This window comes from Talpa occidentalis, unplaced genomic scaffold (genome assembly GCF_014898055.3).
Source record: "Talpa occidentalis isolate TD23 unplaced genomic scaffold, MPIMG_talOcc4v2.1 talOcc4.14, whole genome shotgun sequence".
In the NCBI taxonomy this organism is placed as follows: Eukaryota; Metazoa; Chordata; class Mammalia; order Eulipotyphla; family Talpidae; genus Talpa; species Talpa occidentalis.
Window position 1 is genome coordinate 45,440,075 of NW_023601433.1, and position 256,050 is coordinate 45,696,124.

The window sequence follows — 256,050 nt, forward strand, 5'->3', positions numbered from 1 at the left end:
ACTTGCAGTCTGAGCCAAAGATACACAAACCCACCACAGCATTTACCACATTATGAGGTGTTGAATAAAGATTGTAAAAATCTAAATCCCAGCCTTTTTTATTTTTAAAGTAAATGTCAGGTAGAAACACCTTGCCTTATTTATGGCAAGGTTTTTACCTTCTAGAGCATTGTATTCATCAGTGCAGCAGTCTATTAAAAAAGAGATTTCTTTCTAAAAGTCGTTAATGTGGTAACGGTTCTTTACCACCAAAATCCCATATTCAGGGGTTCCATCACTTCGCCTGAACGTGAACATTGGAATGAGTGTTGATCACCTTCTTTAACCGGGTGTCCCAAAATTTCTTCACTAAATTTTGCACCTGGCAAGATTTCACAATGTTTTAAAGTGCTAAAAACACATCAAAATTTCAGCATCATTAATTTCGACTCAAAAGGGGGCTCGGGTGAACGCTGCCCTAACCCTTTTGGCTTTTAACCATTCCAGGCTTTTTTTAAATAGACGCCGTGTTGGGGGGGGCTGGAAAGAGCATCCTGGGAAGCTGACGGAGTCTGATTTCTGGATTCAGTCCCAGGGCTGGGTGATCTCGGACAAGTTACTTCTCTCCATTTCCGTTTTGTCTCGTGCAAAACGAGGCTCTCCAGGACCGACCACCTCGCCCAGAGCGCGCCTAGAGCACACCCGGCCGGTCCCCAACAAACAGCAGCCATATTAAAACACCCCAGCTCCGCGCGGATCTGGCGGGCGGCGCTCGCTCTCCCGAGCAGGTGTAGGCACCGTCCGGGCCCCCCCCCCTCCCGCGGCCGCCGAGCGGCCCCGCCCCGCCCCCGCTCGCCGGCCGGGCCCCGGCGTCCCCTCGCCGGCCGAGGCAGGAGGCGGCCGCGCGCCAGCCGCCCGGCGTCCGGGGTCCTCCCTGGGCGGAGCCGGCCGGCAGCGGGGGTGGAGGGCGCGGGGGCCCCGGCTCCGAGGCCCAGCCCCGCCCCGAGCAGGCGCGCGGAGGCGGCCCCGCCGCCGCCCTTGCCCGAGCGCGTGTGCGCGCCCCCCGCCCCTCGGCCCTCCCCTCGGCCCTCCCCCCGCCCCCTCCGCCCTTGCGCGCCGCCCGCCAGGGTCGTCGCGGGGCCGTGGCGTACGTGCCGAGCGCGCAGAGCGAGTGGCGCCCGCACGCCCTACGCTCCTCCACAGGCCGGGCCCGGCCGCCCTGGACGCTGAGGCGGCGGCGGCCGAGACGGCGGGGCTCGTCGGCCGCGGCCCTGCGCCCGAGCGGAGGTCGCCGGCGGCCGCGCGGGCCGCTCTCCCTCAGCCCGCGGCGGCGATGAGGCGCTGAGGCGGCCGCCGGCGCGAGCGGCCGGACGCGGAGGACGAGGAAGCGGCCGGGCCGAGGGCGCCGGCCTCCCGGAGGCGAGGGGCGACGTGTGCATGGCGCAGTGACGGCCCCTGCAGCTCCGCCCGCTTCCCGGCCCCGGGCGAGGCCGACAGGCCGCCTCAGCTGCTCGGCCGCTCCGCCGCCGCCGCCATGGCCAATGACAGCGGCGGGCCCGGCGGGCCGAGCCCGAGCGAGCGAGACCGGCAGTACTGCGAGCTGTGCGGGAAGATGGAGAACCTGCTGCGCTGCAGCCGCTGCCGCAGCTCCTTCTACTGCAGCAAGGAGCACCAGCGCCAGGACTGGAAGAAGCACAAGCTCGTGTGCCAGGGCGGCGAGGGCGCCCCCGGCCAGGGAGTAGTAGGCCAGCACCCGCCCTCGGGCCCCGCGCCGCCGGCCGCCGCGCCGCCGCCCAGGGGTGGCGGGGCCCGGGAAGCCAGGAAGGCACCGCCGCGCCGGGACGGTGCTGCCGCCGAGGCCGCGGGCCCGCGGGCCGTCGGAGACGCGAGCAAGGCCAAGCCCAAGCCTAAGACCAAGCCCGAGGTCGCGTCCCCGCCGAGCTCGGCTCCCGGCGCTCCGGGGCTGGGGGCGGCGGCCGAGACGGAGCCGGCGAAGGAGGAGCCGCTGGCCCGCCCGTCGCTGTACCAGGAAAAGGCCAACCTGTACCCTCCGAGCAACACGCCGGGCGAGGGGCTGAGCCACGGCGGCGGTCTGCGGCCCAATGGGCAGACGAAGCCGCTGCCCGCGCTGAAGCTGGCGCTGGAGTACATCGTGCCCTGCATGAACAAGCACGGCATCTGCGTGGTGGACGACTTCCTGGGCAAGGAGACCGGCCAGCAGATCGGCGACGAGGTGCGCGCCCTGCACGACACCGGCAAGTTCACCGACGGGCAGCTGGTCAGCCAGAAGAGCGACTCGTCCAAGGACATCCGAGGCGATAAGATCACCTGGATCGAGGGCAAGGAGCCCGGCTGTGAAACCATTGGGCTGCTCATGAGCAGCATGGACGACCTGATCCGCCACTGTAACGGGAAGCTGGGCAACTACAGAATCAATGGCCGGACGAAAGTAAGTGTGCGCTCAGTGAGGGTTTGCGCTGGACATCCCTTTCTGGGCGGGCAGCTCCCCCTTGCCGCGACGGCAGCCGCTTGGGTAGCACCCCGTGAAGGAGTTGGTGGGTGTTGATCTACTTAGCCCGGTTCTCTGAGCCCACTGTTTTCCATCTACTGCTCCTCTACCAGCTTGTCCGATCTGCTTGGTTTTTCAGGCTCTGCTGAAACTTTCCCCTTAACTCGGCTGTTTTCTCTCTCCCATGGCATCTATTAGCCAATTTGAACCACATTGGAATGGTAGCCGCTCCCGTGGGGTATGTTAGGGTACTATCCAAGAGCAAGTGCCAGTTCTGCCTCTGCCTTGTGTTTGCACACTGGGAAATTCTCTGTGGTGTCTGAGCCAGTCACCAGATCCTAACTTACACAGTCCACTGTTGTGTTTAGTTAAGAATGTGCCCGTCTTAACAAAAAAAAAGGGGGGGGGGTAAATTTAAAATGAGCATTTAGTCAAAACACTCCTTACATTCACGAAGCGCTGGGCTGCTCCCCTCCCCCTCCCCTTTTACTGCTCTCGCCCTCTCCCAGGCCCTTCTGTTTGGAAACCCACTCCCAAATGAGGAAAGAAGTATTTCCGTTTTCAAACCTTTCAGTGTAGGTAGGTTACATTTTTAGCATAGGTTTCCTTTATTTGCTTTGTTAATATAATCCCTCAGTTGAAAAAGAACCGGTTTGTAGCTTCCTGGAAAAAAAAAAAAAAGGCAAGGAATTGAAGCAGAAGGGAAGACTCATTCTGATGTCTCAATTTGGTGAAATCTCTTTGTTTTCTCTTTACTGCTGTAGTTTTTCTCCAGCAGATTCTTCCGTTCTACCTAGTCTAATCCCTAGGCCCTCCTCAGTACAGTAAACAGTACTCTTTTCTCCTTAATACGCTCTTGTAGTTCTTTTTCATTTTACTTCCCAGATCTTAATCTTTTCTTTGTATCCAGCTCCACCCCAAGACACCCTTTTCCTCCCTCTTCCACCATCAGTGTGCCTGATTTTGTGGATTTTGAGGGATTTTCTTAGGAGATGATCACATGTGCGTGTTCGTACACACACTGACTCTTCCCAGTATTTCTTTCATGTGTATCAGATCATTTATGTTAACAGTCATTACATGTGACTCTCAGACTGTCTGAATTTTGGGGGGTGAAATGCAATAAAGTCTGATTTACCCAGTTACCATTTCAGAGTTGGATGAAGGCACATGTCCTCATATTATATAGTCTCAAAAATGTGAATGGCTGCTTAATATTAAGCTGGAAGCAAAAGGACCCTGATTAAACCTCAACCTTGATCTTTAAAGAGATTTTCATTTTATGTATTTTTAAAACCTTTGTCATGGATCAAATCTGAAATAAAGTCTTGTGCCCTGCAGCAGGAAAGGAACGAGCTGAGTGGCTATTTCTCTAGCACTGTGAAAACTCAGTAAAGTCTATAGTTTGGGCATAAACTTAAGTCATGAAGAGGATAATGTCCTAAATCTTCCTTCATCTGCTTTCCTTAGTTAATTTAACTTCCCAAGTTGTAAGTCATCCTGTCTCTGATCTGCCTGTCTTCACTTGTTCTTCTCAGGGAAGGAAGAGCAGTCAGCCTATTTTTTTTTTTAGAGCAGTTGCTTCTTATGAAGAGGCTGTTGGAAAATAGCCATCTCCTTGTTCAGGTGTCAGTGGCTGAAGGGAACAGTAGTGGAGATTTTACATCACTGAACTACACTTATCATGTGATAAGGGACTAGCTGAAGCAAGGATGTATTTTAAACTTTTCAGATTTGATCTTAAGTTTGTTATTTTTAGGGAAATAATTTCAGGATCTATGAATGATCTTAGGGAATCCTTTTCATTGTACGTATTGACTCATAGAGTTACTGGTAATTGTATTTGATCATGTAATTTCAATCAAACAAGCTGGCTTTGGGGCCTCCCTGGTGGTGCAAGGGATTAAGTCTCATCACTATCAAGCCATCCCCAGCCATTGCAGCCAGCGAGCTAATCCACTTGGCTCAGCAGACCTCTCCTGTCTTGCCCCCTGCTCCCCTCAGCAGTATTTCAGTAGATCTGCCTGTTCTGCACCCTACTCTGTCCCTGGTGAATCCTCTCACCATCACCCCCACCTCTGGCCTACACCCCAGTTCTTCTATGCATAAAGAAATGAAAATAAATCTTTAAAAATAATAATAATAATCAAAAAGTTAACCAAAAAAAAAAAAAAAAGAAAAAGCTGGCTTTGGGGGACTGGGAAAGCAGTCAAATTACCAGCCACCACATTTTCAGCAACCACAGTGTGCTAGACACTAGATTAGGCTCCGTACTGATACCATCATAATAATCTTAAGCCTGTGAGGTAGGTGGTTTGCCTAATTTACATCTCAGGTTTGAGGATGCCCGCAGCTCAGAGTTGGCCAGGACCTAGTGATAACCAAGCTAGGATTCAAATTTAGGTCATCCAGATACCAATCCCCATGCTTTTTCTTATGCATTGGATATAGGTAAGATACTAGCTGAGGAGCTGTAGATTACTTAGTACACTACTGGAACTAAAATTTGATTTACATGTTTTGTTGGTAATGAGGAATAGGATTAGCCTTAATGTAATTGCACTTTATGGTTGGGCTATATTGCTAGTGAGTATTCAATGTTTATTTCAGATAGTGACGGAAAAGCCACTTTACTCATCCACCTGAATCATGCTCATTTCAGTATAACTCTTGAGAGTCTAGTACCCATATTCTGTCTGTCTGGAGAATTCTGTTGAAGTGAGCATGATTTGTGATTGCAGAGAAGTTTCTTCAGTTAAGAGTTTTATTATCCTTTGCAACATTAAAGTGATTTGCAAAGTTGTGTGCCTCCAATTGTAACATAGAAACCATAGAAAGGGGAGGTTCCAGAGCCTCCAGGGTGGCTCAGGGGTTAAACTCTCCCTGCTGTCAAGCTATAGCCTAGCACTGCAGCATGAATTCCATCCCTGACTCACATGGTATGGCAGATCTTTCCTGTCGCCTGCTCCTCCCCTCAGCAGTGTATTTAGGTAGATCTGCCAGTTCTGCTCTCCGCTCTGTCTCTGGTGAATCCTCTCATCCCCCTCCACTCCCCGCACCTCTGGCCTATACCCCAGTTCTTGTGTGCATAGATAAATAAAAAATAAATCTTTTTAAAAAAGGTGGTGGTGGGGGGGGAGGTTCCAGGTTCCTTGTCACAACCACCTAAGAAAAGGTGATGCTGAGCAACAAGGGGAAGCTTAAAATGGACTTGGGAGAGAAGGCTGGAGGGAAGAACAACAGGAGGTGAAGACCTGGAGGAGGCACGTGGAACAGAGAGAAATGTGAAGAAAGCAGCCACACTTGCCTCTGGGCCTGCGACTATCACCAAAAACCTGGGAACATGGAAAGAGACACTTAGAAGAGGCATGGGTCAGAGACCTGTGGGGAAGCTGACAATGGCACCCTCATCTTGACTTGTATTTTGATTTTGCTCTTTTTCTTCCAGATTTGCCTGGTCCCTTCTTCCCTGTTACAGTGGTTCCCACCAGAAGGTGCCTTAGACTTGTGGCAAGCTTTCCTGCCTCGGTGGCCCTGTTTTAACTGTATTCTTTTCTCTTCTCTCTGTTGTACACTAATTCTGTTCAAGTTCCTTTCTGTTGAAGGTCTATTACACTAAGAGTATATGTATTTTTTTATGTGGCAGGTGGCAGAACCCACTTAGAACATGCAGTTTTGGGGATCCTGCAGTGCTCTTCAGTCTGCCCACCAACAAAATGTGTAGTGTTTTTCTCACTTAGGTTTTCATAGCACCTCTGTAAAATAGGTAGATCATTGATGTATTATTTCTGTTTATTGTTTAGAGAAGTGAGGCTCAAGAAAGTTAGTTTACCTATTGGTAATCATGCAGCAGAGCAAGACTTAAATTCACATTTTCTGACTGAAAATATGATGTTCTGTTTCATTTGTTTTATCTATTTTGTATGGTCTTTGTGTGTGTCAGTGCTTTATAATCAGATATTGTATAATTGTGGCTTATTCAGCGTAGGCTTTGATTTCCCACAAGTTTCTACTTCAGACTTGCTTATCTGGCCACTGTTGGTCCATCAACTTTAAAAGAGGAACTACAAAGGAAGGATGAACTAATGCAGGAGAAAAAACAGGAACATGATTGTATCCATTGAGCTCCAGTTTCCACTTTCTCTGGTCCTTTTTGGGGGATTCCCCTTGCACCCCTTTGCCCTTTGGTCCATTATTCTTTCTCACACCCTTTTTCCATCAAAAAATTTGCAGTAATGACCAGTAGGAAGAAATGGTGATCTCCTGATTTGTGAAGAGTCGTGTGTGGACTAAGAAATCATAGGTGCCTTTACTTGGAGGTAGAGAACGATGAGGAATGCAGAGGAATAGGATCTTGGGAAAATATTGAACTATTCAGGTGGAATTTTTAGCCACTGTGAAGGAAAAAATTTACCTACTTAAAGAAAAATACTATGGCATGAGAGCCATGTCTTCAGAATTCAATCCGAAACTTACTCTGTTCAGTTAAAATGTACATAAAGAATAGGAGTAATAATTTTAGGTTTAGACCAATAAGCAGCAGATTATATTCCTAAGATTTTTCACTACTACTGTACTACTACACAGTCAGCTCTGGCTGATGATGACTTTTAGAGGATATAGCATGGGAAAAATCCTGTTGCTTTATGATCACTACAACAGAGATGCGGTGACAGTCCTCTTAGATGTTACAAACAAAACTCAGTCTACTTCAGCCACTTTTCTCTATACTCTTGGCATCTAGGATGTACAATTGAAGTAGCTTGTTTTATATTTTATTTATTTTTTTTAAAGATTTATTTGTCTATACAAGCACTGGGTATAGTCAGAAACGCGGGAGGGTGAGAGAATTCTCCAGAGCGGGGAACAGAACAGGCAGAGGAACGAAATACACTGCTGAGGGGAGCAGCAGGCATGGCAGGAGAGGTCTGTGTGCCATGTGGGACCCTCACCGGCAGCCGGGGATCAAACTGGCACTGCAGAGGCTGCGGGCAGCTTCGCAGCCCAGCGCTCAACCGCTGCGCCACCAGGGGAGGCTCTGGTTTTATGTTTTAATAGTTATACCAAGATCAGTTATTCTCTGTGTAGAAAAGCTGAAAACATTACAACTGCAGTTATATAACAGATTTGCATAGTGCTTTACAATTTAAAAGATGTGGACTGAAAGTCATCTTAATAAGTTGCGACTGAATCAGGTTCAACTTCATAGGAAAACATTGCGTTTGGTGAATTAATGTATGTATAAGTTAAGTCCTTTAATTCTGAAAGAGTTTTATTTTAAATTAAAAGTTTTGTGGCTTTTTTTCTGTTTTATAATCCTTCACTTATTTACTACCTATAATAAAGCCACAAAAATACCCTGTAAAGCCTTAGTCACATGAAGGAGAGGACATCTAAATGTAGAAGTGTAATGAATTTTGTGCTGCTGTTTGATCTAGGTTGGAACCTGGCTCTGCCCTGTTTCTGTGACCTTGAGCCAGTTCCTTAATCGCTATGAATCTCAATTACCACATTAGTAAAATGGTATTAAATGATATTTGTCTTTCTTGCCTCTCAGGCTTGCAGTGAGGAGTACATGTAATTCATGCATGTGAAAGCACTTTTTAAATTATAAAGCAGCAGGCAAAACTTGTTAACTATTACTCTTCTCATTTTTGGAAAATTCTTTTGATTCTGTCTGAAACCTTCTTCAAGAGTTCTGTGTGTCCATGTCTTTCCCCCTCTTATAAACTGGACAGAAATGGACTGGAATGAGCACTAATTTTTGCCTCTTTCCCCCCATTCCCTGAAATTTTTTTATGCCAAGGAAGTAAGTACCAGTTAGGTTAAGTAATTTGTTCAAGGACATAGAGCTAGCTGATTAGTGACAAAACTCACTGACATTTGATTTGGTTCATTCTTTTACCTGCAAGTTCATGCTGCATCTCATGTAAAAAATACATTTTTCTATCTAACTAATTTTGGTATATTCTATACCGTTTTTGAGGATAAGCTTCACTACAAAAGACTTTTTTTTCCTCTCCCTTTTACTCCTATTATTTATACATTGGCTTATCTGGCATTCTAGTTTAAGTTTTCTTCCTTTAGATGCTTTCTGTAGATATTCTATAAATATTTTTCTTCACACTTCAAAGCCATTTTCCCTGAAGCAGGCCTGCCTTCTAGTTTCTTTAATAGAAGCTGTTTTTCCATTTAGTGTATCTGACATACATATTCATCCTCTCTTTTCTTTATCCTTTTTCCCCCCATCCCATTTTAAGAAAGACTTAAAATCTTTCTTCATCTTCTCCCATGCTTTCTGAAGCTTTTGTGCCTGTCTTTAGATTATCATCTTAGTTGTTGTTTAATTTTCAGTCTCCCTTTCATTTGAACACATTCCTGAACAGTTTTCGTGATGCATTTTACTACTGTGCTTGCATTTTGCCTTCTTTGCCACTTTGCCCTTGTTTCTGTACTTGAAACATTGTGAATACGGGATCACATTCAGATAATTTATTGAGCCCTATTCATAGCTTGTTTTTGACTCTCACCCCAGATAAAACCTTTCTGTAAACAAAGCAGAAGAAACAAACTGATAGATGGTTAACCAAAGTCTTTCCTTATAACAGTTTCACACTGAATTTCCTGGTCCAAACTCTGAAGTGTTGGTGCTGCCGCCTTTGGGATGTTTTGTACTTGATTATCACATTTTTCTAGAACCAAATTGTAATTTTATTTCTGAAGATTGGATAATATGTTCATTGAGGTCATAAAATCTCCATGAGTTTGAAATTCTCCTTTTCCTTAGTCACTGCCCCAGATCAAACAAACAAAATACATGTACTCGTATGTACTCATGTAGTGGGGTGAATGAAGGAGCATGATAGGATGTGTAATCAGTGAAGTAATAGGGAGGAAATGAAATCATTTCACGTAGGGTTTTGTCTTAAAAGCCATGAGAAGTACTCTGGGTTTTATCCTGAGATATGAGAAACCATTGGAGAGTTTGATTTAGAAGATGTCTGGGTGCAGTGTAGGGCAAGACTGGAAGCAGGAATACCGATTTGGAAATTTTTGCATCAGTCTAGGCACTAGGTGATAAGTGGCTTAACCTAGATAAGTAACTGCAGTTGTGGTGGGAGTGAGCTGGAGTTTGGATTGTTTTAATTGTATAGTGGGTGATATTTGCTAAAGGATTACATGTGAGGTATGAGAGAAAATGAGGAGTTAAGATTGACCCCAAGGTTTTTGGCTTGAGCAAGAAATAATGATGATTTTATCTTGCCCTAACACTTCTGCTTTTCTTCTCTTGCCCCACTTTTTCAGTTTCCATTTTTAATAGATCATTGGTACTTAGTTTGCCACCATAAAGCCACAGGAATAAAGTTCTACACTCAACTTATCCACATTCCTTCAAATTGGCTGTGCTTTCTGCTATTGCTATTGATCTTTCAGCTCATCCTTTTTTCATCAAAGGCTTTATGGCTTTTAACAGTATACTCTCATCAGCTCTACCACTGGAACTGCCTACAGAAATTACTGCAGGAAATGTTGCAGCACTTCTGGTGCTATCAAAAAGTATGTGTCTGCTTTCTTGCATGAATGACTTGCTTAAGATGGCTTATAGATACAAATCCCTGTAGAAAGAAGTACACAGGAAAACACTGGGGAAAATGGAATAATTCAACGTGAGAGACAAGCATAAATTAGAGCAGGGTCAAAGTCAGGAGTCAAACTTGAAAAATATTGTTGAAAATAAAAATAAAAAGTTAAGAGGCAAAATGATCTTAAAATATCAAAAATAGTTCCATTAACATATGGATACAAATACCTATATGATAACTTCCTAAGGTAGTGAGTAAGGAAGGGAAGTTAATGCTAGCTCTTAGGAGCCACGTTTGATAGTCTGGAAAATATCAGAGAAATAGGTACTTTCATCCTGTTTTATGGAGCCTGATACTAGAATTAAAGTACCAGCTATTAAATGGGAAATGGTAAGTTAGAGTATAATATCCACACATTTAAGGATGGGAAGCTTTGCGTTTGACTCCAGGGTTATCGTGTATGACATGATTTTAAAAACTAAAACCTGAAAGACCATATATGAGCTCTGCAATCCAGGAACCTATAATCTCAGTTCAAACAACTTCCATTTAAGACTGATTTTTGTGTAATAAAACCTAGATAGGAAATATCAAATCTAGCTAGTTTATTCAAAAGGTCTAATCAAGAGTTTGGAGTATTAAAAGATTGATGGTACAGCTGAATTTTTACTCCCCCCTCATCTAAAATGATAGCTAGGATTTTGCTTCTCTAAAATGATAGCTAGGATTTTGTTTCATCATATAATCATGCTGTTTTATCTCTAGGTATTTTTTACCTTCTGTTATGCCTTCACTAACTTTTGTTAATTAGAACTACTGCTCTGATACAGATGTCTTGCAAATTACTTTTTGATTAGCCATTTTTTTTTTTTCTCCTTAGACTAGGTCTTCTTGCTGCTTCAGTAGCAGCATTTTGATCACTAGTTTACTAGCCTGGTCTGAACCTTTCAGTTATTTTTCCTCATTATGTTTTTTAGAGTTTTCCTTCTCGTCTCAACTTCTAACTACAGTGTTTTCCTGAATCTTAGTTCTTAGCTTATCTATTGCCCTGTAATAGTAGATAAAAACCTATCGAAGCCCATCTTCACCTCTGTCCTAGAGGATTACAAAAGCCTAATTTCTTGGCTTTTCTCTTTCCAGTCCATTTTTCTCTATTGCCCCTGGTATTATTTTCCAAAACACAGATCATGTCATTTTCCTGCTTGAAAATATTTGGTTTCTCCCAAAGTCTTGTTATGTTACATACAGACATGTTTAAAAGAACCTCACATTTCTCATCATGTATTTTCTACTCCAGCCATAAAACCTACTCGCCGACTCCCTGATGCTGTATTCATTTTCTATCTCTGTGCATTTCCCTGGGTCTTTCCATATGGAAAAGTGGTAGGGAAGTTTCTCTGACTTATTTCTTGCCCCATTGCCTCTAAGCAGAATTATAATTCTGTCTCCTCTATTGCCATGGCACTTCTTATCACTGACAGAACATGCCCCACATGGGTGGGTTTCCTTTTCCAATTATGAACTACTTGGAGATAGGACCCTTCTTTTTCATGTTAGGAGTTAATAAATCTATCTCATGCAGAAAGGTTTGTTGGAGGATAGATGCTCACTCAGCTTCTTCAGTGCGCACTCAGTAAATGTATTTGGATTTCCACTTCACCACTCTAAATGAAATTTTTATCACTATCGACTTGGATTGTTAGAAGTACCACCTTTTCTAAGTACCACCTATACACTGAAATGGAGCATACCTGGGGGAAACAGGGTCTCCCAGTGGTGAGTCCTTGCCTGTGGGCTTAAGAACACAAGACCACCCCAAAAGCAGACACACACACACACATATACACGCACACGGGGAGAAATAAGAACTTGATTTATTTACACAGGGAGTGAGAAAAGAGAGCTGAGAGAGGAAGTGAATTTACAGGCTGGCCAGTTGCTCTCTATCCTACCTAGGTATTGTCCACTGAGCAAAGACCTAGGTCCAGTCCAGACTTGCATGTCTCAAGCTGGAGACTTCTCCATAGGCACCCCTCCCCACAGTGGTTTAATTGCCAAAACCTCAGTTTTCCCCCTTTTTCCATCAGCCCCTGCTCGGGGGATAGAGCCTGGAGAGCTGCACTTCCTATCATAAAGGTGACATCACATTCCACCATTATGAGTGCCATCCACTGGCTCAGAAATTGTTCTTCACTCTTCCTCTTACATAAATCTACCAACAAGATATATCTATCCTCAAGATATACAAAAAGGGTCCAATTTGATTCCTATGCATTTAATGTTCACCAACTGCTTCGGCCCATACCATCTGTCCACTTTACTTGCTATTCCTTTTTGAAATATAACCTCTATTTCAGCCAGACCATTTCTCCTTATTGCTCCCATGTTCACTCTTTCCAACACAACTGTGAATCCTTTGACTGGTTTACAATTCCCATGTTCCTTCCCCACAATTCATGTCTTATACATCCTTTAGGATCTAGCTTGAGCCCCATTCTCTAAACTGCCATTGATCTCTCTTTTCTCAAAAATTTACATACGGAGCCTATCTGGTGGCCTAGGGTTTAAGTCTCAGTGCTACCACTGCCATGGCCCTCCTGCCACAAAGCAGCCTGGGTTCTGTCCCCAGCCAGAGAGCTAATCTCCCATTTTGCCTGCTGCTCCCCTCAGCAGTGTATTTCAGTGGATCTTCCTGTTCTGCTCCCCACTCTTTCTCTAGTGAATCCTCTCACCCACTGTACTTCTGGCCCAGTTCTTCTATGCAAACATAAATAAAATTTTAAAAAATCTTACAATAAAGGAGTAATTCTTTTTTTAAAAAAATATATACCTTTTTTTTTTTTTCCCCTGAAGTGGAATTGTTTTATACTGTTTTGTCATCTTGTTTCTATTACTTATTATTCATATATTAAGATTTTGTAAATTTCTTTCAACTGACTTTTGGTCCTGTTTGACCACACCTTTGCTTCTGATCTTTTCCTCCAATTTCTAAAACTACAGCAAGACCTTTTGAAAGTCCATGAGGGTTTTCATCCTTGGGGATGCTTACTATGCTGTTTTCCTTTTTCAATCTGGAAAATAGAGACTATTTCTAGTCCCTATTTAACAGATAAAAATAACCCATTCCAACATGGTCTAAACTATTTTTAACTCCAAGCACTGGGAGAAAGGTCTTCTTTGAAGGTGAAATGAAGTTTTATACCATTTCCTAGACCCAAAGTCAGTTGATCTGATTATCGATTGTTTTAGAACCCTGAATATCCATGAATCTCAAGGGGGGAAGGCCTGTACCTTAGTTCCCTCACCCCACTAATGGCATGAGACTCCCTGAAGAACAAGTGCCACTTTAAAAGAAAGCGACATTGGGCCTCCACAGTGCCGGTTCGATCCCCGGCTGCTCCCCAGCCACCGGAGGAGGGTCCCAAGACCTCTCCTGCCGTCCACTGCTCCCCTCAGCAGTGTGCTTCCGTCCTTCTGCCTGCTCTGCTCCCCGCTCTGGCTCTGGTGAATCCTCTCACCCTCCGTCCTTCTGCCTGCTCTGCTCCCCGCTCTGGCTCTGGTGAATCCTCTCACCCTCCCGCGCTTCTGACTGTACCCAGTGCTTGTATGTATGTATGAATCAATCACTCAATCAATCAATAAATCTTTCAAAAAAAATAAAAGAAAGCAACATAATAGAAATTATGCTGAAAATGACCTATATGACTTAGAAGAGAGAATCATGTGGCTAGCAAGCTGACACATAGCTCAGCATTGATGCAAAATGACTGATGTGCGAAATAAAATTTTCAGAAGCAGAAAGTTTAAGCTTCTAAAGTTATCATTGTTTTAATTTGACTTTTTGAATGATATGTGTTCAGAATTTCAAATAAAACAATTGTTTAAATTTTATATTTAGCAAAGGAGGGCATAGGTTAAACAAGATGAAAAGTAGTTCTTTTATGTCAGAAAGCCTTTCACTTTTACCACATCCCTATATTCAAGCATTTAATCTACTTGGGGGAAAGAGTTGATATACTGTTATAAATGGGCACTGTTAGTACACCTGATAGAAATCTGACATTGTAAAAATCATTTGAATTTGGTCTTTAAGTTAATTCAAGCATTCTTATGTTTAGAAAGAATATCTCTGCCCAGTTTTTTTAATTTTGAAATTTAAAATGTGTTTTCATGCTCTGACTACACAGCTTTTTAGTTGATAAGGAAAAATAGCACCCCTCCCCCCCAATAGCTTACAAGATCTTTTTCAAGGTAATTATTTAAGTTAATGGTTCATAACATTGTTTCATGGTTATGGAATCAGTAGAAGCCATGTACCATCTTGTTCTAAAATTGAACGTATACACACACACACACACACACACACACAGGTGTTTGCTTATACTAAAGCCCGTCCACAGAACGTACATTAAGAACAGTTACAGGAAGAGTTCTAAAGAACAAAACAAAATAAAAACACTTTTAAGCTACCCAGTTATGACAGTGAGCATTCTATGTTTATTCAGTTGCTATTCTTGCCCCATATCTATATAACTCTGCTTTGCACTCCCCCACCCCCCCAGGATCGTAGTCAACTTAAGTTATAGAGACAAAGATAAAGTGCTATACATTTTGACTTAAAACTAGTGGTATGTATGTACAGACTTCTGAAAATGTTGCCTTCTACAATCTGGCCACAACACAGTCAACCAAGATGGTACCTGTGACCTTAAGGGGAATGTTTTCCTGGAGACAATACATCTTCAAGCGCATCTGCTAGGTTAATCCTTGGTTTAGAATTCTAGATGTTCAACTTGAATGTAAAAGACTGAAGACCTTTCACTAGTAGTTAACACTAGACTGTGATTCTTTTCAATAAGTTTAATCTGAATTTTAAAAAATTATAAAAACCTTATCATGCACCCACAGCTGCACAGGGAGAGATGGGAGGGAGTGCCCTTGCTAACAAAAATGAAACTAGAATTCAAGTAGTTGGTTTTGTTTATGTTAAAAATAGTTCCTATAATTGTTAGGTCTGAAGCATCTCATAATAATTTTGGTAGAAACTATCTTTAAATATGTAAGAACAATTTGTTTTTTATGTCTTGTTTTCAGGAACTGTCCTGTGAAGATGCATAATTATGGTGGGGTTTTTGTTTAATGAATATTTCCTCTAAAGATTTTTGCAGGCATTTTTTATCTCAGAATTGTCTATGGAGGGGCCTCCCTGATGATACAGGGGTTGGGGACACAGCACTGTTAGGCTGTCACCAGCCACTGCAGCACAAGTTCAATCCCTGGCCAGGGAGCTACCAATTGGCGCAGCAGACCTCTCCTGTCTCACCCGCTGCTCCCCTCAGCAGTGTATTTCAGTGGATCTGCCTGTTCTGCTCCTCACTCTGTCTCTGGTGAATCCTCTCACCCCCGCACCTCTGGCCTACACCCCAGCTCTTGTATGCATAAATAAATAAATCTTTAAAAAATATATAAGTAAATCTTAAAAAAAACCAATGTCTGTGGAAAGGTAGAACAGTAGGCAGAGAAGATTATTTTGAAAGAAGTCAGGAATGGGAATAGGACCTGCTAGAACTATTTGGATTCTTAGCTCTAAACAGTACACTCAGCACTTCTTCCAGTCTCTTCATGTATGAAGAGAGAATAATACTGACCTCATTAACAGAACAAATGTTGGATAATTGTAAGAAGCTCGTAAGGTGATTGTATATTTAGCTCTTAGCTGTGCTTTTCAAGTTATTTGAACTAGACATTAGCTGCCCTTCACTCTGAAACTTTATTATTTTACTCTCATCATATTGATTAACATTGCAAGTCAAACACTCATTTTTAAATTTAGAATTCTTGACTTTCATTCAATGGGATATCAGAAACTTATTTTTAATTAAGACTAATCTATTGTTGCGTAGATATTTTGACAGACGGCCTTAGCACTAATAAAAGAAACTGATGAGGTGAGTTGATGAGGACATCGTGAATTGAATTTCAGAGAGTTTTGTTACATCGTGAGTAATAAAATAACTCAGACTGAGGGATACCATGATCAAAGGATCTTTTCTGTCTGTCCTCTCCCCCTTATTAGAATGAAGTCAAATGGCAACAGGTATGTCATTTGTAATCATTAATTATTTGTGTTACATTAAAAAAAATTGAAACCCTTATTTTAATTTTAAAAGCTAATTGTGCACACAAATAAGCTAGTGCCTACAAAATGATTGGCTCATACCACAAACGAGCTTATCCTTATTTTATAGTTCTTATTGATGTAAACACAGATAACATTGCTTTGTAATTTGTTACTATTAATATTTCTTTTATTTACCATATATTCTATAATATGAGGCTTTAAAACAAAATCCTGACATAATTATTCCTTCCCTAAAATACTAAGGTGTATTTGGGACTTAGCTATTTTTTAGTTATGCTTTATGACTTTGTTACCCTTTAGTATTTTCACAGAATTATTTTGGTGTCTGTGTGCTGAATTTGACTAGTATAATAATTGTACCATAGTGAAAAATGCATTTGAAGAAGCTTATATTGCCCTTGATTTTAGAAAATATTTGTTGGTTCCACACTTTTTAGCAGTTGAAACATGAGATAATTAAGAAGTGAACTACTCATGCATTATAGGAAGTAGCTTTTTTATGTTGACATTGGATAAAATTATTTTAGTCATTCACAAAGAAAATAAAGCATATTTAAATGTAAGAAATTGGGGGCCTCCCTGGTGGTGCAAGACACAACCTATGAAGCAATTTGCAGCCACTGCAATACGAGTTCAATTCCCGGCCAGGGAGCAACCCACATGGCACAGCAGACCTCTCCTGACTCGCCCACTGCTCCCCTCAGCAGTGTGTTTCAGTCATTCTGCCTGTTTTGTTCCCCACTCTGTCTCTGGTGAATCCTCTCACCATCCACACCTCTGGCCTGTGCCCCAGTTCTTGTATGTATAAATAAATAAATCTTTAAAAAAATAAATATAAGGAATTGGGAAACTGAAATTAAACCTGACCATATCTATTATTTCTTATAGAAATTTATGCTGTCTAGATATTATTGGAGAGTAATATTTGGTAATTTTAGCACTTGCTATCTTTGTAGTTTGGTAATTGCATCTGTATCTTTAACTGCATCTATATCTTTTACATTTTGAAAAGAAGTTGCTGCTTTGCGACTTTGTGTCTTCTGATTATGAAAATAACATAATGTTTTAAAAATACATTTAAAAAACTAGCGGAATAGAAAGAAGCTGTAGTATAATATATTTACAATATATTTATATTGTAAACAGAAATTTCATGCTTCTTTCTTCGTAATTGTTAGGACAGGTAGACAAAAGCAATAAGGGTTTAGACTCGAACACTATTAACCATGACCTGACATTTTTTGAACATTCCTCAACAAAATAGTTTAAAGCACATACTTTGCAAGCATACTTGGGACAGTCACCATGATAGATCCATGCTAAGTCATAAAACAAGTCTTAGTAAACTTGAAAAGAATTAAAATCATTTAGAGTATGCTCTCAGATCACAGTGAAATTAAATTAGAAGAAGTAATTGATAGATGGAAATCTTACAAATCCCATATATTTCAAAATTAAAGAACACATTCCTGAATAACCTATGACTTAAAGAAGTATAGACATATAATTTGGTAGTGGATAGGATTAAAAATCCAGAAATTAACCCACATTCAAAATATTAGTTGGTTTTGTTTGTTTTAAAAAAATGGTAAGGTAATTCAAAGCAGGGATAGTTTTTTGTTTAGTAAGTGGTATTGGAAATGCATGGATATCTGTATGAAAAAATAAACCCAACACTTACCTGAGTTCATACAAAAAATTAATTCAGAATGGATCATTGATAAAAATGTAGCAAGGAAAGCCATATAACTTTTAAAAAAACATAAAAGAAAATCTCCATGACTGAGATAGTCAAAGATTTTTTTAAAGATTTATGTTTTTTATTTATGCATACAGTAACTGGGGTGAAGGCCAGAGGTATGGGGGCGTGAGAGGATTCACCAGAGACAGAGTGGGGAGCAGAACAGCATATCTACTGAAATACACCGCTGAGGAGAGCAGGTGCTGGACAGGAGAGGTCTGCTACACCATGTGGGTTAGCTCCCTGGCTGGGGATCGAACTCATGCCACAGTGGCAGGCAATAGCTTGATAGTGCTGAGACTTTACCTGTGCGCCATCAGGAAGGTCCATTCAAAGATTTTTTTTAAGACAACAAAAAGATGAACCACAAATGAAAAAGCTGACAAATTAGACTATCAACAAAAAAGCTTTTTGCTTATTGAAAGATACCATTAAAAAAAGACATCCTTTTGGGAAAAAATATTTACAAAACATAGATCTAACAAAAGAGTTGTATCTGGAAAATAAAAAGAATTCTTAAAACTCAATAATGAGAGAAAAAAAAACAACAGAAAAGTAGGCACAAGACTTGAACATAGTTCACCAAAGAACATATATGAATGGCCAAGCACATGAGAAGAGTCAGCATCATTGACTGTAGGTAAATTAAAATGAAAAGCACAACAATATGATATATACACTTAAATGGCTAAAATTTAAGATATTGACAATACCAAATTTTGGCAAGATATGGAGCAGCTGGAATCTTCATACATTGATGTATACATTCATTATTTGTGGGGATGCAGAATGGTTCTCCCATTTTGAAGAAAACCTGGTTGACCATTTCTTATCATAATGACCCAGCAGTTCCATTCCTAAATATCTACCAAGAGAATAAAAACATGTCCATAAAAAGATTTGAGATTTATTCCTAATTACCACCAAAAATAGGGAACAACTTAAGTATCCATAATCTGTTGACTAGATAAACAAAATGTGGTGAGTGTTATATGAATTAATGAAATTAACTACTCTTTTATGTAACATCGTCAGTGAATCTCAGCAACATGCTAAGTGAAAGATTGTGCCAATCTAGTTAAAAATTATTTAACTAGTTCTTGTGGTAGAAGTTTAGGTTATTTCTAGTTTACTGTTACGACAAATAATTCTGCATTAGATACTCTTGAAGATTTACCTTTACATTTTTGTGCTTTTACAAGAAAATGTAGAAGTTGTATTGCCAACATTTAGTGGTTATTTATTGTGTTCCAAGCCTTATTTCTACCCAGATTTATCTACTTTATAGAGCTACAGAAGTGTAGGTACTGTCATTTTGCTCATTTCACAATTGGGGGAACTGAGGCATGGCGAGATTAAAAAACTTCTTTCTAATGACACAACCAGGAAGTTGCAAAGACAAAGGGCAGAACAAGATAGTCTGATTACAAAGCTTTGACTTCCTTGCTAAGAAAGACATGTGAAGTATGTTTCTATTTGTGCATGTTTTTTGTTTTTTTTTTTTTTTTTATAGAGGCATGCTTTATTTATTTGTTTGCTGGTTTGTTTGTTTGTTTTGTTTATACAAGCACTGGGTACAGTCAGAAGTGCGGGAGGGCGAGAGAATTCACCAGAGCCAGAGCGGGGAGCAGAGCAGGCAGAAGGACCCAAGTACACTGCTGAGGGGAGCAGCGGGCGGCAGGAGAGGTCTGCGCGCCATGTGGGACCCTCCTCTGGTGGCCGGGGAGCAGCCGGGGATCGAACCGGCGCCGCAGAGGCCGCGCGCAGCTTCGCAACCCAGCGCTCAACCGCTGCGCCACCGGGGAGGCCCTATTTGTGCATGTTTTAAGGGATGTTGTGTCTCTTTCCAGGTCTCCTACTTGATCTTGTTCTACATTACAGAAATTTCTTCATTTTAAAAAGTTTGGGGAGGGCCTCCCGGGTGGCGCAGCAGTTAAGCACTGGGTTGCGAAGCTGCCCGTAGCCTCCGCAGCACCGGTTCGATCCCTGGCTGCCGGGTGAGGGTCCCACATGACGCACAGACCTCTCCTGCCGTCCGCTGCTCCCCTCAGCAGTGTACTTCAGTTTGCCTGCTCTGCTCCCCGCTCTGGCTCTGGTGAATTCTCTCACCCTCCTGCACTTCTGACTGTACCCAGTGCTTGTATAAATAAATAAATAAATCTTTGAAAAAAAAAAAAAAAAAGTTTGGGGATAAGCCAAGTATTTATCAAACAAGTCTTTCTTTTTCCTTACTAAAATAATTTCAAAAATGCACCCTTGGAATGTTTTTTAATTTCAACACGGACAAACTCTTGCTCAGAAAAAATACCAGCCATTCACTTAAAGGAACATTCTTTTGATATATAGTATATAATTTTGTTTTATTATTTTTTTTAATCAGCATGTCCAGCCAAGCAAGCCTTTGGTTTTATAACAAGAACAAAAATTTCTTAAGATAATCGTGAAGGTGAAGTAACCAGCAAAAGCTCACAGAGCAATTTATTTTTATTTATTTTTCCACACCATCATTCCTTATGTGCCCTTATCCCTTGCCCTCCCCCTTCCTTCTTAACCTCAGAGCCCTCATGGTGTTTATTGATGGCCACTGGTTTTTGAAAGTGCTTTATGTTATGATATTGTCTGGCATGTAAATGCCCAGTGTTTGTTTTTATTGTTCTGACTTACTGTACTACACATAATTCTCTCAAACTCCCTTCATTTTGTTGATATGGCTACATTTCATCCCTTCTTATGGCCATGTAATACTCCATGGTATGGATATACCACATCTTTTTGATCCAAGTATCTGTCAGTGGACATTTAGGTGGCTTTCATACCCTAGCTATTATAAATATTGTTGCTGGAAATACTGTGGAACATATGCAAATAGGGATAATTCCCTTGGTGTAGGACTTTGGGAAAATTAGAGATAACATGAAGTGCCCAGTATTGGGTCTGACACTAGTTGCTAAGTCAGTGGGATCTGCTGTTCCTTCTGTCTTTTCTAGCTTGTGTCTTCTACTTGCTCTCATCCTGTTCTGTCTCTTCGGGTACCATAACTGAACTGTTGATTCATAATTTTATTTCTCTAGTTGGATTTCCTTTTCATACTCTTAATGTGTATTTTCTGAATAACTTACTGGTATTTTAGAGTTTACATTTCTGGCATGAAACTAATCCTCTGTCACCTTCCCTCTGAAGTTTGCTCTCTATTACGTGTTCCACTTTTTAAAATTTGTGTTTTCTATATCCTCCCAGTCATGATATCTTAGCCTTGAGTTGATTCATGTTCTTGTTTCAGTCTGTCTCTGGTTCCTCTCTCACTACGAAGTTCTCTTCTTACCTACACAGAGGTCTAAACACCCATCTTTGACTTTCAGGTCTAACTACTGAAGTTTAGATCCTTGTTATCCTTGTTGTTATGTTTCTTCTCAGTAGCTATGGATGTCATCTTGCCTCCATATTCCTCGACCTTTGTAATCTATTTTTTATATTCATTTTTCTCTTATCAAATTAACCTTCCTAAAGTAGGGGGTCAGTAGATTTTTCTTAAAGGGCTAAATGAATAGTAAATAGTTTTTAGACCATACATCCAACTTTTGTTACAACCACTTAAGTCTGCTGTTTTAACTGGAAAGCAGCCATAAACAATTTGTAAATATGTGAGTGTGGCTATACTCCAGTAAATTTAATTTACAAAAGTAGGTGGTGGGCCACCTGTGGCCCACAGGTTGTAATTTGCTGACTCTTGTCCTAAATGACAGCTGAGATTGTTATCAGTGCTTGCTTAGATGACTTAAGGCATTTTATAGCTTGAAAAATCTACCCTGAATTCCTTAGCATAGCATTTGAGATCTTTTATGCGACTTCAATTTAGCTTTCTATTTCCTTCTCATCTGGCATTCTTTATTTCAGTAAATGGAACTACTTTTTGTTCTAGGATGTGCCACATTGTTACTAGGGTATTTTATGGTTCTTTTGTTAGTTCAAGTCTTCAAGTAAGTACTCTGTGTTTTTAACTTTCCTTCCTCCTGCCCTCCTTTCCGTTGTTCCATATTACAACTCCATATAATACTTTTTCAAGTAATCCTTTTTTAAAAATATCAACTGCAAGGTAGGATAATTTTCCTAGTCTTAGCTAAAATATTTTGGTTTAAGTGTCTTGTTTCTCATCATTTGGTGAAGAAAAAAAAGGTTACAAAGGTTTCAGAAATAATGACTCATAGCAGTTGCTATGAATGCTAGTTCTTAACTCATTTGTAGAGACTATAGATGTTTGTGTTTGTGATACAGTGCTGTACGGAAGTTCTTTGGGAAGGCCTCTTTTTATTTTTAAAAATGTTTATTGAGATAATGTTAATATACGACTCTATGTTTCACAGTGATAGATTCACAACTCTGCAAATACCATACCACACTTAGCACCAAAACACCAAAAATCTTCCATCATAGTCTGTTGAGGCCTGCGCGTTTCCCACCTTTCTCGTAGCCGGTTCTGCTCTGAGATTTTCAAGGGTTTGTTTTTATCTTTTCCTTTGCTTTGGTTTTTTTTTTTTAATATTCCACGTATGAGTCATGTAATTCAGTATTCGTCTTTCTCTGACTTATTTTTGCTTAACACAGTCCCTTCTAGCTCTATTCGTGTTGTTGCAAATGACAGGATTTATTTTATTTTTTTAATAGCTAGGTGGCATTCCATTATGTGTATATGCCACATCTTAATCCATTCATCTGTCTCCATCACTTAGCTATTAGGCAGTTTCCATAGCTCGGCTGTTGTACATAGGGGTGCATATATATCTGGGAAGGCTGCTTTAGGTCTGATGGGATTGCTTCTTCAGAACTTGCTTTGCCTCTGTATTGTAGTGGTCTATTTTACCTCTCTATTAGCATTTCCGTTTTCTCTGTTTGACCCCTGTTGTATATTTTCCTTAGGACTTAGGACTTTCTATGTCAACTTTTTGAGCCTGTGAAAATCTTACTAGCAACCTTCTAATTCTTTAAGTTAAATATTTTTTTATTACATTTTTTAAAATCTGTGCTGGAGGCTTAAAAGCAAAACACAGTCATAGCCTTAACAGTCTTCATAGTTGAATGCATGGCTCCATGGACTTTTCACTAAAGGACCAGATAGTAAAGGCTTTGTGGGCTATATGCGCTTAGTTGCAGCTATTCAGCTCTCCCATTGTAATTTGAAAAGAATCATCAACATAAATGATTGAATTCAGCTGTGTTCCAGTGAAATACTATTTTAAAAAATGATAGTAGTCCAGATTTGACTGTATTTTGCCAATAACTGGCCTAGTGGCATTATGCCAATTTGGAGCCACCTGTGTATCTTCCTTGATTGTGTCAATTTTACTCAGTTATCACATGGTAAAGATTAAGTAGTTTAATTGGTAACTGTAAACATTCTTTTAATAATTTTAGTGACTACCCATGGAATAATACAATGCAAAATTGAAATGAGGCTTGCAAGAAATGAAACTTGTGTGTAGTGAGCTTTTTATTTTCTAAATTTTTTTTAAAGATTTTTTTTATTTATGCGTGTATGAGCTGGGGTATAGACCAGAGGTTGCGGGGTGGCGGGGGGCCGGTGAGAGGACTCACCAGAGACAGAGTGGGGAGCAGAACAGGTAGATCTACTGAAATACACTGCTGAGGGGAGCAGCAGGCAGCCCAGGAGAGGTCTGCTGCACCATGTGGCTTAGCTCCCTGGCCAAAGTTCAGACTCCTGCTGCAGTGGCTGCCCATAGCTTCGAAGTGCTGACATTTATCCCTTTGTGCTACCAGGGAGGCCTTATAGTGAGCTTTTTAAAAGATTTGTATCTCAGGCCTCTCCTGGTGGCGCAACAGCTGAGTGCTGGCCTGCGAAGCTGCCTGCAGCCTCTACAGCGCCAGTTCAATCCCTGGCCACCACTGGTGAGGGTCCCACATGGCACGACAGACCTCTCCTGCTGCACCCGCTGCTCCCCTCAGCAGTGTATTTCATTGGTCTGCCTGCTCTGTTCCCCGCTCTGGCTCTGGTGAATTCTCTCACCCTCCCATGCTTCTGACTACCTAGTGCTTGTATAAATAAATAAATAAATCTTTAAATAAATAAATTATTTAAAAAAAAGATTTTTATCTCCAAAGTTTTCTGCCATTTGTTTGAAGAGCACTGCTAGGCATTGGGAACTATTGAAGGATTTAGATGACAGCAGTGACATCAGAATTAATTTTTAAAAGCTAACTTGGGTGGAGCATAGAAAATGTATGCTTTAATGGTTTAGAGCAGGACAGGGGCCCTCAGGTAGAGAGACAAGTTAGGATGCTGTTATAAGAAGCAAAGTAAAAGATAAGGGTCTCTTTAAGATACATAGTAGCAATTTAAGTACAACTTTAAGACAGTAGCAATTAACAATGGAGATGAAGAAGTCCAAACAGATTTGAGACAAGGCAAAGATATTTGATTTCTTTGAATGTATAAGGCAAAAAAACCACAAAAAAGTATAAGTCAGGGGTGCATGTTTCTAAGTTTTTCCAGGAAAATTGGTTGACCAAGGATGCCATTTTGATAAAGAAAAAATATATGAGGAAGGGCAACTTAAAAGCTAGGAAAATAAGTTGCTTTGGAATTATTGAGTTTAATATGCCTTTGTACATTGTACAGATTTTTATATTTTATAAACATGAAACTAGGTCTGAAACTACAGAGGACTATAGTGATCAGCTATAGATAGTAGCATTGAATGTATCTTCCTAAGGGAAGAGTATTGTATAGCAAGAGAATTGGCTAGTTACAGAAGCCTTGGGAGAAACAAAAGTGTGGGTTGGGGGAGACAGTGAGGGAGAGAAATAATGTTGGAAGAAAATGAACTGATGAACTGACTTTGGCATTTTAGAAACCAAGAACAGCAGTACAAATGATCAGTAGTATCAAACACTGCAGAGAAGCTTAATTAGGATTAGAACTGAAAAACATTTACTGTTTTTATTTTAAAAAATGGGAGGAAGGTATTATATGGGGATTTTACATAGTGTAATATCTTTAGAATTGGGAGAGCAAAAGTCTAAAAGCAGTGAGTTGAGTGAATGGTGAGACGATGTAGGCAAGGACTATAGACCCACACCTCTCAAACTTTAAGGGTGTCTGTGAGTCACTTGGAGATTTTGTTAGCGATTCTGAATCATTGGGTCTGAAGTTGATTCTGTGATTCTTCATTTCCAGCAGTCTCCCAGGCAATGGGGATGCTGCTATTCTGAGGATTACCTAAACCCACAGTTCTCATATTGGGCACACCAGGACACTGTAGCAAACTCGCAAGGGTGCTGTGGTATCCCAGCAACATCTCTGAAATACCACATTAGACCAGTATATTCCTTTTGGTGACTTCAGACCTTTGTGAAACTGGGTTTTCAGTGCTTTTTCTGATAAAGTACCACCTAAAAATCCATGTGGAGGAAGAAATAAGGCTGTCATGTCCAATCTGATTCCAAGATTTGAAAAGTTATTCAGTGTTCAACAGGTGCTGAATTGTTGAGTGGTTTGACCTGTACTACTTAATAAAGGGGAGTTTTAGATCATTTCTTTTGGCCCAGAAATGCCATTAAAAAATTGCTTGACACTAAGGACTCTCTCTGAACCAAGAAAGTGTGGGAGCCATTAACATGCTTTCATTTTCTTAATAGGAACTGAAAAGGTTGAATGTTACCTAAAAAATAAAAGGAGAGTTTATTTTAAAATAGAAAAGACAGTTGTGTTATATGCTGGGGGAACAAACAGCTGAAAGACAAGTGAGGTTGACGATAGAGTATAGGAGGATTCGGTGTAGATACAGAGTAAAAAGCCTCTGAAGAGGTGAGACAAGATGAAATCTACGCTTTGCTTCTCTAGTGTTACCCCAAACCAGCAGCATTAGTATTTGGAATTTGTTGGAAGAAGTGCAGAAACTCATAGCCTACTCCAGATTTTGTGAATCAATACGAGTTTTTAATAAGATCCCCAGGTGATTTGTAAGCATGTTAAAAATTTCAGAAGCAGTATAAGAAGCAGAGTTAACCTACATAGAAGAAAGAATGCCTCTTTTATTTATTCCATCACTGTATTGTGTATATGATACAGACTAGCCATCTGACTGAGGGAAATTAAGTGATAGGGCTCATAGGTTGAGAGATTTAGAAATCTAAGAGCAAGAAGCTGAAGTTTACCTGATTACCCATAACTACCTCAGTTAAATAGGAACCATTTCCATCCAGTGAATTAAGTTGGGACTGAAATAGTGACTAAGAGAGGAAGGTGATAGAGGTTTGGAATAGCTATTTTGAAGAATGCAAACAAATTTGACCAGGGATGTAGAAATTGCTGAGCATTCTCAAATATCCAGTTAAGTTGATGACCACTTTTAGTGATGTCAGTCTGCGTGGTTGTAGATTTTCCCGCAAGTGCCAAGTAGCTCTGGCCTTGGAGTTATTAAGGTTAGTTTAGTCTAAATTTGTTAGTTTGCAGAGTGAAGTTAGGGGAAAAAATATGAGGACTAGCAAAAAATTTATCCTGACTATTGAAAGAAATGAAAGAGAATAAAATATAGTTAAAGAAAAGAAATACAACTTCATACCCTGAAGTTGGAGTTCTGTCCTTCTTATCCACCAGGAAGAGAAAAATTCTGTCCTGTCAGGCTGTAAGTAATTTCACAAGCCTTAGGGATTGGTTGGCTAACACCACCCTGAAGGTTCATTCTAGGAGGTCTCCCAAGATTCTGGTATTAGAAACTACATAGAACACACTCAGTGAGGAATTGATCTCCAATAAGGGGAGTTTTAGAAGGGGGAGGATGAGATAGACAGGATAAGATGAAATTTGGAAATGTTAAATTTGAGGTTGAATAGGGCACTATAGGTAGAGACAGCCAGGCCACTGGAAATATAGACATGGAACTCGAGAGGTCATGAAAATGGATTTGGGAGCCAGTGATAGAATAGCTTCTACTAATTGCTCACTCAGTGCTAGGCAGAACATTGAATAGTTTATGTGCTTTATCACATGTACCTTTCATCAATTCTTTGAGGCAAGTATGAATCCACATGACAGTTGGCCATGGTCCAAATTGCCCATGGTCACATAACTAGTAAGTGGTAGGACCAGGATTAGAAATCAGCACATGCGTGTGTGTTCTCTCTCTCTCTCTCTCTCTCTCTCTCTCTCTCTCTCTCTCTCTCTCTCTCTCTCTCTCTCTCTCTCCCCCCCTCTCCCCCTCCCCCCTCCCTCCCTCTCTCCCCCCTGCCTCCCCCTCCCTTCCTCCCCCCCCCCCCCCCCGTTGATACCCTCTATAACTAAGCTCTCTTGCTTGGTCACCGCTTTGGAGAGGTGATAGGTACCCAGGTGTGTTAAATCTTAGGTACAAATAGCAAAAACAGACTGTCTTGTTTAACTCATATTTCTGTGAGATAGATAGTGGTAGTCCTTATTTTTCAAATGAGGAAAAAGTTCTAAAGGTTGGCATTTCTCCATTGGTCACAGCTAACAATAACCTCATCTGTGCATCAGGCAGTGTTTTAAGCACTCTGTTAATCTTTTTTTTTTTTTTTTTTTTTTAGCACAAGCCTGTTCGTTATTTTTACTTGATAGTTTTACCCCATAAAACTAGCAAAAGTATAAGAAGATATGTATAAGAATGTATATAACAGCACAGTTTGTAACAGTCAGAAAATAGAAATGTTTCGATATTTACCTAGAGAAAAATGGATACCTTGTGATATATTTATGTAGTGGAATGCCAGAGAGCAATGAGAATAATAAAAAGACAACATACAATGACAATGTAACAACACAACAATATGGGTGATTCTCATAAAAAAAGATATTGAATAAAAATGCCACATACAATTTTGAAATTTTAAACATATGGAAAGTTGCAGAGAAGGCCATAATAAATACCTTTGTATCAGCACTGAAAATTTCAAAGAACAGGGGTACAGGCCAGAGGTGCAGAGGGTGAGAGGATTCACAGAGACGAGTACTCTATTAATCTTGCTAGTGGTATACTGTTACTATTTCTCCTTTACAAACGAGAAGTCAGGCACAGAAAAGTTAAATATTGATAACTTACCCAGAGTGACCCAGCTAGTAAGGGGCAGAGTTGGGATTCTAGTTCAGACAGTCTAATCTCTATATATTCTTCCAGAGTCTATTGTTCTTAATCTCTTTGTTCTTCCTTTATTTTGTGCAGCCTTTTGGGAAGGTAAAAATCATTCTGCAAACTGGAAAGCACCACATAAGATGTAGTGCTATTTTTTTTTTTAATTGAACTTGGGCCCTGTACTCCAGAGATTAGAGTTGATTAGGAATGTGTCTTCTCTAGGCTAAACTACTCACTTCCTGCCACTGTTCCGTACTGGACTTTGTCCTCACCATTTTGACCATTTTACTTTTTACTTACTCTGCTTTGTCAGTATCCTTCCTCTGATGTATCCCCAGAAATGATTACAGGCTTCAGGTAGGACCTGACGTGTATAGAATCTAGTAGAGCTCTTTTAATATAGCTTAATGTTGCAGTAACCTTTTTGGCAACACAGTGGCTTGTTTAAGTTTATGCTCAACCAGAATTCCTACATCTCACTTTTTCCTTTAAAATATCAATTCTGCCAAACTCTTATTCCCATTTTACAGTTTACTCTGTAAAATAACTACTGCCTGCCTCCCAGGGATTGTGAGGATTAAATGAAAGAGTGAAAGTAAAATGTTTAGCACTGTGATTTGGCAGAGAGTGATACCTTGATAAATGGTGGTGGTTGTTTATTACTGTTGTATGGTATAGTTGGTTTTTGTCATTTCAAAAGTAGGCTTTACTTTTAGTCATAGTAGAATTCATTGTGTTGATTTCAGTTTACATTACATTGAATCTTATTTGGGATATTGTCTTACCTACCCTACATTTGTATAAACTGTACATTTTCCTGTTATGTATATTTAACTAAACTTTTGCCATTCAGAAAAGTTGTATCAGTATATTACTTTGTTGCTGTAGGTTCCTTTATTTCTGTTTCTATTGATAAGAATGTAGACTAGCTAGAAACTAAAGGCAGTATAGGATTTCCTTCTAGACTGTCTTAACAGGATTCATAGAGAAGCAGACTCTTAATTTGTCCAGCTCACATTTAACCATCTTTATCAACTATTATATAATCACTCTGAAGAACATTTTAGTAACAAAAAAAAATTAAAACCTTATAATTTCACTTCTAGGAACTTAATTGTAGGAAGATATAAAAAATGTTTCTAAAGCTAGAGTTCCAAAACTCTAGTACGTACACTGTACCTTATTGGCAATAAGGTTTTTTTAATAAATTGTCAGGGAACAACCTAATCGCCCCTTTAAAAAAAAAAAGATTTATTTGTTTATACAAGAACTGGGCTGTAGGCCAGAGGCGCGGGAGGGTGAGAGGATTCACCAGAGACAGAGTGAGGACCAGAACAGACAGACAAACTGAAATACACTGCTGAGGGGAGCAGCAGGCGAGAAAGGAGAGGTCTGCTGCGCCTTGTGGGTATCTCTCCAGCCAGCCGGGAATGAAACGGTGCTTCAGAGGCTGTGGACAGCTTCATAGCACTGAGCTCAACCTGCTGCACCACTGGGGAGGCCACTAAATGCCCTTTTAAGTCCTGTTTTATAACACATGTTTATAATTAGTAAAAAAATTAAAAATTAGTCAAAAATCATCTATATTAAGTCACCTTTTGACCAATTATTTAACCATTTTGCCTATGATCATAATAAAGCAACAAAATGGTTGATAGAGTTCTTATTCTAAATAAGTTTATTCAGTATGTATCTGTCCTTTTTCTCTTCTTTTCTCCTTGCTCTCTCTATCTTGGCAATCTCTGACAGCCACATGGCTTCAGCTATTCCATGTGAAGATGGCTTCTAAGTCTACATCTGCCATGACCTATTTTTGGAGCTCCAGTTTTGTATTTCCAACTGCCACTTGAACATCTCCACCAGGATGGCCTACCAGCATGGCAACCTCAGTATGTCCAAAAATCAAACATCTCTCCAAACCAAGTTTCCTTATTTTCACTAATGGTCTGTTAACCTCAGCCAGCCACACAGACCCTCCTAAACTGTCTTTGATTCAACCTCATCCCTTGCTCTGTGAAAGCACTTGCCAGGTCCTTTCACTTCTCATGTTCATGACCCCTCCCCATTCTACTTTGCCCCTGCTGTCTTTTCCCACACCCTTCCCGAAACTCCTCCTTTGTATCAGACTGTCATTTCTTTTCATTGTCCTGTCGTTTCACTTGTGTTCTGACTGGTCTTCTCAATATTTTTTTTTTCCTGCCCCCTTTTCCTAATCTGTCTGTCATTCTACTTGTCATATTTCTGATGTACAGTTCTGATCGTTTCTCCCTACCCAAAAATGATGGCTTCTTTCTACCTGTGGAATGTAGTCTTCCTCCTTAAGAAGGCTGCAGGTTTGTCCACAGTCCAGTCCCTCCTTTCAATTTGTAAGTTATGTGTAAATTTGAAGTTCTTCCCTCTTCCTAAGAATTCTGTGCTGTAGTAAATGTGAATATTCTTTGTCACCAAGTATGTTCTGTATTTTCTTGAGTGTTAAACCTCCCTTATATGATTTACTGTTTGAAGTGCTCTCTTGCCAACTTACTATTTCTTTAATACTTAGCTCAGATACTAGTTCTTCCATGGTCCATCATAACACTCTCCAAACTCTTTCTACTTGAAATTAGTTAAGGTTTTGTCTATTACAGTCATGTGCTGCATCTACATATACAGTGGGGGTTCCCGTAATTTGCCATGAAATAGATTAGAAAATTCTACCTCCCAAAACATGAAGTCTAAGTTTATTTATGGTGAGATATGTTATTTATAACACTAAAGTTTAGCAAATAAGTCAAGAGATTTAAATTTTTTAATGCAGAGATTGCCCTTCCCCATTTAATTTGCTAATGAATTCAATGAACAAAATTCAAATTTTTTTTTAAAGATTTATTTATTTTTATACAAGAACCGGGGTACAGGCCAGAGGCACGGGAGGGTGAGAGGATTCACCAGAGACAGAGCAGGGAGCAGAACAGGCAGACTGACGAAATACACTGCTGAGGGGAGCAGCGGGCGAGACAGGAGAGGTCTGCCATGCCATATGGGACCCTCACCAGCTGGCTGGATCGAACCAATCGAACCGGCGCTGCAGAGGCTGTGGACAGCTTCACAGCACGGTGCTCAACCGCCTGCGCCACCAGGGGAGGCCCAAAATTCAAAAATTTTAATAAAGTTTTTAATTATCTCTTTTAGGAAATGAGATTTACCTAAAATAAGCAGGTATCTTTGATATCTGCAGTTTGAAAATTAGCTTATTCTAGTAGTAAACACAAATCTCTCTTTATTCTATTGATGACCTGTTGTTGCCTGTATTTGAGAATGGGAAAAAACCTCATGCATCTTAGCATGGAAGGACTGCCCAAGATACATGAGTATATGTCAGTCTAGCAGGTAGAGGAGTCACTGGGAGCCTGTGTTATCAGTTTCATCTGGTTTTTCTTTCCAGACCTCCTCAGTTCATAACTCATTGCTACCACTTAGAGTCTCTTGGCTTTTGGCAAGTTTTTATTCTCATTGTAGTTTAGTTTTCTAATATCGAAAATGAAGAGATTAATAGTTCTTACTCATGATTTTGTTGTGAAGACCAACTGAGATATCTGTGCTAAGATAACTCCTTAGCACAGGTTAGCTGTCAAAATCTACAAAGGGCATATCTGTGTTATGTACCCTAGGGCAATGTATTTTTAAGAGGATAAATTTTCAAATAGTAAAGCATTTTCCCCTAATTCAGGGTAAAAACAGTATTTTAATAGACCATACAATTTTAGTTCTTTTAGCTTTAAAAAGACTTCAAGAGGAGGAAAAGTTTCCTAGTTCAACTTCATATTGAATACAAGCCTTCCAGTGCCAGAAATAATTGTTTTCAAAGGAACCTCTTTCTTCTTTTTATCCCCATGAGTAAAAAAGCAAATTTATGGTGTTTCAGTCTTAAGAACATTCTCCATCATGTGTATTTTCATATTAAAAAGGAAAAAAGTAGTATTTAACTTTTTGCTTATATTTAGGCTTTTCCCAGTGGGAAATTGAAATATTTAAAGTTGGTGTCTCTCAGAAATTGCAGATTAGGAACATTTCTCAGAATTATAAGTAGACAATTTCATTGTTTCTTTTCCAGGCAAGTGTCAAGATTCTTCTGCTGTCCTTCACACCAAACCTTATAGGAGTATACAATCATGTCTAGTCCTGCTCCTCCTTAGGAAGAACCAAAAGACAATAAGGGAGCGTCACTTCAGTCCCTAACAAATCTCTCAAGATACTTTCATTTTTCTTAATAGATTTTAATGTATTTCCTTATCCTTAGTACAAGTACCTTTAATGTTAATCCCTTGGAATTATTCTATCCTTTGTAAGTGTAGCTTATAAACAGCAAAAATTTATTCCTCATAGTTTCGGAGACCCAGATCAAGGTAATCATGCTGATTATCTTCCAGCGGAGACCACTTCCTGGTTCATAACTGGCAGCTTCTTGCTTTGCCCTCACCTGATAGAAGGGGCAGAATCTCTCAAAGCCTCTTTTATAAGACATTAATCCTATACATGAGAGATCTACGCTTATAACCTAAGCACCTACCAAAGGCACCACCTTCTAACACCTCATTTTTGAGGGTAAGGATTTCAACATATAAATTTAGGGGAGATGCACACATTCAAACCATAGCAGCCTACTTTATCTTATAATAATCTTTCATATAAGTCCTAGAAGAAGGAAGCTGCCTTCTTAAAAGCTTCCATGGTAGCCATTCTGCTAACGCCCACAGTGGCTCACCTTTGCTTGCCTTTCATGTCCTACTTCACTTCCTCTGCTTAATTTTCAAAATTTCATCCTATTTCTACCCAATTAACTTCACCTATTTAAGAAGGTAAGTAATAGCAGAGCATTATAAAAGTACTCCCCTGTCACTTAATGTTTCCTATGTTTGTTATGCTCATTTTGTTTGCCTTGGCCTTCTTCATCTTCCTAAACCACAGATAAAGTTAGCTCTCCTGTGTAGCTATGTAGCTGACACCTTCCCTATTATTTAATCTCACAGGAATAGTTCTTTTTTCCAGAACTCTTTCTGTTGCTCTTTTCTCTGTCCAGTTTATCATTTGTGTACGCCAGGTGGTTGTTGTGGGTTTTTTTCTTTCCAATTATGTCCTTTCAGACAAATATCATATTGACCCTTTTTGTAGTGTGATATGATGGTAGGTAGTCCATGAACATTTTAAAATATTATTAATGACTTCTTGACTAATAAGATATTCAAGAGGGTAAAGTCAGGTATAGAATGAAATATTAATTGTTTCACCAAGAGATTAAGAGAAAATAAATTGAATTTACTAAAAGTATTGTGAATAGAGTATTTCAAAGTATTCTGCATATTTAAAGCAAAACAAGAACAGCAATATCAGAATCTTTTTATACACACATATATATTATGAAAAAATTACTAATTAACTAGAGTGTGAATATTATTTCAAAACTGCAAAAGCTATTATATTTAAGAAACTTTAAATTTTGCTAATACAAAACCGTAGTTAATGATAACTATTAAAATACAAATACTGTTTTAAAACATAGTAACTGCCAGATTTCATGAGACTTAAACAAATACCTTTTTATATTTTCTAAAATCCAAATGGGGAGGAGTCTCAGTGCAGCATGAATCAGTAAATGCAGTTTCACTCTTTTCATTATTAGGCCACACAGTTGTATGAATGAAACTATGACCCTTCCAAATCTTTACAAGTTTCCTTTAAAAATTTTTCTTACCCTAGAACTCTAGCAGTTTGGATCTTTCAGGGCTCAGATTTTCCATGACAATCTGTTTTTTTCTAGGTAGGCTTTTAGACCCTTCTTCCCCCGAAGTCTCTAGTTTAAGGGACAGAGGAGCATGTCTGTGTTCTGCGACTCTTCCTGCCAGAGCTATATTGCCTTGCTTCCTCTCACATATGTAATATAGCCACCAGCTTTTAGCTGTAATTAATGAGCTTTCTTGTTTTCTGGATTACATTGAAGTGTTTTATTTTATCCTTCTCATAATAATAGTGACATACTGCTGTCTTTTCTGGAGCTCATATTGACAAGTTGAATTGACACATGAAATGCAGGCCCTATTTAGTGCTCACCCAACTCTGCTTTCTTCCTTTCTCTTAATTTTGCTGTATCCTGTCACCAGAGCAGAGCTAATGCCAGATAAGGCTAAAGTGGTAAGGCCATCTCAAATAATACCTTTATTTTTTATTTTTTTTATATATTTCTTATATCATTTTTCATTTTTACACAATGTATGCATTTTCATCTTGGTTATAGTCCCCATACAATTGTGTCCTCCTTATTTTGACCCCAATCCTTCCTCTCCTCCCCCCCCCCCACAGTGTGTCTCTGGTTTATAGTTGCTTGTTGATTTTGATTTTTTCTTTATTACAGTTATTCTTTTACCTGGTCCCTTATTTAGGTTTTCTAAACTCTTGCTATGAGTGAGACCATCCGGTATTTTTCTTTTTCTTTCTGGCTTCTTTCGCTGAGCATGATCCCTTCCAGCTCTATCCATGTTGCTGCAAATTGCATGAGTTTATCTTTTTAGATTGCTGAGTAATACTCCATGGTGTATATGTACCACAGCTTCTTGATCCAGTCATCTATTTGTGGGCATTTGGGTTGTTTCCATAGCTTAGCTATTGTAAACAGTGCTGCTATAAACATAGGGGTGCAGGTGCCCTTTGGAATGAATGTTTCTGTGTCCTTTGGGTAAATACCTAGGAGTGGAATTGCTGGATCATATGGAAACTCTATATTTAGTAGGTTGAGGAATCTCCATACAGCTTTCTATGGTGGTTGGACCAGTTTGCACTCCCACCAGCAGTGCAGGAGAGTTCTTTTTTCTCCACAACCTCGCCAACATTTGTTGTTGCTAGTTTTTTTACTATGTGCCATTCTCACTGGTGTAAGATGGTATCTCATTGTAGTTTTGATCTGCATTTCCCTGATTACAAATGAAGTTGTACATTTTTTCGTATGCCTATTGGCCATTTGCATTTCCTCTTTGGAGAAATTTCTTTTTAGTTCTTCTGCCCATTTTTTGACTGGATTATTTTCTTTGTTATTGTTGAGTCTCATCAGCTCTTTGTAGATTTTTGTAATCAGTCCTTTATCATTAGTGTTGTGTGCAAAAATTTTCTCCCAGTCGGTGGGTTTTCTCTTTGTTTTGGTTATTGTCTCTTTTGCTGTGCAGAAGCTCTTTAATTTGTTGTAGTCCCAGCTGTTTATCTTTGCCTTCACTATCACTGCTTTGGGTGATGTGTCTGTAAAGATGTCTTTGATGTGCATGTCATGTAGTGTTTCGCCTATATTTTCTTCTATGTATTTTATGGTTTCAGGTCTTATGTCTAGTTCTTTAGCCCATTTTGAGTTGGTTTTTGTGTATGGTGTGAGGCAGTAGTCAAGTTTCATTCTTGTGCATGTAGCGACCCAGTTTTCCTAGCACCATTTGTTGAACAAACTTTCTTTGCTCCAATGCATATTCTTTGCTCCTTTGTCAAAGATTAGTTGACTGTAAATCTGTGGGTTTATTTCTGGGTTTTCTATCACATAATACCTTTAGATGGTGACAACTGAACCATAATAGGGATTGTAAATTTTAAATAGCACAGTTGTTTATAGCTACTCTTTCTTTCGTATCTTTTATTTTTTCATAAAACCTTACTTTGAATCCCAATAAAGAGATAAATGTTGAATTATTTTAATTACTTTGAGTTCAAATAAAGAAAAGCAATAAAAGTTGCCCACTTCTGAAGGTTGAAGCAAAACCTGCTAGTTTTTTTAAAAGATTTGCTTATTTATTTATTTATTTATTTATTTATTTATTTATGCATACATACATACATACAAGCACTGGGTACAGTCAGAAGTGCGGGAGGGTGAGAAGATTCACCAGAGCAAGAGCAGGGAACAGAACAGGCAGACTGATGAAATACACTGCTGAGGGGAGCAGCAGATGTGGCAGGAGAGGTCTGTCTTGCCATGTGGGACCCTTGCCTGGTGGCCGGGAATCGAACCGGCGCTGTAGAGGTTGCCGGCGCTGTAGAGGTTGCGGGCAGCTTCGCAGCCCAGTGCTCAACCGCTGCGCCACCAGGGGAGGCCCACAAAAACTGCTAGTTTGACCTGTTTTCTTTTTACTACATCCCCCTCCAGTTGCCACTCCCAGGTAGCCCCATGTATCTCTAGGGCTCTATAAAGAGAGCAGTTTAAAAATGACTAAGACTGACGGACTCCATATGGGGGCATAGTCCTGGTGTCTCCAATTTCATTCTATTCTGGGATGTTTGGTTTATCATGACCATGGCTAAGAAATTCCTTCCCTACCTATCCTTCACTTAATATTTCCATTTTAGTAAATAGTTAACTCCATTTATTCCAGAACATAAACTGAAAACCTCAGTCACTTTTTGCTCTCCAGTTCCAATCCATTAGCACGTTATGTTGGTTTTTTTTGCCTTTGAAATGCATCCCACTTTGCTACACCAGTCACCTTGTCTTTATTTTTTTCCTGGAAACTGCAGTAGCTACTGAGTCTTGTCTCCCTCCTCAAATAGTACAATCGTGGTTAATTACATGGATTCTGAAAACGGATGGCCTTCATTCAGTTAAAAAAGTTAAATGAAGATGAGGATGATGATAATCAATACGACTTACGTCATATAGTGTGTCAGATGAATTACAATGCGTAAATTACTTAATGCTGGCATAGATCAAAACATATTAGGTAATGGGTGATATTTTTTCCATTAGATTCCTTTCACTTTTAAAACAATGTCAAAAATCCTTACCTGGCTTGCTGGAACCCAGGTACCAGGTCCTTTCTCAGATCATTATTTGCCCTTGCGCTTTCTGTTGCAGCTGGTCTGCTGCTGTTCTCTGCCCTGTCCAGTCATTTCTGCCTTTGCACTTGCAAGATAAGCTCACCCTGCAGATACAGCAGGTCCTTGAATAATAGTCCTTTCTTTCAATGTCTTTCATTTTAACATTAGTGACAAAAAAAGCAGTCCTAGCCAACCAAAGTTGAAAGAAACATTATACATTATTCAAGGACCTGCTTTCCTTATAGTTGGTTTGCTTAATGTCAGTTTCCAAGAACCTACTGAAGATGTTAAGTGAGGACTCATAGTTCGCTACTCCCTTCATTTAAGTCTCTGCTCAAAGCTCAGCTCCTCAGAGAGTTTTCCCTGGCCACTGTTCTAGAGTATCATTCTTTCAGTTTGTGTGATTCTTTTTTCAGCTTAATTTTGTTTAATGTTTTATGACAAGATAACATCACTACCTAACATTACATTATATATCAAACTAACTATACAGTATGTAGTTAACCCATTAGGTTCATAGTAAATGAAAGCAAGAGACTTTCATTCCGCCATTTCAGTCACAGGACTTTGCAGATGCATAGTAGGTGCTCAAGAGTAGGTTGCCACAAGAGTAGATGGGAGGGACAAGATTTTCCCCTTTTTTCTTTGCACAGAGATGCTGAGATTACCAGGTAGTTGGAGAGACCTAGAACTATCTTTTTTAAGATGAAAACACTCTGGGAAGAGTTGGGCTTGGTTAGGTTTTTTCTTCATTCTTTTCTGTGGATAAGATTGTATCATATAATTCGTAATTGTCTCAATCACAAATGGATTAATTGAACTTTTTAAATGGTGTCTTATAGTGCTGTTCAAGGTCTGCTACATAAGCCTTTGCTTAGTACTAAAAATAAGAAAATTGTTTGGGTTTATCTTTTATTGACCATTATTAAGCCCATACCATTCTCCTTGTTATTTCCAACCTCAAGTCCCAGCAGGAGGCATTTATCTTTCTAGAATCAAGAAAAGAAGAGATATGTAATATTGTCCAAAAATTCTTCTGATAAAGAGTAAACACTGATAAAGATCGGTGTCTACAAAAAAGTGATCTCCCCTTCCCCCCAGCATTCAGATGTAAAATGCTTCCTAGTTTCTTAGAAATGGAACACTATTTATTCACAAATCTGTTGTACATGCATTTAAAAATTAACTTTTGCCATTGGCCTTAAATGATGAGGTAACTTAATTATGGTTTGATAACTTTATACTAATTCATTAAACTTAATATTGACCCATTGGCTTTTTAATACATGAGGAAATTGGAGAAATAAAGAATTTCAAGAATAACTGATAGCCTTGAGCATTTTTGTTTTTTATAATCACCCTTAGTAATTTCAGTTGCTTATTACTTAACTACATTCCTAGAGCATGTAAGTTATTTGGTGTTTTTTATTTTGTTCTTCCACCTTTGTGTTAACATCCTTCAGTCTTCTGAACTATATCTTATAATTTGAATGAAAACATTACTTTCTAATTTGAACAGGTGTTAGTGTACATACTAAATTGTCATTTCAGCCTTTTTTAAATCACTGACATTAAATGAGTTAATGTTTAGAGTTGACCTTCTAAATTTTGCCTGCCCAAATTGGTTTCCTTTCAGAGACAGTATCAGATGATATGTTTGTCAGACAAGTAATACAGGTGTTCTGGAGTGAGCTCAGGGAGGATAGAAATCTCCATGGTGCGGGACCAAAACACTTGATAAGATGATCATTATGATTAAAGATCCTGAAAGTGGGTATTGCAATCATTCTGGCCTTTGGGGTTTTGGTCAGGGACTAGTGGCTCTGGCAGTCAGGCCATCATTGCAGTGTTGCTTTCTGGTCCTTCAGTGTTGGCTCTTTTCATCACTGTGAAGCCGACCTTATCAGACCGTGAATAGTTTACCAGCCTACTACCCGTGTATTCTTTATAAGCATCAACATAGAAAGTCTCTCTTTTTATCCACAAAATATGACCTTTATTAGGGAGAAGAATTTAGGAGTAATTCATAGTAACCAAGTATCAAAGATCTTTTTATATGCTGTTTTCCCTTTTTATTCATATATGAACTTTTAAAATTATTGTTATTATTACAGGCCATGGTTGCTTGTTATCCAGGCAATGGAACAGGTTATGTACGTCATGTTGATAATCCAAATGGAGACGGAAGATGTGTGACATGTATATATTATCTTAATAAAGACTGGGATGCAAAGGTAAGCAACTTAATTGAGCATTTATTTTTTTTCTCACAGGCTGGTTTTTTTTCCCCCACAAGTATTAAGATTGATGCTCCTCACAGTGAAATTGTTTTTAGCACACAGAACAGTTAAAAAATTCTCTCCTAGATTTGTTTCATTCTCAGGTATTAGGAGCAGATTTTTGTAAAATGAAACAGGTATTATTAAATCCCAAAAAGCAGATTTCCTTCTTCATATATTGAAGCTTCACCCCAAATTTAACTTTTACAAAAATACCTTACTCAGCTATTTTCCTTTAAATATTTTTTTATAAAGACTTCTGAAAATGATTGTTTTATAATGACTTAGGTGAGATTCTGTATTAAGTAATTATTAGGGATTACTTACTACTTTCCTTTTACTCTTTACATTGTTGTAAAGATGTTATATGTCATTGGGTTGTTGAATATTGGAAACAGGATTCCTTCTTATCCTGATTGTGGAAAAACTAGAAGTTTGTCAATATTAACAAAGCCTTAAAGTCAACCAGAATGTGTACTGCTTTTAATCTCTCTTGTTTTAAATATATTTCATCTTAAAACTTCTCTGAGTTTCACTCAGTTTAAATGATTTAAACTTTAGAGGTATGTTATGTGTTACTGCATTGGGTGTTACATAATTTTGGTTGATATCTTTTTTTAAAGCTTTTAAAATTTACTGTCATTGGAGCAAAATACTCAAATACAAAAGTGAACACAGTGTATAGCTTAGTGGACTTTTAATTAAATAACCTTTGAAATACCTCCCATTTCCCCATAACATACACACAAATGGACAACCACCATGTCCTAAGTGTACAAACAACCTTGTCCTGTCCAGAAAAAGCATATCCTAAGGTTTAGGAGCTGTTTTCAGTGCTCCAGTAATCTTTCTATACCATACTAATAATTTAAAGAGTTTTCACAGGGAAGTTTTACTGCCACTAGATTTTGAGGCAGTATGTCAACAAGTATGGTTTTCCCCTTATGGTTTTCAGAGTCTGAAATAGAGAATTAAATTTGGTAATTCACCTTGAGCCCAAGGCACATAAAAGATTGTTATCTGGTTAAAACTTAAAATTTTATTTATTTTTTTAGATTTTGTGATTGTCTAGAAAGCTAGAAACACATTTGATCAATCCTGACTTCTATATTTCATTAGAATCTAGGCTACTCTCTTTAATTTAATAAGAGCCAGGGGCCTTAATACACAGGGTTTAAATTAATACGTAAACTGGAAGAAAGTCCTTAGTATTTCTATATGTAGAACTGAAAACTTCCATTGCAACATTGTACTGAATATATGCAGTATGCCAAACAATGTTCTCAATGCTGGCTATGGTGCAAAAATAGCATAGCTCTCATAGAGCTTACCATCTGATCAAGGATACAGATTGGTAGACTGATAATTACAATTGGTTATGCAAAATGCAGAACAGAGTGTTCTGGGACCATGTAGAAGGACCATCTAACACAGAGGTCAGGGTTTCCCACAGGAAGATTGAAACCTATCTTTAAACATTTTCTACAGATCGCCTTGTGATCTTCCCAGTTACTCTGGCCAAAGGGAAGGGGGCTGGGGAAGGAAAAAGAAGACATGTTTAGTCACAATCTAGAGGTTCTTTAATGTTTACATATGTGTCTTGGGCTTCACTCTGAACAACCCTGGAGGAGAAGGTAGGCAAGGGTCCCAAGTAACTTGAACTTAACCTGCATTGGATATACCTGGTAAACAACTTCTGTAACTGTAGAATTATAGGAATAGGTTCAATCTCTGTGCTGTCTTAATCAGGTGTTAAAGTTCCTTTCATTTTAAGAGTTTACATGCTTAGGGGTTTAGTTTATTCAAGGGTAAAGAGCTACTCAGTTTGGTCGGGTTTGCCTCACTTTAATTCCCCTTAGATTATAAATACCATGAAGACGAGATCTGTACTCAGGGACCGTCACAGGACTCAGGACAATAGACAGTCAGTGTTGGAATGAATAGGTGAGTTTTATCGCAAATACAGGAGGACATATATTTGGGTTAATAGTAATCCTTTATGAATAGAATCCATTTTACAAGCAGGTAGTTATCACTGTATCAGGTCCAGTCTGGAAAGAAAGAACTAAAGGTTCTAATAATGACTGTGATTATAATATAAAAGTGATAAATGATGTCACTTTCTATTGATACATTAAGTTCTCTAAATAAGAGATATTACATTTGTGACATTCCTATTATCTATTGAACATCAAAGTATGACACTATTTGACATACTTAACCATTTGTCGTAATTTAGTCAAATGATTTGAAATGGCTACATTTGATGACTAGGTTATGCAGATCATTAGTATCCATAAATAAGCGATGTTTACTAGTTTTTAAAACTTTCAAGCATCATTTTAAGATGAATTCAGATCATACGTATGTCTCATTAAGTATTTAAGAATCCCTAAACCAAGAAATGAATTCTTTTTTATATTAACAGGTATGCTTAGAATCTCAGCTTGCCTTCATACTTTTTGATTCAGATGTATTTGTGAATAGTTCAACTAAGAATTTTAAGTCATTGAAATGTCCTTTCCCTCCTCCCCTCCCCCAAGTTTAATTTTGTAGCTTTCTCAGTTACCCGTGCTCACATATTTGGCTCTTTTCTAGGTAAGTGGAGGTATACTGCGAATTTTTCCAGAAGGCAAGGCCCAGTTTGCTGACATTGAACCCAAATTTGATAGACTGCTGTTTTTCTGGTCTGACCGTCGCAACCCTCATGAAGTACAACCAGCATATGCTACAAGGTATTATTCCTTTTTTTTTTTTAAAGATTTATTTATTTATGCATACAAGAACTGGGGTACAGGCCAGAGGTGTAGTGGGGTGAGCGAATTCACCAGAGACAGAGTGGGGAACAGAACAGGCAGATTGACCGAAGCACACTGCTGAGGGGAGTAGCGGGGCAAGTCAGGAGAGATCTGCTGTGCCATGTGGGTTGCTCTTGGGTTGGCTGGGAATCGAACTCATGCTGCAGTGGCTGTGGTTAGCTTCATAGGTTGCATCTTAACCCCTGCGCCACCAGGAATGCCCAAGGTATTATCCCTGTTAAGAAAAAATTGGTATATAGTAGGGTGTTCGGGGGATACATAGGCTGAACATCATAGTTTTTTAATAATACCTTCCTGTTTTTCAGGTACCTTTATTATAATGCTTCAGTCCTAACTATTTTGAGTAACTTTATGAGCTTTATTTGCAGTTAGCACTAAATGTTGTGACTTCTTTTTCACAGCCACTCCTTGTTGGGATGAAATATCAAAGCACAGGCCCTCTCATCTTTCCAGCCCCTCCTTCTTGTTTTATGTTTCTCTTTATTATCCATTCTCATTTTGTGAGGGATGGAAAGATTAGATAGAAAATGAAAAGCACAACTTTTTAAGAGATGGTGAGGGGGAAAAAGAGAGGAATGATGTAGAAAAATAGAGTAGCAAAATATGAAGTAGAAAACAAAAATGAAGCAATCAGTATAAGAGAAAAAATGAACAAAGGAAAGAAAAGTAGAGAAGATTGTCTTTTATGGGATTTAATGTTATAAAAATAACCTGTTGGCTTTAATATCAAGCATCTGCTAGGCTTATTATACTCTTTTTCTGTAAGTTTCAGTATTCTAAGCCTATCATATTTAAATGTAAACTTTAAATTTTTTTCTTTTTACCATTACATAATTGACATATTAAGACTATATGGAAGATGTTATAAACATTGCTATAAAGGTAAATATTTGTAGAAAAACTATTATTTAGATACCAGTTTTTCATGATAGAAAGGACTTTGAACTTTAGTGAACCACTGGCGTCAGCTGTGTCGACCTGGTGAGACCGGCACACCTGTCAGTGACTCCTCGCCACCCGACCCCCATGAGAGTTGGGGTAATAGATGTGTCAGAGGTGGGCTCAAATTCTAAAGACTTTGTTGTCATCTCTCCCTCTTTTCTTGCTTCTCCCTGAGCCTTGTTGCCTTCATCCTTAATCCCATAGTGAGTACAAGCCAAGCAGTTTGTGGCTAGAGATCATGAGAAGCCAAGATTGGAAACCAGGGAGGACCCACCTCCTGAGACCCTGACTCCTTCAACACCCCGCTCTTGGCGTTGCCGCTAAGCGCTTTAGGACCTTTTCTGGCCTAGAAATGACTTCATAGGCCTTCCTTTATGTGGAATCTTGAGTATGGTTTAGTTGTGCCCTTTTTCACAGAAGTGGCAACACATTTTTAAGAATAAGTGCCAAATGATTATGGAAGAAAAGTGCTGTAGGAATTTGAGGGGAGAAAGTGGTATGAGATTAGAATATCAGAGTAAGATGTCACAGTAAAGAGAGGTGCTCAGCTGGGCCTAACGTGACAAGAAGCAAGGAGTACAGAGTGTTAGTAAAGCCCTGGGAGTGAAGAGCAAGGTTGTTTAAATTACTACAGAGATTAATGTGAGAAGAATTCCTGAAAGATCAGTGGGAGGTAAGCTAGGAAAAATAAAAAGACATACGGTAGCTTCCAGTTGTTTTCTGATAAAGATTTATGGCTATAGAGAAAGGTTGATCGAGATATTAGAACTTTGATTCCTGAGTATCTAAAATGTTGGGGCATGGGCAAAAGAGATGGGAAATTATATATCCCTAGTATCTATCTATATATAGATATAGATATAAAATATCTATGTATTTCCCATATGTGGGAAAAATAGAGGAGCTTATGTAGTAAGAAAGGCACTGGAGCTCTGGAGAGCCAGGCCTGGAAGTCAGGAGGCTTGACTATGACTCAGCATTTTCTCTTACCACTGAATGATAAAGGACCTCAGTTTCTCAACTGTTCAAACTCCCAGACTCTTTTTTTTTTTTTTTAAGATTTATTTATTTATACGTGGAGAACTAGGGTACAGGCAAGAGGTGCAGTGCTGGAGCGGATAGTGAGAGGATTCACCAGAGACAGAGTGGGGAGCAGAACAGGCAGATCTACTGAAATACCCTGCTGAGGGGAGCAGTGGGCAAGACAAGAGAGGTCTGCTGTGCCATATGTGGGTTAACTCCCTGGCCGAGGATCCAATTCAGGCTGTCATTTGAACTCAGACTGTTGCAGTGAGCCTTTCCGGTGACAGCGCTGAGACTTAACCCCTAGGCCACCAGGAAGGCCCTAACTCCCAGACTCTTGATTCTCCTCTGCATTTGACTCTTTACTTTAAAATGTTACATGGTTTAATTCTGTCACATTTGCCAACTCTTCACTTGGTCAAAGTTGTCTCCCTACCCTCACCCTATGAATACCAGACAGAATATGAACAATGTTTTAACTAATAACTATGTTCTGGATTTGATCATTTGTAGCATACTTCCATTTCCTGTAGTATGTATACATTTCCTCCATTATTGATACCAAAAGATGTGGCTATGGGCTTTGTGGTATCTAATAAACCAGATTCCTCATTTATTTGTGGATGAAATATTCCAAGTAATGAAATTTTCAGGGTAACAAAGTTCAGCTAAACTTTAAATGTTGAAACATAGTATGATTATTTTGATAAAATCCTTTCAAAAAATCTTAGCATAATTTGATGACTCCAGGTTATAAAATTATAAACATCTGTCAATACTCTTTGCAATAATATAGTGAGGTCCTCAGAAGCTATTCAGCTATTAACCCTCCCTTTCACTAAAGGATCCCTGTCTTTGAGTCCTTTTCTGTTTCTCTTTTCTTCTTTTATGCTATTGACAGTGTGCTTTTATTTGTAATAGCCATTCTTTTGCCTTCTTGTTGCTGTTTCTGATCTGCTGTGGGCTTACAAATAATGAAGTAGGTTAAGTAGGTACTAAGAAAATCATAAAAATGCATCAACTTTGACACATCAGTTTTAGCCACTCCTGATTCTCTGCTGTACTCTTAATCATGAGGTTACTAGATGAGTGGATTGTCAACTGCGCTCATTTGTCCTTTAATAGCATTCCAATTTTGGCATTACAAATTTTAATAGACCGTTGCAACAGCATACCACTTTTTTCCCCTAATGTGATCATTCTTACCCTATTATAATTTTCTTTTAGGTACGCAATAACTGTTTGGTATTTTGATGCAGATGAGAGAGCACGAGCTAAAGTAAAATATCTAACAGGTAAACATTATTTGGGGCCAGGGTATACTGGAAGGAAAACACCCCTCAGTCAGGTGGTGCTTTCACTGAGCGCAGACACAGCCTTTATTCACACCATGAAGACTTGCTCCTGTTTTTGTCCAACTCCTAATTCCCTTATTTGAAAGAACTTTTCAAAAGAAATCTTTGTTATTTTTAACAAATGAAATTGTTCAAAGTTTAGGAAAGTTTGAAGCAAAGAAGTCAGAAAATTATTTAAATATAAGCAGTTTTTCTGTGATTATCCTTTTTGATCACAGGCTGCCACATTCTTGCTAATTACCACGTGACTTCCTGTCCTTCTTCCCTTAGAAGGAAGTTAACATCTTTTCCTTTCTAAATACAGATGCTCTAAGTGTACTCCAGGTCTTCCATGTTGAGTGTGGACATAAAGAAAACTAATAAAAAGGAGATGAATTGAATTCAGTAAATCTGATGGGCATGTAGAGTTTCTGTCAGTGGTGTCCATCACTGGCCAACACCCTTATACTAAATCTGAAGGTCTTGCAGTGTGCCAGTTCCTGCCCCACTTATGAATTGTCTCCTGACACAATGGGTCTTGTTTTTCCCTTGAATGGACCACTTAGCCTGTCTTTTATTTTATCCTACTGTGTATCTCCAAAAGTCTGTTCAGTGTTTGATGATTTATTAACTAGCTTTATTTTCATGAGCCATTGACCATCTCACATCAAGCTTTTATAAAACTATAAAAACTGAATGTTCAAGCCTTTTCTATGTATTTTTAAAGTATTCTTTGTGGCAGAAGCCCAATGGTGTGCTTTCAGTGATACCGAACTCTGCTACTTTATAGCAATCCATATTGCTTTTAAAACAAAAAGAAAAAAATCTCTGTGTAAAGAGGATGGGTTTTCCCTTGAAGGTTTACTAGTTCAGAGTAACACATTCTTTATGATGTAATGCTGAGGGTAGGTTAAAATGCAAGAGTGATAGTTTTCAGTGATATATGTTTGCAAAGTTGAAATATGGTGCCTAATGTTAGGATCAGGTGGGAAGTAGTAATAGAAGCTCTGGCACTTAATGGTCTTTGTTTTATTTTGTTTTTTTACCTTGCAGGTGAAAAAGGTGTGAGGGTTGAACTCAATAAACCTTCTGATACAATCAGTAAAGACATCTTGTAGAGCCTTTGATCCAGCAATACCCCACTTCACCTACAATAATTGTTGACGCTATTTGTTTAACTTGTGAATACGAATAAACGAGATAAAGACAAAATAGACAACCAGTTGGCATTTTAATAAGGAAGCAGAAACAACTTTTGTGTTGCATCAAACAGAAGATTTTGACTGTGTCGCTTTGTACTGCATGATTGACTCCAAACCTGTGATTGCTTATGGGAAGAATATAAGCTATCAACTGAAAATGTTATCTATGTCTAGACATGAATAAGCGCTCTAGGTAGAATTTTTTCATTCTTATATTTTGCCAGATCTGTCATCTAGCTGACTTCATTTCATCTCTCCCTTTTTTATATAGTCAAGTTTGAATTTGAAATAATTTTTGTATGATCAGGTACAATTTATCAAAACTGAATTGAGAAAAAAATTACAGTATTATTTCCCAAAATAGCATCAATCTATTTTTGTAAATCTCTTTGAACTATTAAATTTTGCCCTAAAAGACATCTTACAATGATTGTTGCCAGTGACTGATAATGATTAATTTTCTTTTTACTTCAGATAAGAATAGGAGCACTTTAATTACCAGCTGAAAAGTCAGATTGTTTTGTATTCCTGTTTCACACTAATTTGAAATCTTAAAGATTGCTGCTGTTGTTTTTTTGACATTGTTAATAATGGAACATAACAGTAAAATCATCACTACTTACTACCAATAACTTTTTGCTCATGTTTTATAAGGAAAAAAATACATACTAAGAAGGTTTATCTTTTAAGTTAAATTTAAAAAAAAAAGTGACTGGCACTAAATGAACTTGAGGTTATCCTCAACATCAAGTTTCCAAGAAAAGGGCTTTCTTATACTTTTCAGGTGTGTACTATAGATGTAGGAGATAATATTTTCTTCCTAAGTCTTTTTCCTTTGCTTCCCTTCAAGTTGATTGTACTGCTAATTCTAACTTATGTTTCCTACCTACTCCTGTGACCCATCTGACCTGCAGATCACAACCTTGTATCTGTGGGACCTCATCAGGGGGAGACTGAACTGTATTTTGACACACTGTTACAGTGACTCCTCAGACCACTGTTGAAGCGTTCATTTCCCAAATGTGATGCTGACCTCTTATCAGTGCTGGAAGATGTATGTTTATCTTTAAAAAAAAAAAAAAAAGGCAAAAAATCAGACACTATTTTTATGTTTTATGGGTTTTCCTTTTTTACTTTTCAGAAAAAGAATATTAGGAAATCACACAAGACCTCCCAGATCTCTGTTATTTAATGTATTGATTGGGGTGGATATCTTAGACTTTAGTTTCTTCCCTGAAGACCCTACCCAAACAGTGGTATCAATATTTTGCATGAATTATGGGTGTAAGACCTTGCTCACTTTGGTTTTCTCTCTCTGTCCTTGGTCATCTTTGCCAAAATAATGTGAGTGTACAGAAATATTTCTGTATATTTCAACTTAAGACCGTTTTAGCATCTGTATAGTTTGTATTCAATTAGAGACCTTTTCTATGGAAAGCTCAGTAATTTTTATTAAAAGATTGCTATTGTTCATGTAAAACATGAAAAAAAATTGTTTAGTGAAACTGACAGTTTGGATTTAGGGTGGGATTAAATATTCAGTATTGTGATCTCACTTAGGAAAACTTGCAGGAGCAAATTATAGTTTATTGTTGTTTTTCCGTGCTCTTATTCAGTTTTGTTCCACTTCCTCTCCTTGTTCCCGATAATACAATGTAACATCTCTACAGTAAGTGCCTCTGCCAGCCCAACCTGGAGTGCAAGTTCTTTGCCATCTGGTCTGCAGTGTAGGGTACTCCAGTGGGCCACAACTCAAAAAAGCACTATATCATTTTTAAGACTAGCAGAAATTGTTATGTTAATGGGAGGTTGAATTGTCAAAGTGGACAGCAACAGCCTTTTAATCTGGGAGCCCCTCTGGCATTCAAATATGTATTCTGCTGTTGTGCAAAATATCAGATTCTACTATCTGTGGGTTGTACTTGCCAGACAGGTCTTAAATTTTGTATTTGGGGGAAAGTTTTTAAAATTTCTTGGAGATCATTGTGAAAGAATCAAAAAGTCAGCATAGTCATTTCTTTAATGACCTTTTAAAATCTGTTCATTTCGTGTTAGTGGGACCGTTAACACGTCACCAAGCTGGACTCTATTTAAAACAAAACTTAAAACTCTGTGGCCTACGTGTGTATAAACCTGGTTCAAGTCAAGTTTCATAATGCTGTTTTTTGATCAATGCATTAACCAGCTGTAAAACACAGATCTTTATCAACAGCAGGCAAAGAATTTCAGGATTCTAATACAGACTGTAAAGTCATGTGACTTGAAAAGCAGTGTTCCGTTATGAAAGAGCTCTCAAGTTGCTTGTAAAGCTAATCTAATTAAAAAGTTGTATAAATGTTTTTGAAAAAATGATGGTTATTATTTCCAGCTGTCTTTTTTCTGGTTTTTGTTTGTAACCCTTGTATCATACACTGACTTTCCTAGTGGGCCTTCCATCAGATATTGTGCTTTTCTGTCACACATCTCTGGCTTCGTCCAGAACATTTGATATTCCTTTATAAACAATAACAGTCAACATAGGAGCTCATCAATTTTAGAAACATCCTGGGGTAATTGGACTGTCTGTGGATCCATGAGCCCTGTGTTTGGATTCTTGCCTTTGTAAGAGGATTTTTTTTAAATTAACATTCATAGAGTGTGGCTGCTGCAAAAAGGATTGGGCACGAGGCTATCTCTAATTGTCACAAGTGTCCTATTGTGTGTATACAATAAAGTTTCATTTGTGTGGTTGTTGATTAAAATATAAGAGCTCATAATGTGAGATCAATATCAAAACACATGTTCATTTATCTTATTTTTAAAAAGTCTTTGTGTGGTGTTTCTCTTATTGTCCAGCATTTATGGCACTTGGAGAGTTACACTAAAATATAATTGGGTGGGCTAAAGGAGAGGCTGAGAGCAAACAAGTTAGAGATGAAGATTAATTAAATTAGTATGTAATAAAGCCCAATAGATGGTGACAAACAAGAGTGACAAATCTGTTTAGTTCTGAACTTAGCCACTTAATTTTTTGACCTTCGAAGCATTTTTCATCTGAAAATAAGCACAATAGCTCCAAACTTAAAGAGCATTGTATGAGACCTAAATGAAATATTGATTGCTTTCATGTTGTGCATGGTCCAACAGTGAGAGCTGTATTTAGGGTATGGACTGCAATGATATATATTAAATCACATATTTAATAATATAAATACACACTGGGTGTTTTTATTTTTTCAATTAGTTTATAAAGTCTCAGAAATAAATATCCAGCCTCCATTTCTTCTTTTTAAATATTTACTTATGCATACAAGAGCTGGGGTGCAGGCCAGCGATGCAGGCGTGAGAGGATTCACCAGAGACAGAGTGGGGAGCAGAATAGGCAGATCTATTGAAATACACTGCTGGGGGGAGCAGCAGGCGGGACAGGAGAGGTCTGTTGCGCCATGTGGGTCACCTCCCTGGCCAGGGATCCAACTCCTGCTGCAGTGGCTGCAGGTAGTTTAATATTGTCCAGCCTCCATTTCTAAAAGGATAGATTTTTAGACATTTACGATCAGGAGTACATTCCCTAGATTCTGCTTTTGAATATAGTGCATACTCTTAATGATCGCCAGCAAGTAAATCTCACCTGAAATATGATGAAATTCAAAGGTATAATTTAGACCATGATATGTGTGAAGGGCATGCCAAAAAAATTTCGTAAATTAAAAAGCAAAGATAAGGCATTCACAAAATAGGGAGAGCCTAAAAAACTACAGGCAGGGCCTCCCTGCTGACGCAAGGCTCTGCAGCATGAGTTCCATCCCCGGCTGTCCAGGTTGGTGACCCGCATGGCACAGCAGACCTCTCCTGTCTGGCCTGCTGCTCCCCTCTGCAGTGTATTTCAGTCAATCTGCCTGTTCTGTTCCCTGCTCTGTCTCTGGTGAATCCTCTCACCACCACCCCGCAACACACACACCTGTGGCCTGTATCCCAGTTCTTGTATGCATAAATAAATCTTTAAAAAGCTACAGGCAGTGCTAAAAGCTTATCGAAAGGATGATTTTTGAACTCTGAACAAGATATCAATGATTATTGGATAAGGAATTACTGGATTCTAATTGGAAATAGAACTATTCTCCAATTTTTTTCTTTTCGGAACTTAAAAAAGCAAAGCAGGGCCTCCCCGGTGGTGCAGCGGTTGAGCGCTGGGTTGCGAAGCTGCCCGCGGCCTCTGTGGCGCCAGTTCGATCCCCGGCTGCTCCCCGGCCTCCAGGGGAGGGTCCCACATGGCGCACAGACCTCTCCTGCCGCCCGCTGCTCCCCTCAGCAGTGTACTTCGGTCCTTCTGCCTGCTCTGCTCCCCGCTCTGGCTCTGGTGAATTCTCCCACCCTCCTGCGCTTCTGACTGTACCCAGTGCTTGTATAAACAGAAACAAACAAACAAACAAATAAATAAATAAATAAAACATGCCTCTATTAAAAAAAAAAAAGCAAAGCAAACTTTATCTCCATTTACAATTTAAACAGTCTCAGAAAAAGGACTTGTTCACAGTTAAGTAGCTAGTTAGTAGAGAGCCAGGACTTGAACACAGGCTTTCTGTTCCAGAGCTATACATGCAGCTGAGTCAACTTGTTCTATAAGGGTTGTTAAGGAAAACAGTAGCCTTTCTTGGTCTTCCTCTGAGAACAAATTTTGATTGGTTTAAGTGATTGATTCTTTGGGTGTTTGCCTGATTCTTTTAATAACATAATTACATTGCCACACAGTGACTTTCAGTGTTAGTTTTGTACTAACTTCCTCACATGGAAGAACATAGGTCTTTCCAGCCCTCTTCTTATACCCTTCCCTTACAGAGCTCTGCATCCATGCAGCTCAGGTTGTCTCTGGCACAGCTGTTTGTGCTATTCAAAGCTGAGACAGAGAAAACCATGGTGACTTTTCTCCCCGTTTACTTTTTCCCTTATGTCTTTATTTTTTCTTTTTCCTTGTGGCATCCAGCCTGCAGCAATCTGGAGTGGTTGTCCTTTCTGCCTGGCACATAGCTGTCTTTCTTAGATCTTTCTCCATCGTTCTGGAGAGCCCCTCTACCACTCTGTGTTGGATCTCCTGCTTCCTGGATCCCCTGTCTTCCTCTTTCTGGACTTATTTCCTTATTCTGGTGGAGATGTCCTCTAATAGCTCCTGTGAAAAAATATATGAATGGTGTATTTCATGAGCTCAGAGGCTTGGTTTTACTCTCAAACTTCATCAGTAACTTGTCTGAGTTTAGAATTCTAGTGTGGGGATCATTTCCTTGGAATTTTGAAGGCATTACCTCACTGGTTCTAGGTTGCAGTGAGGAAGTTGAGAAATCTGAAATCATTCTTATTCCCATATCATTTCATGTAATCTTTTTCTCTGTGGATTTATGTGTTTTTGAGCCCATGCTGACTCTGAGCCAGTTTGCTGGGCATACAAGCTATAAATGCATGCCCTATTTTGGAGAACATTTTCTTAAGTTATTACATTCATTATTCCCCCCCGCCCCCCAGTTCTTCTCTGTTCTTTGTGGAACTCCTGGCATTCTGACCCTGCATCTCATGTTTTGAACTTGTCACTCTCTTCTAGTTACTAAGTGTCTTTGTCTTTCAACTTACTTCGGGGACATCTATTTTCCAGTTCTTTCATCAAGGGTTTCATGAAAGTCTGCTATCTAATCTTCTCAAGAGCTCTTTTGTTCTCTAAATTATAAAAATAGCCTGTTCTGTGTAGTGGATACAGCATTTAACTTTTGTAAAAACGTCTTTTCCTGTTAGAAGTCTTCCTCACATATCTTCCTTGCAATGCTGTGTGTTAATATTTAAGGGGAGGCACTTGGGCCTCTGATTTTCAAAAAAAGATTGACAGCTAAATCTGAATATGTCTTCCCAAGGAAAATATTTCTTTCCAAGAAATACTCAGCTAAATATGAGTTTCTTTTATAATCATCTCAATACCACACAGACAAGAAGAATAAAGTCACCTGTCACCCATACCTGCAGTATAACAGAAACAGAGTAAAGGTCAACTTACATGAAAGGAAGGAAATAAGCATTTGAAACTGGAGCAGCATCAGAACTCACATGGAAGCAGACTTGGGTGGAAACTCAAAAGGCAAAGGATCAAGAGCAATGAGGGCCTACTGGTGGCAGTACATAGGGCCGTGCCACAAGTCATGGAAATTCTGATAAATTTGACACCAGGACATCAGTTTGAAAGTTCATGGGATTGAAAGTACCGTTTCTGGGAGAGGGAGAGATGTCTCCTGATGCCTTGCTGGTAACGTGAAAGAAGGAAGCACGTGTTCTTCAGAAAGAAAAAAAAATACAGATCAGAAGATCCTCCAACCACACCCACCTCACAAAAAATGCTCTTTTTAAGAAATACTGCCTTTTGCTGCATCAACAGAGCACTCTCAAATCAGAAACCCAGCAAGCCCCACACACACTTTAACCTTCCTATGCAGAGCAACTTTTTGCAAGTCAAGGAAAATAATTTCAAAACAAACAGAAAAAGGATGACATCTATAAATGCTGTTATAAGAAGAAAATAAAATGAGAATTACAACTGATGGAAATTCCTCAGCCATTAGCAGAAGAAAATGATCTGGTCTGAAGTAAGTATGTTTAAACAGGACTTGGCAGAAATACAAATTAATACCTGAAATTAGAGATTCAAAATCTCAGAACAAAAATGGACCAAAAGAAAAACCCTAGGAAGATGAAACAAGTTGATGAACGTCAGCAAAGAAATTGAAAAAGTGATCACAAGATTAAGTTTTAAGGTGTCCAAGGGATAATAAATTCATCGAAAATACAATTAAGGGCATTGGGGGCAAAGTAGTAAAGTGATCAAGAGAACACAACAAAACAGGTACAGAGAAAGAATGGACACACACGTATTTGCATTGTGGTACACTTACAAAGTGAAATACTGTACAGTGATGAGAGCAGAAAATGACAAATACACAACAATATGGATGACTTCCCAACACCGTGTCAGAAGCTAGATTCTCTTGTGAATTCATACAGGTTATTATTTATGTGGTGGTAAGAATACACTGAACAGGAGTGGGTGAGTATAAATGAGTTTCTGGAAACCAGTGTGTGTGTGTATATGCATACATTTATATTTATTGGATTATAGCAAATGTATAAACATTTTTAAAAATCCTGAGGAATCTTTTAAAAGTTACCCTCCCAGTTTCATTGTAAATGCAGATTTTCATGTATTTATTTTGCAAGGAATGGTTATAACCTGGAATGATTTGGGTCCTAAGATTATTCTAGCTCAAAAATACACAAATTTTGATTATCCAGGGAAATGTGGGAGTCTGTGTTCATTGATGTGTTTTTGCAAAAGGGGTGTTGCTTCAGAAGTGCCTACCCATTTCACTTACCACCAAGAATCTAAGAGGTTTATCATTGTTCTTTTTTGAACTCTGATGTGGGAAAAAGGACGTTGTGGCCTAGGATGCTTTCAAACTAATCTAGACTGTATAGTGATAAATGTTAGACATATTCAAAGGAAAAGTTCCGTATCAGAATTAGTAGAAAAACATAGGTCTTGCCTTGTCTTTAAGACTCCCTGTTGGGAATTAGCATGTTTTGTCATATCTGGGTACTGGTGACTGGCTTTTCTCTTATTGTAGAAGACTGGAGTATATGTTAGAGTTCAGAATGAAAAGGTGAAATGAAGACATGTAGAACGATTAAAGTGCCCCAGAGATATCCTTGTTAGTTGAAACAAGCACATTCTTGGCCTGTGTCCCCTCCCCCAGAACTTGATTGTAACCTATCTTTTCCTGTCTATGAATTACAATGAGCAATTATTGTTCTAGTTGTTAGCTAGTATGTCATCCATTGGGATTCTCTTTGCTTTCAGGTTTTTAGAAAAATTTAGTTTACACGAGCGCCTCCTGGTGTTCAACAAGAGAACATTTTGATAGGTTCCACACTAGTAATGAAAAAAAATTTGCCCCTACAGTATACAACATTGGTAAACTATGGTATGGTTCTAGTCACTTAGTATCAAGTATTTTACTTTTCATTTCAGAAGATGTGATAATGAAGTATATAATTATATAATTTAACATTCTAGTGGAATGTTAGAAAAAATAAAGCCAGAGCTAACTTGCATCCTCTCCAGATTTCAACTTCCAAAGCAATTGAATCTGTAGTAATAATTGTCTTATTCGAATTTCACTTCACTTGGGTAGATACAGCTTTTATCAACAATCACAACTTAAGGCTAAGAAGGCAAACATAACCCTTTAAGGGTTAAAGATCCAAAACAAAGAATAGGAAATGGTTGCCCCTTAATTCCCAGGATTAACAAACTACAAAGAGCTCAGCTTTGTTCTCTGAGTAGCACAAAGGGATGAAATACCACTTGTGCCAGAGGTACAGAATCCCAGATTGGTACTAGGTACACCACCATTTTTTTGACATTCTAATTTAAGATTTATTTTTATTTTTTATTTATGCATACAAGAACTGGGGTGTAGGCCAGAGGTGTAGGGAGGTGAGTGGATTCACCTCCTCTCAGACAGAGTAGGGAGCAGAACAGGCAGATCTACTGAGATACACTGCTGAGGGGAGCAAGCAGTCAAGACAGGAGAGGTCTGCTGCACCATGTGGGTCAGCTCCCTGGCCGGGGATTGAATTCATGCCACCGTGGCTGCCGATAGCTTGATAGTGGAGAGACTAAACCCCTGTGCCACCAAGGAGGCCCCCTCTAATTTAAACTCCTATAACCTCTGGAAAAAAAAATACAATCTCAAAACTTTTAAGACATTACCAGTTGGGGGCCTCCCTGGTGGCACAAGGGCTTAAGATGCAGCCTATGAAGCTATCCACAGCCACTGCAGCACAAGTTCAATCCCCAGGGAGCTACCCACATGGCACAGCAGACCTCTCCTGACTCGCCCACTGCTCCCCTCAACAGTGTATTTCAATCTGCCTGTTCTGTTCCCCACTCTGTGTCTGGTGAATCCTCTGACCTCCCTGCACCTCTGGCCTATTTATACCCCAGGTCTTGTATGCATAAATAAATCATTAAAAAAAAAAGACATTATCAGTTGTCATACTTTCCCACCCACTTTAAAATGTCCAGTTAGGAAATGTATAGTCTGCAAAAGCAAAACAAAATTTTCTAAAATTATCTTTGAAAACATTATAACCTTGACTTTTAAAAGTTTTTATATAGAAAGTACTCTCATTCACTCTGGGCCAACACCCCAATATATAGGGCAATAGCACTTAAAGGTTGACCCAGAATGACCAGCAGTTATTGGGATAAACATTTCACTTGAAAGGGGAACATCTAAGCCAACAGAAAACTGTTTTTTTTTTTAATGTAAATGACTCTAGTACAAATTCTCAGAGTTTGTTTCCTCAAAAGATTTTAACATGGATTGAAGGAAAGGTTTTAATTCCAAATTTAAAATTAACTTCAATTTTCTTGCCTAATATTTCCATCATCCCTTAAGCCTGACCAACATCTGACTTTACCTTTTCATCCAACTACCTTTTCATCCAACTGCACATCTTATTTTTCTTAGCATTTACAGAACTATATAATCTTGGCAAGAACAACTTCACAACTCCCTATGTGCTCATGCTTCACTCGCCCTCCACCAGAGCTCCAGTGCCAGCTCCCTATCACATTTCCCTCCCAATGCTTTCCACCCTCATCCCTTTTCTTGATTTTGCTGCCTACATATTTCCCACAGCCATCCTTTTCTCTTTCGTCCTGCCACTGTCCTTCACATCTATGCTGCCTGCTGAGAAGCCATCAAGACATTTCTGGAGGGCCTCCCAGGTGGCGCAGCGGTTGAGCGCTGGGTTGTGAAGCTGCCTGCGGCCTCTGCAGCGCCGGTTCGATCCCCAGCTGCTCCCTGGCCACCGGAGGAGGGTCCCACATGGCGCGCAGACATCTCCTGCCGCCCACTACTCCCCTCAGCAGTGTACTTCGGTCCTTCTGCCTGCTCTGCTCCCCACTCTGGCTCTGGTGAATTCTCTCACCCTCCCGCACTTCTGTACCCAGTGCATGTATAAACAAACAAACAAACAAATAAATAAATAAATAAATAAAATACGTGCCTCTTTATAAAAAAAAAAAAAAAAAAAAGACATTTCTCGAATGTTCTTCTACAAACCTTTTCAATCCCCATTCACCGGCCCAAACTCCACCTGAATCAACAGATATTATTAGGGACTCCATAAAGTGAAGGACGTGATTCTGTCCTGTGCACTTTTTTTTTTTAAAGATTTACTTATTTATGCATACAAGAGCTGAGGTACAGGCCAGAGATGCGGCGGGTGAGAGGATTCACCAGAGTGGGGAACAGAACAGGCAGACTGACTGAAATACACTGCCGAGGGAGCAGCGGGAGAGACAAGAGAGGTCTTGCTGCACCATGTGTGTTGCTCCCTGGCCGGCCGGGGATTGAAATCATGCTGCAGAGGCTGTGGATTGCTTCATAGTGTGGTGCTTAACCCCTTGAGCCACCCGGGAGGCCCTGTCCTGTGCAGTCTATCTACCACTTTACCCATCACATTTTATTTTGTAATGTTCATTTGGAATAGCTTAAGAGTTCTCCCAGTAGCATGTGGTGATCTATTTACATGCCTTTTCTCGAGTTCTCTTTTGCAAGACCTTTTCCACCCTTCTTTACCAGACTAACTTAACTTACCCTAGTAAACTCAAAACTCCTCTCCAAAAAACATCTCCTGAAGCCCTCAGCTATAGTGATCAATCCTGAAATTCCCACAGCACCTAGCAGAACCCATCATAGCACTTACCATACTGAAATTAACCTGCTTTGGTCTCACTCCCCAAATAGGCTGGAAAGCTGCCTGAAGATACAAACTGTCTTAATTACCTCATGGCCCCAGAACCTTGTGCAATTTTGACTCAAAAAGTGAACACAATTTGCTCCAATCACTTAGAGAAAATGATCCTCTGAAAATGTAGTTGCATATATTCAACAATACACATTTAAAACATTTTAAAATATTTATTAAATACTATCTTTTAAAACTTATAAGAAATATCAAATTTGTAAACATTCAATCAGCAGGTTAAAATCAGAAGGACTGATAAAACTGTTAAGACAGTTGAACAATTGTTAACTCTCATACATTGCTGGTAGGCGTGCAAACTGGCAGTATTTATAAACTAAAGCTAAACAAACATAAATATATCCTGTGGACCCATCAATTCCAATCCTGAGCATACGCCCAATAGAAATGAAAAAGAATCTTCTTAGCTGCATTATTCTTAATAAACAGTACCAAATAGGAAATAAATGTTCATTAATATTAGAATTACTAAATTCTGGTATATTCATACAAATAATACAGAACAATTAAAAAGAAACTTCTACACACAGAACAAAGATACTACTTTATGAAGTTCAAAAACAAGTCATCTGTGGTAAGTAAAAATAATTTGTTCCTGAGGATTGTGGGCATTAACTGGGGAGAAGTATGAGGAAAGGTGTGCACTAACCTAAGTATTCTCCAATTTGGTGGTCACACACAGGTGAACACTAAGGCAAGGTTTATCCTATTGAGCTCCTAAAATCCATGCACCTTATTTATAAGTAAGTCATGCTACACAAAGTGAAAAAACAAACCATGTGCATTACATTACGATTTGGGAAATACGCCAGCATACTGGAGGTACAGCCATGAGACTAAGTCAACTGATAAAAGTAGTTTTGTTTCTTTGCTATAATATAGAAAATAAGATTTTTAAAACTTTGTTTTAATGCACAAGTGGTATTCCTTTTATGACAGTGGTTACAACTCTGGCTTAAGGTTCCCAATACTGTTTTCTGTTGTTACAGAAGCTAGACAACTTTGTTGTTATATAGATCAGTTGAGTTGCACCAAGTTTTAACCATCCATTTTGCTAACTTCTGAGAGAACAGTTTAACTTTAGCCTACAGAATCACAGTGGCTATTTGTTACTAGTAAAATTCTGCAAATTTAGTGTCATACTATATTCCTTATCAACTTTAATCTGAAATCTGCTGCCACCCTTTAGTGAAATGCAGAAATATAAATATTTTAACATAGAAAATATATGTCCTGTTAAGATTTAAAAAAAAAAAAAAAACCCTGAAATCCTACCCTAAAACAACTAATGTATTTTGTATTCCAGATTGTGGTTTTGGTCAATATTTCTGAGAATATGAATGTTAACATCAGTTCTGAGAATGAATTATTATCAATAAAGATATCAATTTAATCAATATAATCAATTTAACTAGCTGACAGGATTCCTCATTGGATATTTTCAGGAAAATATAAAGTATACAAAAAAAAAAAAAAAGATTAACAAACCGAAACACCTTTCAGTTAAAGAATAAGTCTTTAAAAATTATACATGGATATGCAGAACCATCTCTGGGCAACAGTACATGTAAGACAAGAGTGAATACAGTACCTTTGGACATAAAAATTTTAATTATAATTTCACATGTAATATATAAAGACAATACTTTATATTGGCTGCATGAACTACACTATAACCTAAAAATCTTGCTATTAACCAGAATTTCCTGAGTGGCTGACACATTACACTAGTGAGGTAAGACTCATTTGTTTTTCAAGAATTTTTCAGCTTTTGACTTTGATGCTATCACCTGCAAGGCACCAGTCCAAGTGCTCATTAATTTGAGACTCCACAACTTCATTCTGACAAACAGGACAAGCAACCATTCTGCTCTGACTGGATGAGCTGCTAGAATTCTGAGCTGTGGCTACAGGATGCGAACTACACTTTGGGTCATTGCCACCACTTTGTATTTGCTCTTTCTTGATAAAAAAATTGTCAAACACACTCTTGTTGTCTAGCCTGGGTCGTTTACTTGGGAATCTCTCTTCAGGCCCATTCACATCGTGGGATGCAGTCACAGATGTTGATTCCACTGCTTTTAAAGAATTTCGCAGGGCTATCTTAGAAGATGTAACCCTTCTTTGAGAACTCGCAGAGATGGTGTTCGTGATGTCAGCAACTGTTACGTTGTTTGTAGGTGATCCATTCGCATTTCGGAAAGCCTTTTGATTGGCAACTGATACTCTAGGAAAGTAGCTGCTTAACACATTTTGGTGATTGTTATTAAGAATAGGGGAGACTAGATGAGAAGTTTTTTTACCTGAACCACTCTGTTCAAATTTCCCCTCAATTTTAGAATTAAGTCTTATGGCATTTGCTGAGTGATCTTGACTTAAAAGATCTGGGGTTTTATTAATGGCATGTGAAGTGGTAAATTTCCCAGATGACAAGGAATTGCTTGTTTCTCCTAAAACATATCCTTTTCCACTAAAAGGGATTAATGGCTGCGTGTCACCTCTTTTGGACTTATCTGCAAAAGAAGCAAATGAAACGTTTCCTCAACTCAAAATTAATACAACAATAAATGTTAGGATAATGAATTTTTTTCAACAATACTAGTTCATCTAACTTAGATGCATATAATAATTACCTAGTAATGGGAGGATGGTCTTCAGAAGTTAGAGTTCTGGTATTAAAAGGGCATAAAGGGCAAAACAAATCCTCTCATATTGAGATAAGGAGTCCTAGCATGCAAAGACCAACAGCAAAGTAACTTTTAGTTGAACATTTCTTAGTATCCCTGAAGTTTAGTCCCAGGCAGGAAAAAGCTACTATCATATTCTTATCCTACTCACAAAAACTGAGGAGATATAATCTCATATAAATTCTTTCATTGCTCAACTTACTTAACATTTCAGATCTGGAAAACTAGCTTATGTTCCTGGGTCTTATCACATCAGCTCAATAATTGCTCTAGGGAAGAAACAGTAATTTAGTAACTTGGTTACTACTCTTCCAAAGGTGGTAACTCAAAATTTCATAGGAAAGGGACAAACCTTAAAGATGGAAGTAAGTAGCATATGCATGTCATATCCTTTCCCATTCTTCTCCCAATGAAATACATACATCAATAGGAGAAGTCACTTGGACAGAATCCAACTGATAGGAAGGGGTGTAGTTAGAACTTAAATTCCGGGCATTGTCTCTCCAATTACAGTTTATTTTGGCAATCTTTTTGCCTTCTGTTTCCTAATGACTTGAGAGTCAAGACAGAGAAAGGGACTAATCCTCAAATACTATTAGTGGAAATTATTTCTACTTTTATTCATGTCTATATAGAGCAAAATGTATTTTTTCCATCATCATTTCATAAATAATGGATTTTTTTTCTTACGTCCTCACTTGAAAATTTTACTAGAAGCAATCCTCAAGTCTGTATTAACAGTTTGCTAACAGACAGTGCTGTCTTCACATCGCAGCTGTAGTCATGACCTTGTTAAAAAAATATACAGTTACCTTTAGTCTCTGGTGCGGATACTGGGTCATTCCCTAGTTTTGTTTTTCCTTTGCCTTTTTTCGAGTAGTTCTCTGGTTCTTTGATTTTTATGTAAGTGCCCCCACAGGTTTTCTGGTGCTCAGCCCACCAATAGTCGTTAGCAGAGGGTGCCCTGTTGGTAGCACGTTTGACATAACCATAGTAGGGCTTTTTGTACTGACAGGGCCCATTGCAGCGCCACCAGTGTCGCCGGTACTCATCCACCTCATCGTGGAAAGTATGGTACACCTGGGTTGAGAGAAAAGATTTTAGCATTAAGGTAAATTAACAATTTTAAGAAAACAGATCTGCAAAATTTCCCAGAGCTTTCTGAAGTTTTATTTTGTGAGAAACAGCAACTATGTTTGGTTGCTGCTTTAAAGTTCATTTTAGGGCCTCCCTGGTGGCATAAGGGGTTAAGACGCAACCTATGAAGCTGTCCTGTGGAGCTGTCCGCAACTGCTGCAACACCAGTTCAATCCCTGGCCAGGGAGCAACCTACAGACCTCTCCTGACTCACCCACTGCTCCCCTCAGCAGTGTATTTCAGTAGGATCTGCCTGTTTTGCTCCCCACTCTGTCTCTGGTGAATCCTCTCACTCCCCACACTTCTAGCCTTTACCCAAGTTCTTGTATACATAAAAAAAATCTTTAAAAAAGATAAAAGTTCATTTTAATGCAAAACATCAGCAGTCAATTTAATACTTTATAAACCGTATAAGGACAGAAAAATGTTATTAGAAGATAAAATTTTAAAAGCCACACAAAAAGTGTCTACAAATGCTAAAAGTTTCAGAAACTAAATTTTAAAATGATGAAAAATTTGGATGAGGGCAAGATTTTTATATAATACCATAATGACATAGAATCATTCCCACTGCTCAACTGAAAATTTCTCCTATAAGTAACAGTAGAAAAGGGTTCTTGAAGGACAATTTTCTGTATATCCTAGACTCTACCACCACCAGCATCTTGTCTGATACCAACTCGGCCAAACCTGCTCTCCCATCCTCACAGCTCTGTTCTCAAGTGTTTTTGTAATAAGCCTTATGGACGTCATTTTATCTGTTTTGAGATTAAAATTTCTTCAGGATTCAAATGTTTTCATTTGTATATCCCTAGTGGTTAATACAGGCGTGGTACAGTGAAGATTCTCTCAGAATTTGCTGAGTAAATAAGAAGTTTCATTCATTGAGTCACATAAAATTTTCTGTAAATGTGATTTTCAATCCTTAAATTATATCCTTTTCTTTTAACCTCTAGATTGTAATCTTACTCGGGACCTAAGCAGAAGACTTAAAAAGAAGAGCTCTGACTGAAAAGGTTAACTCCTACCTCAGTGCCACTGAGGATGGCAGGGTACCACTTAAAAATACTCCTACAGGACTGAATACTTTTTTCTCCTGCCTTCTCAGTGAAACATTACTATTTATTTCAGATAAGGAACACCTGTATATGAGACTGTTTTGGGGTTTTTGTAAAGATTTATTTATGCATACAAAAACTGGGGTACAGGCCAGATATGCAGAGAGTGAGAGGATTCACCAGAGATAGAGTGGGGAGAACAGGCAGATGGACTGAAATACACTGCTGAGGGGAGAAGCGGGGCGTGACAGAAGAGGTCTGCTGCGCCATATGGCCCTATATGAGACCTTTTTAACCAATGACATTTTACTTTCTAATTCCTCTTGTGGAGAAGAACATTCAGCTTTCCTAACTCTACAGATAGTTTCAGGCACACTATCTCTCCATCATAAGCAGAGTTTCCATTATTTGGCAAGCATGCAGACCAATATACATTATATTATGTGCATTTGAGACTAGAGGACAAAGATTTTGAAGTGAACAGGTATGTCATATCAAACCATATCACTCAGGGTAAGAGAGGTTCCCTTAATAATTCACTGACAAAAAAGACAGGGAATTAACTGTTTTCTTTTCAACTCCTGTAATCCCTACAGCCTGGGAATGTGACTGTTAACAATATAGTCAGTAAAATAAAATTGTTCCACAGTGTGGAACTGGATACTCTAAGGAGTTTACTGTAATAGGATGTAACCTGTAAAAGGTGTATCTACTCAGTAAAACCTCTCTGCTAAGTAAAATACACAGCCACCCAGAATAAAAGAATATATCCTTTCCCAACAGAAAAATACAAAATAGACCAGGCTTTGTTTAAAGTGTAAATTCTTTTTTTTTTTTTAATTTATTTTTGCATACAAGAGCTGGGGTGTAGGCCAGAGGTGCAGAGTGGTGAGAGGATTCACCAGAGACAGAGTGGGAAGCAGAACAGGGGGATCTACCGAAATACACTGCTGAGGGGAGCTGCTGAGGGTGAGACAGGAGAGATTTGCTGTGCCATGTGGGTTAGCTCCCTGGCTTGTGCCACAGTGGCTGCGATAGCTTCATAGTGCTGGGACTAAACCGGTTGCACCACCAGGCAAGCCCCCTAAAGCATAAATTCTAATCAAGGCACTAAAAGCCTTTCATACTAGCAACTCTATGATGATTCTGCTAACCTGGATTTTATGTGATTGTTTTTAATCCAAGTCACTTTCACTTTCCTGATGTTGAGGTAACTATTCAATAATTGAAAAATAGAAACTAATAGCTAAAAGAGATTAGAGGGTGAGCACTTTTCATTTTCCATCACATTGACCTTCACTGTCTTTAGGAAGGAAATATCCAAACATCAAAGAATTTAACCTGTACAGATATCAATATCTTGTATGGTTCAATTAGATTTGATGTTTATTAAGTCCTTAGAGGGCCTCTACATTGTATATCTGAAACATATGTAGACAGTGGTAAGAGGCACCTTGTGTTTAGAGGTGTGAAAATAAAATATTATAAAAGGTTAAGTTATCCACTGAGGAGATTCAAAGAAGGAGAATGTTATATCCCATTGGAAAGGCAAAGAGCATTTTGACAGAGAACAGAGGAAGTGGCACTTTTTAGGGACAGGATATAAAAACAAAGGCCTGGAGATGAAAAGTTAGAAACACGAGCAAGGTTGCTGTGAGAGGTAAGAAAAAAGGAACAGTAAAGTTACTCAATAAAACAAATAATAATAAAAATAATACTTAGTGTTCAAACTCCTAAAATATGCTGCATGTACTTTGCCTTTAATCCTCACAAGGATCCAATCGATAAATAGTCATTATCGTCATTTTCCACGTGAGTAAACTGAGGTGTAGAAGAGTTAAGAAGGTTCCATGGTTCATAATCAGTGGAGCCAACAGCATCTGAACCCCAGCAGTCCGACTCCTCATGCTTTTCTGACCCCAGACTCTACCACCTCCTATAACATTACACAGAAATGTGAATCAAAAAAGACTTGATGAAGGAAATGACATATAAAATGGTAGTAGAATGGTAGCAGGTATAGAATGAGGAGATTAGAATAAGTAAACAAAAAGGTAATTCTAATAGTCTAGAAGAGAGGTTTTGCAGCCCAAAGCAACTCGGCATGAAATGTTACCCTAGCAGTAGTGGTCAGAGCCTCAGGGATTTCCATGGCTCTGCTGCCATTTACCATGCAGTCTTGGACAGGTAAATCAGCTTCAGGAATCTAACTTACTATAGGAATTCTCAAAGATAATATTTGTTTATAAAAAGTTCTCTATTTTCACTTAAATCCCCAAAATTACTGAATATATGCCTACCAAGTAGCATATATGTATGTGGCTTTACGTACTGTTATATTGGCTCCCGTCAGGCGATTGATGCGATGCATATGTTTACAAAACTCAGGACCATGTCCTTCCCGGTCTTTATCATTATTAGTCACAAATAAATAGGCATGTATCATTTCATGCAAGAGGGTCTGAAACAGAAAGCAAATTAATTTGTTATGGCGCTTTTGAAACTAATACGTATTTTCTTATGCTACCTGGGGTCTCAACTTTCTTTGGATCACAGGCTTCTTTCAGAAATTGATACAATTAAAAAAAAAAAAAAAACTTTCTGGAAAAATTACCTAAGCGTAATTCACAAAACTTTGCAAGTAATATCTGAAGCGCTGCAGATCCCAAGGTAAGATCTCCCTGTTTTAGGAAAGATTTTTTAACTATTAATCATAATCCAGAAGAACAAAGATCAGTGAATTCAACTACAAAACACTTAAAAATTCTGTATGGAGAAAAACCACCAGAAATAAAGTAAAAAGACAAACTCAGAAAAATTTATATGCAATTTTTATCACAAGTTATTACTTTCCAGTATCAAAAGAGTTCCTACAGTCAAGAGAGAAATGACCGAAAACCCAGTTTTCAAATGGGCAAAGGTCATGATGAACTGAGAAAGAAATACAAATGATCCAAAAAATATGAAAAATTGTTCAAATTCATTTATAAAAACAAATACAAATTTAAACTATACCAGTTACCACTTCTAATAAAGAATAACAATCTTTATAAATCTTATAAAGCTTAATAAAACTTCTAAACACCTTAGTAAAATTTAAGGGAAAATAATCATTCCCAAATGTTAATGGTCAGAGTACAAAGTGGCACAACTCCTGTGAAGGAGAATTTTAACATCTAACAGCATTACAAACACATTTATCCTTTGACCCAGCAATATCTATACAATTATTTTATTGTGGTGTTCTCTACAACGGCAAAAGACTGGGAACGGTTTGGCAACTTCCAAAATGTATGAATGAATATACAATTAACATAGATCCTCATAATGGAATTCTTTGAAACCAAAAAAAAAAAAAAAAAGGAAAAAAGAACAAAGAAGATCTTTGTGAAAAGACTTGGAGAAAACTACATAGTGTATTGTTTTAATGAAAAAGGCAAAGGTCAGAGAGTACACACTATTCTATGTCAGAAGTTACGTTATATGGGGAGAGGGGTCATAAGAACAGATAGGACAATTTGCAAAACAGAACAATTAGAGAAAAAAGAAACTAGTAAATATCCTATAGTAGATATGGAGTTCAGGATAACAGAGAAATGGGATGGAACAAGATTTCTCCCAGCACGCTTTCTAAAGTTTGGAGATATTGAATCACATGGCATTTTAGAACTAATAAGAAAAGTTTCTGCTCATTCCACACCAAAGATACAGACATTTAGGTGCAAAATTAACAAAGGCTTTAAGCCTGCTGCTTCATAATTTGTTCTAAAAAATACGAATACATTTTTAAAAAACCAAAAATCCTAGAGGTCTTCCCAATCATACCTTTTTCATATGCCTTCAAAAATTAAAAAAAAAAAAATTTATCAGAAGAAAGATAATTAATTAATCTTACTTTGATCAAATTATGCGGAACAGAAAATGGGAGTCTCAAACATTTTAACTTGTTTTATGAAAACATCCCTTGTAAATACCATTTACAATTCAAAAGTTCCTCAACTATTTTTATAAAGGGAAAAACAAATTTATTCTTGATTTTGGCTCCATTTAAATGCATACTGAAAATGGTACATGACATCATACCAGATATTCCTATTTTTATTTTATCTACTATCTTCCAGTTAGGCTAGACTCAAGTGCTAGACAACATGCTCCCAAAACACCTTTTTTCCCCACACTGTTCTATACCTGACCCAAAGCAACTAGTTCTAGTCCTAAGTAAATAAGCTGTTCTGGATGCACGTTTTTTGGACAGCATTCACATTCCTTCTGATGAAAGTAGTCTCCCTTACTATCCCAACTTGTCAGACAGAATCCAATCTGTCCTGTAAGGTTCACCTGTTTTCATCAACAGTAGTTAATAGTTACAAGCCAGTAGTGATGAGGCCATGTAGTACAGCGGGACAGGCGAAATCGTTACAATGTTCTGGTATTTATCATACATGATGCCTTGGACCAGTCACTACTTGCTCCTTATTCCTAAAATGTATCCTAATCGTGGAGGATTGTGGTAAAGGCATATACTAGATTAACTAGACTAACACTAGTTAGTCTAGTTAATACAGTCCTAACTCTGGCACACAAATGGTGCTCAATAAAGAGTGATAGGAATGGTGATATTCGTAGTACTAAAATCCACATATATGGGCTTTTCTTGACTTCCTCTGCCAGATAACCTTTTCCAAACCCCATTGGTAGCTAGGTAGTTAATTTCAATATAGTCTTACTGCTTCCGCTTCTCCTTCTTATCTCTGAACTTGGTAACGTTTTGCCTACAAGTAATGCTCACTTGATATCATTAATGTGCATTCCCCAGACTGTTCTAATTAGGGCTTGTGGTAAGAATGATTGTTAATTTTTCAATTTTTATTTGTTTTATGTGTCCTATCTTTTCCTGCTTATTCATTGAGTTACCAAGAGAACTGTTAACATCTGAAACTATGACTGAATTTTCCTTTTGCTTCTACTAATTGATGCTTCATATAGTTTAAATTTGTTACTACTTTTAATACATTTTGCTTTATCATTACAAAATGTCCCCATTTTTTCCTCTTAAAATCTTCATTTTAGTCTGGTACTAATAGAGACACACATTTCTATTATTGTGTTTGGATGATAAACTTTTTTCCATGCTTTGAAATGTAGCATGTGTCTTTTTTAAAGCATGTCTTTTAATCTAATCTGTTTCTCCATGTCTTTAAATGGACTCCATGTCAGTCCACTTACATTTAATATAATTGCGTAATTTTTTATGCCTACTTCCTCTTTATTGTATCTGGGATTTCTTCCATTATTCCTCCTTCCTTTTTATTTATCAAGTATTTTGGTACCGTTCTATATTTTGTAGCTATATGCCCATGTTTCAAATAATATAACTGGGACAAGAAAAGTGACATTGTATATCTTTGTGTCTTAGGGAACTTCAGGCATCTGCCACAGCACGTAGGAATTCCTATATGCCCCAGTTTTCTACCAGGAGTGACCACCAGATCTAAATATGAAGTGTACCTCACACTGGTTCATTCTGCCAGCTCAGTTTTATGTCCTGGGAGGAAAGCTGTATGATGGCTCCACAGGAGAGAAACAAAAAATTTATGTTTCAATAGAAAAATGTGGATCCTAAATTCTTCTCTGCTTCTAAAGAAGTACCTTAAGCCATTTACTTAATCTCTCTGAACCTTAATTTCCTCATTTAGTAGAAAATGAAATTAACAGTGGTTGTCCTAAAAATCAAGTTACACAATATACCTGAAAGCCAAACTGTGAAGTGTTATATAAAAATATAAGATAGTCATTGTTTTTTGACACACAATTAAAATTTGCACTGAAGGAAAACAAATTTTTTTTTAAGAGGTACAGGTTATCCACAGCAGTCTAAATCAGTTACAATCATGTCTAAATAAGTAAGTTAAGAATTAATTTATGTGAAGAATACCTCTACAAGATCCTTTCGTGGTCTCAACTTTAAAAGGGGTTCACTGAGACGGATAGAACACATTCCACCCCTCCCTTCATAGCTGCATACCCCAGCACACCTGGAAAACAATCACCACAAAAACATATTATTTACTAAATATACATAAAATGGCAATAGAGAGGAAAAAGCAAATCCTTAAATATTCTTGGGCTGCTCACATTCAGAGAACTTCATGGCAGATGGCGCTCCTGCAAGTATACCCTCTTGGTTAGGAGATACTTGCCTCTCACCCCAGTTAGGGAGAGGGTGTACAGTAGTGGCTTCCCTCACCCTAGCCGGGCTGCAAGAGTTCAAAGAGCATCCTATAATCTGCTGCTCCCTGTCTCCTCCCTACAAGCTATTATCAGTTTGTGTTGGTAACAGGCAGAGCAACAACAGCACATCTCCAAAATTATAATAGAATCCTACATGAATGAGATTTGTACTTTAAACACCATTTTATGTCATCTCTTAATCTTTCTTTAGGTTATTTTCTATCAATTCAAAACAACCATAGTAGTATAAAACTTCCATTTCATACTTGCTAACTCCCTTCAAGTATAGGAACAGATTACTTCAAAATCAGCGTTTCTCAAATAGCATGTAAAAAAGGGGATTCGTTGAGAGACATCACTGAAATCACTGACGATCCCTTGAGTCCAGAAATATGGAAACGTCAACCCCTTCCCCATTCTAACACAGGAACACACTACCGAGTGGAAGTATCCTAACAAGCATAGGAAAAAGCAACACCCATCTTTCCAGGTTGCACAGTACCCTCAGATCTTTCTTACGCCAGAATCTGCTTTCTTCTCTCTCCTGGGCCCTGAATCACTACCATAAGACAAACCAGCAGTGGGATGATTTACTTTCAAGTGCGAGAAGGGCCCCCAAAAGTCCTTATCTGTCCCTTATCAGTCAAATCGTAATCCGGGTGCGTCTCACAGCTTTCTTAAAGTTGCCAGTGCGGAAGATGAGGGGGAAGATAAACCGACAGGAGACACCGCAGCCGCTTTCAACGCCCCGAGGGCCACGGGGGGAGGGAGGGAGGGCGGAGAAAGGAGGAGAGAAGCCCCGAGCGAGGGGCTGCAGGCGAGATCCCAGCCAGCCTCTCTTCCCGGGCGGGGATCGGGACTCACAGGGTCATTCGCGCGCTCCACTTCACCTCGACGGCCTCCAGCTGGCCCCAGAAGAACTGGTCGTTGAACTGCATAAACAGGGCCTGCAAATCCGGGGTGGGGTCCACCAACTCCCAGGACGCGTCCACCAGCGACAGGGGCTCCTGGGCCAGAGCACGCTCAGACATCTGCATGTCCCACTCCTCCTGAAGCCGCAGCGCAAAAACCAGATCGTCATCCATCGCTGCCAGGAGCCCAGACGGGATCCGCCCGGCCCAGCTCGATCGTCGGTGAAGCCGCGCACCACGTCCGGGAGGCTTTCAGGGCTGGGTCGAACTCCTCGGAGAAACCGGCTCTCGGGCTGCTCTCGCGCCTGCGCGCCGATCTCGCGAGAAGTCAATGGAGACCGACTCGAGACCGAGAACACCGCTGGGCCCAAAAGCCGACGGTAAAACTCTGGGCCTTGAGAAAAGAAATCAACACGACACCTCCAAATGGGCTCAAAATTGAGCTTCTAAAGCTTCGGCTGAAGGTTTCAAGAAGCCATTACTGTCTTGACTCTTCGCCAGGCACTCAGAGTTAGCGTCACACCCCACGCAATCGCAATATCGCCATCTGGCTGCCCCGCCCTCCACTCGCTTCCGCTACCGCGCCTCCTGCGCGTGCGTACTAGAACCCAGGCGTTCTTGCGCAGGCGCAGTCCCTGCGCCACGGCTCCTTGCGCAGGCGCGGTGGGTGACGCTCAGACCCGGGCGCAGGCGTCCTCCTCTCCCTTCCATCATGCTTCCTCAACTCTCAATCACCACAAAAACATATTATTTACCAAATATACATAAAATGGCAATAGAGAGGAAAGAGCAAATCCTTAAATATTCTTGGGCTGCTCACATTCAGAGAACTTCATGGCAGATGGCGCTCCTGCAAGTATACCCTCTTAGTTAGGAGATACTTGCCTCTCACCCCAGTTAGGGAGAGGGTGTACAGTAGTGGCTTCCCTCACCCTAGCCGGGCTGCAAGAGTTCAAAGAGCATCCTATAATCTGCTGCTCCCTGTCTCCTCCCTACAAGCTATTATCAGTTTGTGTTGGTAACAGGCAGAGCAACAACAGCACATCTCCAAAATTATAATAGAATCCTACATGAATGAGATTTGTACTTTAAACACCATTTTATGTCATCTCTTAATCTGTCTTACTTTAGGTTATTTTCTATCAATTCAAAACAACCATAATAGTATAAAACTTCCATTTCACACTTGTTAACTCCCTTCAAGTATAGGAACAGATTACTTCAAAATCAGCGTTTCTCAAATAGCCTGTAAAAAAGGGGATTCGTTGAGAGACATCACTGAAATCACTGACGATCCCTTGAGTCCAGAAATATGGAAACGTCAACCCCTTCCCCATTCTAACACAGGAACCCACTACCGAGTGGAAGTATCCTAACAAGCATAGGAAAAAGCAACACTCATCTTTCCAGGTTGCACAGTACCCTCAGATCTTTCTTATGGCAGAATCTGCTTTCTTCTCTCTCCTGGGCCCTGAATCACTACCATAAGACAAACCAGCAGTGTGATTGTTATAGAGCAGCCCCGATTTTGAACGGGTTTCTGGCTGTGGGTCCTCACCCGCGCGCTTAAAAGGGACTTATTAATACTCCATTACAGGCACACACAAAACGTTAATAAAAGGTTTATTTACAAGAGAAAAGGAAATAAGGAAAAATGTACAACTCAGGGAGAAAATAGGGAAATAAAGCCTTTAATGCGTCCTACCCGATCCGCCGACCTGGAAACCCAAAGTCACTATCAGAGCTGGCTGGACGCTGCTAGCTGGCGGAGAGCCAAAATGGGGACCACCCCCCCCCCCCCGCAAAGCCCACGTGTGTGCCTTTATATCAACCTGGCTGCTTAACCCCACCCTCAGGTCCCAGCCACCTTCCCTTTGGTGGTGATGGGATTTGGAGTTCCCAGTGTCTTTGGCTTTGGCCTGGGGTGGGGGTGGAGTCCACAAAGCCTGTATGGAATCAGCTTTAGGACATCCTTTTCCCCCTAACAATTCCCCCCTTTCACTTTATGCCATTTCCATGGTGATGAAGATCGAATATATGGATGTCGGATGCAGTCTCATATGAACCTTTTTTTACCAAGTTCCAGTGTGAAAGAAAACCAGTCCCTCCAGGTATTTGTCCATTGCGAAAACAAAAGTCCTCTATTCCTGGAAAAACAGTTCATCAGTTCAAGCCAAAAAAAAACATCTGGAGGCATGAGCCAAAACAAGACGGCAGATGTGTCAAAATCACAGGAAAAAAAATCTTAAAATGGTTCAACTGATGTAAAACACAAATTTTCTCAACCTTGATCCCAAACTTTTAACAGCATAGCAAAAGTTTGCAAACTAAATGTACTTTTAAACCATTTTTCCTATTTTTGCATAAAATCACAGGGCAGAAAATAACTAACAGCAATTTTTTTTAGCTGGCTTTGTCGAAATACTCCATATAGGATCAGACCGAACCGGTGGCATCCGGTAAATGTAGGCTTCAGGTACAAAGTTGGTCTCATCAGACTCCACCTGGGCTTTCCTCTTCTCGAGGGTACCAGGGCTTTTTCGTTGGCCGGGTTGTCCAGTCCTGCCAATGGAGGCAAGCTTCCTCACCTTCTTTGGAGGTCTCTGGAACCCTACAAAATATGCAAACAGGTTTTCCTCGTCTTGGTTCAGCTCTTTTTCAACTTTCTGGAAGAACTCCACACAAAGCCACACAATCAAACTCACGTCCAATTTTTTGTTTAAGCAGACAAACTCCCTATGGAAGTTATGCAAAAACAGACTCTGAGATAAGTAGCAAAAATTACTACCACTATTTAATCTGTCTTACTTTAGGTTATTTTCTATCAATTCAAAACAACCGTAATAGTATAAAACTTCCATTTCATACTTGCTAACTCCCTTCAAGTATAGGAACAGATTACTTCAAAATCAGCGTTTCTCAAATAGCATGTAAAAAAGGGGATTCGTTGAGAGACATCACTGAAATCACTGACGATCCCTTGAGTCCAGAAATACAGAAACGTCAACCCCTTCCCCATTCTAACACAGGAACCCACTACCGAGTGGAAGTATCCTAACAAGCATAGGAAAAAGCAACACCCATCTTTCCAGGTTGCACAGTACCCTCAGATCTTTCTTACGCCAGAATCTGCTTTCTTCTCTCTCCTGGGCCCTGAATCACTACCATAAGACAAACCAGCAGTGGGATGATTTACTTTCAAGTGCGAGAAGGGCCCCCAAAAGTCCTTATCTGTCCCTTATCAGTCAAATCGTAATCCGGGTGCGTCTCACAGCTTTCTTAAAGTTGCCAGTGCGGAAGATGAGGGGGAAGATAAACCGACAGGAGACACCGCGGCCGCTTTCAGCGCCCCGAGGGCCACGGGGGGAGGGAGGGAGGGCGGAGAAAGGAGGAGAGAAGCCCCGAGCGAGGGGCTGCAGGCGAGATCCCAGCCAGCCTCTCTTCCCGGGCGGGGATCGGGACTCACAGGGTCATTCGCGCGCTCCACTTCACCTCGACGGCCTCCAGCTGGCCCAGAAGAACTGGTCGTTGAACTGCATAAACAGGGCCTGCAAATCCGGGGTGGGGTCCACCAACTCCCAGGACGCGTCCACCAGCGACAGGGGCTCCTGGGCCAGAGCACGCTCAGACATCTGCATGTCCCACTCCTCCTGAAGCCGCAGCGCAAAAACCAGATCGTCATCCATCGCTGCCAGGAGCCCAGACGGGATCCGCCCGGCCCAGCTCGATCGTCGGTGAAGCCGCGCACCACGTCCGGGAGGCTTTCAGGGCTGGGTCGAACTCCTCGGAGAAACCGGCTCTCGAGCTGCTCTCGCGCCTGCGCGCCGATCTCGCGAGAAGTCAATGGAGACCGACTCGAGACCGAGAACACCGCTGGGCCCAAAAGCCGACGGCAAAACTCTGGGCCTTGAGAAAAGAAATCAACACGACACCTCCAAATGGGCTCAAAATTGAGCTTCTAAAGCTTCGGCTGAAGGTTTCAAGAAGCCATTACTGTCTTGACTCTTCGCCAGGCACTCAGAGTTAGCGTCACACCCCACGCAATCGCAATATCGCCGTCTGGCTGCCCCGCCCTCCACTCGCTTCCGCTACCGCGCCTCCTGCGCGTGCGTACTAGAACCCTGGCGTTCTTGCGCAGGCGCAGTCCCTGCGTCACGGCTCCTTGCGCAGGCGCGGTGGGTGACGCTCAGACCCGGGCGCAGGCGTCCTCCTCTCCCTTCCATCCTGCTTCCTCAACTCTGGAGCTCGGTGGGGCTCGGGCGGGTCTGGGCTGTGGCGGCGCTGGCGGCGGCGATAGTGACAGTGACGGCCTGAGACCCGGCCGGAAATGGCGATGGCGATGTCGGACAGTGGGGCGAGTCGCCTGCGGCGGCAGCTGGAATCCGGGGGCTTTGAGGCGCGGCTGTACGTGAAGCAGCTCTCGCAGCAGTCGGACGGGGACCGGGACCTGCAGGAGCACCGGCAGCGCATCCAGGCGTTGGCGGAGGAGACGGCGCAGAACCTGAAGCGCAACGTCTACCAGAACTACCGGCAGTTCATAGAGACCGCCCGCGAGATCTCCTACCTGGAGAGCGAGATGTACCAGCTCAGCCATCTGCTGACGGAGCAGAAGAGCAGCCTCGAGAGCATCCCGCTTACCCTGCTGCCGGCTGCCGCCGCCGCCGCCGGGGCTGCCGCGGCCTCCGGAGGGGAGGAAGGAGGCGGGGGCGCGGGGGGCCGAGACCATCTCCGGGGCCAGGCCGGTTTCTTCCCCCTCCCGGGGGTCGCCTCCCGCGACGGTGCCGGTCCGGGCGAGGAAGGGAAGCAGCGCACGCTCACCACCCTGCTTGAGAAGGTGGAAGGCTGCAGGCACCTGCTCGAGACGCCGGGGCAGTACCTAGTGTACAACGGGGACCTGGTGGAATACGAGGCGGACCACATGGCCCAGCTGCAGCGGGTGCACGGCTTCCTCATGAACGACTGTTTGCTCGTAGCCACTTGGCTGCCACAGCGGCGGGGGATGTATCGCTACAATGCCCTTTATCCTCTAGATGGCTTGGCCGTGGTCAATGTCAAGGACAACCCGCCCATGAAGGACATGTTCAAGCTGCTCATGTTCCCCGAGAGCCGTATTTTTCAGGCGGAAAATGCTAAAATCAAGCGAGAGTGGCTGGAAGTGCTGGAGGAAACCAAGAGGGCCCTCAGTGAAAAAAGGCGGAGGGAGCAGGAGGAAGCAGCGGCCCCTCGAGGGCCACCCCAGGTGACCTGCAAGGCTAGTAACCCGTTTGAGGATGAAGAAGATGACACACCAGCTGCTCCGGAGGTAGAAGAAGAGAAGGTGGACCTCTCAATGGAATGGATCCAGGAGTTACCTGAAGATCTGGATGTCTGCATTGCCCAGAGGGACTTTGAGGGGGCCGTCGACCTGCTGGATAAGTTGAACCATTATCTAGAGGATAAGCCCAGTCCACCTCCAGTAAAAGAACTAAGGGCCAAAGTGGATGAGCGTGTCCGACAGCTCACTGAAGTGCTAGTGTTTGAACTCTCTCCAGATCGGTCCCTGAGAGGTGGTCCCAAGGCCACCCGCAGGGCAGTTTCTCAACTAATTCGACTTGGCCAGTGCACAAAGGCTTGTGAGCTGTTTTTGAGAAATAGGGCAGCAGCTGTGCATACTGCGATAAGGCAACTTCGCATTGAAGGTGCCACTTTGCTTTACATTCATAAGCTCTGCCATGTCTTCTTTACCAGCCTTCTCGAGACTGCCAGGGAATTTGAGACCGATTTTGCAGGCACTGACAGTGGATGCTACTCTGCCTTTGTGGTCTGGGCAAGATCAGCTATGGGCATGTTTGTGGATGCTTTCAGCAAGCAAGTGTTTGACAGTAAGGAGAGTCTCTCTACAGCAGCGGAATGTGTAAAGGTGGCAAAAGAGCATTGTCAGCAACTGGGCGACATTGGACTAGACCTCACTTTCATCATCCATGCCCTGCTGGTGAAAGACATCCAAGGGGCTTTGCACAGTTACAAGGAGATCATTATTGAAGCCACAAAACATCGCAATTCAGAGGAGATGTGGAGGAGGATGAACTTGATGACTCCAGAGGCCTTGGGTAAACTCAAAGAGGAGATGAAGAGTTGCGGGGTGAGTAACTTTGAGCAGTATACGGGGGATGACTGTTGGGTGAACCTGAGTTACACAGTGGTTGCTTTCACCAAACAGACTATGGGCTTCTTGGAAGAGGCACTGAAGCTGTATTTCCCGGAGCTGCACATGGTACTTTTGGAGAGTCTGGTGGAAATCATTTTGGTTGCTGTTCAGCATGTGGATTATAGTCTTCGGTGTGAGCAGGATCCAGAGAAGAAGGCTTTTATCAGACAGAACGCATCCTTTCTGTATGAAACAGTCCTCCCTGTAGTGGAAAAAAGGTTTGAAGAAGGTGTGGGGAAACCGGCAAAGCAACTTCAAGACCTGAGAAATGCATCTAGACTTATTCGTGTGAATCCGGAGAGTACAACGTCCGTGGTCTGATGCTTGGACCTGTTGATGTGTATACATATGTATTGCTCATGTATTATTTATATTTATATTTCATTAGCATATTCTTCAGAGCCTCAAGCACAACTTTAAAATAAAAGATGCCCATTGAGAAAGGCAAAGTCGAAAAGAGGAAAAAGAAGTGTTGTAAAGCCCAAATAACAAAAACATTGGAACTATTAAAACATGTACTATGCTTTCCTTTTAAATTATGCCAACTCTAATGAATCTGTTGTCACAATATAGCATTTCAACTTATCTTTTGAGTCAGTACTCACTTTCTCACAATATATATTATGCAGCACAGAGAAATGTTAGTATCTATAAAAACATAGTGTTTGTGTGGTGTGAAGTTTCCTGATTGACTAAATCATTAGGTTTTTAAATGTTTCATTGCCATGTGAAACACCCTGCCTCATGTACTTGCCCACCTTAAAACATAATGGAACAATTTAGGGAAGAAAAGGGAGTTAGGAAAATTGACTTCAGGGTAAGTCTTGGTGGAAAGCATTCCTGTTTGAAACTGGCTAGTGTGCAGCCTCAAATATTCTATCCTTATGCAAGAGGAAGCAACAGTTCTGCAAATGTTTCCAACATAGTTTGAATGGCTAATTTTCAATGGTTAATTTGTGGTTTTAGGATATTTGATTTGGAACATTTCCTTGAAAATCTTAAGGATTGTGATAATTGTTTAGATCCTCTCCCACTTTCAATGTAGATTAGTGACTCAGACTTCCTGCAAGTGAGAGAACAGTTTTCTTTAAAATACTTTTTAGATTTCAGATTCTGGCTGCATATTGTTCTGAAGGATGGTTGTTTTGAGCAGAGATTTGTTTTTTGTTTTTTGGTTTTTTTGCAACAAAATAGAGAAAATTTAGACATTGTACCCCAAGCAAAGGGAGGGAAAGAGCCTTTGGAGACTCTTATTAAATGCTTCATGCTGCATTTTTCTTTATTTTTCTTGCTTTGTTTTTAAGGTGACCATGTGCTTACTTCAGATTGTTTAGTAAAACAAAAATTACTAAAGAAATTTAAGCTTCCCGAGGCTTCTAAACTATTGTTTCTATTGTATCTCGATAAAACATTCCACTACTTTAAGAAAAATCATCTTAGCTAAGATCCATTTTTCCCCTAGTTTATAGTTGTGTTTCTTGTCCATAAGTGCCATTTCTAATGCAATGACTTCAAAAGATCATTCCCTTTATTTGAACAGAAGTAGTGGTGTTAAGATTGGGAATTATGCAAAACCTAAAATAGCTTCCAAATAGTGGCTTAAGGTTGTAAAGCTCCATGACTTAATTACCTTCCAGATAAAACCTTATTTTAAGCAGTGCATATTTAGAAGATTGAAAATTATCAAAATTATAGATTTTCTTTGACTATTTTTTTTTCATACAACTTAACAATTTTCTAGATAACAACCATAACTGGATATCACTGCTAATCAAAAACAGTTATAATTTGTCTTTTTTAAGATCACTGGAAACTTGAATTTTGATCAAAATTTTCTATTTTGTGCTTCTTATAGTTTCTGAAATTACATTGTATTTGAAACAGGTGTTGTGTATATATTTGATGCTGGGTCCATGAACTGATACTTCTGAAATCAAAGCTTCTCAAGGCATGAAGTTGTAAAAACTTAAATGTGTGTACTCAAATATTTAAACGGTTGCTTCTTCATAGTATTATCTGCTTTTGAAAACTGGAAGTACAAAATTTTCTTCTGTTAAAATTTGTGTGGTCTTTAAAGTTGTCGCTGAAGGATATGCTTTTGATGAATCAGTTAGTGTGGGGAATTGATTAACAACCACCTATGTTATTAATGTACCTCTGTGCGAAGACAGAGCAATTACATTGCCTTCCTCAAAGTGCAGTTGAGCGCTTCTCTAATTCTTGTTTAATTAGACTCCAAGTTCTAAAACTTGAATGCAGTTAGAAATTGTCCAAATATAGTACATATGCTAATAAACCACTTGAAGGTTGATTTGTTGTTTGCTTGAAACATAACACTATCACTTGAGCTTGGAATCACAGACTTGATTGGATTAATTGCTGTTGTAAAAAGACACCCTGTGGAATTACGTCTGTTTTTGATTAAAGCCTCATTTTATGTAAGTGCTGAAAACTCAGTAATTTTTATTTAAAATACTACCTGTCGTTAAATTTATCACCAGTTTTATTTTGCAACTTGCTTACCTAGGATTGGGAAGTTGGCATTTGACATGTAGTATAAAATCAGTATATGTACATTTCTCTTATTGTTCCACTGTGATATGAGGGAATCTAAAATGTTTTATCAAAATAAAGCTTAAAACTTTTTTACACTGGATAAAATTGATTGATATTACAGTGTTTCATTTCTATTAAGAGTTTAATGTTCTATTCTTATTATTGAAATATGTTTTGAAAAGCTTTAGGCTTGGGCCTCCCTGGTGGGCAGCGGTTGAGCACTGGGTTGCGAAGCTGCCCGCAGCCTCTGCAGTGCCGGTTCGATCCCCAGCTGTTCCCCGGCCACCGGAGGAGGGTCCCACATGGCACGCAAACCTCTCCTGCCGCCCGCTGCTCCCCTCAGCAGTGTACTTCGTCAGTCTGCCTGTTCTGCTCTCCGCTCTGGCTCTGGTGAATTCTCTCACCCTCCTGCGCTTCTGACTGTACCCAGTGCTTGTATATATAAATAAATAAATAAATCTTTAAAAAAAACCCCAAAAAACATGAATAAAAAAAAAAAGAAAAGCTTTAGACTTGTTTGTTTTTTTCATATTGGAGTGGTAAATAGGGAGCTGCTAGTGTTATGCTACTATCAGAACTGTGATTAAATAAGATCTCAGGATTTTTTGTTTTTTTAAGGATTCCCTGGAATGGGAAATTCCAAATATATAAAATACCATTTTACGCTAAAAAAGTGGAGTTTATACCATCTGCACGTCTCTAAATGAAAAAAATATTATGTAGGCCATATGACCTAGGAATTGCCACCATAAATGATTTCATCATTTGTTTTTAGGTGAGTAAATATTAAGGGAATATAGTTGATTTTAAATTATTACATACTACATCTCACATTCACTATAATGTGGGGTGGAATGGATAAAATTCAGCTTTGCTTTCTTTTTAGTATGTTTAAAAGTAAATTGAATGCAAATGTGTTACAAAAAAAAAGAATATTGCAGATTCAGTTCTGTGGGAATACTGAGGAGAAAGAGCAGTATTATTTTGCGTTGTTTGGAATTCCTCATGGAATTGTTGGCATTGGAGCTGTTCCTTGAAAAACAAGATGGGGCCTCCCCTGGTGCCGCAGGCAGTTGAGCACAGCTCTCTGAAGCTGTCCGCAGCCTCTGCGGAGCCAGTTAGATCCTGGCTGACCAGTGCAGGTCCTACATGGCGCGGCGGACCTCTTCTGTTGCGCCCGCTGCTCCCCTCAGCAGTGTACTTTGTCAGTCTGCCTGTTCTGTTCCCCACTCTATCTCTGGTGAATCCTCTCACCCTGTGGCGCATCTGGCCTGTACCCCAGTTCTTGTATGCATAAGTAAATAAATCTTTAAAAAGAAAAACAAGATGCACAAAGATCATGACCAGCAGAAGACAAAAAAGTGGGAATAGGTGAGGCTCTTACGGAGTTAAGTGCTGACAAGGTTGTGGAGTGGGACAAACAGGGAAGTAGGCTGCTATCACAGCCCCAATGCCAATGATTTCATATTGGAGGAAAGAAAAGTTTGGTAAGGGACGCATGTTGTCTTTATTTTTTTTAAAAAAAGATTTATTTATACAAGAGCTGGGGTATAGGCCAGATGTGCGGGAGGATGAGAGGATTCACCAGAGACAGCAGAAAGCAACAGGTAGACTGACTGAAATGCACTGCCGAGGGGAGCAGCAGGCGAGACAGGAGAGGTCTACCGCGCCATGTGGGATTCTCACCGGAATCGAACCCGCGCTGCAGAGGCTACGGACAGCTTGACAGTGCGGTGGTCAACCGCCTGCGCCACCAGAGAGGCCCGGTAAGTGATGCATGTTGTGTTAATAAAGCTTGAATCCATGCAGAGCATATGAAGTAAAAAAGTCAAGGTATCCCACCCAAACTCCCATTACCTCCCCCCACCAGAGGTAATACTGGTAAGTTTCTTGTACATCTTTTTCCAGAAATTGGATCGTACTCTACATACCATTGAACGTCTTGCTTTCATTCACTTGCCAATTCTTTTTTTTTAAAGATTTACTTATTTATGCATACAAGAGCTGGGGTGAAGGCCAGAGATAGAGTGGGGGAACAGAACAGGCAGATTGACTGAAATACACTGCTGAGGGGAGCAGAGGGTGAGATAGGAGAGGCCATGTTGGTTAAGTCCCTGGCAGGGGATGGAATTCGTGCTGCAGTGACTGCCCATAGTTTCAGAGTGCTGAGACTTTACCCCTTGAGGCAGCAGGGAGGCCCTTTATTCATTTCTTAAAAACAGTATTTTTTATTCATTTTTGCTAATTTTAACTGCAAAAAAAATAGTAGGTTTATAATCTTAATGAGTGAGCTTGACAATTTTGTATTTGTTTATGTCCTTTGCCATTTTATTCTTTGATTATCTGTATATTGTGTAGGAACTGATGATATATTTAGGAAATTAATCCTTCATGGGTGCTCAGTGTTGTAGACTTAGTTTGTCATTCATTCATTTCATGTATTTTTGTAGGTAGTATATTTTAACTTGTTATGAATCGCCAGGTATGATCCTGTACCTCTGATTCATGCATAGTGTTGTAAGCCAATGTTATATCAATTAAAAAAAAATTACAGTGTGAGCCCTTTCTCATCCCACAGAATTCTTTGGAAACAAAAATAATAGTTACTTTAGCCAGTCTCAAAACAAAATGAAAAATAAAAACATTGGGCCTCCCCGGTGGCACAAGGGGTTAAGCACAGCACTGTGAAGCTGTCTGCAGCCATTGCAGTGAGTTCAATCCCTGGCCAGCCAGGGAGCTACTCACATGGTTAGCACCTTTCCTGTCTTGCCCGCTGCTCCCCTCAGCAGTGTACTTTGGTCAATCTGCCTGTTCTGTTCCCCGCTCTGTCTCTGGTGAATCCTCTCAAACACACACACACACACACACACACACACACACCCCTCTGGCCTGTATCCCAGTTCTTGTATGCATAAATAAATAAATCTTTAAAAAAATTAAAACATTTATTCATGTTTCTTTGTACTACCTTGTGAAGCTAGAGACAGTGCCCCAGTTCCAGGACTCCCCTCTTACACCTCCACTCAATATGGGGCTCCTGATGCAGCTGTCAGTGCCTCCCCCTATAGCTTACCAACCTGGACTGGGCTTAGACTGCATCAATGGCTGCCTTCCCCCAGCAGGGTGCCGCCTTTCCCTGGATTTGGCCGGAGGAGAGAAGGAGGGGCCACTCACAGGGAGAGCCTGTCAGCCTAGTAATTGCTGGAGTGGCTACCCACACACTCATTCATGTTTTTCTTCTAGTAATTTTTTTTAATATCTGAAATTTTCCTTCACCTAATTTATTTTCAAGTAAAGACTATCATAAGAACCACTTGCACCACAAATAATGATCAAGTTGTTGCAACAATTTGAATCGTCCTTTTCCCCACTGACTTAAAAAATCATTTTAATAACGTTACTTTTATGTTATGTTGGGTCGCGCAACAGCACACTGACAAAGACACGGGAGGCGTGGAGCAGGCTACATAATGCAGGCTGCTGCTGAGAGCAAGATCCTGGCCATTTTTGTTGATAGAGTAATCGTACAGCATCAGCTACACGCGCTAGGAGGACAAGGAGAAAAGGATTGGGTAAAACTCAGGAATGTCATTTAGGGCTTGGGGGGACATGAGGCTGCTGACCATGTTATCAGCTTGATGACCAAGCGTTGTAATTGAAAACGGATCACAGACCCCTGGCCACGGTCCTAATCTTATCAACAAGGCATTCCACTGGTCAGCTTTTGGGGTCCCTTGTCATACGTTGGTCCTCAGCCCCCCAGGCATTTCCAGTCATACCTCATGATGTATATGAGTCGGGAGTAAGTTTATGCATCTGTTCTCAGCCTCCCGGGGTGTTCCCGGTCATACCTCTTGATGCATACCCTTCCCAGAATGATCGAGCTTTCTGCTCTTGATTGATATGAAAGGCACCTTGTAAGGTTTGGCTCAGATGACTGTGACTGGACAGTTCTGACCTTTGTGTAGGAATGCAGAACTGCAGGTAACTATAATGGTGGCTGAAGGGGCCACTTAAGTCTAGCAGCCCCACAATGTTATATTTGTATCTGGGTAGATTGTTAGGCTCTATATTTTATTTCACTGATATTCCTATTTCTGTGCCCATATGAAGTAGTTTTCATTAACTTGAGACTTATAATTTAGTAACTGTCAGGACTGGTCTCCTGCTGTTTCAGGAGTTCCCTAAGTATGATGACATATTCATAACTCAAGTTTTATTGTGAATAAGTTTATGGCATTTTCTACCATTCCACAAAGAGTTGGCATTTTTATTGAAATCATATCAAGTCTATCAATTAATTTAAGGAAAATTGACATCTTTGTAATTTTGAATTTTCATATGCAAGTAGCCTTTTGTATTTATTTCCATAGTATTTTGAAATTTTCTGGGGGTAGATTTTGCATGTTTTTTTGGTGAGTTTCTGCCTGGTATTCATTTGCTTGTGCTGTTGTAAATGAAGTCTACCTCCATTATGGTTTCTGATTGTTAGGACTGGAGGCAAAGTACTGTTTAGTTACAAATGCTGCAGCCAGGACTTTCCTGGTGGCATAGGGGTCAAGTCTCAGAGCTACCACTTCTATCCCCTGAGCTCGATCCCAGGCCCTGGAACTAACCCACCTATGGCGCAGCAGACCTCTCCTGGCTCTAGATCCACCTGTTCTGCTCCCCATGCTGTCTCTAGTGAGTCCTCTCACCCCCCTGCACCTCCAGCCTATATCCTGGGGTGTAGAAAACACACACACAAATAATAAAATAAAGAAAGAAAACGTAACTTGCCCAGGTGGCTTCGGGTGACATCTCAAATAGCTAAAACTGAAGGGCTTTGCTGGAAAGAGAAGGGAGGTCAGGTAGGAACCTTCAGAGAAGACACAAAGGTGTGTAGTTTTCTGCCTTCTCCATGGAAGAGGGATAAGGAGATTAGGTCTTCCAGGTACACCCCCTTTAAATGTCTTTTATAAAAGCATCCTCCCACAACCTTCAAAACCACTCCCATGAAATCAATCTTTGACCAAAAAGACCTATTTTAGGGTGGCAGATATTTGCTCCCCCACATTACAGCCCTGGCACTCATGAACCATGTTTGAGGCTGTTCCTTTTAGGGTCTGGCCATCTCCTCCAGTGGGCCTATGAGATATTTTGTGGGGTTTGTGTTTTTTTTTTGAAAGATTTATTTATTTATGCATACAAGAACTGGGGTACAGGCCAGAGGTGTGTGGGGGGTGGTAAGAGGATTCACCAGAGACAGAGTGGGGAGCAGAACAGGCAGATCTACTGAAATACACTGCTGAGGGGAGCAGCGGGTAAGACAGGAGAGGTCTGCTGCGCCACGTGGGTTGCTCCCTGGCCGGGGATCGAACTCCTGCTGCAGTGGCTGGTGGTAACTTGATAGCGCCATGTCTTTAACCCCTGTGCCACCCCTAGGATATATTTTATAGACCAAAAAGCCACCCTCCCCTCTCTTCTTTGTGTGTGTTTGCTCCTTTGATGGAACTCTGCTTCTTCCAGCAAATCCTGTTTTCATCCTTGGGTTTATTAAATCACTAAAAACAAGGCTAAGTGGTAATATTTTGTTGGCAATACTTTGCTTTCTACTTTGCTGCTAATTTTCATCAAGACAAGGAGACTGAAGCTTAATTTTTTTGTTTGAATGGTGAAAAAGTTAAGGAGAAAAAGAACAAGCAAAGTTATTCAGCCACATACTTAACAGGTATATAAACTGAGTCACCAGCTCACCACGATGATGATTTTAAAAGGATAGTGGGAAAGAGAGAGAGAGAAAGAAAGGAAGTAATGACAAAACTAACCTCAGTTTGCCAGAGGGGTTCCAAGGCAGCTGAAATGACACCCTCCCACTCTTCACTCCAAAGGGAGCAGCTCTGGCCTTTGCAATTCAGTCATTAGCCCTCAGACATGAGATTTGTTTTTAAGGAAATGAGAGTTGGGCTTATTATTATTTTTTTAAAGATTTATTTATTTGTTTATACAAGCACTGGGTACAGTCAGAAGCGCAGGAGGGTGAGAGAATTCACCAGAGCCAAAGCGGGGAACAGAACAGGCAGATTAACGAAGAACACTGCTGAAGGGAGCAGCAGGCGGCAGGAGAGGTCTGCGTGCCATGTGAGACCCTCGCCCGGCGGCCGGGGATCGAACCGGCGCTGCAGAGGCTGTGGGCAGTTTCGCAGCCCAGCGTTCAACCACTGCGCCACTGGGGAGGCCCCGAGAGTTGGGCTTATTAACCCAAGATTTTTTGACAAAAAGTATGTGTGAAATGCAAAACAATTGCCTTCATCCTGTGACTGAACTTTCTTGCTGCTCATTTTCCTTGTTAATAGGAGGATAATACTAACAGTATCTACCTCACAGTAATGTGAGGATTAAGTGAACTAATATTTATAAAGCACTTACTTCTAAAGGTTCCTGGCACACAGTAAGCACCCATAAGTGTTAGTCTTAAGTTTTACCTCCGCCAGGGACTGAGCCAAGCCAATGAGGGCTCCAGGTAGGGCCAAGGCCCCCACAGACTTCCCTTCACTTCAGTTCTTCACTTCTTGCACATGACAAAGAGTACCCTAGTTAAAATAAGTTTAATTTTTTTTTTTTGAGCAAATCACGACCTTCCATTTTAATTCATGAATTTTGGAGTATAATTTCCATCTCACAAACATGTTTATCTGAAACTAAGAATAGTGTCAAAAAAAAAAAAAAAAGAAAAAGAGAATGGTTATTTATGCCAAAAATAGTCATTTATGCCAAATCCCAACATTTTATACCTAAGGAAAGACACCTAGAGAAAAATCCTGGGTGAGAGCCGTGTGGGGAGTGCCCCTGGTCCTTTGCACTGCCAACGGCTGCCATTAACTTGACTTTGTGCTGGATTATTTGGTACATTTTGAATTTTGTGTCTCTCCTTCTGTCCCAGTTCTCTGGGGCCTAACTTCTGTCTTGTGGTTCGTGCTGCTATGTGCCTTGGATTTGTTCTGGTGTTTTTGGGCCTCAGCTTCCCCACTTTTAGCTGAGTCTGTTTGACTGGGTGTTCACTCACAAGGAGGTGGGTAGTTTTGGAGTTTGATTGGGAACTGTAATTTTAAATCTTTTCTTTTCTTTCTTTGGCTATGCCCTTTCAGACCAATTAAAGACCTTTGAGCACGCTGAGTCTGCTCACCTTCCCTTTGTGTGTGCAGGTGGTCAAACACTTGGAATAGGTATAATGGGATTTTCCCCTTATCCACTTGGCGTCCTTGGGTTGCCCTCAGCCATGTGGCTACATTATGATGGCTGTGTTCAGCAGAGGGGCAGGCTGTAGGAGCCTGCACAGCTGCCCAGACAAGCCCATCTACCCAAGTGACCTGGGCCTTGATTGGTCTATTGGAAACTGATCCTATTGCCACAAAATAGGCAGAAACAAAAACCAACCTGTTTGCAAGCACACACAAATATTTTCTTATGTGGCACTGCTACAATTAATAAAAAAGTCTGCAACTGGAAAATCTAGGGCATAGCACTACTGACCTGAAATAGGACTGAATTTTTCAAAATTTAAACTCTTTAAAGCACTTAAAAAAAAAAAAAGATTTATTTATGCATACAAGAGCTGGGGTATAGGCCAGAGGTGGGGGTGGGGTGAGAGGACCCACCAGAGACAGAGTGGGGAGCAGAACCGGCAGATGCACTGAAATACACTGCTGAGGGGAGCAGCAGGCGAGTCAAGAGAGGTCTGCTGCGCCATGTGGGTCACCTCCCTGGCTGGAGATTGAATTCAGCCCATAGTGGGGATAGCACCGAGGTTTAACCCCTAGGCTACCAGGGAGTCCCGTGGTCAATAACTGCTATTAGGTTTCTCCAATAGGGCTCTTGGTCCCCAGGAGCTGTTCTCCCGCTGGTTTTGTTCCAGACAGTGTAGAAGATGCTAATTTGTTTCCTGAACGTCCCATACAAGCAAGGCTATGTCTGTTCACCAGGTCTTCACAGATTAATTTAAACAGGCACACAGGGGCTCCAGTAGCCTACTGGGATGGTTTCAAACATTCTAGTGCAGGGTGCTGTCAGGGTGCAAAATAAAGCACCCCATACCCCTCTGGGTTCTTCTTGGGCTGGATGAGTAATTAAAACATCAGATAGATTAGAAAAGGAAAAATAATACATTTAAAACATATGTATGGAGAATTTACATGGTTGTGCATCCTAAAGAATAACGGAGCAGACCAGGAATATTTATGCTGTATTTTAGGATCTGAGGCATCAAACACAGAGAAGGGGGGACTTCATCCTTACTCTGAGAATAAAGATGAGATTCTTAGAACATGTTTACTGATAAAACTGAAGCTGGATGAGACCCCCAAACTGCATTCTTCTAGGTCATAAGAGGGAGAACATCAAGTTTCTTCAATTAGGAAAAGGGCAGAAGCTTAGGATATATTGATCTCTTCTTTTAGCCCTAGAGGGGCTAAGGACCTAGGCAAGAACAGATGCTTCTTCTAGCCTTCAGACCCCCCATCTGGCAAGTTAGGGGGTCCTAGGGTCCCCCTTAGCCTGCCTGCTAACACAGTGACACTGTTCTGTCACGTCTTTCAGAACCAACCCCCAGGACATTCTGATCACACAATCAAACAACCCACCCTCTGTCCGCTCCTCCACCATCCCAACCCCATACTTCTGAAGGCTGGCTCCTGCTCATCCTAATTCTGAGCTTAAATGTCACTTCCAGAGGTGGCTAGCTGCCCAGGTTTAATTATCTTAAGTCAAACTTTTCTTCCCTTGAATTCTTTTTTTTTTTTTAAGATTTATTTATTTATATAAGAACCAGGGTACAGGCCAGATGTGTGGGAGGGTGAGAGGATTCACCAGAGACAGAGCAGGGAATAGAACAGGCAGACTGACTGAATACACCGCTGAGGGGAGCAGCGGGTGAGACAGGAGACGGGAGAGGTCTGTTTGCCTTGTGGGTATCTCCGTGGCTGGTGGGGATCGAACCAGCACTGCAGAGTCTGCGGACAGCTTCACAGCGTAGTGCTCAACGGCCTGCGCCAGCAGGGAGGCCCTTCCCTTGAATTCTTAAGTCTATTCATGACACAACACAAAACTTCTCTTTGGTGCACATGCTTTTGTTAATTAAGGCCCGTGGGTGGCAAAATTTAATATAAGATAGCTAATTTATTATTTGTCTCTGTCAAACTTGTATTTGTTTGCAGCAACTTTACTTAAAACCACAAGAAATGGAAGACATATCCTTTCTAGTAGTCTTTTTTTAAAATAGCTATAGCCTCTGGTATTGATGTCGTGCTCTCATTTGGAAGTCAACACTCAACGCTGAAAAGTCTTAGTGAAACAGGAGCTGGACTGTGTTTTTTCAAAAGGCTTTTATTTTAAAACACACACAGAGCTGGATACAAATGCCTTAGCCATTGTAGTGGAGATTACATTCATTTCTTAAACCCATCATTTCTTCTGCTCACCTGAGCACAGTGTTCTCAGAGTCTTACGGAGGATGAGAACATGAGTCTCTTCCCTTACTTTTCTGGTTGTTGTAATAAGACTCCTTGGATGACAGTAATTATATGAACAAATTTTCCATAACTGCTCAGTGATTATTAAAGTTTTGCTGTCACTGGTTTTCCTACTGGTATCTTACAACCTAGGACAAAAAAAGAAAGATGTGAAATGATAGGAAGTTTGCCCTCCCTCCTTCAAGTGCTTAAGTCACTGACAAAGGAGAAAGACCTCACATTTGAGCCAAATTTTCCAGGCGGACAGAGGACCAATGGAGGGCCAGCCCCCTTGACAGGAAAAGCAGCATCTCAAAGTGGTGGGAGGCTGGGCCAGCACCACTAGCCTGGCTCTGAGGCAGGATATGACTAAGTCACTTTTCTAAATTTCAAGTCTAGTTTGTTCATACCCACATATTTGCCTTCCATGGTTAAGAAGTAAATTCCACCTTCCTCACAGGATGTTTTAGTTATGTGCCCTTCTTAAGAAATTCAAAACTGAATTTCAAGGTTACATGTTAAGAGAGTTCAGATATAATAAAGACAGGAGACTGGGATTTCAACCTATGTATTTTCCTCAACAAGAAACAAGTATTTTCATGTTCCTGAACTATGTCAACTAGATTCCTCTGCCCTTTTCTTCCTGGCTTTCCCCTAATCTCAACAGACATACATCTAAATTTCTTCCATGTATGTTAGACAAAGGTACTCAGTAAGGATTAGGTAAAAGATACTACTTACAAGAACATCAGCGATCAAGTGTTTCTTCAATATAATCAGCAGATGATTGGGGTATTTTTGCAAATGCTAACCTCCCCTTCTAAAATCACCCCGTCATTCCTCTGAGAAGCATTCTCTCTCTCCCCTGACCTTTTGTATCTCTTTGCTGGTATCAACACTCTGACCCTTACTGTATACCATACACAAACCACCTTGCCTTTGTGGGCAGGGCTATTTTTTTTATAAGCTGATAGGCTCTGGGGAAGAGCAAGGATAGGCTGTTCTTCCAGTTTTGAGTTCAGAAAGCCTATGTGAGAGAGGCAGACATCGGACCCAGCTCCTCAGTGGGAAAGAAGGGATGCAAGAGGAGAGGGAGAGACTGAATGCAGCGACATGGAGGTATTTTTTGCATGTCCATCAAGATTCAATGTGAAAGGTCTAGAGTTTGGACCCTTATTATGTGAAGAGTATAATTTTTTGCTGCACAAGGCTGCCTCTTCTAAGCTGATGTTTTCTCTATTAATATTCTTTGTGCTTTCTGCTTAGTTTTCTGGAGAAAATTCTAGCTATAAGTATTCCTCTGCTTATGTTAAAGCTTTGTTGATATTCATTTTGATGAAGTATTTGCTGCTCCAGTATATTTTTTTGTTTCACTATATAGGTTGATAAATACAATAATATTTTATTAGAGTTACTTACCAAGCATTTCTTCTAATCTTGTTGTGGCAGTTTCATTCACATAAAATACACAGTCATTATTTCTAGGGAAAAAAAGAAACAAGTTTTCTTAATGCACAAACTACAGGGAATAAAGAACAACTTTCATTATTGATAAAGACTATTTTTAAAAAAGTGTTCTCAAGTTTTAAATAGTTGATTGGTCCCTTTTTTCTGTCCTACTTCATGACTTTAGGCAACCTAAGAATAATTCTGGGAGCATTTAGCATTAAGCTTTATTGCTCTTAAATTCATTCATTCAAAAGAGTAAATATTTATCTATACATACATATAGGTGTTTATTTATGTTGTGTACATATATCTATATGTGTACATGTAAGCACTACACTACACTCTCCAAAAAGTTTTCTTATATATCATTTTTGCTTCAATCATTTTTATTCATAGCTACATAACATTTGCGTGGTAGCTCATGTTGATGAAAATAACCAGGAGTGTATACATGAAACACAATATAGTGTTTACCAGATCATATACTTTTACGTCTCGTTAGATTTTGTGTTCAGCTGCTATCAATTGTCACTACCCCTTTAGCATCAGCATCCAAGGGAGTCCTGCCCAGTACTTACACCTTCCTCTTTTCCAGCACACCTAGCCTCACAAAAGCTGCTAAGGCATTTTTCTGTACATCGGAAGATAACACATCGTAACACTGTGAGGCACCTAGAACAGAGTGGGAGGAAGAGTGAGTGAACTACTTTTTGATCTAAACTACAGGATATCGTCTCCTTCAGAGGTGTGACTAACCTTGATCGAGAAGCTGACCTGTGAATTTCCTAACTCCAGCTAAGTACTGTTTCTCAGTGAAGTGTTCTTCTTCTTCTTTCAAGAGGTATTTGCAAATTATCTGATTTTAAGAGAAAGGATGAGAGGAAAAGAAGATAAAAGAGCCGCCAAATAAAACAGAACAGGAAGTATTTTACAGTGCCTCTCTTACAAGAAAGACAAGCCACATTGGAGCAGAATAAAGACCTTACAAGGTTTGCGCATAGAAAAGCTACAGAATTTTTTGGTCTCTCTAGAGCTTATATCACTGTTTACAATTAGAAAAGAAAAAGTTTCAAATAGTACTGACATTTATCAAAATAATTTCCCACTTTAATGGGTTACAAATTAAACAAATTATTAGATTAACAACATATTTTAAGAAGGGAGGGGCCAGAGTTCTGTAACTTAGTTTTTTTCGCTAAAAACATCTAATAACATGGTGGGCCTTAAAATACTTGATGACTTCTATCACAGAAAGGTGCTTAAAGGTAGAAGCTGTGTTTAGCACATGCCTACTAAGTGCTGGGTTTTGTGCCAGAGGGCTGCCGGGGCACTTCACTGACCATAGCACCACTCTGCCAGCCTCTAACCAGGCACAGAGCTGAGAGCCCTCTCCTCTCAAATATGCATGGGTCTCTCACACTCCCTGCGTCCCTCTCAATCCTGGCACAATTCCTGCTGGGCATATTGAAGATCCCTTTTCTTTTACCAGTCATTAGAGCTCTGACAATTCTTTCAGATAACATGCACATGAACTTTTTCTTTCCCTTCCAGTATGAGCATTTAGTAATATAATTTATCATTCCATGTCTACTATGTATCAAACACCTCACTGTTTGCTATGAATAAGAGAGGTAAGATACAGTCCAATATATAGTAAGACAATGTTTGGGTGTAACTGTGGTTGTAGAACATGGTACTCTTGGTCTCATTAAGCTGTTACTTTCTTGTGCCTGTAATGGACCATCCCATTTTTGCCTTATACAGGGAGCAAGGCTCACCTGAGAGGCGAATCATTCATCCTGTTAATCAATTTGTTAGTTCTACCATCTACCATCTACCTATTTCAGACCAGAAATAGGCAGAAGGTGGGCAACTCTTAAGTTATATTTGATATGGAAGGATGAAGAACTTATAAAACATTTACATACCTGATAACATTCCACAAAAGGCCTAAAGAGTCCTACCGAAAATTCTAACACAGTATTTCCTTTCTCTGTAACTAGGATGTCCCTTGCCGTCAATTGTACAGTCTCAGTTTTACAAAGTAGGTAACAGCCTTCTTCAAAGTCCTGTAAGGGAAGGGAAGAAGACAGAAGGCACTTAGTAATTTAAGTGTAGATGTATGTTGCTGGTCTCAATAGGCAGTCATGTGCCCTTAGAACAAGAGAACGCAGCTAATTCCACAGCCTTTTCCAGATGGCTCTGCTTGTTACACAGGAGCCAGAAAAGTATTTGTTCTAACACTCAAAACACAACAAACACACAACAAATTTATGAGCTATTTATGATGACTTCTCTTTCACTTTGTACAATCACATTCCTTAAATGTAAATAGGAAGTGCACAGAGCAAGTCTTCAAAATACTTAGAATTATGCTAAAGCTCAAAAGTCACCCTCATTCTCTATTGAATACAATTTGTGCTCCTAAGCATAGCAGACCGACAGCTAACCCACTTTCTAACCTGGCACCGCCCCCGGCCCTACAGACCATCAGTACAGCTCTGACAGCTAGATTCCTTCATTAGCTGTCTACACCATCATATAAGACTACTGCTCTCTAATCTCAAATCAAAAGGTCCAACTCATTCCAACAAGTTAGCAGGAAAAGATGTGATGGTAAGTCTTTACCAAAATAGAGTGGTTGTACTAATGTTTCAAAGAATGATACTCCCCTCACCAAATAATCCCTAAATTACTGATAACACTTGACCAACAATAGAACTAGAATTTACTGAACTGTGTGCCCAGTTTCTTCTGAATTTTGCCCCATGTAACCTTGAAGAAAGTGAAGACACATTGATGAACCCATTTCTAGAATTCTCACTGCAAACACACTTGTTCTTTGGCACTAAGGATTTACCTTTAGCGCGTTTCCTGGAAGAAAGATGAACTCATCTGAGAAAACACTGCGTAGAAAGCAAAAGCAACTGTAGACATCCTCTGGAAATAAATTTATTACATAAAATTACAATAGTGCATTTTAAGCTTTCAGGGACTACCAAGAAGTCATGATATTCCAAAATGCATAATTTCAAGGTGTATTATTTGAATGCCAGGGGCAAGAATTAAGTAAGGCCCCTACAGGAAGCTTTAATCTAGCATAGTTTTAATGGTCGAATCTAAGCTACAACCACACCTCAATTAATCTGTTAGTCTGGAATGATACCACAAGGCTTAAAGGCAGGCCATTTCACTTTCCCTACCCATGGTTCCCCAGTAGAGAGGAAAAGAATGGATTGTCCATTCCCTTTTAGATTTACATTTCCTTATGTTTTTACTCTATCTTTAGCACTAGGATACACCAACACATAATAAAAGAAACTACTGACTTGTTTTCCAGACATGTAAGTCTACCTCGCCCACCAACTACAAAGGTTTCTTCATCTTTCTGACATATGCTATGAAATTTCTCATCATAAAAATAGATAAGCATATGGATATAAATTGTTGCCTCTAGTCTCAAGGTGTTCACAACCCCTACAAAACCAGCTATGCCCCTTGGTTGAATTCCAAAAGTAAGAAAACGCAGATGGAACTAAGATCAAGACTGGAGTTTGTATCCTAAATTAAAATCATCTGACCTCCCTGGGTTTCCTCACCATAAAATGACAGTATGAACATAGGACCTCTGACTTCCTTCTAGGGCTAAAGGTGTGTGGCTGAGCCCAGTGCCCCTCAACACTGACTTTTCCTTAGAATTATTTACAGACCTTTGAAAAATACAAAAACACCAATGCCTGGCCCAAACTCCACTCCAAGTTATTCAGAACCTCTGGGGATAGGGCTCACCCTTTAGTGATTCTAACCCAGCAGCCTGGGGAGCAATGCCCAGGCCTTGTCTACAATTTCTGTTAACAAAACAGCTTTTCCTTATTGCAACTAGAATGTACTATGAGTCTAAAAAAGCACTCCTATGCTGCTGGATTGCTCACTCACACAGACTTCTGTCAGAGGAGGGGACTCTTACAGCAGAACAAGAACATCAGACCTGTGTTCTAGTTCCAGATCCTTCCCTACATAATTATGCAACTTTCTAAATCTGATTTTCCTTATTTATAAAAGGAGTAGGTTAGATTAGAGGTTTTCTTAGGTGCATTTCATTGCTAAATTCTCAGAGGTGTTCATGCATTTAAGGGGAAAACTAACAGTTTCTGGGTGTACAGGACCTATTCCTTGTGGGGGTATAGACTGCACATACACGACTTAACATCATAAAGCTCCAGATGTTGCTCCCTGCATGGAACTCTTCCAAAATTCAAGACCACACTCCCAAAGTTACCTTTCCGGAAGCCAGGTGTCATCTGCAATGCCAAAGCTACTAAGGAAGGACGGACAAAAACATTGAGTAACTGGTTCCTGTAAGCTGAGCACGTGAGGAGAGTGATGTGCTGGAAAATAAGTCCATCAACCACTTCTGAGTCTCCAGAGTTCATGTTCAGAATCACCTGGTCTTTGACAAGGCTGACGATGTTGGAATGCAGAAGAATGCTAGAATGGATAACTTCTTCAGCAGGTTCATTGTCTGCACACAAAGATAATTCATTCAGGCAAAAAGGGACACTAGATGGGTCACTGTTGAAGTCTTAGGTCTAGTTTGTATCAATGCTGGTGATTTGACATGTATATTTTAAAGTGCCAGGTACTAATTTTAGGTTCAACCAATTGAGGTAATGATACCATAGGTGAAGTATATTTTAAAAGCACTATTTCATAAATCAAAATTCTCTAAGGACATGTAATTCATTTTCTTATCTATCCCAAATTTGTTGGTCATTCTGAAATACACATCCCATCCCATTCTGAAAACCAACACTTCCCCAATAACCAAGAATGCCCAAAGTTTTGAAATAGCAACTTAACATGAATGAAAAGCACATAGAGGAGAATTTAACAGTACTAAGACAAAGCCCATAATTAAAGACATGCTACACACACACACACACACACACACACACACACACACACACACACTCCTACCTTGCTTAGACCATTTTCAAGAAGGCAGGGATATCACTTTGCATCTTGACAGGGCAGTCGCCAAGGAGCGACCCAAAGAGATACTCTCTAGCATGAGCACAGAAGGATGCAAAGGAGATTTTCTGATTTTCCCACATCAAAGTGGACCCACACCATTTCTGGTAATTCATCATCTGACATTATATTGACTTGGTGATTGCCAAGGGATGGTGATACTTAACCAATACATTTGGCAAGGGAAATCATTTTACTGTTTCCCAGAGCCAATGAGCTGGGTGACAGGTTGTAAGAAGGTAGACTACTTAAGCTGGGAAACAAGTTCCAATGCTGCTTCATGGAAGGTATCAGTGAGAGGTGAGGTTTTCCCTCTGGAGACTCCATCGTATTTGTGCTGAACTCTCCTTGTTTCAACTTGCCAATGATAATGATATTGTAAATATACATTTTATAATTATAAGATATATTATACATCATAAAAAGCACTAAATGTGGAACTTTTAGGAATGTGGGATAATCTGAGGAAAAAAAGAACTGAACATATAACATGTTCTAAATTAGGAATTACATTTAATCACTCTACATTATTATTGTTACTGAAGTCACCAATCAGCTCTCACTTCATAACTGCAGTCATTTTAGTGGCTGCACAGATACTCTTAGCTATGGACTGGACACATTTTTACCCATCTTGAACAAGTGAAACACCAAGAAAGACAGGTGCCTGTTTTCATATGTTGCTCGGCCAAACAGCTTTGAGTTTATTCTTCTTTCATGACAATCAATATATTCTTTGCCTCCTACCTAGACCAATAAAATATTGAGGCCAGGTGTTTGATTCATTTTTATTTCCTACTGGTGACAACACTCAACTGGCAGATAGCTCTGTAGGAATTCCCCTAACCATAAACTTAGCCTCACCCCATCTTGGCCTCTGCCTTGGTTCAGGTTTCTTCATCTCTCATCCAGGCAGGGCAGCTTTTCAGCTGTTGCCCTGCCTCTAGTCTCTCCCCATTGCAGTCCATCTTAAAACTGATACAATGTTTTTTTCTAAAGCACCATCAGTCTTATATCCCTGTTTAACAGCATGATGCTTCCCATCACCTAAAGATTCCACTCCAGGTCCTGTGGCACAAAGGCCGGCAGGGTAGAGCCCCTGTGCACAGCCTCCTCTGTCACACGCTCTTACCATTGCATTTGTTGGTCAAGGGATACCAGTGCTGTCATGCCATTTCCTAATCCCAAGGTCACAATGCTTCTCTCCTACTTGTCCTCCTGAAGAGCTATTTTTCCACCAAAATCAAGTCACTTCTATGCAATCTTCCCTCAGTGTGGGCCTTTCCTACACAATATTCTCAGAACCCCCCTGCATTTTGTCCATAGTTCCTGGTCTGTATTTCCCTGAACCCTCTTTGCTTGTTTACACCTTACTTACTTGCCTCTGTTCCCTAAGAGCCAGGAGAGTCTCCAGAATACAGTTTTATCTTATTAATCTTTGTATCCCTTGTATTACTCAGTACCAACCAGTTACTCAATACAGGTTTAATAAGCTCGCAGTAGGTACTTGACTATAATGATCTGTTCTAGAAAGGATTGCATTTCCCACTATAGTCTCTACAACTTTAAATGAAAGAGACTAAAAATAACTTAGGCTATTATCATATACACCCCAACCTCCCAGAACAGTATCCATACTTCCAATGAGGTTTTTATAAAGTTATTTTTTCAGAGAATTATATCAAGTTCTCTTAGACCAGTCCTTTAATACTTTTAATCTAGTGAGATAAATGGATTGAAAAAACAATGTGGCTTAAAAAGAGATAAGTAGGGGCCTCCCTGGTGGCCCTAGGGGTTAAGCCTCAGCACGATGAAGCTATTGGCAACCAATGCAGCATGAGTTCAATCCCCAGCCAGGGAGCTAACCCACATGGCACAGCAGACCTCTCCTGTCTCGTCCGCTGCTCCCCTCAGCACTGTATTTCAGTGGGTCCACCTGTTCTGTTCCCCACTCTGTCCCTGGTGAATCCTCTCACCCTCCACCTTTGGCCTGTACCCCAGCTCTTGTATGCATAAAATAAAAAAATAAAAAGAGATGAGTGTATGAGGGAAGAGCATATGATAGAGTACAAAAAGATTCATTATTTTCTACCAGGCAAGGACCTCATATTCTAGTTCTCAACATACTAAAAGTCATAGGGAGAAATAATATTTCTCAAATAATCAACATGCTGTGTCCAATGTCCTGCAGTGGTAAGGACATATCAGGTTTCCTTTTTTAAAAAAAAATAAAACTAATTACAGCTTTATTTTTTAATTTAATTTAATTTAAATTTATTTTTTTAAATTTTTATTGTTTTTAAAGATTTATTTATTTATGCATACAAGAGCTGGGGTACAGGCCAGAGATGTGAGGGGTGGGAGGATCCACCAAAGACAGAGTGGGGAACAGAACGGTCAGACTGACTGAAATACACTGCTCAGGGGAGCAGCGGGCAAGACAGGAGAGGTCTACCTCACCATGTGGGTTTCTCCCTGGCCAGCTAAGGATCGAACTCATGCTGCAGAGGCTGTGGACTGCTTCATAGTGAGGTGCTTAACCTCTTGCACCACCAGGGAGGCCCAATTTATTATTTTTTTAAATGAAGTACCACTGTTTTACATCCTTGTTAATTTTTTGACAGCACAGGATTTCTCCTCTCAGGTGTGGTCACCGTAGCTCTCCCACCACAGTCCTCACCATGGTCTACTGTGCTTGCCCCTCCTCCTGTCCTCAGACCTCCCTACCCTTTCCCCTCCTGGATGCCTCAGATCTAAGGTCAGCTTTATAGGGTTGGTAGGTTTCTTTTTTTTTCTCTGAGCAATATGTTGTTCAAAGTCCTAAATAAGTCTTTCATGTCCAGGTTAGAACTTTTTAAAATAAAGAGTTAAAAAAAAAGCAAGCATTTTTATCCCAGACATCCTACATACATACCGGGCCAAGTGAGAAACCCCCCAAAGGCCTGGGTTAAGCCTTTCAGCCATAAAGTCTTTTCCACCAGAGTATCAAAGTCCATGAAAGGTCGATTCTGAAGCAGAACAGCAACTGTTAGGGCCCATGGACTCAGAACCAGGTTCTGAATCTGTAATAGCTGCATTTTGTAGGCGACTTCAGTGACAAAGGCATGCATGTCTTCTGACTGTTTCTGAGGAATGTATCTAAAAGAAAGAGTATGGAACAACAAATTACAGTTCTACCTCGACAAATAGAGAGGGGAAAGGAAGACAGACCCTTTAGAAAGTTTCTTGTACTTTTGGTCACTGCAGGTCACATTTGCTTTACTATATTGTAATCTGTCCATTCTCTAGGGTATAATCTTGACTGGTGACAAAATATTTTCAAGGGAATAGTATCTTATTATTTCTTGCTGCATGAAAAAAAACTTTTCCTGGGCTCCCTGATGGCCTAGGGGGTAAGTCTCAGTACTATCACTAGTACAGCCTGAGATTGATCCCTGGCCAGGGAGCTAACCCATATATGGCACAGTAGACGGCTCCTGTCTTGCCCACTGCTCACCTTAGCAGTGCATTTCAGTGAATCTGACTGTTCTTCCCCCACTCTTTCTCTGGTGAATCCTCTTACCCCCTCATACCCTTGGCCTACACCCTGCTCTTCTACGCATAAATAAATAAATAAATAAATAAATAAATCTTTAAAAAACAAAACTTTTCCTGTTTTGTAAATGGGAAAACTATTACTTCTTCTGTGAAAATGATGCCTCCCCTAGTACATTGAACTACTCTGTCTTCTAAGTACTCAGGAGTACTTTGAACGTTTCTATAACTGCTCATGTCTGCCCTGGATTGGCCGTCCACTTTAACTGCTAAATTAGCTGCAGGGCATCTGCCAAGGACTGCACAGTCTTCCCTGCACCATTGACATCAGCAACCTATCAATACATAGAGCTGGCTGAAGCAGGGATATGTATATAGCCTAAAACAGTCACCTAATAAGGTGGTTTGACGTGAAAGTTGCAGTCAGTAAGAGTGCCTTATATTAAATAACAATTTGCCGACCCAGTTTGAGACTCATAGAAAAAAAGGTCTGTGGCAGCAAAAAGCTAACACCTGCTTTTGACAGTTAGTGAAGTTGTTAGCAAGACATGCTCGCTGCTCTGTGGCTATTGATGCCACAGATAAATTAGTGAATGATGCTGCAGTTATGTGAGATCTGCTGGGCAGGTGGTTTCTGTTTCTCTAAATTAAGTTGTATGTCTCTAAATTAAGAAAACCCTAAAGTGTTTCTGTACCTTCATCCTAAAAGAATCTAATGCATTTCCTTGACCATAAAACTATAACCTTCTTGGATATAAGGACTCATTCCCATTAGTATTATACAATCCTTCCGACAATTGAAAACAATACTTAGTTTACACTTTGGCTGGCCTACTAGTTCTTAACACTTCCCATACAGGCACTTGTTAATAATTATATACTTGCAAATTAGTGAGGGTCCTGGCTCCCCTGATGAGAATAAGCACTGCCTGACTTTACATATTTGATATCTATATCTTGCAGCTAATTGTTTTATTTTTTTTTTGGCCAACATATAATTCTTTAATTGACGCTTTCTGCTTCCCTAATATGTGAACTCAGAAAAGTTTCAGTTCTAGAAGAGGTCAACTCAAGAATCACAACTTATACTTTCAGACTTTCACCCATGTTGCAGTGTCAGTTATGAAAACACAGGCCTTGCACCTGGGAACCAGGTTATATGGACTTCGAATCATCCTCCCAGCTGCCAGAGATCGAAGTGACACAGGGTCTCCGAAGTAAACATGGACGTTTCCAAAATTTTCAGAGAGAATCCTCCTGGCTTTCAACAGTCCCTAAGAGTATCACAACAGGGGAAGGAAAAAACAAAAAGTAAATTCAGAATCAGTTGATATACAAACTAGCATTTTCTCTAAATTCCAATAAAATTGTGCTTGGCTGTTGTTTACATACAGTTGTAGATTCTTTTGGCTTAGGAACCCCGAGGAGCTCATAAGCATAAAGAGTTTCTTCCAATATCTTGTCATAACTGATGCTAATTGGAACAAGGTAGGTATCAAAGACTTCTCTTTTAAAAAATGGGTCCATCACAATATTCAGAAGACCTATAAACATAGAGAGAAATGGTTTTTCATACATATGGATGAGTAGAGCGAGCAAGGGTACATAAACAGGAAAATACTAAAAGGGTATACTATATATACTAAGTTCATAAATTTAAGCAGTTAAAGAAACAGTGACACTAATAAAGGAAAGAATACCTTCCAAAATACAAGTGTCAAGTTCTGTTTAGCAGATGACACCATATCTGAAGCCTTCGGGCTTGCATATTTCCTTCCATTTGTAAGGGACCTACCTAATTTAGGAGTCAATGTCTTGGCTGAGCGGCTTCTTGTCCCTTCGAGGAAAAATTCAACAGGAGCATAACCATTCTTCAAAGAGAAAACACAAACAAACAAAAAACAAAACACAAAACCCATTGCCTACTCTCTAAGTATAAAAGCTTCTTTTGATTCCTTTTCCCGAGCTCCCTCCCCAGCCCTCTGAACAAACACTCCTCACAGTGAAACTTAAACAAGAGAGAGTAAACAGATTGCTGAGGTTAAACATATTTCCTTGAGGGGAAGATAGCTAAGTGGTCCAGCAGGAGGTAAGAGTTTTAAGAGTTTAAATAAGTTCTGACAGCAAACTTCAGCGATAAGGAAATACAGCTTGAAAGAACTTGGTACCCATGTGTATTTACCCGTAACATAGTTTTTACGTATTCAGAAAACACAGCCCAGTAGAGTCTATTGCCGCCAAAGGTACGCCGCATGAAAAAGGCGCCCGACATCCGCAACAGCTCGCCAATCATTTTCATTCCTAGGAAGTCTAAAAAGTAAAGAAAGGGGCTAATATTTATTTGTATATCTTAAACAAAATTTCTATAAAGATCTAAACTGAAACTCTATAATGAGAGATTTCACATTAGATACTCCTACAACATTTTTTCTGAGATTTATCGCAAGAAGTGACATTAATAAAGTTCAGAAAAGATGGGGCTCTGTGAGTAGGTGCTCACTGAGAGGTTATCTTGCAAGCCCCCAATCTGACCCTCAGTACTTTTGAGATTACAGCCAGACCAGCTGGAAACAGGGTGACTGAAGCTTAACAACGTCATCCTGTCCATTTCTTTAGTCAGCATTACTGCTGACTGGAACAACAGACAACATGTATTCTTCATGCTCTGGAGAGCTAGGTCAAATCAACTCTGCCCTTTCTCTTTTTAGCCATCTGTTAAAAATATCAACCTTATTTCAGTGGTACAGATTAAATAAAGCAAATCCAGAATAAAAGAATTCTATCATGTTTTAAAAATTTCCCTAATTTTCATATAACTTCCTCACATATTGATACAGATGAAATGCTGTTAAAGTGTTTAAATCCCTAACAGTTTTTATTGTTTACTGCATTTATTAACAAAGGTATATGCCTGAATCCCAGCTTTCCCACCTACCATAAAAGGGAGATGATAAATAATTTATTTGCTTTAGCAATCCAACAGAAATAAAAGCAATGATACAAAAATATATTGTGAAATTATCAGTAACAGTAAAATCACTAAATTATGTCTACTCTGATGAATATTATAGTTATTAAAAATACTAGGCATGAAGTTGAATCCTTATTATATACCCTAAATGAAAGCCCTAAAATTATAAAACTCAAGAAGATTTGAACAGCTATTTCTCTGAAGAAGCTATAGAAAGGGCCAACAAGTATATAAAAAGATGCTCAATATCACTGATCATGAGGGAAATGTAAATCAAAATCACGAATGATAGCACTTTACACCCATTAGAATAATTATTATAAAAAACCAAACAGTGAATAACAAGCATTGGTGACAATGGGGAGAAACTTGAACCCTTGTGCACTGTTGGTAGCATGTAAAATGGTTCAGTCACTATGGCAAACAACATGGTGGTTCCTCAAAAATCAAATTTACCACATGGTAATTCTACTTCTTGGGTGTATATCCAGAAAAATTGAAAGCAGAGACTCGAACAGGTATTTGTATACCTATACTCATAGCAGCACTATTCACAATAGCCAAAAAGTGGAAGCAGTCCAACCGTCCACTGACAGATGAATGGATACACAAAACATGGGATAGTCATGCATCACTTCACATCATTTCAGTCAATAAGGAGAATTGCATATTCAACAGTGGTCCTGAAAGCCTGACTACACAGCTCGGTGTGCAGGAGACTATGTCACTGAGGTTTGTGTAATTATACTCTGTGAGGTTTGCACAGTGGGAAAACTGCCTAACGATACATTTCTCAGAATGTATCTCTCATTGGGCCTCCCTGGTGGTGCAAAGGGTTATGTCTCAGCACTATGAGCTATCAGCAGCCACTGCAGCAAGAGTTTGATCCCAGGCCAGGGAGCTAACCCACATAGCACAGCAGACCTCTCCTGTCTCGCCCGCTGCTCCCCTCAGCAGTGTATTTCAGTACATCTGCCTGTTCTGCTCCCCACTCTGTCTCTGGTGAATCCTCTCACCCCACCACACCTCTGGTCTGTACCCCAGCTCTTGTATGCATAAAAAATAATAAAAAATAAAATTAAAAAAATAGGAGAAATACTGTATTTTTCTACTTATCTGAGATTATCTAGAGTAATCAAAGCCAAAGAGGTAGAATGGTGGTTGCCAGGGCTCTGGGTAAAATAGATTGAGGAGTTAGTATTTAATTGGGACAGAATTTCAGTTTTGTAAGATGAAGACTTCTGTGGACAGATACAGTGATGGTGATACAACAATGTGAATAGATTGAATTTCATTGTACTATACATTTAAAAATGGTTAAGATAATAAATTTTATGTTTTATATATTTTATCACAATTAAAAAATATGTAAAAGAAAAGATCTATTTATTGAGCTACAGAGAAAGCCATTGACATATCAGCAAATAGAAAACACAAAGACAGATGATACATATAGGTAGCAAAATCTCATTTTTCAAACTTAAAACACAACCCCTAAGTGCATAGATGCTTGTTTACGTTACTTTAGGCATAATAAAGCATAGCACAGAACATAACCAAACACCTGGATAAGAAGGAAGAAGAGGGAGGCTGTTTTCATCATATTCTTTAAATACCTCAGTATTGTTAAATCATTGTTAAAACCAAGGAACATTTTAATTTTTATAATTAAAACAAAGAAAAACAATACATACCCATTCCTGCTGCTATGACTGGTACAGGTAAATCATAATTGTATAAAAGAAAAGACAACATCAGAAAGTCAATGTAACTTCGATGACTAGGCAGCAGAACAACTGGATGCTCCTGGATGGCTCGTTGTAGCTTTAAAACAAACATTACACTTTGAATAACCTCAGTTTTCATTTTATTAAAATTATATCTCAAATCAGAAAATGGAAGAATGTGTGTATAGAGGCGTACTAAAAATGTTTTCCTGCCTCTCCTATTATGTTCATAAAACAAATTTCAGAGTACTACACTTAAATAATCTCACATAAGGCAAGAACATTTAAAAAATGTAATTTTCATCATAATAATAGTAATGATCAATAACAGATTAGTTGGGCACCATATTAAGCATTTTGCACTCATTGTTTGATAGCACTATGGTCAAGCACCTAATAAATGGAGATTGGAGTGGAACTAAAGTCATCTGAATTAAGAGTAAAGCTTCTGTTAAGGAGATTAAAAAAAAAATCTGTGAGTTGTTAGGACAAGTGAGAGGTGTGGTATTTTTCTGTTTATACACTGGACTCACTGCCAGGGAAAATGGGTGCCATGGAGTCTGGAGAAATGCATTTGAACTTCCAGATATATTCCTCAGGCTACCAGCCTCAAAAATACTGGAATATCAATCTATTATCTCTCTTTTTCTGAAAGCTAAATATACCTAATGAGGTAAGGCAATTTATATCAGTAAAGCCACGGTCAGTTGACTCTCCTAGGCCCTAAACACTGTACCAAACATTCTTCGATAGAAATCTAGAGACTAAGTCAACAATCTAAAAAACTGTCATAGGAAGAAAAAGGAGAAATACTTGAAAATAAAGTAACTGACTGGATAAAAACAAACATTAAAAGGAATGCGGTAGAAAGCCGAAAAAGGTAAGAACTTCCTAGGAAGAGAAAAAAAGTATTAAAAGACATAAATGAATATCAAAACAATATTCACAGCGAAAGTTCTTTCTTACAGAAAAAAAAAATCAAGCTATCAAATAGAAATTAGAAATATCACCATTTGGGAATTATTAGAATAATATCTGATTCAAGTAAAAATCACCGGGGGATAAAAAAATGAGTAAGATGCAAAACTGGACACTTAACTCACTCTTAAAGTAGTTCTCCACAGGTAGCTATTAATGACAAAGGGAAAACCAGGCACATTACCGTGGAGAAAGCTGGCCAACACCACCTTAACCAAATGATGAAAGGGAACATGACCGGAAACTGGAGGAACACATAGCAGGTGACCTCTGATCTGATGCCCTGAGGAGGACACGATGTGGCTCCTGAGGCACTACTAGAATCTAGTCATGAGAAAACGTGAAACCCAAATCAAGGGACAATATAAAATGACTGGTCTGTTCTCTTCAAAACTGAAACCATAAAACACAAAGACTGGGGAACTGTTTTAGATTGAGAGTCTAAAGAAATAACAGAAGCTGAATATACATATGATGTAGAATTTTCTTGTATTATGCTAGCTATAACTGGGACAATTGGTGAAATATGAATAAGGTCTGTATTATTAGTATTCCATCAATGTCATTTGTCTATTTCAATAATTACACTATAAGAGAAGAAACACACCTTTGAGGAAGGGAACAAGGAGAGCTATAGGGAGATCTAGGTGGATCAGAAATTCTTTATTACTTCAATAACTTTGTGAACATCTGACATTAGATTAGTCTGTAAATCTTAGATGTCTAAAGTTAAGTTAGTCTAAAGACTGTAGGTTAAAGGGAAAAGGTGAAAAAACAGCACCCTCCAGAGAGGCAGTGCCTCTTCTGCCCAGATGGATTGCCTGATTGACAAGGGCATGCTTGTTTCCTGTGCAATGAGATGTCTTTGAACTGACTAAATAGTGAAGGGTTTAAGAAGAGGATTGTTTTGTAACAAGCAATACTTACTTTCTGAATACCTTCTTCGTTGACACACACTTTTGAGAAAATCTGCTTAAATATTTTGCTCAGGGCAAAGGCAAAAACCCGGATGACTCCTACACGTAGCTTGTGGCTCATTTCATCCAAGATCTCACAAACCTCCTCTCGGAGGCAATCAACGGTTTGGAGGGATTCCTTGGAAAGCTAAAAGGAAAGGGAAAGCAGGGGAAAATGTCTGAAATAAAGAAGCCAGAACTCTTTTTACTCAAGCCAGTGTGACTAATTCCAAATAGGCCAAAACTATATAAACCAAAAATGATAAATTTTCTTAGCTTAAATGGAAATAATTTATTTTCCAATATAACAAAAGTAGATAAATGATCTTATTTAGACAAGTTTAAAGACTAAGAAAACAACTCACCTTTCCTTTTGATTTGTTAATAAGCGTCCCCCTAATTCTCTAAAATTAACTGTTGCTCCTGATCTAGTGTCCTAAAACATATATTTTAGTAGTTTCTCTCAGTAGATTGTTGCAGCACTTCATCTACTTGCTGAATGCTATTACAAGGTAATGTACAAGATTATGTTGAAATAACTATTGAGACTATGTGAAACTACATGGGCCACTGGTACAAAAATCCCCAAACTACCAAAGGATAATTAATGAAATTATTGATCTCACAATGGAACTCTCTTTATAACTATGTCATGCCACATCTTTTTGTAAAGAGAACAAAATATTGGCTGTGTGGTAGGACTGTTAAAAGCCTGGAGATGAACAAGTCATAGCTTCTATTCTCAAGGAAGCTTAATAGATCCTTTAACATCTCCCTAAACAAGCACTATGAAAAAAGTGAAGTGTAAGAGATAAATAATATTTATCCTTTCCAAAGGAGAATGCTCTGCGTTAGGATGAGGCACAGAGGATTGAATGATGGGAGACTAAGTCCCAGATTCCCCAAGTAAAAGTTGAAGTGAAATTAACATAAAACTAGCCATCTTAAAGTAACAATTCAGTAACTTTATAAACAATTCAGCATTGAGAACATTCACAAATGTGTAATCATGCTTTTCTCAGCTCCATATCTTATCTTACTAAGAGCTTCATTCAATTGGCTCAAGAGTGTGGAACTAGGATAAACTGATTTCTCTTAATCAGTATTCCTTTATTTTACTCAGTGATATATAGCAAGAAAGGTCTAGTAATCTGGCCAGAAGAAAATGGACATAAATGGACTTAGACTTAATGAACAGGAGGTGAGGAAGTAAAAACAGTGCCCATAAATGAGTAACTAAAATGTGTGATTGAGGAGAAGAGGGAGAGTAACAGTTAAAGCAAAAATGTTTTCCTAAGTTGGAAAGGCCTTGGCCCTATTTTTTTTTTTAACTATCTCATTAAAAAAAATATGATCAAATACAGGCACAGCAGTTGAGCGCCAGGCTGCGAAGCTGCCGGCAGCCTCTGCAGCACTGGTTCAATCCTGGGTCACCGGCGAGGGTCTCACACGGATGGCAGAACCTCTCCTGCAGCGCCCGCTGCTCCCCTCAGCAGTGTATTTCGTCAGTCTGCCTGTTCTGCTCCCCGCTCTGGCTCTGGTGAATTCTCTCACCCTCCCCCGCTTCTGACTGTACCCAGTGCTTGTATAAATAAATAAATAAATCTTTAAAATAAAATTATGATGAAATACAAAATTTTAACAATTTTTAAATGCACGTTCAGTGGCCATAAATCTATTTATACATAAAAGGAAGAAGTCAAGTGAGAAGTCTGAAGACACAGAAAAGGGAGAGAATGCCCACCAGAAGGAAAGCAAATCTGCACCCTCAGAAGAGGGTGAAAGGGGTGGTATCGCAACAGGATGTGACCCCCACCTTGACCAGGAGAATAGATGCTTTGTCTCTCTCTTACCCTAGACGACAGAGCACACATGGAGATGGTTATTGATATATATACATTTGAAGAGTAGGAGCAGGAATTTGAGGAAGATAATTTCTAAAACTTTTCATTATCCCAAAGGAAAATATAGATTGCTCACTAGCAGCAAGAGAGCTAGGGTATATAAGAGCTTACGGCAGCATGAAGGTTTGGCAGCACTGCAGGGAAGGGAAGCACAGGCAGCATTAGAAGAGGGTCTGGGGAAAGGGGGGACCTGAGCTTGAGGCGCACTGATCTGCACAGCTCTGCCCATTCCCCAAGGCAGTTAGTGACAGGTTGTATGAACAGAGAAAGTGCACTGGCACAGAGCATGGGCTGCTTTTTTTTACTGGGTAGACGGGGGCACAGAGAATTAAGGATGAGGGTGAAATAACTAGTCCGATAATTCTAACAGAATTGGATAGGAAGAGAGAACAGAAGGGCAGAACTAGACAAAAGGAAAATGGAGCAATCAGGGGTTGTGGGAAGGATCGGTTCCAGGAAGCAAGTATAGAAAAGGGAGTACATTTGGAAAATGATCCAAATAGTTCTGGCCAGGAATGGAAAAGGCCCAAATAACAGTGCTAACAGGTGCCGAAGAGAAGAGAAAGGGCAGAACGATGTCTGCTTTTGTTTTGGGCAGCAGAATGGATGATGGAGATAGCCTTTGACATAGGGAATGCAGACCCGAGATAGAGGCAGTGTAGAAAGCAGGGGTTAAGAATAAGAAAGCAGATATACTAATTTCAAGGTATTTGTGGTACATATAAATTAGCTATCCAGCAGGGAACAGGACAGTTGGAGATAAAAGCCTGAATCCTAATAATCTAGCCATGGCTGAAGATAATGACCAGGCATCAATTAGACTACAGATGGAAACTGAAATGGTAAGAATGGTTACAATGGGTAGAAAAGCTGTAGAGAGGAAGATAAGAATGCTAAAGATTCAACACTGAGAAACACGTGGTTGGCAGACGGAAAACCTTAAAAGAGATTCACGAGGAAGGTAAATAAGGTGAACTATAATGTGTAATATCACAGATGTGCAGGTAAAAGAGATCCTGAAGAAGAGTGTGCAACAATAAATGACACAGTAAAGGATGAACTGAAGACTAAAAAGGGTCCCTAGACATCCTTAGTAACCTTTCCTGAATGAATTTTAGCAACTTGCTGAAATTGGGACATGACAGTGACAGTTCTGAGGAGTTGGGGTAGGAAGGGAAAGAGAGAAATGGAGCATTAAGAAGAATATATGGCAAAGAGAAGATTTTCCTCTACATGGAAAAGATTTATGCTAGCTTGAGCCAATGGAGAAGGCTAAAGAGTAGGAAAGACAGTACTTTCTTTGGGGCTTTGTGGCGGTATGAAGAACACAAGTGAACAAATAGGCTGATTTGTTCCAAAGAAAGCCAACCACTCCGAGACTGGAATGAAACAAAAGACTGAACTGACATCTTATCTTGTGCAACTGGGCATCTTATTTGCTCAACAGATATGTCTGTCATTCCAGGTCCCACTTCCTGGAAACCTAAGATAAGATTTAAAAGCTAAGCAAGAATCTAATAACTCCTTGTCCCCAGTCTTAACCCTCTTCAGTCTAAGCTCTACATTACAAATGTGAGTGGTCTCTGAAATGTGAAACTAATGTGGTATCCACATTTTTGGTTTAAGCAACTAGCACATGGAGGGGCCAATCCTGAATAGGGGATGAGTATTTGGTACAGAGCTAGAGATAGAAGTCAAAGAGCTTGATTTAGACATCTTGAATTTGAGATGCTTTTGGAATTTCCAAGTGAATAGTCCAGTGGACATATAAAAATATATGTATTAAACTCAAGCAATCTGGTCTGAAACACTGGATACAAATAGGTTATTTATATTATTATTTGCTTATTATATTTGTGCGCATGCACATAGATAATATATACATATAAAATAATTACATCCTAATATTATAAAAAAATACATCTACATAGGAAGATACTTAAAATACTAACAATAGGGCTTCCCTGGTGGCGCAAGGGGTTAAGACGCAACCTGCAACCTATGAAGCTATCCACAGCCACTGCAGCACGAGTTCGATCCCTGGCCAGGGAGCTACCCACATGGCGCAGCAAACCTCTCCTGACTCGCCCGCTTCTCCCCCTCAAGCAGGGTATTTCAGTCGATCTGCCTGTTCTGCTCCCTACTCTGTCTCTGGTGAATCCTCTCACCTTCCACACCTCTGGCCTGTACCCCCAAAAGGGACAGGTTTCTTGAGAGGCCTGTATAGTCACAGGCGGGCAACCCTGGAAGGAGAGCTGCCTCTGCTGCTTTGAAGAGAAACATCTGCATAAGCACAGGTGGGCAGAATGGCAGTTGCCAAAAGAATAAAGCATGTTAAACGTGGGTGGTAAAGAGTAATAAAGAGGAGCATGTTGAGACATTTAAGGGAATAGACAATAGAGCAAAGTCCCTGAGTAAGCAGGAAGAAGTGGAATCCAGGGCAAAGGCATAAAGTTGGGTTTAAACTCAAACAGGAGAAGGGGATCTCTCTTCCATTTTAATAGGAGGAAAGAAGAAAATGATGGGTATTAGATGCCAGTAAATTAGTAGCTAATCACAGAAGATGATAGAGTGCTCATATAATGGTTTAAGTCTTCCCTGGGAGGAGGGAAGAAAAGTTATCTGTTGAGAGTAGGAGGAGGAGGTTGAGATTAGAGGTTCAAGGAGAATGGGGCTACTGAAACCACCATTTTGGAGAGTGGGAGAGAGTTCACTAGAGAAACAAACCTAACTGGGTTAACACAGAGAACCCATATGTGCTACGCAATTGTGAATTTATCACCATTCTAATCTATCTAGATTATGTGATTTTTCTCAGCCAAGTTTGAGAAACATTGCCTTAAGTAAGCAAACTTAATCTGACTATCTATTAGAATTACATGGGGAATTTTAGGAAAAGAAGGAAAAAAAACAAAAAACTAGAGAAGATGCCTGGGTACGAACCCAGACCAATTAAATCACAACCTCTGTGAACAGGACCAAAACATTTTTTTTTTTTAAAGATTTTATTTATTTATTTATACAAGCACTGGGTACAGTCAGAAACATGGGAGGGTGAGAGAATTCACCATAGCCAGAGCGGAGAGCAGAACAGGCAGACTGACGAAGTAGACTGCTGAGGGGAGCAGCGGGCGGCAGGAGAGGTCTGCATGCCATGTGGGACCCTCGCCCGGCGGCCGGGGATCGAACCTGCACTGCAGAGGCTGTGGGCAGCTTTGCAACCCAGTGCTCAACCGCTGCCCCACCAGGGAGGCCCAGGACCAAAACATTTTTAAAAATTCATTAATTCAAGAAATATTTATTGAATGCATACTATGAATAGATGATAATAATTCTTGCCTTAATGTAATTCATGTACTACTGGATTATAACACAGAACTTTTTGTAATAGTTTTCCAGGTGCTTCTAACAAAGAGCCAGTATTGAGATCTACTATGGAGAGTCTAATTGATAAGGAAACACATACACTTGACTTGAGAAAATTAAGTTCCTCCAAGATTGGTCATGATAGGCAGATCAAAACAAAAAGATTAGGAGCATGGGTCATCTGTCCAGATCAGAAGAAAACAGATAGCAAAAATAAACAATTTTCCTGGGGCAACAAACTGACTAAACTCCAATTAAAGGTCAAAGCAGCAAGATCTCTAAGTAAACCTCAAGGCATGAGAGCACCTGGATATGACATAGAGTCCCAGCCAGCAAGGATGTTCTAATAAGGCCAACGGAATCCCCTTACCTTGAAATCTTCAAGTGACATGTCCAAAACAGAACTTAGCTTCTCTCCCAAACCCATTCCCTGTAATAGCTTCCTATCTTAGTGAATGACTCTATCATCCTCGATTCTCTCTTTTCCTCCACTTCATTCATCCAAATGGTCATTAAACAAGGTCACTCCACCTCTTAAATTCCTTACCAGTCCAGGCAGCTATGATCCCACAAAGGGATAACTGCAAGAGTGTCACAGATTTTCTGCCCCCATGTTTAGCTGTATGGTGCTTCTGAACATAAAATGATAAAGCAACATTCTAATCTACAACAATCTAATCTTCGAAGGTTTTGTACTTTAGATAGGATAGAATCTAATCTTCCATTTGGTTTAAAAATCCTTCATGATGTGGCCCCCCGCTTACTTCTCCAGTCTCAATTCTTATCATTACTCCTCCTCTGTTCTCCTCAGTTTGGTCATATTGAAGTACTTTCAGTACTGTGAATATGCATGTTGTTTTACTCTTAAAATAAGTCAGTGGTTTCCAAACTGCTCTACTTTAGAGTCAACTGGGCATCTTTAAAAACTACTAATAAATAATAAAAAAAATAAATAAAAACTACTAATGCCTGGCTCTTTCCTCCTGAGATTTTGATTTACTTAGTACTGGGGGTGAGAGCAATGCACAGGGATTTTTAAAAGCTCACTGAGTAATCCTAGTGTACAGTAAGGTTTGAAAACCATAGTGAAAAGTGATTTGCTCTGCAAGGAAAACTTTTCTTCATTCACTTTACCTGGAAAGTCTGCGTCTGGCAAAGAGGCTAACATACATTATGGGTATGATAAATATTTGATGAAAGTGATGAATAGAGCTATAGCTAAAAAGAAACATTAAAGATAGCAAAATAAGTTCATAGAATCAAGAGAAGAACTTGTTGACAATGAACAAATGTGGCGCTAGTCAAAGGGGGAATCACTTACCTGTTTGATAACATAATGAACCTCTTCAGAATTGAGAACAGTACATTTAATATCATTTGGCTTACAAGGAATAATGCCCTTATAGAGAAGAGGTGTGTAGCATTTCATTGCAAATTTCAAGTCACTGACATGTCTCCTCTCTTCTAAAATATCTTCAAACTCATCCCACTTTTTGAGCTCCTTCTGTGGATAAGGCAAATGAAAGCAAGTAATGAACTTACTGTAAAGTAACATATATTAGGACAGATTAGATACTACATTAGTAAGGTTTCATCTTTGCCAAAACTTTTATTCTATGACATATGAACAAGAGCAGAGGGTTCTAATGCTAGATTTTCACATCTTAAGAAAATGAAATGTAATGATAATTAGGATCAATAAATTCATATTGAATTATAATATTTTATTGCTATATTTGTGATTGCTATCTTTGTAAAGCCAATACCCTTTCAGGACAATTAACAAAGATAACAAAGATGAGACATTAAGCTATAAAGAACATGATCAATTTTACAAGGCATTAACAATCACATTGATAAACTTGTTTTGTGGGTCCCTTCTACAAAGCTTTAAAAATTAAATCAAAGTATATATTAAAAACCCAAAGTTATGTCAAATTAAATAAAACTATATGGGTACAAAGAAAAGGAAGATTCACTCAAGAAAAATGTGCTCCCTTTAAGCTACTATAGAGCAGTCTATATTTGTTCTAACTGGATTCTTTTTCCAACCCACTGCAATTCAGCTTCTGTCCAACCAGGTCCTAAAACTGCTATCAGTTTCTGAATTGTTAATGTTTCAAAGTTTGTTTTTCTGATTTATAAAAGCAATGGTGGTGACAAGAATTACAGCTAACATGTAAAGCTACTTACACGTAGTAAAGCTACCACATTTAGTAAAGCTACTTACTAATTGTCAGCACTATTCTAATAACTCTACCTATAAAAAGGAATAATCCTCACAATAAACCTGTTGAAGCAGTTATTCTCATTACCTCATTTTCCAATGGGTCACCACAGTACAGAAAGGTGAAATAACTCACCCAAGGTGAGCTGGCAAAGGGTGGAGTCATAGTTCACACTTCAACCTTATGGCTTCACAGAACTTGGCTCTAACCACTATCCTATACTATTCTCATCATGTTAATTAGGGAAAATTTGGAAACATCGAAAAATATGAGTAAATATAAATTGCTTACAATTTCATACCCCAGAAATAATTCTCTTAACATTTACTAGTTTCCTTACTTTTTTTTTGTCACACAGAAATACATCTATTTTTTATTTAAAACAGGGACCATAGCAAATATAGTTTCCTTGTCTTTTCAATTATGAGCATTTCCCTATAATAAATATGTTTTTAAAACAATCACCTTTATGCTCTTTAACTTCTTAAAATAATAATTTTCTAATTACCACAATGATTTATATTCATTATAAAATTTTGGAAGATACAGTAAGAGCACAAAGAAGAAAATTATAATCAGCTGTTTTCCTAGGACCAAGAAACTATTTTAGTAAATCCTTTTTTCTGTGTATGTAGACACATTTCCTTTTTGTTACCAAACATTTTATCACCTGATTTTTTTCATTTAATGTCATATACAGTCCTTCGTGTCTTTTAAGTTGCTTCCATAATGTTATTTTTAATATCTGGTATTTAGATTATTTTTCATTCATTGCTATTATAAAAAAACCACAACAAATACATACATTTAATTTAATTTAAACCCTGACCGCCTTCTAGTTTTCATCATTCTCTATTATGTGACTCCTTTCCCCAGAGTTCCCTCCTTTCCCAACTTTCAACCATCCTGAAATTTTTCCACTTTGGTTTTTAATTCATGACTTTCTTGTCACAGTGGAAAATCCACCTCATTTTTCTAACCTAGTGATTTTCAAGTCTCCCCTCCCCAGAAAAGAACTACAAATGTCTTCTTTCCTTCCACTTACCTCAATATGTCAACATCTTCAACCCTCTTTTCTTCACTACACACAGTAAGCTGAGTACTCTCACCTACCAAACTGGTTTCAAATACTAATTATATGATTCTGAATCTCTTGCCCTGATTTCTTCTCCGATGAGTTCCTGATAGACACATTTAGTTGCAAAAGTTTCACCTTCAGCATTTCCAAAACCGAAGTCATTCATTGCACAATCCTACAACCTGATTAGTTTCCTGAAATCTCAATTAATAGCTGCCATGCCTTCTACATCCCTCTGCATTATTCCAGACCCCTCCTCCCTCACCCTTTACAGTCAATCCATCCAATCATGGCTGGTGTTCAAGAATGTGTCATGTCTATCCTCATTCACACATCCTGTCGGACCCATTAAGTACAATACCCTCCTTGCTGGTCTCTTGCCTGTAATGCCCCCTTTGAGCCCTTCCTCCAAGCTTTTCAAAATACATTTCTTTTTTTTTTTTAAAGATTTATTTATTTATGCATACAAGAACTAGGGTACAGGCCAGAGGTGTGGGGGGTGGTGAGAGGATTCACCAGAGACAGAGCGGGGAACAGAACAGGCAGACTGACTGAAATACACTGCTGAGGGGAGCAGCGGGGAAGACAGGAGAAGTCTGCTGTGCTATGTGGGGAGCTCCCTGGCTGGCCGGGGATGGAACTCGTGCTGCAGAGGCTGTGCATAGCTTCACAGTGCTGTGCTTTAACCCCTTGCACCACCAGGGAGGCCCCTCAATATACATTTCTAACCAAACTGTATCCTGCTTAAAATAAATGACTCTCCACCTCCTTCACAATAAAACATAAGCCACTTCTGGCATCATATGATCTGACCTTTCCTTCCCTCCTCACACTCATTATCCATCATGTTCATAATCTATTCAACAGTGCAAGATTTGCATTTCTGAACACAGTTCATTGTTGACATGCCTCTGGGCCTCTGTACATGTACATCTCACTGCCTGGAAGGCCCTTGTGTTTTTTGCATCCTTGTGCAGGTACCACTCTTCTGTGAAAACTTTCCCTGAGGTCCCCACATGAAATTACTTTGCTTTCCTTATCAAGGACTCCTTTATGTAATAATATATCTATCATGATGTATGTCCCATAACACTGATTGCTTGCATGTTTGTCTCCCTCCTAAAATGCAATTATCTAGAGAACAGGGTAGTTTGTATCATCTTTGTATTTCTAATGTCTAGCCATGAAATATAGCATGTTTGGTCAATAATTGAACAATGGAACAGATTATACAGAGGAGGAGGCAGGGAGGGAGGGAAGAGACAAGTCCTTAGGACGAGAACCCATAAGGGACAGTAGCAGGCATGTATCTTTTGAAAATCTTGCCAAATATGATTATTTATAATCCTTCCATGGTTCTCTGTTATCTGCAGTGTCACATTCATACTACTTACCACATGGCCCTAGGCCCTTCATGATCTCCCCACCACTCACCTCTCAGCTATTTCCCCTTCTTTCAACAGTTCAGTTACACAAAGACCTGAAGTTCCTTAAATAAGCTATGCCTTCTGATGGACTCCTACATCTTTGATAAAGAATTCATGGGCCTCTCTGGTGGCGCAGCGGGTTGAATGCAGCACGGTGTAAATGTCTGCAGCCTCTGCAGCGCCAGTTTGATTCCCGGCCAGCCAAGGAGATTCCCACATGGCGTGGCAGACCTCTCCTGTCATGCCCGCTGTTCCGCTCAGCAGCGCTTTCGGTCTGTCTGCCTGTGCTGCTCCCTACTCTGTCTCTGGTGAATCCTCTCACCTCCCGTGCTTCTGGCCTGTACCCCAGCTATTGTAGAAATAAAAAATAAATCTTAAAAAAAAAAGAATAGCATTTATTACCAAATATCTGAGCATTATTATTATATTTGCCTGGCACTGTGATATGTATTTGGGGATATAACAGGACAAACACAGTCTCTTTTAGGAGTACCATAAGGAGGTGCCCGTTATTAAGACAGGGCATTTACAAATGGCTATTTCCCACTGTTGCCTGCAAAATCCTTAGCCATCAACCACAGCTTCTGTATACCACTTCCTGGTTCTCCCCTTAACTTCACCAAACTGGTCATCTTCTCCTTTGAGCCTGTGAAGACCCACAATACATTTTCACAACAGCAGCTAAAACATTCCATTCAAACCCCTATTTGGTGTCTCCCCTGGCAGACTGTGAACTTCTTGTCTGGGTAGGTAATTGTCCTACATTTTTGTATCTCCAGTCTCTAGTAGGAACTCAATCACTGGTTATAGAATGAAAAAAATAAATTAGTAAAGGAAGTCTTTTCTTGAACTCTGGTTCAAGATGATGGTTTGTTTCCAAATATTTACAGGCTAAAGCTCAAAATTCTCCCAATCTGACCCTTCCCCAACATGTAATCCAATAGTTTTTAACCCATGAAACACATGAAAATAATCACGTTTAACACATGAAAATAATCTAGGACAGTTAAAAAAAATACACTGATGGCCAGGCTTTCCTTAGAGCTTCTTGATTATTTTGGTCTATGAGTGGTATCTCAGTATCAGATTTTTAAAAATACTCCAAGTAATCCCTACATGCAGCCAGGGTTGAGTGTGACTGTTCACTAAATGGTCTTCTCAATACCATGCTGGAGAAGTACGTACTGTCATAAAATATATTTATGCCTACTCACCCAGGAACACAGTATCAAGAGGACTACATGTAAGAAGTTTTAGATGACGTTTGCCTCCCATTGTTTGCTTTCCCTGTCTGAATTTGTAGAGCAGGCTTCTCCTTATTGACAGCTAAATGGGCCTCCCTTTGTACCTCTCTTTCAACTGCTCTGGGGGGATCCATTCATTCAAAAGATAGTTACTGAGAGCCCACGTATCAGGCACTGTGAAAATACTGCATGACAAAGACAAACAAGAAATGTGCACTGAGGGAGCTTCCATTCCCTTAAGGAAAGACAGACAACAAACAACCAAGGCAAGTTTATTCAGGGATACCGCTAGCAGCATCTCGATACATTTAACGATAGGAGAGTCCTGATTACAGTGTTTGCTAATTTCTGTGGTATCTACAGTCCCACGAAGGCAAGTTTTCAGCCTCCAATACAACCTCACTGAACATGAAATTAGGGTGAGACAGACAGTACCCAACGTTAGATAGGATTTCTGCTTACAGTGTGATAGACATAAGTAAGCTCAAGAATATAGAGAATAGGGTCTCCCTGGTAGCACAGGGGTTAAATTCTCAGCGTTATCAAGGTATTGCAAGCCACTGCGGCCTGAGTTCACCTGTTGCTCCTCTTAGCAGTGGATTTCAGTAGATCCACCTGTTCTGCTCCCCACTGTATCTCTGGTAAATCCTCTCACCTGCCTGCACCTCTGGCCTACACCCCAGTTCTTGTATGCATAAATATATAAAAATAAATCTTTCTAAAAAAAAAGGAATATAGAGAATAGTAAAATTTAGTAAAATAACTAGAAAGTGTTGAGTTTTAATACTTTTTGCTTTTAACATAATTTTTTAAATTGTAAGTTTATATAACTTAATTTTCAAAAATGGCTGTTGTAACAACACACTTGCAAACTTCATGAAAATTTAACAAGCAGCTGTAAGAGTTAGTGCAGGGGCCTCCCTGGTGGTGCAAGGGGTTAAGTCACAGTACTACGAAACTATCCCCAGTCACTGAGCCTGAGTTCAATCGCCCTACTGAGCCTGAGTTCAATTGCCCTGGGCAGGGTGATTAAACAGCGTTAACACATATGGTGCAGCAGACCTCTCCTGTCTCGCCCACTGCTCCTCTCTGCAGTGTATTTCAGTAGATCTGCCTGTTTTGCTCCCCACTCTGTCTCTGGAAAGTCCTATTATGCCACCCCCTCCCCCGCATCTCTGGCCTACACACCAGCTCTTGTATGCCTAAATAAATAAATCTTTTAAAAAAAAAATAAAAGAGTGCAAGGCTACTGTAACACAACACTGGAAAATTGGACCAAGTGATGAAAAGTGATTGGAGAGCTGCTCAGACTGGTTGGGGAAGGTCCCTTTGAGGAGGTGAATGTCCCCATGTGTGGCATGCTATGTCTTCTCAGAACTCTGCACTGCCAGCTTTTTCTATTATTGAGGTCCCAGCTTCAACGGAACTAAAGTTCTGAGGAATCACAGTATATCATACATGGGGGATTGTGAGCACTCTGGGAGACAGCATGCCTACTGTGTGAAAAATAGAAGAGCAGTGAGGGTGAGGCCTAGTAAGCAAGACTAAAATCAGAGGTAATAATCGCCTGACTATGTAGAGGCTTAAAGGCTATTGTAAAGAGTCCAGGTTTTTCATTCAGATTGCAGCAGTCAGTCATAATTTGGGTTATGGGTACCAGGGTTTACCCAGCTCCATTCCATGATTTCATTTAAAGATTTCAACCAGATCTATGGCATCAGATTCAATCTACCTGTGGATGCCTGCCAAATCTATATATTTAGGTCAGACCTTCCTCTTCTGCTCTGTTTCCCTGTTTCTCTGTTTGGATTTCTCCCAAACACCTTGTGATATACCTGACCCATAACATATTTTAAGAGTTAAAGTCATATATTTTGCCACTGACATCTCAAAATGACCGCCTATAAACTGAAATTGTATTACCCTGACTGAGCCTGCTTCTCTTTCCATATTTCTTATCAGTGAAAGGCCTCACATTATCCACCATAAAACAAAAACCAGGAGTCAAATTCAGACTGTCTCTTTTTCCTTAATCACCATACTCCACTGCCCTAAATATTACACAAATGCACCAGCTCTGCTCTTTCCAGACCCACTATAATTTTTTTCTTCATTCCCTCTCTAAATTACCATAACAGGGCTCTTATCTACATGTTATAGCAACAGATTTCTCCCCTAATCAGATTTTCTTTCTATAGTATCCACTCAAATAAAAGAGGTTATCCACACAAATAACCATGCTAGTGGCCTCAGATTTTCAAAAATACAAATTTGATGATACTAAAATGGTCTTTTATAAAACATTTGTTCTTAAAGGTGTGCAAGCATAACATTTGAAATCCTTTAGGAAATATCCTCTGCCTGCTTCCTTAGTTTTGACCCTCATGTCCTCCTTATTCTACCTATTTGGTTCCCCCAAATATGCCAGGGAGTAGTTTTCTTATATCATGCCTAGTACAAAAACTCAGCTAAGGTGTCACCTTCCCTAAGAAGCCTTTGCTGAGTCCCCAAACAGGTCAGGTGCTCCTTCTCATTACTCCCACACTGTCTTTTTCTCACTTAATTGTGATTATTTATTTTCATGACTTCCTTTGAAATCCCTGAAGGCAAGGGCTGGATTTTTAACAGTGAGAATAATGATTAGGACCCTGTAAGTTTCCATTGCTGCAATGTTTGTTGCAATCAGCAATATCTTAAATATACTCATATTAGATTGAGTACTGCACAGTAACAGTATAACTGAAGAAATAAATAAGGACAGCCTAAAAAAATAAGAAAAAGCTTAGGCTATTATGAAAGTAAAGAGACAAGATAATGAGGGCTGCTGTCCAACTTCAGAAGCAGAAAAATATCACCAACAACTGCCTTAGCCTTTCATTTTAAAAAGTTGACAAGTCTCATGATTAAAGAATCATTGGTGAATGGGGAAGTAAAAAAAAAAAAAAAAAAGAGGAGGGCCTCCCGTGGCGCAGTGGTTTGAGTACAGCACTGTAAAGCTGTCTGCAGCCTCTGCAGCGCAGGTTAGATTCCTGGCGGGCCAAGGAGATTCTCACAGGGCGCAGCAGACCTCTCCTGTCTCGCCCACTGCTCCCCTCAGCAGTGTATTTCAGTCAATCTGCCTGTTCTGCTCCCCACTCTGTCTCTGGTGAATCCTCTCACCCTACCGCGCCTCTGGCCTGTACCCCAGCTATTGTATAAATTTAAAAAATAAATAAATCTTTAAAAAAAAAGGGGAAAAAAACACATTCAACTCTTTAATACGCAAGTGGAAAACTGCAGCCAGTCCACACACCACTTTAGGGCTTGGAAAAGCTGCCTAAAGTGAGTCAGATGTCCACTGCAACCCTCTTCCCTATTTGCCTGCCCTAGAGTAGCAGAGTCAGAAAATGAGTTTTTACTCCTACCTGAGAACTGTAGGATAAAAAGATGTCCAGGAGAGAGGTTAAAATGAGGTGACATGGCTTAGAAAAGTGGGCAGTTAACAGCAGTTATAAGTCCGGAGTGCTCCATAGCAAGAGAGCAGAAATTTCCATTTCTAACCTATACTGAAGGTAGCCACAGATACACACATGTATGTCTTCTGAGACTGGGTTTTTCGTTTATCTTGCTTTTAAAACGTGTTTTACCTGTTACGACCTTCCTACAAAATTAACATATTTAAGCTAGATACTGACACTAACGAAGTATAACAGAACTTGGTTAACATGGCTTTAGAATATTCTTTTATTTCCTTCTAAAGTAGATAAAAATTAATTTAACAGCTAAAAAAAAAAATCAGTTACTCAGGGATTGTGCAAACCTGTTACAAACTTTCTCCCTTATAATTTCTTCATAAAAATGGTGAGTAAGACACATTTTGTTAGCAGAATAATAATGGTTAAAATCCAGGCGAGAGAGGGTGGTAAGGTAAGCTGGAGAGAGGTTGGGTGGCATTAATTGTCTCCAAAATAGCTTATGGGAAAAATATAATGACGGATGGAAGGCAAAATCCCAGAAATTCCAAATCTTCCTCGATTAAAAAATAAGTCTTAAAAACTCTACTTCTACATACAAGCCAAATACTTTTCTCCCAAGAATATCACAGCAGCAAAAGGGCGGAGCGGGGAGTCACAGGTTATCTCTGGCAGGGTTAGACCTGCAGGTTTCTCAGGTTTGCCCAAAAGGATACGCCCTCCTTTTAGATGGGGACACACCGATTCTCACCCCTCAATCCTATGTCAGGGCCTTTCCGAAGGCCCAGCGCCTCATGGAAAGAAAGAGAAAGGGACAAGTGGAAAGGTACCAGGAGAACCATCACCGGTAGAAACTTGTAAAAGCTTACACACAGACACCCATTCAGCGATACACCGTTGCCTTGGAAACAAGTCAACCACCTACCCCCTCCTCCGCGGCCTCAGATCCCAGTCTTTAAACTCTGGGTCGTGGCCCGCAGGAAGCCGGGACCCGGAGAAAGGGGTCCTCTCTCGCGGCCCCGCCCCGGGCCTCGTTCCCCCGGGCGCCTACCGAGTACGGGAGCACGACAGCGCCGGGACTAGTGGAGCCGATGGAGAAACGAGGGTTAGATGAACTGCAAGAATCCATGGTGCAGCAGCCGTCCCGGGCGGGGTCTGGGGATTCTGCTCTAAGCCGTGGTGGTGGTGGTGCTGGGGGCGGTTCTTTGGCGCGGGGCGGCCCGACCTCGCCTAGGGCGGTGGCACCCTCTGCGGCCGCACCAGAGGACCCCGGGCGCCGCCATCTTAATCGGGACGGAAGCCGCGCGGAGACCTGCGGCGCGCGCGCAGCCCGTCGGAACCCGGAAGCCTGGGCCCCGCGGGGCTGGGGTTCTGGCTGTGTGTGCCCTGGTTCTGCGGTGGCAGACCCCGTCATGGCGCAGGAGCCGGGAGAGGGGGCCTCTGCGCCTCCGGGTTCTCAGGCGCTCCTGGACACCCTGCTCCAGAACCTCTACGACTTTGGTGAGTGCGGTGCGTCGGAGCCCACGTGGAGAGAGGACTGGAGGCGCCGAGGGTCTACTGCGCCTGCGGAACTCTTCGGCCTTCCCCTTTCAGGCTCAAGGTTCTTGCTCGTCTAGCGCCCCTCAGCTTCTCGGACCTGGTTCTGATATTGGGCCGAGCACACGCCTGATATCACCCTTCTCCCGCCCCCACGGTCGGGCTCTCTTGAGTTACCCTTGTAGGATCAAATCTGGGGACTGGTCCCTGGTGCAGGGACCAATCTAGGTGCTTGTCGGAAGCATCAGGGCTTTCAGAGTTAACGGGGGTGATGCACTCGGGACTCTGGAAAGAACCACCTTCCCTGCCACCCCCAACCCCTGGACCTTAAGGAAGGCCCCCCCCCCTCCAGTCCACTCCGGATACACTCCTGACCCTGGTGCGAGGGTGCCACCTTGTTACGTTGGGGCCTCATCCTTCGCTGCCCCTCGCCAAAGACTTCAGAGGACGTTTTCACATGAAGCTTTTCCCAAAAATCTTTCTTCCAAAAGTTGCCGACTTAGGCTCTTCCTCCTTTATCTTCACTGGGAAAAAGGGATTAAAAAAGCTTATCCTTAAAGATTGGCATCGGACTGGTATTTCAGTAGGCAGACAGTTTTACACACTCTGCAGAACTTGCCCCAGGTAAAGTCATATCCTTTGTTCTTGCATCAAAGATAATCTCATGGCCTGAAGGATTAAACATGTTACCTATGAAGCATGATGTTGCAAAGGTATTTTATTTTGGAGCCATTGCTTAAACTTCTAGGCTCACTTAAACAATAAAAATAATATTTAGACTTTACCATATACCAAGTATGGTATACCATATACCATACTTGTCGTGTATTTACTCATTTAATATTCACAACAACCCTATATAATAAATAGTGCCATTAACCCCATTATTCCAAATGTAGAAACAAGAACTGGAGGTCAAAAACTTGCTGAAATTTAGTAATTTTCAGAGCCCGAGTTCCAATTTTCATAGTGTTTAGCTCCATTCCCTTCACTTATATTGACTTGTACTATAGACAGAGCATCTCTGTACCCTTGGAAGTATTGGAGAACAGAAAACTTAGTCTCTGGTCTTCAAAAGTTTAAAATCTAGGGGAAAAGACTATTCAAAATCCTAAATATAGTTTATGTCAACACAGGCTGGAAATTATGCTAGGAGCTCAGAAGGCATGAACTGGATTTACTCATTTTTAATATTCCCTAATGCCAAAGTTTAAGCAACTTAATGTGTATTTTTCTTAACATGTATTCATTGAATAAAAGGCAGAGCAAATAAAAGCTATTATAAACAGATGATACTTAGAGAACTCTGATATTCGTATAGTGGATGATTAATTAGGGTTACTTAGAATTCTTGTTAGAACCTTCAGAAGACTGGTCAGTTTTAACAGGTGAAACAGGAGATATGGGGATTTAATAGAAAATAAAGACATTCAAATTAAGTCAGTTGTCTTAGGCTCATCTTAATTCATGTCTGAAATAAAATAGTAAGACCATAGTAAAATAGTAAGACCATCATAGAATGTGTTAGAAAAAGGCACTGACTGCAGTGTCGGAACATTTTTAGTATAAAGCATAAGCCAACTGGGATTACCTGTCCCTGAAGCTCTTGCCATAACATTTCTTGTTTGGACATAGGAAAATGTCTTTGAATTTTAGATTCAGAAAATTGTACAAATATAATCCTATTTGAAGAAAAACCAATCTTTTTCTTTGTATCTGGGTGTTTGTAGCATATGTACAAGTGCAAGTACAAGTGATTGGATATTGGTGATAGCTAAGATTTAAGATATTTATTTTTCCTTTCTGGATTTAAACAAACAGGAGAAACAGAAGATGAGACCGAACAGAAAAGGATTAGAAAGAAAAGAGAAAACAAGAAGAGAGATGTAGGGACCCCAGCGACCTTGGTGGCAGAAACAACTCCCCCATCTGGAACTCTTGTAAGAGGCCAGAGGAAGCATGCTTCCAGCTTCTTCAAGGAACTCAAAGAGGAGCTGCAGTGTGCTCCTGCTGCTGAAACCCCCGCTGACTTCCTTTCAGGATCTGCAGGCCCTGGTGTCGAAGCATCTTCCTCTCCCCTGAAGAATGACAGGAAGCGAGTAGAAGTGGTAGAATTTCACAGCAGAAATAAAAAAAGAAAACAGAAGCTGGGTCAAGAAGAGAACCCCAAGGTAATTGCTTTTTATGTATGTGGTGATAGCTACACTTACGATTATGACAGCAAAAGGATACAGTGTAAAGTGGACAAAGACTTTGTAGTATTGAGTCAGGGAGTATGAAACCTTACATGTTTATTCTTTTTTCTGAGGATTGTTTTGACTATTCAAGGTTCCTTTATGGTCATATTTCAGGATTTGCTGGCCCTCTTTCTGGCCCTGGACTAAATTGTACTGAGTGGGTGCTGGTGGACATGCAGCACATGTGCTGGTGCACATGCTGGTGCAACATGACTCCCTGTCATGTTGGTGTACACTGGGTGGAAAGAAGTGTGCAGTGCCAGCAGCAACCCAAGACTCCAAGAGGATTGCTAGCTGCTGGGGGGTGGTCCTTTAGCTAGCCAGCTTTTGTGTGGCTGGGATTATTTAACTGGGGCCTTGCTGCAGGCCTTGCAGGCATAAGTGGACCTTTTGGGCACAGCAGGCCTGGTGGGCATTCAGGCTGGGGGGTGGCGGGGGGCTGTCATTGAACTTTGTCCAGGCATGGGTAATGGGTGTGGGGGGGGGGTATCACCTTTGCTGTGATCCATGTGGGTTGGTGGTCCAGTGCTGACTTAGCTCAGGCACAAATGGGGTGGTGGGGTCTGGTACCACATTGAAGCTAACAATTATTAATATTACCACAGTGTATTGTAGCATATCATGCAAATATTAGTATTTTTTGTGTGTGACATGATGTTAAAAAGGTTGGAACACACTACTTTGCACTATAATTCTGTTTTGCAAATTTGATAACATAAAGTATCTAGGTACCTCCCTGGTTTCCTCAAATGTCTCTAGCTTCAGTTTCCTCTTTCTGGAATGGAACATTTTCTTTTTAATAGAAATGACATAAAAGTTGGCATTGAATAAGTCTACATTTCCCTGTCTCTCAGTAATAGAATGCACACAGCAGGCAGTTGAATTGTAGCTTTTTTTTTCCTATTCCAAATAAGTCCATTTTCCATGTAGTTGGTTCTTCTCAGGAACCAAAGCTCGTTCTACATTTTGGACTTCCTGACCTGAATGCATTGTTTTAATTGTCTTGGTGTTCTACCCTCTCTTCCTTTTAAAATTTATCCTTTGAAAATGTGAATGTGTCTAGCGAAAGAGACAGACTATGGACATAATAAAAACACATATGGCCATGAGAAGATTTTAGAATATGTAAATAAATCCCAATGCATATCGCGCTAGTTATTTTGGCACATCTTGGCCATAGGGAGCACATAAAGACGAGTCAGATGGGATACTTAGGATAAATAATGCTATGCTAAGAGTTTGTGTAACATAGTAAAATACAGCTGTGGCCCCTGCTGAAGTGGACATCTCACACAGTCATGGAATCAGCAATATCATAAAATAATGATGGCCTCTGCTCATAATCATGGAATCAGCTTGTCAAATTGAAGAACATGGAGAAATGAAGAGGTGCTGGTGAGCTGGACAAAATCCAGCTGACCTGCCTCCATCCAGGAGATGACCTGCTTTACCCAGAGTTTACACTTGTGCTATGGATACTGTTATTAAATTGTGTTGTGTATTGAAATTGGTTTTCATGGATGTGATACGGTGATTCGTAATAGGAAATACATATTTTTTCCTTGTCCTATTTCTGGCAGAAAGGGCTTAAAACCCTTGCAATTTCATAAGAAATGAGAACGGTAAACGTGTCTTTCATCATGCTGATGAAATGACTCTTGGAGATATTAAGGATGTGGGCATGTGGAAGGACCACCTTTGGGATTAGTGGGTTGGAACTTTTAGCACCTCCCTGCTTCCAGGGGTTGGAGGTTGAACCACTTGCTGTATTCCAGTGATTTAATCCATCCTATATAATGAAGCCTTTGAAAAGACAGGTTCAGCGGGCTTCTAGGTGGGTGAACACTTGTTGGTGCTCTGTGAGGGCATAGAGGGGTCATGCCCTTTCCCCATGTCTTACTCTGTGTACCTCTTCCAACCTGACTATTCCTTAGTTATATACTTTTATAATAATCTGGATCTTTTTAAATAAATGGGTTTCCTGAGTTACATGAGCAACTCTGGCAAATTACTTGAACTAAAGGTGGGGTAGTGGAAACCTCTGATATATAACCAGTTGGTCAGAAGTACAGATAGCAACCTGGGCTTGTGATTGGCATCTGACAAGGAGGGCTGTCTTGTAGGACTGAACCCTTGATCTGTGGGATATGATGCTACCTCTGGATAGTGTCAGAATTGACACAAGTGTTCAGCTGGTGTTGGAGCATTGCTTGTTGGATGGCGACTGACTCCCTCCTACTCCCTAGCCCTATTGGTATTGGTGATCTTTAATGGGCTATGGAAAGTTAGCGACCATTTATGTAACAATCCAATTATCTGACCTAGAAGTTTCCCATTTATAAAGCAGTGACTATAGAAATAGTTTGACAGGAAATAGTAGAAAAGAGATCATTTATTAATTCATTCACATATTCCACAAGTAATTGGTTACCTACTATTTTCCAGAAGATCCAGCAGTGGACAGGATCTAATGATTGACCCTCGTGGGGTGGACTGTCTACTGGTGAAGTTGAGCAAACCCCAAGTGAGTTAATAGTGTTATTAAAGGGAGTAATAAACTCTCTGAAGGAAAGAGATAAGGTTGTGATAGTAATAGCCAGAGTATCCTTTGAGGAAGGTGATGAGGTGACAACAGGTGACACCAGGTCTGTTAAAGGGAGCAGGGAAGAGTAATCCAGGTAATCCTTGCAAGTGACCTGAAGTGTGAAAAGGCCTGATATTGTTCAAGAAGCTTGAAGCTTTGTGGGAATAGAACAGAGGGGCAAATGGTGTGAACTGTAGAAGAGACAGGCTGTGGCCAGCCCTTGCCTGGTCTTGTAGGCGGTAGTGAGGCCTTTGGATTTCAGTTTATAATATGTGAGGAACCACCAAAAAGTTTAAGTAAGGGCATAACATGATGTGATTTTGTATTTCAAAAAGATCACTTAGGCCTTGTATAGTAAATAGGTTGATTATGGGTAATAATAAGAGACATGAGGGCTTCCCTGTTGGCCTAGGGTTTAAGTCTCTGCACTGTCACCGCTTTGGCCTGAGTTCTATCCCTGGCCAGGGAGCTAATCCACATATGGCACAGCAGACATCTCCTGTCTTGCCCGCTGTTCCTCTTAGCAGTGTATTTCAGTAAAATTTGCCTGTTCTGCTCCCCACTCTGTCTCTAGTGATTCCTCTCATACCATGCACCTCTGACCTACACTCCAGTGCATCTACGCAAAAATAAAAATAAAAATAAATTAGTAAAAGACATGAGGAGACTGAATTAGGAATTTATTAGAGTGGCGTTCCAAATGGAATTGCCTGGACTTATAATTTGAGGAATTAATAGATAAACCCACTCTTTAATGAGTACCAGACTGCCTATGAGGAAGAAAATGCCTGTGTTCTTAAAAGAGTTGGTCATGTGTGATTTAAAATGATGACAGTATTATCAGTACAATTTGTCCACCCTTTGGCATTGATCCATTTTTACACACATTTGCTGCCCCTGTTTCATGAACATTAGCCTACATTAAAAAGTGATAGACATAGTAGAAATAATCGGACGATGTGTTGTAGTTCAGAAGGAACTTTTCAATCCTGTGGTCTGGACTGAGGTGCTCAGGCTGCTTCTGAGCATGTATTGAATTGCTAACAGTATGACTATTTATGGGGCACTTATTATATACTTAAAATGATTATTTATACTCATTAACTATTACTCATCATCTCACTGCAATCTCACAATTCATGGGATCTGTCTGCATTTTACAAAGGAGTGTGATCCTTAGAGAAGTTAAATTACTTGCTGCATTTAAACCTTAATTCCACAGTCCCATATCTGCAATTCCAAAACCCCAGAACTTGGAAATCACCAATTGGATGTTTGGGTTTTTTAGTTTTTTTTTTAAGTTCGACAGTTTTGTTTTGCAGCAAAATCAGATCTGAACTGATACTGTTATGGCAGAATTCCTTCAGGGAACCAGGCAGCACTTAGAGAGGAGAAGGGAAGATCTTTATTAATGCTGGCAGGCCCAGAGGAGATCTTTCTCCGAAGTCTGAGCCCTGAGCAATTAGCTAACAGAGTATTTATTGCCTATGCAGGGTACATTTACACTTTGAAGTAAGCAGGAAATTCCTAAGCAGTTATCTGGTGTAAGTTAGGTGTGTGGCCTTGAGAACGTTTATCAGTTACTCCCCGAAACTTTCTGTCTACATTGAGGCTTTGTTTCAACATAACTTCAAACATTTTTCACTTCAATATGAGGTTAAAAATTAATTTTGTTTGGGCCTCCCTGGTGGTGCAAGGGGTTAAGCACAGCACTGTGAAGCTATCCACAGACTCTGCAGCATAGGTTCCATCCCCGGCTGGCCAGGGAACAACCCACATGGCGCAGCAGGCCTCTCCTGACTCGCCCGCTGCTCCCCTCAGCAGTGTATTTCAGTAGATCTATCTGCCTGTTCTGCTTCCCACTCTGTCTCTGGTGAATCCTCTTGCCTTCCGTACCTCTGGCCTATACCCCAGTTCTTGTATGTATAAATAAATAAATCTTCAAAAAAAAGAAATATAAAAATACACTTTAAAATATTAATTTTGTTTGTTCCATTTGTCCTGATTGTGCATATTTTCATGGCTATGGAAATATGAATGTGCTTAATGATGGGTTACTAGATGGACTGCACTGGAAGCGGTATGTAATATTAAGTATATTCACAGCTTCTAGGTCAGTGTACTCGAGTTACTTAGAAAATTCAGATTTTTTTAAATATTTCTAAGGATTCCAGGTAAAGGACTATAGATGTGAAGTAAGCGGCAGAGTTTAGGTTCATACCCAGTCTTTCTGGCTTAAAAACCATGTGCCCAACTACAGCACTAGTGAAAGAATACAGGTTAGGTTAGGCTCTTTGTCCTTTCAGTAACTCTAGTGCACTGACCTAGAACCTTTACTAGACATAAAGACATTTTCCCAAGCTACTGCCCTTGGTTCCTACTGCTATTAAAATCTCTGTAATATCTAGATCACACCACAGGGGCTCTACCTGGAAATCCTCCATGTTCCCACATCTCTCAGCTTCGTACCATACCCCCTGTTCTTAAGTAGATTCGGTGTGAGGTATTAGGAAGACACTAATCTAGCTGAAATCATGTACCCTCAATAAGAGTTGCCTGTATTTTAAAGAAAGGGTGTTTATTCACTGACTCTAATTGGACAGTGTAACTAATAGAATAAAAATCTAATCACTGCAGAAGAGGCTACTTTGGGTCAGCATGTCTGTCCATAGACTAGATCACTTGTGTCCAGTGAACTGACTGCTCATCTCCTGTGCCTCCTACCACATTTCCCCCAAACTGTTCCTTCTTTTTATAGTGTTTTTCTTTTTTCAATGTCAAGCATACAAGTCCTGAAAATTTCCAAACATTTCTTTCTTGCCCACGTGGAACGGTAAGATTGTATTAGTCAGGATAGGTCAAACAATGGTTACATCTCACTGGTTTAAAGGCAAAAGTTAATTTTTTTTTTTTTTTGTATTCCATGTCCCTCCAAATTGACAGGGACAGAGTCCCCTGTTTATCCCATCCTTACTTAGCAACCCAGGATAATAGGGGCTCCACCAACACTAGTTGCTTAAGTGAAGAAGGGGAGTTGATTAAGACTCTTAAAAGCTCCATTTTGAAGAGGCATACGTCCCCTCTGCCAAAGAAGGTCATGTAGCCCTGCCTAATTTCAGGTAGGCAGTGAAGCCCCATTCTCCTGTGTGAGTAGAAGTAAAGATGATCTAATATGGCCTTTAAGAGTAGTGCCTCCTGCTACAGTGCGTGAGGGGAAAGAAGTCAGGAAATTGCCAATGATTTCTAAGTCCAGGAACACATTGTGAATAGTGCACTGAAGGGGGTTAAAGCTATGAAATAAAAATTTATATTAGAGAGTGGTAGGGTCTTGCTAATAGTTTCAGGATCAGAAGATAATGAGCCAAAGGTTTTTCTCTCCAAATGTTTGCTTTTGTTACAGACCAGAAGGATCTGGAACCCATTCATTTTCTCCAAAACACATCAATAGTTACTCACAAACTCATCAGCAGCTATAATAGCTGCCACCCAAGAACCCTGCCCTACCCTTGATGCGCACAGCCCCTCAGCTCAGATGTCCCACAGTAAGGATAAATCGAGGCCTCTGGTGCAAGGACTAGGTATTCCTTGGGGCCTGTGTTGGGGAAAGCAGGGATATTAGGGGCTGTGCCCCCCTCTTCTGCGGGCTGGTTTCTCTCTAGGACCCAGGGATTTTAGCCTCACAGTTGGCCAAGAATTTAATTACAGTGCTTAGATCCTTTTTATTTTTTTTTAAATTTTATTTTTATATTCCCCATACAATTGCAACCTCCTTATTTTGACCCCAATCTCCCCTTTCCCCGCCGCCCCCCACCCCCATAGTGTGTCTCTGGTTCATAGTTGTTTGTTGATTTTGATTTTTTCTTTCTTACTGTTACTCTTTTTCCTGGTCCCTTATTTAGGTTTTCTAGATTCCTGCTATGAGTGAGACCATCTGGTATTTTTCTTTTTCTTTCTGGCTTATTTCACTGAGCATGATCTCTTCCAGCTCCAACCACTATGGAAAGCTGTGTGGAGATTCCTCAACCTACTAAAGATAGAGCTTCCATATGATCCAGCAGTTCCACTCCTAGTTACCCAAAGGACACAGAAACATTAATTCCAAAGGGCACCTGCACCCCTGTGTTTATAGCAGCACTATTTAAAATAGCTAAGCTTTGGAAACAACCCAAATGCCCAAAAATAGATGACTGGATCAAGAAGATGTGGTACATATATACCATGGAATATTACTCAGCATTCAAAAAAGATAAGCACATGCAATTTGCAGCAACATGGTTAGATCCTCTTTAAATCACTCCTTGTGCTGATCGTCTAGTAACAGGTCAGTGGAGGGCATCTGTGACCTCACCAGATAGAAATCTGGTTTTCCTAGAAAAAATTTTCTAGTCATGGCAAAGGAAGTAAGACTTTTCCAGGGTAGATAAATGGCTAGTGCCCTCATTGTGTCCCCTGTGCTATACCATCACATTAATTAAGGCATTTGAATGTGAAATATGATTTGTCTGAAGAAAATAGTAAGCATTGTAAGAGTTAGGAATCTTGATAAAGTAATATGGAAAATGCATTTATTGTGACTAGCAGCAGAGTCAGGGCATATGTGTAGAGCTTGACACCCCACCCTCTGTTACCATAAGCACGTGGTCCATCCGTTAGTGTCCCACAGTGTCCCATCTGTGAGCACATGAGCAGTGAGAGCTTGTTGATTCTTAGTCACTGAATCGGTCATGTCTTTCTGTTTACTGGACCTGTGCTGCCTGCACATAGTGTCTTATCCTATTTCCTCCTAATAACCCCTGTGGGGTTAATACAGGCCCCTTGTGGAAACAGAAGCCCTCATTGGTGAAAACATTCAGTGACTGACCCACATGACCCAAGTATAGTGGTGGGGGAAGAAACAGGATAAGATAAAGTTTAACTCCCATTTGGAGAAGGGAAAAGTAGGAGATAAGAGACTGCAGGGAGCATGGAACTTCCCTGGGCTTAACCCATCATGAGCCCCACCCTGCTGAGCAGGACTCTCCACCCTGGTAGCAGCTTCTTGGCTGCTTAGGGTTCACCAACTTCCTTCACCATGGTCTTGCAAGGCATACAGTGCCTTTTCTAGAAATGGCACTGCCTTTACAGTTTTTTGTTGGTCCAGTTTTGGGGGTGAGGGTTGAGGAGTGACCACTCTTGGCCAGATTTGACAATCCACTTTCCTTAAGATCTCTAGCTTTTGATCAGTGCTTGGGGTTGGTAACCACAGGCAGGGGATATAATGACGTAGAGTCATATATTTTGAAAGCATTTGTTTCATTTCCTATTGGGAATTATAAACTGCCACATTACCACCATTTCTAGAAACGTGATCTTCCTGAAGAAGTACTCAACTACAGTCAATTTTATTAACCATTTTTCAAATTGTTGGATGGGTTAGAAAAGCAGGAAATAATTATTTTAAATACATTTTCTACACTGTAAAATTCCTGCTCAAACAGCTATCTTTTCTAAACCCCCTTCAAAACAGAATTTTCTCTGTATGTGGCACTTGAGATACAGACATAGGTCCACTGATCTCTCTGTCTGGCTATCTTTTTTTTTTCCTAACTTTTCACAAATCTTTTCTTTGAGACCTTAGAATTTTTCTGTTTTTCTTTCATTAACTATGAATTAGGCATTTGAGCAACATGCTTGTGTTGTTGTTTAGTATTCAGGCTTCTGGGCCAGTTTTGAGGCATTTTAAAACATGTCTACTTTGTGATTGAAAGTTGCTATAATGATACAGTAACAGATGATCTTAGTAAGGATTTTTTTTTCTTTTCAGACCAAAACTAATGTCCTCCAGAAAGATGAGAATATACAAGAGTTTAACTTAGAAAAGGTATGTATTTTGAAATTGTTGATTTTTCAGCTTCGTAATAACAAAAACAACAACATATATTTACATATCCATGGTTAGGGAAATGATTAAACAAATCACACCACATTTACTTGTTTGAATATCATGCAGTCATTTAAAACAGTGGTTTTGTGACTGCAATGCTGATGACAGTGGTAAGAGAAGGAGAGATACATGTATTTTGTGATTGCAAATGGGTTTTAAAATGCATGAGGAAAAAAAACCAGTAATCGAGCTTCTAAGAGGATGTATCCTTGACTTTTTCTCTTCTACAATTTCTTTTTAAAGAAAAAACAGTATCTGTGTTTGAAACTGCTGTGATTGTTTCTAAGTGTGAATAGCTCTGAAGGCTGAAATGAGGTACGGTCAAGTAGAACTTACTGCCTTTTAGGTAACAGCTTGTTTTTGAGAACATCCTAAAGTACTGCAGAATTCGGTATTTAATCCTCATTCTGTCACTAATTTGTGCAAATAGAACTCTTTACTTCAACTGTTCAAATTAAACCCGGGAGAACAATGTGGGTAAATTATGGTAACATTGTGGTAAGAGACCTCCGCAAAGCTCCTTAAAGCACTAGATAACAGAATTCTTGCTAGTTGTGTCTACACTGCAGGTTGTGAGAAGACATAGAAGTATAATATCTGACTTATATCATTTGGTGTCTGAGTGCCTGGCTACTAGGGATGTATTTCTCTTGTGGATGTTTGGGAATGCTCTTGGGTCTGATTCTGCTCTGTGTTTACAGGCTCGCTTGGAAGTGCACCGTTTTGGGATCATGGGTTATGGAAAAGGAAAGGAAAGAGTCCTGGAACGGGAGCGTGCCATTATGCTGGGTGCGAAGGTGAGGGGCTGCTCCTCTCTTCCATCACCAAATAGGGCCCAGAAATGGGGAGAGCCCGTGGCAAGTCAGGGTAGGGGTCATTGGGAAATTTTACAAAAGAAAAAAAATTATGGTATGTCTCCTTTTTCTTTCATTTCAGCCTCCCAAAAATAGTTATGTGAATTACAAGGTTTTACAGGAGCAAATTAAAGAAAAAAAGGCAGCAAAGAACGAGGAAAAGAAAATGGTAAGTGTAATAGTCTTTTCTTTATTAAACTAAAACAGAAAGATGGTTGCAGTTTGCCACAATGGAATGAATGTTGCCCTGCTACTGGGGAAGCAGTTTAAGTGACAACAGGATCAAGAGTTAAATGATCCAATCCTTTCCACTTCTTCAAGTCAGCTGCATCTAGTAAGGTTTACTTTGAAAGTCCTGTTTGGATCATGTAAGCTGCTTTGACCTTTTTTCTGCACCCAGTCATTTTTCTGCATTTTGTGTTGTATAGAACACAAAGTCCTATGCAAAATCACTAGGGGAATAGCTGTTATACCTTCCTTTCACCCAGAATGGAAGATTTGACTTTTCTCTCTGCTATGGACTTTCACATTCTTAAAAGAATTTTTGGATGAAACTTGGAGTTATTGTTAATATGCCTTCTTGAGAAAAATGTAAAACATAAATAGCATCTCTGTGGCTTCTGGTCACAAGCCTTTTGTTGTGTGAGTCTCCATCCTCAGTTACTGACACATATATATCTTAAATTCTGAAACCAGGCCCAGGACACAGATTTTTTCAAGAAAAAGAAGAGGAAAGGGCAGGAAGACAGGTGAGTGATAACCATCAGATATTGGGGTAGAATGATCTGGGTAAACTTGTTAATTAGTGCTGAAAATAATACCTTGATTGATAACATGATCTCGCCTATAGGGGCTTCACTGTTTCTCTTATTTCCTAATCAAGTCCTTTATGGGAAGACACAATTTAGTAAATTGTCCAAGATTGAACTGAATTAGGAACCTTCTCCAGTCTCCCATTTTCAAAGACCAGACACCTCCAGTGACACATGGAAAAGCTGAGATGGGCATTTCCCACAAAAGACTTCTGCTTGCTCATAAGAGAGCCTACTGATAGGAGAGCACAGCCTGGGCCTGCCAACTGCCAAATGAGGCATAACATTTGATTTAAGTAATGGGGCATTGATTTTGTTGCTTCATACTTGTTGCTTAGCTTTTGTTCTGCTCAAATTACTGTTTCAAAATTGACTCCTTTTGTGTTAACCTTTTTTTTTTTTTTTTTTTTTTTTTTTGCATTTTTTTTTTTTTAATAAATTTTATTGTTATATTCCCCATACAATTGCAGCCCCCCCATTCTGACCCCAATCCCTCCCCTCCCACCCCCGCCCCCCTAAAAGTGTCTCTGGTTCATAGTTTTTTGTTGATTTTGATTTTCACTTTCTTATAGTTATTCATTTTCCTGGTCCCTTATTTAAGTTTTCTAGATTCCTGCTATGAGTGAGACCATCCGGTATTTTTCTTTTTCTTTTTGGCTTATTTCGCTGAGCATGATCCCTTCCAGCGCCATCCATGTTGCTGCAAATTGCATGTGTTTATCTTTTTTGAATGCTGAGTAATATTCCATGGTATATATGTACCACATCTTCTTGATCCAGTCATCTATTTTTGGGCATTTGGGTTGTTTCCAAAGCTTAGCTATTGTAAACAGTGCTGCTATAAACATAGGGGTGCAGGTGTTCTTTGGAATTGATGTTTCTGTGTCCTTTGGGTAAATACCTAGGAGTGGAATTGCTGGATCATATGGAAGCTCTATGTTTAGTAGGTCCAGAAATCTCCATACAGCTTTCCACAGTGGTTGGACCAGTTTGCACTCCCACCAACAGTGCAGAAGAGTTCCTTTTTCTCCACACCCTCGCCAACATTTGTTGTTGCTAGTTTTTTTAATATGTGCCATTCTCACTGGTGTAAGATGGTATCTCATGGTAGTTTTGATTTGCATTTCCCTGATGACAAGTGATGTTGAACATTTTTTCATATGCCTGTTGGCCATTTGCATTTCCTCTTCAGAGAAGTTTCTTTTAAGCTCTTCTGCCCATTTTTTGACTGGATTATTTTCTTTGTTGTTGTTGAGTCTCATCAGCTCTTTGCAGATTTTTGTGATCAGTCCTTTATCATTAGTGTTGGGTGCAAAAATGTTCTCCCAGTTGGTGGGGTTTCTCTTTGTTTTTGTTATTGTCTCTTTTGCTGTGCAAAAGCTCTTTAATTTGATGTAGTCCCAGCTGTTTATCTTTGCCTTCACTATCACTGCTTTGGGTGATGTGTCTGTAAAGATGTCTTTGATGTGCAAATCACGTAGTGTTTCGCCTATATTTCCTTCTATATATTTTATGGTTTCAGGTCTTATGTCTAGTTCTTTAATCCATTTTGAGTTGATTTTTGTGTATGGTGTGAGGTGGTGGTCAAGCTTCATTCTTTTGCATGTAGCGACCCAGTTTTCCCAGCACCATTTATTGAACAAACTTTCTTTGCTCCAATGCATATTCTTTGCTCCTTTGTCAAAGATTAGTTGACCATAAATCTGTGGGTTTATTTCTGGATTTTCTATTCGATTCCATTGGTCTGTATGTCTGTTCTTGTTCCAATACCATGCAGTTTTGATGATTATGGCTTTGTAGTATAGTTTGAAGTCTGGGAGTCTGATGCCTCCATTCCCTTCTTTTTTTTTCAGGAGAGCTTTGGCTATTCGGGGTTTTTGGTGATTCCATATGAATTTCATCAATAATTGTTCTATTTCTTTGAAGAATGACATTGAAATTTTGATTGGAATAGCATTGAATCTGTATATTGCTTTTGGTAGGATGGCCATTTTAATAATGTTTATTCTTCCAATCCATGAGCAGGGGATGTCTCTCCATTTCTTTGTGTCTTCTTCTATTTCTTTTAACAGTGTTTTATAGTTTTCTTTGTATAGGTCCTTTACCTCTTTTGTTAGATTTATTCCCAAATATTTGATTTTTTTTTGTTTCAATAACAAAAGGGATGGTCTTTTTGATTTCTTCTTCTTCAGATTTATTGTTTGTGTATAGGAAGGCTACTGACTTTTGCGTGTTGATTTTGTATCCTGCCACTTTACTGAACTGATTGATGAGTTGAATTAGCTTTTCTGTGGAGTTTTTGGGGTTCTCTATGTATAATATCATATCGTCTGCAAATAGTGATAGTTTGACTTCTTCTTTTCCTATTTGGATTCCTTGGATGTCTTTCTCTTGTCTTATTGCCCTGGCTAGGACTTCCAGTATTATATTGAAAAGCAATGGTGAGAGTGGACATCCTTGTCTTGTTCCAGATCTTAATGGAATTGCTTTCAGCTTTTCACCATTGAGAATGATACTGGCTGTTGGCTTGTCATAGATGGCCTTTATGATGTTGAGGTATGTTCCTTGTATCCCCAGAATTTCAAGGGCTTTTATCATGAATGGGTGTTGCACTTTGTCGAAAGCTTTCTCAGCATCTATTGATATTATCATATGGTTTTTATATTTCTTTTTGTTGATGTGTTGGATAACGTTGATTGATTTTCGGATGTTAAACCATCCTTGTGCCCCTGGAATGAATCCAACTTGGTCGTGGTGAATTATCTTATGGATACATTGTTGGATTCTGATAGCTAAAATTTTATTGAGGATTTTTGCATCAGTGTTCATTAGGGAGATTGGCCTGTAGTTTTCCTTTTTTGTGTTGTCCTTGTTCGGTTTTGGTATTAGTGTAATGTTGGCTTCATAAAACGTGTTTGGTATTGTCCCTTCCTTCTCAATTTTTTGGAAGAGTTTGTGAAGGATAGGCACTAATTCGTCTCTGAATGTTTGGTAGAATTCATTTGTAAATCCATCAGGTCCTGGGCTTTTGTTTTTGGGGAGGTTTTTGATTACCATTTCAATTTCGCTAATTGTAATTGGTCTGTTTAGGTGTTCTATTTCTTCTTTATCTAGCTTTGGGTGATTGTAGAGTTGTAGGAATTTGTCCATCTCCTCTAGATTGTTAAACTTGTTTCCATATAACTGTTCATAGTAGTTACTGATTATTCTTTTGATTTCTGCTGTGTCCGTTGTGATTTCTCCTCTTTCATTGATGATCCTGTTTATTTGTGCTTTCTCCCTTTTTTCCTTTGTGAGCCTGGCTAGGGGTTTGTCTATTTTATTGATTTTTTCAAAAAACCAGCTCTTGGTTTCATTGATCTTTTGGATTGTTTTTTTAGTTTCAATTTCATTTATTTCTGCTTTGGTTTTTATTATTTCTTTTCTTCTACTGGTTTTGGGGTTTTTTTGTTGTTCTTTTTCTAGATCTTTGAGCTTCGAGATGAGGTTGTTTCTTTGCGTTCTTTCTTGTTTCTTGATGTGAGCTTCTATTGCTATATATTTTCCTCTTATTACTGCTTTTGCTGCATCCCATACATTTAGGATATTAGTGTCCTCCTTGTCGTTCAGTTCAAAAAATTTTTTAATTTCTTCTTTGATCTCCTCATTAGTCCAATGGTCTTCCAGTAGTGTGGTTTTTAATCTCCATGAGGTAGGAAAGTTCCTTGCCTTCTTTTTATGGTTTATTTCTAGTTTGATGCCTTCATGGTCAGAAAAGATGGTTGATATGATTTCAATCTTGGTGTATCTGTTGATGTTTGTCTTGTGCCCCAGTATGTGATCGATCCTGTGTTAACCTTTTCTTGGATTCCTAGTGAACTTGTACATGCCAGCAGGTGGTTGTTCTGGCCTTGTATGTCTGTCTATTAACAGCCCATATGTGACAGGCACACAGATGTCTTAGGTGTTGGGAACCTGGCCATGATCACACTGAGGGTATCCCTGCCCTTGACGAGACAACATAGTAGTAAGGGAAGCACACCAAATTAGATAGATAAGGGGTTGTTAGATACTGATGGCTATGTGACAAGGTTGACATAGAGTGTCATGAAAGACAATCTCAGGACTGAGCTGGGATGTCACTTTAAGGGGTGACATCTGGGTTGAGAACTGGATGAAGAGGAGGGTACATCCAAAAAAGATCTGACAGCAGAACACTTCACATAGATGAAACCAGTGCAGAAGCTCTGGGGCAAGGAGGCCGTCAGCATGTCTCAGGGACCACAGGAAGACCAGAGGCACTCCAGCTGGGCAGGGCACCATGCATGGTGCTGTCATTCTTCTTTGTAAGCTTGACAGTGATACTGTTCTTGCTTTTCAAATGCAGGAAATCCAAAAAGAAGAAATCAGCTCCCAGTATTTTGTCGAGTGGACGGATCGGACAGGTTGGAAAATTCAAAAATGGGACATTGATTCTGAGCCAAGTTGATATCAGGAAAATAAATTCTTCCAGAGTGGCTAAATGAAGTACTTTATATAAAAGCAAAGAACGGGAAAGTGCCATTGTACTGAAGCTGGACCCCTACAGAGGCTTCCAGATTAATCTTTTTTTTCATATTTCATTGATTGTTTTTTTATTTTAGAAAAAATCCAATGGGAAAGAAATTTCTAGTTACTGAATTTTTTTATGGTGATAACTGCTGCATTGTGAATATAAAGTAAACCTATTGAAAAGAATGTTTACTGTTTTCATAAAGGTTCATTCTAGTGACATTTTCACTGGTGTTTTGTTTATTTGCTTGTAATAAGATTTTCCATCATTTTATTGATTAGTAAGTGCTCAGAGTAACCTTTAAATTCTTTTAATTTTATAAAAAATAATGTTGCTATATCATGAAAGAACAGGGAATGTGATATTTCATCAGCTATCTTAGGGGACTAACAGTTTTATTGTCAGCCTACCCAGTGTATAAAATCTACTTTGTAAGAAGTTCTGTAAATAAAGTACAACTTTTATGGTGCTAATGGTCTCGACTCTTAAATAACATGATGTGAATTTAATTCATCTTAGTACCTACATTGAAGTGAATATTCTCCCCATCAAATTAACCATCATGGACCTTTCTGCTGGCCAGTCTCCCTCAGAGGAGGCCTGTAGCAGCAGCTGTGGTACCCAGGCAGAATGGCATGATCCTAAAACCCTGTTTCCACAAGCGCTGGCAGTGGTTCAACCAGCTGGAAAGGAAGAAACGCTGAGGCAAGGCCCTGCAAGCTAAGGTACCCCGCATCGGCTGGCATCTGGCAAATAGCCCTATCCTGCCTGGCATCGTACCAAGGTGCATGCCAGCAGGGGCTTTAGCCTGGAAGAATTAAGGGGCCAGCATTCACAAGGACGTGACCCAGACTATTTGGATCTCGGTGGATTCCAGGAGGTGCAACTAGTCCCCTACATCAGTGAAGGCCCAGGTGCATCCTCTTCCCCACAAAGCCTGCAGCCCCAAGAAGGGAGAAAGCACCATACAAAATGTCTACAAGGAGAAAGCCAGGCTCACCGTGGAGAAGGAGAACTTGAGGGCCTGCATTGCATGGTCTGCACCAGCACAGGGCGTTTCAGTATCTGGGTAAAAGGCCCAAGGAAGATGCAGAGCAGAATGTTGAAAAGAAAATAAAGTGCCATTTGGCAACTTTTGACCAAAAAAGCCATCACCTTGAGCAGTGCTACATAAATTTTTTATTGCTGTTGTCCTTCCTGAAAGTGGCTGGAACTTCTCAAATCTTGTGTCACCTTAAAAAAAAGTCTTCAGTTTTGGCTTTTATTGCCAAAAAGTTGATACTCAGATACCTAGATCCCCAAACTAGGGGGGGGGAAATCTCAGGCGCTAGAAATGATTATTAGAGTGGATGCAGGATAAGATTAGTTTAACTCCCTTTCTTTTTCAACAGAACTGGGTGATGAAGGTGACTTCCACCTTCCAGGAGCCATTGTCAGCCCTTGGGCATTTGGGGACATATTAGGTGACCAGAGTCCCAGTCTAGTCTAAACTCTGGAAAAGGATGCAAATTCAAGTGTAAACTATTCACAATGTTTTGCTTTCAGCATGGAAACAGAAGTAAGCAAACAGGAATGGCCCAAGAGGAGTGTCAAGCTGTGATACAGATCCAGAGGAGGCTGTGGCCATTTCAACTTGGGTTTGACAGCATTGCAATGAGAGAACTGGGCATTAATACCCTCACATCAGTCGTGGGCCATCCTGGGATGTGTGTGAGGCAGCTCTGCAGAGGACTAACATCTGCAGGCTGAGCCCCACCATGCTCATCAGCAGCCATGGGCATATGAAGGGGGATCTGAGTGTGATCACCGCAGTCTACCCTTTGTCACAGAACAGTGTGTCATGTAAGTTTGGAGAAAAGCTTTTTTTTTTTTTTTTTTAAAGATTTTTATTTATTTATACAAGAACCAGGGTACAGGCCAGGTTCGCGGGAGGGTGAGAGGATTCACCAGAGACAGAGCATGGAACAGAACAGGCAGACTGACTGAAATACACTGCTGAGGGAAGCAGCAGGCGAGACAGGAGAGGTCTGCTGCACCACGTGGGACCCTCGCCAGCCGGCCGGGATCGAACCAGCACAGCAGAGGCTGTGGACAGCTTCACAGCGCTGTGCTCAACTGCGTGTGCCACCAGGGGAGGCCCAAGTTTGGAGAAAAGCTTTCCAGAATACCAGTGAGGGAAACTTAGATGGGAAAGATTAGTGGGAAATAATATTCCAGGCCTCTGGCTTGGTTTGGAGCTGCAGCTGACAATCACTGTCTGCCTCCTTTGCTATTCATTCTGGACTCCCCTTGTCCTTACCTAGCACCTCTACTAGTTGTAATCTAGACCCTCATCCCTGGGGTGTTTGAGTCACAAGGTCACCAGGCTGTTTTCCGCCCAGGGGTCCCACACCTGTCTGTTTACCATCAAAACTGCAGAGTATCAGAAGATTCCAGAAAGGATCCATGGGGTGCACAACAAAGTCATTCATTGAAAAAGTTGGGAATCCCTCCCCGCACCACTGGTGACAGCAACCCTATCTTCACTTGATGGTCGGTGTCAATCACCAGGTGGTGGCTTTTCTTGGCCAGGCAACAACCTTGGTTCCAGGAGGCAACATGTCCTGTGCTTCCCCTTTGGGAAGCAGGGTCTCCAGGTGCATAGGGCCAAGACTTGTGGAGGTGGGAATTGCAAGTTCCCTAAGTAGGTCCCTGGGAGTAATGGCAGGCGGTCGTGCCTCGTGGAACAAGGACTGACCATGCTTCTGGGAAGAGTCCCCTGCAGGGGAAATGGTGGGATAGGGACCACTGAGGAACTAAACCTGCCGCACTGCAGCCCAAGTTTCTTCCCCTTGTTCTATGCCAGAACCTTAATCACAACTGTCTTCCTGAGGGTGACTATTTTTCCATTGTCTTTTCTCTTTGCTGCTCAGCTTGCTAGAGGAAACTTTATCAATGGCGATGTAAAAAGTGTGGTCTTAAACTAGAGCTTCACTTACAGTACAGGTTGCTTTCTTTTAGCTCCTAAACCTGAGTGTTTCCAGAGGGCCCAGTGATCACAAAACTGTACTTTAAATAGCTCAGTAAATTAAAAGGAACTCAGTAAATTAAAAGAAAGGGACTCATCAGTCCCCCTTTTCTTTTTTAACAGAGCCGGGAGAGGAAGATGGCCCCACCTCGTCTTCACCTTCCATGAACCATTATGAGCCTTTGGGCATCTAGAGATACATTTGGGGACCAGACACCCAGTGTAGTCAATTCTGAAAGAGCATGTAAATTTGAAGTATAAATTACATTGGTTTTGTTTTCACCTTTTAATTTACTGAGCAATTGAAAGTACAGTTTTGTGATCACTGGGCCCTCTGGAAACACTCAGGTTTAGGAGCTAAAAGAAAGCAACCTGTACTGTAAGTGAAGCTCTAGTTTGAGACCACACTTTTTATATCCCCATTGATACAAAGCTGATGAGATTCAACAAAAACAAAGTAAATAATCCAGTCAAAAAATGGGCAGAAGAACTAAAAAGAAACTTCTCCAAAGAAGAAATGCAAATGGCCAACAGGCATATGAAAAAAATGTTCAACATCACTTGTAATCAGGGAAATGCAAATCAAAACTACAGTGAGATACCATCTTACACCAGTGAGAATGGCACATATTAAAATAACTAGCAACAACACATGTTGGCGAAGATGTGGAGAAAAAGGAACTCTCTTGCACTGCTGATGGGAGTGCAAAATGGTCCAACCACTATGGAGAGCTGTGTGGAGATTCCTCAACCTACTAAAGATAGAGATTCCATATGATCCAGCAATTCCACTCCTAGGTATTTACCCAAAGGACACAGAAACATTAATTCCAAAGGGCACCTGAACCCCTATTTTTATAGCAGCACTATTTACAATAGCTAAGCTTTGGAAACAACCCAAATGCCCACAAATAGATGACTAGCTCAAGAAGTCATATATATGTGGTACATATACACAGTGGAATATTACTCAGTAATCAAAAAAGATAAACACATTCAATTTGTAGCAACATGGATGGAGGTGGAAGGGATCATGCTCAGCGAAGTAAGCCAGAAAGAAAAAGGAAAATATAAGATGATCTCACTCATAACAGGAATTTAGAAAACCTAACCAAGGGGACAGGAAAAAGACTAATTATAATAAAGAAAAAATCAAAATCAACAAGTAACCATAAACTAGAGACACACTTTTGGTGGGGGGGGGACAGAGAGGAAGGATTAGGGTCAAAATAAGGGGGGTGGGTATTGTACGGGGAGTATAACCAAGTTGGGAATGCATGCATTGTATGAAAATGAAAAATGTAAGAATTATATAAAATAAAATATAAAAAAAAAGATATTTAAATTAAAAAAAAAGAAAAAGAAAGGGCGTTAAACTGATTCTATAACTACTCTAATAGTCATTTCTAGCTCCTGAGATTTTTTCTAGTGGGTATCTAACGCCTGTTTGGGAACTTCTACACCTTTTTAAAAAGATTACTCTTAAAAGCTGCCAAAATACATATCCTAACAAATACTGCCTTTCAAAATGAACCTGGAATAGGGCCTCCCTGGTGGCGCAAGGGGTTAAGACACAGCACTATGAAGCAATCTGCAGTCACTGCAGCATGAGTTTGATCCCCAGCCAGGAAGGTGACCCACATGGCGCAACAGACCTTTCCTGTCTCACCCGCTGCTCCCCTCAGTAGTGTATTTCAGTACATCTGCCTGCTCTGCTCCCCACTCTGTCTCTGGTGAATCCTCTCACCCCCCGCACGTCTGGCCTGTACCCCAGTTCTTATATGCGCATAAATAAATAAATCTTTTTTAAAAAAAAACAAACCTGGAATATAAACACTAATTCCGATTTGGCTTCAATTCAAAACATATTTTGAGCTGTTCAATGGGTAATGCCTTTGGAGTTACATTAGAAAGTCAGCCATTTATGTGCATCTGTTTTGATCCAAACTTTATAATTTACTTGGTTAGATCTGAATTTTTTAATAATGAGGAAAAAAGCCAAAATCACCATCACTGAAGACTTAAAAAAAAAAAAATACCACAAACTTTGAGAAGTCCCAGCCACATCCAGCAAGGGCAATAGAGTTAAAAAAAAAATTATGTAGTGCAGCCCAAGGTGATGGCTTTGAAGGACAGAACATTCCTGCCCTATAATCTCAGAGTTTGCATTGTCTGCTACCCAGCTGAGCCCTTGAGCAATCTGGCCAGTATCCAAGGATGAGGCCAAGTCTCAGGGTGGTCGGGGTCATGTGTGATGGTAACTCTTGAGAGCCAAGGGGCTCAGGTCAGACACCCAGGCTCAGTCTCGGTAAAAAGGGCTGGTTAGTCTTCATATACACAGGTTAGTGAGGATACTTTCCCCAAATCTGTTTGCTCTTGTAACCCGTGATCAATGTTCTATTCACGAATTTATCTTTTTTTTAAAGATTTTTTTTTTAAAATTTATTTTTGCATAGAAGAACTGGGGTGTAGGCCAGAGGTGTGGCGGGTGAGTGGATTCACCAGAGACAGGGTGGAAGCAGACAGGCAGATCCACTGAAATACACTGCTGAGGGGAGCAACAGGCGAGATACGAGAGGTCTGCTGAGCCAGTGGGTTAGCACCCTGGCTAGGGGTCGAACTCAGGCCTCAGGGGTGATAGTGGTGAGACTTAACCCCTAGGCCACCAGGGAGGCCCCTCATGAATTAATCTTAACCATGCGTTAACTGTTACCAGTTTCAAGCCTTATTACCTCTTGCAAAAATGAGTTTCATAAACTCCCCAGTTTGAAGTGGTACCTTATCATTTAGAGCCATATATAATCACATCAAGATTTCCTGGGCATGTGACCTTGACCCTGCTGCCTGACAAGGTCTGGGCCCTATGGGTGGCAGACATGTCTCCCTTCCCCCCCACCCCCCCACCCCCCCCACAGCTTCTGCCACCTCTCACTGTCAGGGAGAGCCAGTTTGGAGAAAGGCAGACCTTGCTGCTGAGCAGTAATTACAGACCATACGCCATCTTTCAGTTGTTGGCAGTGTCAAAAGAATTTATTTCAAATCTGCTTAAGACTGTGGTAAAACTTAGGTTTTCCAAAAGGCAATACACAAAGTTCAACGAACCCCCAAAAGACCAGAAAACAGTGTTTGCAATTCAAAAAATACAAACGCTTGTGGATACCAATACAAAAATTAGAAAAAAGTTGCTTTCCTTTCCCCTTACTTCCCCCCTCCGTGTTCCCAGTGGAACGTGAACACCAGCGGGACCAAAAGCTGCCACCAAATACCAACAACTAGTGACAGAAAGTGGATGTGATGGGGAAGGGGTGGTGAAGGGAGAAAATGGGTAAAGAAAGGCAGGAAAAAATGAAATTGTGCAGACAGCCAAAACAAGGATACAACGCTTTTTGTTACTTTTAAAATTCCTTTGCCAACGTTAAACAAACATCTCTCATGCTTAATACAATAGTGTGAAAGCAGCAATTCTACATCATGCATTTAACATTTTCCACTTGGCTTTCTCTCAGCTTCCTCTTGGTACTGAGAGTCTGGGTCTTGGGTTGTCTGGTCACCAGATGTGGGAGGAGTTTGAGAGGCTTTCTCTGGCAGGACTGTCACTCTGGAAGCCACGTTCCTGTTCCCACAGCTGCTCGAAATCACTTTTCCAAACCTCAGCCCTTCCTGAGGGCCTGGTTGGTAAACGGTGCCTGTCTTGCTTGCCCATGTACCCCCTGGGTCTTCCCTAGGACTAGGCTAGACTGCCTGTGTCCTCAGTGGGCAGTGCCCTTTGATAGAAGAGTGACACCTTCAGATGAGACTTTCCTGTAAGCCTCAACCCCCCACTCTTGACTGAAGTCATTCATTGAAAAAACTGGGAATCCCTCTTAATAGACAGACATCCCAGCCAGGTGATGACCACCAGCCCCTTTGCCTTTCAGCCCAACCAGCCTTCTAGACTGCTCTTCAGTTGTATCTCATTGTACTCTTTGACACTGATTTTCAAAATTGCTCCCTCTGCCGAATCTTTGGAAACAAAGGACATACGACAGTTGGGGGACCCCCTTTAGATACCAGAACTGAAGGTAACCAAGGAGCTAGGAAGGCTGGTTAATCTCTTTCTATGTTTTAAGGGGGCCTCTGCATGCAGATGCCTTTGAGATATGAGATGCGAACACATAGCCTGTTCACAGACTTTGTAAGAGTACCATTACATCAGGCTCATTGGGGATGGGCACATGTGGAGCATTGCTTTTGATGGCCATATGAAACCTGTTTTAAATGTCAATTTTACTCCCTCAAAGCCAGGCAGCTATACATAAATATTTGCTCCCATCATAAGAAGCTTGGATGGAAGACACTGGTCAGAAAATACTCTGGAAAGTCACTACACAGGCCTGATAAACTGAATGTGAATCAGCCTAGACTCAGTAGATGAAAGACTATCCTTTTTTAAATTTAAAGTGTTATTCTGTAATCCTCACATTACATCAGAGGAGGTAGGTTAGTATGACTAGTTCTATTTTCAGGTGGGGATACTGAGGCACAGGAAGATTTTATTTAAGAGTTTTGCCCCCACTTATACCATAAGTCAAGATCAAAGTCAGTTAAAAAGAATCAAGTATCTGGGACCTGATCAATATGTCCTGCCCCAAATATACTCTTTATCTACTTTACTATCCACTTATAAGTTGCCAGGATCCTTTTTTCTTCAAGGAGGAACTGTCACAGAACATGATCAGTGAAAAGTTACTGGTTTACTTGCAAAAAATAAAGCTCTGGGATTTCCCAGGATCAGCATAAAGTTTGAATATCTTCTTTCTTTTTTTTTGAGCTTGAATATCTTCTAATGATATCTGAAGAGATTTTTTTAAAACAGTTAAAGGCCACAAATCTGGTCAAAAGTGGCATCTGGTCAAAGGTGTATCTGGTCAAAAGTAGCTAAGAAAAATGAGGGTTAGGAATTTTGCTTCCTAAGAATGGAGAGGGGCTTTCAGGGTATTGTCAGTCAATACAAAGTGAGGTCTAACAGTTTGGCTGCTGTTTGTGGCTCACTCCATTTCTTCCTACCTTCCCCAACACTATAGACTTAGGGACAATTCTGGTTTGGGGTTTAAAATGAAGGCCTGCAGCTCTAGTTCCCTGAAGTCGACGCCCCATGCATCATTCTGCATATCCGCACCTGACAAACTACTGATATAACTTATTTATAATGGTTCTCAACCAGGGGTGTCCCCCAGGGGACATTTGGCAATGCCTGCCAACACTTCTGGTTGTAATGACGAACTTGGGGATGGCTACTGGTATCTAGGGGTGGAGGGTAAGGATGCTGCTAAACATCCTGCAAGGTACAGGAGGACCCCCCAACAGAGAATTACCCACCCCCAAATGAAAATAGCAGTGAGGTTGAGAAATCCTGGCATCCTCCGTGGGCCTTGTAATAGTCAAACTCCCTGCCAAGGATTTTATCCACCAGTTCTACCTTGCAGTCAGCAGTAGCCATGGGGCCAGCAGCAACTTTGGCTGGGAGCCACCTGCTCACTTGTGCTGAAACACACCTTTACAGGGGACCAAGCCTTTCACTAACAATTAGATTTAAGGCTTAAATGCAAGTATCCCTAGAGGAATTACGCATAGATCCTGCATTCTGATCCTTTCCTGAGAGTGTTCTGGGAGGCAGAGGGCAGGGGCACCGTAAGGCTGGGGCATCCCAGGCACCAAGAACAGGAGGGAAGGGCCTATTCCCCTTACTCTTGGTGAATGCCACAGTTTTGCCCAAACTCGGTATGGAAAGTAGGGTCCTCAACCAACCTCAGTGGGCTCTGGGTGACTGAGGGCACTGCTGCAACTACACAGTACACAGAACTGAAGAGTCAGCCTAGCACTGTGCACAGTTTCATAGTTTTTAGCTCAGTTACTTTGTGGGTAAGTATATGACTGATGGCCGCTTCAGCTGGAATCAGTATTTTCCCAAACAGGACAGGGGTGGGGCAAGCAGAGCTCTGGGTAATACCTTAGTTTGCTTTGAATTAGGAGCTGTGATGCTATACAGTAAGATGCTGTTTGAGATTTTTTAAAGCGGTTCATATGAAAAGGAAAGGCATACACTTTGACCAAACTGGCCCACTAGCAAAGAACAAACTGTAGAACCACGTCACAGGGGCATTATTTACAATGCAATGGAACTTGACTTTTAAATCACCTTGAATTCCTTTCTCACTGAAACTGCTTGATAGATGGACACCAAGTAATGCATTCCTCAGCCAGAGCCCCCAAAGCATCATCTTGATAAAAATTTTTATGTACAAAAGTGTCACCATCTGGTAAAGTAACAGAGAATTCGATGGCGAGAATCCCATGACCTGTGGCTTCTCCAAATCCGAGGGGCTTCTGGAGGGTGACATAAGGCCGTAGGAGTTGATGAGTTCCCTCTTCATTGCTGATCCCTCACAGACAGAAGTGTGCTGCCTTCACCTTTAGGTCCACTCTTGTCCCTGATAGTGTTTTGTGCTGGAGACAGGAGAGCTGGCTGTATGATCCCTGGTATCAGCCATATTGCTTCTGGGCTGCTAGGAAGCTGGAAAAAGGCTCTCATCTGCTCCCCAAGCTCACAGGGCTCCTGTGACTGCTGCAAGTAGGGGAGGGAGTCCTGGTGGTTTCTTTCTGAATTTCAGGTAATTTTCTTCCTAAAGAGGCCACCTTCTCCCTTTCCGCACCTCCCCTGACCTAGGTCGTAGCTCTCCTGAGAGTGTTACCAAGCCCAGTTTTCAAACTGGCCTTCTCAAAAAATGGGGAGCCAGGACCACCTGTTTCCAGGAGCTCCCCAGCCTTTCATCCAGACTCCACTGTACAAAGCCATCCCACCCGGCTGCCCTCCCTAGCTGCCTTTCCAGTAGCACCTTCACTTCCGGCGCACTGGCCCTTTTCCAAAAGACAATGGGACATTTCCCGAAGCAGATGGGTCTGGAAAGCCCAGGATCCACCTTCAGAAACCTTCCCCACCCTCCCAGCAGAGTCCACCCAGAGCTACGGCTAAGGAGTGAAGCCAAAGGAAGTGAAAGCAGAGAAGAGAGACCTGCACAGAGGAGGACCTGGCTGCCAGGCTGTGCACAATCCCTGCTCGCATCTCCAGAATAGGATGAAGCATGCCCCCAGGCACCCTGGAGACTACCTGCTGTGTCAAGAACCAAGAGGGAAGACCTCCACTCCCCTCTAAGCGGGTGATGGATTCCAGGGCCGCAAGGCAGTGACGGAGGCTTAAATACAGCACCAAGTGACTCCTGAAGGTGCCTGGAGGAGCCTGGTGGGCCAAGAGCTTGGCTTTGAGGTAGGATTGTCGGATCTGCTGAAGGAGGGTAGGGGCTGCACAGCAACGGCTGGATGGCTCGGAAAGCAGCTAGAAACCGAGTTAACACAGTTGGTGCCGGTTTACGGGCTAAGTTTTATAAAAATCCAATCCAGCAAATAGACAAGTGACTCCTCAACCTCAAAAACAAAATGCTTGATAAAATATATTCTCTTAAAAAGGAGAAAGATCTTTGACCAACCAGATGAAGATGGAGGTGGCAGGCGATGAGAAGAAGAGAGTGGGGGTGAGCGGCAAGGTGCTCTGGGGACCATGAGAGCTCCAGGCTCAGATTTTGGAGTGAGATCCTTCCAAGAGATGGAAATGACTCAACAGGGATCTCAAGGGAGACGGTTAGTGTTCCCAGCAAGGAGAGGAGGCCCCACTTCCAGAGCCTTCCCTTGGTCAATGGGACACAGCTCACCCTGGGCTCACTCCAGGAAGCTGAGGGACTAGGAACACAATATTGCTATCGACTTCCTGCCTTCTTCAGAGGTCCTGTCCACCCCACCGTGGCAGACCTGCCCTGCCCTGGGGGCACTTCTTGCTTTCCTGACTATGGTGGGGTAGGTCTAAAACAAAGGTCTAAAGCCTCTAAGAGGCTTCCCCCGGTCTCCCATTTTATATGCATATGAATCGGAGAGCAAATGAGACAGCTTTGCAGTTAACTTTTTGGGGAGTCAGTTCCAGAAAGAGCTACCAACTGAAGGGCGACATATCATATAGTCATTCAAATTCCAGTAGTAGTTTGTGTGTGTCTAAGAACTAAGTACTGAGTGAATGAATGAATTTTAGTGAACTGTTTTGGAGGGGTGTGTGTGTGTGTGTGTGAGAGAGAGAGAGAGAGGTTGTTTGATTAATGAAGGACTTAAAGAAACCATTTAAAAATGTTCTCATCAGTTCAAGGAAAGAGGCAAAAAAGCAAAAAAGGAGTAACGATTAATGTCCCACTGGATTAGGTCTATGAGTGGTGTAACCTACTGAAGACTCCAGGACCCAAAAAATCAAATAACTTGTCCTGGCAAAGACGGGAACCTGCAGGCTTGGGGCTGTGAAGGAGCATCGTGCTCGCAGAGGGTTGACACGGGGTATGTGATTACAAAGTGTCTCCCAGCCTCTTGTTCTCAGTAAGTCAATCTCGAAGTCTGCTTTCCCCTCCCACCACCTTCCTCTACGGCCTGAAAGACAGGCTGTGAAACCAGATGGCAGGAAACATAACCATAAACCCTGAATACTTCCTCATTCCCTCGAGAAAGGTCCTTCTTCGTGAGTATTTGTAACGTCCGGGGCGAACAAAGGTGAAATGCACCCACGGTCACCCCCAACAGTGGCCTCAACAAACGTGGCCTGCAGACCCACTCCGTGTCCCTCAAAGAAAACATGTCCTTAGCATACTCAGTGGCTGCTGGGTTGCACCCGTGACCTGGTCGTCCTGCCCTCATCATGTCAACGTAGTGAGGGATGCGGGGCTGTCCCCAGAAGAGCAGGAGCAGAGCTGGAGCTGAGAGGCTAGTTGCCCGACAGCTTTGGCCGCCCCAGGTTTGTCGGGACTTCCAATCCTGTGTGCAGGGTGACCTGGAAAAGAAGATAGAAAGGGAAGGGAGGTAAGAGAGGCTGCCTGTGGAACCCACCCCCCCGGCCCTCATGGCTCAGGGGCCGTCAGCAGCTCCCTCTACTTGCTCTATTTGGGGTCCCACTGGCAGCAACCTGGGGCGCCTTTGTACTGTGGATCCGCTGTTTATTATGCTGCTCAGTGACTCTAATGTAAGGTCTCCTAGGAGCTGGCTGGAGGCTCTTTCCTCAGAAAACCACACAGCTGCCTGCATTCTCCAGTGTCCTGGTTGCCAGGAGCCCCGGTGAGCTGATGCCCTGGGGTCTGGTTCTCAAGGTTGTACAGTTGGTCCTGGAACAACACGGGTCTGAACTGCACGGGCCCACCCACACACGGGTTTTCTTTTCAATGAATACATTAGAAAATTGCAGGGAAGATTTGTGGCAATTTGAAAAAGCTCACAGACAAACCAGATAGCCCAGAAATATGGAAAAAAGTAGGAAAAGATATGTGCATAAAATGTATGCAGATAATAGTTTAGTTTGTCATTTGCTACCATACTACAGACAGAGATCTATTATAAACAGATAAAATGGAGGGCCTCCCTGGTGGCGCAAGGGGTTGAGCACCACACTGTGGAGCAATCTGCAGCCACTGCAGCTTTTGTTCGATCCCCGGCTGCATGAGTTTGATTCCTGGCCAGCCAGGAAGAAACCCCCATGGTGAAGCAGACCTCTCCTGTCTCGCCCACTGCTCCCCTCAGCAGTGTATTTCAGTCTGTCTGTTCTGATCCCCACTCTGTCTCTGGTGAATCCTCTCACCACGCCCCCCCTTCTCTGGCCTGTACCCCAGCTCTTGTATGCATAAATAAATAAATCTTAAAAATATATATATTAAATGGATAAAAACCTACCCATACAAATACTAACAGACCTCATGGTGTCATTTGCAATTGAAAATAAAATATAAAAAAATGCTATCAGAAAGGCTTCTAGTCAAGAGCAAGCTGTTAGTTAAGTTTGGAGGGGGGTATCAAATTCTATGTGGATTTTGACTGCATGGAGAGTCAGCATCTCTCACCACTGGGTTGTACATGATCAACTGTCTGTTTCTGCTTTCTCTCCAGGGCGCTTTCCCTTCCTGCTTCAGTTTTATTAACAGTGGGGACGAGGTGTCCATATTTCCTGCTGCCTCAAAGCCCTTTTGCAGATGAGCAGGGTCCAAATCAACCGACACGCGATGGATGCAGACCCATCAGCATCCAGGCCCAATGGCCACTGCAAAGCAGGACTAAGCCCTCCCCAGAGGAGGGGCACTATGCCAGAAACAAATCTGCTCCACGGTTCTCTCATCCATCACACCCACACTGGGGACCCATTTCTTTTGTCTGTTTTGGGACCCCTGAGCCATCAGCACTCTTCTGGGACTGGACCCAGCCTGAGATCAAAAAGGACAAGTTTCTTGCCTGCTTCATGGGAAAGCCAGCGAGGGGTGAGTAGACCTGGTCTCTCCCAACTCTCCTATGTTATTTCTCCTCTCAGGGGAAAACCACACAAAGGTTCAGCATTCCCCACCGGCAAGGCCCAGCATATAGCTGACCATTGGATCCAAGCTGGGCAAGGGGCACTGACTGTGCTCCCCATGACTTCATCTCCCCAATGCAGCTTTCCCAGAAAATGGAATCACTACATGCTCCCTCCCCTACCCTCTCTTCCTCCTCCCTGTGTTGTTCCTTCACAAGCTGCTGTCCAGTTTCTGCTTGCTGGTAGGTGAACCAGTAAGAATTGAACACTCAGGGCCTCCCTGGTGGTGCAAGGGGTTAAGACGCCACCTATGAAGCTCACTGCAGCCACTGCAGCACAATTTCTATCCCCGGCCAGGGAGGTGACCCACATAGCGCAGCAGACCTCTCCTGTCTTGCCCGCTGCTCCCCTCAGCAGTGTATTTTGGTCAATCTGCCTGTTCTGTTCCCCGCTCTGTCTCTGGTGAATCCTCTCATCCCCAAAAACTCTGGTCTGTACCCCAGGTCTTATGTGCATAAATGGATAAATCTTAAAAAAAAAAAAAAAAGAATTGAATACTCAGAGACTGGTCTCCTGGGGATGCCCAATTTTGGTAGGCAAACTCTCACCACAGCAGGCACTGCAGTTGGCTTCTTCATGGCCCACTTGGCCTAGGTGCACTAAGGAGGCTCCCAGGCCTGGGGTGGGGGTCACCCTAGAGGGACGTGTGGTACCTGCACATTGCGGTTGAGGCTGAGGGCTGGCATGAAGACTCCGTCCACGTGGCTGAAGGCCGTGGGGCCCTGCTGCTGCCCGTTGATGAAGAAGGTCAGGGTGTGCTTATTCAGGTCCAGCAGCACGCCTACTGTCGCCCCCTTGCACACTCCGCCTTCTGTCCTGGGAAGAGAAGCCCCGGGGAGCCTCATCACCACACCTGGCCGGGGTGCAGGTGAAGGCTCCAGAGAATCACTTTGAAGGTGTTGGGAGACCCTTCCCTAAACACACAGCCCCATGGTGGTGCAAGAGCTGCTCTTCTGGGCCATGAGTCTTCTCTTGAGGTCTGCTCACCTGATAAGGGGTCCCACAGGACACCTTTCCATTCATCGAAGGCTCCCTGTGCTAGGGGAGCCAGAGGGTGTCAGTCCTTTCTTTCCTGACAGTGCCAGAGACCTGCATGTCCACGGAGCTCAGGTTTTGCTGAGTGGCTCCTACTTACAAATGTGAAGCCTGGGGCCTCCCTGGTGGCGCAAGGGGTAAAGCACCGCACTATGAACTATTCGCAGCCTCTGTAGTTCGATCCCCAGACAGGGAGCCAACCACATGGCGCCATAGACCTTTCCTATCTCACCTGCTGCTCCCCTCAGCAGTGTATTTCAGTCTGTCTGTTCTGTTCTCCACTCTGTCTCTGGTGAATCTTCTCACCACCCGCATCTCTGACCTGTACCCCAGCTCTCATGTGCATAAATAAATAAACCTAAAAAAATTTAAGACAAAAGCAAAAACAAATGTGGAGGGCCTTCCCGGTGGCGCAGCGGTAGAGCGCTGGGTTGCGAAGCTGCCCGCGGCCTCTGTGGCGCTGGTTCGATCCCCGGCTGCTCCCCGGCCACCGGAGGAGGGTCCCACATGGCACGCAGACTTCTCCTGCCGCCCACTGCTCCCCTCAGCAGTGTACTTCGGTCCTTCTGCCTGCTCTGCTCCCCGCTCTGGCTCTGGTGAATTCTTTCACCCTCCTGTGCTACTGACTGTACCCAGTGCATGTATAAACAAAACAAACAAACAAACAAATAAATAAATAAAAAAACAATGTCTCTATTAAAAAAAAAAAAAAAAAAAAAAAAGGGCCTCCCCAGTGGCCCAGCGGTTGAGCGCTGGGTTGCGAAGCTGTCCGAAGCCTCCGCGGCGCCGGTTCGATCCCGGGATGCTCCCTGGCCACCGGAAGAGGGTCCCACATGGCGCGCAGACCTCTCCTGCCGCCCGCTGCTCCCCTCAGCAGTGTACTTCGGTCCTTCTGCCTGCTCTGCTCCCCGCTCTGGCTCTGGTGAATTCTCTCACCCTCCCGCGCTTCTGACTGTGCCCAGTGCTTGTATAAATAAATAAATCTTTAAAAAAAAAAAACAAAAAAAAACAAATGTGGAGACTGGAGCAAGAGAAGGAAGGTTTTTCACCTGCCCAGGACAAGAACTAACTTGGTACACTTTTCAGTTTTAGTCAGTCCCTAGCCCACAGGTGACTCCTTGAGGATGTAAATTGTGAAGATCTTTTTTTTAAAATTATTATTATTATTATTTAAGATTTATTTATTTATTTATTTATAAAAGCACTGGGAATAGTCAGAAGTGCGGGAGGGTGAAAGGATTCACCAGAGCCAGAGAGGGGAACAGAACAGGCAGACTGACAAAGTACACTGCTGAGGGGAGCAGCGGGCAGCAGGAGAGGTCTGCACGCCATGTGGGACCCTCACCGGCAGCCAGGGATCAAACTGGTGCTGCAGAGGCTGCGGGAAGCTTCACAGCCTAGCGCTCAACCACTGCGCCACCAGGGGAGGCCCTAATTGTGAAGATCTTGATGCACGTTGGTGATTCTACATTTCATGAGTGGTGGGACTCCTACCCCCTCCATGGAGTAGAATCTTTAAGTGAGCAGCACTCTCCAGGGGACCTAGGCTGACCGGGCCCCTCTCCACAGGCCAAGTTCTTCAGGCTGCTCTCCTAGCTGAGGGCTGGGGTCTTAGTCTTGACCTGTCCTTTCCTGATTGGGACAGAGCAGATCAGCTGGAGGCTGATGGGAGGCAAAGAGAATGGGAATGTTGTGCAGAGGATTTGGTGGACTCCCCACCAGAAGGGTTTGTTTTGGTGGGCAGCTTTCAAAAGGTGTGTTGGGGATCCCAGGACAGGAGGATCCTGCAGGTGGGAAAAGGGAACTGCGAAAGGGCCTTTGGTGCTATTTGGAGAGTGACCACCGGGTGGCTCTAGCAACAGGAATATGCCTCACGCCCAGGGTGCTCACAGCTAAGGTTTGTGCGGGGGGGGGGGGGGTGGGGGGGTGGGGGGTGGGGGGGTGGGGGGTGGGGGGTGGGGTGGGGGTGGGGGGTGGGGGGGGTGGGGGGGTGGGGGGGTGGGGGGGTGGGGGGTGGGTGGGGGGGTGTGGGGGGGTGGTGCCAGACTGAAGGCCATGTTCCCCCAATCCTTCATGCATACATCAAACTGGAGTCAGGATTCTGGGCTAACCCCTGACAGTACCCTTAATTTTCCTGTGACTTGGGCTACTATTTTTACCCTTTCTAAGTCCTGGTCTCATTATCTGTGAAATGACAAAAAAACAGTACATTTGTGGGGACTTAGTGAGATCATATAAATCAGGTTCTTCCTGCAGTGTCTAGCACTGAGTGAATCTGGGTGCTCCTTTGGCTTAAGAGAAATTGGTGTGTCCAGACTCAGGCCCTTTGTGGTCTGCAGCAGAGGCTGGAGTAGGCCCAGAGTTGGGTCAATTTGCAGGGCTGGTCCACATGCTGGGTCTGGTCAGCCTCTGCACCTGGTCAGCATGCAGGGCCCGGATAGCCTGCAGGGTCCAGGCAGAAGGTCCAGAGACACAGAGATACCTGCCCCTTCCCCAGCCTCTGGAGACAGAGGGCGCTGCCAGTGAAAAGGCAGGTGGGCGGTATTCAGTCTCCTTCCAAACCCTGCTCCAGATCAGGAATCTAGGGAGGTTTATAGGAGATGCAGATGGACCCAGAACACAGAAAGCTTCCAGACAAACTTTGCCTGGAGTGAGGGCCTGGTGAAGTCAGCTCTTTGCCTCTCCTACCTTGGGACATGACCCTCAAGGGACTAAGAAGGAGACTCCAAAGCAAGGAGGCAATTTGGGGTAGCTACAACTTACCATTTCTGGGTTCCTTTGTCATACCATCCCCCTCCCCCACCCCACTTCACACACAAACACATTCACAGGCTGGGTGTGAGCACAATATCCCTGGTGGGAGGAGGAGAGAGAGAACACCAAGCTACAAGGGGAGAGTGGGGCCCACTGCCTTCTCTATGTCTGAAGAGTGAGACCCAGGCACCCCAAGTCCCTGGAAGAGGTCAGGCATCAAGGGCATCTTTTCTACAGCAGCCCCAAAGGAACTTTCTCCCCGAGAATCTGAATTTCCTGTGTCTACTCTGGTAATGCCAATCCCAGGGCCAGCCTCAGCAGTTTGGCGGGCGGGTGGGGGTGGCTTGACAGAACCATCATCAGTGAGCACCCCAATAATCCCTGCCCTTCTCATGCCCACCTTGTTGGAGGATACTGCCTTGGGTCAAGGGAGGTGGGGCCGTGGGAGGGGTCACTGCAGGTAAATGACCGGCCATGGCAAGGGCACCTGCTCCCTCTGCAGACACCTGGACACAGCCCTGGAGTTACTGGCTCTTCAGCCTCTCAAGTGTGGACTGGAAAGTGGAATAGAACCAGGAGGAGAAGCACAGCAGGGGAAGGACCTGGAAATGGACTTATGCTGACGTCACTTTAGTCACTGCTGCGGACTCTCATTAGGGCTATAGGCAAATGGCCATTTCTATCTAGTCAGAGTCCAACTCTGGAAATTGGACACCAAAGTGACTGAAAACATTCCCCACATTCCAGACGCCTGAACTTTGGCGTAGCAGAAGGGATGCTGGGCCCTCAGGACCCTCAGCCCCAAACACCCTATGTCTGAGAAGCGCCAGCGAGGGCTCACCGCGCACCTGTTGGTGTGGGAGTTGCAGTGCATGAACCAGCTGCGGTTGTTGTCCACGTACATGGCCCAGGCCTTGTCGTCCTTGCCCAGCATCATGTCCTTGACCACGCTGGCCCTGGCCACTCCGAAGGCGGGGTCTGGGTGGTTGTCATATCGGTCCACGTGCAGCTCCCAGTAGTGCACGCCCTTGGAGAATGCAGCCGTGCCCAGCACCACCCGGTCGTCATAGCTACTGCAGGTGGCTGTCTGGTTGTCATTGGATAGAATGATGTCCCGGTGCCCAGAGTTGGGGTCAAATGTGAACCAGGCCACTGGAAAGGTGGAGGCAAGAGGAGAGGGTCGGAGGACGGATTTAACCTGCCATCTCTAACCTGGACTTAGAGCCACAAACCTACTCGCATCTATCAGCAAGTGGGCACTGACATCAAATATCCTGCCCTGTGTGATTATCATGCAAAAATAAACATGTGCATGCATACTCTCTGCTCTGTGTGCCTCCACGTTTCCAGTCCCATGGACCCAACTGTGCCAAGGAACACAGACATTCAGACCTCGCAGTCCCAAACCTAGATGCATTTTGTGGAGTTCTGGTTCCTAATATTCTCTGCCCTTCCCTGCTGCATATGCTGTTGTGAGCTCAACTAAGCAAGTAGCCACGCCTGCCTCGTGAGACACAGACAAGTGTCGGGGCATAGCCACAGTCACAAAGTTGTTTCCCTGCTTCCAGTCCATGGTGTAGCGCCCCCTTCTGCTCTCCAAAGCCCTCAGCTTGTGGGAAATGAGGCCCTTACTCTCGAATTACCAACACAACATGCCACACAAGTCTCAGGGCTGGAGGAGCAAAAAGCAAGTGACCGCTTGATGATTTATAAAATGACTCTGAGAGACAGTCTGGGCATGTGACACTTTTCTTAGAGCAACCAAAGGATGTGCAGGGAGAAATGATGACAATGAACACAAGACAGGCCTCATTCTGGAGCCTCTGCAGCTCAGGCTGGGGTGTGCTGGGCTCAGGGGGGCAGACTCCCTTGGGACATGTTCTTTGTATCATCGCTCCCTGCTGAGGACTCCAATAGTCAAAACCCAATGGAATATTGATGTGTTCTCGTGTGAAACCAGAAAAGACCCAGCCAGGTATGGAAACCATCAGATCTGACCTCTCGAGCTGGGAATTCCAGGGTCAGGGCCCGCTGCCTGGAGGGTTTGAATCTAGGGGCCAGCACATGCCACCCTGGCAGCCATGCAACTCCCTTTCACTGGAACTGTCCTACCCACTTATGGTCCCTCACCCCCAACTATAGCCTCCACTCCTTCATTCCTTCCTCTTTAAGCAGCTGATAGGTTTTTCCTGGTCCATGAGACAAAATTTGGTTTGGGCCTGGAACTCCATTTTTCTCTTTTAGGAACTCATCCCTGGTTTTGTTTCTGTCCCCCGGATGCCCCAGTGCTTACCATCAGAAGTCTGCAGGACGACAGTTTTACTGTAAGGCCCAACGCCAGATGAGTTGAAAGCCTTGACTCTGGCATTGTAGGTGCTGTTGAAATGAAGCCCGTCAATGGTGCACAGGGTCTCCTTCCCCACATACACTTCCTACAAGAGAGGAAGGCTGCTCATTAGGTGCCTATGTTATTTGGAAACTTTCTCTTGCTGTTGGTTCCTGTTAAAACATTCAAAGTATTATCATCCCAATGGAGTTATTGAACAGGGAAAATTTGGGTGAGTGGCAGCAGGAAAACATATCATGTTCAAGTCAGAAGCAAACCTTGAGAATCTGTGAGGCGTGATGGGTCTTAGGGAGATAGAGGTAGGTGGCAGGTCTGTACCAGCTGGGACACTGCCTGAGAACATCCTATCCCTGGGCCCAGGGCCCCCAGAAGGAAAGGGAGCTGAATTATCTCCTTGACTATTGTAGGGTAAATGGTTTTCAGGCTTTTCTGCCCTCCCACCATTAGGGTTGCCCTGCCTGATGGGGCACCTGCAGTTGTTACATGGTTGTAAGCTGTCTTGTTTACTTCTGTGGGCCATGGGAGGAGTATTTCGAATAGTCACCAAGAGAAGCAGAAGCAGGAGAGGAGGCAGGAGAGAGACAGGAGAGACAAGTGTGTTAAAGAAGGCCAGAGAAGCCCAGAGTGAAGACTTGCAGAGGGCTTGGAGTACTGCTGGTTTCATGGACCCCCGACACCCCTGCCTGCCATGTACCTGGTTGCTGCTGTACATGTAAAAGCTCAATAAAAGCCTGAGAAACCCACCGAGGGCTCCAGGACTCTCCTTTACCCGGCCTGCTCAGATCATAGACAATCTACACTGTGCCTATCCTGCCCCGACAACTACCATGCAGGGACCCCACTCCCCCAGCCTCTTGTGCACGTCAGCCTGGGAGTCTCAGTTTCAGGGTGGGCTGGGGTGAGGGCAAGCAAGCCAGGGCATGCCAGGTAAAATAATTTGTGAGCCAGGCAAGGCAAGGTGTGACAGAATGTTGAGGGGACAGGGAGCTGCATGAGTGGGGCTATGTGGGCAAATGTTGAAGAACAGAAATGACTGGATTGATGGGATGAACTGGGAATAAGGCTCATGCTTGAGACAGCTTCTCTGAAGCTTGCCTCAGAGCTGGGTCAGTCTTCACAGATATGTCATCCCCAATTTTCTTGGTGGCTCCACCTCTGCCTGCTGAGGCTGTTCAGAACTAGCCCTTGGTAGAGAAGCCCAATCTCCCATGAGAAAAGACCCCCGGGCCTCCGTCCTTGGAATCGATGTCCTCTCTGAGAGGTATCAGTGAAAAGCAACACCTCAGGGGCCTCGTCAGAACCCCCCGAATTGAGCCTTACCCGGAACTGCCCCCCGTCACCATCGTCCAGCTCCAGGATGTAGCCGTCTACAGGGCTGTGGGTGAAGGGCGGCATCCTCCAGGCCAGCGTGACGCTGTTGTTGCGCGTGCAGCACTTCTCCAGCTGCAGCAGCGGGACGGGCGGCACTGTGATGGCAACCGGCTGGTTAATGTGCCATGCTCTGCTCAGGGTGCCAGGATGCCCCCGTGCATCCCCTTTCTGTATTCCCAGGACCCCAGGTCACCCGGTGGGGACTCCCAGCTTCTTGCACGCACACCTCAGCCTGTTGTGTCACTTCAAGATGGGCTGAGGTGAGGGCAATTACGGGTGATTGTGCCCTGCTCAACCTAGGGGGGGGGTGTCCTGGAATCTGGGGGCAAGGGTAGACCCAGTAGTCGCCCCCCATCTCTGAGTCTATAGCCCTGAGGAAGGACTGTCTTCTCCCCGACCTGTCCATTGAGAAGCACTGGTTTGACTCTCAGACTTGTGAGGATTTCCCGAGTACCCCAAAAGCTACATCCATAATCTCCCAGCCTCAGCACAGGCCTACACAAACCTTCTCTCCAGGGCCAGCGTGCAGCTCACACCTGGGAATGGTGGTTGCCTATGCAAGATGCACAACCATATTTAAGTCTTTGGCTAGAAGCATTTTTAAAGCCCAGGGAACCAGATTCGGGAAAGGGAGGTAATTTTAGAACATTAGACAGTTAATCCATGAAATTAAGGATTTGAATCATAACTGATGTATCATGTTATGATTTGAATCATAACATGTATCATAACTTCTGATGTTTGTTTTTTCCTATTGATGTTTTTATTTCCTAGTGGTGTTCAGTGTCAAAGAGTTTAGAAATACAGTTTATAAGGACGTATTTTAAAGGAAAAATTGGAACACCAGTGTTCAGAGCTACAGATTTCAATTTGGCTCTTAATATTAGGACACAATCTTCTGGGGTCAACTGATGGTTTAGTTGGATGCAATCCTGATGGTTTAGTTGGATGTCTTGGTTACAGACTTGCTCTCAGGACTAGCTGAGCTCAGCCTGATTCTCCCAGCCACAGTTTGAGTGTGTAGGAGGTCTCTCTCTGCTTCTAGTGATTTCCACTATCCCATCCCATCCAAAGCAGTTCCAACTTCCTTCTGCATCCCCATGTTACAGAGCCACCCCTCCCTCTGCAGCAGCAACCCCACTTGGCCAGGCTCCCCCCACTCCTCAGCACCTGCTTATTTACACTTAAAGCAGGTGGTATTTCCGAATCTCACCCAAGGTGCAAGCTGAGAGTGGGAGTGAGCATGGAGATGTGCAAGAGACTTGTTTTTTGAGGGTTTAAAAATGGCCACATATTTCGCAGGTAAGGATCTTCCTGAATTCACAAATTCTGTAGGTGTGGCATTCAGTCCTTTAACACTTCAGTTAAAAAAAAAGGGGGGTCCTTCCTAGTGGTGCAGGGGTTAAAGACAGCTCTAACAAGCTATCGCCAGCCACTGCAGCATGAGTTCGATCACTGGCCAGGGAGGTGGCCCACATGGCGCAGCGGACTTCTCCTGTGTCGCCCGCTGCTCCCCTCAGCAGTGTATTTCAGTGGCTCTGCCTGTTCTGCTCCCCGCTCTGTCTCTGGTGAATCCTCTCACCCCCCTCACCCCTCACCTCTGGTCTATACCCCTGTTCTTGTATGTATAAATCAATAAATCTTAAAAAAAAAAAACAGCTTTATTTCTTCTCTTAAATGGACTCTTGATATCTCTGGAGAGCCAGACTTGGGAACAAGTCTCTGGTTTGGGTCATCATTTGCTTAATTTGTAACCTGGGGCAAGTTATGCAAACTTATACCCACAGCCTGTGTTCCCCATGTCTGTCTGATCACTTATCATTCTCTACCTGATTCTGCTTTTACTTCTGACCTTTCTGCTCTTGGGAAACAGAAAATTTATTCCTGTCCTGTGGCCTTTGCACAACCCTGGAATGTTCTTCCCCTGTATTGCATCTCCCTTCTCTTCACTTTGAAATACTCCCCCTCATATCTATTGCTGTCCCCATCCCCTGCAAAACACCTTCTTCTTAGCACCTGCCACTATCAGACATGCTGTTATAGATTGTCTGTGTATTGTCTATTTTCTTCTCTAGTCCTGTGATGGAGTTTGTAGTCTTGCTCGGGCTGTGTCCTGTGCACCTAAAATAGTATCTGGCACATGGCAGACATTCAATAAGGGTCTCCAAATGAACAGATGATCCACCTTTACAAACTCATCCTGGGGTGCTACCTATTCCAGGTCTCACATAGCCAGTGGGTGGCTGAGGTGGGACTTGAAACTGGGTTTGTGATTTTGGCTTCCCCCTCCTCCCTGCATCATGCCATGTATCACGAGATTTCCACTGCCCCCTCAGAGTGAAGCACTGAGCTGGGCCAACCGCGGCTCACCCCTACATTTCATCTGAATGAAGTCCAGCTGGTGGATGGCCTGCAGCAGCGGCTCACTGTCCAAGGTCAGGTCAAATTCCGCAGACACTTTTGGCTCCAGGGCGCCTTTGACCCACTGCTCCTGAGACACTTGGACACGCTTGATCAGAGCGTCTGAGATCTTAAAGGGAACAGAGTTCAAGGTTTCCACTTACAAAGGAAAAATTATGTAGCCATAATTTTGTAGCCATAATTATGTAGCCATCTCCCCGGGGAATGGACTGTCCTCGCCAGTATGACACTGCACAGATAACATGCCTTGTACGGTTTCAAGCGTATTTTAAAAGTATGTACATTTTAACCATAAAGAAGCACTTACTATTTAAAGAAATTAGGTCAAATCCTTTTGTGAAGCAGCTAATACTTTTAAAAATATCAAAAGCATTCTTCTTATACCTCTTTTGCTAGACCTAGTACTCTGTGAAGTCAAACATGCTAACGGTATATCTCTGGGTCTGAAGAAAATATTTTTTATATCACCAGAATTTTGAAGCTCACTGTGACCCCATTCCTGAGTGTTTTCCTCTGAGTGTTTCTGCTCCAATTTTTCACTGAGTGGCACCTTCAGCTCTCTTCTCCTGTACGCTGCTGGAAAGTCCTCCTCATTCAAACATTTGGACATGTGCCTGTATGTTTCTTGAGCACTAATCAAGAGGATTCATCATTTTCTCCACAGAGGACTGAGCTCCCATCTGAATCATTGCCATATTCCTCAGAGATGCTCATGACCTTGAGCTTGGCTGCTGGAGAGACGCCTTGGCAAAGCTACACGGACCCTGCAGGCAATGGTCATCTGTCCAGGTCTACAGGACTCTGCATATTGGGCAATGTGTCATTTGGATTCTGCAAACTCACTTCTTCCTGCGTAATCTTTCTAACTTATTTCAGAAAGACTCTCCTTCCCCATTTGTGGGGAAAATATTGCATCAGGGCCGATGGAAATCTAAGCATAAAAGCCTGGCATTTTGGCCTTTGAGATGATGACATTTGACCTCCTTGTTTAATAAGGAACAGAAATGGTCACAGCTAGTGAAAGGCAGAGCCAAGGTGAAAAACCTACATCTTTTGGAGTCACTGAGCAAAGGAGAATCTACCCATCTCCAAGTCATTGGGAGGGACCTTTCTAAGACTTCAACTAGTTTTGGCGGGTGGGGGTGGGTAGTGATGGAGTCGGAGGAAGGAAACCAGTCCACCTAGTGTCCTTGGGGAACCACCTCACCTGCAGAAACCCAGAGGGGTCATTCTCCTTGATCACCTCCAGGCAGTACTCCATCAGTCCTGTTGACTGGCGCAGCTTCAGTGTGCAGTGATTGATCTGGTCCCAGACCATCTGTGATAAATGAATCTCTGGTAACTGCCTCATCAGAGAAGAGCAGTCTGGTTGCAGTGAGTCAGAGAAATGGCATAGAGAAAGCCCTGGAAGAGGCAGCTCTGGTCCAGATCTTGCACCCTCTCCTCTCACAGCTCTTTTCCCCTGCCCACAGCACAACATCCAACAGAGCACAATTCCTGAACTCTGGACAGTAAAGCAGAACAGGGGTATCACCTGAAACTCTCCATGTGGACTGACCAATGATAACTTCTTACTATTGATTGTTGGGAGGCCAGGGGTAACTTGATGGGCTCACTTGCTTTTCCTGTAAGCCATGGACCATCATAAACACTCAATCCTTCTTTTCTTGAAAGTTTTATATATATATAATATATATATGATTTTATATATATATGATTTTAAGAATTTCATACCTTTTCAGATATTACCATACCATACCCACCACCAAAACACACATAATCCTTCACTGAAAGTATTATTTTCTCATTCAGTTGGGAAATGTCTATAAAATGGATCAAGCCTCCTGGACAATGAAGCAGTCCTTCGTCAATGCAGAGTACTCAGGGGGCACCTGCCTGGACTCAGTAAACCCTCCCTGGCCTGTGGTGGATGTTGGTCATGTTATTATTAGCAGCAATAATACTGAGTGCATGAGCTATCACAGAGAGACTGAAGAAGGGGACAGAGGTAGAGATCTGAGCAGACCATCTCTGTCACCGGTCACTTCTGGTGTGCAAGATGAGAACAAGAGGAGTCCTTTAGGGCCTCCATGGTGGCATACAGGTTAAGTCTCACTGATATCACCACTACAGCCTGAGTTCGATCCCTGGCCAGGGAGCTAAGCCACATATGGTGCAACAGACCTCTCCTGTTTCGCCCACTGCTCCCCTCAGCTGTGTATTTCAGTAAATGCACCTGTTCTGCTCCCCACTCTGTCTCTGGTGAGCCCTCTCACCTGCCAAACCTCTGGCCTACACCCCAGTTCTTCTGTGCAAAATAAAAAAGAGGAGTCCCTTAGAAAACAAGAACTTAGAGAAGATGGGAGAGGGTAGGCTTCTGACCTGAAAACAGCAGGATTCAGGGTGTCTAACTTCATCTTGGGAGGGAGAGCATAGGTGTTGACTAGCTTCAGGGAATGTCACATGAGTGTAAGTAGGTCAGGGGAAACATGCTCATTTCTTTCTTGTGTCCTTTATTCATCCATCCACCCTTCATCATCCATCCATCCATCCATCCATCCATCCATCCATCCATCCATCCACTCTCTCACTTAAAACTGAGCCAGTGCCTCCTGTATCCAGTGCCTCACACTGGGTACAGAAACTGTGATAGGGACTGAATATGTTGGTTCTTACCTTCAGCTTGTGCTCCCTCTCTTTAGTAACCTTGGTGAGTAGCTTGGCTTTCTGCCTAGTTAAAGCATCGACCAGCGCATCACACTGAGCGACCAGGCAGGCTTCATAGTCCAGGCCATTTTCCTGCGGGAAACAGAGCATGAGGGAGAAGACATGCTGGAATATGGCAAATGCTAGAGACAAAGAAATCTGAGAGAAGCTCTCCAAGAGTTAGCAGTAAGATTATTACATTGGAAACCATGTAAACAGGAGCTAGTGGAGGGATACTGTGAGTCTTGGGATGTCTGTGGTGGAATAGTCCATAGTCACTCAGACATTGTTCAGAGAGTCTTTAATGCCATGGAAAATGCCCATAGGTAGGTTGTTTGGAAGGGGGAAAAAGCCGTCTACAAATTATGTACAGCAAAATCCCATATAGGGTTTATATACGTGCATGCATGTATCTAAAGTCATGAAACAAGATGTTGAAATGGAGAACTGGACACCTCAGGTTGTGAGATATTGGTGAGCTTTCTCTTGGTTCTATAGATTATTCTCTACTTTCCAAAATTCTGTAACACATATTTTTGCTTTTTATAGTCAGAAAACAATAAAGCAAATAAAAAAGATGTGTTCTCTCTGTGGGGTCTATCTTAATTGTAAGAAAAATTCTAGATCTCTAGATCAGCATGAATTCATTATGTCCCTCCACAAACTCACATGCTGAAGTCCTGACTTCCAGCATCTCAGAATGTGACTGTATTTGGAGACAGGGCCTTTAAAGAGGTAGGTAATCAAGTTTAAAGGAAGTCATTAAGGTGGATTTGACACTGTCTGACACATGTCCTTCTATGAGGAAGAGATCAGAACACAGCATAGACAGGGACAACCGTGTGAGGACGCAGGGAGAAGATGCTCATCGACAAACCCAGGGAAAAACCTCAGGAGAAAACAACCCTATGGACACCTTTATCTGGGATGTCCAACTTCCAGAACCATAATAAACAAATTTCTGTTGTTTAAGGCACTCAATCTGTGTACTTTGTGGTGGCAGCTCCACCAAATGCCCACATCTCCTGTCTCTCAAACATCAGAAACGTGACTTAAAATGACCTGTAGCTGTATTCTGCTACAAGAATGCTGTGTTGGGCCTCCCTGGTGACACAAGGGGTTAAGACGCAACCTATGAAGCTGTGCGTAGCCACTGCGTCATGAGTTCGATCCCCGGCCAGGGAGCAACCCACATGGTGCAGCAGACCTCTCCTGACTCGCCCGCTGCTCCCCTAAGCAGTGTATTTCAGTCAATCTGCCAGTTCTGCTCCTCAATCTGTCTCTGGTGAATCCTTTCACCCCCCCCCCACCCCCACGCCTCTGGCCTGTGCCCCAGTTCTTGTATGCATAAATTAATAAATTAAAAAAAAAAATTCTGCGCTAGGAGAGAGGTTTTCACCAATGGATCGAGATCTCAGGGCCCTCAGTGCCTTTTCTCTGACCACACCCTGGCATGCTAAGGCTCGTCACTCATATAAACTGCTCCTTCACATGTGCACATTCATACAGCACCTCTCTTCTATAGACAGAGCTCCTGAGGCCAGAGACTATGTCTTATCGATCTGCATCAGGCTTAGTTCATGACAAAATCTGGATGCTCAATAAATACATTTCTGTAGTAACTGATACCCCATTTGCAAGCATTATTGTTGCATTGATGACATGGGTACAAAAACACTAGTTATAGATGTTACATAGGACTGACATGGCCACGCAGAGTGCTGTTACAGCTGCCCTGCTTTCTTCCTACAAATCTTTGAGTTCATGAGATAGCCCTTTTCTGTATCAGGTATGACTATGATGTCCATGGTATCAGGTGTCACTCACTGGGGTGACAATGGATTGAATATGTAACATCCAAGGCTGTTAGAACAATTAATAATGCCCATCACTAGTCAAATGCTTTCCTTCTTGACATTTCTTGGACTCCTCCACACTCACTCAGCCACACTCACCTGGATCTGTTGCAGAATGTTTTTCAGCTGAACAAGAAACTCCTTGGCTTCTTTTGCCTTATCGGAAACTCCATTTAAAGCCTGAGACAGTTGGGCCTAAAAAAGATATCACAGGTTGAAAAGAAAAATTAGGTGTTAAAGCCACACAGTTGGCACTTCATCTTAAAGGCTTGTGTTTATAAGAGGGGAGAGGACTGATCTCCCTGGTAAGCTATTGGCTTGTGGTTGTTACAGCATGGGATTATTTTTCCAACAATGGCGGACAAGTGTTGATTGCCTGTACTCTTCTGTCTGGAGTCTGGAGCTGGATAGAGTAAGAAGTACTCAGCCATTTGTTCAGACTGATAGATCACCCCTGATATTTGCAGAATCCAGGACAAGAAGATAAACAGGGCCCTTGGCTGGCTCTGTCTGGCCCCCCTCCTCCTATGGCAGTTCTACCCCTCTTTAGTGAGGCCCTCAGATGCTTATACCTTAGGACCTCCTAGGTCCTAGGCCAAGCTCTGCCCACCCCAGCCCTATGCAGTTATCTTTGGCCAAGGGACTGGGGGTGTTGAAGAAGAGGCCTGTGAATCTGGCTGGAGCCATAGAAATCAGAATCCTAAGGCATCATCGAGAAAGGGGATATAGTCTCCTGGTGGGAGTGCCCTTAGTCCTACGGACCCTCACACCACTGAGAAGGGTGTGGACCTCTCATTTTCTGGCACCCAAAGGTGAAACAGCAAGCTGGGATCAAATCTATGATCTTTAGGATCAAATTCTGTTTAACAAAATGGATATACACATAATCAAATTTGTTTTCAAAAGTGATGAACCTGAGGAGGCTGAAGACATTGATTTTCAACATTTTTCTAATTAAAAAGCTGAGGGCAAAACCTGAAAGGCCAGGGTCGTATACTTCCTCTCTCCTCTTCCCCGCTACTCTCTTTAGGTCTTGCTCAAATGTCATCTTGTCAGTGTGGCTTTTCCTGATGTCTCTATGATATAACCTTCTCCCTTTGCCCTGCTTTATTCTTTTCGTAACATTCATCACCCGATGCACGTTTGTTTACTACCTTTCTCTGCTCCCTAGAATACAAGTTCCCTAGAGCAGGAAATTTGCCTAGCTTGTTTATACCAAGGAGGCACTCCTGGCACACAGTAGCATTCAACAAGTCTTTGTTGAATGAATGAATCAGCATTTTGTTTTGTTTTTGAAGATTTATTTATTTATGCCTACAAGAACTGGGATGTAGGCCAGAGGTGTGGGGGAGAGGGGTGAGGGTGGGGCGGGGGCAGTGAGAGGATTCACCAGAGACAGAATGGGGAGCAGAACAAGCAGTTTGACTGAAATACACTGCTGAGGGGAGCAGCAGTGAAGACAAGAGAGATCTGTTGTGCCATGTGGGTAGCTTCCTGGCTGGGGTGGAACTTCATGCTTCAGTGGCTGGTGATAGCTTGATAGAACTGTGTTTTTAACCTCTGCACCACCAGGGAGGCCCTGAATCAGTGTTTCTAAAAGTATTTCCCTGGACCAGTAACATCAGTATCAGCTGGGAGTTTGTTAGAAGTGCACATTCTGTAGCTCCACCCCAGGCTTACTGGTCAAACTGGGGGTGAGGCCCAGGAATCTGTCTTTTAAAAACCCTCCTGGGTGTTCTGATATGGTTTGAGATCCACTAGGCTGTACAGACAAGGCCATAAGGCTGAAAAAAATCTCTGAAGAAGATGGCAAGTGAAGCCACAGAGTGGATGAGAGGACACAGGGAGTGATATGGAAAGAGGAGGAAGGGGCCTCAGAGCTGGGGAGCTCCAACATTCAAGGTGAGGCCAAGGTAAGTTTTGAGGAGCCTCAGGAGCCTCAGACTGGCTCTGCTAGGATGCAGCTTTTGGGGGAAGCTTTTCCATTCACCAGGGACTTCATCATCATTACTCCACCTCAGCTGATTTAGGCCCCTCTCCTTCATAGCTTACTCGTGTGTACCACTCTCCATTGCAATGATCTATGCAGGAAGAATATCCAGTGGAACTTTCTGGAATGACAGAAACATTCTGTCTGTGCTGTCTAATATCACAGTCACCACCCCTGTGTGGTTACTGAGCCCTTGAAAGAGGCTGATGTAATTTAGGGGCTGAGTTAAATTTGATATTGTTTAAGGGTCCTCCCTGGAGGTGCAAGGGGTTAAGATGCAACCTATGAAGCTATCCACACCTCTGCGGCATGAGTTCGATCCCCCGGCTGGCCAGGGAGCAACCCACATCTCGCAGCAGACCTCTACTGTCTTGCCCGCTGCTCCCCTCAGAAGTGTACTTTGGTCAGTCTGCCTGTTCTGTTCCCCACTCTGACTCTGGTGAATCCTCTCACCCCCCACATCTCTGGCCTGTACCCCAGCTCTTGTATGCATAAATAAATAAATCTTTAAAAAATTATATTCTTTAACTTTCAACCACCACTGGGCACCAGCGGTTATTGTTCTAGACAGCAAAGATAGTTATACCCATTCATGGAATGGTACAAGTCTTAGAACAACTCAGGCCTTTCCCAGAGAACTGGCCTTGGAAGGTTGCGATCTTAGCGTGATTCATGGTCCCTGTGAGTTATCTTTAACAAAAGGGATTTTCAAATTGAAGTTTGAGTGTCCAGAAAAGAATAGCAAATCCCTCCTTGCCACATTCACCCAAAGGATGGGACCTACGGAGGCAGCACTAGTTCACCCCCAAGGAGAGGCTGCTTCCCTCTATCCTGTACTGTCCTGATGGCAGAGGACTTTGCCTTTTGTCTTTTCACTTCTATTTTTATTTTATTTTATTTTTTAAAGCTTTTTTATTTTATGCATACAAGAACTGAGGGACAGGCCAGAGTTGTGAGGAGTGAGAGGATTCACCAGAGATGCAAAGGGTTAAGCACAGCACTATGAAATTATCTGAAGCCTCTGCAGCACGAGTATGATCCCCAGCCAGCCAGGGAGCTACCCACATGGCGCAGCAGACCTCTCCTGTCTCGCCTACTGTTTCCCCTCAGCAGTGTATTTCAGTCAGTCTGCCTGTTCTGTTCCCTGCTCTGTCTTTTCATTTCTAGCCAGCATTGCAGGCACAAAGTAGGGGCTCAAAAAAAATGTTTGATGGCTGAACAAAAAGCAGAATAATTGCTCGACTAGACGTGCCTGATATGATAGAACAGATCCCAGTAGATCCCTCATGCTGCTAATGCCCTTTACCGGTGAGAAGCCCTTAGAGGCCGTGTGAGTGAGGGTCCTGCACCCTCAGTCTCTCCCAGCGCCAGCCTCCCAGCAGCCCAATCTGTCCCAGGGCCAGTTTATCTGCTCCCTGCTTGGCAAGTAGACCTAAGAACTTGGCGACAAGCCCAAGAACAGATTTTGAGGACACCAGTGACCTTAGGCAAATACCCAGCTGAACGGGAAATAATCTCACAACTCAGTGGGCACTGGCTCCAAGCCCTCCACTCTTGCTGCCAGATCTTGCCTTCTGTTTCTTCTCAGTACATCGGGAGAGGTCAAGCGAGGGCCCGCTCTCCCAGGACCCACCAGTGGGCTCATCTGGATCAGGGCTGGACCATGTGGGGACTGGATATTCCCACAGCACACACTTGGATTTTTCCCTACCCCAGTTACTTCATGTGTGAAATGGCCACACGTCACCTCTCCTTGCCCAAGGGATAGCGTTGGGGAAACTGAACTTGGTTATTCTAGTGGAAAGGTGCAAAGGTTTTTTTAGGGGAAGGTGGAAATCATTTCTCCAGAGATAGTGGCTTATTTATTTATTTTAAAAATTTTTTAAGATTTATTTTATTTGAGCATCAAGAACTGTGCTACAGGCCAGAGGTGTGTGTGTGTGTGGGGTGGTGGTAGTGGTGGTGGTGGTGGTAGTGGTGAGAGGATTCACCAGAGACAGAGTGGGGAACAGAACAGGCAGATTGACCGGAGTACACTGCTGAAGGAGCAGTGTGCGAGAGAGGAGAGGTCTGCTGCGCCATGTGGGTAGCTCCCTGGCCGGCTGGGGATTGAATTCATACTGCAGAGGCTGCAGATAGCTTCACAGTGCTGTGCTTCATTCCTTGCACCACCAGGGAGTCCCAGCTTATTTATTGGCAATGTATTAGGGGTTTATAGCATATTGTATTTTGTTTCAAGTTTGTTTAGAAATGAGAGTCTTATTTCCACAGAGACGATTTGGTGGGCCAGCAGAGGACCCTGAAAATTGTCCCTTTCTGGTCTGAGAGAGGAGCCTGCAGTGTGAGAAACGAGAAATGGATTGTTTTGTTTCTACAATGTCGGTTAGATCAGACTCCTGGAAAGAAAGGAAATATCCAGGCAGAAGATGAATTTTTTTCTTATGGTTGAATGGATCTTAACCTGAACCTAAAGTTGCATTTTACATCTTCTTATTTCATTAATGTTAGAATTATATTCCCGTAGAGTCTCTACGTTAGAAGAACAGTTTAAAATATAAGTATTTTTATGCTGGGTCAAACTATCTGTCTGCCTGACCTTGTGCTCCATAAATATCTGTGTCAGTGAATTGATTTTGCTCTAGATGTTATCTTACCTCCCCTGAGCTATTCAAATCACAACCTCTCACATGTTGGATTTAATTAGAATAGCCGCTCTGAACCTCGTTTCCAGGGCACAGAGCCCCATGTGGTGCTGGGCACTGGCGGTCTGACCCAAGCCTGCAGATCATGACAGTAACCACTACTTCTCAGTAACTGCCACCCCGGGCTGATCCGGCCCAAATTTAGTCACGTCAGACAGAACTTCAGATATTGTCCCATGCCCTGCCTCTGCTTGACTGGAGAGTTCCCTGCTTGAGGACTGGAGAGTTCCTCCACCCCATGCTGATTTCTCTTTTCTGAGCTACCTGCCAATAGTGGGAAGAGTCCCAGAACAACCCCCTTTGGGCAGAAAGTGGCTTTGTGTTGTATTATAGTTCTCTCTGAACTGTCAGCCACAGGCTCCAAAAGCCAGGTGACCAAATTCAAAAAATTCATCAGCCTAGTGGTCAGTCTAAATTGAGGTTCAGAAATGCAGCTGTGGGACTTTATGAGTTTGTGGGTCTCCTTCTCCTCTGTACCCCCTTTATCCCCTGCCTCTCATTTTATTCCTAATTATCGCCCTGTCATGAGCCAAGTATACATCTACTTGCCTGTGTCCCTCACTGGACCCAGACTTCAGAGTGAGAAATTAATTCACCCTCTTAGATGATGGCAGTAGATACCGTATAGTGTAATTGTGGGATTGAGTTCATACATGTAAACGAGAATGGAACCTGGCACACAAGCAGGACTGTATGTGGATCTGCCCCTTGTTTTCACTGCAAACCTGGTTTCAAAGCTCCCACTGATTCTGTGAGTGCTCAGAAAATAGTACTATTGTCCCAGTAAATTCTCTCCAATTCCAGTCAACCAGAGTACTTTTGCTTATAAAAAGAACTCTGACTTTGTGGTCAGGAGGCTAAAAAACGTAAAGCCAGCCATGCTATAATTAGTGATTCATGCTGAACCTTGATAAATACAAACCCCATGGAGGCGGTGATGGCAGGAGGCCGCTCTCACCACCCACAACTCAGCTTCAGTCTCCAACTCCCAAAATGCTGACAGCTGAGGAGTTCTCAGGGAGTTCCTGCCCAGAGGCATACTGGGGGAGCACCTCGCTTGACAACAGGCATCTTCAGGCTGCCAATATTGATATGTCAGCGCCACCAACTGAAATTGCCTGGCTAGACTTAATGCACAGGTCAAAAATAAAAGAGGCAGAACTGATGTGTGCAATGCTGTTGGGAACTGACTTCTGATCATTAAAAATAAATGATTACTTCTCATTCTGGCACAAGGGTCAAATGGCCCTCAAGAGCAAACATATGCAGGAAGCAGACCCAGAATAATTGGAAATATTTATGGTTCCCTGGGGCCTGGGCTTGCTAGTTCCTGTTGAAGTTAACAGGCAAGGGCAGCAGCTGGTACCACCTTCAAGACAAAAGCCTTAGCATGACCCATCAGGCTATGCCATACCTCTGTGCCTTTGCACATGCTGTTCCCCTGCTTGATAGGCCCTTTCCTTTGCTTTCCAGCTCCCAAAGTCATCCAAAATTCAACTCAAGTGTCCCTCCCTCATCCTGCCTCATGCTTACCTCCCTCTCCCTCCTGAACTGGGGAGATGCTCCTTTCTGGACCCTGTACCACCCCATACCTCATTATACTGTAATGTTATATGATATTTTCTTTTGCTTCCGCTAAATTGTGAGGACTTAGAAGATGGAAACCTTGTGTGCTACATCTTTGTATGAGGTACAAAGAGGTATAGTCCACAGTATTTGTTGAATAAATGAATTAGGCTTTTTTTTTTCAGTTGGACAACATGACAGGGAAATTTATAAAATGAATCAAGTCTCAGAAGCAAGGACAAGAGCTCTGTTTCAGCTCTGTATTTGACATATAATATAATGTTAGAATGGTCATGCGATTTTACTTCTTATATTTTGGGATAACTTACCATAAAAAGTAGATTTCATGGCCTTCAATTGTGTAGCAATATTAGGAGAAAACATACCTGTGAGGTATGCTAAATAGATACCACTTTAACACTTGCTCAGGAAATGCTAGATTTATGTTTCTATCATAACAGAATAAATGGATTTTAATTAAAATGAAAGTATCCAGAAAAAGTTTCAGGAGAGAGGAAAAAAATTCCCCCAAACCCAAATAATTAAGATGAAGTCTTTTGTCACCTCTGGTCAACACTCTCCAGAAAGTGTAGGAGTGACAGGGAAAATAATCTATGGGATTATGGGGAAAGAAAACAAATACACAAAAAAAGAATTAAGTCTAGGGCCTCCCTGGTGGCACAGGCGGTTGAGTGCAGCGCTGTGAAGCTGTCCACAGTGTCTGCACTGCGGGTTCCATTCCCGCCAGCTGTGGAGATACCCACATGGTGCAGCAGACCTCTCCTGTCTCCCTGGCTGCTCCCCTCAGCAGTGTATTTCAGTCAGTCTGCCTGTTCTGTTTCCCACTCTGTCTCTGGTGAATCCTCTCAACCCCCACACCTCTGGCCTGTACCCCAGTTCTTGTATGCATAAATAAATCTTTTTTAAAAAAAAAGAGTGCTGATATTAGACAGCTTCAACAAGTTCTGCCACAGTAACACACACTCCATCCTCTCCCCATGGAATGACCTTGCATTAGATGAGATTATGCACTTTAAGAACTCAAGACAGTTCACATCATAAGAACTTAATAAAGGAAAGTCTCTCTGACCAACATCACCATGATTATTACTGAGCATCAATTTGAAAGAAGAGGGACCTATTTCAGAGGCGGGAGTTATGCGGAGGAGCCCTCTAGAGGTAGGGCTGAGAAGTAGCATTTGCTCTGCTTCTCATTCCATCATCACCATCTTCATCCCACAGATTCCAAAGGAGCAAAAAAAAAAAAAATCTGACTGATGACAGCACAGATCTTGCATGTTTTACCCAGGTGTTCCTGAGGCATGTATACCCCAACTGAAATCAGAAGTTTAGAGGAAAAGGAGATCCTGGCAGTAATCACTCGTGGGGACATTTGGATCTTGATTTAACCCTCCTGTTGGAAGATATTCCTTCATAGGTCTCTTGCGTTTATGCAGGTTTTGCCAGTGGGGCCTTGATGGCTCTTTTGACTGACTATCCGAGGTTGATCGTATAGATAACAACCTTAAGAAGTCGAAATGCTGCTGCCACTGGAGCAAAGAACCTCATATTTGTGTCCTACATAAAAGATTTGGGCCCCTAAATTCAGGATTCCTCCCCTTAACGTGTGTACAGGTGTCGTTTGACCTTCACACTGCCTTGTGCAATGCGGCTCAGGTTGCTGGCACAAACAGGCTGGTACCCTGCCTACTGCTATTGCTCTTAGTTAAACTGCTCTTTTTCTCTGGCCCAGGAGCTTCAGGTCTTCATTCTGCACTGACAAAACTATGGCAGGTTAACTTTCTTTTTCTTTTCTTTTTTTTTTTAGCAACTTTTTTGTTTGTTTTGCCTAAATGGTTGGATTGCTTTTTTTAAAAAAAAAAAGATTTATTTATTTATATAAGAATTGGGGTACAGGCAAGAGATGCGGGGGGTAAGAGGATTCACCAGAGACAGAGTGGGGAACAGAACAGGCAGACTGACAAAATACACTGCTGAGGGGAGCAGCGGGCGAGACAGGAGAGGTCTGCCACGCCATGTGGGTTTCTCCCTGGCCAGCCATGATCAAACCCACTTTACATAGGCTGCAGACAGCTTCACAGAGCTGCGCTCAACCATCTGCACCACCAGGGAGGCCCTGGCAGGTGAATTTTCTAATCTGTGCATAGGCTAAAACCTTAAACATCTTGTGGTTCCTGACACCCTCCAGAGCAGATTTCTTGCCTTTAGTGTGTCTTGACTCTCGTCTATGTATCTTTGCATTCTCGGTAAGCTACAGGCATGGAACCCTGCTGGACAGTCAGTCTGTGTGGAGAACAAACATCAGTGACAAGATGCAAATACTTGTAAAGGAAACGGATGTGAGAGGTTATTATAATCACAGCCTTCAAAAAAGAGCTGGTGGTATGTCATGATATTCACAAGAAAGATGTGAAATAAGATGAATCATCCTGCTGGGCAGGCGAGGCACTGTCATTTTGGAGACTTTTTATTGTATGAGACTGAAAGAGAGTTGTCAGATGGCCCAATGACCTGCATGTTCATATTGAAGAAAGGGGACCTCCCCAGGTCATTGGGCCATCTGACAACTCTCTTTCAGACAATTCAGAGGAAATATGGAAAGGGGCTAATGAGTTGGGAAACAGCCTGGGAAAGTATCAGTGACCTTGAAAGATAAGTCAGCAGAAATTATTGAAACTGTAACTGAGATGAAATAGAATTATTAAAGAGAAAAAAATAGAGCACCCCCAAACTGTGAGACATCAAACAGTCTAACAGCTCTGTAACTGGAATCCTAGAAGGATGAGAGAGAGAGAGAGAGAGAGAGAGAGAGAGAGAGAGAGAGAGAACACAGCAAAAGAATTACCTGAAGATATAACAGACAGGAATTTTCCAAAAATAATAGAAGACACCAAACCACAAGTCCAAGAAGCTCAGGGAACCCCAAGCAGGATTTGAATGTGTTAAAGTCTCCTAATTTCTGCTGCTTTTAGCTTAATTGCGGTCCTCATATTTATAGCCCAAATGATTCCCAAGTCCTCTAAGTGGCCTTTCTACATCCACTTTTTTTGCATGCATTTCCCCCAAAAAACTGTAAAAATGATCTTTTTGAAAAGCAAACATCACTTCTTAGCTTAGAGCCCTCTAACAGTCTCCCGGTGCATTTCCCATAAAGTCAAACCTGCTCTCTGTGGCCTGCCAGGACCTGTGTCCTCTTGACCCTGCCTGTCTCTCTGTTCTTGCCACTTACTCATATTTTTCATTGCACTCCAAACGCACTGCCTATTTCTGTCTTTTAAATTCGTGAGGCATCTTCCACTGTGGGGCTTTGGTCTTACTTTCCCTGGGAAACCAGCTGCCCTCAGAACTGTGCAGGGCTGGTTCTTCCCTGAACTTGAACACAGCCCCTTCAGAGATCCTTTTTCAACCTGCCCAAGTATTTTATATCCCATTATCTTACTTCCATCTTAGTACTTAGCATTACCAGAAATTATCCAATTGATTTATCTGTGTATTTGTTGATTTTCTTTCTATTGTACTAGATTTACACTCTTTGAAAGAAGAGAGCATATTCAAGTGTGACCTCAGTCCTTGGAATGCCTGGTATGACACAAGCATTCACGATTTACTTGTTGGTTGAATATTAGATGAATTGAAGAATATGTACTCATTAAAGGCACAAGCTCAGAAAAAGGATCTGGTGGTCAAGTGGCATCATTCACTTTTAAACTGTTGTAGTAAGTGCTAGAAATGGCCTTTTGTTAGAAGACATAGCTTACCAGATAAGGCAGATACTTGCCTGCTGTGAGGTAACATGAAATTTACTGAGTGACTTTGATTTATTATAACTTATTGGGCCACAGTTCTCCATTTTAAGAGGGCTTTCATTTCTGATTCTTCATATTTTATTGATTTCCTGGCTTTAAAGATATTGTCCATAATCAAACTATAAGCCAGAGTCAGGAGATACAATAAGTACAAAAATTTGCCTACATTTCCTAATACAAACTTTATATATGCACTGCCTGGACATGTACTGTAGATGCCATATGACCAAGGCCCAATCCCTCCTTCTGGAGTGAGAGCCGGCAGGTGCCACTTCCTGTCTGTTGTATCTGTTGTTGAGACCCCTGCCACACTCCTGAGCGAATCAGCCCACCTGACCTGTTCTTGTCCTTTGTGGATCCTTTTCTACTCTTCTCCCCAAGTTAACTTTCCCCTCTGTGGCCACCCATTAAACAAAGAGGCAGGGTTATTTTATGTAATAGATTCCCCCTTTACCCCTCAGTATTCCAACGTTTTTTAATCAAATTTATTCTAAACAGAATACATTGTTTGCTCCTCAACCTTTATCTCCACTTTCATTTGCCCCATTATACTTGAATGAGAGAGAGGTTGTGTCCCCCTCTTACTCGGCCCTCCCTCTTTATTTTATTTTTTTTAAAGATTTATTTATTTATCCAAGAATGGGGGTACAGGCCAGAGGCACAGGAGGGTGAGAGGATTCACCAGAGTCAGAGTGGGGAACAGAACAGGCAGACAGACTGATAAAACTGCTGAGGGGAGCAGCGGGCCAGACAGGAGAGGTCTGCTGTGCCATGTGGGTATCTCCCTGGCCTGCCTAGAATTGAACCCACTCTGCAGAGGCTGAGGACAGCTTCACAGCGCTGCGCTCAACCCACTGCACCACTGGGGAGGCCCTCTGGCCTCCCTCTTTAGAGTAGGTGTCAACCAACCCTAACTTACTTCATTCATAATCACTCCATAGGTGATGCTGTAGGCCTCTGTTTTTGCTCAGACACAAACATAGCATTCTGCTCCATTTTTTGGTGACTCAAAATGTACAATGAGGACATTAAAAGGATCTTTTTACAGAACCATTTCACAACTTGTTGTACAACTCCAGTTCCTCATCTGCAAAATGAGGAGGCAGGAATTTATGATCTCTGTTAGGAAACAGTCTATCCTAGGAAGTAAAAATAAAAAACCCCCGCACAGTTTTAGCTTTGCAAAAAGAAACTGCAAGCAGGGAGAGGTGAATTCATGAACTCCCCTCCCAATGTCTGTCTATATCCTCCCTGCTCAGACAGATTTCTCAGTTTTCACCCCTCCTTGGGAAGGTCCTCAAAACTGACTAAAGAGGGGATAAAGCATTCTTTGCTGCTTTGAAGAACAACTTAGACACAAACTAATGGAAATCCAGAGAAATGAACAGTAAACATATTTCTGTTTAATGCCAGAAATGCAACAAAAAAGTTGCCAGAACCCTTTCCAGGACCCCAACAACCTGGCTCAGACACACACAGCTCCACCCCTCAGAGACCTGCCGCCTCGGTCCAGGTGGCCTGGGAGAACCATATTGTCACCCAGCATCCAGAATTTGCTGAACCTAAAGACCTATCATGTGTCCATAGTTCAAGCTTCTCAGACCCCCTGAGAATCCAGTTACTGAAAATCAGCTTCAGGCCTGAGGCTCACACTACTCAGCCAACTTGACAGAGTGAAGACTTCAAGGGACCCTGGAGACCAAAAGCATTCCCATCAGGGTTTCTCAAAAATTTTTTTTAAAGATGTATTTATTTATGCATACAAGAGCTGGGGTGTAGGTATCACCAGTAAATTCCTGGCTGCTATAACTACTGCTGAGCAGACACCTCTGAGTCACAAGGTTCTAGTCTAGAGGTCAGCAGGGAAAAGATATCAAATATCAAATATTTTCAACTTTGCAGGCTACAATTCCCTGTTAAGATCACTCAGTTCTTCCAGAAGCTGTCCCAGGCAATATGTAAGTAATGACCATGACAGTGTTTCAGTAAAGCTTTATTTATAAAAATAGATGATGGGCCACAGTTTGTAAGCCCTTCCCCTAAATCTGTCTCAGAGATTGACACTTTCCTTTCTAGAACACTCCATATGTTGGGCTTGTTGGGACAGATAAGGTCCCCTCACCATGCATGTCTCCCCACATAAAGGACTTCTTTCTGTAGGCTAAAAATATAATAGTACCTTAGCCATAGTGTGAACACCACAGTGGACAATATGGAATTCATTCATCATTAGTGCCAGAAGCGGTGTCCACTCAGTTTTTTAAGGTCTTTCTCAATTTTAAAACCCTATATCTCTATAAATAGTCTCCAGAAAGAAGTCTCCACATTTATGGATTCTTACCTTCTTTTCTCAAACCCACTTTTGATTTTTCAGGTGTATAAGGTGATGTGGAAAGCATGTCTTTCAAAGATCATAACATGAAGGCACCTTCTAATAGCTGTTCCTGAATTACTGACCTGCTTGAAATTAAATCTAAGCATGAAGCAAGGCTACATCCCAGATGGCTTTAAAGACAGTGGTGATGTTAGCACAGTAGGTGGTGTGAGAAGATGTGGCAGGCTCTAGCTATTGAAGTTGGCTCATGATCCCAGGGATCTGAGCAGATTTGCCATTGGTTCTTAGCCAGTCTGGGGCAGATGGAACTGAAGTCAGCCTACGCACTTCATTTTCCAGAACTTCAAAGTCAGCAAAAGATTCAACTTCTGAAAAATCCAGGCTTTCATTCAAATTGCACATATTTCTATGCCACATGCTCTATATAGCTCAACAGATTTCTGTTCACCAATGCTTGGCATAGAACCAGCAGCTACTATGCAACTATCAGTCTATCTGAGGTATAGACTTCAGACTTCCCAGAAGATTTTTGGCAAGTACTTTATCTCTCCCCCAGGCCCCCTACCCAAAAGCATCTTCAGTGAGTCCTGAAAGCTTGGTTTTTTTATGGGCCTTAAAACCCCAGAGAGGCTATGGGGCAATAAATGTACATATTAAACCAATCTTTAAGGGAAGAAAGATCCCTATTAGCAGTTTAATATATAAAAATCTACATCCTTGTGATTTAAAAAAATAATTCAGGAATAATGTAATAAATAATAATAATGTAATGACAATACACTTTATCGTTTCTCCCGATAGTCCTTGTCTACATGAATTTTTACTATTTATACAATTTTGCTGATGGGAAAAAAAAGTAAGCAAAAACTTCAAGCAGTCAATTTGAAGACATTTATCAGATGTCTTCAAGCCAGAAATCATTTGATGTAGAATATATATAAACTCCATATTTAAAATTTTAACTTTAGGAAACAATTAACAATACAGGCATACATTTAACTAGAAAAGTGTTTACAGAGGCAAAAGACTGAAAACAAGCTGAAATCCCATATTAGGGTGTCAATCAAATAAAATAATAAATCCTAATGATGGAATGGCATACAGTCATCAAAAAGGATATACACTAATTGACAAGAAAGATGTTTCTATTGTGTTTTTCAAGAAAAAATAGTTACAAAATAAATGTATAATAGAATTCTAGAAGGAAAACCATAAAATATTAGAAATGCTTTTCTTTACAAATTAGAATTTGGGGATCACATTAAATTCTTTTTTTAAGATTTATTTATTTATGCATGCAAGAACTGGGGTATAGGCCAGAGGTGCAGGGGATGAGAGATTCACCAGAGACAGAGTGGGGAACAGAACAGGCAGATCTACTGAGATACACTGCTGAGGGGAGCAGTAGGCGAGACAGGAGAGGTCTGAGGTGCCATGTGGGTAACTCCCTGGCTGGCCGGGGATTGAACTTGTGCTACAGAGGCTGCGGACAGCTTCACAGTGCTGTGCTTAACCCCTTGCACCAGCAGGGAAACCCCCACATTAATTTCTACATTTTTATATCTATAATTTTAGTTTTTAGTAATGAGCACTTACTACTTATGTTTAAAGTACCATAAGTATTCAAATAAGTATACTTATGATCAAAGTAGAGCTCTAGTCGCATCTTCTGCCTTTGTCCTTCATGTGTCATTTCTTCTAATGGAGGAACTCTTTTCCTCTGAGATTTTAAAAGCTAAAAGCCTGCCCTTATGTTTATAAAAGACAGATAAGACCAGTTTGCCGAGAAGACAAGTGCCTTTTGGCAGATCCTCAAGACAAGGAGTGACCTGAAGTCCCCTCTTCCTTGGGGATTCAGGCATCACCATCTTCTTTGCTCTTGGAAGTGCTGACTCATTGGGATCCATTATCCCAGGGTTTCCATGAGCTTTTGTTTTAAATATTCTTCTGTTTTCCATGGTTCTCAAACGACTTCTGATGTAGGGCTTATCCAGCATTCCATACATCAGTTCAGAATCAGCTTCTACCCATTTTTTAAATTTACTTATTTATTTACTTATTTATTTCAATCCCTGGCCTGCCAGAGAGCTACCCACATGGTGCAACAGACCTCTCCTGTCTTCTACCCATTTTAATTCAAGATGGACTATCTGTACCCAACAAAAGTTACAAGCATTGTTGACATTCATGACATGTCACACTAGGGAAGAGATATAACCCACAGAGACCCATCCTCCTTGCTTAAGGAAAATTAGAATTCCAGAATCAATAGGCAAAACAACAAAAGTGCTCATGGAAAGCTTTCTTTCCTGTTCTATCTTCCACTACACAGAGTTTCTTCACATCAGAAGTTCTTTGACATGAGGTTCTCTTCCAGAAGAATCATCTAAAAATGTGTTTAGCTACCTCTTAAACTTTTTACACTGTTTTTAAAAGGTGATAATCAATCTTGTTTCAAAATAGATTTCAGTGCCACCTCTTTGTCACTTTGCCTAGAATCATTAATGAGATAACAGGTTCCAGTCACGCCAGAGAGGAATTCAAGCAAAGCTTTGATGAAAGTTTCTCCACTCACAGGAATGTTCAGGCAGTGTTCCTTCCCCAATTCTAGTTCTACTAGAGCAACAAGCCTTTGTCACGGCTGCTGGGATTTTAGAGCAACACACACACACACACATACACACACACACACTACAGAAACTTAGTTTTAATCAGTTTTACTAAGAAACTAAAGTTGCCACAGTAGGACAGTGAAATTGAATGTTATAGTATACCTGTCCAAAGTAGCCACCCTCACAGCTCACAACACTACCTGCCTGCCCAAACAACAAGACAAAATGCTCCACCGGGGCTCCCTCCCTTATCTATTCTTTTCATTGCCGTCCCTAGTAGAGATGCTCATAACAAACACTCAATAATTTCCCTTTCTGTGGAAAAACAGCACCTGCTAAAAGAGAACAGCAGAACTATTCATTCTTGAAAATGGGTTTTCACAAAAGTATCTCATGCATTCCTTCTGAATTTAGAAGAATGATCTTTGTTCTTTGAAGCAGAGGCAACAGGTAAAAATTGAGATGCTAGATTTCTCATAATTATGTTACCCCACTACCCAGACAGTTGTCCCACTTTACTAAACAAATATCACATGTACTTTCCATATTCCTCATAATTTTGCAGGACAGAAATTTTATAAAACTGCTGTTGACACCATATCAAGGATGACTAATGATTTTCCCTGCATGACCTTGGTTATTGAAACCATAGCTCATTATTCTTATAAGGATCCTTATAACTTTTCCTTATAAGAGATTTAATCTCTTTTAAGATGGCAAACTCTCATCTCAACTCATTTTGCTTTCCACTCTTCACCAAGTTTAAAGATTTGGGTGGTAACACCCAGAATTCGTTCTAATCTTCTGGGTTGTGAAAATTTAGCAGCTTGTGAAATCTGAATGTAAACCTGTTCTCCCCGCCTTGGCAAATGATCATAGCCTCTTTTTAAGAGATTTTATATGTAGAATGACATCTCTTCACTGGAAAGATGAAATAAGCAAAGCAGCTACAATTACTGTGAAGCAATATGCAACAAAATGTGATATTCTCATTTAGTTTAAAGTTACTTTAGGACTCAGCATAAGTAATACCAAAAATCACTGGCTCTGTTTTCTTCAGGTAACCAACTCAATGAAGCCAAATAGACACTCTCTGCCTCTGTCCTGTAGCTTTCTGCATACCTAGTAGTAGTTGTAAGTATTAGGACTATAAAAATAAGAAATAACATTGCCACGGACCAGCACAGTAACATATATTGGTTTTGGTGAGTCAGGTAATGTGCTCCAAGTTCAACAGTATTATACTTATTCCTTACAATAATGATCTGAGATAGATATTATTATTCAGTGAGTTTTAAAATGTGTTTAAACACTTACAGCACGTGAATTAAAAGCCCTGAGATTTGGGTCCAGATTTGAGTAAATTCACAGCAGAGCTTCTCAACATCAGCATACTGACATTTGTGGCTGGATAATTGGTTTGGAGAGTTTTCTACCCACTGAATGCCAGTAGTACCCTTCTTCTCTCATCTATGTTCTCCTTGTTGCCCATTTCTAGTTGAAAGATACAAGATAGCCATGGCAAAATGTTTTATTTTCTTTTATCAATCAGAATACAATATTTCCTGTTGGGCAATCTGAGGGCCTCCTCACTCTTTGCAGGATGAGAGTTTATGGGAAAGAAGACATTGAATAATATGTTGGGATCATTGAACAAAGGACCCTAACTCTGCCCGGTTTGGTTCATGGACCTCAAACCCCAGTGTGTCTGATTGCTCAGTGTGTCCTTTGGATGGAAAGTTGAGGTGAATGTTTGTTAGAAGAACTGACTCCACTCTTGCTTTGGGATCTGAACTGACTTTGAAACTTTCTCTCTTTCTCTCCATGTCACATAGGAAGACACATTGACAGCCACGAGTTTATGAAGGTTGCCTTTAGAGGCTGTTCCATTCCCATGGGCTGCTGCAAACCAATGAGGCTTACAGCAGTCTGCAGATGAAAGTGTGCTTAATTGTCCTACTAAAAGCTCATTCTGTGACTCCACCACACACCCACTGCCATGAGCCGTATGGTCCCAGTAAGAGGCCTCTGGAGAAAATGATGCTCCTTTCTTGAAAGGCTACACACTTGAATTCGTAAGAAAACTCATGAACAATTATATCTTCCCTCTCACATGACAGGCAATTCAATGGGGGTAGATAGTGCTGAAGGCTAGTTGCAAGAGCAGGAAAATTTCTGCTCTGGAAGCTGTTGGGAATTCAGCTGTGGAGGAAATAGTGTATCCTTTCACTGAGGGTTGAGTTAGAACATTTTCTGCCTTCAGAGCAGATCAACCAAGGACCAGGAGGCATCTGCCATTTCCTTACAGGTAAATGGTAATGCCCACACTTAAGAAGCACCTTTGTGTGTGTGTGTGTTGGGGGTGAGGGGTGTCCTTGCATGCCATAAATCAGAAGGGGCCATCAAGAAATTTATTAGTCAAGGTTAGGAGTGAAAGAGCCTTCTTGCTGGTTCTCGGTGCTCTTAGTGTAGAATGATAAAATCTCAGGGAAGGGGGGAATTTCAAACCCTTCCCATTCAAAACGCTCAAATTAGAGTACCAGGAGCTCATATAAGTGTGTGTCAAACAACTGAGTTTGGGAAGGAGGGAAAAAGGGGTTTCTGCTTGACTCCCTGACTGACCCTCTGCCTACTGTGGACGAAAGAGGCCAAGATTCTTTCTCGCACCCTTTTTTGTACCCATGCTCCCGCGTCCAGCCCAGAGGGCGCTCACCTTGTGCTGTTTCCACATGGCCCCCAGAGGCTTCACCTCGTGCTTGCCGTGCCGGCCTTCCTCCAGGCACAGATAACACACCGGGGTCCGGCAGCTCACGCAGTACATGCTGTAGTTCTCCATCTCGTGTTCGGGGCATGTAGGGAACTTGCGGGCGGCGCCGCCCCCCACCGCTCCGGCCCCAGCCCCGGTGCTCCCGGGGCTCTTGCAGCCACCGCCTCCGCTGGGGGCGCCCTGGGCCGCGCCTGGGGACGCAGAAGCGGCCTCGGCTGCAGCGGGAGGCGGTGGCGGTTGCACTAGGCGATGCTTAGCGAAGGGTCCCCGGGATGGATGGCACTTGAGCTGGCAGGAAGCGCAGTAGAGCACATCGCACTGCTCGCAGAGCGTAGCAGCTGGTTCGGGAGGCGTGCGGTCGCACAATTGGCAGATGGCCACCGCCACGGCCGGTGTCGCCCCGTGCACGGCACCGCGGCCCTGCTGGTACCGCTGCACGATTGCCTCTAGCAGGCGATTGCGCTGGAATCCTCGCAGGCCGCGGTGGTCCAGGGAGGCGCTGCGGTGGCACTGTGGGCAAGTGATGGAGCTTGACGAGGACGACAGCGAGGAGCAAGCGGCACCCCGAGCCGCGGCGGCCGAGGAGCCCGGCGGTGCCGGCACCATGGGCAGCACGCGAACCCCATTGGGGGACTTGAGGCTGGGGGTGTAAGAGCCATAGCCGCTGTCTGTCTCGCTGTATAAGCTTAGCTTGTCCGCGTGGTCCCCGCCACCTCCCGCACCGCTGCCCAGGCCGCCAGCTGCGGTCCCGCCCCCGCCGCTGCAGGCTGGGCCAGCTGCAGCGTCGTGGTCCAGGGAGGGTGCGGCGGCGGTGCCTGCGGGCAGCCCTGAGCCCCGGGAGTGCAGGAGCGGCTGAGGCAGGTGCTGCTCACCGTCCGGAGTCTGCACTGCGATGGTGCGAGCGCAAGGCAGACAGACGTTGTGGGAACAGGGCAAGATGATGGGTTCCCGAAACAGGGAGCCGCACACGGGGCACTTCAGTTCCTCTTCCATCGCGGCACGGGCAGCCCAAGGTATTCAGAGCAGAGAGTGGAATGGCTCAAGGTCCGGAGACTGGCGGAGAATAAGAGTGGGTAGCTCCGGTGAGACGGAAGGCGGGGGCATCACACGGGCATGACTACTTCACAACCCCGGGGCACGCCCCTCTCTGTCCTGGAGCCGCCGCCCTAAGACAATTTGAGGTAAGAGAAGGGAGGGGGTCCTCACCTTCTGTCCGCAAGGCTCCTGCACCAGCGACTTCAACCTGCGTCCAGAGTCCGGAGTCGGTCTGTTGCCCTCCCGGTGGCCTGCAAGGCTCTCTAGGTGATGAATCAGCACTAGCGCCGCCGCTGGCTGCAGCACGCGTCTCCTCTTCACATCAGGACCAGCGGCGGGGGGTGCTGTCTGCTAAGTCTCGGCTTTCAATGCCTGGGCTACAGTGGGCAGCTGCCCAGAGGCCCCTGTTAGCCCTGCCCGCCCCCAAGCAGGGCGACGGGTAGGTGAGCAGGCAGACGAGCAGGCCGCTTGTCCGCGGAGCTCGGTTCAGCACCACGAGGCGGCGGACAGCGCCAGAGACGAAGGTGGCGCCCCAGCTCCTAGCGCGGCCACTGGGGCAGTCACCTGCCAGGTCTCTGCGTCCGCGACTCCCTGGCGCGACCCGGCCACCCCAGAGACCTCAGATCGCCTCCATCCCCGGCGGCGGACGTTACCTGCCGACTACGCCCTGAGGCTTTCTCCCCGTGCCAGGATTGACCACCTTCTTAGCTTGGCAGCTGCTTCTGCGGCGCCTCTGACCTTGGCCGCGCGACTCTGCAGCCGGCGGGCGGAGGGCAGGCGCCCGGCTGGCTCGGGAATCCCCTCCCGCCTCCCTCCTGCTGCTACCACCGCCGCCTCCCGGCCCGGCGCGCTGAGGAGTTGTAATTTCCAGGGCAGAGAGTAGTGGAGAGGGCTGAGGGGGAGAGGCGATGAAGGAGGGGAAGAGGAAGCGTCAGCTCAGCGAATAAGGGCTCTCCTTTTGCTGCTAGGGGAGTCAAGGGGCAGTTTTAAGGGTTTTGCAACGAGGATCATTGTTAATAACAATCTATTATGTGGATGGAGATTGCATCTTGAATTAGCACAATCCCCTGTCCCGCCCCGCCCCTGCCATCATCTCCCTTGCGCACTCCCGTGCCCCCACCCAGCGCCATAAAAGGGTAAAAGACAGGGACCTAAAAAGGCCAGTTGTTTACAAATGGAGAGGTAGCGTGGCTTGACAGTCGCTTCCTAAATGAATGATAGAACCAAAAAATGCAAGTCACAAAATGTCGGACAGCCTGAAGTGGAAGGGTAAGGTTTTATTGATGGATTGAATCAAAGCCATTTTGTCCTTTCATTTCAAACCAGAGTGTTCATCCTCGGTCGCTGTCAATCGTCTGTAAAGACTGAGTGAAGACCCGAGATGGGATTTTAAAAATGGGACTTCCTAACGAAGAGGGAGAGCGCCCCACTTTAGGCCCATGGCCCCCTGGAACAGAGCAACCTGGACCCAACAATCGTTTCCCTTTCCCTCCAACCCCCCAACACACACACGGAGCTTGGGGCGGTGTGGGGAGGGCGGGAAGTAGGTGAGTAGGGATGCTAGTTTATGAATGGGAAAATCTCTACATTCTGCAACGCCAGCCACTAGCTGCGGGAACAGCCTCCCACCCGCGGTCCTGGCTGTTTCGTCTGCTGCTAGACTGTTCTCTCTCCGCGGCTAGGGAAGGGTGGGGGAGGCGAGGCCCAGGGGTATGGTGGGTGGCGATAGGCAGAAAGAAAGGCTCACAGCTCAGTCGGTTCTGCTTATAGAAGTTTCACGCTGGCAGGAGACAGATACAAATTAGGAAATCGTTTGTTTTTAAAACGCTTTGAATATTGAAGTCACGCCTCCTTCTGTTCTCAGCTCCCCAGTACTCCAAACAAAGACCAGGCAGGCGCCGCAGCGCAAGGCGTGGAGCCTCAGTGTCTGTCAGTCACGGTGTGATGGAGCTGCGCCGGCAGGCGGGTCGAGGCAGGAAAAAGCTGCAGCCCTCGCAGCGGTTAGATGCCTAAGGGAACCGGACCCGCCTCAGGCAGACCTGGGACGAAGGCCCGGGTGTTGTTCTTCTCACAGTAGTCAGAACCGCCCAGAACTTTCGGATTCGGTAGTAACCTCGGCTCGTTCGCTGATCAGTCGCCCCGCTCTGAGCAACTGGCTTATGTTTTCCTTTTCAATCCTACATCAGTCAATTAAGTAGAATAATATGCATGTATGAGAACTAAATACAGTGATGGTATAAACACTGATCGCTTGTCTTACATTCAGCTTTAAAATACTGCGACTCTTCAGGTCAGCTTTGCCCTACTTCCAGTTTTTCTTAAGGTTGAAGAGCAGGTTAACCTAGTGCCAGATAGAGCACAGCAGAGTTAAGAGACCTGATTCTACTTCCCCTAAGCTACAGGGAGCTTAGAGTAATTATTTAATTAATTTACTAAATAATATACCAGGTATCTGTATCCCCAGGTGGGAGATGGTGCCAGCCCTGTCCTAATCTGCCTTCTATAGATACAGCCCTAATGAGCTGGATCCTGCCCACAACGTTCTGATAAACCTTCCATAAAGTTGCTATAATATCGTGTCAGAGATACTGGGGAATGGGTATAGGGAGGTATGTGATTGAATGAATTTCTTGTGATTCTAGCACTGTCATCACTTACCCAGCCCAGCCCAGCCTCCTGGTGACTGTAAGGGAAGTAATAACTTCTTATGGTTTTACTATAAACAGGCCTGTCCCTGACTAGCAGTCATGCCTGAGATCCACTCTGCTTTGTCATTTTCAGACCAAGGTAAATTGTTTGGGGGTGAGGGGAGCTTCTTGGAGGGTGTTGTAAATCTTTCCCTCTCCAGAAGAAACTACAACTCCTGCAACTTAGTCATTAAGGATGATAAACTTGATTTTCCTCTTGGGGAAGAAGCTGCTCTAATATGTTGGGATTCAACACATATTCATTTCTCACATGCACTCCATCCCAACCACCTCAATGCCATGACCTAAATCACTTTAGCCTTGTGCTGCAATGTTGAAATGCATTGCTCATTTTGGGGAATTGGCATTCTATAGTTGTTTTGTATGAATTGAGGTTACACAACCAATCCCAATACTTCACTGTATAGAACTATACTTACTGACAATTGTCAACATCATCTTTAAAAAATCCTCTTTTTGTGCCATGAACCAAATTATCTAGAATTAGAAAGGTCACATGTTTATCTGATCCTCATTTTTTACTATTGTAAAATTTAAGGATACAATACATTGAACTTTAAATTTCCCTTTGATTCTGAAAGTCTTTGTTTATGTTGTTAAGAATGATATATCCACTTATTAAAAATTACTGTCATGGAAAATTTTACTCCAAGATTGAATGACAGGTCCATTTTTTCAAGTCACTAATATATCAGTAAAGGGCCATGCAAAGGGAAGGCAAGTAGCATAGTGTGTCCAAGTCTATTCAGGCTGCTATAGCAAAAATATCATAGACTGGGTGAATTAAACAACAGAACTTATTTCTTGCAGTTCTAGAGGCTGGGATAAGGTCAAGGATGGCAGCAGTTCCAGTGTCTGATGAGGACAGCTTCCTCATCTGTAAACTGCTGCTTTCTCTTTTTATCCTTCCATGGAGAAGGGGAGGGGGGAGAACTAGCTCTCCTGTGTTTTATTTTTTTTTAATTAATTTATTTATTTATACAAGAACTGGGGTACAGGCCAGAGGTGCAGGGGGAGGGCGGTGAGAGGATTCACCAGAGACAGAGTGGGGAACAGAACAGGCAGATTGACTGAAGTACACTGCTGAAGGGAGCAGCCGGCGAGTCAGGAAAGGTCTGCTGTGCCATTGGGGTAGCTCCCTGGCCAGGGATCAAATTCGTGCTGCAGTGGCTGCAGATAGTTTCACAGGTTGCGTCTTAACCCCTTGTGCTACCAGGGAGGCCCTCCTGTGTTTTATTTTAAGGGCACTAACCCCATTTTAGAAGATACCACCTTCATGGTCTAATTACCTCCCAGAGATTCCCCTCCATCCTATATAATCATATTGGGGATTACGATTTCAGCATATGAATTTGCAGGGAAACCAACATTCAGTCCATAGCATAGTGTGAAAAGTATTCTCATATATAATCTCAATTAATTCTCACAAACAACTCTGGAAATTACACATGACCACATTTCCTCAATTTTATGATGTGTGTGTTTTTACATTTTAATGTCGATGAAATCAGGAAATATGCTACAATTGACACATACTTCTCTCCCCACTCTTACCTTGAAATTTTCTTATTAAAATGATCTCACAATCACTTAGAATTGTGAAAATGTTTTATAATTTCCACTTGAAGAAAAGGAAACTCAGGTGAAGAAACTCAAGGTTATGCAACTTGTGATGGTGGAACTAGAACTGGCATGACTTCAAATTCAAGCCTTTTCCATTAAGCCACAATTGCCACTGGGGACTTGCCTTCTAACTTGCAGTTACTGGTGGATAATAGACGGGAGCTCAAGAATGTAGACTTGCAGGGTTCTTGGTCCCCATCAATGGCTGTTGAACATGAAATTGTCTGTCCTTCCAGGGCTACCCCTACTTTTGAGGTTTAGATGCACCTATAACATGATCCTGGAAGTGCCCTGTTTTATTCCCATAAATTCTGCTTCTATTTCTCTCCTCTAAGTAAGAAGATCCTTAAAGATTGGGATGGTATCTGTCTTGTTCCCCATGTTGTATTTCTTCCACCATTGCCTGACTCTATCTCATTTATCCATCTTTGTGGACCAAACAATTGGCTGTTCGAGAATATCCATTCCCGTAACATTCCCTGAAAAGAATAGCTTAGTTGGAATTTTTTTTGTTGTTGTTGAAGATGTCAACAGACACACATGGGAATTTTCTCCTTTTATTTATTTACTTTTAAATTTTCTCCTTTTAAATCTTAAACTTAAATAGGTAATTGTGGTTTTGTTTGTTAGGGTGATTGTGTGTGCATCTTCTCTTAATACCGTTTACTTACCCTTGATCTGATTAATGTTTAACCTCATTACTCCTATGTAGTTCACCCTCCATTAGTTATCTTTATCTTTGTTCTAAACTACTTCTGGATGTTTGAATGATGGCTCCATTTTAATTTCTGGTCATGAATGCAAGTCCCTCTAATGTCATGCCAGTTATTGCGTTGTCTATGGCCCTTTATCTTTTGAAAGAGAAACATTTGGACCTGCCAAACAGTATATTAATGATAACTCCACAATGTACTGTCATTGAGGCACAGAAAAAGCATCTGCTGTGAACTACTTTGTACTAAGGATGGGTTTTATGCTTAAGTTTCCCAGAAACATTCAAAAGGCAGAATGACTGTCACTCCTTCCAAGAAAGCACAGATAAGTTAAATAATTTACACTAGGTAACACAGCAAGTTACAAATAAGACAATCAATCTTCTCTGCCATTTGAATTTCAAGTATGAAGCAGAATGGAATTTAATATTTTATTGCTAAAAATAGATGCTGTAATCTCAAGCATAAGGATATCTGGAACATATTTTTAAATGAAAGCTTATGATTGTTTCCTTAGTTATCTTTGTTTGTTTGTTACAGTATAGAAGAATTCAAGGAATTTAATAACAATCTACAGCCCAGGAACCATATGGTCTAAAGTAGTTTAATGTAACTAGAAGAAAGCAGCTACCTCCATCTCCATGCACAGCTCACCAATATCTTTTTGTGGCAAAGCTAATGGGAAACAATTATCAGGAAGAAGACAAAACATCTTCTCTGGAGTATACAATTGTCTTCTTTTCTGGAAGGCAGATTATAGAGGAATCTAAAAAAATTAACTGTTTCTTCTTCAAACATCCTTGATTTTTATTTAACAATTTCTGTATTAATTTTTTGAAAAGTACCAAATAATGACCACTACCCTTTCCCTGCTGATTCTGAGATCTCTCCCTAGTAGTCTTGTAAAGCCTACCCTCCTCTCACAACATTGTTTGTAAGTAAAATGGTTTAGAATCAAGTCTCAGATGAAGCAAATTGATTTCAGTTTCCAAAACTCTTTATATACCCAGAATATCTTTAGAATGCATGAAAACTAATATTATTACCACAAAAGCACTTTGGGTTTCAAATACTTCCCTTGGTTACAGATTTCAAACATGAGAATAGTACTTGATATGATAATAGTACTTGACATTTTCATGGCACCCCCTTCCATACATAATATTATTTCATATGTTCCTTACAGCAACATGGACTGGTCTGGGAGATGGTGACCATGCTTTGCCCCAACTCTGAGCACAATTGTTTTGTCCAAGAGTGGGCACCTGACCAGACTGGGCCAATCATAATCTTTTCTTCCTGGAATGCCAGAATGCAGATTTGGAATCCAGAGAAAGAATTTGAATGGGACTATAACACCAAAATTAAAGAACTATTTTGGTCCTAGAAAATAAGCAAAGGAAGACAAATGATGAATGAAGAGGAAATGCAGAGACAGAAGAAAGAAGACTTTCTGAGCATCCCACAACATTGTATGTTCTGAGGCTCAGCTATATTCATACCATGGGTTCTATAAAACACACCTCTACCCTTCTTATATAGGATACTCTTGTTTTTCTTTCATAAAATATAGGGGTTTTGAAAGGGAAGACAGTGTCGACTCATCTGCCCTTGTTCAGTTGGATTTTTAAAAAAGATTTATTTATTTATGCATACAAGAACTGGGGCTCCATGATGTCTTTGTTCTATCCACTCAATATTCTCTTAGACAGGAAATCAATGGGGTGTTAGAATGTACTTAGTAGTGCCTGTAAGTTCAACAGCCTCTCATATTAAAACAAAGAGCAAATTCTACAGGCCAGAGGTGCAGGGGGTGAGAGGATTCACCGGAGACAGAATGGGGAACAGAATAGGCAGATGTACTGAAATACACTGCTGAGGGGAGCAGTGGGAGAGTCAGGAGAAGTCTGCTGTGCCATGTGGGTAGCTCCCTGGCCTGCCGGGGATCAAACTTGTGCTACAGAACTGCAGACAGCTTCACAGTTTGCGACTTAACCCCTTGCACCACCAGGGAGGCCTGCAGCTGCACATTTTAGCTACTTCTGTTTGGATGTTGAAAATTTTTGGCTCTCAATCTCTTTCTATAGGATTCTGATATTGATTATTTGTTCGTTTTGTTCTTTTCATTCTTGGGTGCTATTTCCTAGTCAGAGTTTGACCTTTTCAATCTATTAAACTTCACCTCCATCTTTGCTCTCACCCTAACCACTAACTCTAATGGGCCATTAACTTACCTTTGTTGGACTCCCTATTTCCTCTCACCAAAGACAGCAGAAGTCAGGGCTCCATGATGTCTTTGTTCTGTCCACTCAATATTCTTTTAGACAGGAAATCGATGGGGTGTTAGAATGTACTTGGTAGTGCCTGTAAGTTCAACAGCCTCCCATATTAAAACAAAGAGCAAATTCTAAGATCTATAAACTATAAAGTGTTATACATGTTGGTTACTTGGTGGCTATAAGATCAGAGAAAAAGTTTTGGAGTATTGTATGGAAGTGCTTTCAAATTCTGAAAACTTTATTTATCCATGTATCCTGCAAGGATATACCAACAAGGGGAAAAAATACTTAGGTCACCAGGCAGAGTATCTTCTTTATGGCAAAGTATGGAAGACCATGCAAAATTATGTCACCATCCAATTCAGTAGCCCAAAGCACTACTTTATGACAGGGAAATTGCTACACACTGAGGTGGACTATAGTTTCTAGCAATAATCATATTTGATTTATTTTTACCTAAGGATCCCTCAGGTTGGGGTAGAAATATGACAAATCTTCTGGTTTCTGAAGCATTATGGAGACATGTACATTTTGGAACTGGTCTACATGGGTTGGAATCCTGGCTCCAGTTGGAAAAACCTTAGCAAAATGCTATAAAATGAACATAATAGCAGTATATTTCTCAAAGAATGGAAACATCTTATGAGTAGCACTTAAAACACTTAGAAATGTGAGTGCCACATACCCAACAAACATTAGGCTTTGCTATTTTACTATTCAGCCTCCCAACATATGATATAAGATTGATTCTTAGTAGATCTGAGTAAATAAATGAACTACAAGTAGACTATTTCAGCTGGAGTACTGATCTGTATTTGAGGTTAGTAGAGAAAGTAAGTGAGAAGATGAAGAACTATCTAAACCAATCTATCAGAAAATGGGTTCTGTATCTAAGAAAAATATAATCTTTGCTCTAGAGGAACTTAATATCTAGAGGAAATAAAACATAGCAGTAAAATTTTCCAAAATTCTCTAAAAAATAGAGAATAAGTGTTTTTTTTTTTTAAAAATAGAAACAAGAGAGAGACTTTAAGTATTTACACTGTGCAGAGATAAAGGGTTAAGAACATTGATTTTAGGGGCCTCCCTGATGGCGCAAGGAGTTAAGACACAGCACTGTGAAGTTAAGACACAGCACTGTGATAGCTCCCTGGCCAGGGAGCTATCCACATGGCAGAGCAGACATCTCCTGTCTTGTCTGCTGCTCCCTTCAGCAGTGTATTTCAGTCAATCTGCTTGTTCTGCTCCCCACTATGTCTCTGGTGAATCTTCTCACCGCCCACACCTCTGGCGTATACCCCAGTTCTTGTACGCATGGAATGGATAAATAAATCTTAGAAAAAAAGAACACTGATTTTAAGGCTTTCAGTGAAACATTACTAAATGAAAAAATCATGATCAAATAGTGTATATCATTTATATACATGTTACTGGATATTATTTTGATGTATTTATCATAATTAGTTCTACTTTTTTCAATAATTTTAAAATTTCAATCATTTTTCTTTATCTCAAGTTCCTCCAATTGAAACTCCACATGTATTGCAAGGGAATGATTATCTTAGAACCTGAAAGGAAAAAGAGAGCTCAAGTCTTGGCTTATGACTCCTAAACAAGATTTTTGAACTCATGGCAAAGACAATACATTAAGAGAAAGTAACTAATTTTTATATATTTAGTATAAAAAAATCTGAGGTCAAAATAACTCTCAATACATATAATTTATGTCATTAATAATAGTTTTAGAAGAGCATAAAATCCATTAGAATCAGTTTTCCTTGCCTCCATTAAAAAGACAAAACATTCCGTAGAGTTAGAAGAGAGTTGCTGAGCTGGACTGTTGGGATGTCACTTTGGGGATTTGTACATCCTTGTCCTCATATAGGTCCTACAGGGGAGAACTAGGGATTCACAGATACTTCATGTAGATCAGGAGACCTAAAATTAGAAAGATTCAGAGCTTTAATTTCTGAGAATAGACCCCAAAACCCACAAGACTCAAGGAAATCCAGACAGGTGAAAATGTAGTAATACTAAAAGGTCTCCACCTGTGTGCAGACAGCAGGCCAAGGGGGGGGCCTATAATCCCCACAAATACTTTAGAGCACAAGAATGGTTATTTGTGTGGCTTATTGTGGCTCAGATGTAGCCCAGAAAATTGGCAAATTCAAAGTGGACTTTTAGTTAGAGTCTACCAGAACCTGATGACCAGAAGTCAGACTGGAAACCAGATATCTCAGCAGGTGCCACTGTGTATGAAGATGACAGTTAGATGAGACTAGATGCTTAGACTCCACATAGACACACTCTTACAAGGGCACACCCTCCAGAACTCAAGTTAACTTCAGGGAGGACAGAAGAAAGAGAAGACAGTGTTAGCCTGGAAATGACTGAGAGAACACTTAACTGACAGATAATAAATTTCTATCACCCAGTAAAATGGTGGCTGAAATAGAAATTAAATTCACTAATAGAGACAAAAGAAAGTTACATTTCTTTTGCTCTATGTTTTTTAGCATGAGATTTACACCCGATTTATATATCCCCCCCCCAATTTAATCATCACAGCAACCCTGTAGAGTGGGATTATGACCATTCCATTTTATAAATAAGAATGTGTCAAGGTAGAGAAAAAATATCCCCGCACCTCTCTGGGTTATTCTTGGCTGATCAAGCAATCACATTAACATCAGGTAGATTAGTAGGGGAAAAAGAACAAATTTAATTACCTACATATGGAGATACGGAGAACCTGCATAGATGTGAATTCTGATACCAGTGAGGGAAATGATGGTATGTATCTTGAGTTAAGATAGGGAAATGGGGTTCACATGATGAGAAGAGGCTGACCCATGTGACAAAGACCAGATGTTCTGTAACTACATGTTTTTACCTGCCATATAGATAGACTGCTCTGATAAAAAAAAGATTTTTTTTTCTGGTAAAAATCCAATTCTGGATAATATCTCTCAATTTTCATTCTTCAGGGAAGAATGAAAGGTTAAGGGAGTGTTAAGGTTTAGGGAGTGGTAAAAGTGTCTTCCAAGGCTGCAGGGCCTCAATTAACCTGAGCTTAAATAATCCACATGCCCAAAGTTACACAACTTGGAAAGACCTGTTCTGAACATCTATCTACCCTTCAGATGTAAAGGATGGAAAACATTAAGTAACTACTCAAGGATGCTTAGCCATTGAGTGGTGGAATAGAAATTTGACTCACACTTTTCTGATTTCATGTCATCACTCATTTATAAATGTTATATACCTGCCATATGTCATGATCCCTTAGTGAAGAAGACAGATATGATTCTTATCTTCATGGAACTTGCAGGCCAAGTAAGGGAGACACAATTTAAAATGATAATGGATATCATCTGGTACACTCTTGCCAACTGAAATCTAGATATCTTGCTTCTAATTTGTAGTCCATATATTTTGAAAGCCCACATCCTTTTACAGGATTTTAAAGAACTCACAGGATACTAACATTCTCAGTGTTGTTCTGTCTATGACCATCTGTTATAACACAAATCATTTCAATTCTTCACTCAGGTCAAATTGGACATAATACCAATAATCATCATATGTGATTAAGAATACTTGGGCAAACTTACAGTAGCAGGAACTTCCTTAGCCTGAAAAAAAAAAAAAACACATCTGTGGAAAACCTACAACTAATAGCATACTTAGTGGGGAAAAAACTGAAAATTTTCCCCTTAAACTCAAGAACAAAGCAAGGAAAACTTTCATCATTTTTATTCAATATTTTACTTATATGATGCAATAATGCAGGAAAAAGAAAGCAAAGGTCTTCAAATTACAAAGGAAAAAGTAAAACTTTCTTTGCATATGGCATGGTCTTTCACATAGAAAATTCCAGGGAATCTACTGAAAAGCTATTTTAACTAGTAAGTGGACTTAGCAATGCTCAAATTGCATGTTAACAATGAAATTGTTTTAAAAACTAAAATATCATCTGTAAGCATTAGCAAATATTTAGAAAAATATTAACAAAATATATGCAAGACCTATACATTAAAAACCATAAAACAGTGCTGACAGAAATTGAAGAAGACCTAAATAAATGGAGAGATACACTGCATTCATAGACTGGAAGACTCAATATTGTTGCAATATCATTCTCCCCAAATTAGTCTATTGTTCAACACAATTTCAACAAAAATCCCTGAAGTTTTTTTCATAAAGGTTAGCTAGCTGATTCTAAAACTTTTATGGAACGCATAGGATCAAAATAACCAAAAAGATTTTGAAAAAAGAATAAAGTTTGAAGAGACACGCATAATTTAAAGACTTACTGTGAAACTATACTAACACAAGTATGGCTTAAAAATAAATATATAGACAAATGAAATAGAATAAACTCACACATGTCATCAATTTTTTACAAAGATGCAACAGCAATTCAGTGGAGAAAGGACAGTCTTTTACTAAGTGATTCTAGAACAGTGGGGGTATTCATATGCGAAAGACAAACTTTTGCCATTACCACACATCTTATATAATAAATCAATTAAAAATTCTAAACCTAAATATAAGAGCTACTGTGATAAAACTCTTAGAAAAAAAGCTTTGTGACCTTCAGCCAGGCAAAGATTTTTTTAGATATGATCGAAAAAAGAAAGCACAAATCATAAAAATGTTGGTAAATTGGGCTTTATCAAAACTGAAATTTTCTGCTCTTCAAAAGGTACTGTTAAAATAAAAATAAAATTTATTATTTAATAAAAAAAGGTACTGTTAAAGAAGTAAAAAGACAAGCTACATACTGGAAGAAAATATTTATAAAATGCGCAGCTAATAGAGGACTCATATCCAGAAATTTCCAGTTAAATGGGTGATAGTCTTGCATAGACCCTTCACCAGAAAAGAACTGCAGATGGCAAATAAGCACATGAAAAAATGTTCAGCAATATTAGTCATCAGGGAAATACAAATTAAAACCTCATTATATCCTGCTGCATAGTCACATGAAAAATTAGGTGGAAAAGAAATTCTACATTTTACTCTGTTGGAAAATGTCTACCTTCACTCTGCCAAAGCCTCTTCAAGAAGTTGGAGTCTGTTGAACAATAATTCTTATTTACTGTGCAGAACCCTGGGGTGAGAAACAAAGGGACATCTGGAGAAGTTCACAGACTGAGTGGCTGTCATATTTGTGAGTTGCAGGAAGGAGTAAAAGATAATGGCCTTACCCTGCCTTCATTCTTTTAGGATAAGAAATTAGGTCCTTACATCATCCCAAACACAGATAGCTTTGGCTAAATAAGCTCTGAAAGATTAAGGGATTACTTTGAAGTTATGAACATTATTTCTCCTTTATTAATTAAGATTGCTCGGAACCAACCTCCTTTAGTTAACTGAAAATGTTAGAAATTAACTAGACTTCTTCTTTCCTTTGTTAATAAAAAATAGTTATGTATTCTTTTTTTTTTTTAAACTTGCACCAAAATGACTTTTATTTGTATTTGCTGTATCATAAACAAAAACGGAATTTGTGGCAGGCTCTTGGTAATTTGTCCAGACATGAAAGAAGGTTTAAAAAATTAGGAAATGCTCTTTTGAAAATGGTCTTCTGTCACCAATTCAAGATAGGTGTTCAGCAAAATCCAATACTGCTCCCTCAGTATTTTATAAATGGAATTTTCTTCTACTTGTATCCATTTCTCGGGGCTTATGGACTCATTCATATTCTCCATATTTAGAATCAAAGGTTCCTTTCTGAAGAGATCTTAATTTTAAGGTAAAACGTGGTCCAAGTTCCTGAATTCCCACTTTCTTTTCACTCTTGAATATGTATCTGTGAAACCGGAAGAAGATATAATCTCGTTGATTGTGGAATGTGGCAACCTGCCTTCCAACAAACTGAGGATTATGGGGAAAGAGCGATGCAAACATACGTTCAACAGAATGACCCAGCCGCGTTGTAAAATTATTTAGAATTATTTCAGGTATATGTTCTGTGGGGTCTTTGCCTCTTCTCTTAATTTCCTTACGTAGACGAACACTGCTCATTTTAAAATGTGCAGTTGGGCCATTTGGCAAGTGACTCAAAATTAACCCATTTGGTACTTTACGATCTTCATTAATAACCATTAAATCTGTAAAATCTCTGGAAATACATTGTGGAATAATTTTTTTCAGAGCAAGTCCTCTTCTATAATAAACATGTGCATTTGGTATAACTGTAGAGAGCTGTTCACAGAGTCGCACAGTTCTCCCATCAGGTCTATCAGATGTTGTAATGAGAATCTTGGGAGAAGTCTGTCTATTGAAGTAAGATGAAAATTCATCTGTAGCTTCATCATATGCAACCTCTTCATCATTAGGGTCTACTATGGTTTCATCAGGCACTCGCTGGTTGTCAATGGTCTTGGGTGTAGGTTTTGGTGGAGCCTTATCACCAAGAGCCTCTCTTTCCTTTTTAAGCTTTTTCTTAGCGACTGCAGCCTCCTGGGGCTCTTCATTAATGGCTTTTCGTTTCAGGCCTTTCTTCCCGCTGCCTACACTTTTATCAGCGGCCTTCGCCATGTTTGCTTCCTCAGTAGGGAAACGGAAGCGGCTGCCTCTAGTTATGTATTCTTTTTGTGTATGTTATTTACCTCTATAGGGAGGCCAAAATCCCAAGGAAGGAGACCAATGTCTCAGAGAAATCTGAAACTAGTCTTCTGAGTATAGGTGTGTTTGATCTGAATAACCTCTTTAATGAACTTCTCTTTTACAATGCATTTGCATCACAGCAAGTGATCATTTCAGTCAACAGTTAAAATTAAAAACTCTTAACAATGTGAAGCATTGATGAGGATCTGGAGTAACTATAATCCTCATACATTTCTGATGCGAATGCAAAAGGGACAGTTTCCATGGGTAATTTCTAATAAATTGCCGAATATACCATATAATCCACACTTAGCTATTAACCAAGAGAAATAAAAATACATATGTCTATAGAAAAGCTTTCATGCAAATGTTCAGAACAGCTTTATTCATAATCGCCAATGTCTGAAAACAATCCAAACACACATCAGTAGATTAACAGATAAATTATGACATATGTATACAATAAAATATTACTCAGCAATAAAATAACAAACCATAGATACATGCTACAACACAGATGAATCTCAAAAGCATTATGTGTAGTGAAATAAATCAGACACAAAAGACTATCTACTCTCACTCTGTTTATATGACACCTGGAAAAGGCAAAACAGGAACAGAAGACAGTTCAGGGACTGAGGATTGAGGAAAAGATTTGAATGCAGACGGGCACAGGGAAATGTGGAGTGATAGAAATGTTCTTGATGTTGATTGTGATTGTGCTTGCATGACTGAATCAATTTGTCAGAACTCATTGAGCTGATCACTTAAAAGTAGTGAATTTATTCTATGTAAGTTAAACTTGAATCAGTTTTCTATTGCTATAAAAAATCACCACAAACTTAGCAGCTTAAAAGACCCATGATCTGTCAAATTGAAGCAAAACTGAAGAAAAACAGTGGTTTACTTGGTGTGCTAGGAATTGCAATTTGGGGGAATACAGGGTCAGTGTAAAACTGAACTATGCACCTCAAATGGCCCTGGAGGTGTACAGTATTTATAGGCTCCACAGGCAGTCTTCCAAAATTGTTTTGAGCAGTTATAATTGATGGTGACTCAAAGGAGTAACTGTCTTTGTATGGTTGACCCATTGCTTAGTCTCTCAAGACTGTTACTGAAACTGCAGTGCCTGCCAGCCTTCCAGGATATTTATTTGTAGTTAGGATCTCTGAGACCACATCTGGGTAGAGGGGTGTGTAAGTTACACTTCTTTTATGGCCCCTCTGGCTCCATCATAGAGTCCCTTGACATTTGTAACTACATTTTGTCTTCTTATTTCCACAGAGTTCACAGTTCTGTAAGTCACATAACCAGTTTGCTGTGGCTGAGTTCACAGTGTGGAGTATCACAAGGCTGAATCCAAGGCGTGAGCCAATCTGGGTTCTTGTCTGGCTATTGTGGAGAAAAATTTGCTTCTGAGCTCATTCTTGTCATTGACAGAATTTAAATTCCTTGCAACTGAGGCCCCCATTCCTTTGTCAGCTGGATGAGCTCTCAATTCCTAAAGGACACCTATACTTCTTGCCACACGCTTCTTCCATCTTCAAGGCAGCAATAGCATGTTGAACCTCAGATTTCCTCCTCAGCAACCAGCCAGAGATAACTCTGCCTTTAAAGGGCTCACATGAAGATGTTAGACTCACCTAGATAATCTTCCTTTTTAATTTTTATTTATTTTTAAAAAAGATTTATTTATTTATACAAGAACTGGGATACAGGTCAGAGGCATGGGAGGGTGAGAGAATTTACCAGAGACAGAGCGGGAAGCAGAACAGGTAGACGGACCAAAGACACTGCTGAGGGGAGCAGCAGGCGCGACAGGAGAGGTCTGCAGTGCCATGTGGGAATCTCCCTGGCTGGCCGGGAATCGAACTCCCACAGCAGAGGCTGTGGACAGCTTCACAGCGCAGTGTTCAACCCACTGTGCCCCTGGGGAGGCCCAATCTCCCTTTTTTAAAGTTGACTGTGACATATAATATAACATGATTACAAGAGTAAATTCTACTATATACACAGTCCAGGGGTTCACCCATATATGCATAGTTTGGGGGCAATAATTCTGGGGGACCATCACAGAACTGTGCCAGCTGTGATGCTTGAATAATTCTTTCTTTTAAAATTAAATTCTATGTAATTATACATTTTAAATTTTTCCTTTTGAAAAGTATAAAATTATTTATTTCTGGAGACTGTCCCAGAAAATTGAGAATGTATTGTTGCCATGTGATTGAGTTACTTTCCTGCTACATATGTTAGGATAGGACAGAAGGGGACCAAGCTAACATATTTTGAATGCCTATGATGTGTCAGACACATGCTAGACATTTTACATAAATAAAACATCAAAGGGTCTCTGATTCAAAGAAATTGATGGGAATGAGGGTAGAGGGGGATGGAAGGCAGACAAAAATTTCCAATGCATAGAGTTGAGAAAGAGAAAATATCAGAATGCGAAGCTGAGTCATTCTGGGATTCTGTCCCCAACAAGGCAGAGAGGAAAGGAAACAAGTGAAGGGGTGATAGTGATAAACTACAAGTAGCCCCTACTTAGGTTCCCACATGGTAGAGCTTCCAAACTGGAGTGTCTGGAATGGGTTATAGGTGTCAGGAGCCAGGGGAAGTCAGAGTGCCTGCCTCTGTTTACCCCCTGGGAGCTATATCAATGTCATCACTGAAAAAATGTGATCAGGTAAAAAAAATTTTTTTTGAAAATTACTGGCCTGGGGTATGAGACAAAGCTCCTGCAGAAGTGAGGAAGTACAGAAAGGACCTAGATAGAACGCAACCATGCTCCCTAAGGAATGGTCCTGAGGGAAGGATCTGCTCTTCAATCCCTCATCTTTTCTAGGCTATAAAACTGCACGAAAATCTGGGATTTAGACATTGGAGGACGGAGCACTATTGATAGGCTCCCCTGCTGCATATTACCAAGGAAGGAATATGATATAATAGGGACTGTGACCAGACTTGGGAGTAGATTGAGGAGTGGGCTGGCCAGCAAGCTTCCTACAAGTGTCACAGTAAGCCCTGCCCAGTCCTGAGCTAAGCCCAACAAAGTGAGGTGCTTTGATGGAAGGGGTAAGGGTTCTGGAGTGAGGCTGTTTTGAGGTCCTGACCTCACCACTTACCAACCTAAAGCCCTTATGCAAAACGATTCAACTTTTCTGACCCTCATTGTCCACATCTGTAGAATCTGGGGGGATGGTGGTAATCTTATGCCCTTGGTTGGCAAATAGGACATGAAGATGCTGCCTGCATAATACCTGGAAAGTGCTATACACTCAGTAAATTGGAGTTTGGGTACAATTATGGAGACATCTGGCATTTTGTTGGCTGAGGGTGTGATACCTATCTTTGGAGATGGGGAAACCACATACCTGTTCCTGCAGGGTTGACCCCATCTGGACTTGAGTTTCTATTTCTAATTTCCTATCTCACGCTTGCTTGCTCTCTTTCCTCTTCACTTGAATCCCATTCCCAGCCTTTGTGCTTGCTCATACTGGTGTGCTTCTCCCAATAAGACATTACTCAGAACCACAAGGATTCTACACCTTGATCCAGTTCCATTGTTGGCTTAAAGCCCTCATTTCCAGGGCTAGAAATTTCCATGTCCTTTGAGACTCTTATTGGTTCTACTTGTAAAGTTGTTATCTACTCAGCCCATTCACTGCCAGTTCTATCCTCAGCTTTCTAGTATAGGCTACCATTATCTTTTTCCTGGATTATTCTGATACCCCCTCCTAACTGACCTTCTTTATTTCACTCTTGCCTCTTTAATCCATTATCCATAGAGCAGGTACAGCTACTTAAAACACACATGTGCACACCTACATAAACACACACTATAAATTGTTGATTAAATTCTTCTATTGCTTCTCCTGTTTTTTTTTTAATGATTTATTTATTTGTGCATACAAGAACTGGGATATAAGCCAGAGGTGCAGGGGTTGAGAGGATTCACCAGAGACAGAGTGGAGAGCAGAACATGCAGATCTACTGAAATACACTGCTGAGGGGAGCAGTGGGGGAGACAAGAGAGGTCTGCTGTGCCATGTGGGTTAGCTCCCTGGCTGGGGATCAAACTCATGTTGCAGTGGCTGGGGATAGCTTGATAGTGCTGTATCTTTAACCCCTGCACCACCAGGGAGGCCCATCTCCTGATCTTTTAATAAACTCCAACTTCCCATTAAGGTGACATGTCCAATGATGACTTATAACAGAAGTGTCTCCATAAAAGGGTGCCTGCTCCTTTTCGCCAGCAATTCCTGGCTGTGGTTAACCACAGTTAACCAGACAGCCTGCAGTCCCATACATGGTAGAGATTTGAACTCAGTCCCAAGGGACCCATGAAGCAGATTAGCCCTAGAATTGGGCTCTGTTGTTTCCCGGATATTCTAGTACATTCCAGTCACCCTTGTCTCTGGCTTCCAGCAACAGCAAACTCATAAAGGGCTCTTTTACCATGAATTGTATGTAGTGTCTCCAGGCTATTTAAGCAAGGCCTAGAACTGGCTGGATTTCAAAGATGAAACCATTCTGGTATTTATAGCTTTAGTGAGGGTTTTGGGTCTTTTGGGTGGAAAACACTGGGAAAACTTTGGCTCTTGCTGCTCAGTTCTTTATGACATTCTTGCATATAAAGTGCAGTTTAATAGCCTTTCTGACTGCAGTCCTTGTAAAGAAGGTTACAACTTGTCTCTATAGGCAACATGTAGCAACTCCTTCTTCTGTGTACTCTCATGGTCAGGATGCATGGACCACACTGTGATTCTCAAGACTCGTGCTTTTTGCTTCTCATTTTTCAAGAAATAGACAAATTCCTGGTTAAGTGGAAGAATGTGGAGCTCAGAAAGACAAGAGTAGAATTTATGAAATTGCCATTATTTCCTTCCTCTTTCCTGTTAGGTTGTTTTGGAAAAATCGCACCACCATTAGGAACACAGGATTACTGGGGTTATCCTGTCTGCACATTGTTTCCAGAAATGACCAGAGTAGAGCAATTCTGATAATGGGGGAAACTCCATTACAGAACACTCCTCATAGTGCTGGGTGTCTTCACTAACAATACTCTGGTCACTAAGCTTGCCAAGGACGAAGAAAAGGAAGACGGAGAATTCAATATACGATTTGAGTTTGCTGAAGGAGACACAAAATACAAGGACATTAGAAATGTCAATACTGGATGTATTTAGAAGGGAATTACAAAAAGGAATTGATGAGTCATAGAGGAAATGAAAGCCTCCTTATTAGTCAGAGCATAAAATCATAGGACAACTTGTTGAAGGTTTTATTGCATCTGAAATATTTATAGCAATAAAAGGAATGAATAGTTGGCCAAAAAGCTGCACTTGAAGCCTCTAAGGTAAGGGAGTAAGTGACCATTGAGATGGGAGGTGCTACTCCATGGCTAAGGGCCATTCATGTTGCCATTAATTAAAACTCAGGATGTTCAGAAGGCATTGTCTTCCTTATTTTATCTAAACATTAAAAAATAACCTTGGAAAGGAGACATCATTATCCCTGTTTTGCAGATGTGCAAACAGAGGCCCAGAAATGGAAAACTATTTCCATGTCTTTTGAGACTCTTATTGGTTCTACTTGTAAAGTTGTTATCTACTCAGCCCATTCACTGCCAGTTCCATCCTCAGCTTTCTAGTATAGGCTACCATTATCTTTTTCCTGGATTATTCTGATACTCCCTCCTAAGTGTCCTTCTTCATTTCACTCTTGCCTTCTTAATCCATTATTCATATAGCAGGTATAGCTATTTAAAACACACATGTGCACACCTACATAAACACACACGCACACTATATTGCTGCTTAAATTCTTTTATTGCTTCTCCTGTTGTTAAAATTACAGAGCTAATATTTGGTAGCCCACATTTCCCCCTCTGTTCCCCATTATGGAGAAATAAGATGCAACCTGGCACAATGAAAATAGCATGGATTCTGGAATCAGTCAGGCTTAGTTTTGAATCCCACCTCTAACCTCATACCAAGTGAGTGACCATGAGAAAATCGTCTTTATCTCTTAGGGTTTAATTTCCTCATCTGTAAAAATGGAGTAATTTTACAACAAAATACTAGCAAACAGGATTAAACAACACATTAAAAGGACTATACACCACGACCGAATGGGATTTATTCTTGGAATACAAGGATGGTTCAACATCCAATAATCATTCAATGTAATATATCACATTAACAGAATAAATGGGGGTGTGGGGGAGTGGGAAACACATGGTCATCTAAATTGATGATCAGAAAAAGTATATGACAAAAATTCAATAGTCTTTTGTGATAAAAATGCACAATTAACCATAAATAGAAGAAACTATCTCAATACAATAGAGGTCATACATGAAAAGTTCACAATTAACATCATACTCAAAAGTGAAAGACTAAAAACTTATCCTCTAACACCAAGAACAGGACAAGGATGCCCACTTTTACCACTTTTATTCAACAAAGTACTGAAAGTCCTAGCCAGAATAATTAGGCAAGAAAAAGAAATAAGAGGTACCCAATTTGTAAAGGAAGAAGTAAAATTATTTCTGTTCACAGAAGACATGATTTCATATGTAGAAGACCTTAGATATTGTACATAAACATACAACTGTTAAATTTCTAAAAGAATTCAGAAGAGTGTCAGGATACATAATCAATCCACAAAAGTCAATTTCATTTCTACACATCAGCAATGAACAATCCAAAAGGGAAACTAAGAAAACAACTCAAGTTACAATTACATCAAAAATAATAAAATAATTAGGAATTAATTGAACCATGGAGATGAAAGAATTGTACACTGAAAACTATAAAATGTTACTGAAAGAAATAAGACACCAATAAATAGAAAGACATCCCATATTTATGGACTAGAAGATTTAATATTAAAGATGTCAATAACTATCCAAACCAATCTAAGATTCAAGGCCATACCAATCAAAATCCTAATGGTAATTTTTGCCAAAATAAAGAAATTCATACTTAAGTTGATAGGGAATCTTAAGGATTTATAAATAACCTTGAAATAATATTGAAAAACAAGAACAAGACTGGAGTACTTACATTTCCTGATTTCAAAATTTACTACAAATCTACAGTAGTCAGAACAGTGTAATATAGGCATAAAGACAGACCTATAGACCAGTGAAATAGATTATAGAGTCTGAAATAAACTCTGGCATATATTATTACCTGCACAAAGCACAACTACTGAAATAATTTCTTTTTGGAATGTAATCTTGCAGGTGAACAGCTATTGCCATTTTTTTTTTTTTAAAGAGGTCTCACTCTCATGAATAAATGTCTCCAGTTGCATAACACAACATACAATGCACACTTATGGGGACAGAAGCAAGAGGTTTAGACCAGATGAAACTCGGGTTGGAACCCTGTTGGGAATACTGTCATGTCACAGCACAGCCTAATAAAACAATCCTAACCAAGATCATAGCTTCCATTCCTTTGTTCCCAGGCCTGTAAAGTGATTCGTGCTTTGTTCTTTAAAGCAAAAGTGAGTTGCTGGAAGATGTTTCTTGGTTCTGGTCCATACTGAGTCTAAGAAGGAAACCAGCTCTTCATGCTGACTTCCTTTGCAGCTACTTTTTAGGAAGCCTCTTTTCACACTTACACGCTACCCCTCCTATGGGACATGTAAGTTATTGAACACAGTCAAAAGCAGGCCCAGGATTTCCCAGCACAACCTTGGAAAGGAGTATTTAAATACCATAGAGTAGTTGAGCAATAAGCTTTTTTCCTTTTTTGAAGGCATGTATTCATAGCATGCAAATTTCATATTCATATTTATTAGTTATTCTTCATCTATCATTGATACCAGGAGTGATAGTCCTTTCTTCCTAGGGAGGAAAAGAGAAAAACTTGACACCATATCCCCCGTCTTCTGCCAAAGAGGTTGAATTACTTATTCAGATTACACAGCCAGTTAGTGGCAAAGCCTTCTACTCTTGGGGAGAATCAGTCATTTCAGTATTATGTATGACACAATAAAGTACTGGCCTTGACCAGCTTTTTTTTTTTTTTTAAAAGATTTATTTATTTATTTACACAAGCCCTGGGTACAGTCAGAAGCATGGGAGGGTGAGAGAATACACCAGAGCCAGAGTGGGGGGCAGAACAGGCAGACTGACAAAGTACACTGCTGAGGGGAGCAGCAGGCGTGGCAAGAGAGGTCTGCATGCCATGTGGGACCCTCGCCTGTGGCAGGGGATTGAACCTGCGCAGCAGAGGCTGCGGGCAGCTTCGCAGCCCAGTGCTCAACCGCTGCGCCACCGGGGAGACCCTTGACCAGCTTTATAGTGGAAAACTAACCCAATGAAACATTTTATCTTGGAGGACACTTGAAATGTGTAGAATATATTCAGTGAATTTTAAGTGACAGACCTGCCTAGCAGGATCGGTGAATCATTAATAAAGTACAGCACTAAATCTGTAGGTATTCATTAATTTTTGTAATAAATACTGTTTGAGTGCCTACCACATGCTGAATGCTGCAGATAGTGCAATAAAAACAACTGCCAAAAAGCATTTCCCTTTTCTGTGGAATTTAGAATCTAAACTGAGAGGTAGATTTTAAGTAAATAATCACACCAAACAATATGTTTGTGACAGAGTTGCCAGTTTACCAACACTACATTCAGACTTGGAAAAAATTTCCTTTTCCCCTAAAACTGATCTAATCATCCCAAAGTCACCTGCTGGGTCCTGGAAAAGCCGTTTAAATGTGTTCCAAGCTGTGAAACTCAGTCCAATCCTGTACTTTAAGTCAGTTCGCTTTGAAGAATCCATTTTTCAGATTTCCTCACCCTCCACCAATTTCCTTCCAAAATGACTTCTGGGTATGCTGGAGGTTTATTTGCCTACATAGCACAGAGAAAAGAGGCTGGGGTGTGATTAGTGAGCTCATTTGTTTTTGAATCTGTGCTGTCTCCTGTTCTTCCCAACATGGCACCTTCATCTCAGCCCTGTCTGGTGGCCTGTCTGCAGCCCTGGGCTGCGGTGTCACTGTGCCTCTCACCCCCGATTGCTTCAGATTTTCCTTTTGGCCAGCTTCCCATACAGGAGATGATGGGTACTTCTGCACCCGTCCATGGCAGGGGGCCCCTTGCTGATGCCAGAGGGCTCACAGAGGCTCCCTCAGCCTGCTTGTGCTCTGCCCCTACCTGAGCAGACATTTCCTCTCAGAGTTCCCAAATGGAAAACTGAGCAAATTTCTCTCTGCGTACTGCTTTCCTTCACTCAGACATGGGTCACACTTCTTTGCCTTGGAACTTAGCCCAGAAAATGAGGTGGTAGCACGTGGATGTTTCCATGCACTTCTACTATCTCCATCCTTTTCTTTCTCCCATAGTCCACAGGAGCAAAAATGGAGACATTTTAACTTTCCCATTTTGTTGGGTGAAGATAGTTCCTAGGTTATACTCTCCTTTTTGAAGTACTATCTACCCTCCCACTTCATTGGAGACAGAATAGAGGGCAGGGTGTAGGGACAGAAAACTGCTTACCAGTTAAAGACATTTCAAAGCACTAAATCCATTCCTCCTAATACTATATTGTGATAATTATGAAGATAATTATAAAGATGTTACCATTGAGTGTTTAACAGGAAAAGGTAGATGATCAAAGAAGATCTGAGTAAATGAGGTTTAAGCAGAGACTTAAAAAAATGAAGTGTAGGGCACTCCCTGGTGGGGCAACAGGTTAAGATGCAGCCTATGAAGCTATCCACAGCCACTGCAGCACTAGTTCGATCCCGGCCAAGGAGGTGACCCACATGGCACAGCAGACCTCTCCTGACTAGCCTGCTGCTCCCCTCAGCAGTGTATTTCAGTCAGTCTGCCTGTTCTGTTCCCCACTCTGTCTCTGGTAAATCCTCTTACCCCCCACATCTCTGGCCTGTACCCAGTTCTTGTATGCATAATAAATAAATCTTTAAAAAAAATGAAGGGTGATTTACTGACAGCATAAATAAATAACAAAAATAAATCTTTTTTAAAAAAAAAAAAATGAAGCAGGAGGCTGTAGGGAGGAGCCTCTGACTACTGCAGGGTTCCCAAGGCATCCTTGTGATGGATCCTTATCCTGAATTTGTGATCCATGTTCTGGGTAAAATGGTATAAAATTAAGTACACACACATTCTCACACATGTGAACTGATAAGTTTGTAATTTGGTTAAATGTTGATGAAATATAATCATGTCAATTGCCTGTTTGTGATAATGTACTGTAATGCAAGATGTTATCACTGGGGGAAACTTGGTAAAAGGGACACAAGAGCTCTTTGTATTATTTCTTACAATTGCATCTGAATCTAGACTTGTCTCAAAGTTGAAAGACTATTTAAAACATAAAAGAAGAAAGATGGTTAAGAGTAACCACGTTAAGGGCCTCCCTGGTGGTGCAGGGGTTAACACGCAGCACTGTGAAGCTGTCCGTAGCCACTGCAGCACGAGTTCGATCCCGGGCCAGGGAGCTACCCACATGGCACAGCAGACCTCTCCTAACCGCCCGCTGCTCCCCTCAGCAGTGTATTTCAGTCAATCTGCCTGTTCTGTTCCCCACTCTGTCTCTGGTGAATCCTCTCATCCCCCCACACCTCTGGTCTGTAACCCAGTTCTTATATGCATAAATAAATAAATCTTTTTTTTTTTAAATGAGTAACCATGTTAATAATATAACAGGCAAAAGGAGTGAAATATATAAAGAACTGGATGGGGAAGGGCTTGACAAGAGGAGGAAACTAAAAGAAGGTGTCCCGAGCACAAGCAGCAAGAGGGAGTGTGGGCAGCCATGTGGCTGCAGAGGCAGAGTGGGCACACCATGTGGACTTTTCATCTCTCTTGTTGACTTTAAATAATTTGCTATTTATTTATTTATTTATTTATTGTTGTACTTTTTTTTTACTGTTTTAGTTTTTAGTTTTATCTTTATCATTCCTTCTTATATTCTTGACTATATTTTATTGTTCTTGAGAGGTGACCCAGCATAAAGGAGAAGAGTAAAAAAACCCAGAACGTGGGCCTCCCCGGTGGCGAAGTGGTTGAGCGCTGGGTTGCGAAGCTGCCCGCAGCCTCTGCAGCGCCGGTTCGATCCCCAGCCACCGGGCAAGGGTCCCGCATGGCGCACAGACCTCTCCTGCAGCCCGCTGCTCCCCTCAGCAGTGTACTTCAGTCCTCTGCCTGTTCTGCTCCCCGCTCTGGCTCTGGTGAATTCTCTCACCTTCCCGTGCTTCTGACTGTACCCAGTGCCTGTATAAATAAATAAATAAATCTTTAAAAAAAAAAACAAAAAACAAAAACCTAGAACAAAGATCCAAGAATTTAGGGAGTGTTTTACTATAAAGTTGCAAAAATGCAAGAAACTATGTAATTTGGGAGATAAGACAGAAGGATCACAAATAACCAGAGAATCTAGGAAGGTTTGGTTCCAAGCACAGCAGTAGAACTTACCCAAACCACCTGTCCCAAGACTGTGGATTCACCTTAGGAAATGGATTTTTTTTAAGAAAGATTTATTCATGTATGCATACAAGAGCTGGGGTACAGGGCAGAGATGTACGGGGTGAGAGGATTCACCAGAGACAGAGTAGGGAATAGAGCAGGCAGATCTACAGAAATACACTGCTAAGGGGAACAGCAGGCAAGTCAGGAGAGGTCTGCTGTGCCATGTGGATTTGCTCCCTGGTCAGGGATCGAACTCGTGCTGCAGAGGCTGCGGACTGCTTCATAGAGCGGTGCTTAACCCGTTGCGCCACCAGGGAGGCCCAGGAAATGGATCTTGAGTGAATATAGGAATCATAATACTTTGGAAGGAAGGCCATTTAGATGAGGATAGGGAACCCAAACATAGAGTGTGACACAGAGTGCTTTAACTGATGGGATGGTTGGTTGTTGCCTAGAGACACTGCAGGAGTCTGCACTAGGCCAGCAGGTCTATACAGCAGCCCCTGTGACAATGGCAGCTGTTCTGTTTTGACCAGAATGACTGTGGACCCCAAGCTCCCTATGGTGGAGGCAGTCCTAGGGTTCACAAAGCTGAGATCAACAGATCCTAGAGTGGTCACTCAGATGGCTGTTGAGACAAGTCCAACCTCCTCCTAATTCCCTGTCAGGTAACAGTAGGCTCCTGAGAACATGCCTAGGATTTCTTACATATTTGGGGAGTGGGGGGAAGGAGCGGCTCATATGTTTCTTAGAAAGAAACCGCAGTTCCTGCTAGTCTTGTAAATGGTTACAGAAGAATCAAGAGTTTTGATTATGATGTAAAAATGACTGGATTTGTATTTAGCGGGTCCATTAAAGGAAGTACATTAGTCATTATGATAGCCCTTGCCTGAGTCTCTGGGCTATAGCCAGGAGGGGAAATGTGGGCTTTAAAAATGAAACATCATTTCTTATGCAGGAAATACTCTAACACCTCCTGTTTCCTCACAGTCCTTCAGCCCATCTGGTTGCTACCTTGTCAAAATATTTGAATTATGATGGTGCACTGTGCTATATAAGTATGTGAAGGAGGAACCTATTGGAACTGAAAGATCTTTGCTAGAGTTAACAAAGCACATCCTGATTTCTATCTTCATTTTTATTTATTTATTTTTTAATATTTATTTTTATTTATTTATGCATACAAGAACTGGCCAGAAGTGCAGGAGGTGAGAGGATTCACCAGAGACACAGAGTGGGGAGCATAACAGGTAGAACTACTGAAATACACTGCTGAGGGGAGCAGCAGGGGAAACAGGAGCGATCTTCTGTGCCATATGTGGGTTAGCTCCCTGACTGGGGATCAAACTCAGGCCAAAGCGGTGATAGTGTGATACTTTAGGCCAACAAGAAGGCCGTCTGCCTTCATTTTTAGAGAGCAGAAGGAAGGCTGGATCTTCAAATGCTCTGCAGACACACCCATTGCTGACGCCGGAGCACATGTGTCTTTTGTTCATAAGCATCAACTCTGCAGTTGCCAATTCCATGGGAGCACTTGCTGGTGATGAAGGTTAGAATTTCTTCTTTCTTAGTTTTTTTCAAAAAGGCCCTCCTTAGGGAATTAAAGGCAAACTATGCTTTATGGAACCAAGACCTCTAGTAATATCAGAAGTAGCAACATTATCATGTAGTTATCTTGGACAGATTGCTTAGCAAGAGGAAAGTGGTGCCATTTTTTTTTTTTTTTAGCTTTTGTCTTTTTTTTTTAATTTATTTATATATATTTTACATCTGGTGAGTGTAGACAGGAGCTATATGTGGTCATGGAGTAGTGTCTTTGATTGCATATCAAATTCAGGTTATTTGAACTTTGTTTTTCTCTCCTGAGGATTGTTTTATTTAGTTACCATGTGTAGCTTGAAGCCAGGACCCCGTAAAGAAACCCTACAATGCTCTATTCCATCTTGCAGCAATTACGCTTCACCTTTTCTGATGTTCAGTCAGTAATATCTTTAGTGTTTAGAGTGATTTTTCTAAAATGCAAATCTGATCATGTCATACGGGGTCAGATGTTTCACTTCTATGCCCTTGCACTGCATATAATTTTATCAGCACTCTTATCACACTGTACTGAAATCCCAGTGCACTTATCTATCTTCTGTACTTGGCTGTGAACTTAACAAGATTAGCGACTACCTGACCTTACATGTCTTACCATCCTGACTCATGGCAAAAAGTCTGATACATAATTGGGCTTTGATAAATACTTGTTAGTTAAATGAAGGATTGACTGACTGACTGGTGGGATGGCTGAACAATCCATGATTTTTTGTCATTATGTGGTATCTTTTGCTTGTTTCCTAAATGTTCCGATATAAGGATGCAATTAGACTTAGTTAATGTTTATAGTACAATCTTGTGTGCCAGCATTGGAGATACAAAGATTAAAAGTACAGTGCCAGGGACCCTCAAGTAGCTCCCAACCTGCTGGAAAATAATTCCGCCAACTGTCCCACAACAAATGTAGACTGAAATAGCTTTTCATCAGACCAGGCCAGTTTTTCCACTAGAAGGGTTCAGTTCAGGTCAGTTTCTCCTGCTAAGTGAGTTATGAAGACAACAGCTGGTCTTTTCCTGGCCATGCTCCCAGGCTAGGAAGCAGATCTGGGCTTGAAAATGCAGCGGTGTGTGTCCCGCCCACAGAGCCACAACAGGAGCCAAATGACACTAGGGCAAATATAGAAGGTAATCTGTCCAGAAAGGATTGGGGAGGCTGGTGAGGAGGCTGGGAATTGTGAAGCTGGTTTATGCATATATATGCATATTATGCATATTAGGAAGAGCTTTTGACTAGTCTCTCAAAAGCTATTGGTAGAATTATGGGAATTCCAATGACTCCATAGTCACCAAAATTGTCACCACTGGGAATGAAGTCTTTTGTTCCCCTGCTACAATATTACCATGTGATTGTCAGGGGTAAGATGTTGGGGATTTGGTGATAGGAACTTTCCCAGTCTCAAAAACTATAAAGTGAAGTGATGTTGACTAGAAAGGATTTAATCTCTTCAGAAGCTAGCCAGAACACTATCAGTCCTGTAGTAGATTAGTTCTGTATCTGTCTCCATTCTTCTGCCACATTCTCTCACTCCCTTGTTGTTCCAGATACATCTCTGTGAAGGGGAGTCACCATTTTCCTTGGCTCCATTTACATATAGCCACCATGGATTACAAATTCTAGCATTCCATCGACTGGACTTCCTGTTTGGGGGAAGCTGCTGTAAACTAGGGGCAGAGTGGAGTAGCTCTGTGGACCTATATACTAACACAGAAGGTGGGCAGGCCCACTCTCTTACTTATGTGGCTCCAGCTTGTGCTTGATACTGCTGGGAGGAGACACATGGGACAAGACTCATATAAAGACATTTAGAACAGATACTTGGAAGATACATGGCTGAGAAACAAGTAGGGAGGCTGCTCCTGGTCCTTGACAGTGATAATGACAGCCATTATCTTGACCTCATGTTGAATTATGTGATACATTTTGAATTCTGAATTTTTCCCTCTGTCCCAGCTCTCTGGGACTTGTGTAACCCTTTTCTTGTGTTTCTCCACCAGAAGCTAACTTAGATTTGAGGCAAGCTTTTGGGCCTCAGTTGCCCAAAACTAAGCCTATTTGGCTGGTAATTTGCACATGAAAGGATGGGTAATTTTTGGAGTTCTGTTAGGAATATTCTTCTGCCTCTCCCCTCCCTCCCTTCCTCTCCCCTTGCCTCCATTCCCTTTCCTCCCACCCACTAATTCTTCTAAAAATCATTCACACTAAGAGTATGCTTTTTTTGCCTTTGTGCATGCAGGTGGCTGAATTCCTTTAAGCGCATGCATACCTTAACAATTTAGATCCTTGGGTATCCCTTGGTTGTGCACGAGCTAATGTTATAATCAGTTGCAAAGGTCAGGAAAGAAGGTAAATTGCCATAGGAGAGCCAGACATAAGTCAAATTCCATTTAGGATGCTTAGTCCCAGATGAGATGGTGGTCAGAAGTGAACCTAACCTCTGGTCTCAACTCAACAGAGCAAGCACCCATAAGGTCTAAGAGCAAGGACCACTTGCAGATCTTGCATAGCTGTAAAATTAAAATAAGAAAGGCAAAGAGGGGAAGGAAGGGAGGCAGGGGAGTCACTGAGAGAGAGAAAGAGTCAGGGAGGGAGGAGGGAGAGGAGGGCATTGGAAGGAGAGAGAGACAGAGCATCAGAGAGAGGAAGGAGAGGGAGAGAAAGAACCTGGTAGGGGTGGGAGGAGGAGAGACAGACTGAGAGAGGGTGGGAGAGAGGGAGGGAGGGAAGGAAGGTGGGAGAGAAAAGCAGCAGACCATCAATAGAACTCTCTGGAAGCTTGGTAGATTTTGTCCTATTGCATCATCATCACAAAGAGACCAAATCTGAAGTAAAAAATGGCAAAGCCTCAAAGAAAATAAGTCATGCAGACTCGGGAATGACCTAATTAAAACACCACTCTATTTGCTGCCATGTTCTATTTATAGCTGAAATATGAGTGTTCCTAGCAGGAAATATAAATCATAGCAAAACTAAGATTTTAAGGCAGTAAGCTCAGGTTTACTTAATAAATCATCTCCTTGATCAGGAGTTCGAGTATCTTTATTCATACGATTTTTCCATTTTAATAATTACTAGTTCAATTCTCTTTTCTAAATGAGATGATATTCATGGAACATATTTTGTTATTCAGGGATTGGGAAAACAGAAGAAAAATGATTCTTTTGTATAATACCACTTGTTAAATTATGAGCTTCATACATACACCATGGCCCTCAACATACCTTTTTTTAAAAAAAGATTTATTTTATTTATTTATGCATACAAGAGCTGGGGTGTAGGCCAGAGGTGCAGGGGTTGAGAGGATTCACCAGAGACAGAGTGGGGAGCAGAACAGCCAAATCTATTGAAATACACTGCTGAGGGGAGCAGCGGGTGAGTCAGGAGAGGTCTTCTGTACCATGTGGGTTGCTCCCTGGCCGCCTGGGGATCGAACTTGTGCTGCAGAGGTTGTGGATTGCTTCATAGTGCAGTGCTTAACCCCTTGCACCACCAGGGAGGCCCCACATAACATAAAGTTTTACCATCTAAACCATTTTTTCAAGTGTATGGATCAGTAACACATAACAACAACAACAAAATACTAGGTGGCTTAAACAACAGAAATTGATTTTCTCATAGTTCTGGAAGTCCAAAATCAAGATTTTAATGATTGCATTTCTGGTAAGTTCTCTTTTCATGGGTTTGTAGGCAAGTGATTCTTTGCTATATCCCCGCCTGGGTTTTCCTTAGTGTGTGCTGACAGGGGAGAGAGAGATCCTTAATGACTTCATTTAATTTTAATCACTTCCTTACTCCAGATATAGCCACATTGGGGTTAGGGTTTCAAAATATGAATCTGGGGGAAGGGAGACACATACACTGAATTCATAGTAGGCTTTTCCCATTTTTTGGCTGTGACTAATACTGCTATGAACATGGCTGAATAGTAAGTGTTGGTTTTGTAATCAGAATAAATTCTCAAAATTATTAATTAAAAAATTGAATTTAAATTTAGAAGCAACTCAAATGAAAGTAAAAGAGCCTGCAATTTTTAATTTTTAAAATTAATCATTTAAATATTAAGCTATAATAGGGAATCTATCATTGTCATCTTCTAGTGAGCTGGATGGCTGCAGAATTAATGATAGGAGCCCTGACTGCTGTAATGTAGGTCTACCAGGGATAGGGAAGGGATGGTGCATACATTTGAAGGATGAATTATTAACAGAGCCTTAGATAGCACAGAGACCAAAACCACTTTGGAGTCTCTGGGAATAGAAGTGGGGCCCAATTATCATTAGGGAGCCTCTTTTCTCAGTCTCCCCACTCTGCTTTACCACTGTCTGACTTTATTTTCTCCTTTTGTTAGAGGGAAGGGAGAGGGACACCCCAGAACCCACAAATCTGCCTGCTCTAAATAGGTTCTGCCATCTGCCACAAGATAAAACATATAAGACTCTGAATGGAAAGGAATGTTAATACAATTCGTGTGCAATACAGACAAGACAAATAATATAGTTTCCAAATCTAGCACCCAAAGTTACCCATCCCCTGATGGGTAAAAGTCCACCCATATGGGATTGGCCCAGAGAATGGCCCAAAAGCCTGCTGCAAGTCTAAAACACCTTCTGGCGGGGACCCATGGAAAGCAGCAAAAATAGTCAGACAACTCTGCGAGGAAAAGAGCAAAATCAAAATCAAGATAAAAGCTGCCATTGTCACCTCCCCATGGGTCTCTCACCCACATCTGTGTCACCCAGTCCAGGACCAAAAGGCAAGCACAGTTTCTTCACATGTCTCTCAGCTCCATGTGCCTCCTCCAGTTCTCCTTCTGGCTCCATCCTGCTTCCTTCCTTCCTCAGTCTCCTCTGCAGCTTCTTCTCTTCCCTGCTCAGCTCCACCCTCTCTTGGTGATGCAGGGAACGTGGTACCCCTCCACCTCCCCACCCCCAGCTTTCCCTGAAGACCACCCTCTTAGGCACCTGCCATTGTTGGTGTGTTCACTTTTCACACACCTTTTTCCAGATCCCAATAATTTCTCCTCTTGAGGTCTCCACAAATGTCTTGGAAATCTAGCACTGAGTATGAACCATGACGTGGACAGGGACCTCCTCAGTTGATGACAGTGTGCTGAGAAAGATGACACTGTGGAAGAAAACATAAAACAGTGAGATGCAGATCTGAACTCCTAGTCTGATGTGCTATTGATGTTGTTTAGGAGACATCAGAGATCAGGGTCCCTGGGTTACCTCTGAGAAAATTTTCAGCAGTTCCCCTTTCAGTGGTACATGGCAAGTTTACCCAGGAAATGTAGACATTTGCACAGACACACTCAGGCAAAGGTTACAATTGAAGAGGACAGGTTTATTAGGAAAAGGAGAAAAAGAGGCGCCTGAGTGGTCACAGGTAGGCAGGAGGCTTGCATTTTGCCAGTTCAGAAATTGTACTGATTTAGTGTCCTTTGTGGAATTGCTATCAATTGCTAAATTAATTACGTCTAGGGTGTGACTAGGTTGACTTGTAAGGACCTGTGATTCTCTGCAATGGCCCTCACCCTCCATACCCCCATGTCTGGTCCATATTTCCAGATACTCTTTATTGTATTGGATACTTGCTATAGCAGTTGGGGTCTAAGGATTTTTCATTTCTGTAGCTGGTTTAACAACTATGCTAATCATTTCTACCCCCACCTCCAGTTTCTGGTCTTGTGACTTCTCCATCCTAAATTTTCTACTTTTAGCCTCTATCACTATGAACTAGAAAAAGTTTGCTATGTGTCCTGACATCTTTCTCAAGAAATGCCAAAGCTGGGTGTGTAAGGAAATAATTAGACCCTCTCAGAACCATTTGCCTTTTTAAGTGGACAGTTTCTCCAAGCAAACACCTCAATGAATTAATCTCATTGCCACTGGATGTGACTGGTGGCAAGCTGCCCTGCTAACTGTATTATTCAGATGCAGCTGCCCCAGAAAGTCTTAGCACCCTTGTCTTTGTTCAGACTATGGAATTCCAGAATCACCAGGCCTCATTTTCCAGCATAGCAGGGGGTGGGAGGTAGGAAGGGGAGCAAATGCAAGGGTTGGACATTGTCTGATGTCCTGGGGTAAAGCTGAATTTTTCCATATGGACTGCAATGAGCTTCTCAAGTTGGAAAAACTTTGGATGCATCATTGAAATTTGCTAAACTTCCTTATTCAGAGGAAATACTTGATCCAGGGTGAAAATATGAGTACCTGTAGTGTGTTTTCGATATGGTTAGGTCTGGATAAGTCTTCTGTTAAAAGTCCAGGGATATGGAATTTGTTTTGTTCTTTACCTTTGGAGATCCCCAAATTTAATTTAAAAGAATTGAATTCAATTATAGCCAAAATATATTGCTTTGAAAGTCATAAGGAGTGTGCAGGACATGCGCACGGGCACGCACACATACACAGCAGAGCCATTTTCCAAGCTGCCTTTCCAAAGGAAATCAGGTTTGTAAAGGTCTCATCCAGACTCACATCAATCAAAATGCCTCACAGCAGCTGGCCCAATTCAGGCCAGCACAATACCTGCCAGCGAGGTCCTATCTTCCATGCAGGGTGTCTAATGGGAATTTCTGCCTGAATGGGGGCCCAGGGCCGAGGGCAGCATGAGGTCACCAGCACCTCAGAAGAGCATGGAAATCGGTGGAGCAGCTCCATCTGCAGGTAACCAGTGGAACCTGGCAAAATAGGAAAGGGAGAAGAGTGGGGATTTATACAGCCATGGGGCCTCTGTGAGTTGTTTGGGACTTCTCTCCCCCCAAGAATGAGGTAGATTCCTCAGGTAGACTTTTATTTATTTTTTTTTAAAGATTTTTTTAAATTTATGCATACAAGAGCTGGGGGGTACAGGCCAGAGGTGCAGGGGGGTGAGAGGATTCACCAGAGACAGAGTGGGGGAAAGAACAGGCAGACTGACAGAAGTACACTGCTGAGGGGAGCAGCAGGTGAGTCAAGAGAGGTCTGCTGCACCATGTGGGTTGCTCCCTGACCGGGGATCGAACTCATGCTGCAGAGGCTGCAGATTGCTTCATAGTGCTGTGCTTATCCCCTTGTGCCACTAAGGAGGCCCTGCCCCCCTTGTAGACTTTCAAAGTGTTCTTAGAAGGCTGAGGACAAAGTGTGCTGCTCCAGCATAAGATGCCATCCATGCCACCCTCTTGGATGTCCTTTTTCTTAGGTCTAGGAGTCAGAACACCCAGTTAGGAGGGTTTAAAAAATATATATATATATAAAAGATTTATTTATTTATTTATACAAGCACTGAGTATAGTCAGAAGCGCGGGAGGGTGAGAGAATTCACCAGAACCAGAGCAGGGAGCAGAATAGGCAGAAGGACCGAAGTACACTGCTGAGGGGAGCAGCGGGCATTGCTGGAGAGGTATGGGCGCTGCAGAGGTTGTTGGCAGCTTCGTAGCCCAGCGCTCAACCGCTGCACCACCGGGGAGGCCCACAATTAGGAGGTTTTAAGAGTGAGAGGTAAAGGCAATCATGTGATGCTTGTAGTGATTTTATAACAGTGTGATAGCCACAGAAAGGGCAGGTTCCAGGTTCCCTGCCCCACCCAAGGAAGGGTGGCGTTAACTGGGAGGAGAAGCTAGAACAGACTGGGAAAAGGAAGGAAAGGAAGTGGAGAGAGATGAAGAAAGAAGACTGAGGAGGAACAAGAAGGAGACATGTGAAGAAGCTGCATTTTCTTCTTGGCCTTGGACTTGTACCAGGGACTTGGGGGGCATGGAAGGAGACATCTGAAAGAGACAGAGATATGGGTGAGTGATCTGTGGGGAAGCTGACAATGGCAGCCTTTTTCATGACTTGTTTTTGAGTTTGTTCTTTTCCTTCTAGACGTATCTGGCCCCTTCTGCCTCTTTTCCTGCCAGAAGGTGCCTTAGACTTGTGGCAAGCTTTTGGACCTCAGTGGCCCTGCTTTAAGCCAACCATATTTGACTTGGCATTTACCCAGGAGGGGATGGCTAACTTTGGGGGTTTAGTTGGAAACTATTTTTACTATGTTCTTTCTCCTTTCTCTGTTGCACTCTAATTGTACCAAAGTTCTTTTTTTTTTAATTGAAGTTCTTACGCGCTAAGAGTATGTTTTGTCTTTATGTGGTAGATGGCAGAACCCATTTAGTGCTGGCAGGTTTGGGGGCCCAGGTTATCTCTCTTTCTGTCCCCTAACAATTTCCTTATGCAGCACTTCCCTTGTAGGACCAGGTTGCAGAAGAGGGAGAAACTGATCTGCTAGGTTTTCTGGAGACGAGCACTGTCCTTAATTACACAATGTTCAAGAATCTTCAAGAGGGTACCTTTAACTGTCTTTATTTCGAAGATCACCAGATAACTGAGCAATTTAATTTCCAATCCTTTAAAAATATTCAGCTGTTAATCCACACATTGTGACCTAAATTAAGCTGTTTTCTTTCTTTCTTTCTTTTTAATAAGAAACATGGTTAAGAGATTAAGTGATTTCCCTCATACATTTCCTTTCCTTCACTTTGGCAGCTAAACTTGGAATTGTTAAGCAATATATGGCAGTGTTTCTTTTTTAAATATCACACTTTAATCTTACAAATGTTCTAATCATGATAACTGTCATTCACTGAACAACTACCGAGCAATTTGGGGCCTCATCTTTTTTTTTCTTTAAATATTTATTTATTTATTTATACAAGCACTGGGTACAGTCAGAAGCGCAGGAGGGTGAGAGAATCCTCCAGAGCCAGAGCGGAGAGCAGAGCAGGCAGACTGACGAAGAACACTGCTGAGGGGAGCAGCAGGCAGCAGGAGAGGTCTGCGTGCCATGTGAGACCCTCGCCCTGGGGATCGAACCAGGCTGCAGAGGCTGTGGGCAGCTTCGCAACCCAGCGTTCAACCGCTGCGCCACCGGGGAGGCCCTGGGGGCTCATCTTCTTATGTAATTTCCACAATTACAAATGAAACATTACTAGTTCCATTTTATAGATGGGAGAAGCAAGGCAGTTAATGAATGAGAAAAAAATGAGGAGCTATTAAATAACTTGCCAATTGATAAAGCAGTAATGGAAAAAGTGGCAATCTGGCCCTGGTGCGGTCTCCACTGCCCATGCCCCTTCCTTTTTGCCAGCCATGTTCACAAAATTTGCAGGGACTCTTCCATTGAACTGGCTTTACTCAGAACTAAACTCTATTCCTTTTTAAAATAAGACTGCATCACGATCCTCCCAAACTGGGGACACGTGCAAGCCTCAGTCCCCAAACCAAGCAGTCTTTGTGGCAGGAAGAAGGATGGGTTTGGGGTTTGGTACTGTGACCACAGAACAAGCTGTGGGCTGTGACAGACCCACTTTCCCATGTACCCTGAAATCTGAGTAGAGGGTGCTCTTGAGAACCTTCTTTCTCTCTGCTCTGTGACAAGCACAGATTTCACAGATTTACACAGAGACCAGTTACTGCTGCAGAAGGAGGAGCAATAACGATTTTTTCCAGCTGGCTAATGACCCAGACACCCAGCCAGGACCCCAGTTGGGCTGGGCGGGCACCAGTGGGCTGCTCTCCTAGGCATTTGGGGTTCATGAAGGACAAATCGAGACAGAGCCTGGCTCCCTTGCCTCCACACACAGTGTGGAGTTTGTGCACACCCTGCACTATTTCTCTCCCTGGCCTTCCTCCTCTGTGGTGCCTGCATCTCTGTGTCCATACCTGGACCACATGGAGTAATGGGGTGGTCAGCATAATGCCTGGGAACTGGCCAGTCCTTAGTGAGCAATGAATATTATTTACAAAATAGATATAAAAAATTCCTAGAGGGGGGAAAAATGAATAATCACCAAGTCTCAACATATGTGTGGTTTTTGCTGAGCAAAATATGACTTAGGAAACAGTCCTTTATCATCCTTCTTGCATTCTAAGCTCCACGTTACTGTCATGGTGATCAAAATCATCTCAGGGTAACTGCTCACCTGAAAATGGGCTGAGAAGATGCTGTATTAGATTTCTGTGGCCCCAGAAGTCACTTGTTAGCAAGTCACAAATGCTATATAGGCAAACTGTTGATTTCCTCTGTTGCACAGGGTCATTTGAAAAATCTCCCCCTAGTGTAACAAGTGTTTTAAACTAAGTGATAAAGTTTCCTGGGACTGATCTCCAAACCATATGAGAGCATTTTAAGAGCTGACCTTATGGAAACTGACTTCCTGGGTCTGAACCCTAGTCTGGTTATCTACTTGCCTGTGTGAACTTGGACACGTTACTTAACTTCTCTGTTCCTCAATTGTAATTTAATAAGTGGACGATAAAAGTATCTCATAGTTTAAACGATAGATGAATATGATGCTCACAAACACCAAAACACAGTACATAATGCATAATAACATTTTGTTATTTATTTAACAAACAATTGCAGAGAATCTGCTATTAATATATGCCAGGCATGGGAAGAGATTGGTATCTTCAAAAATAATAACATCACTATGTGATAAGTGCTGCTTGTCAAATGGTATTAGAGCTAGACAGTAAAAGTGGGTTATAATTCTACAGGATGACATAGAAGGAAGCAAACTGGGGGACTTGAGGAGGATATTATAGAAGTTGAAGTTTAAGCTTCATCTTATGGGTAGAAATTCCTAGACACAGGAAGTGGTTATCTTGGGTAACTATTATTGGAGCAGTTATTGAGGGGAGTAGCAGTTATTGAGGGGGGGGTAAAAGTTATTGAGGGGAGTATTTGCAATACTATTGCAAATGCAAATGGGTAGCATGATAGAGTTGCAAGCCAACCTGGGGTTTGCACATCAGGGACCTCAGAAACTGGGGGACAGTATCACCCCATGACTTCTGTTTCTAATCCTTGACAGCCTCACAATGTCCTGACTTCTCCTTTGTCTCTTTCAGTCCCTTGGTAGTCTCATTTCTGCCCGGCCTCCTCACTAAATTACTATTGAGGAACAGAGAAGTTAAGCGCCACTGATATTGTCCTCACTAACCTCCTTGGTGTTTTCCTTTATGCCAACTTCAAAAAAGACTTGCAGGTGGTGTTGTGTAGCAAGGGGAGATGTGAGGCATGTTTCCAATTTGTCAGAAAGCAATGTCAGATGATTATAATGGCTGTAATGAATAGGTTGATCAATGTGGCAAGCTACATGAATCAAATTTCTCCTGTTGTATTCCTGAAATATGTATGCATTTCTACAATTGTAATATATAAATATATATCTTAAATATATAAATATGAATATATATGTAACTTATGAAAACTTTGGATTTTGTTTGCTAATATTTAATTTTGCAAATAATTTCATGAGTGAAAACCACCTGTAATAGTCTTTTCCTGTAATATCTTTGTCTAATTTCATTATCAAAATTTTACTAGTTTTGTAAAATTATTTGAGCAACGCTTCCTCCTTTTTTGTGTAAAATTGAAGTTTTCTGTCCTTACATTGTTGGTAGGATTTGCTCTGACTCTATATGTCTTACACAAACAAGTGCCTAGTGATTTGCCTATAAAGCAAATGTTGGCTTCTATGACTGACTTTTTTTTCTTTTTTTTAATTTTATTTTTATATTCCCCATACAATTACAACCCCCTTATTTTGACCCCAAGTCCTCCTTTCCCCGCTCCCTACTCCCCATAGAGTGTCTCTGGTTCATAGTTTTTTGTTGATTTTGATTTTCACTTTCTTATAGTTATTCATTTTCCTGGTCCCTTATTTAAGTTTTCTAGATTCCTGCTATGAGTGAGACCATCCGGTATTTTTCTTTTTCTTTTTGGCTTATTTCGCTGAGCATGATCCCTTCCAGTGCCATCCATGTTGCTGCAAATTGCATGTGTTTATCTTTTTTGAATGCTGAGTAATATTCCATGGTATATATGTACCACATCTTCTTGATCCAGTCATCCATTTTTGGGCATTTGGGTTGTTTCCAAAGCTTAGCTATTGTAAATAGTGCTGCTATAAACATAGGGGTGCAGGTGCTCTATGGAATTGATGTTTCTGTGTCCTTTGGGTAAATACCTAGGAGTGGAATTGCTGGATCATATGGAAGCTCCTTTGCACTCCCACCAGCAGTGCAGGAGAGTTCCTTTTTCTCCACAACCTCGCCAACATTTGTTGTTGCTAGGTTTTTTAATATGTGCCATTCTCACTGGTGTGAGATGGTATCTCATGGTAGTTTTGATTTGCATTTCCCTGATTACAAGTGATGTTGAACATTTTTTCATATGCCTGTTGGCCATTTGCATTTCTTCTTCAGAGAAGTTTCTTTTTAGCTTCTCTGCCCATTTTTTGACTGGATTATTTTCTTTGTTTTTGTTGAGTCTCATCAGCTCTTTGTAGATTTTTGTGATCAGTCCTTTATCATTAGTGTTGTGTGCAAAAATGTTCTCCCAGTCGGTGGGTTTTCTCTTTGTTTTGGTTATTGTCTCTTTTGCTGTGCAGAAGCTCTTTAATTTGATGTAGTCCCAGCTGTTTATCTTTGCCTTCACTATCACTGCTTTGGGTGATGTGTATGACTGACTTTTTAACTCTTAATTTTATTCCTTTACTGATCATGAAATGATTGAGCTTTTCTCTTCCTTTGTGAGGCTTGTTTGACAATTTGTGTTTTTCCTGTCATTTAGCCATTTCATCTAAGTTTTCAAATTTATTAGTGTGAAACTATTCATATTCTATTCTAAGTCTGCTGCACTGATAGTCATAACCCTACATCATTATTATTTTTTTTTAAGATTTATTTATTTATTTATACAAGCACTGGGTACAGTCAGAAGCACGGGAGGGTGAGAGAATTTACCAGAGCCAGGGCAGGGAACAGAACAGGCAGACCGACAAAATACACTGCTGAGGGGAGCAGCGGGCGCCGCAGGAGAGGTCTGCACGCCATGTGGGATGCTTGCTGGTGCCCGGGGATTGAACCGGCACTGCAGAGGCTGCGGGCAGCTTTGCAGCCCAGCGCTCAAACACTGCGCCACCAGGGGAGGCCCTATTATTTTTTCTTTATCTCTTTGATTAATATTGCCAGATCTATTTTATTAGCATTTTAAAAACAGATTTTCCTTGAAAATTTTAATAAGCATTTGAAAACAGCATACGGTATATAGTTGAATTTTTAAAAATTTAATCAATGTTTGTCTTTTAATTTTGCCGATTAATCTCTGAATTTATTGTAATTATTGATAGATTTGAATTTATTTGTGCTTTTGATTCCCCTTTTGGTTTTCCTTGCCTTCTTTTGTACTAATAAGTCTTTTCTTATTTTTCCTATTGTCATTTTTTAGTATAATAGTTTAGAAATTTAAAGTTGCATTATCTAATTAAGTAACCCGTAGTTATAAACAGTTATTAAGCACTTGAAATACCACTAGTCCAAATTGAGGGAATTTTTTTTGTCATGGATTTATTTGCACTGGTAGAGAATGTAAAATATTTCATATTTTAATTAACATTTAGTGATTTTTATTTTAATTACATGCTGAAATAATATTTTCACACACTGGTTAAATTAAATATATTACACACATTACCTAACTCAACACTGATTTGACTTAAGATTTTTCAACTTTATGATGGTGAGAAAGCAATATGCTTTCAGTAGAAATTATACTTCTAATTTTGAGTTTTGGTCTTTTTCTAGGCTAGCAATATTCACTATATTTTCTCATGATGCTGGACAATGGCTGTGAGTGCCGACTCCCAGTCAGCTCCTCTTTCATGAGGGTAAACAACCCATACTCCACAGTGTACTGTTGTGCCAACATTTTTTGGATATTGTGTTTTGTTTTCTCTGCACCCCATCATGTCTACAAAATACCCATCTGTGTCTGGGATACTCAACACTTTATTATAAAATCAGCTTGTGTTAGATGATTTTACCCAACTGCTGGCTAATATAAGTGATCTAAGCATGTTTAATGTAGACTAAGCTAAGTCATTTCCAGTAGATGAGGTGTATTAAATGCATTTTTGACTTATATTTTCAATTCACGGTAGGTTTATTAAGATTAATCCCACCATAAATCAAGGAAGATCTCTATCCTGTTTATATTTTTGAAACAATTTTTCAGAAGAATGTGGGATGCAAATAAATAGAATTCTTCTTTAATAACACTTTTATTTGACTATCCTTTACACCACCCTATTTTTCTGTTGATCTTTTCCCTGACAATTTTTGAAGATAATGATTCTATTTTATTCTATTCTGTAGCTCCAGGATCTTGCATAGGCTTTGACATAATAGGGACTATACATCTTTTTTTTGAATGAATGAATGAATGAATGAATGAATATGTGTAGGTATTAGTTTGCTTAAGATGCCATAAAAAAGTAACCACAGACTCCTTGACTTTAACAACAGCAATTTGTTTTTCTATTATTCTGGATCCTGGAAGTGCAAGATCAAGGTGTTGGCATTGGTGCTTCCCTCCTTGGCTTGTGGATGGTCTTCTCTCTGTTTCTTCACGTGGTTTGCCCTCTGTGCCCTAATTTCTTATAAGGAGATTAAAAATGATTACTTCTTTCAAGACATTTTCTCCAAATACATTCACATTCTACATTAACTGAGGGTTAGGATTTTAACATAGGAATTTAAGGGTGGGAACCCAATTCAGCCCACAACATTATGTTATAAGGTGGATTATTTGCTTGTATCTTGGCTCCCTCCATGGGTTAGATTATGAGGTCCTGAAGGACAGTAACTCCTTGGGTCTTCATATCTCTGTTATCTAGTAGAGTGGCATGGCCTTATGGTGAGTGGATGACTGAAGCACTGCGGAGGTGAGAAGCGTGCCCAGGAGTGTGGCATGGTTCCTATGGAGGATGCTTTTTAGCCTTCAGAGACCGAAGAAAGTTCCAGGAATGACCAGCACACAGAATCACGGCAAGAGGTGGAGCTAATGCTAACTCTACCCCGAGTAGCTTGTGTTGGATTGCTTTGATTGGTGAGTCTGAGGGGGGTTTAGAGATGGATATAAAAAACCGAACACTCAGAGGGTTTCTGGGTTTTAAAATGGTGATTTATTGACTGGTTTGCGTAGAGTAGTCTTTTAAAAGAGACAGCTGTTTTCTTTTTTCCCAAATTGTTGGGATGTACTGAATCACAGAAATGCTCTCTGGTTACATAATCCCAAAAGGATGATTATGATGGGCTAAGAATTTTTTTTCCCTGTAAACTTGCATTTCTGTCCTTAGGAAAGTTGGAAAAAAATCTGAGGTTCCAGAATGCCAGGAGACCCTGCTGTGGGTTACAGATTTTTACATTCTATCTCATTGTGTTTCCTTGTATTGGCTTCTCTCTTCAGATCATTGAATATTATGGCTGGAAATCCAAATTCTTCATACTCTTGACAAGGAAACAGAAGGTCACAGTGAGTGAATAGTTGGACTATAATCTGGGTCACAAACTCTCAGTCTGTGATTATTTCCATGACCTTCCATTTCCTCACCCCCCACTTCTCAGTCATTGCTTTAAATCCTTTCTGGATCAGAGTGGAATTTGAGTAAGTAGGTAAAAGTTCAAGTATCCAATAGCTAACTAGCTAAAATATCCCTAGCATACCAAGAATAAGTCAGTTGTTTTGGGATGCCTGTTCTATTGACTCCCTAGATGGCCATCTCAAATAAAACTCCTTCATGTAAAGACAGCTCTTGTGATTCAGAGTTTGACTTTCTGGGTGCAAACAAAAGACCCAGTTTGGTCCTTTACAATACTTCATTGCCTGTACCAAAAATAAGCCTGGAGGACAGAACTAAGATGCCTGCCTTGTGGTTAGATAGGCAACATTCAGAAACAAAGGGTGCTCTGGACCTAAATTCAGGGCACACACCATGATTTAGCAGACAGCAACCAGATGTTTACCAATTTGTGTTTTCTTTATTAGATTTTCAACCCCGTAAGTACTGTCCAGAGCTCCGGGCTCAAGGAGAACTGATTTGAAAGCCTTGGTTCTAGTCTCCTACCAGGGGACAGGCATTCATTAAACTTTCTTTTCCCAAAAGCCAATGGCGTGGTTGTTTTGACTTCTGTGCCTTCGGGTAGCAAGCTCACCTTCAGCAAAATTGTGGCTTCCGCTTTCAGATGAGATTCCCACTGTGCCACTGCTAGCAAAGGGCTGGATGAGAACTCAAGCCAGGTCTATCTGATTCTATGGAGCTGCTTATCAAGGGTAGCTCCTCTAGGAAAACAACCCCTGCTCCCTGAGAACTGATAACACAACACTCCACCCCCCCCCCCAGGTTGTTTTCTTTGTTCTTAGGCACAATAGCTAACAGACTCCCTTTCCTCCAAGTTCCCCACCCCATCTCTTGTGGGTTGTTTTTTTTTTTCTCACAAGGTCCACACTGGCAAGCCTAGTCTTTCAGGGATCTTGGGGCAGAGCAATCCCTGTGGATTTTCCTGCATAATTGACCCTTCCCCTGGTCAAAAGATAGATGATTTGAACATCAGAGTCTTCAACTATCCCTGAAGGGGGTTCCGAGAAAACTGGGACAGACCTATGTGCCTGGACCCAAAAAGAAGATTAATTTGGCCTCAGAAAAACAGATAAGGGGGCCTCCCTGGTGGCACAAGGGGTTAAGTCTCAGTACTGTCAAGCTATAGCCAGCCCCAGGCAGGGAGGTGACCCACATGGCGCAGCAGACCTCTCCTGTTTCGCCCACTGCTCCCCTCAGCAGTTTATTTCAGTTAATCTGCCTGTTTTGTTCCCCACTCTGTCTCTGGTGAATCCTCTCACACACTCCCCCCCACCTCTGGCCTACACCCCAGTTCTTGTATGCATAAATAAAAAATAAAAAAAAAAATCTTAAAAAAGAAATCAGTTAAGAATATTATTTCAGATTAGAACACTGCCCAGGACAGTACCTAATAAAGGATGTGGAGAAAGGGTGGGTAGGCAGAGAAAGGGCACACTTGGTAAATATTTCTTTTCTTCTTTGTATTTTATGGAATTTCATGAATTTGCGCATCATCCATGTGCAGGGGCCATGCTAATCTTCTCTGTATCCTTCCAATTTTAGTACATGTGCTGCTGAAGTGAGCAGAGTAAATAATTCTTAGCAGCCATCCCCTCCCACTCTTTTGTTCCTTACAAATTGGTGGGTGAATAATTTCTTTGGCTTCAGTGGGCCAAGGACAGTACCCCAGTCCAACCCTGCTTCGGGGACTATAGACAAGATTGGGGTTAACAGATAATGCCCAAGAGGTTGAGATGGAAAGTGTATCTTATGTCTTTTGATAGGTATGTTAAAGAGAGATCACATTTAAAGAGAAAGAAAGGAGGGGGTTCCCTGGTGGTGCAAGGGGTTAAGATTCAACCTATGAAGCTATACGCGGCCACTGCAGCACGAGTTCGATACCATGGCCCAGCAGACCTCTCCTGACTCACCTGCTGCTGCCCTCAGCAGTGTATTTCAGTCAATCCACCTATTCTGTTCCCCACTCTGTCTCTGGTGAATCCTCTCACCCCCCACACCTCTGGCCTGTACCCCAGTTCTTGGATGCATAAATAAATAAATCTTTTAAAAAAAAAGAAAGGAAAGAAGGAAAAAAGAAAATAAAAAATAAAGCAGTTCAACATGACAAACCATATAGAAGAAGAAAATACGAAAACTACAAGCGCTTAGGTCTTTTTCAAAATCAACTCATTAGATTTTCCTGTGGAAAAGAAACTGAAAGGAAGAGCAAGCAAATTTAGATTCTTGCCTGCTTACCTCTGAAAGCGCCTTAATCTACCACAGCAGACGATAAACAGAGTTCTCTTTCAGCTAACACTCATTAGCGAAATTGCATCTTTTCAAACAAAGGCCTGTGGACTGGGCTACCAGTGAGCATCTCCGGCCCTCACCCACCATCCTGCCTCCACCCCCACTTCCCACCTGCCTAGGATGTCTGCCTTTCTCTGTTGCCAGCAATTGCAGATAAATGCCACACTGAGATGGTGCCAAGTTACCAAGTTCTGACCAAAGAAAATCCAGGCAAAAGCCGAGGTGTGCTGCAGACACATCTGCTTTTATTTGTGGCCTTCGCACAGATGGAGTTTAGGGTTTCCGTTTCCTGCCTTCCTTTGAAAGCAGCTTTGTTTTTTCCTGGCCTGAAGCATTGCTTCTTTTTTTTTTTTTTTAAATATATAATTACACAAGGATTTAAAGCAGTCATTTCTAAGGTGGTGTCCACTTTTATGACTCACACAATAAAAACATTGCAGACCAGAATTTTCCACCCATGCCCAGTCATTGGTTAGTTTGTAGTCATGTAAAGAGAGAAAATATTGGTTATTTGGTGTATTAATCTGCTGAGGCTACCATAACAAAGTCCCACTTAACTGGGACTTAAGCAACAGATATTTATTTCCTCACAGCTCTGGAGGCCGGAAGTCTGAGATCAGGTGTCAGGAGGGTTGGCCCTTAGTCTGGTCAAACTCCCTGAGTTTTCACATAGTTTTTTTCCTGTGTGTTGTGTCTGTGCCCAAATTTCTATATTTTATAAGTACACCAATCATTGGTGTACTTACAATCATTGGATCTTATTTTTTTAAGATTTATTTATTTATACAAGCACTGGGTATAGTCAGAAGCACAGGAGGGTGAGAGGATTCACGAGAGCCATAGCGGAGAGCAGAACAGGCAGACTGACGAAATACACTGCTGAGGGGACCAGTGGGCGCGGCAGGAGAGGTCTGCTTGCCATGTGGGGCCCTCGCTGGTGGCCGGCGATCGAACTGGCGCTGCAGAGGCTGCAGGCAGCTTCGCAGCCCAGTGCTCAACTGCTGTGCCACCAGGGAGGCCCACCTTATTTAAACTTAATTACCTCCTTAAAGACCTATCTTCAAATTAACATTATCAAAATGGCCATCCTACCAAAAGCAATATACAGATTCAATGCTATTCCAATAAAAATTTCAATGACATTCTTCAAAGAAATAGAACAATTATTGATGAAATTCATATGGAATCACCAAAAACCCCAAATAGCCAAAGCTCTTATGAAAAAAAAAAAAAAGAAGGGAATGGAGGCATCACACGCCCAGACTTCAAACTATACTACAAAGCCATAATCATCAAAACTGCATGGTATTGGAACAAGAACAGACACACAGACCAATGGAATCAAATAGAAAATCCAGAAATAAGCCCACAGATTTATGGTCAACTAATATTTGACAAAGGAGCAAAGAATATGCATTGGAGCAAAAAAAGTTTCTTCAATAAATAGTGCTGGGAAAACTGGGTTGCTACATGCAAAAGAATGAAGCTTGACTACTACCTCACACCATGCACAAAAACCAACTCAAAATGGATTAAAGAACTAGACATAAGACCTGGAACCATAAAATACATAGAAGGAAATATAGGCGAGACACTACACGACATGGACCTCAAAGACATCTTTACAGACACATCACCCAAAGCAGTGATAGTGAAGGCAAAGATAAACAGCTGGGACTACATCAAATTAAAGAGCTTCTGCACAGCAAAAGAGACAATAACCAAAACAAAGAGAAAACCCACCGACTGGGAGAACATTTTTGCACACAACACTAATGATAAAGGACTGATCACAAAAATCTACAAAGAGCTGATGAGACTCAACAAAAACAAAGAAAATAATCCAGTCAAAAAATGGGCAGAAGAGCTAAAAAGAAACTTCTCTGAAGAGGAAATGCAAATGGCCAACAGGCATATGAAAAAATGTTCAACATCACTTGTCATCAGGGAAATGCAAATCAAAACTACAATGAGGTATCATCTCACACCAGTGAGAATGGCACATATTAAAAAAACTAGCAACAACAAATGTTGGTGAGGGTGTGGAGAAAAAGGAACTCTCCTGCACTGTTGGTGGGAGTGCAAACTGGTCCAACCACTATGGAGAGCTGTGTGGAGATTTCTGGACCTACTAAACATAGAGCTTCCATATGATCCAGCAATTGCACTCCTAGGTATTTACCCAAAGGACACAGAAACTGTAATTCCAAAGGGCACCTGCACGCCTATGTTTATAGCGGCACTATTAACAATAGCTAAGCTATGGAAACAACCCAAATGCCCAAAATTAGATGACTGGATCAAGAAGATGTGGTACATATACACAGTGGAATATTACTCAGCAATCAAAAAAGATAAACACATGCAGTTTGTAGCAACATGGATGGAGCTAGAAGGGATCATGCTCAGCGAAATAAGTCAGAAAGAAAAAGAAAAACACCGGATGGTCTCACTCATAGCAGGAATTTAGAAAACCTAAATAAGAGACCTGAAAAAAGACTAATCAATACAAAGTAAAAATAAAAATCAACAAGCAACTGTAAACCAGAGACACACTACAGGTGGGAGGGAGGGAGGAAGTGGTGGGGAAAGGAAGGACTTGAGTCAAAATAAGGGGGGAGGTGCAATTGTACGGGGAGTATAACCAAAATGAAAATGCATACATTGTGCAAAGATGAAAAAAGATGTAAGAATTATGTAAAATAAAATATTTAAATAATAAAAAAATAAAATGCAAAAAAATACAAAACCAGAAAAACAAAACAAATAGATAATAAGCAATGCTTAACTAGTAAAAAAAAAAAAAAAGACCTATTTTCATATACAGTCACATTTGAAGAATTTTGTATCCTCCAACCAAATTCAACAAATGAATTTGGTGGGAGGATATAATTAAGTCCATAACATTCGGTGCTATTCTTTTAGACTTTGCTGATAGTAAGAACATCCTTCATACTGAAAAATGGAACTACTTATTGCGGACCCTCTGGCCTGTTGAATGAGAACTTGCTGTCTTCAGTGCTATATTATGGGAAGCCCTGTCTATGGTAAACCATGAGATGCATTTTCTCATTTGATACTTACCTAATGATATCAATGGACTTCAAAAATTAATGCACAGATGTGATGAATAAAGGATAAGTAGATCCTCTAAGCACTTAAGTCTTCTGTTGGTAGAAATGAATGCAGAAGACCATTTAATGGATTTCTGGGCTCTGAAATTTCCATTTGTGTGTCTGAATCAAATGTCTGACTCTGAGGAGCACATTCTTCCATGGTAGGGTTGTTAGTAATTTATTTTTTTCTTGATGAGTCTGTTCTATTTTGTTTTATAAGAGCTTACAAACAAAAGCTTTAAATTAGGATTATCTATAAGGTATGATTAAATTGGACTCCATAAGGTATTAACAGAATTATTCAATATGATATAAATATTTCTTATGTGACTCACATTATACAGAAATCCCTCAGGGAAGAAAAGACAAGTGACTCACTTCAGTATGTGCTAATTGGAGATCAGTTCCTTAGATCCTAGTCAAGGAAATCAATAACCCCCAAACACTTCTGCTTTGGTGACAGAGCTCTGGTTTGTGTCCATTTTCTCTTCTCAGCTAAGCCCACTTGATTACCCCTCCCACATCTAAGCATGTACTTCCTCCTCCTAATTCTCCATCTGCTATCTCTTCTGAGCTTAAACCCCAGAGGCCTCAGAGTTCTACACTTTTCCACTTAATTTTCCCACAGGTAACTTGAACTCAACATGACTGAAATAGAAATCACTATTTTTGGGCCTCCCTGGTGGTGCAAGGGGTTGAGACGCAACCTATGAAGCTATCTGCAGCCACTGCAGCACGAGTTCGATCCCTGGCCAGGGAGCTACCCACATGGTGCAGCAGACCTCTCCCAACTCGCCCGCTGCTCTCTTGAGCAGTGTATTTCAATCTGCCCCCACTCTGTCTCTGTTGAATCCTCTAATCCCCCACACCTCTACCCTGTACCCCAGTTCTTGTATGCAAAAATAAATAAATCTTAAAAAAATCATTATTCTGTAAAGTCTGCTACTCCTATGTGGTCCGTGCTTGGTCAAATGGCATCACTATCTATCTAGCTGCCCTTTCATTCAATTATCAATTCCTGCAGTTTCCATATCCTTAGGATCTCTTGAATATACTTCAGTCTCTCTTTCCTCATTGTTATTGTCCTCGACTCATGTGTTTTCTCTTGTAATATTAGAAAACTGATACCAGACAATATCTGGTTAATCTCATGGTTAAGCTCTCTTTGGTTAATATCATGGCTAAGAGATACAAATATCATGATTTAGACTTTGGAAGGTCTGGATTAAGATTCCAATCCTGCCACTTAACATCTGTGTGGCTTTGGGCAACGTACTGAATCTCTACAATTCTTGAGTTCCTCATTTGCAAAATAGGGAAAATGTCTAACTTTATGGGGTTATTAAGAAATGAGAGAGTATATGAGAAATACTTAGCATAGAGCCTGGAATATAGCACTTATGCGCCTAATCATCGACTTACTCTGATTACAATATTCTAATGTTCCTCAATTCCATTGGCTTAGGACATAAGACTACCTCCCTCTATTGTCCCACCTCCCGACCCTGTTTACCCAACCTTCTTCATCTCTGACACAATGAACGCTGAAGTTTCCAGAGTCAGTCAGGTTTTCTCTGCTCAGGATTCTTCTACACAGCTGCATGACCTGATCACATGTCTCCTCCTTTACTTCTCCATCTTCAAGATGTAGCTTAGGACTCATCTTTCCAAGAAACCTGTGTTGCCTCCAGCTTGGGTCTCCTACCTTTCCTCTTTATCCTAGTAACTTCCTTCTATCATTGAACTGATCCTACTCAATAGTATTAATTTGTTTATTTATATCTCTCCTTTTTCTTATTAAATATAGCTTTATGTTTTATATCACTAATTTCTAGCACTGAGTTTTACATATTCTAGGCATCAATATATGTTGAATGAATGAGTAATAACCATCATTTATTTAACACATTATGTGCTAAGAAAACATTGGCTTTGATTTCTTTCTTCTTTTTTTTTTAAATTTATTTATTTATTTTTACATGCACTGGGTACAGTCAGAAGCGCGGGAGGGTGAGAGAATTCACCAGAGCCAGAGTGGGGAGCAGAGCAGGCAGATGGACGAAATACACTGCTGAGGGGAGCAGCGGGCGGCAGGAGAGGTCTGCGCGCCATGTGGGACCCTCGCCCCTTGCCCAGTGGCCGGGGATCAAACCGGCGCTGCAGAGGCTGTGGGCAGCTTCGCAAGGCAGCGCTCAACTGCTGCACCACTGGGGAGGCCTGGCTTTGATTTCTTTTTGTTGAGCTCCACAAATGTTGATCAGATTTGGAAAAACTTGAACCTTGGTTGAAATGTGCCTTATCACTAATAAGGCTGTGATTTAACCCTGTCTCTCATATTTTTTGCATGTCTATAAGGAGGAAGTTCACAGGAAGGAAGACAAGAGAGGTCTCAGTAAATCCATCCCTTAAGTCTTCCCTAAGGACCTAGAAATTCAGGTTTCTTTTTACACCAACTTTTCCTGGGTCAGTCATCAAAATCTAATATGATGAAATTCCATAGTAAGTAAAGGAAGTCACATACGAAAGAGCATATATTGAGTGAGTCCATTAATACAATGCGCCCAGAATGGGCAAGTGTACATAGATAAAGGTGCATTAGTGGCTGTCTAAGGTTTGGAGTAGTAACTGGGAATTGAGAATAAAAGTTTCTAAAATTGGATCATACTAATGATCAGACAATTTTGCAAATTCAGTAGAAATGATTGTACACTTAGATGGATGAATTTTGTAATATATAACCTAAAGCTCAAGAAAGTTGTTTTAAAGAAACTGCATATGAGATCTTTCCTCAGTCTTGCCTTGTTTTCCCCACAAAAATCTGGAGGAGAGATCTCCCCTTCAAATCTGCATCCTCTGGTAACTGTCAATATGTTGAGTTTGTAGTTCCACGGCTCAGCCAGTGGCTTTGGGAACCCATGATCTGATATACAGGCAACACTTTGGGCCAGCTGTTCCAAGACCCTACAGGAGTGTTCTCAATCTACGTGCACATCCCATGCAGGCCAAAGTTCTATTTCTTTTCTGATGCTATAACACAAATTCCTGTACTTATCTTTCTAAATGACAGTTTCCCCAAGGATAATTTAATGTTACAGTAGCCACTTAAGGGAACTTTTGATAGAAAACTTATTTGATTGACAAAATTATTTATTTAAGAGATTCCACAAAACATAAAGAAGACATTTCCAAACGTAATATTCTACATGTTTTTGGATTGGTTTCAGAAAGCATCTGAAAGAAATGGGTATGCCAAAACTGCTTCCTTAAGAGAGTCTTTGACCAAGGCAAAGAAAAATGTGAACATAAAGCTGCCTCTCTTTTGAAAATCCCTTAATCCTAACTCAAGTCTCATAGCTTTTAGTCTTATTATTCCTCTTTCTCCCTTCTATACGCTTCCTTCTCCCTCTGCCCATCTCTCCCGCTGATCTGCAGCTCCCTTTCCCAGCCAGAAACTTCAAAGTTCAACTCTCTTTGCAAATTTAACTTTCCCCAGAACAGAGAAAACCCTTTATGGTTGATGTTAAGCCCTGTTCTTGCTCTGTGCTGAGAGATATTGTCAGTCTTTCCAAAGGCTTTGGAGAAACTAGATAGGGTGGAGAGAAATTTACAGAGAACTTTAGAGTAGTTTCAGGACATGTAATCCAGGACTCACAGATCTACACCAGTTAGTTTGTATGTTAGTAAGAACCTCAATTACAAAAAAAAAAAAAAAAAAATAGAAAAAGTAGATGTTGGGCAAGATCTTTTGGAAGCTATCCCTAGATATTTCGATGAAAACTAATTGAACTCTGAGTTTACCCTGCAAGCAAAGAAAGGCGAGAGGAATAGGAGGCTTCAGGAATAGCTCTTTTCTATCTTCAAACAACATCCAGAAGTATATCCTTAAGCAGATGTGACCCCCCCCTAGATCTTTCCTGACCTGTAAATGGCCTTAATCTAACATACAAGCAAAAGTTAGAATGGGAAAGAGCCTCAATTCCAGGAACCCGGGTTTTCCATCTCATCCCTGAGTACATTAAAAGATAAGATAAAACTCCGAACGACGACCTTGCAAAACTTTGGGCAAACTACAGTCCGTAGGCCAAATCTGACCCTCTGCCTGCTTTTGTAAATAAAGTTCTACTGGAACACAGCCATGCTTATGTTTACACATGGTGTCCCTGGCTGCTCTCACAACTGCAGTGTTGTGTTTTTGCAACAAAGATGTTACAGCCTGCAAAACCCAAAATGTGTGCTGCTTGCCCCTGTGGAAAAGGGTGACCAAACCCCGGTAATAAGGATAAAACAGCTAGATGTGCCCCCTGCCCCCCACCCCCCATCATTAATCCCCAAAGGAAGAAATCTCTTGGCAAAGATACTTAAAGAAAGAACATTAGAAAAACAATTGTTCTTTTTTAAAAAAATGCTTCGTTTTTCTTTTTAAGTTTTATTTATTATGCTCAAGAATTGGGGTATAGGCCAGAGGTGTGGAGGGGGAGAGGATTCACCAGAGACAGAGTGGGGAACAGAACAGGCAGACTGACTGAAATACACTGCTGAAGGGAGCAGTGGGCGAGACTGGAGAGGTCTGCTGCACCATGTGTGTCTCCTCCCTGGCCAGGGATCGAACTCGTGCTGCATGGATAGCTTTATAGGTTGCCTCTTCACTCCTTGTGCCACCAGGGAGGCCCAGAAAATTGTTCTGCATTAGCTAAGACACTAAAGGGGGTGGGAGGGGAATGAAATGAGAGAGCAACTAAAATACTCCAACAGAGAACTGAGCATGTAATTTTCTGTTTGATACTTAAATTCAGAAAGAGAAGTTTCTCTAAATATGTAAAGACAATCGTGTAATTTTTAATTAATTCCGGGCTTCCCATAAACTAGCCCTTAGCATAACCTTGGAGCAACAAACTATTCAGATGGCCGTTGTCTCTCATAATCCTCAAAGCTGTTTCCAGGAACAGGCATCCTTGGACCTTTAACCATACCTTTCTTGCTGTGACACAACAGCACTAACTTGATAGGGAGGGGTTTACTGTGCAAATAAAAATGCCAAATTAAATGTTCTCTTGAAAGAGTTTTCCTTGAAGTCTCTAAAAACACCTCTATTCACAATGAGATCATAGCTTATTTAGATGGAGATTTGCTATTGCCATAAAATCTGAATGAAGTCCAGATTGGAGATATAAAGGAGATGCAAAAAATTTTCAAAGATAAGCAGATTTGGGAGCTCAGATTATTAAGGTTCAAACTGATTTATTTAAAGCTCTGTCCAAACTCCATAATAACCTGTTAAACCAGAAAGTAAAGAAAGACTAAAATTAATTATTGTAAACCTAACATAGAAAAACTCATCACTCATCGCTTTTGCCCGTCTGTATAACACTCCTCTCCTGCTTGTCAAAAAGTCCAGTGGACACAGATAAAGATACATCCGGGACTTCAGGGCTATGCTAGATTAGTCATTTCTTGCTTCCAGGAGCATCAAACCCAAATCTAGTATCACACTGGTGCCTCCTATGGTTGCATATTTAACAGATTTGCATTCTGCTTTCCTCAGTGTCCATAGATTAAAATACTCAATACTTGTTTACATTCTTTTGGGAATTTTACACTATGCCTGGACCATTATGCCCGTGTTTCACAAATTGTCACCCAGGGATTCAAGGACCTTCCATTTCTTTATGCTACCAATCTTCTCCAAGATGAACTTTTGTTGTTTTAAAGATAAGTGAGCACTAAGATTTATGCCATTTGTCTCACTGTTTTGGCTCAGAGAGGGTATAGGTTTTCAAAAAGAAGTTACAGTTTGATCAAAGTAAAGTTCATTTCCCAGTGAGACTTATCGCAAGGACCTTCAAAATGTTCTCAGACAATAAAGAGGATTCCTGGGTCCCACTGGCCGCTACAGGATGATCTCCAGTTACTCGGAAATTTCTATGCCCTATATGTTTTACACTTGATCTTAGCCAAAAGGCTGAGAAGCTATCTATGCCCTATATGTTTTAACAAAGTCTCTGGTAATCCCCAGTCTCCTATTCCCATCTCTCAGTAACCTTTAATTTACTTTCTGTCTCTATGATTTAGATATTTTATCTAAGTGGAATCAGTTAATGTTTGTCCTTTTGTGTCTGGGTTATTTTACTTAGCATAATGTTGTGGTATGTATCAGAACTTCATTCTTTTTTATGACTGAATAATATTCCATTGTATATGCCTTTTTGTTAAGTCATTCATCTATTAATGGACATTTTGTTGATTTCTATTTTGGGTTATTGTGAATAATGCTGCTGTGAAGATTGATGTACATATTTGTGTACCATTTAAGTCCCTGTTTTAAATTCTTTGAGATATATACCTAGGAGTAGAATTGCTGGGTCATATGGTAATTTATTTTTAAATTTTTGAGAAACGATCAAACTGTTTTCTTTAAGGGATGTGCCATTTTATGTTCTTATCAGCAATGTGTGCAGGTTGCAATTTCTCCATATCCGTGCCTACGTTTGTCACTGTCTTTTTTAAAAAATCATACCACCCTTGTAGGTACGGAGATTGTAGCTCTTTGTAGCTTTGATTTACATTTACCTAATGACTGATGGCATCTAGCATCTCCTCAGATGCTAATTTTCCATTTATGTATCTTCAGAGAAATGTTCATGTACATCTTTCGCCCATCCAATCCTTTGGATTTTAGTTTTTGTTGTTGAAATCAAGGCATTTTTATGTATTCTGAATATAAAACCTTATCAGCTATATGATTTGTAAATATTCTCTCCCACTCTGTTAGTTATCTTTCAATGTTCTTGGTATTGTTCTTTAAAAACTTTTCTCATTTTTATTTTTCCCCCTCATTTTTATAAAGTTCAATTTGCTTTTTTCTTTTCTTGCCTGTGCTCTTGGCAAATTCAAGGTCAAGAAGACCTCCCCTAGGTTTTCTTCTAAGAGTCTTACAGTTTTGCCTGTTAAGTTTTTTATTCATTTTGAGTAAATTTTTACAGATGGTGTGAGGTAGGGGTCCACCTTCTTTCTTTTGCTGTTGGAAGTTCAGTTTTCCCAGCACCATTTGTTGAGGAGACTATTCTTTCTTCATCAAGTGATCTTGACACCCTTGTGGAAAACCAATTGACCGTGATGTGAAGGCTATTTCTGGACTCTCAATTCTATTTCATTGGTCTATACATCTGTCTTTATGCCAGTTCCACAGTGTTTTGATTACTGTATCATTGTAGTAAGTTTTAAAATTGGAAAGGCCTCCCAAGTTCTGTCAAACCTGTTTTTAAAGTCACCTTTAAGTTTGACAGTCCCTCATGCAGGATGTTCTTGGTTATATGTTGAAAGTATACAACATATATTAGGAATTAGGCCTATCGCCTATGAAGTCCTGTTATTTTCTTTTTTTACTTCTTTCCATTCATCATTGTAATACCTTGAAGAACCCTGGTACTCTTTCAATTACCTGAAGAAAGGGAAACTTACAACCATCTAAATTTTGTTTATGAAGAGATAGATTTATCTGAATCATTAGAAAAATGCAGATTTAATCTTGTAGGTTTGATTGGCCATATCTTTAGACTGAAGCAGAAAATATCCTATAACAAACGCACTTTACTTTTAGTGTGTGATCTCTTGGTAGTGGCAAAATCTGCTCAGCTGGTTGAATTCACTATGCTCACCAGTGCTTGCCAGATAACTCTAAACCAGAAGGTTAATATACACACGGAGATTAACTATGACCATGATTTGGAAATGCTTTGAAAACAGAATCTTTTTGCCCTCTGCAGAAACACCAATTAGGAGGGGGAGCCTTGTTGGAGAAGAAAGGAGTTTATTATGGGGACCCTGACCCACAGTGGAGACCACCCAGTGGTCCAAGTGTTGGCAATCCTTCCCGGGTCCTCTTTAGATGTAAACATCAGACCTGGTGTAGAGATGCTGGTCATTTGGTTACTTGTGTTTTTTCTGTTTAAGCAGAAAATTTCTCTTAAAATAGGGGTGGCAAAGGGAGTGAGAACAAATCTTTTGCCTCTGAATTTGATGTACTCTGCTACTAACTCATTATGGTTGATAGGGCGACCTCATAATTTGAGAAAGTGTTTTAGGCTCTAAGTACCTAAAAGGATAAAGCAAAATCTGGGAAGGAGCTAGGCTCCTAGCTGCATGGAAAGGTGAAATACAACTGAAAGAATGACTTTAAGATGCACGGACTGGAGCCTCCCTGGTGGCACAAGGGGTTAAGCACTGCACTGTGAAGCTGTCCACAGCCTCTGCAGCATGAGTTCGATTCCCCACCGGCCAGGGAGCAACCCACATGGCGCAGCAGACCTCTCCTGTCTCGCCCGCTGCTCCCCTCAGCAGTGTATTTCAGTCAGTCTGCCTGTTCTGTTCCCGACTCTGTCTCTGATGAATCCTCTCACCCCACGCATTTCTGGCCTGTACCCCAGCTCTTGTATGCATAAATAAATAAATCTTAAAAAAAAAAAGTAGATATAAAAAAAAAAGATGCGTGGACTGAGGAATTAGGTGATTTTTTTTTTAAAGCAGTATTCAGAAATAAGAGGATTCTTTCTTCTTAGATTGATAAAATGACATTTTAATTTTCAGGTGCACTTTCCCTTATCCCCAACCTCATTTACTTAACTCAAATTATCCCGATGTAATTCCTGATCTGGGCTGCCTTGCAGTTTACCAATCTATTTGGTCAATATAAGACATATAAATTAGGGTGTCTTCTCTCTTTTAAAATCTACTACCCAAAAGTATAATGAAACTCAGTCTCTTTCTTTGTCTCAGGGAACAATGACTGAAAACATTTCTCTTTACACTGTTTCTCTTATTTAAGCCTAAAACGTTTGTTTGCTAGTTACAGTTTAACTATTTTCTTGGCCTCTTTTCTACCTTACTGGAAAAGCTAACTAAAGACTGTTTGGGCAACAGTTCCTTGGGAACTGCAGCTCGCAGGCCCAGGAGCATTTACAGTCACGTTATCAAAGCCTACATCTGGCTTCCTGGCCATTTAGGCTGTGTCCTCAGGCCAGCTACTTAATTTCATCCATAATATGTGCACAATAATATGCACTCTGTCTGCTTAATCGGTTGTTGTGATGACCAAACAAGATAATGCATGAGAAAGGACTTTTTGAAAAGGACACAGTATGAAAATGGTTATCTGGCTTGGGGGGAATCACAGACCATCTTTATTTTCCTCCTTGTTTATCTAAGATTTCTACTGAAAAATAAATCATTTATTTTAAGAATTATTTTTAAAAGTAATCAATTAATAACTATGTATTAAATTACTTTAATGGAGTCAGTAAATGTATTTTTTTTTAAAGATTTATTTATTTATTTATACAAGCACTGGGTACAGTCAGAAGCGCGGGAGGGTGAGAGGATTCACCAGAGCTAGAGCAGGGAACAGAACAGGCAGACTGACGAAATACAATGCTGAGGGGAGCAGTGGGTGCTGCAGGAGAGGTCTGTCACGCCATGTGGGACCCTCGTAGGTGGCAGGGGATCAAACCTGCGCTGCAGAGGCTGTGGGCAGGCCCGCAGCCCAGCGCTCAACCGCTGTGCCACCAGGGGCGGCCCAGTAAATGTATTTTTATTTAATAAACCATCTACTAATTTATTTAAATATTAAACAAATAATAAGAATTAATAGCAATTTTTAGTGAATGTTATTTAGTAATTTAATTATTCCTTAAAATAAAGCATTTCACTTTTATTAAATGGTATACATCTTAAAAAGATAGCATGCCATGCTGTAGAATAGAAAATTAATGTTCTTTGGCTGTTAAGCTCTGATTCTTAAAATTTTCCTAATAAATTACTTTTAAGTCTGTGGTAGATGGTGTCAGGATGTCTCTGGGGCATCTGAGCATGTAGAATAGAGTGAAGCTATAGATTTAAATATTAAGAAAAGTAAAATTAGACATTTCATGATCCTAAGAAGTTAGCCGATTCTTAGAAAATGGGTAATTTAAATACAGCAAGTGTCTTTTCTAGAGACAGCACTGTCTTACTGCTGAGAGGTGAACTTCTGCTTTCCCCAGGCTGAGCGAAGAGTTCACCTCTCCCCTCCATCCTGGCTGGTCAGAGCTCCAAGTCTCCCTGACCCAGATACTGTGGTCAGTTAGCCAACAGCTCCCTAGGAGTGGTTCTTCATTGCACCCCCACTCATGTGCAGCCAGGCATTCACAAAGACTGAAGCGTAGCCCAGTGTTTCAGAGCAGATTTCTGAGCCCTTTGCATAGATCTCCCCTTCCAATCTTCTGTCCAGCAAGCTCCAGCTACCTCTGCCTCTTTCAATCTCTGCCTTTTTAGCATGGAGCCCTCCTCATTCTGCCTAGCAAGTGCCTCCAGGCTGAAATCTAGGACAGTTGTAGGATTCACCTCACTTGTGATCACTCTCTCAAGGACCACTCTCCCTTGTTGCCTGTTATGCAATATCTAAAATACAGCTGTTTCCTAGGTCTTGTTCAGTTTTCCTGTTGTTTGAGGTGGAGAGTGACTGACTCCAGTACCCGTAACCCCAAACATGTTTTTGAAGTTACAGTCTTCATCTCCTGATTGCTCATATTCTGGATTAGAAATTATTTGTGAATGTGAGGGTATGTATAATCCTCTTTGTATTTTATAAAACCTGGGAGAGTCACAGAGCAAAATCCAGGGATAATTTATTCAACAAATAATCATTGAGTGCCTATTATATATCAGGTTTCATCTGACCCTGGGGATGTAGTACAGAACAAGACATCAAAGTCCTTGCTTCATGATGAAAATTGGTTGTGGCCTAGAGGGAACAATTTAAGGGATGAAGAAAATCTTGTTCTCACCAGTGTATCCTCTTACCACCCCACCTGCCATGAAATCACCCATCCTCCTTATTTGCCTTAAAGTCTTTCATTTACAAATCTTTTTACAATGCCTACTATGTGCTTTGCTCTGTGCTGCATGTTGAGGATGATTCAATAATGAGTAAAGCACAACCTCTACCAGCAAGTACCTTAAAACTGGTATAGGAGATGAGGTAGGCCCTCCAGAAGCAAGGTCATTAGTAGTAAAGTCACCAAAGAGAGTCAGACCCAGGTATGGAAGCCAGAGAATGAGCCAGCTAGGGATACTGGCTTGTAGAACACCCAGCACAGGGAAGAGGGAGTGGAATCTCAAGCAATTGCTTTTATTCAGGGCTGTTTTGATAACCTGGTTGCCAGTCTTGTGGATGGAAAGCTGCATTTAGGGAATCAGAACATGACTAGAACCCAAGTGATGATGTCAGTTGGCTGGGGATGTGAGAGAAAAAGGAACTGGGCCCAAAGGAACAAGCAATGAGGCCCCATGTGGGAAGGGTGAGCATGTGATAGTGGCCATGGCCTAAGAGTCAGGATCAGTAATAGGAGATCACTCAGAGGGTAAGTTGCAAGAGTAAGTAATCTTTTTTTAAAGATTTATTTATTTATGCATACAAGAACTGGGTGTAAGCCAGAGGTGCAGGGAGTGAGAGGATTCACTAGAGAGAGTGGGGAGCAGAACAGGCAGATCCACTGAAATACACTGCTATGGGGAGCAGCCAGCAATATAGGAGAGGTCTGCTGCACCATGTGGGTAGCTCCCTAGCCGGCTGGGGATCGAACTTGTGAGGCAATGGCTGGTGGTAGCTTTATAGTGCTGTCTTTAACCCCTGTGCCACCATGGAGACCCTATTTCATAATTTTGCCTGGAGCCCACCTCCAGGCAAAGGCCATGAGAAAGTGATCTTTCTCTTGATTTCTAGGCCCATTTATTCATCTGCCACTGGACTTCTGATTGGAAGTTCCCCCATTACTTCAAAACTCAGTATGTGTGCTGTGACTTCTTCATTTTCTTCTTTGAAGACTGGTCTTCCTTTATTTTTTTTTTATTTTTTATTTTTTATTTTTTTTTTTTTTATGTAGAATTGCTGGAGTAGGCCAGAGGTGCCAGGGGTGAGAGGATTCACCAGAGACAGAGTGGGGAGCAAAACAGGCAGATCCACTGAAATACACTGCTGAGGGGAGTAGCGGGCAAGACAGGATAGGTCTGCTGTGCCTTATGTGGGTTGCTCTCTGGCCAGGGATCTAACTCAGGCCTTAGTGGTGACAGTGCTGAGAGTTAACCTCGAGGCCACCAGGGGGGTCCCTAGGTTCTTTTTGGGGGGGGGAGAATCAACAGCATTCACCCTGTTTTCCAAAACAGAAACCTGGGCTCACCTTTGGGGGCTCTGTCTCCTCTGATACTAAATCACTCACTCGTACCTTCTCCCCACCCACTCAACGGTAAGCTCCATGATGAAGGGACCTTGTCTGCCGTGTTCTCTGCCATATACCCCATCTACTATAGTGTTCAAGAGACAGTGGAGGAACTAATGAGCAGATTCTCGTTGCTGCTACCTTGGTTTAGGCCTTCATTTTTTCAAATAAACTGCTATGATAACTATATCACAGGACAGCAAGCAACAAGCTCTCCAATCCATTGACCACAAGTCTGCCAAAAGGATCTTTCTAAAATGCACACCGGGGCCTCCCCGGTGGCGCAGTAGTTGAGTGCTGGGCTGCGAAGATGCCTGCAGCCTCTGCAGTGCCGCGGATCTATCCCTGGGCAGCCGGCGAGGGTCCCACATGGCGCGCAGACCTCTCCCGCTGCCCGCTGCTCCTCTCAGCAATGTGCTTCGGTCCTTCTGCCTGTTCTGCTCCCGGCTCTGACTCTGGTGAGTTCTCTCACCCTCCCGCGCTTCTGACTGTACACGGTGCTTGTATAAATAAATAAATAAATCTTTAAAAAAAAATGCGTACAATTCTTGCTTTTCACAGTAGTTAGACTCCATGCAGTTTACAAAAATACTGAATTAGCAAACACTAAAGCATTGCTTCCAGGGAAAATCAGGATGAGATTCCCCAGAGCCACTAGTCATAATATTTTCATCAACTAGTCAGTACATAACCTTGTTTTATGTGTACTTCTGTTTTAAGACACTGTTTTAATATATGTGGCTGATTCATTTTTGTGTAGTTGGATTTTTTAACCTAAGTACAATACTTTATCTATATTAAATTTCAATCTATTTTATTAAACCTATTCAATTCTATCTGAGAAAGCTTTTGACTCTTGACTCTAACTTAATGTAGTGCTACCAGCACCATACTCCCACGTGAATGAAGCTTATATCTAACACAGGTATTTTTTCCATAAGGCACATTACAGTTTTCTCACACTTAGGAACACCAGATTGAGCTCTGGAGCCATTTAACAACAAAAATCATCCATACGAAGTACAAAAATGTAAAAAAAAAAAGGGGGGGTTATTAAATAACCCACAAAAGGGACATTTGTCTGCAGTATGAGAGCCCAAACAAGGGGGCAGAGTGTCACCTTGTTCAACTTCAGCTGGGAATGTGCATAGTGGGAAACTTAAAATTTTCACCTTCCTGAACATGCCACAAATGATCGTGAAAATGCTGCAAGTATGGATTTTCAAGTTACAAATAAATTTTACCAAGAGGCAAATCTGCACATGCAGAATTTACAGATACTGAATTCATGAATGATGAGAATGGACTGTAAAACAGGATCATGTCACTCCCTGCCTGAATCTTTAGCACCTCTTGCCATCATCCCCAGGGAACTGGGCTTCCTCCGCCCCCACTTCAATCACAAGACCAATTTAATATATTTAACTTCTGAGCCTGTGTGCCAGTCTCTATGCTTCTTGAGAAATTGTTTGTATTCCTATCACATCACATGTGGCTGGCACATGTTAGATGTTTAATAAATAACACATGTAAAAACAGAAGTGAATGAGCCAATAAAGTTGGGGGAAGTGAATAAAGGCAGGTCTCAGGGTATTTAAGATAGATGACAGGTAAGCCATTACTTTAGTTATTTTTATTATCATTAATACATTTGCCTGGAGTGAGTGTATGAATCTGTTTAACTGGTTAATTAAACTTTGGAACCAGACTTTCCACTGGAAGAATAAAAAGGGTAGTAACCTATTTGCAGGACTACACCACTCTGCCATTCAGTTGTTAATTTGCAGAGTTGAATAAAGCACCGTTCACTTTCACTTGGCTACATGGAACACTGATGACTTTGTCTCAATCAAATCTGTCTGATGCTCCCGATTCTATTTGCATTCCAATTCCCCTTTGCTCTTTGTGCGGATTCCTGGCCAATATGTGTGGAGAGATTCCAGTCTTCCTCCACTTTCTGTGCGGTGGATTTTAACACCATTATTTAATATTCACTTAAATAGTGAGGAGGGCCAAGTGGGGAAACTCCATGATTTTTAGTTTTAGTTAAGCTTTTATCTGAACAGGATTTGCAAATAGCATTCCAGTCAAAGAATTCTTGGAAATGCCAGCTATTATTAAGGGGTCTTTTGAATGGCTTGTTTCAACTTGAATCGTGTCAACAGAACAGCTTTTATTGTGTCCGAAAGTCCCAGTGACCACCACAGTGTTCATTCTCTCAATTCATTGATTCATGATAAAAAAATGATAGTCTCTGAGGATAATTCTCAAATCTCTATACAATCAATTATCAAGTATTTATTTTTTTCATTATTTTGTTTAACTCTCATCCTCATAGGCAGACCCTTGGTCTGGGGGTCAGCTTTAATTCAGCAGGGACTAAAACATTAGCTTCACAGCTGCTTTTTCCTTCTTTCAGTGTGTCAGCTCCTCCCCTCCCCCAGTGTCTCCATTTTGTACCTCTGCCTGGTTAATGCTCTAAAACCCAGATTTCACTCCCTCTTTGTCTGGCATTTTATGACGTGTGACTCTTCCCTGGCCTGTTTTCAGGATCATATGATTCTTGGTCAATAAATAAAAGTAGAATCGTCCCAGCGGATTCGGATAAAAATTGGTAATAAAACCAGGGACAACTCCAAGAGAAGAAACAAGCTGCATCTCTAAGGGGTCACTTGAGCTGGCACACATGTTTACACTGTAACAAGCTCACTAGCATCTTACCATACAGATCAGCTAAAAACATAATCATCTCCGGACACCTGGACAAGTTTTATTGGAAAAATGATCTTTCTTTCTATGCTTCTATACTAGTAGGTTGGTTCAGTAATAAATAAATATGTGAGATTGCTATGGTGGAAAAAACTCCCACAGATTTCATCACTTCTGCACTAAAAATATCTCTCTGTGCTTCCTTTGTGCTGAAGAGCAAGTCCATCAGCAAGACCCAGTGTGGCTTTGACAGATAACGATCCCACCTGGTCTCTGTGGGTTCCTCAGGCTCCAGGACCTGCTCTATCCAGATTATCAAGCTCATTCTTGCTCACAGACCCATTGCCCGTCTCTATGGTCTCCCCCATGTTGACCCCTGTCCTCAAAAGTCTGTCTCTAACTCCCTAAAGATTCAGACAAATCCAACTCCCTTTCAAGACTGTTAATGATAATCCCTATTAATGAACTTCTAGAGTCTGTAGCTTTCTGTTTTGATACTTATCTTATTCAACAATGCTTTTTATTATTTTTAGCACTTTCATATATCTGAATTCTAAGGGGGTCTGGCACTTATTTCAGGCTAACACTGTCCAATAGGATTATAACATGAGACACAAATGCAAACCTCATGTGTAATTATAAATTTTCCAGTACAAATAAACAGGTGAAATGAATTTTAAAAATATATATTATTTAACTGGATGTCTCCTAAATATTATTTTAACATCCAAGCAACATAAGAAGACATCTTACCTCCTTATTTAATTCTAAGTCTTTGGAATGCAATGTGTACCTATGTACCTACAGCATATCTCCATTGGGACTAGTCACATTTCAAGAATAGCTCAGTAGCTTTTAAAATTAGTTGCTCTCCTATTGGAGAGCTTAATCTTATGTACCCTTAACCCTTGATAAGTCCTACAGTGGAGTGACAGTATAATGTACACACAAAAAGTGAGTCAACAGATCGTTGTCACACTGGAGGAGTTTCTCTGGCATGGGTTCCTGTCCTTGACTGTCTTCTGTTTATTATTTTCGTTGATGGCCTGGATACTGCAGTGGTTAAGATGTCTGCTCAGCAACGTATATGTAGTTAACAATACTGTATTGTATAAACATTTGTTAAGAGGGTGGATTTCGTGTTATGTTTTTGCCACAATTAGAAAAAAAATACTTATTCACTCTGAATCACAAAAACCTTGATTTCAAATCTCAGCTCTACCCACTAAGATTATGTGTGAATGTGTGCAAGTTAATTTTTTACTCTTAACTTTGGTTTCACAATCCATAAATGGTAACAATTACATCAACCTCAGAGGAGTGTTATGATGCATAAAAGGAGATACTGTCTATAAAAATGCTTATCCTACTACAGAGAATATATCAAACCTTTAAAAATATTAAGTTTTACCACTGTTATTATCACCATAAATGGCATATTTATTAATTTGGCAGATGAGATAATTCTGTGAACGAGGCATATTAAATTAAAGAGTCAAGTTTCAAAAAGCTTTCTCAGTTAGATTCAATAGATTTAATAAAACAAGTTGAAATTTAATATAGATAAAGTATTGCATTTAGGTTAAAAGATCCAATTACATGAAAAGATGCTTTCATCTTAGCTGAAGCGCATACAAAAAGAGGCATTTAATTATTCATTGAGGGGCCTCCCTGGTGGCGCAAGGGGTTAAGATGCAACCTATGAAGCTATCTGCAGCCACTGCACACGAGTTTGATCCCCAGCCAGGGAGCTACCCACATGGTGCAGCAGGCCTCTCCTGACTCGCCCCCTGTTACCCTCAGCAGTGTATTTCAGTCAGTCTGCCTGTTCTGCTCCCCACTCTGTCTCTGGTGAATTCTCTCACCCCCCCACACCTCTGGCCTGTACCCCAGTTCTTGTATGCATAAATAAATAAATCTTTAAAAAAATAATTTTTCACTGACTAAATAGTTAAGAATAAAATTATAATTGCACATTCTATTTTACTACATGTTGGATATAAAATGCAAATAGTACAAAAGGGTATAAATAGTTAAAAATCTTCCTTCCAAAACCTCCCCGTCCCACTTTGTAGAAGGAAAAGACTATTTTCTTACATATCCTTCCAGAAAATTTCTATGCCTTCATAAACATTTGTTTATCCTTTTTTCATCTTAACAATTATGGGAATAACTATTATCCTCTTGGGCAACTTACTTGAAAAGGGGTTCAAACTAAAGTTGGATAAAAGTCAATATTATTAAGAAATGTGATGAGTCAACTCCAAACTTTAATTTGATTTGTGGGTTCAAAAGAAGTAGGCTAACAGTAAAATGGAGGAATGTGTCCAGTGCCGTTGAAACCTGTCAAACACATCTGGAATTCTTCAGTTACATCTGGACACTACCTTTAAGAAAAATACTAACAGATCATATATATCCAGAGCAAAGTTACTCAAAATCATGTCTTCACAGTACAGGCCAGCTGTAGAACATAGGCTGTTTCACCAGAAGGGACATCTCAGAGGAACGTTCTAGCTTTTCCTTTTTGAGGAAGAAGAGTTGTTCAAAGATGTCATGCAGCGCTGCTTAACCAGGCTTGCCATAGTTGGGGAGGCATATTTTGACTAAGATTTTTGTGGATGTAAGTGACATAATGTATGTAAAAGCGTTTCTTAAATTTGAAACCTGCATAAAGGAACATTATTTCTAAAATTAAAAGGTCTGAAAATCGAATGGCAGGCTTCCCCAAGCGTGACCCTCCTTCTCATTTCATATGTTTAAAGAGCGACTGACACCTCATTAACATATGATTACCATGTTCTTGAAAGTTTTTCACTTATCACAGAGTAACCTACTTGTATTTCTGAGTCTAGTTCCTTGCCCAGCACAAAGTAGATTAAAGTGGAAGGAAGGGAGGGAGGGAGAGACGGAAGGGAGAAAGGGAGGAATGAATGAATGATGTTAATCCAAGCATCTTTCCTGTCTTATTTCTGCTTTTTTCCCCTTCTACCCCCTTGCCCATCGATTTCACAGTCTCCTCTTGCTTTTATTTTTCACTCATAACTATTCTAATTCTCCGCCCCAAGTTCTCATCTCCTCTTCCACTAGATTTGATTACTTCTGAAATCCCTTGTGCTCCCTCTCATGTCTGGAGGGCTTTTGTATTGTCTGGTTAAGCCTCCAGAGCGAGGTACATCATCTTACACTTCAGAAAATCAAGCTTGTGATAGATTCTTTGCAAATGTTTTAATTTACTCACTGCAGTTTCTAGGTTTATGCATTCTCTTTCGCCTTTTTTTCCCTTTTTACTTGAAAGACTTGGTGAAAGTGTTTCCAGATACTAGTTAAGGATTGCTTTCCCTTGTGAGCTCTTCCATTTCGAGTGTTTCAGCCATCACTTCTAAGTGCAGATTCTGGTTTGGCTTTTACACAACCAAATAATCATCTGGGTTCTGCATCTGGCATCTCTGCAGTAAGAAACAATGGTCTGTAGCAAGGCCCCATCCTCTGAGCAAGGGGCGAAGCAACTGGCTTTGATGAACCCCTTATTCCTCATCTGTCAGATGGAACTAATACTCACATCCCACAGGTTATATAAGTCAAATAGGAAAGAAGAATCTATGAGAACATGCTTGATAAAGAAGTGTTGGTTAGTTTTGTTTCCTAACTCTTATTTTTTGCCACCTAATTCGGACATCCATTTCCCCTTGCTTCAAAGTTGCATTAGCCTCTCAACTATTCCTCTTGTATTTAATCTCATGCCTCCACATATTGGGGCATGCAAGGGACAGTATGATCTTTCTAAAGCTCAGACGGTATTGTTTTAAAATGGTCACTAGCGTCCCATTACCTAAGAAGGAGGCTCTGAAGTTCTTAGCATGCATTTTGAAACCCTGCTCAGTCTGAGGTCCAAGTCACTGTTCTAGCCTTGTTGCCACTTGTCTCTCAAATGCAACCGACCTTCTAACTAGTACTCTCCTTACCCCTCCCTGGTCTGGCTTCACTTACTCCAAGTCTGCTTACTCTGCAACCCCAATTTAAGTGAAGATGTTTCTTTTTTTTTTTTAAAAAAAGATTTATTTATTTATGCATACAAGAGCTGGGGTACAGGCCAGAGATGCGGGGGTTGAGAGGATTCATCAGAGACAGAGTGGGGAACAGAACAGACAGACTGACTGAAATACACTGATGAGGGGAGCAGTGGGGCAAGACAAGAGAGGTCTGCTGTGCCATGTGAGTCACCTCCCTGGCCAGGGATCGAACTTGTGCTGCAGTGGCTGCGGACTGCTTCATAGTGCTGATGTTTAACCCCTTGTGCCACCAGGGAGTCCCCATGAAGATGTTTCTTTTACGATTTTTTTCTGAACTCCTCAATGAATCTTTCCCTGTTCGGACTTGCTAGAGTTTGATTTCTGTGTCTATTACACTATGATCTCTCCTAATGGACTGTGAACGATGGAATGTCTTGAATTGATCCTCATCCATCTTTATGATCATCGTAGAGCTTAACACTCTGGTTTCCACATAGTAGGTACTCAACAACTTTCATCTAATGATACATTCTTCAAAAACATTTTGTATCACTAGGGGTACAGCATTTCTTTAGGAGCTATAGCAGCTACCAAAAAAGTCTTGTCCTTGACTTAATAAACATAAATATGGTTGAGGAGACAAAGCAACTACATAAAGGAGTCTACACTTGCCTGCTAACTTTTGCTTCCATTTCCGTGCAGACAAAGTTGCACAGAACTTCAAAATGCTTTGTGTATACTTTTTACTTCTTTATTTACTTATCTATTTATGGGACCCAATTTTTTTAATAGTGCAAACGTTTTTTATTTTCCCTCACACCTGTCATGCCATGACTTCACAGGGAATGGATTCCAGTGGTTCAGGCCCCTTCCCTTGGTTCTCACAGTGTGCCTGTCTGGGTGGAGAAGTCTGGTGCTTCAGTTGAACCCAAGCAGCTTATTTTGACCTTTTTTTCTGATCATGTTCTTTCACATGTTCAGGAAGCTCTCTCGGCTCTTCCAGTGCCTAGCAGACTCAATACCAACGTGGGAATCTTGGTGGGAATCTTGTCCTTGTTTGTTTACAACAATGGTAAGTGCATGCTGGGTAACATTAGAGACTCTTCTGGTGTGGGGCATTCTTTCTTGAACAGTGCCCATCCCCTTGCTGTCTAAACTATCACCTTTCTCGTAGATTTGCATGCATGTGATCAAAGGAACAGCTCCATGTTTTCTAAAAGGGGGAGCACCTCTCCTCTTCCTTTTTGTGTTGGTCATTTTGGCCACTTTTTGGGAGATGATGGTTTCAGCCAAAATCTTATGTGATCCCATTTTTATATCAGAGTAAAAAAGTGCTGTGGAGAGGGGGACACGTGGAAGCAATTGATTTCTTTGGTGAACACAGCTCCTGTTTATACTCATTCCAAGGCTTTGAACATGATTAGACTATTTCCTTGTATTTCCACCATTCCAGTATTGTTTTGTTGCTCACCAGTTTCCATTTCCACACATTTATCTATCACAAGATATGCAAAGGGACAAATGTCTGCAGTATTCTTTGGGCATGTCTGCCACCATTTAATTTCAATGGTAACTTTTTCTCCATGTATTTTTTCAACTTGGGGAGGGTGAGCTTTGTTCATGGTGTCTACTCTGCAAGCTCAAAGATGCCTCCAGATGAAATTCAAAATTAAGGGCTTTGCTCCCACTTCACGGGAGGCCCCTGTCTGTGTACATTTTTTAATTTAATTTACAACTTGCTTTAGAGATAACAGCAACATAAGAAACCACATCTTGAGATAAATACATTTGCTAAAATTGAGGCCAAAGAGATTGCACAATTGCTCCCAAAGCATTCAAACTTAGGTCCTGCAACAAGTGAAAAATGATTAACGTGGATAAGAAGATAAACTTTGTGTGGTTAAGCAGAATTTAAGGTCATCAACTGTAAAAAGAAAGTTCAATTAGACTTTTAATGTGTTTTTTTCGGATTCTTTCCATTCTATCAACAACCTAAGCTGCTAAACTTTTAGAATTATAAAAAGCATGAAGGACTCTGCCATACTCTGAAAACACAAGACAAGAGGGTAGGGATTAGCCACGAGGATGAAGAAGTGGCTGGATTAGTAGAAGGACAGGATAGAGGAGGATGAGATGGCCTTCTGGTGAGTCCTTGACAGTTCACATTGAGTTCACAGCATGCTCCTGGCTAAAAAATGCTGGTAAACATGCCTGTAGAGCACGGACTGTCAACAGATGTCTGCAACTTTAAGGTTTGTGCAAGAAAGCTCAGATCCCCAAACTTGAGCTATAAAGTCAAAGAAGTGTGGGCTAGGACCTCCCTGGTGGCCCAGGGATTAAAGTCTCACTGCTATCACGCAATTGACAGCTTCTGCGATATGAGTTCGATCCCTGCCAAAGAACTAACCCACATGGTGCAGCAGACCTCTCCCATCTTTCCCACTGCTCCCCTCAGCAGTGTGTTTCAGCAGCTCCACCTGTTCTGCTTCCCACTCTGTTTCTGGTGAATCCTCTCACTCTCCCCTTCACCTCCGGCCTACACCCCAGTTCTTGTATGCATAAATAAATAAAATAAATCTTAAAAAAAAAGTGTGGGCTAGGGAATAGAGCACTGGATTTTACATCTGTATTTTCTGGCTTCCAGGAATCTATGAATAACAAAACAAAGAGAAAAGAAAAAAAAAAGGTGGGGGGACTGATTTAGCTGTATAGGAAATGGCTGGGCCTCATTCTGGTTTGAGATCAGACTATTAGGATTATTGACTAGAATTAAAGAAAATAACATATTTTCAGAAGTTATTTATATTTCATTCTGATTATAAAAATGGTGCCTTGACCTTCCAATAAACAGACACTTACTTCCCCCACAAGTATCAAAATATTTGGTGGGCTCTTGCATAATTATGTTTCAGGCTTACAGAAATAAAGTCTTAATCAGTACTGCAGAAATTCTGCACAAATTTCTATTTATATTGGGGTGTTATGTGTTGATATTAAGGGGCTATTTCAATATGTTCACCTCATTCAGTATGTACCAGACCTGCCTTTAAAGCTGGCGGCATCGTATTTGCAGCAACATGGATGGAGATGGAGGGGGTTATGCTACACGAAATAAGCCAGAAGGAGGAAGAGAAATATTGAAAGGTTTCACTTATAGGGGAACAGGGAAATCAAACAAAGGGGCAGGAAAAAGACAAAACTTGCAAAGTGACCATAGACCTGAGGCTTACAGGGGAGGAAGAGGGAGAGGGGTCAAAACAGGGGCGTGGGGGGGGGGCTCCCCAGAAGCTGCCTGCAGCTGTTGCAGCACCAGTTGGATCCCAGGCCCTCATGTGGGAGGGTCCCACATGGCTTGCAGACCTCTCCCACCTCCCGCTGCTCCCCTCAGCAGTGTACTTGGTCAGGCTGCCTGATCTGTTCCCCGCTCTGGCTCTGATGAATTCTTTCACCCTCCTGCGCTTCTGACTGTACCCAGTGCTTGTATAAATAAATAAATAAATCTTAAAAAAGAAAAAAACAACAACAAAACCAAAAAAACGGGCTGAAGAGCACCAGGGAAAGAAGGGAGAACTTACTGTCCCACAAAATTAAAAGTAATACAGTATATTATAATGCCCCCTGAGTATTGGTTTTGATATAAAGGGGACTTAATTGTTCTAAATGCATCCAATAGGATCATAATTATAATGTGTTCTGAGTGCTTCAGACACCTAACATAAGAGATACCTTATGGTGGTGGGAGAACTACTGGGACTACACCTGAGCGGAGAAATCAAATACTGTCCAAAAATGAACGATGTAAGAAAATAAATAAATTTAAAATAAAAAGATAATAAAGTTGTTGGCATCATGTCCTGGCATCTGGTACCTCATGCTACCCTCTAGCTGGTCCTAACTCTTTCTTTCATGTTATCCACACCTGTGATTTCTGCTAGGCACTGCAGCAACGTGACATCCCAGATGAAAGATATTCATGCCAGACTGTGAATAGAAGATCAAAATGCTTCCTATTCCTCCTCTCCTTACTCTCATACAAGCAATTTTGTAACTTCCCCAAAGACACCCACAGTTTAAATAGGTGAATGAATACCTGAAAGCCGGAACTGTGACTATATAATTAGTGGAAGGCGAGGCACGGTGTGGAGGTAGAAGACTCTGGGCAGTGGGTGGGGTGGGAAACCTTCCTCATACGCTCAAACCACACCACCTGCTTCTCCATGTCAGCCCCACCTAGTTGCTTTGGTTCCTTGGAGGACATTGGCCTTTGTTAAAACCATTGATTCTGGGGTATCTGGGGAGTGGGGGAGGGGAGATATTAAAAGGGAAAAAAGCTCCCAAAAAGGGGAGGTATCTCTTATGTTAGGTGTCTGAAGCACTCAGAACACATTATAATTATGATCCTATTGGATGCATTTAGAACAATTAAGTCCCCTTTATATCAAAACCAATACTCAGGGGGCATTATAATATACTGTATTACTTTTAATTTTGTGGGACAGTAAGTTCTCCCTTCTTTCCCTTTTCTGTCACTAATATGGTTTTGTCTCACTTTTATTCCAACTACAAGAGGAAGAGCCTGTTTCTTTTCTCTCCCTCTCTGAGGTGAGTCGTGTTTATTTTTGCCTCAGAGTCCATAGGTAGTTTCTGAGATTTAACCATTTTCTCTAGTTTCCCAACAGCTCCATTTGGAAACAGTTCCATGGTGGCCACCGCCAGGGTGAAAGACACGTTTGTTCATATTTGCTAGTTCCACATTTGACAGCTGCCGTCGGTAGCCTGGACGCTGCCTTCTCCTGAGAAGTGCTGAGTGATTCTCCGGCTCTGGGAATCCCAGTCGTCGTGAAAGCCATTGAGATCCACTGGAAGTGGAATGGATTCCTCCCCAGAGGACTCAGTCTCCCCACGTCCCTCAGACCGAACCCCCCTGGTCAAGTCCTGGTTTGGGGGGGAAAGGTGTGACCGCAGGCGCGCTCTGCCTCAGACGTGTTGCCAGCCCAGAGCTGGGTCCTCTTTACCCCAATTTCCCCCTTCCCGCCCCTCTCCCGA

The 256,050-nt window shown here is 41.4% G+C and overlaps 7 protein-coding genes, 1 non-coding gene and 1 pseudogene across 11 annotated transcripts; 3 read left to right on the forward strand and 6 right to left on the reverse strand.

Moving 5' to 3' along the window:
• The first annotated feature begins 1,498 nt into the window (after window positions 1-1,498).
• On the forward strand, window positions 1,499-46,879 carry EGLN1 (egl-9 family hypoxia inducible factor 1). Its single transcript, XM_037510423.2, has 5 exons — window positions 1,499-2,428; window positions 38,986-39,105; window positions 41,749-41,885; window positions 45,162-45,229; window positions 46,322-46,879. The coding sequence occupies exons 1-5, from the start codon at window positions 1,514-1,516 to the stop codon at window positions 46,384-46,386; spliced, it is 1,305 nt and encodes a 434-aa protein (XP_037366320.1). The 5' UTR covers window positions 1,499-1,513; the 3' UTR covers window positions 46,387-46,879.
• A 10,593-nt stretch (window positions 46,880-57,472) lies between these two features.
• Window positions 57,473-73,441, reverse strand: SPRTN (SprT-like N-terminal domain). 2 transcript variants are annotated; one of them, XM_054694992.1, is made up of 6 exons: window positions 72,835-73,441; window positions 69,296-71,953; window positions 68,136-68,235; window positions 64,533-64,661; window positions 60,818-61,085; window positions 57,473-59,831 (listed from the first exon to the last, which is right to left on the reverse strand). In XM_054694992.1, the coding sequence occupies exons 2-6, from the start codon at window positions 69,514-69,516 to the stop codon at window positions 59,083-59,085; spliced, it is 1,467 nt and encodes a 488-aa protein (XP_054550967.1). In that variant the 5' UTR covers window positions 69,517-71,953; window positions 72,835-73,441; the 3' UTR covers window positions 57,473-59,082. The 2 variants fall into 2 exon arrangements, with proteins under 2 accessions (XP_054550967.1, XP_037366323.1); XM_037510426.2 differs by having other exon boundaries at window positions 72,809-73,441.
• Window positions 73,442-73,516: 75 nt separating this feature from the next.
• On the forward strand, window positions 73,517-78,573 carry EXOC8 (exocyst complex component 8). The gene has a single exon (XM_037510425.2). The coding sequence runs from the start codon at window positions 73,670-73,672 to the stop codon at window positions 75,848-75,850; it is 2,181 nt and encodes a 726-aa protein (XP_037366322.1). The 5' UTR covers window positions 73,517-73,669; the 3' UTR covers window positions 75,851-78,573.
• An 8,859-nt stretch (window positions 78,574-87,432) lies between these two features.
• Window positions 87,433-120,208, reverse strand: GNPAT (glyceronephosphate O-acyltransferase). Its single transcript, XM_037510427.2, has 16 exons — window positions 119,967-120,208; window positions 110,808-110,990; window positions 104,188-104,364; window positions 102,250-102,379; window positions 99,767-99,894; window positions 99,380-99,455; window positions 98,977-99,128; window positions 98,728-98,858; window positions 96,965-97,188; window positions 93,299-93,541; window positions 91,880-91,959; window positions 90,948-91,088; window positions 89,776-89,875; window positions 89,598-89,691; window positions 88,990-89,051; window positions 87,433-87,719 (listed from the first exon to the last, which is right to left on the reverse strand). Exons 1-16 carry the CDS (start codon window positions 120,042-120,044, stop codon window positions 87,676-87,678), a joined length of 2,043 nt encoding a protein of 680 aa, XP_037366324.1. The 5' UTR covers window positions 120,045-120,208; the 3' UTR covers window positions 87,433-87,675.
• CUNH1orf131 (chromosome unknown C1orf131 homolog) lies at window positions 120,043-137,869 on the forward strand. Its single transcript, XM_037509824.2, has 7 exons — window positions 120,043-120,415; window positions 122,273-122,622; window positions 131,076-131,132; window positions 131,897-131,992; window positions 132,132-132,218; window positions 132,746-132,798; window positions 137,228-137,869. The coding sequence occupies exons 1-7, from the start codon at window positions 120,043-120,045 to the stop codon at window positions 137,364-137,366; spliced, it is 1,155 nt and encodes a 384-aa protein (XP_037365721.1). The 3' UTR covers window positions 137,367-137,869.
• Window positions 137,870-149,097: 11,228 nt separating this feature from the next.
• On the reverse strand, window positions 149,098-184,137 carry TRIM67 (tripartite motif containing 67). 3 transcript variants are annotated; one of them, XM_037511476.1, is made up of 12 exons: window positions 184,017-184,137; window positions 183,388-183,911; window positions 183,091-183,324; window positions 165,445-165,540; window positions 163,460-163,582; window positions 161,991-162,101; window positions 160,733-160,892; window positions 158,312-158,457; window positions 156,938-157,076; window positions 155,493-155,796; window positions 151,509-151,671; window positions 149,098-149,295 (listed from the first exon to the last, which is right to left on the reverse strand). In XM_037511476.1, exons 1-12 carry the CDS (start codon window positions 184,135-184,137, stop codon window positions 149,230-149,232), a joined length of 2,187 nt encoding a protein of 728 aa, XP_037367373.1. In that variant the 3' UTR covers window positions 149,098-149,229. The 3 variants fall into 3 exon arrangements, with proteins under 3 accessions (XP_037367373.1, XP_054551448.1, XP_037367372.1); XM_054695473.1 differs by having other exon boundaries at window positions 160,739-160,892; window positions 183,091-184,137; XM_037511475.1 differs by having other exon boundaries at window positions 183,091-184,137.
• Window positions 184,138-196,965: 12,828 nt separating this feature from the next.
• LOC119245248 (ribosome production factor 1-like) lies at window positions 196,966-198,062 on the reverse strand. The gene has a single exon (XM_037511477.2). The coding sequence runs from the start codon at window positions 198,049-198,051 to the stop codon at window positions 197,203-197,205; it is 849 nt and encodes a 282-aa protein (XP_037367374.1). The 5' UTR covers window positions 198,052-198,062; the 3' UTR covers window positions 196,966-197,202.
• A 30,026-nt stretch (window positions 198,063-228,088) lies between these two features.
• LOC119245455 (U6 spliceosomal RNA) lies at window positions 228,089-228,195 on the reverse strand. The gene has a single exon (XR_005125372.1). It is a non-coding gene; the product is annotated as a U6 spliceosomal RNA (small nuclear RNA).
• Window positions 228,196-252,401: 24,206 nt separating this feature from the next.
• LOC119245249 (small nuclear ribonucleoprotein G-like) lies at window positions 252,402-252,626 on the reverse strand (annotated as a pseudogene).
• Window positions 252,627-256,050: the final 3,424 nt, after the last annotated feature.

Coding starts and splice junctions, on each gene's coding strand:
- LOC119245248 (XM_037511477.2), bottom strand. CDS start 198,051: ATGGCGAAGGCCGCTGATAAAAGTGTAGGCAGCGGGAAGAAAGGCCTG.
- CUNH1orf131 (XM_037509824.2), top strand. CDS start 120,043: ATGGTGCAGCAGCCGTCCCGGGCGGGGTCTGGGGATTCTGCTCTAAGC. Junction 131,133..131,896: donor AAGAGTTTAACTTAGAAAAG/GTATGTATTTTG, acceptor CTGTGTTTACAG/GCTCGCTTGGAAGTGCACCG. Junction 132,799..137,227: donor AGGAAAGGGCAGGAAGACAG/GTGAGTGATAAC, acceptor TTTCAAATGCAG/GAAATCCAAAAAGAAGAAAT.
- GNPAT (XM_037510427.2), bottom strand. CDS start 120,044: ATGGATTCTTGCAGTTCATCTAACCCTCGTTTCTCCATCGGCTCCACT. Junction 98,859..98,976: donor AGCCAAAAGAATCTACAACT/GTATGTAAACAA, acceptor TGATACTCTTAG/GGACTGTTGAAAGCCAGGAG. Junction 89,876..90,947: donor CTTTTGTGGAATGTTATCAG/GTATGTAAATGT, acceptor TCTTAAAATCAG/ATAATTTGCAAATACCTCTT.
- EXOC8 (XM_037510425.2), top strand. CDS start 73,670: ATGGCGATGGCGATGTCGGACAGTGGGGCGAGTCGCCTGCGGCGGCAG.
- SPRTN (XM_054694992.1), bottom strand. CDS start 69,516: ATGGATGACGATCTGGTTTTTGCGCTGCGGCTTCAGGAGGAGTGGGAC. Junction 68,236..69,295: donor TGGAGCGCGCGAATGACCCT/GTGAGTCCCGAT, acceptor ATTGTTTTCCAG/GTGTGCTGGGGTATGCAGCT. Junction 59,832..60,817: donor ATCCGCACCAGAGACTAAAG/GTAACTGTATAT, acceptor CTTCTTTTGCAG/ATAAGTCCAAAAGAGGTGAC.
- EGLN1 (XM_037510423.2), top strand. CDS start 1,514: ATGGCCAATGACAGCGGCGGGCCCGGCGGGCCGAGCCCGAGCGAGCGA. Junction 2,429..38,985: donor GAATCAATGGCCGGACGAAA/GTAAGTGTGCGC, acceptor TTATTATTACAG/GCCATGGTTGCTTGTTATCC. Junction 39,106..41,748: donor ATAAAGACTGGGATGCAAAG/GTAAGCAACTTA, acceptor GCTCTTTTCTAG/GTAAGTGGAGGTATACTGCG.
- TRIM67 (XM_037511475.1), bottom strand. CDS start 184,137: ATGGAAGAGGAACTGAAGTGCCCCGTGTGCGGCTCCCTGTTTCGGGAA. Junction 162,102..163,459: donor AGAGGGAGCACAAGCTGAAG/GTAAGAACCAAC, acceptor CATTTATCACAG/ATGGTCTGGGACCAGATCAA. Junction 158,458..160,732: donor CATTCAGATGAAATGTAGGG/GTGAGCCGCGGT, acceptor TTGCCATCACAG/TGCCGCCCGTCCCGCTGCTG.